This window comes from Eleginops maclovinus, chromosome 9, assembly GCF_036324505.1.
Source record: "Eleginops maclovinus isolate JMC-PN-2008 ecotype Puerto Natales chromosome 9, JC_Emac_rtc_rv5, whole genome shotgun sequence".
Taxonomy (NCBI): domain Eukaryota; kingdom Metazoa; phylum Chordata; class Actinopteri; order Perciformes; family Eleginopidae; genus Eleginops; species Eleginops maclovinus.
In genome coordinates this window covers 23,321,699-23,609,474 of record NC_086357.1, presented here as the reverse complement: position 1 = coordinate 23,609,474, position 287,776 = coordinate 23,321,699, and the positions used below count along the sequence as shown (strand labels likewise).

Genomic DNA, 287,776 nt, shown 5'->3' with positions numbered 1-287,776 from the left:
ACTGTGCTCTGAGGTTCTGGGGTGGGAAACTCGGAGCCAGTGTGTGTGTGTGTGTGTATCATCATCAGGACCCTATGGAACTGTGGGACAAAGCCATCATTTTTTATGGGATTCATTGACAATATGAAATATAGAATAACACCAGCCTAATCACGGTGAAAAATGACAAGCGGATCATTTTTGCTCTTTACTAATGACTCCTCTCTGACCTCTCAATAGCTCGGCGTTTCCAAGTCTGTTTCCTGCTGGTTTTTACTCTCTATGCTTCTTAAATTGAAAAAGGGAGGGGGGGGGGCAGGTAGGGGCTGGTGGTTTGGAGGCTCTGGAGTGATACAAGAGGCTGACTGATAGGGTTTTCTCAGAAAGCAATTATGATCCTGGTTTCCCCTGGGAAGTGTAAAAACAGGATCATACTGATGAGTGTGTGGGCGGTAATCGACTGGGACTGGAAGTGGAGCCATACCCCCTGTGTCTTCTTCTTCTGCTGCTTTTAACGCCTCGTCCTTTCACAGTGTGGCGGCTATTTTTTACCTGTTTTTCAGCCAATTTGGCTGATTCTGTGTCCTCTCAACAAAGGTTCATACAGATGTATTTACAGGCGTACCTGTTCACCTAATCCTTCTTTCATGGCAAGCCTGATATTGCCTCTTCAGGAATAATTGCCAGTGTGAGTGTGCATACAGGTGATATTACCAGCGCCACAGGCTTCGCTGCTTCAACTGCTATATTTATAATACTCTCACTACCTCTGTGACCCCACACTGACTGATAATCTGGTGTGTGTGTGTGTGTGTGTGTGTATGTGTGTGTGTGTGTGTGTGTGTGTGTGTGTGTGTGTGTGTAGTTCTGCATCTGAGTTTGATGATTTCCCAGATGTTGTCACACACGTTTCTCTTGCAAGAGTCTGCAACTGTCTAGAAAGTGTCAAGATCCAAGTCCAGTTGTACTACTTTATATGTGCTACCACGCACACAATCCCATACTACACAGTATTTCTTGCTGGAGTGTGTTTGCCCTCTCTGTCTGCAGACCCCCTCCCTCAATAACAGGTTGACTGAAGTAAATTACGCACTTCACTGCACAAACCCTGCAGTAGCTTGGAAAAAAATCATTGTCCTTTCAGCTGTTTTTCTTCTTCTACATACAACAGATAGAGCCTTCTCCCCCTCGATGCCATCCAAACAGTTACTTCCAAGAAACTTCTAGTTATTTTCAGGGAATGTGTCAAACACAACTCAAGGCTACATGGACAGTGTTGTAGTGTGAAGTGCTGGTGAAATACTAAAAAGTGTCCTTGACAGTGATGCTGAAGCTCCAGAGCCAGCTCCCCGAGCTTCTGACAGCTTGATGATGTGGGAAATAGCCACTTATACACTGTGTATCACATTGAGAAGGGCATCCACAATCAAGTGGTGATATTTCAGACGGCAGGAAGCGGCAGTTTTGACCTAGCACTGCTGTATGAATAAATAGATGAAGAGTGGTGTTTTGCATATTTCAGCAGGCAGAATTTAACTTGTAATCAACCTTGAATTAACACAGCGGTACTTTAATTTGTGAGCAAACTAGCACTTGAGCACACGCTGACTCCAGCACACTTTATCATGCAGACACAGGGTTGTCTACCTTCATTAATAAGGCATGACCTCATAAGCTAACACTTCCTTGGTTTAATCAACTTTACGAGGCCATTCAGTGAACTCCGATGCCAAATGGACTAAAGAGAGACAGTCATTACGTTGTTAAGACATCTCCAAATGTATCATATATTCATCAATTTCAGAAGGAAGTTTATAAAAAATACATTAGAATAGTTTCTTAATAGTTAGTGCGCTTGTACTAAAATGATCCATCTTAAAAAGTGGCTGGGAATTATTCCTCTAGAGGCAATATCAGGCTTGCCATGAAAGAAGGATTAGGTGAACAGGTATGCCTGTAAAAACATCTGTATGAACCTGAATGAAAGGACGAGGCGTTAAAAGCAGCAGAAGAAGAAGACACAGGGGGTATGGCTCCACTTCCAGTCCCAGTCGATTACTGCCCACACACTCATCAGTATGATAGTGTGGACAGCAAGAAACAGACTTGGAAACACCGAGCTATTGAGAGGTCAGAGAGGAGTCTTTAGTAAAGAGCAAAAATGATCCGCTTGTCATTTTTCACCGTGATAAGGCTGGTGTTATTCTATATTTCATATTGTCAATGAATCCCATAAAAAATGATGGCTTTGTCCCACAGTTCCATAGGGTCCTGATGATGATTCATAAGTGTCCTACATATAAATGTATCACTCACTACAGTATAAACTATAGGCTGGCTGTTGTGTTCAATGGAACTGCATTTAAATAGTGTACTTTTGTAGCACTTCAGAGAACAACATTTCCCTCAAACACACACACACACACACACACACACCCACACACACACACACTGATGGGCTACTTATCACTTCATGCTCTTCTCCCACACACCTAGACTGAGTGATTTCAGACGTAGCTCTTAACCGACAATATGTTACAATCCATTTCTCAATATTTTCACACTTGCACTTGCCTTTGTCTGCCTCTTATCCATAAATGCATTTGTTCTCCCACAAATCTTTAGAAACCGGCTCAAAAAATGATATTCTCGTTTTTTATAGGCTACATAATTTTGTAGTACAGTATTCGGTCGCAAATTCTACTCAAAAAGGAACGATGCATTCATTCGTTAGGGACTGTTTTTAGCACCAAATGTGCTGTGCAGCTGCATATTTATCTGTGAAAGCTTGTTGTGCGTGGGTTAGATGGCAACATGCAACATAAAGATGGAGGTAAATGTCACACTGTGCAACAATGCTTCGATAAAGGTCTGTGGCTCAGGAGACACATTTAGCTTTGAAGGAATAGGAGTTTTTTTTTATCTTCCATGTTATCCTTTAAAGTCAAATCCATTTCATGTGAGCAGCGGCCAGATGTATTTACTTACAGTGGCACACATTATTTAAATGTTGATCATTACCATATCAGTAATTGTACACGTTCTGGAGCACACAGAATTAGGCTAATGGCTCAAGTGAAAGCAGAGGGGGATTGAGTGACACATGTATAGTGTGGTGTGAAGGTTTAATGATCAGCTGCTTTCTTTTCTCAGAAGTCAATTAATTACCCCAAAATCCTCCTGACAGTTGACATCTCGTTAAGCTCCTCCTGGTAACAGACTTTAAAGCCGCAAACTTGCTCTGTTCTCAATTTGAGGGAATAGAGGCGAGATAATCAAGGTGCCTGTCTAATTCTGCATCCAGTCAAAAGGAGAGAAGGGGGTGGCAGCATCTCAAAGTACGTAGCCTCGTTAGGAGCACTTTGATGGGAAGATAGGAAACAATGGGTGGCTGGTATTCAGAATATTCAAGACTTCCTGCCAGACAGCTCTTGCCATTCACCTTGTCCATTTAGTAGCACATGTATAATAAGGAGTTAGAGTGCTTTTGACAAAAAGGTGCGTGGAAAACGTTAGCTAGCAAGTCTTGACAGTCACACCAAACTAAGTTGCACAGTCAAAGCTCATCAGTTTGCAGGAATTGTCACGAAGACATGAAGACCTGTTAATACCAGGTGTAGGCATGATCACAAATAGGGACAGTAAAGTCAATCTTAAGATGACGCCTCATAGTAATCTGTTTTACAGGATCTCACTTTGAGTAGAACTTCAATGTGCACATGCCGAAGCATCATCCATTAAGTTCAATAATACCTATTGTATAAAGCAGCTTAAATGGAAAGGGATCAGCATAGGTGGAAGAATTTCTGGTATAATTGACTTTCCAATGACACCAATTTCTCAGAGGTTGATTGCATTAAAGGCTGTGAGAGCAGAGAGAGGTATTGCCAATAAAAAGCAGGTATAGACTACATCATAAGCTGGCACAGGCACACAATCCACATTCATGCTCTCACAGGCTCTGTGATTGGAGAAAATAAAGGCCAAAGCAGGTTGATTCTGCTGACAGCTCTTCAAAGGTCAACATCTCTTTACCTGGATTCGGCAAAAAAATTGTAGAAATAGAGAGAAGATGAGCAGCAGAAAAATGAAGAGGCTTTCTCGCTCAAGGTGTGTGTGTGTGTGTGTGTGTGTGTGTGTGTGTGTGTGTGTGTGTGTGTGTGTGTGTGTGTGTGTGTGTGTGTGTGTTTAAAAGATACTAGTCTGCCCTGCAGCTCCAATTACTGTTGCTTGTCAAAGAAAAGAAATAAATCCAATCAGAAAACATCTCTCAAAAACCTGCACACATTGCAGAAGGCAGACAAAGAGGAGCATAATGAACACAGACTCAGTTTCTCAAAATATCCCAGATGCAGTGAATGTGCACTATATATTTAAAGCCTGATCTCACAGCATATGGATTGTCAGCGCTGCTCTTTTTGCTATTTTCACATCACCATTAAGCACTGAAAGGGTTGAAGGAGAGGCCAAATGTTTTCTCCTTTGAGCCACATAAAGCAACATGTTCTTGGTGACTAATGGATGCTTTGCAAACTTTTGGTTGCAACATAAATGAGGAAAACAGCCACAGACCATCACCCACATTGGTGAAATCACAGACTATGAAAACTAAATATGCACATAAGTTAATACGGGTCATAAACACTGTCCAGCAGGCACATTAGATAGAGCTATCCTCACATATCCAAGCACTCCTAGCTCTGATGAGGGCATACAATTAATGTGTGGTCATTTGCATGGATCATAGGATGTCTAAATGGATGCACTGTTGCTGTGTTAATGTGTATGTGTCACCCTGTGTGTGTGAGCCAAGAATTTTACATCATCAGCAACACCTCAGATGACCCTGTAGAGAACATTATGGAGCAATGCACCCACCCACACCCGCTCTGTCAGAGGGTGCATCAGCAGCACAGAGAGCAGCAGAAAGAGTCCCCATGGGAGGAGGAGGGAGAGGGACACTAAGCTTATGCAACTGTTTCAGTGCTTCAGCTGTCCGGAGGAGGTTGAAGGTCAAGAAAGATGGTGAATAATGAAGTTCCCACACTGCAACAAACTGTAATTTCTCTTAAGAGCTGCTGTAAAACCTCTAGATGGATGTTCCTTTTTCATTGACTTTAAAGGGATCTAATGAGCAATACAATATCTGACTGGAAATTAAAATCTAGAAGTCAAGGCCTCAGCCAGATCAAATATCTTTCCAAACCATCATTATTTATCCCTGAAGGGTAAGCTGCAATAAAACGATTTTTTCCCTCCAAATCCACTCCTCTCTGAGGCGAAACGCTATGTACTTTCCACTTTGCTGTGCCTTACTGCTTATCTTTCACACTGAATGATCTATCTACCTGTATGAACTGTAACACTGTGCTGGGTCTGAATTTTAGGCCTCTGAATTACTGACTGTGGACCTCATAAGACCAAAAGATTACAGCAGCAGTGTCCTGAGTAGCAGTCGAAATCCATCCTGTTTTAAGTGCTTTTATCAATAAATATTTCATGTTGGGAACATAAATTATGAAACAAGAAACAGAATAAAGAACTCAGAGAATTTAGAGATGGTAAGGTCACTGCAATTTTGGCTTTTGACTTGTTTCGAGAGATGAATCAATATTAATAGAGCATCACAAGGGACGATAAAGCTGTAATAAACCCCAATTTCATTCTGAACAATGTTTCCCATAAAGAGAGATAACACAATGATCACATTTATAGAACTTTACAGTTACGTAGTGTCAATTTGCACCCGGGTGTAAATAGCTTCACCACAAGCATTCAGCTTTTTACACCCACCCTACCCCAAAGCCCTTTTACACCTTCCCTTTTTCACATAATGCCGAAAAGTGTAGGCTTTTAAGCGCTAAAGCAAGTCCAGGGTGCGAATAGCATTGTTGACTATTTACACCCGGGTGCAAATACTGTCTGACTTACAGATATTGCCAAAAACAGTGCACTGGCTTAAAAATGGAAGAAATAAAATATAAAAAATATAACAGTTGTGTCTTCCATACATTAAATCCTGATATCACATTTAACTTGGAGGCGGTTAAGGACATGTACAAAATTCCTTTTGGAAGAAAACCCTTTCTCAGTTCTCCCTGAAACCAGGGCAGCACCTGAAGCTTCAAAAAGCTTTTTTTCAGTGAATACCTGAACTCTACATTTTAATGCTCGTCTCTCTGCTTCACCTGGATGCCAGCAGAATACAGATTAGGTGCCTTTTATAGCGTGCATTTGCAAAAGTGCCACAGCAACGGAAAAGCTCTGTAATTATTAATTAGCATCTAACTGAGAACAATGATTTGAGACCAGCTGTTCTTAAATTAGCTGAGATGAAAGCTTTAAGAATTGTGACGTGTTGAAAGTGGACAGATGATGTTACTGCCATTATGCATTTGGTTTTTAAACACCGTGAGGACAGCGGAGCTTCAGTGGCATCATATCCCTTTTGTGCACACATAAGCGTTCTATTGGTCTGTCAGTAGCTTTCATAAATGGACTTTTAATCCAGTTTTAAGCCCCATTTTTCTTCATTACATTTAAAAAATGATACATAGTGCATTTAAAATGTTGTTACTTTAAAGGCTGAATGTCATCAACATCCATCATTCAGAAGTAAGGGAGTTATTTCAAAGAAATTGGTTATCACGGTCTAGCATTTGTACATAAACAGCCAACTTCAGTTTAATAAGTATGTTGGTCCAAATTAATAGCAATTAAATATACATCTTGACTTGGTGAACAGTGTTTTTCATTAAAGGCTGTTTGGGAGACTGTAAACATGAATGGAGTGACTGCAAGGTTTAGGAACTTTCCTGTATATTTATAATCCAAGTTATTGGATTAGGATCAGCTTGCATTGGCAGTCTCTCTTGGATCAGTTACTGACTTAAGGTTAAGATAATCTTTATCGATCCAATATTTTGTACTTTTAGTATAAGATACAGATCTCAGTGGTGAGAATGTAATTGTTTTAAGAACTAATTTGTGCCTGTCTCAGCTGTGTGTGTGTGTGTGTGTGTGTGTGTGTGTGTGTGTGTGTGTGTGTGTGTGTGTGTGTGTGTGTGTGTGTGTGTGTGTGTGTGTGTGTGTGTGTGTGTGTGTGTGTGTGTGTGTGTGTATAAGTTGCTGTGTATTTTTCTGTGCTCTTAATGTTTTCTGTTTGCAGGTGTGGTGAGGCCATATATGGGAAGGATGTAGCTTCGTAGAGTCCAGGTCATATTTCCCGATGGAGACCATAATGTCTCTATCAAGGTTATTTTCAAGGGCCTTGTGCATGATACAAGTATGTCCAAATGCAAGTTAAAGGATAGCCACTGTGTGTATTGCTGTGACTGAATCGATGCATTGCTAAAAATGTGTCTGACACACATCTCAGTCCAATAGAGTGATTTAATCCCCCTGCCTGCGCTCTTCTCTGTTTTTTTTTTACCTTAGTGCAACAAAAGTACCTTGTTCAGCTATCCATGTCTATTGTATCTCCACTGCCAGCCTTTATGAGCTCACTCCAACACATTTAAAAGCCACTTCTCACCTTCCAGCGCATTATTCCCCCAAATCCCAAACACTGCCTCTGTTTTTTGATGTATCACACAACCAAGCTGAGGTTTATCCAATATATCTGTAGTGTTGGTTAAAGGTTTTCTGCTGTGTGCCCACCTGAACAACTCCTGCATACTTTATTTCTTTGAAAGTAGGACATATCTGTTTGTCCTACAAAAGACCAATCCAATGCAATGGCATAAAGACCCTAATTAATACAATATAGTCCCATATCAATGCTTTCATTCATTCTCACTACCTATGTAGCTTTTACATCTATTATTACAAAGGTTTGGAGCTCACATACCATAAATATTCTAAAGTTTAGAAGAACAAGGATGAATCAGAGGCAACATGATCATTTTGCATCATTAAATAGCATGAGTGCACATTCACAGATGGTGCATATTTACCTTACGATCCATGACACCTGTGTACCCCTCAAGTGCTGCTGTCGGGGGTCTCTGAGGTCTCTCTGGTTTCTTCGTGGTTGCCAGAGCACCATCTGAACGGTGGGACGGTACTGATGATGCCGATGAGGAAGACGATCTGTCGCCAGTGCTGCTGTTGTATATCAACATCAAACTGGTAACCATGGTGACTATGATGATGCCACTAAGCCCTTGGCACTGGAGAAACACATGAAAGATGTTTAGTTAGAAAAAGGCATAAAAACACACATTTAGGCACTTAATTTAGAAATCAGATCTCCTTTTTTGGATGAAAAGATACTTATTGGAGGCTGTATTTCAAAGTAGAGGCACCACAATAATTGCAGCTGATCTTTTCCTCATGCATGATGCAAATGAAACGTCAGCTGTGCCACTCAGATGCGCTCAACATGCTCATGTCAACAGTGAGCGGGGGCAAAAATAGCTGCTGAATTCGTACATGTTTCATTATTTCCCCCTTCTGTTGCTAACTCATTTGGAATGATCACACAGGATAAGATACATTTAAGCTACTGTAAAAAAAAAAGAAAGAAAAAAGTGCAATTAGGTCACTGTAGACTCTATGATGCCAGCTCAGTCTGCAGCTCACTTTAAGAAAACAGTAAACCTCCCCAGAAAATGAATATTACACTGATGTCTCATTCATAATTACCACTCTCATCTTCATCTTCATTTCCCCTCGTTTCCAGCCTTCATCCTATCATCCTTAAAAGCTATCTCACAGAGCGTCGGGACTCTTCAGCATGCAACACTTGAGCGGTCAGCATCACTGGGATCAGCAGGCAGCTACAGAAAACGACGCTCCACTACTCTTCACCCATGCTCTCCTCTTCAGGGACGCCCTCGCTCCACACTGCGCTCCTCATGGTCCTAAACAACTCTGCTTCCCAGCTTACCTCGTTTCAGGGTTCACTGGGGGTTCATGAGACTGTATTAATCACAAACTTAACATCATGATAATGGTTTTCAAGGGAGGTCTGTGGTTTTCAAATGTGTGTTTATAATAACCATTTTCACATATTTGTGTTGCCATTTCTAACCATATCATTTCACAAAATCATTCCTTCTCCAGGCACAATTATCAAAATGGTGGTCATTACTCTAAACACAATGTTAAATAGCTAATTTCCCCACAACGGTAGATGCATTCTTTATTGCTTTCATACACGATCACATTCATTTGTCTATTCAAATTATTCCCATGTGTTAATCGATATGCTCATTGTGTAATTTCTCACATCCTTAACTGTAGTCAGCCTCATCATACCACATTTTGTTATAGGGAGGGATTTTAATGGCGTTTATACTTCTGCACTCACCATTTTTCAATTGAAATTAAGATGCATTTTCTTCACAGAGATGGCAGGTTTATAATCATGCTCACCGGTCATGATGTCTGTGAGAGCAATGCATGCTGCCTTTATCACCACTATCAGACAGGGTTACATGAAATGATGAAGATGATGAATTTGAAGTATTGTTTCTCACCTTATGGTTCCTGAATAACGTGGATTTATTCCATCTGGACATGTTTCTGTACTGTAACGCAATCAAATAGATTTATTTCAATGGAAATTCTGTAGAAACTTGCTTCTGTAATGTGCTAACCTTTTTTTTTTTACTACAAAAGATCAAATTGTCTGAAAGAAATATATAAATGGTTTATTCAATGAGGAACATTTGATGATAATTGTGATAAGAAATGAAAATGAAATGAAACACAATTTTAGTAGCCTCTATCATATTGGCACAATGTCTTTGGTCCTGCAGTAAAACTTGGACATTTCACTTTGGCGGGAGTGATTCACTGACTGACATTTCTTTAAATGTCAAAATGAGTAAAGTGTGTTCTGTGAGTGACAGCCTTTTGTTGGACGGACTGAGTCTTATGCTGCTCAGAATAAACTGATATTGTTCTGAATCTTAACACTGAATGTGTTATATTGTCATTTTTATAGCATCCTGCTATATATTATGCTAGGATTACTATAGTTTACTTTACAGGAGTTAGGGATAGTACATTGTAATTTTTGTGATACAAGCAGATTTAGGGACATCCCATTTAGGATGCTATTTTACTCATTTGTCATGGAAACCTGAGCAGCTAAGCTCCTTATAGGACTCAGATTTGCTGGTGGCTGTAATCTTGTTGGAGGAGCTGGGAATAAAATCTTTTTATAGTCGCCCTCTGAGCCAGTATCATTGTGTTCATTTTTTAATATGTCTTCCATGTTCTTGTCATTCCTTTAACAGGTCTCACTATACAAACTGAAAAAGATCGCCTCGCCTTGTGGGAAGTAATAAGTATCTAAAAAGACCATATGCTGTGAGAGAAATCAGGGTGTTCTACTTAAAAGCAACATGTGGGAACAGCACGTCATCCCTTCTATGTGTTTAGCCTAGATTTACAGAAGTTTTAACAACTGTCTCACTTGGTGAATTAGCTTTCTATCTGATACAGGGATTCATATAAAACATGGGAGACACTGCACAATTAGGGAAACAAGCATGTGAGTTACCTTGGAATGAAGGATAACTGATTGTGAACCATTATTTTAGAGTAACTAATAATATAGTATATTATTTATGAGAATCGTAGAATATCCTTTTTTGAATTAGTAGCTCTGATATGAGTGTTGTGCGGGGTACATCTTCGCATGAAATGATGCTGTATTTCTATAAAATGTGCAGTACATTGGAATGTTCTTGTAGTTAACTTTACCTTTTTTCTGTCTTCCATGTTACCAAATCATTGGTGAAACATTTTAATCACCAAAGTATCTGTATCACTGAGGATCAGTTTATCATAATGCAGAACATCATTGTGAATCAAGAGGATTAGGTTTCTTGCTGTCTTTGTGTTTTGATTAGAGTTGTTCCTGAGGTCTTGAAAGCATCTCAAAACACAACTCTGGGGAGCACACACACAACTCACACACACATGAGCAAGACAAATGTCTGTGAAACAAAAACAACTTTTTTAATTAACTCCAACCTTGTATCCAGATGGCTGTCTGCCTATGCCGGGCCAAATACAATACAAGTGTGAAATAATCTGCACCTGTTTGTTGTGCCTAAAGCTGTTTCTCTTTTACTCATTATTAGGTCCCCAGCTTGAACGGTAAATGCCTACGGGTGTCAGTAAAGAAACCAAGCTAAGACTAAAAGTCCAGGGAAAGTGAGTGCACCTTAAGTGTTGACACAGTGGGCTCAATACAGGATCATGTCACATGCAAGATGTCAGTGGTAGAGGGGTCCAGTTTTTTTGGGGACAAAAAATATATTCTAATATACTGATTATACAAATAGTGACACCCATGTTATGAGGGTAATGGCAATAGATACATAATTCTATCTCTTATTAATCAGAATTGCCTTATTAGCACTGTAGAAATACCTTGAAAAGAACAATCAGACCCTCAATGACTATTATACTGAAGGTTATTAGATGGCATAGCAGTCTCTTAGGGTAGAGCGATTTACATTAGCTGCTAACAGACGATTATTTTGGAAGAAACAGTTGGCATCAATTGCCAATTTTCACTTCTAAAACACCTGCAGAAAGGGTGGAGGTGGTCCAGTGATGATTGCTATTGTATCCTTCAAATCATACAAATACTTTAGCTGTGACACATCTTTAAAACAGGCAACAGGAGGTAGGTACATTAGCTTTTTGTCCTGCATTTTTAGGAGATAAAACGTTTTCATTCTCAGATGCAATTTTCAGTTTCTCAGAAGTGTTGTGTTTATTCAATAGATTAAAAAAAGACCTCCAGTCACCTACAGCACTCTGTATCTGTGTTACTTGTTTAAAGCAGTGATGGTACTGTTGCTCAGAGTTACTGAATCTCTTTTTTTAATGGTGGGAGAGGGAGGGGTTTCAATTTTAAGGCAGAGCAGGCTTGATTGCAGCAATGAATGAGAATGAAAAAGGGTGATGGTGTTAAGAGCATCTCCTTCTGTTCCTGATTATAACAGAAGCTCTCTAGCCAAACTGCAGAAGAACAGCCGTCACAGGAAAATAAATTGTCCTTTGTTTCAGAAAGTGGACGAAGCTGCAGTCCAAATCAGCACAAAATGTGACTGCATCTGTTGTGTCCCCTCGCGATTATATAATTAGCAAGCTGCTGGCATCCATCATTTTCACTGAATGACAAGCAGATGGACTGGCAACTCTGGAAAATACTGTCATTCTTTTAGAGGGGTACACACATTGACCTAAAAAATGTATCATTATGCTTTGCTAATTTTTGCTAAGGATTAGTGAGCATTCCCACTGCTGGCTGGCAACGAGCACACGCTTGGATTGACCTTGCAACATGTGATAACATAAGGCTGTATTGTGAAGACGCTTTTTTGGGAAAAATTGAAATAAGTTGGCAAAAGAACAAAGGTAGATGGATTAAAAGGTTCCCAACTATATCAACCTCTTTTCTCCTTTAGCTAATTAGGTTTCTATGTTCAGATATAACATGCCATCACTGGTAATAATGGTGAAATCCACACGGCAGCACGCAGTATGTTTCCAACTGAGCTATAAAACGTAGGGTCCATCTGGCTCTGGTAACTATTAATAGCATCAAAACCCAACTGCAGCTGTCATAAATTAACAGAAGTTCAAAATACATTATAATTTCCCTGAAAATACACCATAAACGGTTGAAATCCAATGTCCTGTATCACCTAGCCAAATTGTTCTACATTAACTGTATTGCACTTATTGCAGATAATGTGATAGTGATTCTCCCTGTGACACTGGCAGTGATCCTGCCACATCAACATATGATCTGTCTCGGGAAAGTCAATCCCTTCTTAATGACTGGCCTTTGGCAGCCTCAGATCGCATTACTTTCACCCAGAAAGCACAAAGGGAGACATCACTTTTTGGATAACAGTGTGCAATAAAAATGACCTGTCCCATTTTACATTTAAATGCATGAAATGTGAATGTTTTAGATATTCCATCATTAAAGTGGGATAATGTTTGGCGATGTGTAATTATTATTCAGGCAGCATTCAGGTTAAATCCCTTTGGCGGAAAACTGTCACAGATAAAACATGCTTCTCTTCTATCTTTCTTTGTTGATACTGTATGGTAATTTCACCAGACAGCACAGCTCGCAGGATCCCCCGGTTACTGTGCAGAATATTAAGTCTCTGCTGCCACGTCCTGGTTATAGTCAAAATAGTGGACTCTCGAACCCTGTAATCAGTGTGTGTCTGTGTATAAATACAGGTATGTAAAGCAAATAATTTACTTATTGGGTTTTGTTGTGTTCTTGGACTAAATACTTTATCTCAGTTTCAAATGGGATTGAAGTAGCTCCTCTTTACTTTGCAGAAAAAGTCTCTATGATCACCCACAGTAATGAAACACTTCTTACTGTCACACATTAAATAGTAATGATTTAGAGGGCCCATGTGCACTGTGAGTAATATTTCACTTAAAGGAAGGAAGTACACAACATGGACTATACACACACGGATCATACTGTACACAGGTGGGCAAGTAAAGCACTTTGTTGGATATTGACATCTTGCTAGCCCTCTTCCTAGTTTTGTTGCATCTGTTTAGATAAAATACATGTATACCTGGATTATTTTTGAATAATTATATATATTTGGACTCATTATGTGATTCATACAACACAATTTTTATTGTTGTTTCTCAAATGTGTTTTATATATTATATTGCATCGTGACCCACGTTTTTCATTCATTACATACTACACTGTTTGTGTATATGATATGACAATAAACCTTCGAAATCTTGATTCTCGCAGAGATTCGTTCAACACTGTATTGATCATCAGAATACATGGACCAATTTCGAAGGAGCAGCATATACAAATGTTTAAACAAAACAACAAAAAATAATGACATTAATAGCACAGTTGAAATTAAAAAGAGATGCCAAAAAAGAGAATATATTTGCAATGTCCAAGAATACCCAGCTGAGGTCAGTGTTCCTCCACTGGACGCCTCAGTGTGGACACAGATGTCACTGCCTCCTAAAAATACTACCTGCAATGTTGTCTGTATTATTAATCAACCGAAAAAGCAACCGATTTTCGCCACTCTCCTGGCAGACACAGGCAGCGCACCAACCCCTCTGATCTTTTGCATCGTTGATATAAATCCTACACATGTTCATATCATAAGACAAACTGCACAAAAACGTTGATGTTTAAATTACACCCTAACAAAGGGAAACAGGACATCCAGCAGCAGCAGCAGCAGCAGTGAGAGTGCACGTCCCCTTTAAGAATAATTAATGACGTCGCGCTGTAAACACGACTGACGCTCAGCTGCGTGGCCGAAGCATCCTCGCGCCCCAGACCTCTCCAGGTTCTTGTGTTTATTTCTCGACGGGACCGTTGAAAGGCACTAAAATAAACTGCGGTTCATCTCGACTCTCATATGCGGTCTCCAAAACCAAGACGACGCTGCATTTGTGCTACCAAGTGCCATGGCTAGAAAGACGGACACCCGCTCGTCTTACTATGGTGAGTGGGTTTTTTCTTTGTTGGAAATGCCAAGATATTTTCCATCTGCACTGTGTAACGTTATGACAACGGTGGTTTTTTTTTTAACCTGAATGATGTTTAACCCCTTGATGTGATATACGGGGACGCTAGCTAACTTGGCTAACATTGTCAGTTGCTAACTATTTGGGGGCTATTTAACGGTTGACATCAAATACGCAGTAACGTTAACGGTAGAACCAGGTTTTAAACGGTTTAAACGGCTAACGTTTGAACATGGAACGTTACCCTAACGTTTTTGTTGAATATTTCTTGAATCTGCCTCAGTAATTATTTGTGTCTGTAGCCGTAACTTAATAACTCGAGTGATAAAATATTTTAGTTTGGTTTTGTGTTGTTACCTAAGACCTCAGTCACTTTCCTTCACCACTAACTGTCAACTCGTCTTTGTTGTAAACGCGTATATTGTTTTCCTCTGTCACCTTACTGTATGGCATGACAGCATAATTGAATGGTAACTTTATATACATTATTGCTTACTGATGATTTCTGGATTCATACATTTATCGTCTGATGGACAATATACATGGAAATGTCCATTACTATTTCCCAAAGAGGATGCCATCAGATTCCTTTGTTTTATGTCACACCAGTCAAAATCCCTGATATAGCTAGAATAAAACAAAGACAATCTGCTAGCTTATGTTGGTCCTTAAATATTTAAATGATTGCTTGACTTGACTATTCACTTCAGCAATGTTCTTAACGGTTATTTAAGGTTTCAAATAGTAGCCTAACATCCTTTATAATGTGTCTTCTTTGTCATTATGTGTGTCTTTAGCCATAATGTATAACTCCAGTGATATTCTATTTGTTTGCGTTGTGTTGGCCTCACTGTCACTCTCCTTCTCCACTCACTGTCAACTCGTCTTTGTTGTAAACGCAGATATGTGTTTCCTCTGTCACGAAACTGTATGGCAGGACAACAGAATATAACGGTGACATTATCTTCGTTATCGTTTACCGATTATTTCTGGATTCATACATTTATCGTGTGGTATAAAGATACACTATCAGAAAACTGAGTCATGTAAACGTCCATCACTGTTTCCCAGAGGATGCCATCAGATTCCTTTGTTTTCATGAACACCATTCAAAAGCCGGAATATACTTATAATAAGACAAATAAAACCTGCTAGCTAATGTTGGTCCTTATTTATTTCAATGATTACTTGACTTGATGAATCTATGCACATCAATAACGTGTTTAACTGTTATTTAATGTTAAAAAATTTACCCTAACGTCCTCTTTTCTCAAGACTTAAATCGTTACCCAAACAGTTTATCATAAATTGACAATTCAATTCATTGATATTCAAATGAATGTTGATGCATACATAGACCAATCGCTACAGCTTTTCTTTTTTCATATCATCATTTAGCAATTGCAGTAGTTGACTGAAATGTTGAGTTTTAATGGTTGACATCAAATCTGCATAACTAGCTATATATTTAACTGACAGTTGTTTACAAGAGTATCCTATCCCTTATGAGTGTTGTCATATTTTTTACCCACCCACACCCAGCCTAAACTAGTAAACCTATGTGCTTTATTTTATTTTTGCCTATTTATTTAGCTGTATAAAAAAGTGTTAGAGGCTGTAAACAATTACTCTTATCTTTCGTCCTCCTCTTCTCGCCCACATAATCAAAAGATTGTAAGAACTGCTGTCTAGTAAGAGCAGTTAGTAATGAAAGTTTAAAACAATGTCCTCTGTGATTTGTTTTGCTAGCAAAAGATTAATCCTCTCCAAGTGGCATTTTCGCTGCTCGAGGCGTATAAAGTATTTAATACATGGTCAGATTTTCTATCCATTAGCCTGCTTTAGTAATCATGTTGTTTTCTAAAGCATTATAATCCTTTATCATCCCCAGATGCCACACAGTGACTCTCCTCCGAAACAAAGAGCCACTCTGTTGATTTTCACCACAGTGGCTCTTTAAGGTTTAATGCCAGTATTAATATTTTCCTGTCTAAAAATACTGCCCTCTATATTTAGTAATCTTCCATTTAATCATTTAAAGATATGTATTTCGAGCTTCTTGTTGTCAGTGTACAGCTGCTGCCAAGCTACAGAAATATCATGGGAGGCTAACTAGCTATTGAAAACCAGCCTAAGCAATCCGGCACATTGACAGGGCAATTAATATCTCCTTTCAAGAAAACATTTATTTGTGTGGCCACAAAGGAATGACTTTTATCCTATCTACACTGATCCAATATCTCATGTTCACCAAAAATAGACAGAAGACATGATCAGCTGATCCGTGCAACTGTTACATAGACCCATATAGGCATGACATCATTATTTGACATCCTCTCTCTGTTGATGATGTAATAATTACAACCAAGATGACTGTCATTGAGGCTTGATCTTTAGATACAGTAGCTCTACAGTTTTAGATTGACACAGGCATTGTCAAGTTTGCTCCTGTCGGCTGTCGATGGGGAAAATGTAATGTTTCTCCCACATGCTGACCTCTTGTGTCCCTCGGACCTTATGACTACAGCACTCTGCCAATCACAACTGCAACCTGTCATCCGTAGCAATTCTCACTGCTCTTGGTTGACGTTCAGCTCACCATCGGGGACTTCAATCTATAGACTGTATATAGGAAGTTTCAGACACCATAAACCTCACACTCGAGATATTGTATTGAGTGAAAGTAACCAGCCTCTTAATTTGTCCTTTGTGTCATTATTATTATGATTATTATTTATTGTAAATACTTTTTTGCATTGCTTAGATAGCTTGCATCATTACAGTGGCTAACATGTCTGCATTATCCTCTATCTCTTCAACTCAAGTGCTTCTCTCTAGAGATATTTCATAGAGTATATTGAAACACTGTTATTAAGGAACATCCAACGACCTAGCTTGTGGATCATGGGATGGAATTATGGGGCCTCTCTGTGTTTAGGTCAGCTGCTTTTTGCTGTTAGCTCCCCGGTGCTTTGGTTTTATCAGCTAGCTTGGCATAAAGCATTTAAGAGTATTTTGGTCTGGCAACAGAGAACAACAAGACACATTTTGCCTCTATACATTGCCAACTAATGTTTCGCTCACTGCATATGTTTAATTGTTGAATGCATAATAACGGAAACCATAATGGCTGTTAATGGTAAAATACCAACCATTTATTGATTTTTTTGGGGGTTTAAATCTCTGTTCAGTGTGTTATTTCAGGTCAGCTTGTTGTAAAGATCTTTTCAAACCAGGTTAATGGTTTCAGTCGATACAGAAGATGTCGGTTCCACAGAATCAAAGATAAAGGGTTTCTATCTAGACTTTCCACATTGCAGTGACCCACAGATGTCACACAAAAAGAAATAGAAAACAGAGGGACACCAATTTCTTTTTGGACAATAGCCACGAGGCATGTTGTGTGGAAGAGCGTGTGGTCTCGTTTTTTTTTTCAGGAACAGGAAGCTCTCCTATCTTGAAATTGCATATATATATATACAGCCGCGGAAAAAATTAAGGGACCACTTATTACCACGCATTATCATTTAATCTTGTTTTTTATTATTTAAAGACATGTCTTTGAGTTAAATGAATATACTTTTTAAAAATTGTATTCTATAAACTACTGACAATCTCTGTGTTGAAATTCAACAAACACTGGAATGGCTGGCATACATGAGGAGATAAGGATTTAAGAAACATTATTCTTCATTTTTCCCGGAGCTGTGTATACAAATATTTTTGGAAAAATGTGGAAATCACTTAAAGCTGGGTTAGATATGGCCCATCAAGACACCGTCAGGATGGGCCATATTAACATTGAGCCTAGCCCTAAAATAAAGATGTTACTTTAAATAAACATGCAATTTAATGAATTTCACACTCTTTCATAAGAGAAGCATAAAACATTTGATCTTTTAATAAGTGAGCCATGTTTTTACTGGCTTGTTGAACTACCTGATCCCATCATTTAAATTCAGCAGTTTTCTGCTGAACATCTTGGATTGAAGTGCCGTCTATATTATATAACGTTTCTAACTTTGTAGCAAGTGGGCTTATGCTACACTGCTGAAAGTCTCAGTCAGTCATAGAAATAGGAAAAGGCCTTTTATAATCATTCTGTGACAGGTTTGTAAGTGACAATTTAGATATGAGTTCCTTTCACCACAGAAAGTGTTGAGTCGGGCACACTGTTAATTAACAAATTTCTCGCATGGGCAGCTTCCCTAAACGCTGCATTTTATACTGAGTCAATGCACAGTCATGACAGAAAGCTGAAAGCCTTCATTAAGGAAATCAAACATTCATGGTCTTCCTGTGAAATTGCAGTCAGAAGGTTGTGGCTCAACCGGCCCATAATGCACCCAGAACAAAGTGCTGTTATTGACTGTTGTAGAGTCTTTGCCCTCTTCAAAAGCTCATCACAAATGAAGACCTGTTATCAGTCTGCATTTTATTAGCCTTTATGTCATATCTGTTTGTTATTGTGTAACAACGTTGTGATCTTTTCCTGCTAAATGCTTGTGTCTTTCCTCAAAATAAAGTCAGTGCATGGAAGTTGTAATATTCACACTTATGATAGAATGAGTCAGTAAATCATTTCAGATTCATTCCTGCACTGCACTGGATGATTATCTGTTCAGGTCTGTGAAAATGGAAGGCTTTGAAGAGGCTTTTTAGGTGACAGCAAGGAGATTTTGTGTTTCCAATTGGCACTACACATCTAGTTGTTGTTAGTTTATGAAAAGAAGATTAAGTGACTTTGACAATGATTTTTGAAAAAGGAGCAAAAGATACATTCAGAAAAGATTAAAAGATACAGCCATGTTAATGCTCAACACGTAGGTTATGATGAGTGCACGGTAGGACTTAAAATTACCATTGATAGGGTTAATTTGCTAAATGACGCATCAAGTTTCATCAAAACAAATGAGTCATTATCCTAAGAACAAAAGAGACATGGTATTCTGATGTTTTAAACATGCTCTACTAAGCACAGCTGAGGGCTTTACATTGAACCTTGTGGGTTAGCCTAGACTTACATTTAATTTGTCTGAAGTGTGTAGTTGCAAAGTTTAATTCTTCCTGGTCCCAGTTGCATCCTGCCAAACATAACACTTTGTTGATGTTCAAAGCAATAAGAGGATTTCTGTGTTTCATACACAGCCAAAAATCACTATCATTAGTCATCTAGTGCCAGTACAGAGTCCTGAAAATGTTGTTATTCTTAAAACATGCAAATAAATCTGGCAACGGGGTGAGATTGCGCAAAGTAAACAAATGTCAGAAGAGATTAATATTTACTTACTTGTGCAGTGATCTGTAATATACTGTTTGGCTGTTTCATGATTCCATTACTTATACATGACTAAGAAGAAAAGAGGAATTAATAGAGGAACATTCAAGAAAAGTATTGAATGCTCAGTATGTCACTTGAATATGTTGTGTGTGCATTCCTAACGGCACATAGATGCGTACATACATTATGTAAGGTTGTTTATTAATTTTGGTGCGACTGCAAATTTTGATGAAATAACCTTTCATGTTTAATGATCCAGGCCAAAGCCAGTTGAGCCTGTCAGTGATCTACAGGAACACAGTGCTGCCACTGACATGCCTGGAGGCTCCCAGTGAAGTAACCAAGGTCACAAAGCCCCAGCCACAATACTGCCACTTCTCCGCTCGGAACAGCAGGCTAGCTGTCAGCGTCTGACACACTGAGATGCTAACTCTCCTCTTGGGGGTCGAATCCCAATCCGGATCTCACCATTCTCTGGATTCAAGAGGGTGTCAGTAGGCATTGTGTCTCTGCTTCCCCCTAAAAATATGCACACTGTTAATGCACTGATAGGAGGTAGTGGGCACACAAAGCAGATATGCCAAGTGCTCTGCCCTCGAGCATCTGCTAATAGTTGTGAGGGTCCCATGGGGCTCTGCTAAGTAAAACAAAACCAGAGATCGGGATGTTGATTTCTTGTCTCTATAAGGAGACACGCCTTTAAAAGGTTTTACTGTTGTCCAGGCGGGGGGAATAAAAACAAGGCGTTATAGATGTTTTCGGAGACGGAAATGCAGTGTAAAAAGAGAGTGGCAGTGCAACATGGGGAGTTGTTTGTGTGTATTATCCCTCAACATTTTTAATAGTAAATAGCAGAGCCATCTGGGGTTTCTTGAAAGCTTTGATTGTTTCAGAGAGGGACTCCATATCTCAACTGTAGTGTGGGATGTGGGAGTGTTGCCTGACTTAAGTCAAACCTTGCCAGTCCATATCTGACCCCTGTGACCCTCATAGTATGTCACTGACAGTGAATCTCTAGCTTAAATAAATACCCCCTATGACCTTCTCTGTCTTCTTTACTCTTACTGCATTGCTGCCTTAACACGGCTACAGACTACAGGAAAACCCAAACCCCCAAAGCCATGCTACTTAATGTTGATTTCCTTTCTGGATTGTCAGAAGCCTGTGCTTTTATTAAATATGAATGAGCATACTGTATAGCATTCAGAGTCGCAGGCTGCGCCCACCCTGCTGAGTAACATCATTATACAGATGTTTTAACATTTCTATTTTTTTCTTTTTGTTTATCTGTAGCTGAATCCAAAAGCCTGTCGTAGCTTTGACAGGAGTGCAATCTTAGAGCACTCCACTCTCTCCACATCTTGGAAATGTTTATGAATCATCAGAGTAAAAAGAAAGTCCCTTCCACAGGGGCCCCTCTGACCCAGCCCATGTAGAGCACCTGCAGTGTGCGAGCTGTTTGCCTGACCACGGGATGAAAGAGGCCTGTGTTGAACAGTGGAGCCTGGGCACACTGGTGCCTGTGTGTGCCCGTGTTGGTGTGTCTGTGTACTGGATGTATTTAAGGAGATGAGGTGAGGAATGCTGGGCTGTCGAAACGGGATAGGAAAGTGAAGAAAGTTTTACTCTTGATGGTGTAACAACAAAAGTCCACTGTATGATTAACATTTTCTACCAATTTGCTCTCTGACAATTATGTGCTCTATGTACATTAAAGGAATAGTTCACCCACAAAAGGGGCCATTTTTAAAGTTGTTTATGTTTGCTCTCACATGAATACATCTTGCAGTGATACTTTTCACAAATTATAAATATGTAAAAGTAAATGTGCACATAATCTCTGAGCAGTCTAACCTGAAAATAAAATGAGCCACAGGAGATAAATGTGCAATTTAGTGTTCTCCATAATTATAAAATGCAAGGCGACGAACTGCTTCTGTGACTTTCCTCTAAGGCTTTATCACTTCAGGCGGGATTGTTGCTTCTGACTCTCCCTGCAGAGGCATTTAGAAGTTGATTCTCAGCAGTCAATCTCAGCACACACTGCCTGATGGTAGGAATAGACTTCAAATTGAGGCATTGTCACACCGCCTTTCAATTTTGTCTGAGAGCTTTTATTAAACCTTCATTGGAAGAAAGAATTTTATCACATTTTTTATCTGTATGTGACAGACTTAGTTTATGGTGTTAGTTCTTCACCACTGTAAATTGATCCATATATCTTGTTGCTATGGCAGACTTGCTGCTAATGAAAATGGGATTTGGGAGCAAAGATTACTGCCAAAGCTTTTGTCTGATCGTGATGTGTAACTCCTCACTGCGTCCAGCCTCATTGCCTCCAAGCCTGTATTACCACGATGATTGTTGTGTTATGCGTAAATCTTTCAGTCACAGCAGGACAAGGTGGCATAATCTAGCTCTATGTCAATAGAGGAGATTTGCAGTTAATGTAGCTAACAGTGACTTCAGCTGTCCCAGGGCAGCATGCAGCTTTTTCCAAATGTTGTTGACTGCAGCCCCTCTTTCAGCCTTGCTAAAGCCACTCTACCATCCATATCTCCTGCCCTGGCAGACCGCAGTGCAGTGTAAACAGCCCTCATCTAATGGACATTCTGCTGCTATCCAGGCATCACTGGTTGTTTTTACCACTCTTTCTACTCTGAATTTTGTTTTATGGAACTGTGGAAAATCCAGCAGCCTGGTGGAAGTAGTCAAGCTGATGTAGTGAGAAGAACAGAAGCTAAATGTAGCTTTGCTGAATTAGCACATGCACATGCTATGTTACCTGTGTTAGAACAAACGGGGTTTGATATCCTCCAGAATACATTTTGTATGACATTTTTGCTATACGAAGGAATTTGATCACATGATTGTTTGTTTTTTTTGCATTACCTTTGTCCTACTGAAATCTGGGTTCAACATAACATCTGCCCTCATTTTTGGTCAGTCGGCAGGGGACCATGCCCACTGCGGGTCCTATCTCTGGACATACTGGCAGGCTGAACAAGAAATAACTGACATGACTGAAAAGCGCTCTGCTTCTGACACTCTGCACCACAATCTGTCCTATCACCACTTGCTGTCCTTGATCTCTGTGTGATTCGACTTGAACTCACCATACGGACTGCCCTGTTTGTGTCACTATTCCTCCCGCACTGTTGACCAGCATTGAATTCACACAACCTAGCAGGGTCACTTAATCATTATTTAAAACCATGTATATTCAGCTTACATTTGGCCTAGTCTGGTAACTAGGTATGTCTCTCATTCCCCCCCAGCAGCTGTACCTCTAATTGGCTCTGATATAAGTTAATGTGATGGAGCCTGCTGGCCATGGCATGTGGGTGTTACAACAACCACTGTGATATAAAAGCAATTGGAGGCAACTTCAGGCACAACACAAAGGAATAGTTTGCTCTGTCAGTACATCACGCACAGTTGCTAACTTTGAAGGGTCCAAATTAAAATCTGAGTGGTATGGAGCTTTTTTTAGGTTGGAACTCTCAGCATTGTGGATCACTTGAAATACAGCGGAGCATCCTCTTATATTCAGTGCTATTGCTCTGCAAATGCTGCAGTGAGCACCTGGTCTGGTGACATTGTGTCCTTGGCTGAGGATTTCACACACTTAACCCAGAAAATCTCCCCCGTTTTTAGTCCTGAAGCACAAGTCAAGCGAGTGGCTTTTTCAGTGACAGCCAAACAGATGACTGTAAAAAGGGTTTTTCAACAGCAAAGACAAAGGCACATGGAGCCTCTCGTATCAAGTGGTCTATCTTAGCTCACACTACCTCAATGACAAATAGCTGAAATTGTCATAATCAAACTTAGAATGCAAGTCATTTTCTGAATGATCTAATAGCCGCACATAGCTCCATGTGGTCATGAGACCACTCCTGCAATTATTATCGCCCATCTCTAATATACATTCTGTAAGGATGATAAAAAAACAAATTTGTAACAATGCCAACTCACATTGATTCAAGTGCGTTTCCAGTCCAGTGCGTTTTATTTTAATGCTGACTCAGCAGCTTTGGGGTTATTGGTGAGCGAAAGCTGTTGCTCAGTCTCTTTTCCTGACATATTTTGCTGTTGCCCCAGCAATTTTGGATCTCCATTCTTCAGATTACCGCTGCTGTAGGGAGGTGGGTAGATAAATCCTAGTATGGAAAAGCAGGCAAGAATGTACACATCGGACACATTAGCACAGCTTCCTGGCCTTTTTATGCCTTATCTTCATACAGGAAGAAACCCTGTATGCTTCTGCTACTACTATAAAGGAATTTCATCATGGCCAGACAATTATGGCTGCTCCCTCAGTCACTATAGGATGTGTAGCTGGCAGGGTAAGAGGAGCTGCTGCCAGACTTTGCTGTGCTGAATCAGTTATTATAGGCAGAGGGGGTTTGTGTGTGTTTTGTGTGTTACAACTGTATCCAGTTCAAGCATTAAATACTTATGATCACCAAGCTAGTAAAAATATAAACGTCCAAATGTCTCGTGATCTCAACAGATATGTTCCTGGCTGTCAGTTGAAACATGTTTTAGACGGAGAAGTTTCTTACTCTTACTTACTTTGTTTTCGTATACAATAATTAACCAAAGTTCTTTCATGACACACTGATGCATAACACTCATTATTCACAATATCATTATCAACGTAATGCCACACTAAGGACTGGTTGATACAGTGATTCTTTATCATATTTGCAGACACAAAATAATACGTATAATCAGGGTTTCCCGCAGCACTTTACAGCTTAGGCGGCCACCTAAGCAACACACGCCTGCCACCTTAACTAAGGTCTTCCAAAAAGAAATATGAGTGATATTCGCCGTGTTACTCTGTCCTGTTTTCTCTCATTCCAAATTTTGCGTGCTTCTTCATGCGACGAAGCAGGCCTACCTCACCCTGCGCTCCTTCTCTCTCTCTCTCTCTCTCTCTCTCTCTCTGTCTCTCTCTCTCTCTCTCTCTCCCCCCGGATGTGATGTGATTTTTATGTGTGCTGGTTTTAAGTCTGAGAGGAAGACAGACAGAGTATGAGGTGGGTTTTTTGATATATGTCAAATTCTATTATCAATAATGAAGTAAAAATCCAATAATAAGGTCTTGGACGGGCAAAGTAATGTAAAGCCTAGGTTATTTAAAGGTTATTACATACATTGGATAAATATCTGACAATGTATATAAAGGAGTCATTTTAGAGTGTCTGTGATGCTCACATTTTTTATTTTTTACAGTTGCATCACGCTTACTGACGTCTTCACAACACTCTTCCTCTCACAGTTACCCTCCAGAGATAAAAAATGCAGTGGTTGAGTTGTTCCAGCAGAAGCTACACTGGCCTTCGTTGTAATGGAAGATTATATCACCCTGTGCAACAGTATGGCTTTTTAATGTGTTTTTAATCGTTTTTGGATGATTGAGCTCTATGGGATGGAGGCATAAGCTTGCTCTATATCAGTCACAGCCAACACTTGTTATATTTACTGAGAACAATTTTAAAAAAGGGTGTTGTGCTTGTTAATTTCAGGCCTTAATCAATTTCATAGCACATTCAGAACATGATTTGCATGTACGTATGACAGCGGACTCATTCCTCACACTCCTGGAAACGAGTTTGGCTTACACGTCTTTGATGTCATCAATTTGGGGACTGGGCAGATGGGAGACAGGCCCACTCATGCTGCCCCTAAGTCTGCCCCAGCTGCTGGGAGATATTACGCTCCATGTGTGGTGATTAATAGGTCCTCAGGAACGCGTCATACTTAGTACAGAGAGTACTTAGGAACCAAAGAAGCAGTCAGGGATGAATGCAAAAGCTTCCTCACACCTTCAAGAGCACGCAGTCTGAGTTAACCCCCCGGGTGACTGCTGGTGCTTACAACTCTGGTTTAGTATTCACTGTGCTCAGTCAAATCTGGAATCCCCACTGTGACCCAGATAAACTGTTTGGATTAAGAGTTGTTCAAAAGATCGATCATATTTCTGAGTTAGCTACACTGTTTTGGCTTTTACTGCTTTATTTTTGCGCGATCATCCCTCTCAATCCCAGTTCTGTTAGGCGACCTGCACTGTGAAATTGGCTGTTAAGTTAGTCTTGGACAGTTAAATATCACAGCAGGTTAACTTTATAACCACACGTATCTTTTTGTTGTACAAGCATACATTATTTGATCTATGTTCAGTCATTAAACGTTATGTTCTGACTGACACTATTTTCCCCTTACTCTGCTTGTTTTACAGGTGAGCCACGCAAGTTTGACCCCAACTTCAGAGGGCCTGTTCACAACAGGTATGACACATACACAACATCTCCACCTTTTTGCTTCATATTTGTTTTTTATTATGAACTACTCTTGCAGAAATCTTCAAAATAAGGTGGCTGGAAACATAACCAAAATCAAAATGCCAATACATTCAAAAAGATATGTATACTTTAATTTCATTAGGAGTTTAAAATAGGTTTTCTTATTCTCCTGAGCTGACCCTTTACGTACTAGTCACTATCTTCAAACATCTGATTCTTACGTGTTTATCGATTTTTGCCCATTGTATAATCTTTTTTGGCACACAGCGAAGTCGGAGTGCTGATAGATTGATCATTTGTCATGCCACGTTAATAAAGATTGAGGCAGAGTGCTGGCAGCTCTCTCCACTCCACCACACAGATCAATGGCCATAAGTCGAACTGGTGGCTGAGTTAGCCCAATGACACACACTATTAACCAGCCAGATACACCCAAACAGATATAGCCCACACATCACCGGAGTTTTGGAGGCAGATATGTCCTTCTTTTATTTTACCAGCAGCACAGTAGTACTTCTCCTGATTAACTACCGACTACTTCCTACTTCCTACTACTTATTGTTCGCACTTTGCCCTCATTTCTATATGTTATATCAAAAATAAAGTCCGATGAAGCTCACATGAAAGTGTCAACTCAAAATTGGGGTCTTAAAAGTGGGGTCACATAGACTATAAATGTGGCAGGATGAATAATTGAAGCTATAAAACTGAAATCTTCAATAATAAAGTATGGTCACATGCCAAAAAACGATTAAAAACCCAAATGTAATCTTAACAGATGTGGTACTCATTTAGAAACATGGAACTAAAAACCTAAAGTTGAGGATTTTCCTCTTCTGAAATGAATACATAAGGGATATTTTAAATGAAGTCATTTCATGACCACTTGATTTCTTAGCACGAAAAAGAGTTGGATATTGCACTAAAGCAAAAAAAAACCTTCAAGGGTGTCACCACAGGTTTTATTTTATTATTTAGTCATTTTCTGAGGTAATGTTACCCCCTTTTATGTTCAATTCGGTCTGGCAGGCTGCTGTGAAGGCATGTTTCAGTCCTCCTGTGCCTCTTTATCCCACCCTCTCCAGCCCATTTCACTGCTACAGCTGGGTGAAGGCACCAAGGATACTTTGATGTTTCTGTGGCTCAGAGGCTTTTCTTAATGAGAACTGGGAGAGAACTGACTCCGTGGTCGTCTTGTTTTCATGCAAGCTCGGAGCCTAAATGAACTCACTGTATCTACGGTTTTTGAGTAGTCCTCTTTATGACATACAGAAAAGGACACGCTATAATGTTGATTCAAACTGGCTCCAGCTGTAAACGATATCAAATTTGGATATAATCCATGTCAAAACAAACGCAGATTACAAACAACTGCACACACATACTGTTGTGCCTTTTTATATGTGCAATCACAAACAATTGAACTACAAATAAGTTGTTCCCTGCCGTCATAGCATGTTAAAAAACTTACCCAAAGGAGCCCCGTGTTTGTTGGAAAGGCAGATCACTAGAATCAATATCCCCTCTGAGAAATATCACTTTAGTGTGCAGATCTGACCGTCCATATCGCTTCCTGTTAATGTTACAAAGCAGGGACAGGCGGGCACATTCACACCACAATGGCACCCATGCTATGCTGTGGCACTGCTGCCATCTGTGTCACCTTGGCTCAAATAGAATAGTGACACAAAAGTTTCATATTGCACTGACATAGCTTCAAGTAGCGAGTATTCTTTCTCCCAAAGCAGCTCTGCGCCCCAGCACAGTTTACAAGCCAGGCAGTGCTTTGGTCCTTCTCCTCTTAACATCTAAAGAAGAGTTGGGTTCTAAATAGATTTGCCTGCTTTTCAGAGATAAGAGAACAAAGCAGGATTGTTTTCACTCCCCTTACTTTGTCAGCGCAACTTCAACGCTCACCTTTGCATGCCTCGAAGGTGACTTTGTATTAGCGCTGCGGTGCTGTGTGTGCATTTTGTCTTCATAATGCAGTCTTGTCAATACGAGGGAGTTGGGAAACAAGACGGATCTACAGTAACACATGATGATCGAGGAGAGACCTGGCATTAGACCCCCGCCCTCAGATTTCCGGTTTTAATCATCTATGAGTGATAGCTAACTTAGGATAGCAAGAAATGCAACCATTTCCATGGCAACCCTGACAGATCTTCCTCTTGTTCTTTATCGAATGGAATGAAACGGTTCTCCCTTTCACCCTTTGTTAATAATATGCACAATATCTGCAACAGCTTTGCTGGAATTGTGGCAGGTTGTCTTTGTCCTCATATTCCCTGTCAGAGTAAAACTGTGGTTCTTGTCACAAGGCGGAGCTGTACCCACTTTAGCTGCCTTTGTTTTCTCAGTTATCTTCCAAAAATAATGGTTGCTTTCAGTGTATAAAAAGTCCCCAAGCCTTATTTCATATTGCAACAAACTGGTCTTTCTTTAGTCTTTTGTCATTCAGTGTCCAACTGATGGTTGAAATGTTGCCTGAGAAGACAGAGCAAATGGTGTGAATGTGGATATTTTGAATGTGCAGGTATCTACCTATCTAAAGTCAGGTAGATGAGGAATGTTATAAAAGAGTAATCTTTTTCTGATGTGAGAAATTAATAAAAAAATTGAGGACAGAAAACATTCCCAATCCTCTATTTCTTCTTAATTCAGCAAACCACTCTACTAGAGCAGGCTGTTAAGACAGATAGCATTTATTATACAGCACCATACAAAGTCACGTTTAATTGCAGCTACACTTGCAAACAGTCTTGAGTAATGCATAGCCGCCCCTAAATCTTCAGAGGCTACACTGAGAATACATTTAAAAAGGAATGTTTGTTTCTTGTTTGCATCTTTATATAAGTTCATCACTGTCAATTTAAGCTCTTGTTTGTATGGGTTGATCTCCCGCTGATATCCTCTGTGTACTTCCTCTCGTCACTGTCTGCTGCTTAATCATGAAATTGTATTTAGAGGCTGAAGAGCAGCCGGTGTAGAAGCATGTAACCATGCTGCATACAAAACCAGGACAATCCACTCTTCAAAGAACTACACAGAGGAAACACTGTCACATCTCTGAGCTCAGGCCTCCTTTTAACACTGGCTTCACTCCTGTGGATGAAAGAGGAGACGGGTTGAAAGCTGGAGGAGATGAGGGTCTCGAGTCAATTTGTGTAGCGTATGGTGTTAGGGGGAGGCTTCGACTATCCCTTGTATGGTACTACTGGGCACACTGGATTGAACTTATTCAAGGCTGGGCTCAGTACCCAACAGTCTGAATAGTATTGAAAGAGGGCTAAGAAGGGCCCGGAAATGACAGCTCTGGAACGAGGGGAAGGAAACCTCGTTGTGGGATGGAGAGAGTGAAAAAGCAAAGATAGGGAGACTGAGAAGCTTCTTTAAAGCAGCATGCTGAGGATACTGTGGAGAGAGAGGCAATCTTCAAATAGCTTTCTCTGTGCCTGTGGGACAGTAAACTCTGGGGGGGATTCCAAGTCTCATTAGAAAGTCAGTAGACCTCCGCTACAGATTCTCTGGAAGCACGGCATACAGTTGACACCTTGTTATACCTTGGTGGCAGGCGCTGAACCCAGATGTAGGACTTGACATACTGCGACTCTGTCATGATTGCCAGGAATGAAATGGTTAAACAAACAATGGGTTGATTATGAAACTCCTTTATTTCTCTCCCAATTTCCTCTGGTGAAAAATGACTACATGTATGTTTGTCTATGATACTGATGTGTCATTCTTGTCACACATTGCTTATTTGTTATTGCACATTTCCCCCCTCAGGAGCTGCACTGATGTGATTTGCTGTGTTATCTTCATCGTTTTCATCATCGGCTACATCGCTCTGGGTACTGTGGGTGAGTTTGACACATTGCTGCTGATGGCTTCTTTCCTAATGACCCAGCCAGACTTGATGTAATATGTTCTGGTCTAGTTGTAATCTTCAATCTTAATTTAATAGTAATACTTTCATTCGGAATGTGCTTTTTTTTTCTCTGTTTGATTTATTCATAATTTCATGGTGGGCTATTCAATAAATGTCTGATTGGTGGAATTGTAGTTGAGAAATGCAGCCTGGCAGTCTTGACTTGAGGTGATGGTGTTTTGAGGACCCTGTCGAATTTTCTTGACTGGATGACCATTGATTCCCTGTGGCTCTTATTTCATTCAAATTTTGTCCAAGCTGTTAAGTTCACTTGAGTGTGACAGGGATTCCACTTTATTGGAAACTGACTGAGGCCATGCAGACTTATGAATCTCCCCATCAGCGCTTCTATTCGGTCTGTCTTGCCTCAAGTTTTCCTATTTAATTATCCTTCCCTTCTGTCTGTCTACTGTTATTTCTCTGTCATGTTTCCCTGCTCTGCCACTTTCCTTTGTTCTTTTCTCATTAAAAATAGCACATAATATTTTATCCAACACACCTGACTGCACATTCCTTTCTTCCCTCTTTTATGCACACACATACATCACACATTTAAGGAAAGCGCTGCCAAAGTTATGTCCTCTGCCAGCTCCATTTCCAGCAGAGTCTTTGTCTCAATCTGGGCATTTTAAGGACTTGCCCAATCGTTTAAGAAGAGCAGGAGCCATGACAATGGATGTGACTTATAATGCAAACTGACATGTCTGCTATCAGTTGAATAACTCGGTGTCCTTTTTATATAATTTTCTAAGCTCCATCATCCTTGTTGTGTCAAAGACTTAGAGACTGCATTTATTTGGCTGCCTCCTGTTCAGCACCATCCTTCATTGGCTGGCAAGGTGAAAGGCCTGGTGTTGTTCAGGTTGGGCAAACACATTAAAAACAGAATTGCCCCGTCAATTGAGTTTCAGGGTTACTGCTACTACCTCTATGAAGAGAAGCAGAAAAAGCAAAGCAAATGAAGTTGGATTGATTTGTTTGGGGTTTTATTTCCATTTGTATCGTTTTCTTGTTAAGTTTGAAGCTTATATGTTTGGTTAGCACAGAGAAACACGGCCTGATGCACTCATATAACTTTGATGCAGCTGTACTTAAATAATGATGCACTGCAAGTCTTTAGGTAGCTGATCATTTTCTGTGCTACATGGAGAAACAAGCTCTCTGACTTATACACTCCAAGACAGATAGCATGTGTCATGGCGACTGAAAAGGAGGGTAATGTGTTGATGTTGTGTGCCTCAGTAGGTAGACAAAAACAGCAACATTGCCAGTGTCAGGAATATGTGTCTAGCCTGGTTACAAATGTTAAAATCCAAACAAAAATCTTCCGTGCTGTATTTCAGCCTGGATCCATGGCGACCCCAGGAAGGTCGTCTATCCAACCGACAGCCGCGGTCAGTTCTGTGGCCAACAGAACACCCCCAATGCGTGAGTGGAAAAACATATTTCCTAAATGATTGTACACTGCAACAATTATGTTTACCAAATTGTCTGTCAGCTTTCCACCGCTATCTTTATACTCATAAATGATTTGACCACAATACATGGTGATAGTTTGTGATTAATTATGGCAGGCTCCGCAGCACGTAAACTCTCTCCCACTCTGTGTGTGTGTGTGTGTGTGTGTGTGTGTGTGTGTGTGTGTGTGTGTGTGTGTGTGTGTGTGTGTGTGTGTGTGTGTGTGTGTGTGTGTGTGTGTGTGTGTGTGTGTGTGTGTGTGTGTGTGTGTGTGTGTGTGTGTGTGTGTGTGTGTGTGTGTGTGAGAGAGTGTGTGAATGCTTGCTGATAAGACATTGCCGTAATGGACTGGTTTCTCAAATCCTTCTAATCAGGCTCTCTCTTTATCTCCATCATTTGTCTCCGCAGAAACAAAGCCAAATTATTCTACTTCAACATGTTGAAATGTGCCAACCCTGCAGTTTTGATTAACCTCCAGTGCCCTACAACCCAGGTAAGAGACTGAATGAAGCCCATTCCAGCAGCACATTTTTACCCGGCTTTACGTCTCCCTCAAACCTTTCCGCCACGCTTGATTATGCAAGATTGATGGGCTTTCTCATTAAGAGGATGTGTTGCCTCCTCAGCTCTGTGTCTCCAAGTGCCCTGACAGCTTTTCAACCCTCCTGGATGCATGGAATACCAAAAAATGGGAATATTACAAGCAGTTCTGCAAGCCAGGCTTCGAGATCAGCAGCAAGGTGAGTGACAGGGGTTAGTGGTCTGTTTTTGTCTTCTTTTGCAAACAAGATGCAAATATATATTGACCTCCAAGCTTCTTAGTTATGCAGTGCTTACTCTCTTTGATGTATGACATCCAGGTATTTTTATATTCCAGTTTGTCACTTACTTTTGGAGGTGCTGTACATGAGCATACTTGTGCCCAGAACTTAATTCATAACAAAAAGAAGATAATAAATAAGATCTGAAATGAAAAGCAATCCAACCTCGGATTGAATCAGTTTTATTTTTACAGTGGTGATAATGAAAAGCTCATTTGAATGCGCTTTGAGATATCCGGAAGTGAGCTAGCAGTCACTGGTGCACATCACAGCCTGTTCTGTCGGCTGGCAGCAGTTCAGTGACGTTGGCACAATGATGCGTAACAACTAGAAAGAGAGGTGGTGTGTGGGAGCATGTAACAGCTCAGTCATGCTGACTGAAGTGTGTCAATGATTTCCCTTCCCACATCATTCCAAGTATGACTGTGGTGCATCAGACAGGATTCAATCCAACCCTGTCATGTCTGACTAATGTGATGAAATTTATAATACCAACGACAGAATAACTGAAGATTGGACATTTCTGAAATAAGATGATTAAGGTTGGGATTTTATTCATTTTTGGTACACGTACATGGCACTGATTATAATCCTTCCCTACTTCACTAGTTTAAACTGTGAATTGATGTTACTTTTCATGTAAAAATCTCAAGTGTCATTTAGAACTTGAGTTGATTTATTAACAAGATTTTACATCAATACAGAAACCCACAGGACAGATACCGATACAACAGCAGAGTTAAAAGAGCCGTTCATTGAATAGAGAAAGCCTTCTTCTCTGTTTTTATGTATGATAAATACCAAGATGAATATCTTATTTTCAATTGCTGTTTCTCTACAATTCCGATTTCAGTCAGTAATGGAAGTCATACGAGATGAAGACTGCCCTTCTATGATTGTGCCAAGCAGACCTTGTAAGTGAATCTGAGTTACTATACACTCACAACTGGTTCATTATTTGTTTGCCAAGCCATTAAAGACCAAACCTTTTTTTTTACAAATGTATTTCAGTCCTTCAACGGTGCTTCCCCGATTTCCTTACGAGAAACGGAACTTTAACAGTAGCCAACCAGACCATCTTCAAAGACGGTGACAATAACAAGAGAAGTGTTAACGACCTCAAAGATGCTGCCAAGTAAGATCTTCTCCCCTCGAACACAACCCTTTATTTCTTGTTGTCCAAACAGCAAAGGCACATACTTTAGATTGCTACTCAGCCTTTTTGCTGTTGTAAAATAATATGCATAAAAAATCAATTGTTCTGAACTCTTATACTGTCAATAGGGGGGCCAACTTTGCACCCAGAGAGCTCTGGACTGAAATTACAGGGTAGGAAGTGGGCATGTCACTGACGTCAATGATGCCCAGCAATGTGTCCAACCACATTCAAAAATCATTTGCATGTTTATTGCATGGAAATGCAGCTTACTCACAAGTTTCAAGAACTTCAGGGGTACAACGCTATCAACAGCTGCTTTTTCAATCTACGCTATCAACATGCTAATTGGCTGAGATGGAGAAAACAGAATGCCTGTATTTAAACCAGTGAGCTGATATTATGTACGTACATGATCCTGTTTTGCTATGATTAACTTTGTTTTTTCCTGAATGACCTTAAAGGATAATGTGCTTTAATGCTTTTCTCTTTGTAGCCAAGTAACTGCCATGCAGCAAGGAGAGGAAAGGTCTCAAAAAATGATTTCCTTCAGCTTTTTAACTTTTCCTCCGCTGTAGCCAGTAGCTTTGTGTACACTAACCCTTCCGATTCATCATGAATAATCTGTCCCTGCTTCCCTCCACCTGCAGCACTGAACAGGAATTAGAACAGATAATGCAATGTTTTTGTGGCATATATCTGAAAAAACATCCAGTCATTACTACAGTGAGTGTCAAACAACATAGAGAGAGGTGTAGTGCCCCCTGCTGGTGTGTTTCCTTGATCTAGATATGAATAGAGGTTTACATAACAGTGCTGGATGAGATCCAAACGTGTGTTTATAGACAGGGTTGCAGTGACCTTTAGGGAGCTGAATTAGAGCTCTCTAATATATGGTTGGTTCCAGCTCTGCTCCCCCTGCTCTGTTCGTCCCATAGCTATGGAAGCTTGTCCTCTTCCTCTGTTCTGTCTGAGATTTATCTCATAGAGCACGGAGTCTGCGGTCAAACTTTGCACAAGTCATGTTCTGACAATGATATTCGTGTAGTTATATTTCCCAGTGGAGGTCTCGGCATCAAAGTCTGTTCCTGGTCTGCATTCTCAAGGTCTTTTGGATACACTGATATAAATGGACAATTTGCTTCTATGCTGCATCATTTGTCTTTAAGTGGGATTGTGTCTTTGCCCAGGGGAAGGTAAAGTGTCGAGGATCAGACCTTTTTAAATAAGAATATGTTCAGAAAACGAATAAAACAGATCATAAAACAATACTATTTATACTGTGTCTGTTCTGTTACAATTTCACTTATTGTGTTTCAAACTCTTACCTGTACTCAGAATGAACATGTTGATTGGACACATCCCTTGTCCTCCTCTATGTCACATCCAGTAACATGCTGCTAATCCATTTGCCACCATACTGCAGGAACTATTGATCCATAGCGCTTTAGTCACACTAATGCTGTTTTGTGGCTCTTTGATATAAAACTTACAATATGTTTCTCCAGACCCTCATAACCTAATAAGTAGGCTGAAAAACCAAAAGCATTTTGAAACTGTATTAATCTTTGTTTCATAATAAGCACATTAAAGTTAAATAAAGAGTCAAAATGTTTTTGAAGAGAAACCTTTGTAAATAAATGATCAGAGGCAGAAACACAAAGCTGTCACAGTCTCTTCATCTATTAATTACTAATAATGTTTCTGTCACCTCTTTTCGTTCCAACTCTTTCCCATCTCACCCTGTTGCTCCCTCAGAGGTATCGCCAGTCTGCTCAACGCCAATGAAGTTGGCATTAAGATCTTTGAAGATTATGCAAATTCCTGGGACTGGATCCTCATGTAAGATTGTGCTGCTGCTTTTGTTGATTTCCATGTTTGACTTCTCTTTGTGGATTATGGGATCCTTTTGAGGGTTTGTGAATCCATCTGTGAAATAAATGATGAGCTAAATACATCAATTATTAACAATTTTATCCTGTAACTATACACGGAAACTCCAACCTCCAAAAAATAGCACTTGAAGAATTCCTATTTACATAACATAGATCGCAGTTTATATTAAAGTCCAAATAAATGTATTTACTGGTCAAATATTGCCTTATACAAACTGTTTGTGTTGTTTCAGAGGTCTGGTGATAACCATGGTGGTTAGCCTGGTCTTCATCCTGCTGCTGCGCTACACTGCTGGTGTGCTCTTGTGGCTCATCATCATTAGTGTCATCACTGTGGTCGGCTTTGGTGAGTAATGAACTGAGACAGTAACCTCTCACCACCTTTTGCTACCTCGTACGTAGATCATATGTTGGAACTGTTGCCCACATGTTTACATTCTACTTTCTCACTTCTGTTGTCATGGCAAACTGTGGCAGATTTAGATATTTTTCATTTTTCATCTGCTGCTGCCTTTCATTCTTTTTCTGTGTGTCTCTCAGGTATCTGGCACTGCTACTGGGAGTACAGCAATCTGACCAGGAAGCCAGGTGCTAATGTCACTATCTCTGACATCGGCTTCCAAACAGACTTCAGCATTTACCTTCAGCTCAGCCAAACGTGGCTCGTCTTCAGTATGTTGTCTCCCAGCTCCGCACATTTACGTAAAAACGTTGAACTCTGAGAAACTTAGAGCCGCAGTGCTTCTACATTACATTAAATATCATATAGCTGCTGCTTATATCCAAAGTGACATGCATACACTATACCATATACAGAATGTGCCTACAGGAGCATTTTAGGTAAAGTATCTTATCAAAGAACACTTCAACATGTTCTCTGCAGGGGCTGGGAAACTACTTACCGCCTGATACTCCGATTGGTCATATCATTTAATATTTTTGGGAAACTGAAACCTTCTAGGGGGACTGTAAAACATTAGTTGAAACAGGTGTCTGAATCTGCAGCAGTGGGTAGGAATTATGAAAGATTGTTACTAATGTTTTGTGGCTTATATCTTAAAAACATCCAGTCATCTACTTCTTTGTGTGTCATAGAGAGTGAGTTATTGCCCCCTGGTGGTCATTGGGGTTGCTACCTTGATCAAGATATTAAGAGAGGTTTACATAACAGTGCTGGATATGATCCAAAGGTGTGTTATACTCAACCTTTAACCATGTATATCAGCTATAGACAGAGTAGCAGTGACTTTTAGGGAGCTGAATTACAGCTCTCTAATATATGGTTGCTTTCAGCTCTGCTCTGTGTTTGTCCCACAGCAACGATGACTTGTCCTCTTCATCGCCTCTGTCTGTACTTAACACAGGGCAGCGTGTCTGCTGTCAAACGTGGCATGTGCTTTGGCTAATAATATAACATATCATTTGTTTTGTAGTGATCTCGCTTTCTGTGATTGAGGCCATTATTTTGATCATACTGATATTTCTGAGGGGGAGGCTGCGCATCGCTATTGCGTTAATGAAGGAGGGAAGCAAGTAAGTATGAACAAAGCCTCGGCCGTGTCCTTCAAAATTCAAAAGTGCTTTTGACAGTTTTTTCACACAAATATGTTTGATCCTTCTGACTACTAGGGCCATCAGCTACGTCATGTCCACTCTCTTTTACCCCATCATCACCTTTCTCCTCCTGGCCATCTGCATCGCTTACTGGGCCGTCACAGCAGTGTATCCTTCTAAACCGCTGGTGATCTGGTAAACGGTTTCCCCTGAGACTTCTGTGTGCAGTCTGCACTAATGATAATGTAGAAAAAAGTTAATTATCCACAAGATCTTACATAAAAACACGTCACTAAACAGATCATGCACTGCTATAGATGATGCAGTTCTAGAAAATGGTGTTTATTCCGCCTTGTGTTTTTAAAAGGAAGAGTAAAATGCAGACTTCTTGTGTCATTAGACATAGATCGTTGTAAAGTGTGGATGCTCAAGATGGATTGTTGTATGTAAAATGTATAGAACTGAAACGAGGAATATTCCATTCGTGTTGGCCTTAACTAGTTTGCCCTCAGCTTCTTAGCATCCTCTGGTAATGCCGTCTACAAGGTCACACCTGCTGACGATAAATGCATGTATGCCAACCTCACCTGTAGTCCAAAGGTGAGTCCCACACTCTCTAACCTGAGTCCATTTACTGGAAAACTGTGATATAACTGATACTTTATTTCTGTTAATGTGTAATATCTCTGCCACTTCTATCGCTGTCAAATATTCCTCGGTCGGACTGTAATCAATCAGAGCAAATGTAATAGCTTCTTATAATTGCCTACAAGTGAAATCTGATAGCTGCCAGTGAGCTTGAAGAATCGATCTCTAAGGCTCTAATGTAAATAGAGTTCACATTAGTCAGTGACGGCTATGAACCATTTTATTTGACAAATGTTATTCATCATAGTGCCAGCTTGCTGTGTGTGAGATATTGTGAGAGTTTAAAGATATTTATGATTTATGTGCTCACACAAGCTTTAAGAGGCAGGCGTACCTCGGAGATACATTAACTGATTATTCAGTAGCATGCAAAACGGAGGAGATAAGAAAGTGTGTTTGTGTAGTTTGCCTTTTTATGAATTGGATGCAACTGAAACATTACGTTTGCATTGTGTTGCTTCTTTTCAGACCTTCAGTGAGACCAATATTACCAAAGTGTGCCCCGGGGCCCAATGCATGTTTGCCTTCTACGGTGGGGAAACTGTGTACCACCGCTACATCCTGGTCCTCCACCTCTGTAACCTGTTCATGTTCCTCTGGCTGGTCAACTTCACCATCGCCCTGGGACAGTGCACCCTGGCGGGGGCCTTCGCATCCTACTACTGGGCCCTGAAGAAGCCAAACGACATCCCAGCATGCCCCCTCTACTCCTCTTTCAGCCGAGCCATTCGGTAAGGAGCGGTGGCGACAGGTCACTTTTGTACATGTAAATTAAGATTTACCTGCTTGTGTTATTAAACTAAATCAGTCATGTAACTTGTAATAAAAGCATCTATTGAATCTACTGAGATGTTAATGGAAATGTCTTTTAAAATAGTTGCTGGTGTCTTAGTTACCACACAGGTTCTCTTGCCTTCGGTTCTCTGATCCTCGCTGTGGTGCAGATGATCCGGATTGTTCTCGAGTATGTGCATACTAAACTGAAAGGTAAGCTGTCTCTCTTATAACTCTAATCTTTCTAAAATAATTGATGTCTATGTCAAATGGGGTGTTGATGATGCATCATGTGTTCCCAGGTTCTCAAAACGCATGTGCTCGATTCCTGCTCTGCTGTCTCAAATGCTGCTTCTGGTGCCTGGAAAACTTCATCAGGTTCATGAACAGAAATGCATACATCATGGTGAGTTAAGAAACACCTGCTTTGGACTGGTTACCTTCAAGATTCCATTCCATTTTACACTAATGACACCTGTAACCTGGCTCAATGTGTTATTACTTTATCTCACCAACAGATAGCAATATACGGAAAGAGCTTCTGCACCTCTTCCAAGGATGCTTTCTTCCTTTTGATGAGGAACATTATTCGGTAAGGCCTTTCTTGTAGTTCTGTGTAACATCTATTGTAGGGATGAACTGCTGTTGAGACAATCTCCATTAACATCTCCGACCAAGAAAAAGAAAATATATTTAGATTATATAATAAATAATGTGTGTATTCACTGTCTGTAAGTTAGTGAAACTATCAGGTGATCCGTGTTTTTAGCAGTTCCACATTATTCCTAATTACCCTACTTCTCATGTATTTATTTTGGGTGCATGTCATTAACTTGTATTTTTGCTCATGTCTGTGTCCCTCTGCCACTTTTCTGTCTGCGTCCTCTGCAGGGTGGCTGTCCTGGACAAGGTGACAGACTTTCTGCTGTTCTTGGGAAAACTGCTTATTTCAGGAAGCGTCGGTGAGTTTCACGTCAGCTGCCGTCTGTGAAGTGACAGACAAAATGAGATGTCCTCCTGAGTATTCGCTGGATGATAAATTGAGGCCTCCCCGGTTCCATCTGCCATGCTCTATTTCTGTTCAGTATGCGTCATTATAAGTTGAATTGACTGTTGCACAGGTCGTCTGCCGGTCAGAGAAAAGAAGTAAATCTCTGACATTCAATTTAAGAAGGCCTTAAATTCAATTTAATGTATGAAATAATAATTCAAACATGAATCCTAGTTATATTATACAACTTGTCCTTGTCTATATTTAGTGATCTGAATGTTCCAGAACAAATATGTGTGTTTGTAGGACCTTTATATTTCCCATATTAACCAAGTTCAAAACCCCTTTAGAGGTATTTGTGCTGCTGCAAGCGTCTTGGACCATTAGTCCAAAACACCTTTACATATTTATGGTTCTACAGTTTTTTAAGTAACTCTTTAAGGTTTGACTTGTTTTTTTTCCCAGGTGTTCTTGCATTTTTCTTCTTCACACGTAAAATACCAGTCATTCAAGAGGAGGTGCCATCCCTAAATTACTACTGGGTCCCCCTTGTGGTAAGGAACTTAAATATGGAATCATATACCAGCAATAACAACTGATCTCTATCAGAGCTGATGTGTGGCATAGATCGATGCTCCCTGAGTTTTAAACATTTCCTCAGTTGTGGAAAGTTGTTAAAGTGCATTTAAATGAATGTTATTCGTTTAGTTCAGATTGCGTTATTGCACAGGTTAATTGGTTTTGTTAAAATATTTATGACTCAGTGGTCTGTATTATCTTGAATTTCTTTGTGTTATTTGAATGCCTCATACAACAGACTTGTTGACAGCGTAGCATACTGACTACGACCTTTTGATTCTTTCAGACGGTGATATTTGGATCCTACATGATTGCGCATGGATTTTTTAATGTCTATGCCATGTGTGTGGACACGTTGTTCCTGTGCTTTTGTAAGTATGCTTTGTTTTTTAAGTACTGAACATATGAGTTCATGTACTGAGCACTGCTATGATGGTTAATGGTTAAATGTCAAGTAGCCTGTCAGCAGCTGAAAATCACTCTTTCCCTCTTTAAAACTGTCTCTAAATTTCAACTGAAACTGACTCTTGCTCATTCAGCTTTAATTCCTGCATGACCTTTTTGATTATTTCTCTCTACTAAGTCTTTGCTTTGCTTTTACTGTCTGTCTGTCTGTCTGTCTGTCTGTCTGTCTGTCCGTCACTGTCTGCTATTCCTGCCCCTCATCCTGTACTGTGCTGCGACCTGGTCACAGGTGAAGACCTGGAGAGGAATGATGGTTCTTCCTTAAGGCCCTACTACATGTCTCCTGGCCTGCACAAGATCCTGCGCAAAGGAGAGGAGGGTGCCAAATCATGCGCTGCCTCTTGAGCGATGTGCGGCCATTTTCACTAAACTGCTGACTCTCACTCACTTCTCCATATCTTCTGTATGTGTTGGGGTCTGGATATTTGAGAGCAAGTACTGTAGGGCTAAACATCAAAACTGGATGGAGATGGCCTGGACATGAAAGGACATGCTTTCACTTCAGTTCCACTCAGAAAAGGCACGGCGGACAAAAGAAGACCAATTTACTTCCTCTCTTGAGCCAACTCAGATACTTGCCTTTTTTTTCTGCCACGCCTACTTTCTTCTCTTCTCTGTATTCTCTGCTGACCTCTGCCTTACTGAGAGGGTACATGTTAACTCCCAGGACTAACGCATAGGCTGAGATAAATCAAATATGAACTTTTTCCCCCAAACAAACATAAGGACCTTAAGATGTACAGATGCCCCTGATGGACTATGGCATAAGGCTTCACCATGACACCGTGGTGGAGTTATGGGACACCCTCTTGTCGCACTTTGGTCTTCTAGTGTAAAATCATGTTTTGTATGCACTTTCACATATGGGAAAAGAACCATGTGTTTTATTTCTTCTGTCAAGCATGATTATGTTGCTGGCTGTGGATGTTTACCATTGATTTTATAGGTTGCTTTGTTCCACCGTATTTATATTAACACAACACAACGCACAGATCCAAAACTGGTGTGTAATTCTGCACTAGGAAAAACAGGTTATTTTACACCATTGAAGAAAAAGGTTGCCATCATTTCCAAGTTTCCATAAAGCTCCTAGATGTACTGTAAACCACCAGGAGACTGTGGGAGGTCAAGACTTCAAAAGACATTCATGGTTTTTGGTTTAAAAAAATGTATTCGAACAAAACCTGACAGTTTTCAGGAAACTTTTGAATGCAGCCACTAGTTTATGTGCCTAGTTGTGAAGAAAAAAATGTTCCTCTTATTCTGTGGTTATAGACCTAACACAAGGAACCTTTTTGCGATACAGTTTATAAAAGGATGTCAAAGCCATTTTTGGTAAATTTTTTATTGGTATGGTTCAGATGTATTGCTGTTTTAATACTAAGTATAATACACGCATCTATCTGGAGGTTATTCAGTGTTTTTTTGTATAGGAGAATTTTTTTTATCAACGAAAATGTGAATCAATTTTTTTGAATAAACATAAATGGTTAAAGTATTGTCCAGTGCCATTTCCATCGCAGATTTTAACATGTTGCTACTGCTGCCTCCTAGTGTGGGATCTGGAGGCGCACGACGGCTCTCATCTCCGGCCCTTCTACATGAGCAAATCCCTGAAGAAAATCCTCAACAAGAAAAACGTGGAGCCACCGAAAAAAGTGGAGACGCCAAAAAAAGAAGTAGAGAAAAGACAAAAGGTGGGGGAAGGAGAAAAGTTCAAGGACATCCGCCAAAGCTTGTAAGCCCATGTGGCAATAAACACTTCGCCAAATGTAATTGAAGCGTACACAAGTTCCAGGTGTACACTCTAATTTACTAAATGTGGCATCTTTAATAATTAGATTCATCACATGCTCATAAAGTATGATGCTTAATGTTTCTGATATTTACCTTCAGAAGTCAGTTTGTGTTCAAAGATGTTTTTATATTCAACGGTGCGCAAGCAACGCCAAGTTGTTGTTACTATTTATATTTTTTATCTTATAGGTCTAACTGATATATACATAGGTGTATTTGTTAAAGCCACAATCATACTTCACATATGTTCCTATTGGAATGAGTGATTTCTTTTTTTATTGAGATTGTGCCAAACATAGGCAGTCTTATAACTCTTGTAGTTGACAGTTTCCGCCACTTGGTGGCGCCAGTCATTAACGTGTGTTGTGTGTGCTGTAGTTGAGGTGTTGGTGTGCTTCTGGTTGAACTAGTTTTTCCATGAAATGGTCAAACGTTAGCTCACCTGTGTATTGTGTTATCACATGTTTTGTTTACCTCAAATTGTCTCACATTGAGAATCATATTTGCCATTAAGTGTCCACTGTTTTCATATTTAACTGTCAAGGACATAATGGCAGAGCATTTCAAAGTGCTTCAAACTTTAATGGCCTTTTTTGTAGAATTGCCACATTAAGTGTTTGATTGCATCTTGCAGCTACATTCATTTCATTTTAAGATGCTTTCCTGACATTCATAGAAGAACGTGTCAAAGTGATATCAGCAGCAGTTGGATGTAGGAATGAAAGGTGAAGAAGGATATTCTGTTTTTGAAGTCACAGAACTTCAAAAAAGTCAGAGGTGTTTTCCTCAGCGGCAGCATGTGTCAGACGAGCCGAGGGTGCAGAACATTAAACATGTTCTAAGATGTTTTGACAGGTCATCTTGTGGGACGCCACCAACAACATATCGTATTAGTTTTAAGTCCCTCTTTTAAAAAGTGGCATACTTTTTAGAGAACGGTGGCTTTGGTCATCTTGATTTGATGCCACTTACAATGCACACCAATATTAATCATTTTCAACAGTTTAAAACATAACCCTGCAGTTAATCCAACTTCTCTGATGAAGGAAGAAGCTTCAATCTTTGCTTCTATCAAAAGAGATCTAGGTAGAGAATCAGCTTGATAATAGAACAAAACATAATACCAACACTTGTTGTTGGAGTTATGAACTTCATTTACGGTGTTGAATTCTTTTGTCTTATGGGTGCTCTGTTTGTCCAAATTGGAGCTTACCCCAAATAGTATTAGTGAGTTAAACTAAGGCAGATTGTTTTGAAACTTGCCTTATATTTAACATTGGTTGCTTTCTGAAGTATAAGCACATCTCTGGCATTAGAAGCATGCTGGTGTCAGGTCAGTTTGCATGATGTTTGTAACACTATTAAGCCAGTTGTGTGGAAGATGCAGTCTGTTTTGATAACACGTTTGAATATGTTTTGTGTTAAATTAGTTATTGGCAGGTTTGTGTGTCACCAGGTTATGACTGAAATACACAAGTGACAGCTTTTGGCACTTTCACACACCTTAAAGTTATGGAGAGTTTTTTCTACATTCATGTATCACTTGAAGCTCACCTTTAGACCTTTCTGATGAGATTCATGTTTATGAGTCTTTGTACCGTGTTAGTCAAATCTGGAAGCCTGCCCTCATGGTGCCTGAGAGTGACAGCAGCGCCAGGCTTACACACATTGTGCCGCCGTTTGAGCTGAACACGCCGGGACATGTACAACGTAACAATTCAGTCAAAGCAAAACAACTGTGCTTCAGTATCTGAAAGGAGATGAATGATGCCTGTGGTGCTCAGTGGGCCGTATAACATCAGTATTTGTTGCTCTTTATACTGAATAACTTTTATTATCCCGTTGAATTGTAGATCTTGCATCATGCAACTCAGGTCTAGTTTCAATCCCATGAGGGTGGATTCCTAAGATCTGATAACAGAAGTAAAAGCTGCTTTTATATGCCACCCCCCCCCCCCACCCCTCCATGTCTGAAAATTGGATTCTTTTGGTCAACCACAGTCAACAAGCAGACACAAGTGAAGCTCCTCTCATTATGTGCGTCACTTTTCTTACCGCAAACTCTTAAAAGTCAAACTCTGAAGATGCAGTGCTCAAACCTGTCAATACTCCAAACTGTTTTATTTATTGTGACAGAATAAGTGCCTCTGTTTTATATTTATTTATAACGTCAAGGTTGCATGTGTTCTTTAACAGATTATATTGCATTCAAATATAAATGTTTCTGTTTATCAATAAATAGTTTTTCTACTATGAATTTACTATCCTCTAATTTCTTAATATGCAACATGTCAGATGTCGCTGGACATTCTTAGTAATTAGTCCCGGGTTTGTGAAAGTAGACATTTATTTTCAAAACAGACTTCACAGACAATAAATTAAATTGCAATATTCAAACACAACTATACAAACGATTTCAAGTTCACCTTCATAATGATTTGCCATATTGGGTCAGGGTGGCTTCCACTTAAGAGTAGCACGGTCAGACTGTCACCAACTACACAAACAGATCATTTGATGATGTCATATCATATGCCACAATCCACGGAGGTACACAGAAACCTTTTCATCTCCACGTGATACAGTACAAATAAATTATAGTCAACCGTATTAACACCGTGACAAAAGTGTTTTCAAAGAATGTCGACATGTAATAACTCACTGGCAGTTCAAGGAAACAAGTTTCATGGTTCACTTAAAATTAAACTATATTTACCATGGAGATCTGAATACGGCAGGTAGTGACAGAGTGTGTGTGTGTGTGTGTGTGTGTGTGTGTGTGTGTGTGTGTGTGTGTGTGTGTGTGTGTGTGTGTGTGTGTGTGTGTGTGTGTGTGTGTGTGTGTGTGTGTGTGTGTGTGTGTGTGTGTGTGTGTGTGTGTGTGTGTGTGTGTGTGTGTGTGTGTGTGCGTGCGTGAGCAGCTCAGGCGTGAGACACAGGCAGGGAGGTCATGGCGTGGGCTGGCAGCAGCGGTTGAAACATTGATGGAGGGGAGTGTACTGCGGGCACACAGAGAGCACTGCAGTCATTATAAATATAAGCTTATATTGAACTAAATATTAAGACATTAGTAAAAGCTTGAGCGTCATCATTAAGCTTCTTTTGTCTAAGGTCAAAAGTTTGACTGAAGATTACAAAAAATGTCAATCCTGAGATCTGATTCCCGGGCACACAATAGTTGTTGTGACTTTCCGTGAAATACGAAAAATGACAAATGTATATTTGAAGAAACAGCAACAGTGGATTGTTGAAATCTATTAAATAACAGCTGGTTTCATTTCATGAGCAGTGATGGTAACTGTGACCTGTGTACGTAGTAATTATGTATGACCTTTATTATTCATCCTTCCAAATATTATTTTGGACAATTCTGACTATTTACTAATGCCAAAGTTAATTAACAAATCTTTGAAATGTATTTATTTTCAATGTACATCTTGTATCTTGTATGTAGATTTTTAAATATAACATCAAATCATTAACAAATTAACTAAACTTGTATTTTTCTTTGGCTAGAGGTGATGTAAACCACTCACTCCTTTTTAGGAAATTGCCAAAAGTTCAATCACTAATGCGGATAAAGAAGTTGACAATGGGCCACCTTTTCAAGTGCCTGTTGACAGATAAAGACTTTAATAAAGACCTCAATAAAGCAGATCAATATAATATTTCAAATGTTAAAATAGGAGTTTGACATGTAGTTCTTTATAGTCAGCAGTGAACCACAGTACAGGGAGTTAACGTCATGAAAAGGCTGGTGCTCACTGTCTATGAAGGAGTGTAGTGCAGAGAGCATTGACCCCTCCGTGCCTCCGTAGGCCGTGTACTGCAGCTCCTCTGGGGTGGGGGTGGGCTGCGAGAGGCGGCTGGACTGCAGGGAGTTCATGGGGGTGCTGGAGCTGTGGTTGGGGCTCACGTGCTTCTTGTGGCGGGCTCGGCAGTTCTGGAACCAGACCTGTTAGTTAACGGGACAAACACTTTTGGTGGAGACTGATTTTCATAAACACAACAAAGAATCGACCGTTGTCACAAAACACATGAACCAAAACACACACAAGATTAACGCTGTGAGTAATTCTGTTAGCTTGTGAACTGCAGGTCTTTATCTCTCTGCCAATAAATCCCAGACAGTGGAGGAGTCACTTCTGCACCTGGTGAGTAAAACCAGTATGTCTCCATCAACTTTTATTAGCAATCAAAGTTGGTTCAAATTCACACAGCCATCGGTCTGAAGCTGTGTGACTGGAAACCAGGCTGAGCTTTCTCGTGAATAACAAAATATAAAAAATAATCCACATTCTGATTCTTGCTTACATGATATACCTTATGACAGAAGTGGAAAACACCTACGAATATTTAATTCAATGAATGTTTCTAAGTGTAATTTTACGGTATTCTTATTCTTATGCTGTTTTGTTCTTCTCCACAACATTTCAGAGGTTTAAACATAGCACCTTGTTCTCCATTACATTTAACATGCCAAGTGTAGCTATACTTCATACTTTGTTAATTAATATTTGACATATGATCATCTTATGAATAAAATGTGCTTTTAAGGATTCAACTTTGCAGCAGAACATCGTTTTTGAACCAACTTTATATTAAAAAACCCCTCATTCAATTTGGAGAAAGCCTGGCAAATGAAGGTAAACCTTAATCTATAGGCTTTTCCCCTTTTCTTTATTCTGCTATTTAATATAATGTTACACAACAGGTAATATTAAGTAGATTTAATGGTAGAATAAACAGGTTTATTTAGGTTTTAACATGTTTCACTAGCAGAATGTTTGACTTGTTGCTTCTCTCCATGGAGTAGGATCATATTGCAAATTCCAGCTTTCTTTCCCCCCCTCCTGCGACGCTCCTCACTGACCTGTATGACTCTCCGGCTGAGACCCGTCTGCTCCGCCAGCTTCTGCAGCGTCTGTGCGTCTGGATTGTTGTCCTGGGCAAACTGGCCCTGCATCACCTGCATGTTCACAGGCAAAGAGAAACAGTTAAATAACACACACAGATTTGCTTTGTTGTGGTGTGAGGAAATGCATTTTTAAGAGCTGTGTAGAGATTTGACCCACATTTGGTGTGTCACTAAATCAGGGTTTTAGGAGACAGGAATAGAATTCTACAGAATAATGAGAATTGAAAATGCTTCCAAATGAGGGTTAGACATTGAATTCTAGTTTCCTGAACTCAACATAATGCTTTAATTAACAAAATAATGTATTATTATAAAGAAAGTAAAGACCATGTGTAGTTTATCAGAATGTACATTTTCCTGTGGGTTCATTTTTAGGCCAATAATTATTATTATTTCAGAGCAGAATTGCATAATCATTATTTATCTATGTGTGTGAAAAGTGAGGATGGAGGCTTACCTGCAGCTGGTCGGCGGTGAAGCTGGTGCGCGCTCTCTTGGAGGGTTTGGGCTGGTTAATCTCCTGCTCAGTGGGCACAGCCCCCTCCATGTTGACACTGTTTCCTGCAACAAGAGCACATGTCATATTATAACATCTGGAAATAATATATCATAGAATATAAATTATTTCTTTCTTTGAAATCAAGTGTTTTCAGTAGGGCAGGTCTTTACTGAAGAACAGAATTGTGTTGACTAATTGGTTAATTGATTTAATCAAAGATAGGTTTTTCTTTACAAAATATCATGAAACAAGAAACACTTTAACAAGGGATGTGCTCGTGCAGTAAATGTCTTTGAAAGCTGTTCAGCATAAAAAAGCATTTAGAAAAAATGGACCGATCAATTATGGAATTATAATACAGCCCTAAATGTAAACTTGTTAAATAAAAAGAGCAACTTCTAAAACCCAGTCATTAAAAACGATTCACTTCCATTTAAATAAGTATTCTTTGGACATGAAGTTGTTGTATTCTAAAATTATGCCTTTTTTTCATTCAGTTACATACATTGTATTTGCATCTTTAAAATGCATATTCAACATCCTTTTATGTGGCGTAGGGAAAAAAAATGACTGATTATTTTTTCAATAATAAAATAGCACAAGCGGAGAAAATGTGTCTTTTTCTGACGACATAAAGTAACGTCTTGGACTGTAAATTATGCTATGCCTCTAGCATATGTTAAAGACTCAAAGTCAAAATAAGATAACGATCGAGTCTCCCTTGCCCCACTGCCGGCTCACCCTTCTCCACCGCCCGCTTCAGGTTATCCAGCATGCAGTCGTAGTGCACCCTGCAGAGAACCTTCTCCTCCACCAGAGCGAACTCCTCCCCGGTGGACAGCTGCCTCTTGCAGGAGAAGCAGGCGAAGCAGGCCAGGTGGTAGACGTTCCCCTTGGCCCGGCGGACCCAGTCTGTGGAGTGGATATTCCGGCCGCAGCACGCGCACCACGTCCCGTATCTTCTGCAGGGGGAGGTCACGGTGAGCACGTGAGACACCCAAATACTGTCTGTAGCGGCCTGAGGCGTCAACACTGAAGCGTTTTTCGAGTGTTTTTTGCATATAAAGTGTGATTGCTAGTTTCTTACTTAATATACGTTAGAGAGATTTTTAGAATTGAAAAAATGGTGTCAGAATTATTGTTTAGCCTGGACAAATGCAGAAAACTGCCATAAATAGGTGAAATGCTGAGATAAATAGGCCCACTTAGTTTTAAATAATAAAAAAGTGATTCAGATTTACTCTTTGGTCTCCTTTTTTATATATTTGTCACGAATTAGTTTACAAAATGATCAAATATTACTAAAGTTAAGCTCCAACTAGCTATCTTAAATTTAAAACAATGTGATGAGTTTAAGTACGTCAAGTGTTTTTGTGAAGTTAACCGACTGTACAGAAAAATTGGTTAAATAAATATCAAGTCCAAAGTAGTGTGCAGTATCAAGTTTTATTATTATTTAGTTGCTTATATTCTTCATTCTACAATATAGGTATTCTTATTGTTAAGTGGTTAATATTTATATATTTCGTTTCGGTAGCTTCGATTTTGAGCAGCAGGAGTAAAAGTGGATGGCAGTACCTGAAGTAATCCAGTTTACAGAACACTTCTTTTTCTTTGATGTAACAGCTCGTGTGGCTGCCAAGTGAAGTTTGGCACACGCTGCACGAGAGACAGCGCACATGCCAGCACAAGTCGTTAACCTACCGCATGGACAGGAGAAATTGGCATAAATTAATCGTGCCACTTGTTTACGCATGAGTTCTAAAAAACACAGAAATCCAAACGCATCAAAAAGTTAAAATAAAAACTCCTCTTTTTTTTACCTTTAATAAATATTTATCCACAATTTCCTCGTTGCAGCTCGCGCACACAGCTCTCCCTAACAGAGGTGCAGATGCCATGGCCTGCAGCGACGACGCGTCCTCATCCAAAACTTCCACCGGCGCGCCCTGCGGGGAACACACTGCGGTTTAACATGACGCACAGCCCAGCCCAGCCTCCAGCGGGCTGCGCAACATGTTACAACTCAGAGCACCCGTTTACTGTCACTAACCTCATCACTGTAAACCAAATAATCATTATAATAACCATTCTCTGATCCTAGTTTTACTGACTCGACTTTAAATAGGCTCAACTCATTTGGTCTCGTTTCAATATCTTTAAAAGTAGAGAATAATTACATTTGGATTAGATGGATAAGATTAGGTGATGTAAGATTTGATATATAATTTAGTGATCCCAAATTGTTTGTAACAGCAGCATGTGAGTTAAGAATATCATACAATTTAAATAACTATTGACATCAAATATATCCATATCCACAATAATAAGTTATGTACAGTACAAAAAAAATACAACTATACAGAATAAGATAGAATAGATTGACCTATACTAAGAGAAATACAAACAAAGGATACTGCAAGTTTCCAAATATTTACGGAATAAAATTAGCATCCATAATAATTTACTAAATCATATAATTGTTCTTATTAACTACATTATAATTTAGAAATAGCAACAAGTTAAATCATCTTAAAGGCTCATTTGAAGAAGGCTTGCAGAGCAGAAATATTCAACATATTTGACCCACAATGTGGAGTATTTAAAACTGTATCCGTCAAAAATCGATCTGTTTTTTGAGGATAAATCAAGTTTCAGCTAATGCAGTGATTTCCTACCATAATGTCTCTCCTGTCCTCAGTGCATTTGCCTAGCAGCTCTTGGTCTCCTCTGCAGTCCTCACACATGACGGAAGTTAAAGTCTGCAGCTCTGTCCCGCTGCAGCTGCCTGAAATGCCCCCTGCTCCTTCCCATAAATATCATGCCTTTCACTTTTCACCATGACAACGCCGGCGATTACCAAAATGACATTTAAAAGAGAAGGATAGTCATTACGAACATAAACAGACAACACTCGAGCTAATGCTTATCCTATGTGCATTATGTTCTTCAGATCTGCATTTGTGATTCAGCCGGTGCTCGTTGGCTGTGGGTTAAACACCGCAACACACCAATTTCACGTGTCAATCAAAGGCACAACAAAAAACAGCAGGGAAAGGCGGATTGATTTTTTTAATAACAGCAATTAAAAGGCTATGTTCGCCACAAACGGTGAAGCAAAAGGTGAAGAGGTCTCATTAACTACTTGAGTTTTTAATTGCAGAATTCAGGGAGGGGTAATTTTCTTCGACATTTCTTCAAATTGTGAAAATACTGAGCTGTCAGCGTGTGGAAGGCCGGCTTTAAGGACAGACTGAAGCCCACTTTGATTTAATTGGTAAAGCAATTTCAACTAATATTTAATCCCCGGTACGGTCTAGGCTACACACTGACTCACACCTCGACCTGCTGATAGGAAATATAGCCGCCTGAGTTTAATTGGCATTACTCACCTCATCGTTGGACAACACAGATCCGTTTTCAGTCTCGTTCACAACGCAGCACTCTACTTTTACTTCACTTTTCCAGCGCATGTCTGTTTCCAGAAGTGAAGGTTCCCAGTTTCAGAGTAAAAGTGTTGTTATTCTTTCTTTCTCCTCCAGGATTCCTCCGTGGCTCTGTCTCCAGAGGGCGGATCATAATTCATATTTCCCTGTCCTCTGTGACCGCGCCTCCCTCAGGAAATAGAGTCTGGTTTAATCTTGAGTTTTGAGGAATAGAAAAATACAAAGTCTGTAAAAATATTTATAGATCTTTTTTTTAAATTCCATTTTAAGCTTGCATTGAATACAAAACTAAACTAAAATATATAAGATTAAGAAAATGTGCATGTTAAAAATCAATAGGTTATAATTAACATTTACATAATTTATTGTCATGCATGCAACATCAGACCGAACTTGTAACATATATATTTGATTAAAATTTCCTTTACCTCCTGAATTAACTTTAACCACATGCAGGCAGCATAATTAATTGTAACAGTAGCTACAGTGGTGAAAGTATACCACTGTTTACTCAAGTAGGCTAGGTCTACTCTAGTTAATAGGTACTTGCACTTTACTTTTTTTCTTTTAACTAACAGATTTAGTCACTTTTTACCTTGAGATCTTAAATAGAGAAACAAGGCGTGATTATCTAAAAAATATAATGCATTTTCATAGATTCATCTACACCACAGTACACCACAACCAGTTTCAGCTGCATCATTGTACCTGCAAGTAGTATAACAAATAATAATATCAAACTCTTAAACAAGTCTTTCATCAAAAAAAAGTACATTTTCAAAAAAATCTAATAGATAGGAATACTATAGACCCGCCATATTGATCAACATGCGGGCGGTTTGTTGAAGGATGCAAGTCTGCCAATTTGCGTTGAATGACCTCCACCCTACTTACATGTTATATATTTAATTTATGGTATACGGTTACAGGGACCGTGGCTAAATGAACCTTTTGACCAATTGAACTGGACTGTGACCTCTTAAAACAACGCAATGTCAAATGGTAACTCACTCTTCTGTCTTTTGTTCAACCCCTCATATTATTTTAGGGAAGAGAGAAACAGTTTACCATTATTCATAAAACCGAAAAAATGCTTTATTATTATAACATTTAAAAAAAGAAGATACTTTTCTGCTTTTCTATTCAATGTGTAAACCCAAACTGTAGCAATGCGACTTTAAATATTGGTCTATTTGGCAGCTACTTTTATTTTACCTTGCTGTGGTCTACTGTAACCCAAACACTGAGGAGCTAAAGCCAATGACAAATAAACACAGGGGTTAAGTGTTCTTGAGTAAATGTACTTAAGTACTTTTCACCACTGCTCCTAAGCCCTCTATAAGTGATTTAGCATCTTCAGTGGCATCACAAGATAGAAAATTATGCCGCCCACCTGCTTAAAGTCAGTATGCAAATCATGTCAACTGCATATCTACATTCAAGCAGTGACTGGTGACACTATGCATTCTGTTAGAGGCATGCAGATACTTTACAAGGATTGCCAGGAGTCTCATATGGGAATGCTTAAGGTTACTTGTAAGAAAGCACACACTTGCTTACTTTCCCTTACTCTTTCAACCCAGTCACTCACGCAATCCCAGCCATCATCACCTCACACACACACAACCACACACACAGAAACAGCAGAAGGATATTTTCTATCCTGGTCTGTTTTGATGGGATAACAGTCCGAACCTGCAGCGGCATGAGTCGGCCTCCGTATCGCACCATCGCAGAGGGATAAAGGAGTTAGCGTGCCTCCATCGAGATGTATCCTGTTCCACCCGGTGGAGATGAATGCTCTTTATCAGATTACGCATCTCAAACATCACATAGCGGGGCAGACAGCTCACTGAAGCACCCTGTGAGGCAAACACTACCCCTCAATCCCTTACACTGCGTAAAAATCAAAGATACAACAACATAAATAAATAAAGGAGAAGCTTTATTGTGACCTCTGTGATTAGTTCAAATGAAGAAGACAAAGGTGTCAGCAACACAGTGTTACTGGAAAATTATACCTACCTGGAGAGCGTTTTATCTCAAAAATGACTAATCCTTTCTCAGACATGAACGTCCTGAACGCACCATCTGCAGAATACCTGATAGGACCACAGATACTCGAGTGTAACAGTTGCATGTTTGAATTTTCCACTCTGCATGGCTCACTACCTAAATTTTTTGCCTGATGTAGACCAGACAACAACAATGTCTTATCTGTCAACATACTTAAAACTTGTTCTGCTGCTCTACTGTTTTACATCTGTGTGTGGCTGCAGCTGTATACACAACATGATCTATTAATACTCCATTAAAAGGTATGACAGGCAGGCAGTGATTATGATGGCATGCCAGACAATGGTAATGAAGTATTATTGGTTAAAAATATGCCGTCTGGGAGTGATACGACTAAGATCATACAGTTGCCGTGTGATACATTTAACAAAAGCCACTTCATTATAGGAATGTGTTCTATGGAGATGATTTTAGGAATGATGTTAGGGTTGATTCTTAACCCTATTGTTCATTTCAGGGTTCTGGAATTCCTTAAAATCATCATTCATTTTGTTCCATCAGTTTAGTATTTCATGACCTTTCTTCGTGTGATATGAATTGCCATTAAGCATCTTTTTAAACTGACATTTATCAGAGTTTTGCTACAGAAAAGGACCTGCCGGACATTTCCTAAGTATAATTCACCCCGAACACCAGTCAAATATGTATGTTAGGTAGAATAGTGTACATTTATTTGTCCATAAAAGCCTATTTGGCAACCTGAATATAATTTAAAATGTATACGATTCCCCCCATTTCATGTAACATGATCATTTCGGTGAATCCCCAAAATAGGAACTTAAGACAGTATCAACACAGCAAATAACACAAGTGCTTAGATAAAGAACATAAATAGAAGGTAAATAAATTAGAAAGTGAGCCCCATGTTTGCCATATAGCAGAATCCCTCTCTCTAACCCATTTAGAAAGGATGATTCCTGGAAATATTTAACTTTTTTATTGTGATAAAGAGTTTTTCCTTGCAAAGGTTACATTTAAAAGGATACAAAGCCAAATGCAGGAAGAACAAGGAATGTGTGAGAGAAGCAGTGAACGTTTGGCCCTGGTGATTCTCTGAGAAAATCTCCTAATTTGCTACTTCCACATGGACCTTTGCTTTCTCTGAGGCTGCACCTACTCATTTATTTCATTGAAATCAGTCAGAATTGGGGTGGTTTACAATTGACACAACGAGTTTGGCATGACCTTTTCTCCTTGCTGTAAATGGGTACTCATCGAATCTGAAGGGGGAGGTTGGGGTGCTGGAGGAGGGCTGGGGGCGGTGGAGGAGGAGGGTGGGTGGGAGTTGCGTTGGCTGGGGGCCGACGGGGGATTGGGTGGAAATCACAGCAGTAAAAATGGCAGTGCAGTGAAAGAGGGGCCTGATTGCATTGGGACAGCATGTGAGAGGGAGCAGCATGCTCAGCCCAATCAGAGCCACATAAGGAAAAAGTGCTCTTATCAACCAGTAATGGCCCACTTGACAATCACACAGGCACAAAACTGCTCTATTTAACGCTGATTGCAAAAACTGCTGCCCCCCCATCTCAGAGCCGCATGACTCCCCGACATCTCCTACCACCTCCGAGCTTACAGCCAAGACCCTTTCCTGAATGGAATTTATAATCACCCCTCCTCCATTTCTACGCTAATTGTTATTTTAAGACTGAGGTTGTGTATTAGGTGTTTAGTGCTGGGAAAATGTCTGCCTTGATTACTGTGTTTATTGCCAGTATTGGAGGTCTATCCGTCTGAATTCCACCTGCTTGACAGGTACTGAATGTTGATATACCTGGGTTCATGTCCGCTGCTTAGTGTGAGGCAGAGCTGCCGCAGAGCACATCTGCACATGCGAAGGTTAGAAGTGTTGAAGCTCTGCGAAGCATCTTATATTGAGTGTTAACATAAAGTACTCCAACATGCATCCTATGTTTTAATCTCTAATTCAATAAGACGGACAAATAAGTTGTATAAGTCGACCAAGTTCCATGTTTTTTAGAGAAATATTTATCACAGTTTAGTATTATCATTAAAACGTACCCAGCCTTAAAATCAGAGTATTATCATCGATGCAATAATGTGCTCATCACTTGATTCAGCTGTTAAAGGAGGAGGGATTTTTAAAAATGTTATTGTTATATATGTTACCGGGTATGGATTTCACCAAGGCATCAAATAATTGTCTTTATTTATATTGAGTATTGTTCATTTTCATTTCCAAAGAAACTGATGTTATCAAATACATGTGATGGAGTATAATTTGCGTCTCTGAAACGTAGTTGAGTAGAAGATTAGATTAGAATGAAATTAAATACTTCAGTAAATCAAAAGTACCACTTAAGTACAGTACTTGAGGAAATGTACTTGTAAAAAACAAAGGTAAGATATTAACGGTTTATTTTAACATGTACTGATGTTATCATTATGTGAGTCTTGGCAGTACATCAACCTGCAGCCACCTGCTCCTATCTTTACTCATAGAATACTACGTATAACAGAAGAATTGGCAGTAGAAGTAGAAGAACCAGTAGTCGTAGTTCCAGTCTCTCATCAACTCTTTTCTACCTTTCACACACCACACTCGCTCTTCTCCTGTTTTCCTCTGGATTTTGCAGCCTGGTTGTCTCAAACATCCACAGGTGTGTGTTGGCGTCCTGTTGTGAAACAAGAGGAAAGCCGAGCGATGCAGAGATGCTGGTGAGTAAAAATGACCGACAAACCTTAGTCTGGGTCCACAACGCAGAAATGGCCCAGTGAAAAGACAACAAAGAAGCAAGGAAATAATATACTGTACATTACACTTCTGCACATAAGCTCTTTAGCTGGAAGGTAAGTGCTGCTTATATTTGTTTTATTTTTGATCTAGTGTTTGAATGATTGGAATGATATGTTGATTAAGCCCAAAATATTAGAGTCACATTAACGTGTCAATGCTGACGCTTTTGAACCAACCAAGCATTTCTTTCGTGTTGTTTCCACCTGGACAGCAGAAACCCTTAGTTTGAGCTCCAGTATAAGGCTCTACTCTTCCGGAGAAACCACTGACTTCCCTGTAAGTTCATGTAATATATACACATGTATCTGTAGCTCCTGTCTACTAAAAGACACAAGCTGTTTCCTGACAATTCATCATTCATCCTTAAGTGGTGAGACTCTTAACCTTTGTCCCACACTGAGACAGAAACATGGCTCCTCTCACTGGTCAGCTCTGGAACTGACAAACACTTCAATTGATTTGGAAAATGAGGAGATTATGCCACAAAATTCATAGTCTAGCTCTGACTTGATGTGATACTTCAAAACAATATCGAGCCAGTGAGACACCAGAAGACAGAGAGCAGAAGCAAACCCACCTGACTTACAGCACATGCTTCATGACTATTTTAGATAATCAGATTCAGGCTGTTCATGATTATTTAATGTATGAGTTAATATAATGAACTTCACGTGCCAATAATGCTGTTTAATGGTGAAATTAATTCTCAACATTTCCACTAGATGGCCACAGAGGACCTGCAGCTTTAGGTGTCCTGGTGAACTGATTATATTTCACGAGATGAGAACTGTATGTATACTGAGATATACAACGGATTATACATCACATTTCATAAGTTTCAAATCAGAGGTTTGAGCAGTGATCTGATATAATTCAGTGAAAGCAAAAAATAATAATGCATACATTTTTTAATTCATCTTTTTTTTTATGCAGTCCTTTTTTAAGACCATTTTATTTCATATAGTGATGATATGGCTACGACTTCTCAATGAGTATACTACCTTATACATACAGTTTACCAAAATGAAGAGACACACACACACACACACACACACACACACACACACACACACACACACACACACACACACACACACACACACACACACACACACACACACACACACACACACACACACACACACACACACACACACACACGCTATTGGGATTGCGCATTAATCAGCACTTCTATGCACGTCACTCGCCATAACAGATCTCTAAGGATATGATCAATGTTCTGCCTGCTTTCATTTTGCCATATCCAAACGTTTGTCGTCTCTCCATTAATGCAAACAAATCATTGTATGCAACTAAAACCTTTTTTAAAATATAATAATAATAATAAATGTACTAATTCATTTAAATAAATACATTGATCATTTAAAAATAAATAGGAATACATAAATAAAATAAATATACAATTTACTGTGTATCAAAATCAATCAAAAAAGTTGCACCATAAATTTGAAGTTTATTTCTCATGTTCAGAATACTTTTAAATCAACTCTTGGTGAATGTGTAGATTACATGCATGGGTAATAGTTTCTGGTTGCGGGACTCTGTCAGTGGATCCTCATTGGCGGCAGCACTGTCATGTGACGTCCCATAGCAACCATGATAGCAACCGCTGAGTGTCACAGTTCCGCTCTGAGTGCAGACCGACTCCTCTGAAATAAAACAGCGGCTCTTTAGAACACTTCTGCCGGCTTAATTTTACTCAACGCCGCCCTTACAGTGAAGGGAACGGCCTCTTTTATCTAAATTACAATTGTGGGAGGGTTTTTAAAAGAAGGCGAGCTGAAAAACCATGAGTCACCTCAACCCAGGGTAAGTGTGCAATTTACTGTTTTATATCAAACATTAGGGAGCAGCATGTTTGTGTAACTTTCAAACCCTTGTTATATTTACCTCAAATAATCCAATTCAATTATTAATAAAAATATGTGAAGAAATTCAAATATCCAGCACTATAGTCATTAAAGAGGCAGAATGAAATACTTTTAATTGACTCAAATGATGCTAATGCTACCCTACTGTTTAACATGGTCACAAACCACACTAGGCTACGAGTGACATATTTAGAAACACGCTACTACTTTTAGTTAAGACCAATATACTTTTAGACTAGGCTCTTTGGCGCTTTTAAGTCCACTAAAAGCTAATAAATCATAAGAACATTCAATAGCAGTTGTATCAAAGTGCTTAACTGAACAACAAATGACATTGAACACAACTTAAAAAGAAAAGGAGAAACATTAGCAACAATGATAGAGGGATTACAAGATCCTTCTGTCAAATACGTATGGAAATGTACTGTTACCATCAGTGTAATGTAGATAAGTAGCTTACATTTACTCAAGAGGATACCTCTAAAACATTGAGGTACTTGTTTTTAGTAGGCATTATTCTACTCCGCTAACATCAACAGTAAACAAAAACATATTATTGATATTTACATTTTTTTTGACAGCTAAAGTTACTTCACAGATCATGTATACAATATTTGTAAAGCTATATGCATCATGCATTGTTATGGATTAACTATGGATTAACTGGAATTGCAACTTTAGTAAAAATAAATGCACTGATAGGGCCGATGTGCTAAAGCTTGAGTATATTTTTATTGCGGTTTTCTAATTGTATTGGAGTAATTTTCTACTGTAGTATTTTTATTTTACTTAAATTACTTGAATACTAATTTTTATTTTAATCCAGGCTTTTTTTTTTCATTACTTTAGACTTATCAAAGGATTAATGGGTCAGAGAAATTTGTGTAAATAATGACCTGTGAGAGTTCAACCACAATGTTTAGCTTCAAAGTGAAATCTGGAGCAGAGTCTGAACAGCACCAGAAACAAACACGCCAGGTGCACAAAGAGGAGGCAGACGGGGTTAAGTGTACCGTCCCCTCTAATTCCTGTCTGTAATCAGACACCGGTAACAGACCCTATAGTGAGATCCTGTTGTCTCGTACACAAATGCTGGAGGAAATCAAATCTGTGTTGGAAAAAACACTTTCAGTCCGGACGGGCTGACAAGAAACAACCAACAAACAAACAAGCATGGTGTTGTGCCCCACTAAATAATTTGATTGGGACTCTGGTTTTCTGTTAACAGTAATCAAGATCTCTAGTGGAAGACAACACTCAGGGTCCTAAGAGACCTCCACTGGCTTCCTGTCTCTCTGTTAATTAACTTAAAAACTGGTCTTGACTTACAAACTAATCCCCAACAAGGCCCCAGATGATCTACCTTAGCCTCCCTACTCTCCATCCCATAGTCTTTGCAACCTCTGGGACAGAGTTTTTTCCAGAGCACCTCTGAGGCTCTGGACCTCTATGCCCCAAGATAAAAGAGACTCAGCGTCTCTCAATTCCCCAATCCTGCCCAACACTCAATCTCTTCTGCTTTCTCTGAGCTCCCCCTGCCTCCGTGTGACTGAAGCTTGTCCAAACTTTTTTGTCGTTTGTCCCCCCACGGCTCCCTAGCAAAGATCCACTTAAAGTTCTACAAAAGTGATTACAAATTAAATGTGTTATCAGTTGATTTGTTTGGGATTAATTGAATGAGTGTTTTTTTTTTTTGCTGTCGTTTCTGTAGACTTATTTCGGCATACAACAGTCTCACAGATAGACATCTGGCGGGATACTTCAGCAACACTCGGATCAGGAGACACCTGCAGAGAGCAGGACTGGTACGTCAACAGGTTGATGATGGTGATGGTGATACTTCTGAGAGCTACAGATTTGAGGTTTACCATACTGTCTATATTATCACTTGCGGATGCATTGAGGGGGTTTTATATGGTAATCATATTTTATATCCGGCAGATTTAAAGTAGCATAAAAACAAAACCAAACAACCAACTGTCATTATATTCTGGTACACATTTCTTCTTGAAGCCTGAAGTATATGATATCGCCTTTTCAAACCAAGCCCTCAAACATGAGAACACTTTTTTTAGGCGCAATTTTTATGACTTAAAGTCAGAAACTAAGTAAAATGTTTCATGTTCAGAGCCTTTAAAGATATGTCTGCCTTAAATGTCAACTCTTGGTGACCTCAGTTAAACAACAATGTCTTTTAAAACCTAAACCGTTGGCTGAACTTATCGTTGTTTTCAGATCACACGGAGTGGGCGCATTGTCCCAGACAAGGAGTACAGACACAAGCTGATCCAGAGAGCGCACCAGAGACACATCCGAGAATGCCTGGCCCAGGCCATCTTCCACAAGGTGCTGGAGATGGAGGTGGGAGGAACACACTTCATCAGAGACAAAACTGTATAAACAATCAGCTAATCTGTGCTTATCCTTGAATAATAACCCATTCAAATTTGTTCTGTGCCCCTCCCAAACAGCGTGTCCATCAAATAGAGATCAAAAGGAAACTGGAGGAGTTTGCAAGGAGGGAAAGGGTGCATAAGATCAAAGTACATCATTCACATTCAACCCCACTTTGCTTCCCGATTTCGTATTATTTTGAATAATATGAAACCAAAAAGCTTTATTAGCATGTACTTTTATTTATAAATAGCAGTATGCAAATATGTCTCAATATAAAACACACCTGTATGGCCACACAAAGAATGGCAATAATATTAATGAATGGTCTTTTTTGGAAGGTGGATCGCTCTAAAAGGTATGAAGAAGACATAATCCGTATCCTGTCTCCACGCCCTCCCACCGGTGCCCGAGGCATCCGGAAACAGCACTCTGGTCCAGAGGGGGAGCACTCTGAATCCTCTGATTCTGTGAGTCAAAACATCCATCTCAGTGCACCGGTAGATTGTAGCATCCAAGTCATATCTGTGTAACCTGTGAAAGCTGCAGGCTCCCCTAAGGCCAATCAGGACCAATTTAAATCACTGTTACATGTTTTTATTCAAGGGCCTTTTTTAATTTTGACCTTTATTAAAGCATCTCCATCATGCAGAAATGGTTAAATAACACAACATGGTCTCTGAGATATTATGTCTGAGTTTAAAACCTCCATATTCATTCAAAGACCTTTATTACGCCAATCAGATGAATCCTTATAGGTCAATCACATCCGTGTTTTACAAGAGGAAAACACAAGGTTTGATTTGAATTGTAGTGCACTTATTATAATGATCTTTTCTTGTCTGAAAAGCCAGAATAATAATGCATCCTCCCATTGGACAGCCTCTAGCACAGTTAGCCTGGCTCTGTCTGAGTTTAGTTTTGACACCATATTGCAACATCCCTCGAGCTAAAAAGCCCACATTTTTTTCTGATAAACAAAAATGTAGTTTTTAATCACTCCAAATCAGGCACAGTTGAGTGGTTTCTATGTCCAAGGAATTATTTCTGGCAAAGAATGTCTGTCGGTTAAGAAAATGACTATCTGTTCATGCTGATAGCTGGTATGTTTAAAGAGCTGCTGTGTGTGCAGACAGTTTGAAGGGAAGCAGAGGGGTTTGAAGTGTTATCTTTGAAATTTAAGAAGTCACAGACGTTGATGCCAGAGTAAATAGAGCTGGTAATCCGGCCCTTGATCTCTGTGTTTACATTTTGAAATCCCAGTATTAAGTGTGCAAACATGGCACACTTCAGCAAGTACTGGCGTGTTTGCAATACAGCCACAGTGCAATGTTGGCGGGAAATGTCGAAGCATCATTTGTATCTGCACACTCTTGCACATTTTCATGAATTGATTAAAGGAGTTCACTATTTTGAAAAGTAACGGGACATTTCTTTATAAGCATAGAAATAAGTGTATGCAATATAAGATAAACTAAAGAGCAGATTACGTCAAATGAATATACCACAACAAGGTGTAACATTATATTGCAGCATGCAAAGGTGGTGTGCAAAACCCAGTAACTGCCCACCTACGCACAATGGAGAATTATGTATTGTATAAAAAATAAAGGAAAATATACAGATGTATTTTAAATGAGGAATATCAAATGTAGAATAACAAAACAACTGTTCCTCCAGTTACGCTTGCCTCCAACACGCACCATACATTCACAAATAAGCTGCATTTAACATCAGGCGTTGAAAAACCTTGTGAAATGATGTCCAAAACAGGTGCTCTTAGGCGGGTGACATTGTTTTCAAGAATGAACCCTTTAATCTCAATCTATTTTTGAGAAAATTGACAGATACTATGTCATAAAGCAGCATTATTCCTTCCATTATGCAGGCCTCAAACATGGGATGCTCTTTGCTGTGTGTCTTTAATTTATATTATTAGTTTTACTGAAGCCCAGCAAATCCTACATAAATATCACAGGACTTTCCTGAATGCACGGCCTTCTATCCACCGTAAATTACATTTACACTGTACTTAATAGGTGTGTGTGTGTGTGTGTGTGTGTGTGTGTGTGTGTGTGTGTGTGTGTGTGTGTGTGTGTGTGTGTGTGTGTGTGTGTGTGTGTGTGTGTGTGTGTGTGTGTGTGTGTGTGTGTGTGTGTGTGTGTGTGTGTGTGTCGGTGCTGCAGCCGGGCTCGTCTCGACCCAACACGGCTCCGGGCAAGTTGCAGCGGCCGGTGCGTCTGAAGCCGATCCACAGCAACAGCACCACAGCCTCGCTCAGACGCAGCTCCCCTTACAGGCTGCTGGAGTCGTCCAATGAGAACGAACAGACGCTCAACAGCACTGTGAGACCGCGACACATGAGACCCTTTCATCCATTCACCCATTCATCTGCCTTCCTGCATAGAGAGTCTTCCTGTCTGAACAAAATCATATTCTAGATCAATTTGACCTATCTTTGGAGAGTAGTAGCAGGACTTTTGCCGTTGTTTACCAAACACAGTGTGAACGTAGCTTATGATCGTTGTAAGTGGACAAACTCCTCTCTATTAAACCTTCGCTTTTTCAAGCACATACACAGACATTGCTCTGCTGCAACAAACACACTGAATCCTTTCTACTCCTCTCCCAGATGGAGAAGGAGTCCCGGAGACATCGGACCACATCCGAGGCCCCCCGTGGCATCTCACCCTACTGCCTCCCTGTCATCAACAACTTCGTCACCCCGGTGCCTCCCGCCACCAAGAGGAAAGAGAGGGGGGTGAAGGTCTCTGCCAGCGGCACGCTCAGAGGCCGCAGACTGCGTCCCACCACCTCCTCCAGCGGGGCTGACATCAACGAGGTCTTTGTCTCTCGTTGAGTTTTTCCCGGCAACAACACCTTCCACAACAAACTAACGGCCCCTTTGGATTAATTAGCTTTTTGCAGGACCTAGCCGTTGGCTCGGTTTTATATTTAGGATTTATTTGTCCGTTTTTATTTTTAAGAAATTCAATATAAAACAGCATCGGGGAACTTGAAGTTGTTCTTTTCCTTCATCTGTAGGCAAAGACTATTGTTAAGACAGTGGTGACAGTATGAATGCAAAAAATTGAATTATTAAAAATCAAAGGTCATAATTTAACAACATAAGGAATCTCTTAGTGACTTAAATGTATAGAATTGTCTACTGAGTACATTTTAAGGTTTAGGTCATACTAAAATAAATCAAGACGAAATATCAGATGTCCGACAACATGAATTAGTCGGTCATAATTTAAATAATTTGCTTTTTATTCATCAATATATAGAGTACATTTCCTCTAGATCTACATAACCATTACTTGTAAAGATAAGTCATATCACATTTTGGATAAATAAATAAAAATAATGTCGTAAACACAATTAAATGGATATAAAACTGATCCCAACCTGCCCTTTTCTCCCATCCAGGACCCCCCCGTGCTGAGGAGCTCTGTGCTCCAGAGCAGAGTGTGTGTGAACATGATGTACTTTGGCAAAACGGTGCATCTCTCTCATGACCTGACCGACATGAGGGACGAGGTCAAGGTGTTTCAGCAGCACTGTGGAGGAGAGAACCTGTGTGTGTACAAGGGCAAGCTACAAGAGGGAGGTCAGTGTGTGTGTGTGTGTGTGTGTGTGTGTGTGTGTGTGTGTGTGTGTGTGTGTGTGTGTGTGTGTGTGTGTGTGTGTGTGTGTGTGTGTGTGTGTGTGTGTGTGTGTGTGTGTGTGTGTGTGTGTGTGTGTGTGTGTGTGTGTGTGTACAACAACCTTTAGGCAAACAGACTAACTCTATTATGGGGTCTGCGACTCCGTGGAATAACTTTGAATGTATTGTTTCTGTATCTTTAACTTGGTTGAGTATCCTTACTCACTGACTTTAAGATGTGTTTTGGTTGTTTCTGCATCAACAGATTTGATTATTTTCATGTTGAAAAGGCTCCTTCCTCTCATCCCCATGCTCAATCTCTCCCTCAGAGACTTTCCAGTTAATTTCAAGGCGGCACAGAGGTTTCCCCTTCAGCTTGACCTTCTTCCTGAACGGGCTGCAGGTGGAGCGGCTGAGCTCCTGCTGCGAGTTCAAACACAGGAAGGGCTCCAGACTCGGTGGCAGGCACGGACATTTTGGCTTCTGCGGCGTGGAGGGGGCCTCTCCCTGCTACAAGTAGGGTCTCTTTTTCAATAGGCACACTGTGTTTTAAAGGGAAATCCACTAGCCGTTTATGCCCCTTTTCTAGTCTTTGTGCTAAGCTATGCTAACCATCAATACTCTCTGTTAAAAACTGATGAAACGAGTATGGAAGAGGATGCTTGTAGAAAAAGACTCTAAGAAAAGATTGTCTGCTACCTGCAAAGCATCAGTAAGCACCTAGCTAGCGGACATATAGTAGCATTTACCAGCTAAACAGACAGATATTAACCTCAATTGTCGTTGAATATTGAAAACAGAGCCAACCTGAATGCTCTTTGCCTCCAATTGTCAGATGGCCAGACTGTTTCCTTAAAACTCTTTAATAAACTTTCAAAATACCAACTTAATCCTCTCAACTGAGTTGGTACAGTTTATCATGGTCATTTTTTAAAGGTGCATCATAGCAATGGGACTGGACAAAAAGCCCACTCCTCCACCAAAGAGAGTCAACGATGATGGAGTAAGAGAGGAGTCAGGGTCCAGTCCAAAGGAGACTCCTGTAATGGAGACAGAGAGGACTGCAGACAATGATGCATCCCAGACAGAGTGTGAAACCAGCCGACCTCAGGACATGGAGACTGAGGTCAAAGAGGAAACAGCAGCGGATGGCAAAGTCAGAGACGGTATGGATGAAACTGAGAACCAAAAACATGTGGAACAAATACTTTTGACAGAATTTTCATATATTTTCTGTAAGTGTATCTCAATTATTTTCTGCTCCCGTCCTCTTCAGATTATGAGGAAGACTTTGAAGCAGACGACGAGGGCCCTGTAGAAGATGCTGAAGTAAAAGTGAAGAAATCCCCCTCTCCATCTCAAGAAACTGAACCTCAGACTAAAGAGGGAGACGCCTCTGAGACTGAGGACGACGAGAAGGAAGGTGGGTGAAACATCCATGTTCAAACATCTTTTAAGTGCTGCATGAAAAGAAAAGTAACAGAGTAAAGCGATACTTCACCACGCATTATTGACTATAAAACAAAATCAGTCCGTATCTCTTAGAGGAGAACACATACTTCTGGTAACATATAGAGCCTAGATTTAGATTCAATGCTGAGCTTATAAACCGAATGTACAAATGTCATCTATAAACAAGAGTATTTCCCTATTTGGAGAACAACTGCTACTTCTATGTATTTCCAGAATAAATTAGAAGTTTAGTTAGTCTTTTTTTTGCTGTCAAATAATATTTAATGCTTCTTCTTTGTTGCACAGAGGATATAAAGTCTGCTTCAGGCTCCAGCTCCTCGGACAGTGAGCGGGAGGAGAGTGATGCTGAGGTCACCAAAGAGGACGAAAAAGCAGAGCAACCTAAAGAGGTGGACCAGGAGGAAACTGCTGTTCCACCAGAAGAGGAACAAGAAGAGCCACATCCAGAAGAAGCCACAGAGGCCAAGCCTGCTGCGCCTAAAGACTCAGACATACAGGACAGTGCGGGGGACAGCACTGAGATAGAGGTGTGTGAAACCAGTGTCCCCTCGGAAGAGAATAAACAAAGTGAAGAAATCTCAGCAGAAAGAAACGTGGAGGAAACGGTAGATGAGAGTAAACCAGAGCAGGAGCAGGAGAGGGGTGAGTGTGAACCAACAACTCTGGAGTGAGGGATTGGACCAGTCCATCTTTTATGGAGGTTTTTCCACTATTATCTCAACTAGTCATTCCTGTATAACTCTATTGACAGCCAAATAACTATCACAGTTTTGTTATTGTGTGATATTAAAAGGAACATTAGGACACTGTTGTAAAATGAGATGGTGGAAAAATGACTTTGCTTACTTCCTTTTGTTTCTGCGTTTTTTTTTTGTGATTTTCTGTATGTTTTTAATGTCAGTTTTATTCTAAATGTTTGGTTGCTGTGCTTTTACTTTTTTTAAATCCCTCTGGATTTTTTTTTTAACGTTTTAGAAAGCTTTCTCTAACTTGTGTGCTTTTGTAGATTTGGTTCAAGCTTAAATGATGTGGCATAAATAAATTAATATACAGTATATAGCTTAAAAAAAACAAAGGTAGGACTCTGTGGGGGGTGAACATGCAATCAGAGAAGCAGGTGCAAGCTGCCACTGATGGAAAAACACATACATTTAATATTGCACACACCTCAGGTCCCCGTGTTTTAAAATGTGCAGCTGCATAGAGTGCCCAAACAAATCTATTTCTGCCTTACTAGCAGCATTCTTTATGGTAATGTCTGTAAATATCCAACTCGTATGTAAATATAGTGTTAATGAAAACTGAATTGTAGGTTTTCTCGACCAAAGTGTGCTCCATAAGTGCAATCACATCCTAAAATGTACATACAAATGGTTTAAAAACAGATATTGTAAGTCCGTTCTGGTTGTGTATTAAATGTTTGTGTTGTTGTTTTTTCCTGTGCATGTTCAATATTATTTTGCATGTTGTGTTTTACACCTGGAAAGATTAAAGACATTCTTGTGTTATTGGCTATATGTGTATTCATTTGCTTATTTCTCTTAATGCATTTGCATTTTTCAAAGACTTATTTATTCTTTACCTTATAACATTCAGACATTCTTCGTCACCATGAACTTATATAACTGCGTGTGCCATGTCTCTTTTTCTCTCCCAAGCTAAATCTGTGCAGGAGAAGTTGGCAGAAGCCATCCTGAAGGAGTCCCACTGCAGCTCCGAGCCAGAACTGAGCGACACCAGCACCGAGGAGGAGGAGGAGGAGTCCTCAATAAACGGCCCTGAACAGGACAGCAAGGGTACCAGATCTTCACTTTCATGCAAAAAGTCAGTCACTATTTCACTTTTGTTGTAAAATAAATATGTTCTAAACCAATTCTCCATTATCTTTGCAGATGAAGGGAAATCTTTGACATTTACAGAAGAGAAACAGGCCGTTGTAGAGGAGAAGAAATGTGAGGAAGAGGTTGTTGTTGAAGCGGTAGAAGTAGAGGAGACATCTGAACCAAAAGAACAAGAAGTGGAAACTGAACAGGAACCCCACGACAACAAAGATGTTCCTAAAGATGTCAAAACCGAAGAGGAAGATGAAAAGTCTGCCTCGGAAGAGGACATAAACACAGAGAATGATAAATCAGAGGAGGCAGAAGTTGCAGGTCTGGATCCTGTTTCTGAAGAGGAAACGGCTGAGGAAGACAAGACTTCAGAACCTCAAGAAGATGCATCAGCTGAATCAACTAATGAGGAGGCTCTGGAGAAACACAGGAAAACGAGGAGGAAAATGAAATGGAGGTTGACATGCAGCCCGATGAGACAGGACACGGGGCAAAAAGCAGCGAAGAGGATGAGTCATCGGTATCAGAGCCAAATAAAAACCCTGATGAGACGGCAGCGCCTGGTGATGCAGAGGCGGAGGCGGTGACAGCGAGCGAGACAAAGGAGATGAAAGCAGAGCCCTCAGAGGAGCGAGAGGCCCTCGGCTGTGAAGAGGCACCTGTAACCCACACAGAGACGAGGCAGCAGGGAGACAGCGAGGACGCAGGGACTGAAGTCACAGCGGAGAACTCAAGCAGCTCCATGGAGGGGAGCGGAGACACCACAGTGGAAAAAACAGCAAATATAAGAGAGGACGATGTGAAAGATGAAAGCTGTAAAGATTATATTAAAGAGGAAGAAGTGTCGGCAGGAGATGAGAATAAGGATGGCTTTGAACAAGAAGGAGGTGATCAAGAAGGAGAGAAGATAGAAAAAGTGGTGGAAATAGATGATAAAGTAGAAGAGGAAGAAAAGCAAACACATCTAGATGAGATAACAGAAGAGGAAAATAAGGAGGAAAGTGAAAAGAATGATACAGATAAGAAAGCAGAAGAGGAGAATGATGAGAGTAAGATGGAAGGAAGGATAGAAAGCATGGAAATTATTTCAGAGCAGACTGAAGTTGACTCAAAGGCAAATGAAGAACAGGCTGAGAAATCCCACAGTGAAGAAGATGAAGTTGCAAACAAAGAGAGAGCAGATGAACTAGAAAAGACAGAGAAAGACAAAGACAGTGAGAGTGTGAAGAATAAAAAGGATGAGGAAGAATCAGAGGAAAAGGGAGCTGAAACTAATGAGAGTGAAAAGATAAACACAGCTGCTGATGAGGAAAAGGATGATGGAGCAGAAAAGGAAGAGAAAAATGAGAATGAGGACAAATCAGAAATGGATAAAGATGAGGAAGAATCTGAAGAGAAAAAAGATGAAACTGATAAGACTCCAGACAGAGAAGAACTTCCAGAGACTGCAGAAGAAGAGAAAATGTCTGAGATCATGGAGGAATCTGAGAAAAGTGCAGGTGCAGACTTGGATAAAGATAATGCAAAGGTATCAGGTGATAATATTGTTGAGTCAGAGAATGTTGAAGGGAGTGAGGCAGAACACGTGGCACAGGGGACTGAAACGGCTGAAGAGACGCCAGAGAAGGCAACGGAGGCTGAGGAGGTTAAAAAAGAAACTGAAGAAGGAACTGACAGCAGGGAAAAGGGAGAAGTTGATGTTGAAAATGGGGAGATTTCTACGAGAGATGAGAAGAAAACTCAGGAGGATGAAGGAGAGGTTCAAACTGAGGGCGGAAATGACGTGAAAACGGCAGAAAATACGGAAGAGGAGACAAAAACAGAGGAGCCCACAGAGGGAGAGAGCACGGAGGTAAAGGAAGTAACTGCAAAGTCTGAAGATCACGCTGAAAAACCTGAAGTCGACGAGGCTCCTGACACGGAAGTGCCACAAACTCAGAGTAAGGCAGCAGAAAAGCAAGAGGAATTCACCAAAAACGACTCAGAACTGGAGACATCTGCTACGGAAATAAAAGAGGACTCTAAATCAGACGAGAGAAAGGACAGTGAGGAATCAAAACAAGATGAAAATGGAAACATATCTGAGCCTGACAGTGAAAACAGAGATTCAGATTTGATGAAGAAGAGCGATAAGAGTCATGTCAGTGAGGTGGGGGTTGCTTCTTCAGGTGACCAGGCACAATCTCCAACACCTAAAGCTGTGGATTTAGATACAGCTCAGACGTTAGATGAGTCCACTGCAAGCCCTAACAAACACACTGAAGAGAACCCTGCTGATCACTCTGCAACTGACGGAGAAAATGAAGCGGACACGGAGGAGGCGAGCAAGGCCTCGGAGGAAGGAGCGAGTGTGCTGCTCCAACCTCAAACACAGGCGCCGACACAAAACAAAGACAACACAGAGGAGAGCGTGGCAGGAGTTAAAGAAACTCCAGAGGTACTAACGAGAGAAAACAACACAGAAATGGTCACAAACTGGGTAACCAAGCATCAAACATCCAAGTTTTTTGAGACGTTTGTTGAACCTTTAGAATACTTGAAGGAATCGACAGACGGTCAACTCAACGCTAATGAAGAAGAAACAAAATCTACAGAGAAGATAGGATCAGAGAGTCCACTTATGCTGGCAGAGATATCTCAAAGTGCAGAAGAAGAGCAAATGCCAAAAGATGTAAACGAGGAAAGGGATCAAATTAAAGAGGAACCTCAATCTTCCGCTCACTCTGTTGGAGAACAGCGTGAGACAGACTCTCAGCAGCTGGAGGAGACTGAAGTAAAGGACTGGATACCTGCAAAAGCAGAGAGTGATAAGGAGTCTGTGAAAGAGCAAGATATGAGGTCAGAGGAACAAAAGGGAAGAAGGCCATCTCTTGATAAAGTGCATGAGGGTTTAACGCAGGATCACACTGAGCATGATGTGTCTAAGACTGAAGTGGAAAGCATATCAGGTACTCAGCATTCAATAACCAGCGGCAGACCTGAGAGTGAGGAGAAGACTAGTCCAGACTCAAATGAAAAACAAATTGAAGAGGAAAAATATCTACTACCTTCATCCAAAATAGAAGAGCAACCTCGGCGTTCAACAGGTCCAGAAGAGCTCTCCGCATCTAAAGCCAATGAACCAAAAGAGACAGAAGAAACTCCGGAAACAAGTGGACAAAGTCGAGAAGTTACAGAAATAACCCATTTCACAACGTCCAAGTCTGACGATGGAAGTCAGGAGGAGTTCCGACAGAAAGACATTGACCCCAAACCGCCAGGCGGCAGCATCAACGGAGACCGACGAGACGCGCCGATGATCGAGGACATCAAACACACGCTGAGTAAAGACAGACTCAGCACTTTCTCAGTGGACGAAACCATGTTCAGTAGAAGCTCATATCCTCTGCTGACCGCTGCGAGGACAGAGAGCGGACATTAGAGCGTCACCAAGGTGAAGTGAGGCTTTACTCGTTTGATCTTAGTTTAAAGGAGGACTTCGACAATCAGATTAGCTTTATTTAGCTGGTTTTGGAGTATACATTTAAAAAAGAACGACTGTCCACTTTACTTAAACTGGAAGTCAGGTATTGGATGGCAGTCTGAAAAACACTACATGTATATCATTTTTATACCCTTTAGACTTGTTTATTATAAAATGGTTAGTTAGCTATGTATTAATAAAGGTTGTTTAACAATCAGAGTGCCTTGGAAGCTTTTTAGATTGCCAACAAATACCATTGACTTCCATTAAAAGTATTTTATCTGTGTGTTTTTTACCCTATCCTTGAAGAACACTTGTTTTTTATTTCAACACCCAAGTTTCTTTACAAAGTGCAGCACTCTTTATGTTTTCCCGCAAGATGCTTTTGCCAGAGGCCCTCAAGTGTCTCGTGGCTTTTATGTTTACATTACAAAGGCTTCTTCAACAGTCTTCATCCCTCAGTACCCAAAAAGAAGACGCTGCATAAGGAGTTTTGACTGCTGCATGAAATGTTTACAATAGAGCAGCTCTTCCTATTGTTGCTCACAAAGAGGCGGAGTATCAAGTGCAGCTGCTATCACTTATTACCCGTAAACAGATACTCTTCCACTCATGACTGAATAATTGATCCTTGTTGATCTCCCACAGCTTAGTTTGTCCCAGCTACGCTTTACATTTCCACTGATGTTACAGTACCGTAGAGGTCTGTAATCGCACTGTGTTTTACTGCTTAAACATGTAGAATTGTTACAATGAGATCCAGACAACCGGGTCAACGGGAATGCTAATCTAAGCTAGCAAGATAGCTCACCTACGATTAAAACAGTGGTAACGTTGTGAATGTCAAATATAGCGGCTCTGAGTGGTGTCATTCGAGCTGCTAACACTACCTCTTATTTAAATAGAAATATATTTATTTATATTGCCTTTTCATCAGATTCCTATGGCTAGCGTGGGTTTGTGAGGCTTCTGGTTTCTGATTGATATCTGTCAGTGAACGGAGGCTTGAATAAAAACTGCTTGATACTGACTGATTCTTTATTGTTTACATGCAGAATATACTGTATGCACAAATGATCTGGGAACCTTGTAGTCAAACAATGTACACTTGAACAGCTTTTGCTTGTCAAACATATAGTATTTACAAAAAAGCATCAACAAAATATTAAAAAACATAATGGTTGAAGCAAAAACAAAACACGATTAGAGATACTGGGAACTAAGAATGAACTGTAAACTCTCAACAAACTCAACAACAATATAGTTTAGGTTGCAAGTTGGTTAGCAATATTTTCTACTTCTGCCATCTATTCAGGGTTTTGCTTAAAATTAGCTGTAAAAAAACAGGCATGAATCTGTAAAATAACAAGGAAATAATGAAGAGGATTAGTTACTTTCCTCGAAGCTGCCGCCGCTGCTGTAAGAGGAGTTCAACCTCATGGTGCTCATCGGATCAGACACATACCCTAGAAAGGAGGAAAATCTGTTAGTTTGATTTATGCAAAGTAATACTGACAACACCAGACTGAAATATTATTCTACTATAAACACTTAAGGGGAAATGTAATATATTCTTGGTCGAAAAGACCCAAATTAACAATGAATTGATCTTCCTAAACAAGGATGGGCACAGATGTTAATAAGTGAATCCCACAAAGTCCTGCTAGCAGAAATACTAGCTCGAGTACAAAATGTGTGCTCATCCACCGCAGAAAATAGTCCCCATATTTGTTTATTTTGTATAATTGCAATTGGATTTCTGTCCTATTCTTTTTTTTTTTGGTAGGGGAAGTAAAACATGAGGAAAAATAAAACCAGGCCTATTTTTAAAATGTTTTATTATGAATTGCCAATAGTAGCACCTAATGTTGAAACGCAAAAAGTCAGATATATGAAAAATAAGATTTGGGAAAAGCAATATTAAAAATGTCATAGACGATAAAATAAACGTTGGGTAAAAAGTGTTCGAGAACAAGAGCACAATACCTGAACTTGAGAATGAATTGTACCCAACACCATTACTGATGTGTTAAACTGCCCCAGCTTTACTTTAAACAATGAGTGTGACTTTATCAGTGTGCATGAGTTCTGTAAACAAACCATTTCGATCGATGGGAGAAAACTGCATGTTCCTCCTGAGCTCCTCCAGTGAAAGACCTCCTGATGCACGGCGCTGCTCACTGAAAAATCAAATCAGCAATTATTTATTAATCCACTGCAAAGCAACTCTAGTGCAGAAATATATCCAGCTTCATTTACATGGAGAAAGATAGATGAGATGGAGGCAGATAAAAGCTGGAGGAATTTAATATGTGATGTCCAATCTCACTTTCTCTGCAGGGGGTCAAAATAAAAAATAGATGACAGATTTGATAGGCGGCCGCAGACACACTCTGCACGTGTTGCTCAGCGTTTAATATTCAGACATGTTGTACCTTATTATAAGTTACATTTCAAAATGCCAGGAAGGTCTTGTCTGAGGTTTGATGGAGCACCATGGAATGAATCAGTGGCACAATAAGCCCAACTCCTGTTTCTGGCTTCATAGTTACCAGGCTCTCTCACTCACACACACACACACACACACACACACACACACACACACACACACACAGCCAAGGCGTCTAATAGAGGTTCTCCTCCTTGGTCAGAAAGCCATGCATGTTTTATTGCATTGGCTTTCCTTTGTTTCCTTTTCTGTATCCGAGCAACTCCATTCCTCCCTGCTGCAGTCACTATGTTAACTGGTCTGCATGTTGCTTCAGAGTGAGACGTCTCTATCACTGTCCAAACTAAAGCAAGCTGTGGAACTCCTGTTAGCGAGAGATTGAGACTGAAAATATTCTCTGGTGAGAATTCTTTTAGCAACATTTTGAGGGCAATTTAAGGCCTATCCACATTTTCATTATATACATGATTAACTATATAAATCATTGGAAGACATGTTAACACTTACAAAGTTCCCTCCAGAGGGAGTTTCTCTCCCACACATTTCCTCACCTCTGGGTCCAGATGGCGTAGGCTCGAGTGTTGAGAGCGTACTCCAGCTCGAAGCGTGATCGCAGCGCAGCGACGTGACTCCGCCCGGGGCCTCCTCGCCCCAGCAGACAGTCGAAGGAAGAGGAGGGAGACAGGGAGCCGCTGCTGTTACTGGAGGCCGGAGACATCAGCTGACAAACAACAACAACAACAACAACAACAACAGTAAATCACACACTGCAGGGATACACAGGAAGACATTCAGGACAATGTGGGATAGTGGTGGATTAAATGATGTCAAATGTAATGAAATATTTAAATTTGAATAGGGTTTGAGCTGCTGATGGATAAATAAGTCCAAGTGCAAGTCTATGTCTTTATATACCTCAACGTTGCACAAACATTCCTCCAGGTTGGAAACCACTTCAGAGAACTCGGGCCTGTCCTGAAATTTCAAAAAGCAAACTATAATATATTTCTGTTTCAATCAAAAGCATTGTGTGTATCCAACACACACATACACACACACACACACACGTTCTCCCAGTGTGTCCTGTGTTTTAGTCCACCCACACATGAAGCAAAGGTGAACTCTGCTTCAGAAGCGACCCTCAGATCTTTTCCTCGCTGTGGAGAACAAACACGGCCTCCCCGGAGCTGTTCAATTATACATCACATGCTCAGATCCAGGCCAGGGTCTGACAGCCTGCTTCAATATCACAGACCACCGAGAGAATATGGTACAGATGAAAACAAATCAAATTGTTTAAAGTACTTTCATTGGGATTTTAGCTAACACTTCCACCTTGAAATCCTTTAGTTTAGAAAGTTGGTATGATCATGTTTTGGGAGATTTTATTAGACTATTAAGAACCATTTGTTATTTCAATTTACACTGGTTTCACAGAAACTACGCCTTAATCTGAGGGCAGTGTTGTAATATAGGCTTCTTATAGGTTTGATAAATATTCTCAGCACTCCAGGACATGAAACCTTATGAGGTCTTTGAGATTTTGGGACCACAGCAGGAGCCTCTCCTAACCAAAGGGATCGTCCCACAGAGAGAGAGAGCAGCGCCCCCATGCTGGTCTGTGATTTAATGTGTGTTGATGAGGCCCAGCTCAAAAACTGGCAGTCTAATAATGAGCATCGCAGCACTGTGCCGAAAAACATCCTGTGCTGCTAAATGTGAAGCTCTGTGCAGTAATGCATCCTCTGGGGACCCTGCACACATTTGCAGAAGCAGCTGACTCAGCATCAGTTCCCCCTCTGGGCCTTATTAAAGGTTATGTCACCATTTGAATGAAATTAGTGTAGATTTTGGGGTATTTGGTTAGTTTTAAGGAGTTTTAGCTTATAAATGTTTCATATAATACATCGACTCTCTCTAGATGTGTTAGTAAGATAGGTTTAATAAATACCTTCTGTCTAGTGTCTGCGCCCTGATTCTCAGGCTTTGGATATCTTGTATCGGAGTGTACCGACGTCGAACTGTTCTTCTATTATTAAATTAAACTGAATCAGTCTGCCTGAATATCTAATGACTTGAAAGATGCTGGTTGGATTATTCTTAAGGTTTATTCTACCGAACTACACCAGACAGCACAGTTCAAAGTGGATATTCGCTATACTGTGGGATACTGTACGACACGGACTGTCAATTAATTGTAATTTCTTTTTGGGAGTTTTTCCAACAATCAGAGCTCAGATAGAAGAGATCGTGTCCTTTACCTCGGGGCAGGCGTTCCAGCCTCTCATCAGGAAAGCAGAGATGGGTTTGGGGATGGAGTATCCGACGGGAGGCCGGATGTGATGGTACGCCATGTCGGCCGCTGCAGCAGCTGTGGACAGAAGTAAGTCTTAAATGTAGTTGTTTTTTTAGATGATCACATGTTGTCTCACAGTCTTTTTGTTCTGTCTTTGTGTTGATTTATAATTTAATATTATGTTTTGGATGTGATCGGAATATATTTTGAAGATTTTTGTAGCCGTGCTATAGGTCTCTGGACAGAATTGTCAGTCAGTCTTGGGTTCAGATTATTATTTGTATTTATTGGGTGATCTTCTTTTATTTTTTGCAAGTGCAATCATGAGAATGAGATGTGTTGTTGTGAGTGATGTTTGGTGGAAGTGATTGTTAATTCTCTGTTGCCTAAATCAGTTAAGCCATGTTAATCATCTCGTAAATCTGATATGGGGACAACTGTGTTTGTCTGCCGTGAGAGAGGTGTATAATGTCAGAGGTCTCTTGTTGAGTACCCTCTTAGTTTGAGTCTTCTAGTATCCACACACACACACACACACACACACACACACACACACACACACACACACACACACACACACACACACACACACACACACACCGCCGTGACTGTGTTTAAAGAAGAATACCAGGTTTCAGGTGAGCGAAGGGGATTTCTCCAGTGAGCAGCTCCCACAGACAGAGGGCGTAGCTGAACATGTCCGCCTTCACAGAGTAGCGAGTGCACTGAGTGAAAACCTCAGGAGCCATCCAACGCAGGTTCTGCCCACACACACACACACACACACACACACACACACACACACACACACACACACACACACACACACACACACACACACACACACACACACACACACACACACACACACACACACACACACACACACACACACACACTAAATGAGACCCAATTACTGACAGAAACACTGCGTCCCAGCAAGGGCAAGTAGTTCCTCACAACAGGCAGCTCCCAGGAGAGGAAACGCACTTAACACCAAACTGCAGGCCAAGCACTCTGGGTAGTGATGAGTCAGCACATTGAGGCAAAATCTGCATGAAGGCAGTTTTCTTTTTTTAAGCTGGTGGGTAATTGATGGCAGGTGCTAGCAGATGCTCTGGCTTGGACTCCAAAACAATAACAGCATAATACAATCTCATCTTTCATGGATGCTGCAGTGTTAGAATATTTTTTGCCAAAGAGGGAAAAAACACTTCTTCCAAAAGGTTTGTGCACGTCATCAAATAAATGAGAAACAGAAAGGACACTGACCCCCGGCTGCTTGGTCATGTTATCCTCGTCCACAGACTGTAGGAATCTAGATTCTGCAGAAGAGAAGGGCATGTGTAGTAGGTTGCAAACGCTATATGTTTAGAATTTACAGTCAAGCCCTCATTTTTAATTCATATTTGAAATACTTTAAAGGCTCTTTACATGAGGGGTAATATACTGTTAGGTCTGTAGATGACGCTATGAAATAAACACGCTTTGTCCTGAGAAATACGCCATTTTTGTCTTCTATATCCATCCACAGGTACAGCCACACTTGTCAATTGTTTTGTAATTTTTTTAATGAGTTTGAGATGTATTTTAAGTGACAGGCATGTTTTGCAGCTAACTGTTAGCATTAGCATCGTAGTCAAGAGAGTGTCTTGCCCGAGTTAGCAGCACATGGTGGCTTTCCTGCTGGATAAACTACTGCTAATGATTGTTGGAGAAGTGGAAAATCTAACAAAGATGGTTTTATTTTGTTTCATTTATTTCCATTGAGTCCAAATGAGGTTTATTCTAGGGGCGATTAGCAATGACTGTATCTGTCAATGGTGTCTGGTGGCTTTGAAGAGAGCATTTTAAGCCACATAATAACTGCCCAAAATGTTCCTTTTTTTATTTGATTTATTATATATTTACTATAACACACACTCTAGCCTTGTGCTGGAAAAGAGTCGGCAAGATGCCATGTTTCCATCACTGCCAATCAGAGCAGTTTGTCCTGGGATTTAATAAATCCTTTTCCCAGTAAACACTAAATCCAGATGTAACTAGAATATCTCTTACCTCCAAAATCAGCCACCACTGCGTGTCCGTCCTCGTACAGCAGGATATTGTGGCTGCAGAGATCACATGTCATTAGGAACAACTACAGTAATTTGAGACTGATGACACCCTAATGCCACATTACTCTCCCACCTGTTGAGGTCGCGGTGGATGATGGGCTGTGTGAGGTTGTGCAGGTACTCCATGCCCTTCGCCACGTCGATGGCAATGATGAGCTTGGACTGCAGGTCGATGAGCCTGTCCATCGACACATCATTAAAGCAGCAGCCACTTAGTCAGAGATCAATAGTCCCTGCCAATCACACGCGGCACTTTACACAGATCAATAGGAGGGCCTATGTAGAGAGCACCTGGGCACACAGTTAGCCCGACACTTCATCTGGATCATTGGTGATCGGAGAGGGGACGCTTCCAGGGAGGATAATGAGACCGGAAACAGTAGACCCTCCTTATAATCACAGAGTAACTCCTTAAAGGAAATCTTAACCGCAAAACGACCTTTTACACATCAATTACTCCCCCCTGTGTGATTCTGTAATAAATTATGGATTTCTCACATTCCTCCAAAGTGAACAAAGAATTCAAAAACTGAGAAAAGTTTAAATGAATTGAAGTAAACTCTTGCATCCAAAAGTCTCATTTCTCCAGTCGTATGTTCACTACCTCCTACATCCGTGCATTTTGGCTAATTAATAATAATAATTCAAACCGTGTGGACTCGGATGGACGAGTAGCGCACCTTTGGAAGTGTTTCAGATGACCTCCTCTCATCAGTTCATAAAGTCTCACCATGTTTTGGGATTTTTCATTCCCCAAGAAGGCATGCAGGAAAAAGAAAGTTTAATATTTATATACAAATTCATTTTGTTGGTGTAGTATTCATCTAAGTTAGCTCTGACTGATTTTAACACACTGAACTGCTTTGCTGAACGACACCTTTAAATAACTAAATAAAGTCTCAAAAAGTTCAGTTTTCTTGAGGTCTTGACTCCCCTTGGTGGAGTTTGCTGTAGGGTATTGGACTGCACAAGAGCAATGTGTCCTATTATTTTTCTCCCCTTGTTCACATACAATATGCAAGTTCTAAAACCTAACTTCTTATGAAGAGAACAACACACACATACACTTCACAGTCTAGAAACAGCCCATATTTGACATGTACGCTTGATAGACGGGTCTATAACAGATAGTATGTCATATATAAAACCCACATCCTCCACTCCCTCACCTCTTCTGCTCGTGCAGCAGAGAGAACAGCGAGCCTCCGGAGACGTACTGCGTCACGATGGCGAACTGGCTGGGGTCGTCCAGACACGCCCCGATGAACTGGATGATGCAGGGGTGGTTTAGGCGGCAGAGGATGGATACCTCTCTGCAGAACATGTCCACGTCCGACTTGGAGCAGTACGTGTTGGCTCGATATCTGCGGACAAGGACTCATGAGTTACCCCCTAACCCTAAGATGGGATGAGATATGTTATATTTGGAGGTATTTTAAGTGGAGTTTCACCGTTTTATGGCAACTATTTTGTTCCTGCATTTTCCTCTGTAGACCTTTCCAAAGGAGCCTATGTAAAACAATATTTAAAGCTCAGTATTATTCTTATTATCTGAAGCATGTTGTTTCAAACAGAACAAATATTAATGCTCTCACCTGATCCGATGATCTCATTAAACTCCAGCTCAGACAGCTGAAGGTGGAAGTGAGACGGGAGGCTGGCCCTGAGCAGGAGAACCTCTGCCTTCTCTGAAACAGAGAGTTATCTTTTTTATAAAACTAAAGCCCTCAATGGAGAGCTTTTCCCAACTATTATGCACACCACACAGAAAGTAGTGTTTCAGTGCCCTCTCCAGGTGATACTGCTCACTTCTAAAAGCATACTGAGGCCAAATAAAACCCAGACAATGTTCAGGTATGATGTCTAAAACTTCTATAGAAACATGGACAACAGTATGCAAAGATAACATAAGTCAGCAGACGCATCATAATGCAGATTTTTGTCTCAATAATCTACATCTATTAGGTTTTTCTGCTAAGAAAACATCAGAACATAAGTATTTTATTGATAAGAAGCCTTCAGTGTAAGTCGTTATTTATAGGTAAGGCACGTGCAAAGCTTTGAAATGACTACAGCAGTGAAAATACTGTATTTGCTCCACAGATGACTCCCTACATGACTCAAAGGAAAGCAGAGGCTTGTTTGTTTCAGTATCTGATATAGTGCCCTCTTAAGGCCCTATGGCACAATTATTTTGCATGTTTAACCCCTTAATGTTAAATGGCTCTTAAGATGTTTTTCTTTATATTTCCGATTGAACGCGATAGATTTCTAAGTTTTTCTATTATTTTCCCTCAGATGGAGACTGTGTGTTTTCAGCAGCAGCTAGGCCCCCTCCACAGGTTGCAGACAGTGTGTGTTATCATGTCGGCCGACAGTGATGTGAACAGAGACGGATAAGATAAGAGTCATTGGGCCCCTAGGCCTGTGACGACGAGAAAACGCCCCCCCCCCCCAACCACCCGAGCCCCACCCCAAGCAGCACCACGCTAACTTCACCCTCACGCGCAAATCAGCAGCAACAAGTCAAAGAACACACATATGCACATAAGTCAAAAATAAGCAGGCGCATAGACCTTACATAACCTTACAAAAGCAAATAACTCAATCTGGAGTTTATGAACGAATAGCCTTACACATTACAGGCTCTCATATTTACAACACAGGATTTCTGACAATAGAGATTATTTTGGCTTCAAACAGCGTAATGAAGGGGGGAAACATAACCTAGGCTACCTTCAATAAATTACTCACACAAACAGATCAGAACACACAACACACAAACACGTTTCAGAAGCAGGCTATAACATGTTAGGATTAAAATGATCGTTTAAACATAGCTATGCCATAAACTGTCCGCCTCCACTTAATACACGTCCACTGTTTTCTAACTAGCACCCTCTCTTGACACATCCAGCTATGTCATAGTAATAATCATAAAGATAATAATCATAAAAATAATTATGATTATATTTATAAATGATTTACAACTTATTATTATTATAAAAACTACACTAATTATGATAATAACAATAAGTATGAAGAATAGAATAAGATAAGTGTCACTTGGCTGATATCTGAGTTGAATAACAACAACCCATGGTCCCATAGGACCCATAGGGCATAGGGGGCCCTACATCAGGGGCCCATACAGCTGGCCTGTATGATCGCACTGCATTGTCGGAAACAGCAGCTTACTATAAAGACATATGCCATATAATGCATGCTATTTGATAAGCCCCTTTCAGATACCATGAATAACTAACATAACACGTGTTTCAGAGCGCTTCATGGCAGTGGTTCCCAACCTGGGGGGCACGGAGCTCTTGCAGGGGGGGGGCACAGCAAGGCAAATGGATGAGGCAACAACAAATATGGACAAGAAATAACAAATTTATCATGAAAATCGGTTGCCTGTTTATTACACACAATGAGCTATATTTGCATATGCAAGGGCCCCAAAAAACCTTCTACTTCACACAGATCACATCACACAAGAAAACTGCTTGAAATCATGCATCGACATCAAGGTTGAGGGGGAGTGGGGGGGGCTCGACAATATTCTAACCCTCGAAACGGGGGCCAAGCTTGCAAAAGGTTGGTAATCCCTGCTCTATGGTATATCCTACCCCATTCTAACTGATTTAAGGGCCCTTTTCCGATATTAGGGATGAATAACATTCATAAGCTGTGGTTCAGGGGCACTGTATGACCTATCATATGCCATTCTATTTAATTTGAGGGGGGGCTTTAATGTATGAGGGATGAATTAATTACACAACCCGTGGCATATGATTGAGGGGCCCTATTGAGATATATTACATAATATAACAATGTTATATGGCTTCAGGGCCCCATTACTTTTATTATGTTGTAGAGACAGTATAGAAATGGTAGCGCAGAGGCTTGGGCTTCAGGGTCCCCTTGGCCTTGGGCCCCTGGGCCTGGGCCCAGTAGGCCCGTGCAGTAATCCATCCTTGGTTGTGAAGTGTGTGTGAAACCGCTCCGTGCCTCGCTCCACCTCATTACCTTTAGTCATGCTCTTGATCTTTCCTAGAGGAGACGGCACAGAAACGTAGGACCCATCTGGAAGAGAGGCGAAGTGTTCAGACAGATAAATGTGAAGTGGGATTTTCAGTCCACATTATTATTTACTAGAGGGGCGACTCACCCCCTCCCGGCTGAGAGTACTCATTGCAGGGGGAATCATCTGGACGTATGTAGTGTTTCAGTAAGGTGACAATGGCATCATGACCTAAAGAAAAAGAAAAAGGAACTGTAGGATGGATGCATGGATGGATGGATGGATGCATGGATGGATGGATGGATGCATGGATGGATGCATGCATGCATGGATGGATGGATGGATGGATGGATGGATGGATGGATGGATGGATGGATGGATGGATGGATGGATGGATGGATGGATGCATGGATGGATGGATGGATGCATGGATGGATGCATGGATGCATGGATGGATGCATGGATGCATGGATGGATGGATGGATGCATGGATGGATGGATGGATGGATGGATGGATGCATGGATGGATGCATGGATGGATGGATGGATGGATGGATGGATGGATGGATGGATGGATGGATGGATGGATGGATGGATGGATGGATGGATGGATGGATGGATGGATGGATGGATGGATGCATGGATGGATGCATAGATGGATGGATGCATGGATGGATGGATGGATGGATGGATGGATGGATGGATGGATAGATAGATGGATAGATATAGATATGACCTTTCTCATAAGCCCACATGAGGCAGGTCTGCTCGTCCTTCTCCCCACTTGACCGGCTCGGGTCGCAGGCCACCAGGTTCATGTCGGCCCCGCTGTCCAGCAGGAACTGCACCAGGCGGATGTGGCCGTGAAAACAGGCGCTGTGCAGAGCTTAAAAAGAGCATTCAGGGATTTAATCCACCATTAAAGTTAAAATCACAACTACATTTAATCTTACTGCACATGTGGGACGAAAGAGACTCACCTGTGTGTCCGTCTCTGCCCTGAGTGTTGATGCTCATGGCATTCTGGCTCAACAAGAACTTCACCATCTCCAGGTCTTTACCATAGGTGCATGCACTGTAACACATGTGCTCATCGTCACCTCAGAGCAGCATGAATCACATGAAGAACAAAGCGTGCCATACAGCATGCATTCTGCACAGCAGGTGTTTGTCAGAATGTGAATAAATACAGTGTGAGACAATACCTGTGGAGGGCCGTCTCACTGAAAATATTCTCCTTCGACAGACTGTCTGTGCAGGAAAGCTGTATTAACTCCTTAGCAGCATCTCGTTTCCCATTATAGCAGGCGCTGGTGAGGTAAAAACATTTCAACACAGCGCTTTATTTCATCTTCTAAAGACGAACAGAGGTATAGTGACAGAGTAAATCATTTACAGGTGTAGCGGTGTGTCCCCGTAGATGTTGACGGAGTGAGGCTGCACGTCAAAGTTTCCCTGCAGGAGGAAGCGCACAATCTCATGGTGACCGAAGCGGGCGCAGAAGTGGAGAGGGACGTGATCCTCGTTGTCCTGAGCATTCACTGGAGAGAAGAGCAGAAAAGTTAAGGAGATTCAAACATTTAATCCCACACTGTGAATGTTATCTTAAACTGACCCTATGCTTTTCTGGGTTTTCCCTTTTCCTGTAGTGTGTTATATAGGTTTTTAGTGCATGCCAATGATCTGCAAAGGCATAACAACTCCCAAAGTGTCCCAAAGAGGGAGTTTCTGTCTCACATACTCCCCCCCCTGCCAGAAACGCCTCCATTCGATTCCGTGAAAAATCCCATAACATGATGACATCAATAGGTAACACTTGTACTTCTATTGGCTAGCACCCAAACACATTGTTTGCTAAGTGGGCAGGACATCTCAAGCAGTTGAACAATCACAACAGAGCCGGCAAGCTAACCAATCAGAGCAGACTGGGCTCTGGTTTCAGACAGAGGGTGAAAGAGAAAACATGTTTTGATCATTAAAGCATCTATTTCATATGAATATTGTTCTTGTTTTTTTATTGAAAAGTCTACTTTGTTTTTATAGGAACCACCTGTTGGGAGTGTCAGGTCTCACCGTTAGCTTTGCTCCCGTCCCCCAGCAGCAGTTTGATGATGCTGAGGAAACCTCTGGCTGCAGCCAGGTGCAGCGGCCGGTCCCCCACCTCACCGCTTGCATTCACATCCGCCCCGAACTTCAGCAGCAGCTTTGCCAACTACAAAGCACAGTGATGAGTACACACACACACACACACACACACACACACACACACACACACACACACACACACACACACACACACACACACACACACACACACACACACACACACACACACACAAAGTATTTCTTTTCTCTAAGAATCCAGAAGTGGTTGATAAGAGCTCTTTACCTGCTCATAGTTGTTATAAGAGGCAATATGCAGTGGGGTGAAGAACACAGCATCCTGCACGTTCACATTAGCTCCGTGCTGCAGCAGGATATCTGTGGCCTGGCGGAGGAAAACACATTAGGTTTAAAATCAGTCCTTTATGTCTTTATGAGAATCCACATTGGCAATAGCATGAGTATTGGCAATTCTTCCTGGGGTCCACACACATACAGACAAACATAAACACACTAAAGCCACAGTCACAACACACATCAGCAGACAAACAACCTATCTAATATCATGAACATCAAATAGAAAGTGAAACAAAAAGGCTAAATTCCAGAGCTGTTGATATTTTTCCTCACTGTAAACGTAAGACAAAAGAAGCCCGGCTCTCACCTCTTGGTGTCCGGCCATCGTGGCGACATGCAGGGCGGTGAGGGCTCCATAGCCGACCTGCTGCACGTCAGACCCCCCATGGAGGAGAGCCGTCAGCAGTTCATTATTATCCTGTGGTACAGTGGATCCACACATTAGTTTTAACACTTTACTTATTGGCTCATTGTGTCAACATACATACAACATACATGCAGGTGCTTAGCTTTCTGTTTTCCAATTCCATCATTTTTTGGGTCAAAGACCTCAAATATTGAGGTGAAATAACGACACACTGTGATAAATATGTTTCAAAATGCATAAAAAAACAATATTTCAAGTCTTAAGGTCAGAATTGTAACAATCCAATAATATGCATTGTATTCTAAATAGGCCTCTTTGCATTATGTATATTCCCTGTGGTATTACTATATTTTACTCGAAGTAGAAGTTGTTCTTCCACCTCTGGTACTTGCACTCCACCCTGTGGTGGGACAGCTCTTTACCACACAACAACACAAACAGGACAAGACGGATTGTACCTAAAAAATATGAAAAATGATCATTAAATCCAGTATTTATTGCTCTTTAATCCTCCTCACCTTGTAAGCAGCCAGGTGCAGCGCGGTGAATCCGTTCCTCGACAGTCTGGAGGGACGCAGGCCTTTCACCATCAGGGTGCGGATGTGGTCCTTGTTACCTGAACACCACACATGATATCAGGCTGAGATGAAGTACATTTACTCAAATACAATTTTGAGATACTAATATCCTTTTTATGTTGTATAATACTTCTACTTCACTACATTTCAGAGGGAAATATTTTACTTTGACTACACTACATTCACCAGACAGCAGTTACTTTACAGATTCATCTTATTGAAACCAAATTAAAGCATCAAACCAAATTCTCATTAATGATTAGTAAAATATGTTATTATTTTATATAAATCTAATATTTACAGTATTATATAATCAAACAATACAATATATAGTATATTATAATGAAATAAGCCTTCTGCATAATATGTACTTTTGTTATTTGAGAACAAATTGATGCTCGTACTTTTGTACTACTCAATTTGCTAAATCTGATTCTTATATTTCTACACCTGTAATATCCGAGCACCTCTTTCATCACTGATTTTCTCCCATTTTACTCTTTTTCAATATATAAACTCATCTACAGTTTGTTTTCATGTGACAGACAGTAGAGGTCATATGCAGACAATGGAGTCAGTCAGTTCATGGAGCTCTTCTCATTTTGTGGAGGAGTTATTAATAGAGTGGAGTAGTCATGCATACCTCCACACACGCAGCAGAGGTGCAGCAGCGACAGACCTTTCTCTGTGCGGTAACTCACGTTTACCTTCTGGAAAGCCTCATCAGAGCTGAGACACACAAAATACACATAAAGTGGAGATTTTCACATTACATTTTATTCATCTGAGGCTTTATCGAAAGCAACTCAGGACAAAAATAATGAATAATTAAATAATTGACTTTAAATAAAACCAAACCCCTGTGCATTAGTTCTCTATAGCATGTTCAATCAACTACTAAACCAAAAATAACATCAGCTATTGTTAATTGTTGTCCTCTGATTAACAATGAGTCCATACTGCAGGTTTGTACCTCCTACTCACACACACATTCACTTATCAGTCTTTTTTTAGTGCCTTTGATAGGCAAATGTGCACGGTACAATAACAGTCATCATGCAAAGCTGCTTGTGAGCGGTGACATCGGCCTGACACAGAAAAGTTAGCCAACATTAGAAAGGGTTCAAATGAAATGCAGTTTATGCAGACATGGTTTGATCACCTGAAAGCCAGTTGGAGCTCCCCGAGCTCGCTGTCTTTGAGCGTGAAGTCATCTTCCAACTTCTCTACGATCACAGAGTACGACTCACCCACCTTCTTCTTCCACTCGTCTTCATCAGGTTGAACAGAACAACACTTCTAGTATCATCTCAATTGTTTTTATTTTCCATATGCTGAAATATCTGTAAATGAACTTGTATTAAATAGTGCAAACAACGGTTTTTAAGCCCAATATATAATCTCTACCAATCACTTGTTTTGAAATGGCTTCTACATGTCAGTTCTTGTGTTGCAGAGTAATGGCACCCAGAGAAACCACCGGGCTTTCCTTCATTTAAAATCGGAGTCCTGTCAATACATAAAACATTAATCAAACTATGACGAACACACCGTCCTTTACCTGTGCACGTCTGCGACGGTCTGGATTTGTAATTTCCCATTGATAAGGTGTCTCTTCTCTTGTGATGTGTGCTGTATTGTTTGGTAAAGCAGTAATACAATCTCTCACTGTGCCACAATCACACAGGTCCAGATAAAGCGGGGATCATGGCTGAGGGCTAAAAATAATCTCCTCTGAGTGGAATGCCCGACAACTATGACAACTGATCTCCCTCCAAATGCAACCAGACGCGTTTCACTGTGACTGTGTGTGAGTATATAAACATTGAAAAACATGCAGTGGGGCAAAAAAGTATTTAGTCAGCCACCAATTGTGCAAGTTCTCCCATTTAAAAAGAGGAGAGAGGCCTGTAATTTTTATCATAGGTATACCTCAACTATGAGAGACAAAATGAGAAAAAGAAATCCAGAAAATCACATTGTAGGATTTTTAATGAATTTATTTTCAAATGATTGTAGAAAATAAGTATTTGGTCAATAACAAAAGTTCATCTCAATACTTTGTTGTATACCCTTTGTTGGCAATGACAGAGGTCAAACGTTTTCTGTAAGTCTTCACAAGGTTTTCACACACTGTTGCTGGTATTTTGGCCCATTCCTCCATGCAGATCTCCTCTAAAGCAGTGATGTTTTGGGGCTGTCGCTGGGCAACACAGACTTTCAACTCCCTCCAAAGATTTTCTATGGGGTTGATATCTGGAGACTGGCTAGGCCGATCCAGGACCTTGAAATGCTTCTTACGAAGCCACTCCTTCGTTGCCCTGGCGGTGTGTTTGGGATCATTGTCATGCTGAAAGACCCAGCCACGCTTCATCTTCAGTGCCCTTGCTGATGGAAGGAGGTTTTCACTCAAAATCTCACGATACATGGCCCCATTCATTCTTTCCTTTACACGATCAGTCGTCCTGGTCCCTTTGCAGAAAAACAGCCCCAAAGCATGATGTTTCCACCCCCATGCTTCACAGTAGGTATGGTGTTCTTTGGATGCAACTCTGCATTCTTTCTCCTCCAAACACGACGAGTTGAGTTTTTACCCAAAAGTTCTATTTTGGTTTCATCTGACCATATGACATTCTCCCAATCCTCTTCTGGATCATCCAAATGCCCTCTAGCAAACTTCAGACGGGCCTGGACATGTACTGGCTTAAGCAGGGGGACACGTCTGGAACTGCAGGATTTAAGTCCCTGGCGGCGTAGTGTGTTACTGATGGTAGCCTCTGTTACTTTGGTCCCAGCTCTCTGCAGGTCATTCACTAGGTCCCCCCGTGTGGTTCTGGGATTTTTGCTCACCGTTCTTGTGATCATTTTGACCCCACGGGGTGAGATCTTGCGTGGAGCCCCAGATCGAGGGAGATTAGCAGTGGTCTTGTATGTCTTCCATTTTCTAATAATTGCTCCCACAGTTGATTTCTTCACACCAAGCTGCTTACCTATTGCAGATTCAGTTTTCCCAGCCTGGTGCAGGTCTACAATTTTGTCTCTGGTCTCCTTTGACAGCTCTTTGGTCTTGGCCATAGTGGAGTTTGGAGTATGACTGTTTGAGGTTGTGGACAGGTGTCTTTTATACTGATAACGAGTTCAAAAAGGTGCCATTAACACAGGTAACGAGTGGAGGACCGAGGAGCCTCTTAAAGAAGAAGTTACAGGTCTGTGAGAGCCAGAAATCTTGCTTGTTTGTAGGTGACCAAATACTTATTTTACCGAGGAATTTACCAATTAATTCATTAAAAATCCTACAATGTGATTTCCTGGATTGTTTCTCCCATTCTGTCTCTCATAGTTGAAGTGTACCTATGATAAAAATTACAGGCATCTCTCATCTTTTTAAATGGGAGAACTTGCACAATTGGTGGCTGACTAAATACTTTTTGGCCCCACTGTATAGTATTTGGATATTCAAGCATATTTTCTATCATATCGTCATTTTATATAGCAGATGTGTTGACGTGTCACACACTACAGTTATAACAATGATAATGCCACCATACAATATGGAAATAAATGATGTTATTGGACACACTTGATTTAAAAAAAAAAAGGTATATTGGGAAATATATTTGAAAGCAAACCTTGAAAGTCTCACACTGATATGAGTCTTAGGGCATGTCAATCTAGCACAATGTTGTCAAACGCTTCACCAGAAAGCTATATTTCAATTAAAAAGTAACTATTAACTTCATAAAAAGTGAATCAGATGATTAAATCCAATATGACAGCTCTTCACACTGTTGAAACAATCATTATAAAATGATTTACAGCACAATCAATGTTCTCTGCTACCTAAACAAACTCATAGTCTGAATAAAATCTTCAGTTGTTGGGTTTTCTCTGTGTGATGTCTTCATAAAGTCCCGTTCTGAACTCCATCATCTGCTCCAGGTGTTTACACTGTAAGGCCTCCTGCATGGACATCAGCTTGGTGTCTTTGGGTAAAGTGAAAGTAGAGCCACTCAGTGCAGCCTGCAGCATCTCCAGAGTCAGTGAGAAGGAGCTCTGTTGATCCGAGCAAAGAGGAAACAAACAGGCGCTCCACAAACTACAGCTGGAAGCATCACCGGAGAACCTCAGGGCTTCGTTTTCGAGCCCCCAGCGGGACACACACTTTGCAACGCTGACACCAAACAGCTTTAGATCTTCCATTAACCCCGGGGAATCCACGCAGCGCTTCAAGTCATCGTTAATCCCAAAGACGACGGTTACAAATCCTGTTTTCTGCTTGTGATTCACACAAAGGGAATGCATGAAGACCCCATCAGGTACCGAAAGGCCTGCAGGGATCCAGCAGCTGCTTACAATGGAAGCCACTCCTACAGAAGCTCCTGCTCCTAGTCTGGAGTACTCCACCACTGACCCAGCTCCCACAGAGACGCTGGGATCGAGGACGCTGCACATAACGCAGCACCCAGAGTTTGCCTTCATATGCACGCTGAATGCAGAGGACAGGAGACCCAGCTCACTCTGCAGCATCACATCCTCCGTGAGGTGAAACAGGTACTCGGATGTGGTTCCAATGTGATAAAACTTGGAGTTGTTCAGGAGGATCACATTCAACGGAGTCCCTTTTAGATGATGGAATATCTTTTGGCGGATTTCCACCAGACTGCTCTCCTGTTTTGTGACATTCACAGTGTTGCTGGTGTAATCTATCATGGCGTTAGGGCCTAATGCTTGGAGGAAGTCTCCGTATGCATCCACCTCACAGTCCAAAGGCCCTAACTCCTTCAGCAGATTGAGAAGAGACATTGCAGTGTCAAAGTCAACGTAATAAGTGCTGTCTGTGTAGACAAACTCAGAGTCAGAAAGCACGAAACAACCACTCAGTCTTTCACAAACAGCTCCACTGTCTCGCATCTTATCGACACTCGGTTTGTGCAGAAAACGAAGGCAGGAGGTGTTTTCCATTTCAGATTGAGACGATTTTTCTTTTGAGTCAAACACAAACACTCCATGGGTGGTCCCGATAGACAGCGGGGAGGGGTGGGCTAACGCTGTGAAGCCAGGTTTGTCAAACTTAACACTCTCGGGCTCTGCGGTGCTATAGAGCTCGATGTCGTCCGCGCAGGTCACCAGCACGCCAGGCTTCATTTGGGACGGGAAATCTACATATAATGCCAGTTTGAGCTCCAGCATCTGGTAGAGAGGATCCCCCAGAGGCACGGCCATGAAGATCTTCCCTAGAGCGCTGGCACTCGGCAGACGCTGGCTGAAACCTCCTGGAAGGATGACAAGTGGGAATCATCACAAACAGTACAGGAATTATTCAAACATTTTTAGCATTTGCAATCAAGGCCTTCACTTTGAAATAGGGGTGGTAATATATATATTTATATAGATCACAGTATATTTAAGTAAACAAATCACATTTTTCATTTAGAACAGAAAAAAGACAAATAAAGACTTGACTTTTCCTGCAGGTTTTGCTCTTAAAACAAATCTGACAAATGACTGAAATTGTTGGTAATCATATAACCAATAGATCATTTCCATATCCTGATTTTACAATATCACTCTCCTCCTCCAGGTTTGCCCAAATCAGGTTACGTTGCGGGGCAGCTGGATATGCAAGATTAGTTTTGTAAAATCTCTGCCATTATTGAACGAATGGTGTAGATTTCTCTTTTGGTGCATGAGATCATTTCTGTCAAGTTAATTACATGATAATGATGTTGCAGAGACACAAAACTAAGTGGGGCAGAAACTTTATTTGTAATTTATTTAAATGATTAAGAATAACAAAAAGCCGTTGAGATGTCAAACCTGCATGGATGAGGATGACCCTCAGTCTGCACAGATTCTTCCCATAGATGTCTTTCAGCTGCTGCAGGGCATACAGAGTGGAGCCTCCATTACCTTGAAAACACAAGGACATTTTAGTATTACAAATAATGTTGTGCTTTGTTCTTCCTCAGCAACAGCTAGAAGGAACTGCAGTGAGACTGTCTGACTCACTCACCTATTTTAGATCCAGGCGGATCCGAGAGCACTTTGTATTGCACTCCGACCGGAAGCTCTTTTCTGTGCACCTTCTCTCTGATCTGCAGCTCATAAGCTTCTCTCTGCTTCTCATCCACAGCCGTCAGAACCACCACGTCCCAAAACTTACCGGGCTGCACCTCTCCAGCTGCAGGCAGAGAAAAAGCATGTATTTATGACACAGGAGGAAGGAAGGATAGCTAGTAAAATAATACAAGACAGGTAAATAAAACTCACCGCGCAGAGAGTTAAACTTCCTGAGTTTTTCTCTTGTTGCACTTCGTAACCTTGTGCTACATTCCCGGCTCATTCTCTTGCTTTAATGTCTCATAAGTTTTATCTAACGGTACCGTGCAGCAAATCCGTCGCTTTCAGTCTCTCACTTCCGGTCACGTGTTTAGTGTTTACAACGTAGGCGGGGAGTTAGAGGAGCACGTGGTGGTGAGGTGGGTGGATCTGCAGGGGCATACAGAGATGATGAGCAATAAATCAGCCGATGTTTATTCATTTCTGTAGGAATATGTTATTTTAAATGTGATGCATCTAAGCCTTTCAACAGTGCAAAATGTTTTGAACGATCAATATATAAATGTTCACTTAAACAAAATACACCGTAATATATATTATTAGGAAAGGTAATGTGTGAACTAAGATTAAAAACGAATTCACCAGCCTTGCAAACATGTAAAAGTGTTAGATTAGACCTCTGCTCAGGTTTAATTGTGCATAACTATGATAATTAATCGTATTTAATTTAATGAAATCAGTCCTTCAAACCCCTCAAGTAAGTTGCATTTACCTTTTGAATGTGAACTCCTGCAAATTCCCAGATAAGGAGGACATTGTAATCCTCAGTGGAGAAAAACCCCTCTGGATTTTAGCCTTTGCAGACCATTTACATGTTCACAAGCCTATATAACACACTACAGGAAAGGGAAGACCCCAACAAGCATAATAAGGCCTCTTTGCAGTACTATAAAGCTGTTTGTAGCTCACAGAGTGGCTGCCAATGGCGCTAAAGCGTGCAGAGCACCAGGGAGAAAGCACTCTGGCAGGAGGAGCTCAGATGGAGGCTGTTGGAAGTGTTAAGAGCCAACAGGGACAGGCAGGTGCAGACTAGCTTTCTAAAACAGACAACGAATAGGATGGTTTGGAGTGAGGGCTGATGAAGTCCTTCGGGAGGGGGGCAGCTTGCCTCACTGACCGAGGCCTTTAACGAGAATAGCACACATCAGGTGCAGTGACCTGCAGAGTGGTGTGACCTGGCAGCCAGCATCAAGCTGCAGGCCAGAACACATAACAAATCCAGGGACGCTTTAACTGATTCATTTTACAGGATTAGTGGCTCTTGTGTTTGACAGTAAATCACCGATGCATTCACTTGTCAGGACAAAAATTAACTCAGATCCTTTACTTCAGAATCAGAATCAGAAGCAGAAATACTTTATTCATCCCAAACTGGGACAGCAGCAAAATACAATGTGAAGCATAACAAAAAATTAGAAATAAAAATAAGAAATCGACAGATAAAATAGTGCAATGAAATGGAATATTTAATAAAATATGATATATAATTAAGTAAAAGTATAAATAATATGGTCTTAAAATACAAGTAGAAGTTTTGAATTGAAAATGTTACCTAAGTAGAAGTTCAGAAGTGTTATCAGTAAAAAGTTCTCCATGTATCAAAAGTACCAAGTATGCAAAATGGCTCCTTTTTTTTAACAGTCTTTTATGATATCATAATCATATTTTCATGACTAAACTATACGTGTCATTTCATTTTAATGTTGGAGTTTGTAAATGTGGAGTCAACTTAATAACTTCTGAAATACTACAAGGTAATATAAGATTACAGTCCTGCATCACATTACATGTTTACAAAAGAAGTTATAGTAAACTATGAGTGTTATATAATGTAGAGGAGTTCAATATTAAGCTTCACAATGCAAGTAGAAGTACATTGACCACAAAATGGAAATACTTGAGTAAAGAACAAGTATCTCGAATAAGTCCTTAAAGCGAAATTCCCTCTGGAGAGAACTTTGGGATTAGTCTGTGCAGACCATTTACATACACAGAAAACTATATAACACACTACAGGAATGGGAAACCCTCAAAAGCATAACAGGGCGTTTTTAAATAAACAATTGAGTAAATGTACTTTGTAACATTCCACCGCTGGTACTTATGCACTTCCCTGTTTTGCTGTCCAGGAAGTGGTGATATCACAGCAGGAAGATCATGGAACACAATACCTGGTAAGCAATTAACACCAGCTTTCTGTTTCACTTGGACTTCATACTACTCCTCTGTCCTGTGCACCTATAACAACACTAACATCACAGCTACAGTGGGGTAGAGCTGCAGCTGTGTTCCTTGAAAATGGTCAAGGAATGGTAGGAATGCAGTGTCAGGGAGGTGAACACTAACACAACGGCTCAAATGAGCACAATCCACTGGTCCATTGTGTTTATTGTTTCAGTTCAAATCAAGACAGCCTGGCATGTGAGATCCATTAAATGTCAAAATACATCATAAAATCAGTGCAAGAGTTGTCCTCTAATATACATACATTTCAAAATAAAAGCATCATTACACAATAAATGTTCGTCTTGGCCTACTCGTATTCAAAGTCGTGATCAAATAGTTTACTTTATTTAAGAGGTAGAAAATATCCTAAAACAAGAGGCGGATTGACACATCACAGTTTAGAATGAAACACTGGCAACACCATTAAAAACATGGCGATCATACATTGCAAAGATTGTGTTAAATACTTAAATCTCTATCAAAATATGATTCATTGATCTTTAAATTAGTATAACACAGTAGGTTTTCCATATATATTAGCTCTACAAAAACTTCAGTCTTATAATCCAAGAGGGGCTCAGACACATCGTGCGCTCTTCCTTCATACCTCAAACACGGGGCACTGAGAATAAAGGACTTTAAAGAACCTACAAACCAATTAATAGGATGTTTGTATCATGGTAGGACACGTACAGTACATTCAAGTATGGGGGAGACAGTGCATTCATGCTAATCCTTCCTGCTGATGCTACTCGTCCACTTGTAGGGAGGCCATGCTGATTTTCAGTGCAGGGGGAGGCAGTGCAGCCGGGGTGTCCTTGTTGGCCTCCAGGAAGTGACTACAGGCAGAGAAAGCGCTGGAAAAACTGGAGGACAGGCCTGCGATGTCTGTGGAGATGTAGGGGAGGACTCCCGGTGTGGCCTGGTTGTAGTAGGTGATCTGAAAGCAAAAAAGCATCAGGTCATAAAGTGGCCCGTTTATCCAATGCAAGTTCTAAGGGCACGAAGCCTGCAGGGATATCTTTGTTCTGACTTGTTGTCAATTGAATTCAAAACCTTTCATGAATAGCCAATAAGAATAAGGTTTTTAAAAGTAAATTACAGCTTCGCAACAGGTTATTACCGTCCATATGGTATGTCGACCAGTTCACTACGGTGTTGATGATTCAAAAGAAGGCCATCATAAGCTACAATACTGCATTTAATACCTTCATTACTCAAATGCAAGATCTAAAACTTTGTGGTTGTCAGGGTTGGGGAAACAGGACCCAAGTGCAGTAAATCCAGGGGAAGCAGGTAAGGGTCAAAAACAAAAAGCGAGCTTTATTCAAAAGCTGTTGATGAAATCATGAAGCAAGGGTAACACAGGACATGAAAAACACTTAGCCTCAGACATGAAGGGCGACAGGAACAGGCAGGTAACATGGACAAGATCAGGGAAGAAATGACGACGACCGAACAACAGACAAAAGGGAAACAGGGACTAAATACACATGGGTAATCACAAGACGAGAGACAGCTGGAAGGGGGAGGAGAAACACAGGGGCAACAGGTGAACACAATCAGGCACAGGAGGGAAACGCAGACAGGAAGTGAATGTTAAAATGACACAAGAGGGAAAAACATTTCAAAATAAAACACAAAGACATGACAGATACGAAACACGGATCATGACAGTGGTTGAGTAAACTAGTTAAACTGTTTTGGACAAATACACAGAAAGCTGTGTTACGGTCCTATCACCTTTCGTAGAGATTAGAAGAAACATAACCTTATTATGTTCCAATAGAATCAATACAAAGCTATACAAAAATGGTGGTATTCATTTCAATGATGTTCAAAGAACATGTCTGCCAACATCAAAGTATTTTCTCAGATATAAATTTGTGTATTCTGGCTTCAGTTCTGTAATTTTGTATGGTGTGCTCAATAGTGAAGCTCTATAGATATAAAGTATACTTTCACTGTTGATGTTTTGATATATTTTTTCTATTTTATTTAGTTTTTAATTAATGTGGAATGCTTCGTCTACCTGCTGCTGTAACAAAACTGTTCCCCAATGTGGGATCAATAAAGCATAATCCAATCTAATCTAATTAATATGCTTAAGTGGCTCTTACGGGTCACAAGTGGTGCAGTAAACCACTGCGTCTTGTGTTTCCTTTAGTTCTGCAGTGATGAATTGTTAGTGCTAATGCAGAGGATGAGCTCATAGCAGAAGCGCGCATGCTGAAGTGCCAACCTTGGTGACAGTGCTGGACTCTTCCCAGATTGTGAAGCCGGCGCAGAGCACTTCTCCTCTGGTGTAGTCCTCAGTGGGGGGGTGAGTAGGCAAAGTGACAGAGCGCAGAGCGATCAGATACGGATCCCTGAGAGAGAAAAATGAGGATAGCATCATGAGACTTTATGAAAGAGCATACGGTCACGCTATAATGGGTTGCATGACTATATTATAGAAAGAGATGGAATAGGAAATCATGAAATAAAAGGGAAACTTAAAGAAATACAGAAAAGAAGGGTCACTTTTATGTGTGTATCGTATATTACAACACCTGGCGTCACATGGCTTCCTCCTGGACGCCAGCAAGATAAAGTCCTGGCCTTTGCCCCATTTACTGACGGACGGTGCTGCCACACGATAAAGAGTGTCCTCCTCATCTGCTTGGTTGATATCCTCACAGTCCCTGCACACAAAGGAATAAGCATCAGATAAGATTATATATTAATGTATAAAGATGTAGAACTAACGTCGTACCATCTTGATTGTATCCGTAACATCCACTGCATATAACAGCTGCAGCGGCACAGTGTTAGCTTTAAGTATGTTCAAAGGAAAATAGTTTATATTTCATGCAGACATAACATATCATCTGACTTTATCCCTGTTTCTGTTTGGTTGGTTGCTGATAAAATGTTATATTTAAAGGGAATTTAAAGGATATGGCTGGTGATGTGTTATATGTGTTATGAAACCTTGAAACCTGAAACCTATTCCAACAATGTTTAAAAAAAGAGGTAAAACCAACAATTCATTTAGCCCATATTATTATTATTGTTCAAAGTTCTTAGCAATAAACCACATCATTGCACTGGGTGATATTTTTCATCGTACATAAATTATCCTCCTGGCGTAAATACTCACTAAAGCACCAAATGCATATTCAGGCTCAGATGAAAATAAGAAACCCTCTTGTTTGAGTAACAATTGCCTGCAGATTTAGGAAATTACTAAACCCTTCTTTAATAAAACTGTTAGTTTGTGAATGTTTTCCATCCTGTGGCCCCTGGTTATTGTCTTGTGATTTGTGGACAATGAAAACAAATCAGATGTATCCTTAAAGCCAATCTCCTGTTGGATTAACTGTAAATGGTTGTGTGCCAGATGATTTCTCATACTGACTCATAGTGCGGGTCCCACTCCTTTCTCCTCCTCAGGTCTGACAGGAGGTGGAACGTCTGCTCTGCGGCTACGCTGACATTCATCTCCACCTTGAAGCACAACATGTGGTTTTCCTCCAGCGTGTACAGTCTGACCTGAGAACGCAGCAGAAACACAATGAGACGTTGAGCTTTTGTGTCTATAAATAGGATTTCACATTATTCCAATGTGCGCACATCGAGTTTGATTGCTGTCAAAACTGCCACATAAACTGGTGGGAGCATGAGGGATTATAAATATGGTAATCATACATATTTTGAGGGTGGCTACATTCAACTCTTTTCTCAAAATGTCTGAAAGATGACTTGTAGAGAGGGATGGAGCAGAGGAAGGTTTAAGGTTTTGGCTTTAGACAATGTTTTCTGACTTATCTTCCATTACTCCACAATTTAATTGAAAAATATGGGCCTTCCTCCAGGGCAGACTGTGTGACGGGGCAGCTTGTCTAACACAATACAGATCAGAATGCATGGAGGATTCACAACAGCTGTAACCATTTAAAAAGCTATATCCTGGATGCTAAGACAAACATTACTGACCTTGTTTTTCTCAGAGGATAATACCCAGTTGTTTCTGGTATCCATTAGTTTCAGTGCGGATACATTATTGTAGCTCAGGTACATCTAAGAAAACAAAAGGGACAGTCTGAATATATATTGGTAAAAAATCTAGGCTCAATAAGTGTATGTGTGCAAGAAAATAGCAATACCTGGTTACTTGGGTCCCAGGGCACAGAGACAGGCACTTCAGTTTGCTTGCAGGAGATAATGTATTTCCTGTAAACATGCAGGGCACAAGGATTCAGGGACAACAGAAAAAAACCCAGAGAACCAGACCAATATAAAGCTTATCATTCTAGCAATGAGCCAACACATTTAGTTAACAAATAGTGGAAGAAAGATTATACTGCAGTCAGGGTATTTCACAGTTGAACAATGAGGTTATTATGCCTAACAGACTCAGGTCTGCTCTGCTGTGATATGCTTTTCTGCCAAGTCACTCGCTGCTGCAGAATATTGTAATAGATTCTGTCGGACAAAGCAGAGAAAGGACGACTGTGTCTGTACGACTTCCAATGCCTTTCTACAGTATTCATAGACTAAAGGTTGTGTTTGTCTCTTTTATGTTTGCCCTGCTTGTGTTTGCATCATTTGGTGTCGTGAAAGGCGCCTCCAAATGAAATGTAGTATTATTTGTTCAATGTATTAAATAAAGGGCCACTTACGGTAAGGCTCAAAAACATACTTTTCTATAGATTTTTATTCCATCTAGGTGTCTTTTCCTACTGTTATCAATATACATTTTAAATGGAATACATGTCAGTGTACCGTCGGCTTTAGGAACATAAAAAATGCATATGAAACAATACACATATCTGCATGGTCAACCTCTTACTGTTTACTATCTGTTTTGCTGCTTTTGAACTGCATATTTCCCCAGCGTGGGACTAATAAAGGATTATCTTATCTTATCTTAAAGGGAGATACTAACCGGTCAAGGCGAATCTTCCTTCTGGCAACAGCTTCTTGATATCGTCTTTTTCCATCCTGTAGAACATAACATAAAAATCCCCACAAAAGGATTCTTACTTTAGGAAATCTGCTTCTTTTGGCTCTATATATATATTACTGCTTATTATGGATTTTCAGGAAGCTACAGGACACTAAGAAAACTCACCACAGGCTCAGGTCGTATACGTGGCACCGTGCTCGGTTTCCTGTCACTGTCCAGCACCTCAAAGGTCATGAAAGCACTATTTATATGGCGCAGAGGTTCCCCACCCTGGTAGGCCTCAGCACACACTCCCACCTCCATGCTACAGCGCAAGAATGAAGGGGAGTGGGTTCAGAAAACATAGATGTTCAGTATAAACACATTTGAGACAATAAAAGTTGAGTTATAGAGATGTAAAACTATTAGATGAGACACATTCTTCATGCTTTTGTTTGTGTGTTCTTTATGTGTAGACTCACCTTTGCTTGAAGGTATTGTTCACAATGGCTTTCAGAACCAGTCTGTCACCAATGTGAGACGGCCCACGGAAATGAAACATGTCTATGGACCTCAACGTCGGGTGTGCGTTACACAATCGACTAAATGAAAACAGAGAAAAGGTGTTTTATTTTAAAGTGTTGCTGTAAGAATATGCCAATTTGTTTTCCAGATGGGAGACGATAAATGAGAATATTGAAACCGCTCTCATGTTTTCCAAATGAATGGGAAGCAGCAGAGGTGTTAAGGCAAAATCTCCCATCCACTAGTTTTTATTAAACTCATGATTATTAGTTTATCTTATTTGCGTAATTTGTACAAATTCTAAACAGTAAAAAAGACTGTCTGTGGTTTCATAGGGGCTTTTTATGGGACTTTTTCTGGGCCACGTGTAGTGACTTCATGGGGTCTCAAAGAAAAGCCAACAAAAGGCGAAACGCATCTCTTCATATCTGTCTTCCTTGTCACCTAGTTTCCATCTTCATTAGCATAAGATAAGATAAGATAAGAAGTACCTTTATTAATCCCTGTGGGGAAATTCGAGTGTTTAAGCAGCAACAAAGAGGAAAAACAGTACAGATTCACACAGGGATATGAAACACACATTTAAAATTAAAAATAATAAATTCTAAAATAAAATTCTAAAAACAAAAAAAAATAATATACAAATAAGTAACGAGAGTAATGTTAAAAAATATACACATGTATGTGTTCAGAACGAGAGTGCAGGTCAAAGTTATTGTGCAAAAGTGCAAGAGTGCATGCTTGATGTGCAGCCCGGGTTATTGTCAGTGAGTCACATGGTTAACCCCTTGTTGTGCAGCCTGACGGCTACAGGCGCAACGGAGTTTCCCATAGCGCTTAGTGCTGTGCCGAGGTGGGATGAGATAACGTCTGTCTCTTCTGCATACAAATACTTTTATAAATTGGCTCTACTTATGTTTTATAGAATGTTTTTTGTGCTATGATATTTGTATTAGTTTTGTATTTGCTTTTTTATTGCTTTGTGAAGCCCTTTGAGGCATGTTTTGTGATCTGGGACTATAAAAGATTTTGATTTGATTTGATAATGATCAAAAACTCACTGCGTCCGGCCAAGAAACAGTCCGACAGATTTCTCCCAGTAAAACCGCAACTTTTTCCCTCTGTTTCCAGGCTTCAGGCCAAATTTAAGCTTACCGACTGGCTTCATGACCCACTCAGCAGAAAAGCCGTCATGGCAGTTTTCAGAGTTAAACTACTCCTTAAAGGGATTTTAAGTCTTATTCCGAAAACAAACTGAGGAAAGCTGAAATGTCAGATCCACACCTTGCTGCAATTGTCGCCACATTCTCCATCCAGGCCATGATCTGGCCCCCGAAGGTGCTGACTTGGTGGTTAGCATGTGGCGGCAGCACCAACTCCACACTCTCAACCCGGGTCGCTCAGCCGGTACGGCATCCTGGTACTCCTGACATTCTCCTGGTGAGGGCGGGAAAAGCAAGGAGCTTAAATCAATTCAGATTTTTTAAATGGTACATATGTGCAGTGATTCAAAGCCTGATGTCTACAGCCTTTACCTAGTTGTGCTGTGCTGCTGTTCAGTAGGTCTGTAATGATCTCAGCGTGGATCAGCCTCATCCTCCTCCGCTCTGCTGCCAGGCTGTACTCCATCTGCTCCATCTGTGTGCGAGGGAGCACCTGCTTCAGCTGTACCTGCATGCACATGAACAAACTCTGAATGAAGAACTAGCTTCAGTAAAACGTCCATATTTCAGTTCTTATCCCTTACCTTCCCAACTCCAGTTCGTCGGGCAACAAAGGTGGCAAAGGCATGGCAAACCTTCCACTGCCTGTCAGCGTAAAGGTCCTCACAATTCACCAGAATACCCACCTGAAATGAAAGACAATCACTACATGCATTTCATTTTCTGAGATATGCAGAACTAAAATGGTTTTTCACCAACCTCCATGCTGGATGTGAATGCTCGGTTGACCTTTGCTATGATGTTGACTACATTTCCCACCCTAAAGTAAACAGACAGAGACGCTTACTGTCAACACGCAGCAGTGGTTATAGTAGCAACACAATCTGGACCTCTTCTGTTAAAAACACAATAATCATGTGCAGCCACACCCTCCACAGAGCAGCGTTTAGGTTAATATCTTACCCTATTATGTGTTCGAAATGGATGTCGTCCACAGATGCAGTGATACAAGAACAACCTGCATGTCTCTCAGCTGGAAGAGGAGAGATTACACAAATATTTAAATAGTGCAGCAGATGCAAATTTAGGAAAATATGTGTATCCATAATAGGCACACAGGGATAATCTTTCACACACTTCAGCAATTTGAAACAGACCTTCTTTGTCTTTTTTAAACACTTTTTTCAAACTAAATTCTGCTATGTTTTACGGCACATGTGCCAAAATATGAAATGTCTCCTGATTGATGGTATTGCCTACTCCTAGTATAAAGATTCATTTGTAAAAAAAAATGTAGAGCTCTAATGATCTTGACCTCTGAGCAACAATTTTTTTACTGTACCAGAGTGCTTCATCATTTCAGGGAAAAGTAGATGAGACTTCAACAACACCAAGACAAAGTCAAGAATTCAATCATGCTCTAATCATGCAACGATAACTTGACAAAATAACATCCGATGCTTTTAAGGATGCATTTTGATAAGCTTTTCAATTGGGTATGTTTAAGACGCACACTTGCACACCAGTTTATCTACACAAATGCTTAATATAAAACAGATACACCCATTTCAAGACCATGGTTTCAAATGTTGGCTGTGGGACCTCTTGCAAAATGCATGTCAGTGTTCATGGTGGAATATTATTGGATAACCATGGTGCATGTTTAGAGTGGCAGATGGTCTCCATGTGAGCAGTTGTTATATCTTCAGATACACGCTGTGATGCTGAGCTGCGACAAGAAGAGTTTAAAAGAAACCAGTAACAGGTTTTCTGATGTTCTCCTACCAGACAAGCAGGCTGTGGAGTCCATCCACTTCAGCAGCTGTCCGACGCTCAGCTCTCCGCAGTGATTGGCGTGGCACGGCAGCACGATCTGACTCATCTTCACTTCAGTGGGGTTCCTGTACACCTCGTCGCTCTCCTGGATGAACAGAGGGTCCTGCATGGTGTCTGCATACTTCCCCTCCAACGCCATACCTCACACCAACTGCACGGACAGAAAACAAAGACAAATGTGTTAAAGTAAGATTTCAAGTATAACCTGGGATCCAAATAAAGACACAATGATCCCCACTAGAGCTGCAAAGATGAACCTATTAGTGAACTTACATTAAATGAATCTCCAACTTTCTTAATAAATGATTCATCAGTTTGGATATAAAAACGCCTCCATTGGACTCCTTTATTTAAAACACACGCTTCTATTGGCCAGCCCTCCAACACATTGTATGTGATAGGCTAAGGGCCGGGAAATCCCTGAGCAGTTGACCAATCACAACAGATCGACCAGCTAACCAATCAGGGCGGACTGGGCTCTGGTTTCAGACAGAGGGTGAAAAGAGGTGCTACAGCACAGGCAGTATGAGAAAAATGAGCTTTTTGAACAATATAGCATGTAAACATGTCACAGTAGAGGCAAAAAATACAAATATGAACCTGAAATAAGCACTATAGGGCCCCTTTAACGCATGATTTGAGTCTACATCCCTGAATACAGCTAATGTGAAGCCTTTCAAACATTTGGTTACACCAGCTGTAGACCAGAGAGTAAAACAGGGGCTTAACAGGTTTACAGATTCCTTGGCATGAAATCTGGAACATGACATTGAAACATCAGCTAAACATTTCATACAGTCTCTGGTTTAAAAGGAGCTTCTTGGAAAGCTCATGGAAGTCAGACCTGTTTGGGATGCATTCATGGACACTTTCACCTGAATAAACTTTCCATGTTGAGGTTCAGGGGTCAGCAACACAGCTGTTAACACACACATCATTCTAGCAGTAACCTGAGTCAGAAGCTCCACTACAAATGGACAGACGTGTGTAATACTTACATACCAAGAATTCGTTCAAATGTAAAAACTGAATAGATTGAGCCACTGCTGCAACATAAGACGCTTTAAATAATCTGTTTGTGGTCTGACAAATTGCTCAATATTTGTCCCATAACTCGGGGATCAGGAGAAACCTGAAATGCGTATTTATGATTGCAACCAGGAGCATTTAATTATCCTGCCTCTCAAGAACTCTGTCATGCATGCAGTCTTGGATAGGATAGAATTTGTATTTTTAAGAGCATGTTTTATCAAGCTGAGACAGAAACTATTTCCAGACTCAGACAAACTATTAAAAGACATGCAGCCAGATTGGGTATTCATAGAAGCTATTTGTTGGGATAGAAGTATTTGCCCCATGGTTTGCCCACAACTGCTGCTCCTTCAGTGGGCCACAGTGATCACCTGTCATTCCTGTTATTGGTGACAGGAGCAGCAGTGACCTTTACATTGACCTCAAGAAAAATTAAACATACCACAACATGAACCATGAACCTCTGTTGTGGAATAATAAGAAGAACACATAAGGCAGCCTGCTACTTCATGTCCAAAACAAAGCTATCATCAACGTATTTCACACAAAACTCCATTAAAAAGGCTTACCTATTTTACTGCGTATGGTGATATTGATACATTTCCTTCAAGTGCAAATGAACCGCCGGGTACAACACCTTAATGCCGGCTGAGAAACAGCAGCCTGCAAGCCGGACCTCTCTTCATTACACTCATTCTTCAATAACTTTATAAACACACACATGCACACACACGCTTCAGATTTAGCAGCTGTACCACTGGAGGGGGAGAGAGAGGGGGAGAGACCTTCCCCTGTAGTGGTTACTTACGTCCACATTTTTAAGGTGGAACTGGATAGTTACTTTAAGTAAAGGGGACCCATATTGTCCATGAATTTATTCAAATTAAACAACGATACACTCTTTAATGGGTACTATAGACAGTGTTTTTGTTTTTTAATCTTCAACATGCTTATGTGGACATTTTAATATCTTCCATAGGTTACTCAAGACTAGGCCTTTGACATGTTCAACCCTTGACATTGTCATTATAAAGTGAAGCACGAACCCACATCTCTTGTATAGTAATATGCTTGTGACTTGTATTCATTTATTGTGCATCATAGGCCTAAACATACACATTTTTCTTATGTAAGCAAAAATAAGGCTTTTTAATACCAAATCCTCCTTTAATAGTTATATTAAAAGTTGCTGATAGTTAATAAACTGAAATATAGAGTCCTTTTTGTATGGAGCGCGATATATAATACAATTAATAGGCCTATTGTTGGTTAAATTACTATAATAAAAAGTGTGGATCAAATGAAATATAAATGTGTGTATTCAAAATAAAATATGTTGGTAAATAAAGGAACAGAAAACCTTTTCAGGGAGATGATACATCATATTTGTTGTTACATAATAAATATTTCTCAGAGTAAAGATGATCTCAGTTTCTTTCTTATTGTGACATTGTTTTTCTTTTTATTAAATAAAATAACATGTTGGTTATAACCAGTATATTTAATTTACACTGATTAGGTTCAAATCAGTAGGGTAAATAATAAATAATCTTCATGAAATTACGTCTATCTGATATAACAGCTATCGTCGTCACAACATAAAAAACTGAAAAGCACGACAAGGTAGACCTTAAGGCAAACAGCGAGCTCTCATTGGCTGTCGGTTGCGTCAGTCAGATCTGACCCCGCCTCTTCCCCCCCGGACCAGGCTCGGTTGAGACATCGCGTTGAGGAGGAGTGCGGTTGGAGTGCGAGAGGGTCGCGGCCGCGATGATCTGACAGATGAAATAGCGATAAAAAAGAGCGAGAAGCCGGTCGTCCTCCCACACAAAACAATGTTCCCCAAAGGCAAAGGCTCCCCGGTGCCCTCCGACGGCCAGGCGAGAGAAAAGTAAGCTCAGAAACCTTTATTTTTGTGTATTTGTCGCCTCGCAAGTTGTTCCTCTGTTGTTCGCTGGACGGGCTAACAGGAGGCGATTTCCTCCTACCGAGAACTGAATTGAATGAACCGCCTTGTCTGCTCGCCATTCCTCCCCCGAGCCGTGTTTCTGCTAATATGGCTATTTCCAGTCTCTTTACACCTCTGCTTAACGATTCACACTTCAGTTTGGCTGTGTTTTAATGATATTTCTGCAGGTTTTTTAAGAGGAGGAAACAATAACATGCTGCACAGTAAATTGTTTTCTGTGTTGCGCGTTTTTATTTCCCTCAGCCCCATCAGTGCCACCAGGATACTGTACCCCTGCTCATAAATAGCTGCTGTTTTTAAAAAAAACACAACACGACGCTGAATTACACTGTTGCTTCAGCACTTTCCTTTTTTTTGCCTGCTTATTGTGGTGAATTTCACCCCAGGTTTTGGCTTGGTTGCATAGTCCCCTTCTCATTTTTTTGGCATAGGCTATTTGGCAGCCATTGTTCAAAAGGCCTGTGCCCGGCTCTAGTCACTCTAGTGCTCGTTGAAGAAGATTAAATCTGCTTTTTGACGTTTATGTTTGACCAGTTTGTTAAATGAACATTGTGTTTTTCCCCCCCACACAGGTTGGCTCTGTACGTGTATGAGTATTTGTTGCACATAGGAGCTCAGAAGTCTGCACAGACCTTTTTATCAGAGGTAAGTGACATTTTGATAAAAACTTCACCCACACTGTAGTGTCCTCCTGTGTATGTCTTCTTAAGGAACAACACTATTTTGAATTAAGACCCTTGGATAATTATTGAAATCCCTATTTCCTAGATACGATGGGAGAAAAACATAACACTTGGAGAACCCCCTGGATTCCTACATTCCTGGTGGTGGTAAGTGAACATATTCTTGTCTTCCTGTAGACGTATTCAGGGGTTGTTGTGTGGTTTTGTTTGCTTTATGACCGATCTCTTCCACAGTGTATTCTGGGACTTGTATTGTGCCGCGCCAGAGAGGAGAGAGACATGTGACCACTCCAGTGAAGCGAAAGCCTTCCATGATTACGTGAGTAGTGCTTTCACGGAAACCGATGTACATATTGCTCTGTCTTCGGCTAAAGAAGACAACAACTTCGCTAAGGAGTGGTGTAAATAATGCGCCTCAACCTTGGGGTTGTGCAATGAGTCTGTTTCTTGTTGTTGTTGTTGATACTATCAGAGCACAAGTGCATATAATCTTGGTTTGTCAACACTAAAGTCATGACAAAACCTCGCTCATACCCCTTCAAGTGTGATATGGCTTAACCTTATTGTGAATCCATTCTAGCTTGAAGAATCATCATGCTTCACCCTTTTTATTCACTTTAGTCTTTTGGTTTTGTCCACTGCCTCTTCTGCAGCTTTATTTGAATCCCGAATGCAATTTAGGATACTATATTTTTGTCTTCTCCTAAATTCTATATGGTCATCTTGCCCTGTCGTTTGGTTGAATGAAGCAGTGAGCTTTATAGGCTTCTGGGAAAAATGATGCTGACATCAGCATGTCCTGAGTCAGACCTGTCGAGCGCTCTCCCTCCTTTCCAGGCTTAAGCCCCCTGCCACAGTTGGAAAGCCCTATAAGAAACTAGTGTGTGTTCTGCATAACTTCAGAGACAAACAGCTTGATTTTTATAAAGCTTTCGCACTACCCTGACGTGTGGTAGCTCCAGTTTATAGTGAAACATTTTATCTGCAGTGACGTAATCCTAATGAATTTTAAGTGAAGAACAGTGAAGGCAGTCTGGGATCCTAAATCTATTATAAAGCGCTCAGGACAAGTACACAGTTCATTAGGGGACTGCTCATCCTATGACAGCTCTTCCATATTTGCATGCTATGTTTAGCATCTTGATAAATATGCAATTTAAGCCATGCTGCCTTTTTTTTAGAAACTGCATTGTTTCCAGCTTTAAGTAAGCATTCAAAAAGAGCCTCTTGAGGTTCAAAGAAAGTGCAAACTGCTTGTTTCCATCCTTGTGTTTCATCTTGTAGGGCAGGAAAAATAAATAAAAAAAACACTGTTCTGTTTTCTGCGTTGTCAGCACAGACGAGAAAAGACATTAGAGGTTAAGGAGTCCTCTCGTGATCACTGCTACACAGTAGGAAGGTTGGTGGTGTGTCACACAGGAAGGGGTTAAAACAGAGATGTTGGTCCTGCTCTTAGCAGATAGGGTTGTCACGGTAACAGGCCTTCTGATCTGGTAGGTGACCTGGGAGCCAGAAGAGTGGCACTAATATTTTTCAATAAAGGCATTCCTTATTATTGCATCAAAAGAGTGCGTTTTGTTTAAAACCAGTATTAATTCACAGAGAATTCATGTTTGATGTTTTTTGTATTATGTGATTTTTATCAAGAGCTACAATGAGAAGTCCATCAACAGAAAATTAGCAGCCAACTATCTCAACGTCTAAAGTACCATTTCCATGCAAAGCTGGCTGAATATGCTGTTTTCAGCCTCTCAAACTATAATCTGAATCCATTTCCTGCTTTTTCTGTTGGGGTTATCATGTCATATCAAACAGACTCTTTTTGGGTTTTGGACTGAAGTAAACAAACCATTTCAAGACATTAACTTTGACTTTAAGAATCTCGGATTCATATTTGTACCATTTCTGACATTTACAGACCAAAAGATTTACTGAATATCTGTAAAAAAAAGACAGTATTTTGTTATAAATTGTAGACCAGCGTCTCTGCATGTGTCTTTGAGGGGGAATCATCATTTTAGACAAAAAATAATCATAACAACAACATAACTTATTTAAATCATATGATTTAGCAATTTCCTTTGTATTTAATAAGGAAACAACACCCTCGGACCGATTGTGAGAGATGATGAGTTGATAGATTGCAGCTCGTGGTTTCAGAGACAATTTTCATAACATGGAAAGCATTTAGCAAACCAGGAAACACCGTCAGTCTGATCGCCGCGGGGAGCTTTCAGAGTTTCTGTGCGGTCGTCTCTCCCCCCGACATCTTGTGGTTGCCCTTCGCTCTGAAGATGGTCGTGTGTGTGTGTGTGCGTGTGTGTGTACAGTCCTTGGACCCTTGTCTTTGTCTAGAGGTGGGGGAGGTGAGTGCGTCAGCCCGCAGCGCTCGTAAAAACCCCGTCGTATTCACGCTGGGCCTGGCGAACGCCTCCCCGAGGGACCCGTCGCCATGGCGTCAGCTATGATTGATGGCTGTCACGGAGCTGAGGGGCAGATTGGAAAAGAAAGGGGAGTGGCACTGGCATATGCCCAGCATCCACCACCGCCGAGCCGAGGGAATAAAGAGAGATGGGAGGGTGTGGGGGAGGAAGAGGAGAAGTGGAAGGGACCTGCTAGAAGTAACGAGAGAGGGAGGGAGAGCATCCAGTCAGGATCCAGAGAGGGTTTTATGATGTTGATTGATGGTTAAACATTTACAAGCTAAACATAGGGGCTGGTTTCTTTGAGCGCCGGTTCCAGTGGAAGAAGTGAGGCTGTTAGGAGCAGGCTGGGTCGGGAGACGCAGTTGGGTGGTCTGTGCTGCAGCCCAACCCCCCCCCAAATAAATCTATCCCATTTTAAATCCTACTTTTTCTCTGTGTATACTATTGCTTTTTCGCCTCACCAAATCTCTTGGTCATCTCTCCTTCTCTCCCCCCCCCATGTGTTCCCCTCTCCCCCTCCCTCTTTGTTTTTGTAAAGCACAAGCACATCCGCCGCCACTCTTGGCCTTTTCCAACCTCCTTTAGTGATCCGAGTATTCAGGGGGAATTTGTTTGGGATAGCTCTGAAGTACACACGCTGAAACATGGTGGGTGGGGGGTAGTCTGTCTTTTAAAAGAAGGTCCCCTGGGAAGTTGTATGAAAGGCCACAGACAAGAGCCTCGTAGCCCCGGGCGGGACATCTGCCCCTTCCCTGTCCCAGAGTCTGTGGACAGACGTGGCTCGTTTAGACCCAAAGCAGCATCAGGCCAGCAAGCACAGCTGCGGCTTTACAGAGACCAGATTTCTCTTGCCTGGGAACTCGCACTGCATGTTGCTTTCAGCTTGTGACTTCTACAGATGTATGTAGATTGTTGACTGTGTTTTATGAGTCATTATCTCTGGGAAGCTTTATCTAAATTAGTAAAGGTTAAAACAAGACACAGCTTCCTGGAGTTTAAACAACTACACGTGAGCTCGTTAAAACCTCTGACTAGAATTTATTCAAGCTTTAATCGATGCATTTATTGGGAATAATACTACAACTTATTTGTCACTGAGAACTTGTACTTTAAAATACTAATTCTCAGACACCCATTTGAGCTTTAAAACATTACAATGCTAGATTTATATTAATGCTCTGGTGCAAATGACTTTTTAATGACTATGAATAACTGTATACATTTATCCATATAATATTGCAAACATGACTCATTAAGTTCTCTTTTTTGTACATTCGAGCTGAGCAAAAATCTTGTTAATTTACTGAGTGCAGAATCACAGAGGTCTAAGAAAGCCAGATGTAGATGATGCACATGGACCTGATTACAATACCTGCATAAAAATACACTAATCAAAAGCTGGTTCCTCTTCTTAGAACTTCTATTATTGGCTGCCCAGTTCCTGGTGTTATCCCGGAGTCTGTGATCTCTGTTCTTGAACTATTAAGCAGTAGAATACCTAAAGGCCTAGAGATACAAATTAGCTTTGAAATGCTTCCCAAACAGTTTTGAAGAGTTGTGATTGGCCTGCTTTGCAAATGATTTTACTTAAAAGCCTGAAAACGTGTCACGCTATCTCAATCCAAATCATTTTGTGTGCTTATATTAGAAAGAACACACTTATAAAACTATCTAAATGTTTACCTAGAATCCTTGGTAAGCCTGTCGGGTCATGCAGATTGAATGGAGTAATTGCTGGATGTCTCCTGACAGTAATTGTCGGCAGGGAGGGGTCTTGTTTGACTCGCATATGGACGACTTGTCTGGGCACTTCAGATCTTGCTGAACAGGAAGAGTTGGATGTATGCAGATGGTTTGATTGTTTCCTAAAGCAGTGCTTCAACAGTTGTTTAGTATGTAATCCCAATATGGTGCAGATGGTCTAAATTCCCCAGAAAGAAAATGTGTGTTTTTAATTGGAGCGGCACGATTTTTCAAAGTATTACAAAATCGTTTTGCATTGGGATATGATTTGCACTGTAAGATTGAGGTCTATTTCTTTAGGATAATCTGTACTAAACAAGGATTTCTATAGAAGAGAAGTCTGTGGTATCCTCTTATTAATCCTATTACTTCAAAACTTTATTCAGATCCTTTACCAAACATTTTGCCTATGCGATTTAGCTTTTGAACTAGTCCATAGTACAATTTCTATAACATTTTATATACATTTTGCAGCTCTATATTCAATGATGATTCAATATAAAGAGGTTATTCCGTGCAAAGCTTTGAAATATCTTGCTCAAAATTCTAAGTGGATGATGGGGCTACTGCGTATACTGCCAATATACTATTTATTAGACGCAGAGGAGGACTTTCCAGTACTTCAAAGCTGCGTGGAGAGCGGAAAAGCTCTTAAAGCAACACTGGTAGTACACAAAATGACTTTATCACCAAATAAAAGTCTGATGTTTACTGTGGAAACTGGAGGCGACAAATAAGAACCAGACAGAAGTACAAGTTGTCATCAAAGAGTGAGCGCTTCTTGTTGTGCCGTTGGTAGAAGAAACGGAGCAGCCGGGTCACCAAACATGTCCATGCTGCTCGCACCTAAAGGTCTAGTTATACTATTCCGTAGCTATCCGTCAATCCGACTCAGGCTCATGAACCGTTTGAAGTTTTCCGTGGGGATGTCGGATACGCAATGCAATTCACCGCCCGATCAGTAGGCGTCGCTACGCAAGATGACCTAATCTCACGACGTCTATCGTGAAAGTCGTTGATTGATTACCTTCCGGCTCCGTTCCACACAGTGAACAATGGCCAGGTATCTCTGTTATAGCACTGGTGATGTGTAAAAAGCCTACAGTTAAAATGACAGAAGAAACGGGCAATTGTATTTATCACATTCAAAATGCAGGCACATTTATCGTCAATTATCTAGTATGTTGTTTGCAAAATGAATGAGTTGTCCTTCTCTGATCACAGCCTACTGCTAGCGTGGAAGCTCGCCTTCACAATGTTAACAACCAGTTACCTTATCGTCTACCGACCAATCACAACCCTCGCGGTCTCCTCGACGTATAGTTAGGCTACGGAGAATGTCTCCGGGAGGGTTTACGACGACGGAGAGGGCTCTCCATGGCCCGAGACGGACGACCATAAATTAGCCTTTAGTGGGACAAAGGTCTTTGTTTTCTTGGTGACGAAATAGTTCACATGCCCCAAAAATGTGTGTTTGAGTCATTGCTGGCCTCGAAGCACCCGTTGTGTGACATGAGTATGAACGGTGAAGTTAGCGTTAATTAAGATGGATTCATTAACTCAACAGTGCTTGCTGCGCCCTCTTTCCAGGTGGGAAGGGGCAGAGGCTTCTACTTAATTGATCAGAAATCAATAAAAGAATGCATAATAGCTTTAGTTTTAAGATCCTAGTGCTCTGTTTTTTAGAGTTACTGGTCAGAATTGGTGAGGAAAGTACATGGGAGTGCAAATTCAGTCTGCATACCACCTGAAATGTCCGTTAACTACACATTTACAGCAGAATATTTCCATAAACAAAGTGTGTTTGGGTCTGTCTGCGTCTCTGTGTGGCGGTGCTGTTGGGGCCTGAGGAGACGTGACTCCTCTCTGGCCTCACTTCTCTCCCTGCTGAGGTATTTCACAGTGTCCCTGCAGTGGCAGCCGGAGCAGATATAATTAGGGAAGGCGCAGTCGATACCACGGAGTGTGTTGGCTATTGACCAGTGATGTCTGTAGAGCTGCACAGTTCTGCACAGAGTGTTTGATGCTGGTACATCCTTTCTTTATAGCAATCATCAGTTGTTTGCATCCATATGCACATTACCAAATGGCACTGAAGGAGCTTCTCTTGTGTTGTATCTGGTCTTTGGAAGCTAAACCCCACCGCTCTGAAGACATTAGCCCAGCTCAGATTGCCTCGGCTACAGGGAAGAAAAACTCAGTCAATTAGGAGCGTGTGACCGAAGCAAATGGCACATTAGTGAATTAAGGCTGCGGTTTGAGCAGGAAATCGGCCCAGCAAGCCCCTGCTGTGTAGCAGCACTTTGGAGCCACTGGCTCAGTGAATCCCACTGATACTTATCTGATCCTGGATCAGCAGGACACAGAAGTCTCAATAAGGAGGCCCCCATTAACACAGCTTTTACACAAGACCCATAAGTCTGTAGAATCCATGGGGGTGAATTCAGATTGCTTCATCCATTAGATTTGCATTAAATAGAAATGTCTCTTTGACACTTCACATCATTTAAGACGGCACATACCATGCACAACAAAACGTGACACACACACACATTAATGACAATTATGCATCTTTAAACTGGATTGTGTTTTCACTGGCTTGGTCCATCAACACAACAACAGTGCCCAATTTAATAACAATAAATGAATAAATGCACATTAAAATAAGTGATGATGTTGGTCGCACAATTTCCTAGCAGCCCTGATGCTTGGGAGGAGGCTTGGATGAGTTGGAGGGTGTGCTGAATGATGTTTGAACAGCAATTACATGGAAACTTTAACTACATGGATTAATTTAATTCACCAGTCTGGACAAGGGTCATGAAGCCTGGGTGGAAAATACACAATAACCACAACAGATCGACTGCTCCATGATGAAATAGATCTCCAGGAACAACATCGCATGTTGCATTTCCACACATGAACTGCAGTTTGTCTATTTGTTGTCTAATGTTGTTGTTTACTCTTTCTTCTCAGAGTGCAGCAGCAGCCCCCAGTCCTGTGATGGGAGGGATGCCCCCTGGTGACGGCATGCCAGGAGGACCCATGCCGCCCGGGTTTTTCCAGGTCAGCCAATCAACTCCTACTCTCTGTTTTTAAAGTTTAGGAATAATCAGCTCCACCCCAGTTTACCTGCTTGACACATCACTTCACAATCATTTGTCAGAATTACCATTAATTGGTATCATGTGGGTGGGCATATTATTTAATGGACTGATAATTTTCTTAGCTGGCTCCCGCTTTGTCAAATGTCGTGAGGGTTTTTGTATCCATAGGTCTCTGTGTCGGTGTCTGTACGGCTGTGTTGTCTGTTGTTTTGCTCTGCTCAGTGAACTTGTAGACGTCCTGTCTGGTCGGGCCTCTCCAGTGCTGTAAACAGGCAGGCGTGGCCCGGCCATTTTCCCTAATGGAGAAATCGAAAGGTGCAGCACCTCCTGTAAATCAATATCTCATGAGGATAAACTCCTGGCAGGCAACTGAGGGGAACCGGCTTCAAGAGGGGACATAGAAATGCATTGTTACTCTGCTTGCAGTCCAAAATCCAGCTGCTTATTATGAACTAGAATCCACAAAAGCGTAACGTGAATATCAGGAAAGACATTTTGACATACTTTCCATTTCAGGATCCACTGGAGGAGGTTCAATTAGACCCCTCACTCTCTGTCAGATCAGCAGCATTAGCGACACACTGCCGATGTTTAGTGTTGTTGTCGAGCTAATTGCATACAGCTTAATTGACACTGTTTATTCAGGGGAATTAGCGCTGATAACATGCTGCACGCAGCAGGCTTCTTGATGGCTTGACTGACAGGCAGAAGAGCACACATCCTCTTCATCTCTTTCCTCTCATTCAAGCTAAGCCATTCGCTCGCTCTCCTCTGCTCAGTCTCTCTCTCTCTCTCTCTTACTGTGTTTGGGACATGGAAGTGAGCATCTTATTTTTGTACATCCTTTTTGCGCCACACTTTGGTTCTCGCGCTCTGACTCTCCTCTGCCCTGCAGTAACCCGGCTTGTGTCGCTTTTGTTTCCCTCTTCATCTCATACTCCCCTCCCCCCTCCTCTGTCTTCCTCCTTGCCTCTTCATTTTGTGCGATGCCACAGGGTCCTCCTGGTCCCCAGGGCTCTCCTCACCCTCAGCCTCCTCCCTCTAACAGTATGATGGGACCTCACAGTCAGGTAACTCGCCCTCTCCCTCTTTCTCTCTTTTTTTCTGTTTTGCTGTCCGCGGCCATGTGGGACCGGCTGGTTCTCAGCGCTTCATGCTTTGGCCTCCGTCTCAGCTTTATGCTTTGTGCTGCTTCAGTTTTCCCACAGTCGAGCTATAGTGAGATTCTACATTTTAACAGATTAATGTCATTTATTGATTTGAATCTCATAGAGCAATGTCATTTCTGTTGTAGTCCTTCATGTCGCCTCGCTTTGCTGGAGGCCCAAGAGGACCCCCCATCAGAATGGGGAACCAGGTAGAGCTCTCACACACAAATACTCACTTTAAAAGCAGAATAAATAGCACATATTAAAAGAAAAAACTGTTTTACTGATGTCTTGTTTTATTTCACGTAGCCCCCAGGCGGAGGTCCAGGTCCTCATCCCATGCTGCCCAGCATGGACCCAACACGGCCACAAGGTGCGGTACATCTAAACTACATACCTGCAGCAGAGAAGGATCCGATCATGGCGTATTGCTTAATATTAATGTCCTTTTTCCTTCCAGGCCATCCCAACCTGGGGCCAATGCAGAGAATGAGCGGCCCTCGAGGCATGGGACCTATGGGGCCCGGCCCACAGGTAGGCTATTGTGCTTCAATAGAATAATATTGCAACTGCCTTGAGTCATGGGTATTTATGGACTAGTTCAGAGTTTGTATAAAGTATGGCAAAATTATACATTTGATCGGTTAATTTTAAAAGTAAAGACGATGTTTGAAAAAAATGCTTCATTTCAAACAAAATCTGGTATCAGAATTGAAATAATCACTTATTAACCTTTCTTTGTGTGCTTGAATATTACCCAAACTGTATGAACACTGTAGTTTAGGCCAAATCCAAACCAGTTATGGCATTTGTTTTTTTATAAGTTATACATTTTGTGTGTTTTCTCAGAATTTCGGTGGTGGAATGAGGCCTCCACACAACAGCATGGGCCCCGGTATGCCAGGAGTGAACATGTGAGCCTTTTTCTTTTATAAATGTGCTAATAGTATTTATCTTGTCTTTCATCCTTAATGCATTATCTAACTAAACCTGTTCTCAACACCTAGGGGCCCAGGGACTGGTCGGCCATGGCCCAATCCCAACAACTCCAACTCTGTGAGTACTAATGCACAAACACCCGCATACATCCTGAAAAATGCTAGTTCAGATTGCAGTCAGATTTCCTCTCAGAGGTCTAATGTGCTCCGAAGTTCGAGACTGGGATGTAATTGTAGTATTATGTGTCACGGTTTCCACAGACAGTTGGACAGACTGCCCTAATGGTATTAGGATGATCGAATGATGACATTTTGAGGTATAGAAAGGGTTTGCACTCCCATTTCTGATCTAATGTTTGTGTTTTTGGTTTCAGATGCCTTACTCATCACCCTCTCCTGGAGCATATGGGGTGAGAATACATCCTGGCATCTTAAATTACACATATTAAAAGGATAATATCAGAAAATACACTTTTAAAGACAGTTTTTACATGTTGTTTATTCTCCATAGGGGGCTTCCGGAGGTGGGGGGCCGCCAGGAACTCCCATCATGCCCAGCCCTGCAGGTGAGTGCTTCCCTCATCTAGGCTTTTATTTGTTATCCGTTTCCTGAACCATCCAGTACTAAATATATGTGCGGTTACTTTTGTTTTTTAGACTCAAACAACTCTGGCGACAATTTGTACACCATGATCAACACTGGACCCGGCAACCGAAATAACGTGAGTTCTGTTTCATCGTTTACTTTCATTCTGCATTAAGTGTGGACACTGTGACCACTGAGTAAAGTGCAATGGCAGTCCAGTTGGTGCGGATATATTTGAAGCATTTTCACATTGAGTGCTCTTCATTTCTTTACTTCTTACTTTTCTTTGATCTTATCTACTTTCCTGTCTTCTTTTTTCCTTCCTTCCTTCCTTCCTTCCTTCCTTCCTTCCTTCCTTCCTTCCTTCCTTCCTTCCTTCCTTCCTTCCTTCCTTCCTTCCTTCCTTCCTTCCTTCCTTCATTCGTTCATTCCTTTCTTTCCTTATTTCTTGCCATTCAACACGCACTGTAGTGAAATAAAAACTTCAAACTAAATGTAATGTTAGAATGAAATTGTAAAAACATTTTCTTCCTTTTCAAAACAAAATGAAGCCAAATCCAAAATTCTTATAGAACTTATAACATATTTTCAATGAAATAGTCATTTTGAATGGACATCATTCTTGTCTGAATTACCTTGAATAATAAATGAGTCAAACATGTGCTCTTACTCATTTAATTCAAAGACAGTAAGGCACTCTTGTTTATTTCCTGTCTGTTTTAACGACACAGGGGTCCGGCCTGTGAATGTAAGAGAGGCCACTTAGTGAAACAGTGCTTAAAGGAGAAAAAACAATGAAGTGTGTGACGTGTTTGTGTGTTGCTGGTCGTTAAGAAAGGCTCGTACCATTAACTAAACACTGAACCGCTCCACCATCTCAACACACGCTTTTGTGTAACGACTGCTCGCAGCTGGAGGGGACAGTGAACATCTGTTCTATACATCCATGTTGCGGGGAAATGAATGTTACCTATGTTAGAGTTGAAAATGGTTTTCCTCTTTACAATTAGTTCATTTAATAGAAACAAAACTGCACTCTTTATATTGTTTCTGTCATTTAAGCTGTAGGCTACTTAGACTGAATTTAAAGTAGCAGCAAAAGGTAAATACACTTTAACTGAGCTCCTAGTTATTTTATTTTGAACCTGGTTGTATATTTACTGTGTTCTGGAGATGTGTTGAGTGAGTCCTTTCTGTCTTGTTTCCCCCTCCAGTTCCCCATGGGCCCCGGCTCTGACGGACCCCTGGGAGCCATGGCTGGGATGGAGCCACACCACATGAATGGGTCACTAGGTAACACCGCTCGCCACAAAAACACACTCGCCAACAACACAGACACGCTCGGGTTGCATTACATGATTTCAGAGAACACTATCCACTGTGCCATGTGGAGGTTCAGTAGAGGGTATTTTAAGAAGTAACCTAGTAAATAAAACAGATTTGAGATGTTCTTTTTTATATTGTTTTATTTCTCAGGCTCTGGTGACCTGGATGGAATGAACAAGGTGAATATTGAAACGATGCGGAGAGCTCTCACATGTCAAGCTTAATCATGAATCAAATGAAATGTTATATACTTACATTGTTGTGAATTGTTGTTTCCAGAATTCTCCAAACAATTTAAGTGGCATTAGCAATCCTCCTGGGACCCCGAGGGATGACGGGGAGCTGAGTGGAAACTTCCTCCACTCCTTTCAGAGCGAGAACGTAAGTTTCCTCAGCTAACATCACAGGACGGTGGGTGACTGTACTTTGATGGACGCAGAGGTAGAGCACACAGAAAGCCTCCGTCACAGCATGTCAACATCCCTGACTACAGTCGGGGAAAGGTGTGTGTGTGTGTGTGTGTGTGTGTGTGTTTGTGTGTTAATGCTCTTTTCTGTGCCTCCTCAGTACTCCCCAACCATGACGATGAGTGTGTGACCTCCCCTCCGCCCCCGCCCGACATTATTTGCCATCATTCCGAGGATCTGAACTCACGATAGGACACGGCCAAACACATCAGCACCGAATCAGGGACAGGCGCCATTTTGGTTCCACACTAACGCCAGAAGCGCTGATTGGGGAGAAAAAATCTAAACGGCTGCAGCTCCTTGCTCAAAAAACGAAAGGACAATATCTCCATTTATCACTATCCCGAGTGTGACAAAACCAGCTACTGAAATGCATACATGACACGTTTTACGTTCTGTGCAGAGCCCCCACCCCCACTCCCACTCCTTCAGCTCTAGAGCAAAGAGAAAAATATGATTGGAGTTTTTACCTCTTGTTCTTTTTAATTATTGCTTTGTGGTGCAAGATGTGCAGGAAAATGTCTCCGCTTTTTGTCCCTTAAAACACTGGAGAGTGTGCATATGCATTGTGAGCTTGGAAAGTCTTTGTCTGTCTTTACTTATCGCCATGCCAACTGTGTCACGAAAGTCAGCTGACATAGGACTCTTGCCTTTTACTCTTGTGGCCACCTTTATAAATAATGTACGATCCTTCCCCGATGCCCACCCCCTTCTATTTAAAGAGGTTTGTAAAAAAAAGGGGGGGGGGGAAGACTTGAAAGATTATGGCTTTTATTGTGACGACCTTTCACGGTGTGTAAGTGCTCAGATGGTTCTTACTATATGTCAAATTGATCCCGTTTGATCAATTCCACTCTCTTATTGCTGACAGCGATGCGATCCTGGCTCATTTAATTTAAACGCCTCGATCGCTGTGCAAGGGGAAGCAGACTTCGGCATAAGAAGTGAGTGCATGAATGCTGAGGATCTGTGTACAACATACTACCTAGTGCTGCTCTTCTCTCTGTGGACACCTGCTTCAAGATGTGGCGTGTATCTCTTTCCCCGTCTGTGCTTAACACTCTGTGCTCCTCATCGTCGTAGCCTTCTGTGTTTTCTCCACTTTTGTTTCATTATGATGCTATGAACGAGCGGCCCCATTTTAATCTCATACACATTGGTTGTTCCTCCTGTATCGTTGGGTGGTCCCTCCCTCCCTCCCTCCTCCTTCTTGCCCGCCCACAGGTTTTTTTTAAATATTTTGATACAATCTTTGACTACATATATTGCCCCCAGTTATTCAGTTAGTCAAAGCGCTCTAAAACCCATCCTAGTAGGCATCATTATAAACTTTAGCAGCAGTCTTGTAAATGTGATGAGAATTTTTATTTCCTCTTTTTTTTTTCTGTGAACATTACGCATTATATACATCTGTCCTATGTTGCCTTTATTTGCTGATATTTTTTTATTTCAAATTGAGGAAAGATTGCTTGTTAATATAATTTTACAATAACTTAACTACCTGTGTCGGTTGTTTGATTGTTGCTTGAATGTAAATCCATTTCTCATTACGTTTAAGAGTAACTATAATAGTCTGCTGAAGCTGTGGACATGACAAGTAATTTAGGTCTACAAAGTATTCAGCTGGTGCACATAGAGGTGAAAAGGGGTGCTTCTTCAGCCAGAACAGAATAGCTCATTGCTGTTTTGTTTGGGAAGTTACAGGTGCTAAAGTTTAATTCTTCAGCAGCAAATACACACATCATTATTTCACCAGACCACTGATCAGCTCATTTATTGATCCTACATTCGGGCCTTTTTATAGATGAAGAATTTTATCCAAAGAGCTGTTTCCCCCGTAAATACAGGGGCAGGACAGAGCCATCAAGATTTTCCGGGACTAGGTGGTCTTCTAACTTCTTGTCATCCATTTTCTGAATCAAAGCCAGACTTAAAATGTTCGAAATCTAACATACATGCTTTATGCAACCAAGATTTGTGCTTGGCTTTTCCCAGTTTGTCTGATTAAAAAGGGTTTACTCTCTGGATTTTATCCTGGTTAAGTTAGATGGAGTAAGTGTCGTAAAGATATAAATCGAGACATACAAATTGCTCAAATAACCCTTTTATATTTATGTTATAAAGAGATGTTTTAAACAACCTAAAAGGACAGAACATCCTGTGCTTATTAAAAAAAACTGTTCACCTGCTCGGTATTATAGGGCACTTGAGTGGTGAGCAGCCCAACAACCCACTACCTTTGAGCCATTGTCAATTGGGTGGCCAGGTTGGTTATAACTACCCAGTACAACAAAGATAAATCCCATGGTGAATGGAGAAGAGGATCTTTAGGAGCTGTTTAAGTTATTGTTTATGATGATCTTTTCATCTCCACCTGCTGGAGAGGTCTGTGTGGTACAGCTCATAGGTTGGGCACTTGATAGATAGGCCTTGAGCTTACAGTCCGCGCTCGAGGTTCTATTTTTGAGATCACGTGTGCTTTTTGGAACTTATTATCTTTTAGCCCATTTTGCCGTTTTTGATTTTCAATATTATCAGGGAAACCAATGTAATAGGTAAAAATAAGCCCTTCATTCAGCATAAGGCATCTGAAAAGCCTTTAACACGCTCCATTGTACTATGAACAGTACTTTCTTAGATGATCTGTTGCTTTTAATAAAAGTTAGTCAGAGAAATAATAACATTTGGACTATTCATAGTTTGGCCAATCAGCAAAGATAGTTTAAAAAAAAAAGTGAATATGTTTTTTGTTGGCTGACTGATTTTTGAAGATGATACAATTTCCGCCAGATGGGTCTCTCCAATATCTGAGCCAAAAGGAAAAACAGCCTCATGTCTGTTGCTCTCCTCTTGGAGTAAAATGGCTTCACACTGCCCTCTGTTGGGCGGCAGAGGACCCTCCTACTTTGCAGAGACCTCTGGCCTAGAGACAATAAATGTGTCCACTCCCTCAAAGCAACTAAACACACTGCTGGCTTTTGATTAACCTAAAGATTTAGAGGTGGATCCTGACAAAAGGTCCATGTTTGGGAGGATCTGACAGTGTTCTGTCCAACAACAGGAAGTGAGGCTAAAGTGCTCTCACAGGATGTGGCTGGGCTGGGCCAGGAGCCAAAACGTTTTATCTTCAGAGCAACAGAGGTTATAAAAGCTGTGGTGACACAAATACTGTGTTGTTTATTAATACCCATAATAACAACCATAGTAATGTGTAACCATGAGCTATGAACATTTCGTTTGTGTCACATGATCCTTTTTGTGCTTTTTATTTTAAGATATTACTGTTTTCAACTGAGCTTTTTTCCGTCCCACTAATCAGATAAGTCAAGGCAAACATTACCAATGACGCTGCTGTTTTATTGCATGCATTGTGAATAACAAAACAGGAAAACATTGTAAACTGCACCCAAATGTATGCAGGTTATTCGTGTTGGTGAAGAGAAGTGGAGGCAAAAGCAACAGCAAAGACAACAGGAAAGCCAATATAAACAAGGTATAAAAGTACCGTGAAATGAGTTTGATTCGTCTTATGAAAATATTTGAAAGTTGCATCTTCAGAATTGTCCATAATCATACCCGTAGCTTTTTCACCATTAACATAGAGGTCAATAATACTTGTACCTTGAATTAAACTCACATTTGATTGTTAGGTTAATGTTGTAGTGGCGTTTTAGATAATTGCACACACACTGGTTGCCAAGATCCTCGAAGTGCGAAGATTAGAAAGTTAGGTATTAACCCATATCAACCCTGTATTCAGTTCAAATGTGTATGTGTGTGTGTGTACATTAGATTTGTTGAACTCAAAATGACTTTGCACATACGGTACATTAGGTTTACCATTTATCACTTCCAGACAAGACAGCAAATAAAAGCCAGTGTCATGTGGTGTCACACAGCTTTGTGTGGGTCAACATTACAGACCTGCAGCCAATTTCTTCTCAGAAACCTGTCTTCCCGTAAAACCTGGAAATGTGCAGCTCATCTTATTTTCATGGATCGAGGGGAAAGTGGTGAGTCAGAGAAGTAACTATGCAACAACAGATGTGTCTCAAACACTGGCTTACGCTCAGATCTGAGGTTTTTCATTGAGGAGCATTAAAAGGACCTCCTATCCTTTTTAGGGTTTCCTGTAGTGTGTTATATAGTCTTTTGTGCATGTAAATGGTCTGCAAAGGCTAAAAATCCCAAAGTTTCCTTCAGAGGGAGTTTCCCTCCTACACCCCCCCCCCCCCTCGCTGCCTGAAACGACTTGATTGAACTCCTTTGTTTACTTCTGTAACATAATGACATCACTATGTAACACTAGCAATTCTATTGGCTGGCGCTCCAATACATTGTACATGAGAGGCTAAAGGGCAATACATCTTAAAGCTGTTTACCAATCACAAATTAACCAATCAGAGCAGACTGTGATCTGGTTTCAGACAGAGGGTGAAATTAAATAAATAAAGAGCTTTTTGAACATTAAAGCATGGAGACATGTCACAGGAGAGGAACAACATACAAACATGAATCTGAAATGAGCAGAATAGGGCCCCTTTATGAAGAAGATGAAGAAGATTCAACTTTATTGTCATTGCACAGAGTACAAGTACTAGGACAACGAAATGCGGTCTCTGCATTTGACCCATCCTAGTGTTAGGAGCAGTGGGCTGCCATTATGTACGGCGCCCGGGGAGCAGTGTAGGTAACCAGTGTTCTTGCTCAGGGACACCACGGCACTTGGTCTTTCGGGGACTTGAACTGGTGACCTTCCAGTTCCCAGGCCAAGCCCCTATGGACTTCGCCACCTCCGCCCTAACTTTAACTTTAACTTTGAACATCAATGTTTTTGCTAGCTAATTTCCATACAGCTATGTTGACTTGCATTGGATGAAGGAATATGAAAACAGGTGTCATGATTGAGAAAAAAACCAAGTAATTGATCAGACCTGCAGGACACGAAAGGTCATAGGTTGCGTATAAACTGACAACATGAGTCTTTACATTTTATTTTTTATTATGCCATAGTGAAAACATTTAAAATTGTATTCAATATAAAAAGATCCAAAACAACATGCAGACTGTTTATCAAGATGTGTATTTTGTGTTTAAAGTGTAATCAAGAATGCTCCTACATAATTCAGAGAAGGCCTACTTTGGAGAGATCACTCATCAGATTACAGTCACCAGAGGTTTGCACTGTAACCGTCACATACAAAGCACACTCCTGTCAAAGCACATAGGAGCATTCATCATACAAAAGAAAATAATGATTATATCATTATTCTTTTTTCAATATACACTTGTTGACTGCACTTTTACTTCATTTATTCCAAATGTATTTTATTTTTTGTTATTTTTATAATGCTTTTTTGTTATTGTATTTTACTGTTGTGAAGCACTTTGCAGTAATGCTTTGAAAGGTTATGTACAAAAATAAATCTACGAACAGAATATATGATCTGTAAGAAAAGTGGAAAAACAAGTGCTTTCATTGACTTCAATTGTAAGGGCTTGTAAACTTTAGAAAAATACAACTTATGGGAACATCTCCCGAACATTGTGCAATACCTCAAGCACAAACATCTGACTGGACTGTCTCTCTGTGTGTTTCACTCCATCGGGCTGCAGAGGCCAATGGTTTAATCTGCAACCGTCACTAAGAGACACTGAGAGGCAAATTCTAACTCAGAGATTGGCAGCAGAGGTATGTTTCCAGAGTACAGGAGAGCCTGGAAGAATATAGTACAATTTTGGAGGGGTTACAATATCTCTACTCATTTAAAATGTAATGTCAGAGATGCTAGAGAGCAGTTATAGAGCCAAATGTTGATGTACCAGTGAAATAAGTCTTGATTAAAAAAGAGTATGGTATTGTTTATCAGTCACACATGTTGGTTATAATGTGATACCCCTATTCAAATCAGAAATCAGAGACCCTTACATATAATTGTGGTCGGATGGACTTATTTTATTTTCTGCAGGAATGCACGCAACTCCATTGGATTGTAGTCCCAAGGCCCTCTGCCCCCCTAGAGAACACAGAGGAATAAATGTTATGCAAAAGAAAAGAACATTATCCTTTATAAATATATATATTACGCTTTCAGAAAGAACCCGACCATAACGTCCGTGACATCTGATAACATGTAATTTTACACTTCTGACTTGGCAAACATAAACCGGGCACCATGCCCAGAATTGTATTGTTGTGTCTATGTTTCAATGCTCCTCCTGATGCGTGAGAACATGTTGCGTGCTGGAATGACTTTTATTCACGCAATTGCATGAAAGGATTGCCCTACTGTGTGCTAAAGATAATTTAGAGGCATTAAGGGCTCCTAGCGGTGATTGTGCAGCAAAAGAACATTTACCTGGAAAATCTCCAATCCCTATACATAATATAAAACTATACCAATTTGCTTTAGTTTGACAGATCTCACCTTGTAGACAACTTTCCCAGCCTGCAGCGCGAAGAGCCTCTCAGGCAGAGCACCGTACTTTATGGCAGCAGAATTGTCCATTTCATCCACAACCACCGGACAAAGGGGCTCCTTTTGAAGCAGGATCTGTGCCGCGGACAGCCTGTCCTCCAGGCTCTTGTGCTGGTTGATGTCGACGTTGTTTTCAAAAGACCAACCGTCTGACACAGAAAATAAGAAATGTGATAACACTTCAATTTATTTTACGAAGCACAACTTCCAAGTTAGGGATGGAATAATAAATGTGATTTTTTTTGGGATGTTGCATAAGTGCATTGCATCATTTTATTGGAGTGAATGCAGCCCAGACCTATGGCAGTGCTACTGCCAGAACTCAATGCACAGCACTACAATAGGGGCTTTTTATAGGGAGCTTTTTTTGGGGGGGGGCTGAACTCAAAGACCCAATGTTCGAATGTTCTGGAGAAACATAGAATGCAATGATATAAATAAAAAAGACTTGACCTGAGAGTTTAGAATGTATTCATTCATAAAAATTAAGTGAAGTAATCCTGAAAACAATAAATAATATATTTTCAATAGAAAACAATGTCAAAGCAGGGTTGGGGTGTTAAAGGACATTAAGACATAAAGATTATTCTGTTCTTTCAGTAACAAACACATTTTTTGAGGCATTCATCCATCTTTATCTTATTTCCTTAATTGTGCTTTATTATTGTTCAATGTGTACTTTATTTCTTTGTTGACCTTACCTTTACACACTGTGTATGCATACTTTCTCCATCAATAAATTCATGGTGATATAACAATGACTTGACTTTCCACTCGTGCTGCCTTCACTTACCTGTTGAATGCGCCTCCTCGATGTAGATCACAAGAAAGTCAGCTACATCGCTGAAGTCCTTGACGAGTTGCTTGAACTCCTCAAGTTTGTACATAAACGGGGGTCAGGTGCAACTACCGAAATTCAACACCAGCACTCTGTTGTCTGCAGATAAAATACAGCTCTACATTAGGCAGCATTTTGAGGTATAAGCAGACAATAACACCACATCTCACCACGTACCTTTCATGAACTGGCTGATTCTTGATTTCGTTCCCTCCATACTGACCACAGCTGCGTCCGGAGCTTCTTCCCCCACAAACGCCTTTTGTCCGAGGGACAGCCACAAGTGATGAGAGGCGGTTTTGAAGAACTTGAAGGAGCCAAACGTCGGACCCCAATCTTCAAACTTAAATTTAGGATTCTGGGTCATAGTGACTCTTTCACCCATTTTGAGGATCAGCTTCTTGGCGAGACGTGGTGATACATAAAGCATAATGCCCAGTATGATATTGGCTACTACCATGAAGCAAAATACGCCTGCTGTCGTAAAATAGACCATCAACCTGTTCGGAGACATGCTTGCTCCTTGTTGGTGCACTCCTGTTTGCACAGGACGGTTTGTGAACCAGACATATGATGTGGGTTAACGCCCACTCTGAAAACGTTCGATAACAGATGCATTCATGGCCTCTTTTAAGAACATGTCGTTTCTAGACCTTAAGTAGCAAATACATTGAATTACACTAAATATTGACCCAGTAAAAATTGTAAATTCATGTTAACGTTTCCATATACCATAGCTCCCAGTACTGTTAGGAACGATGGTGTTTCCATTTAAAGCTTTGTCCAAAAAAGCAAGAGTGTCAATGCAACATAGAAAGTCCCTTAGCAAAAGACGAAGTGTGTGAAGTGAACTTTTTAAACCTGTTAAACCACTTAACCCAATATTTCGGATGTAAAGACCCGCAAACGTTTGAACAAGATTAGGATAATTTACCTTCAGCCTGGTTTTGATCTCTGTAGCTTTCCGTTGAGTGGACAAGCAGTTAATTTACCTGCAAAAACACTAACGAGGTGTTTCAACGATTCGACATTATATTCAAAATATTGGACTGAGAGACTACAAAACAAACTCTTATTAATCATTAAGCATAGTAACAAGTCGTTACACCGAAACGAGCGGCAGTGTGAGGGTTTCAGCATTAATTAAAAGTAAAAATGGCGGAAGCTATCGACCTTCTTTAACGGCTAGCTAGCTAACGTGTTAGCAAACAACTGCTTAGCAACATTTCTTAGTTTCTTCATTGATACTTTGGAGACACTGAGTGACATGGACAGGCATCCGGCTTCACTTTCTCCCCCGACATGCCGAATGTAAGTATACATTAAACTCGATTGTATGGTCTAAGAGCACATTAACTGATTCGTAGCAATCTAACGACAAACGTTTTTCCACCACTAAGTGAAGTTAACGTAAACTCTTTGCTGAGTCACTAGCTAGCTACTTTTCTGCTATTTTTTTTAACCCATTAGCAGCATAACAGCTTTCACCCTAATAACAACATCCCCCCATAATACTGCTCTTTTTTTAAAAGCAGATATAGTTTCATTATTTGCTTTTGAGTCCTGTTTTAAATCCTATTTTACAAAAAAAAAAATCAAATAAATAGTGAAGTTATTAAAAACAGACATGGGCAACTTTATAAACTTATTCCAGTTGCACCTTTCTTATTCTTATCGATCACCAACAATTTATTTGAAAGAATACTATGAATCTCCCCCAGATATATATATTTAATTGTCTGATTTCCTTCTGTAATGTTAGTTTGTTCATGGCAACAGATTGTTAATATATTGAGGGATACTCTGTGAGACACACGTCTGTTTGTGTACAGCAGGGGCGTAGCCAGGTTTTCATGTTTGGGTGGGCTTAGCCCTGAGGGGTGTGTGTGTGTGTGTGTGTGTGTGTGTGTGTGTGTGTGTGTGTGTGTGTGTGTGTGTGTGTGTGTGTGTGTGTGTGTGTGTGTGTGTGTGTGTGTGTGTGTGTGTGTGTGTGTGTGTGTGTGTGTGCGTGCGCGCTAATGCGAGCACTAAAACATTTTCGGGGCCTCTTTTCTTAAGGTGTGTGGGGGGCATGGCAGTACAGTAACCATTAAAGGAACTCAGATGGCATGATGGTGGATAAGTAAGTCTGGGAGTTTTGCACTGAGCAGAGCCATTACACACCCATAGTGTGTTGTGCTGGTTGTGTCGTCAATATATTAGATTAGAATCAACTTTATTGTCATTGTGCAAAGTACAGGTACAAGCCAATGAAATGCAGTTAGCATCCAACCAGAAGGTGCAAAGATGTACTGTAATATGGGAGAAAATAAATTACTATATACATGTTATACCAGTAAGCATTTAGGAATTGTATGCAGTATCTACAGATTGTATATGCACAGTATAGACAGTATGAACAACCTGTACAGTTGGTTGTGTGTAGATTACTTATATACAGTATATTAATTCAATCAATGCAGGATGAATAGTGAAATAACATGTTCGTTATTAACAGTAACAGTGCAGTAGTGAGTGCAATGATGCGATATGGGTTATATGTGCAAACAGTAAACAGTACAAACAGTATAAGCAGTGTAAACAGTTTAAGCAACATGTACACATGGTTATGTGTACAGTATCATATGAGCAGTGAAGTTATTCAGTCAATGGAGATATGAATAGTGCAATTAACGAGTTCTACAATTACCAAAGAGTACAGTAGTGAGTGCAATGATGCGAATGGAGTGAGGGAGTGGAGTTCAGCAGGGGCACAGCCTCACGAAAGAAGCTTTTTCTCAGCCTACGGGTGCGGGAGCGGAGGCTTCTGTAACGCCTACCGGATGGGAGTAGGGTGAAAAGTCTTAATTAGTCTGAATTAGTCTTGTTAACCAGGTCGATGTTACCTGGCTTTAGTCATGTTGACACATCTTGGGAGTAGGGTGGACTTCACATCCTCTAGGGGGGTCTAAAGCCACCTAAAATATGCCAAGCTATGCCACTGCTGCACAGTCACTGTTGTTGGCGATAAAGTCCCTGTGGTAGATACCAAGGATGCTCAACTGTTGCCTAAAGATAATTTCAGTTTTGTTATCTGGCTTAAACCTTTGACCACATTACCCTCTTAAAAATGCTCCTTTATCACTGTTGCATTTAAAGCATGGGTTTAACTTGGCGTAGTGTTGGTAGTGTTTTATATGTTCTTAAAAATTCAAATGTAAAATACAAAGATTGTTTGTGTTTGAGCCTTCAGGCATACGCCAGTCCATTTTTCTTCTGGGATTTAACTATGGTAGATCTCAGGGATAGGAAGAGGTTTTAACTAGTTCCGAATGGGTAATCAACATTCTTAGAGCAGCAGACTAAACAATCTAGGACAATACGTCTAACTTAAAATTTCATCTAGGTCACAAATATGGTGTTTACCGGAGCATCTGGGTCCAGATAAACTGTCTAAACAAAAAGGACAGTCTTAGGTCAGCATGAGCGTGTACCCACTGTAGGAACAACAAGACTTCGGAAGCCCAGGCTGCCCCTCCTTAATGAAAATAACAGCACATGCAAGGCTGTTAGCCTATGCCAGAGGAGGACAGAGAGGAAGGACACAACTGGCTAACTTGAAAACAAGTAGTACACAAGCAGCTGTGAGGAGCCCAATGGTCACATGTGTGAAGAGGTCACAGGCCTGAGCTAAAGGTTACAAGCTTACACAAAATATTCCCTAACAGGTATTTAAAAATTTGAATATGAAAAAAGTGTCTTCTTTAGGTCCAGCACCTCTTTAGTATGGCCTCCCAGTGATGGATGTGTCTTCCTTGCTAAATAAAAAAGAGTGAATTGTGTTATAAAGCCACTCAATACAGACACACAGACAGACTGCTGTTCTAAATGATTCACTTCTGTTACCCTCTCTCAGTCGCTTTCCTCACTTCCTTGGTAGCAGGTATATTTTCCAGACTGTCAAAAGTGATATTATTACAATTGTTTATTAAATGTTTTCCCCTTTACTTGATTGGTATTCGTGAATTGATGCAACTTGCTGTGCAGGGCTTCCCATGCGTTCGTTGAGTATCCACCTAGGTTTCTGTAAAGTATTTTCCACACAAGCACATCCCCTGTCCTCTGCCGGGTTAGACCACTGCCACTTTCCAGTTTTAGAACCCTATTATTATTATTATTATTATTATTATTATTATTATTATTATTATTATTATTATTATTATTATTATGATACAGATAGATAGAGAGATAGAGTCGGAGGATGAAACCCTCTTTATTAGTCACATACATGCACACAGCAGAGCACACACAGTGAAATTGGTCCTCTGCATTTAACCCATCCTAGTACTAGGAGCAGTTGGCAGCTATTGTGCAGCACCCGGGGAGCAATGGGGAGGGGGGATTGGAGGTGTCCGGTGCCTTGCTCAAGGGCACCACAGCAGGGCCTAGGAGGTGAATTCGTGATTAAAAGAGGTGAACTTGGACCTCTCCAAGTAGTGGTCTACTTTCCATATTTCATGTCTGTTAGGGGACTTGAACTGGCGACCCTACGATTCCCAGTCCAAGCCCCTGACTGAGCCACTGCTGGACAAGTACAATACAATGTTAGAACAAATGATTGATCAAACACATTTGATGTCAAGTTACTTACAAGTATAGAAGAAACACATCCCAAAAGTTTACGTTACTTACAAAACTTTTGAAAAAGCCTGCCAACTCACATCAGTCACAACCTATTTCGTGATTAAATATTTTGATTTCTTTCACTTTCACGTGAGCATTATCATTTTTTTAAGTGCAAGGATTTATTCGACATATTTACCAGATAAAACAATAGTTAAGATGTTTGCAGAATTATAATAAGATTATAAAAATCCACTGGATTTGAATAGCAAAATGTCGTGAAAGAATGATGAATATTATTAATAAACCAGAGATATTATATGCCAATACTAACAATGTTCAAATATATATATCAACATCTGAACATAGTTACTATAAAGGACATTAAATGTTTTCAGATTCAGGGTGTATTATACTGAAATTGTGAACATGTTTGTGTCGAAGCTTCTCATGTAGCTATTCATTCCCGTGTATTCACATTTCCAACAGCACGTGAAGGCAGCATCAGAACCAGTTGTTCCCGTTCTGCTTTTCTTTTCTTTTTTTGCGTTTTTACAAACAGGACTTCACCTTGCACCTACTAATAAAACTCACCTGTTACAAAACAAATATACAATTTCACTTGACAGTTTGTCACACACGCCTTGCACTTTCCCAACAATAACCATGTAGCCGACAGTTTTAACTCTGACCTGATGTGTCCTCCAGGGAAAGCCACTCAGAGGCGCTGCAGATCAGCATATCTCACCCTAACACGGCTGTGATGAAGCAGCTCTCTCAACACTGGAATGGATTACAGGAAAGAACAATTTAAAGCGTAATTAATTATGAACATTGACACGATTTAGCAGATGTTTCATTATTACTTTGAAGTACGGTTTATGTCCAGTTTTACATTTTATATTCCAAATCCTCCCATTACCTTTGCAGTAAGTCAAATTAGGCTAATCATAGAAGTAAAAGAAACAATCAACAAGTCATGCAGTTGAAATAATAAAGGCAGCTCCTACAAAACGACACCAAATTTTCATCAAATGCTTCTCAAACTGATTTACTATCAACATGTATTTCACGTTTTAGAGTATTGTTGTACACATACCAAACTATACAAAATATGAATCATTAACTTAAATCATCTTACAATTTCCACTCAACTATAATTCACAGTTCTCCTAAGCAGCACATCAAAGGTGTGCGTCTGAACCCCCATCGACATTAAGCAGGCTGAAAAACACATGACACTAATAAAAGCTGTATTGTAAATCGTGAGTAACAGTCTATAAATAACCTTTAAGAAATGTATTCCGCGTTATATCGATATAAATCTGCATTTGAGTGATATGTCATTATGGTTGTAGCTTATTACGCACCGAGGACGATGTGCACCGAGGACGATGAACACCAAAGCTTAGACAACACTTTTCTCTCTTTTTTAAAAAACCTTTTTCCTTTCCATCGAGCTTTGGATGCTGGGTAAATATGCATAATGATTATAACCCCAGTAGCTCGCTATCTTCACTTCTTCGCTCAGAAACACACACAGCTGTCTTGATTCAGATCTGTCCTCCCACAAAAACACGGACACACTCTCTATTGGTGCTCCGGATTCATGTGGAGTGTGGAGCTGCCTTGCCGGTTGCCAATCAGAGAGAGAGAGGGGGGGAGACCGAGGGGGGGAGACGCATGGGATGCTGATGACTGATACTCACTGAGAGGATGCAATCGATCAGGCTTGCAGACGCTCTTCCTTCCACTGTGATAAACATGCTGATTTGCGCAATTGGACTTCTATCTGCTGCTCATTGGCTAATTGAATAAGGTAGGTCTCACCAAATCCCTGAAGTTTCACCAGTTGTTCCAATCCTGTTCAAGTGAACGCATGCAGTGATTTTATTTATTTTCCATTCGCAGGTAATGTGAGCACACTGCATGGGAAAGCCGAGTGATCAATGCAGAACCCCTCAGCGCTGTTCGGGATGGTGAGCCACTGTCAGACCCAAACTTTCTCCGACTTCCCCGGCCTTTCGCTCTCGGTGTACGGCAGCAAGGCGGACCTGTGTGCGTGGAGAGCCGGCAGCGGCGGTTTCGGATCGCAGATTTGCCGGAGTCCCAATGAAACCCCGACGCACATGAACTGCGCCAGCCCGAAGAGATTCAGCGCGTCCGAAGAGAAGGCGCATCTGGCGGCCAAAGCTCCGCGATCTTGCCTGTCTCTCCCCCCCGTGCAAGGTAAGCCCCTCTTAGATCCCCGTTTTATTGATGCTTTGAGGTGTTTAAAAGTTGATTTAACGGAGTCACGTAGCTATTTTTGATCCCATTCAAACAAACTGTGAGGATAACAATAACATTTTCGGTCTATTTGCCAATTTGACCAATTAGCAGTTTCATGGTTTATTTGAGATAAAATCCCAAAAATAATGTTGATTCCACATGGCTCCTGGAGAGCATCCTTTGAACCAGATGTGTATTTGTGTTGAGAGCTCTGTTTGTGGATTAGCCCTGCTAATTAAACCCAGATCTCACTTGGATCCTCAGCCAATTCATAAATAACACCAGAATCAAAGTCAATGCTGCAAACGAAGGCCATGTGAAGTGATGTATAGTGTGTGCAATAACTGCCAAGCAAGTGTGCATTTCATATGGATGTTAACAAGGCAGGGCATCGTTTTCATGTGATGTTGGCTCATTTAGGTAAATATGGAAAGCTTGGTAACTTAAAGTTTGGACATCTTAAAACAGTATTTTAAATAATAATGAATTGAAAGATCTATTTTTCTTTCATTTGTAGTATAATATTAATCATGGAGATCTCTTAAGGATCAAATGAAACCTATTTGAATAAAAAAAAAAGTAGAATTTTGGCTCATCAGTGAAAGCATAATTTCAGAACAATTACACAGATGAAATGAGCACATGTCAAACATCCAGAGTGGAAAATGGGCTCTGAGTCCCTGCTGCTCCATCCTGTTTAGACAGAGTGTTGTTGTGAGAGGGAGGGCGGAGGTAATTACAGCCCCATCCTAAATTATGATTAGACGGAACAGACTTTTATATTAGCAATCATCCTCGCAGCAAGAAGAGGATCAACGGATCTGATTATTGTTTCTCCTCGCTAAACACAAACCATATGTCTGCTGGATGCGTCTCAGCAGTTATGAGTTCTGTTGGAGCTCAGTTCAGCCCTCCATCCGCAGCATCCCCGACCAGAATGAATCGTCTCATTGTGTTTGCAATGCTTTTGAACTCACTTCCCGTAAATTGTGGTAATGCGAGAGTATGTTATGCGTTTGTGCATTATGTTGAGCAGATTGACATTGCAGCATTCACATATCTGTCTGTTTGGTTCTGAGTCTGTGAGGCAGCTGGGTGATATTTCTTCAATTTCTCGTGGGTTTATGAATCAAAATAGTTTTCCGCCTCCTTGGAGTGCTAAAACATATCCAAACATTTCCTTCCTTAAACACATACAGATCCAACAACAAATCTTCTTCAGTTTTCTTCAGTTAAACTTGTATTCCTTCCTCTATCCTGTATGAATGCTCTGTATTCCAGGCATTTGCTGTTGTTTTATAGTCTCTCACGGTGAGAGTGGAGTATGAAAATGATCTCAGTACTCATCAGTCTTTTGTATCATGCCTCATTTCAGGTCGATCATATTACACACTCCCATTTGGGGACAGAGCTGGAGTTTAAACTGCATTCTCCACCATTACTTTAGATTTACACTGAAAGGAATCTTTGCACAAACACACAGTGTAATATTAATCCTGGTGGAAGTGAGACACCGGAGGAAGAACTTACCTCAGATGGGAGATTTTACTGTGTAGGCCTACCCGCGATTGCAAAATGTGAAAAAATACTCATTAAAAAAAAAAAAAAAAAAGTGATTCAATATTTTTCTGGGAAAGGAGCTGCAGTTTACCCAATGTACTCTGAGACATTTATATTCAGAGCTCCTCTTTTTACTCTCACAAATGCAATATGCAATGTCAGTTTTTGTGCATCTATGTGTGTTTCTATATGTGTTAAATTGAGAGAAAGATTGACAGTGAGTGAGGTAGTTTGCATGGTAATGAAAGAGTCAGTTTCAGAGCCGGAGTGCCGTTGGATTTTTTTTTACTGGCCAGGTATCATAAATAATAAGAAAAAATGGCTCCATATTTAGTCCAAACACTTTGCTGTGTGTGTTCAATCTCTCTATTGCTGTGCTATTGCAGCTATCTCTAGCGTAGGTCCAATTATTATAATGTTTCTTTTACATAAAGATGAATACATAGAACTCAAAGTGGAGCTTATGTCACATCTGGTGCCTTTTTGAACCGTGTGCATTGCCCTTCCTGAGCGTCTGATCATCCTTACACTGCGAGTGCACTGTGCTATAAATATGAGTGCCCACCAGCAAAGAAAATATTTAGCTTTCAAAGAAAAACACTTGACCCCTCGTGAAAAGGAATATCAGGTTTGAATGGTGTGTGTACTCTAGCATCATTCGATACCTGACTGAAGTTTCTCCTTGTCCCGGGACGAAGCTGTGTGAAGTGTGTGTGTGTGTGAGCTTATGTTAGGAAAATGTTTCAGAGCGCTGCAGTCCCAAACTCCCTCTCTCACATAAATGCAGAGGTCTGTCGATTCAGCAAGTAAAGAGATGAGTAATGGATATTTTGATTTAATCATTGTCGGAACTTTTTACATCGCTATGGCTGTTTCTTGTCATTTCATCGTGACATGTTTTCTATAAATCTGCACATACAATATTTACACATGCAGTACACACACCTGTATGCAGCACACAGCATCCATTGCTAACACACACTGTGCCAGCATATGCAGAACACATGCACTGAACACACATGCCACACACTGACACACACTGTTTTGTGGTGAAGTGGCATTGGCACACATGTTGAATTTCCTCAAAATGACTTAGTTTCCTGTGTTTTCCCCAGCAGCATTTGTGGACGTCATACTGCGAGGCGATAATCTGACTGTTATGAGAAACAACCGACCATTACTGCGCCTCCTTTGAGCCTCCGCTGTGTCAAACGCTTAATGACAGCTTTGCAGTAGCTTGTGAATACTTTTGGTTGTGTGTGAGAAATACATTAAGAGCTTATGGTGAAGTCTCTTATTCTAATCAAACTGTGGTTTATTATTATTCTTTATGGAAAGAGTGGGCAGCTGGCATTCATTTACCCTCTTTTTTTATCTTCACCCTCAAAGCAAAATGTTCTCTTTTCATAAACTCTGATAATGGATAATACAAATGTTGCTAGAATATACTAATTACTCATCATCAAAGGACTCATAAATCAGCCTTACCCATAACTGGTATTCACATTTAAAAATATGGGCCGTTGTTTAGTTATTTTCTTCTGGGTAAATCTTCAGATTTGTGTCACATAAAGAAATGTTTTTACAGCTTTCATTCTGGGAAAATGTTTGCTTCAGCAGTTTCAAGGGGTTTTGGATTTCCTAAATTACCGTGGAGTTTCAGGCTTATAATTGCTTTAAGTCTGGCTGTGAAGCATGCTCATACTGTTTATTCATCCTGGATCGCAGTATTTTCCTTTGGTTTGGACTTGTTAGCCAGTTGTGACAGTGTTTAACCCATTTTGCTGAATCAGTGGTCTTTGTCGAGAGTCTGTTAAGTTGTGGTCTAACACTAGTGGTGCTTTGCTAACGTGTTGTTTAGAGCTGAAAGACAAAAGAGATGGGACTATTGATCCTGCGTCTTTGACGGGGAGTGATTCAGCCGATGATGTAGGTGGGAAGTCTGACCACAATTTAAATTATAGGGGCGTCATATTTAATTTTCTTTAATGATCTTGAAACCATTTTTGTTTGAGCTTCCTTTTGGAGCACTATAGAAGTAATATTCCCATGCTGTGACTTTTTAAATACTTCACTATGGTGTCATAGTGTGGTTTGGCAATCTATATTTTTCAAGTCCAATTTGCTAAGTATTTGGTTTTCAGCCTCTTAAAAATAAATACTTGTCTGAACATTAACATGTCCTCCTATGTGAATATGAACTTCTGCCATTAAAAGGAAGGTATCGGCTTACATTTCAATACTTCTATTTTAGTAGAACAGTAAAAAGGATGTTGGTCTTCTTTAATTCTGCTAAATTAAATGGGCTTATTTAATTTTAAATAAAAACCATATTTGATTTCCATGTGTAGACTTGTTATTGTTTTATATTTTGGGGACATATAGCTGTAAAATGCACTAGGCTGTGTGTTTTGTTTCATTGTGCTATAGAAAAGCTGAAAATGTGTGTAATATCCAAATACTCAAGAAAAAGGATATAAAAATGCTGGTTTTGTGCCTCAGATTTTGCATTATAACAATATATAAAGTGTTGCTTATCACAAATCAAGGCTTTTTTCCATGATGAATCTGAAGCTAGACACTAAATCACTTCCACTTCTCCGGATCTCTCCTCTGGAAGCCAAGCACAAAGTATATATTTATTAAGTTCAGTTCAAGTCTAACAGAGATACTGAGTGACTGGGGATCTCAACATCACTGGCGCTCAGTGGGCCAAAAGGTTAAAGCAGCTATTCCTCACACATGTTGGAAAAGACAGATCAAACCTCAGAGGAATCATTTTGCCCTCACTGTTGCTAAAAGAGGTTTGACCTGTTATTGAACTGGTGGTTCACTTAGCTTCACAGCCGAGGTTAACCGAGATCTCTCTTTTTCAGCAGATTGTGAAGAAATTATACGGTACATTTTTGCTTTTATTTGTCAGTTCCACCCAGTGATATTTCACATAGAATTCATCGACAGGAACAGACCAAGAAGAAAACAGACATCCTATCTTTCTGCATCGGTGCTTCTAAATCATGTGGAACTATACATGCCTGCTTATGTATATGTTAGAGGGATAGTAACATACTTCTCATAAGTCAGTACATTCCCACGAGTTAAAGGAGAGCTCTCACCCCACGTCTTTCACGTCGTGCATGACCTCAGCTGTGAGTTATGGGTAAACGAGAGGGTGCTGGGTGTAGCAGGCTGTAATGTTTGCAGCATGTTCCATTGATTCATAAAGCGGAGCCCGGTGATGATGATGATTCTGCAGCGGTATTCCCGTAAACGTCTTGTCTGGCCACGGAGGGAATGCTGGGTAATGGAATGAGAGCGCTTCCTGAGTCACAGCCACTAGAGAGGGAGAGCGAGAGAACTCCCCTCGTCTGGCATCTGCTCGGCTGAATCACCTCGATCAAACTTGGCCCGTGACTACACATGACGTGTGTGGAAACGAGAGATAAGTGGCGGAGGAAGAGACGAGTGTTGCATCAACTCGACTGAGGTTGTTTTCAAAGGGAGAGGAGGAGAGTTATTGGAGGTCGTGACTGTTCCTGCTGGAATATCTGCTGATGAGTCCTCTGAGGTTGCAAAATGGAACATGTGGATGTATGAACCATGGATGTATAAAGAGCCAATACAGTGTTGGCGGTGGCTCCTGTTCATCCTTATAAATCAAATGGAATTTATATAGCCTCACTCAATCTTACAAATTACACATTAATCTCAGGGGGTTTACAGCATACAACATGCTCTGTCCTACGAGCCTTGCATCTTACAAGGATAGATCCCAATGAAAAAGGATATTAATGGGAAAATAAATGGGAGAATCCTCAGGGAGAGCATCAGATGGGGGGGATCCATCTTCCAGGATGGACACTTGCAAAACATGTTGTGTGTAAAGTCTGAAAAGATAATAAATGTACACAGCATAGACAATCCAAATGAGAAAAATGATAATGTACAAAAAATAATGGATTCATGTGGACGTCAACGATCTTCCGGATGGCGCCAAAAATAATAACGTGAGCGGAAAGTAGGATCATGTCAACAGGCATGTGATCCAGACGTTGACTTTAATATGAAAAACCTGCCAGGTGAGTGATAAAAAAAATGCCAAGGATGATGCCCTGAATGCTGAGTTGGAAACATAGCGTTTCAGGACGAGTACAAACACATAAATAGAAGCAGGAGAAGAGAGGTGAACGTTGTTCCCGACACTCCAAACCTATAGCAGCAAAAACCGGGTCTGGTTCAAGACTAGCCTGAGCCAGCTTTTCCAATAGAAGTTGCTCAGTGGCAGGAACCCAAGATGTCTCGACTACTAAATATTAAAATAACCCCGATCATTCAGTAATCTTCCACATCTATGGGCCCACAGAGCAAGAGGACCAGCGGTTTTCCCTAAACCCCACCTCCCAGCCGCTCTCTGGACTTAGCCATTAGCACTCTTCAAACTTTTAGGACCTAATGATTTAAAAAAGGGCTATTTGAGTGTTCCTGCTGGGAAGTTGATTTACCTCAGAAAGATTTGGCTGATTTACAGATGTCTCTCTCCCAATGTAAATCAAGGGACTGACACGGAAGTTGTAATCCATTGCTTCTATAAATATTCAAAGCCCTGTGCTCTTTCTGGGGGCTTAGTCTGAAGCCTAAAACAAACAGAGACAGATATGTGGTTTTAGCACTGCAACTTTCTCCATAGTCTTTGTCGGCCAGGTTAAATGTTCTTAGTCTTATATGGCATGACTATTGCATCCATCTGTAACCTAAAGGGATTTTACCGTTCATTCTGTAGATAAATCACGCAGGAAAAATATTATCTGCTTCGATTAAGTGTTGAAATATCACCAGAAGAAATGTGCTCTGGGCCTCAGTTTAGTCGAGAAAAAGCTGCAGCTTTGGCTCACATATGTCATCATAAAAGTTTATTTTTAGTCTAAACTTTGCCTTTAGAAGTGCTCACAAAGTTTCACACACTGCAGTTTTGCTGATGAGGGGAACACACTGCCAGTTCTTTGTGCATCACACCAGATTTGTGTACCTCTTTAACTATTCGATCAAAGACAAAGAGACTTTTCTCTTTATTCTTTTCCCATCGACAGACATGCCACAGCTGACCACATGTCTATAGACTCCGTGTTACTCATGCATTTTCAGACGGCAGCGACTCCTCTCGCAGAGCTCTCTGTGTATGACTGAGCACACGGGTGGGTTTTTGATTTACATCTCGGCTGTGCCACTTGCTGTTCTTGGCTCGACGCTGCTGTGTTTCATCAAAGAAAAATCCGCTCCACTCTGACTGCGGCAGTTAAGACGGCCGTCTGCCGCTGCGCTGCCTCTGCCAGAGCTGAATGTGTCCTCGCAGCTGTCAGCTGGAAGGAGACACAGAGAGTGAGATGGCAGGAGAGACATGGGGCCATTAGGATCAGGACCTCACTGACCTCCCTAAACAAGCTGCAAGAACACATCGATCCCATTTAATCCTTTCCTCAAGAGAGTCTCATCCAACTTCATCAGCAGTTTATCTGTTTTTCACTGTGATAACTGTGAGCAGAGGTGGGAGAAGTACTCAGATCTTATACTTACTGTAAGTAAAAGTACCAGAGTGTACTTCTTATACTCTGTTACAAATCCTGCAATCAAAATTACTCAAGTAAAAGTAAAAAAGTTTGATCATCAAAATATACTTAAAGTACCAAAAGTAAAAGTGGCTAATTCTGCAGATCGGACCATTTCAGAATAATACATATTAAAGGTTGTTGTTATAAATTAGTGTTCTTCAAAGCTGGTAAATGTGGAGCTTATTTTGTGACTTTTACTCCAGGTGTAACTAAAGTCTTATTCAAGTGTTGTTTATATTTCACATTGTTAATCCAAAGTAACTAAAGGTATTAAATAAATGTAGTTGAGTAAAAGTACACGATCTTTCTCTGAATTGTAGTGGGGTAGAAGTACTTAGTAGCAAACAATTGAAATACTCCAGTAAAGTACAAACCCTCAACATTGCACTGAAGTACAGTACTTGAGTAAATCTACTTAGTTACTTTACACCTCTGGATGTGAGTTACATTCCCAGCATGCATCACTTCTTTGGAAACCGATTCAAAACCGCTAAAGCAACATTTTCAAAAGCCCAACTTGTTCAAATGAAATTGCCCATTTTTTTAGTCCTGTTGGTGATTATTAAGCCAATCAAACATTGGATTCAACTGAGTGGTCAAAAACAATTGGGCAAACATGATGCGAGCCGAGGCAGTTTTAATGCCTTCATTAGGGCGCGGGAGAGAGCAGCCAACAAGCCTGAGTTTTATCCTCTCTCCTGTTCTCTCCGGCGCTGCCAGGAAGCTGCCATGGGGCAGTGCCCAGTCAGCGCACTGCACCATTGGCTGGCGCCGCCCCAGAGGACTATGAAAGACATTATAAAGTCTAATAGGGCAGTTTATATACTTTATTACTGCTTGTTAATTGGAGCACAGCATTCTGGAAGAATTACTTTTTCTCTAGTCATGTGCGTTGCAGTCCAGCCCCTGCACTGCATTAGCTCGCTTACCAGGACTAATAAGTGCACAAAAGAACGGCACAATAAAGGTTGCATAGAGAAAAGCGCTCTTGCTTGTCGGTGGATGTTGTGGTTCGACATCAATCACCAACTGTGAGCGTGACTACTTGCACTTGCTTTAGACTCAGATTTTCATGTGTGCATTATGTTTTGGCAAGTATATATAGATCTGTACGCATTGTCCAAGATGGAGAACCAAGTTTCATCACACTGAGTCAGAACATATTGAAGTCTTCTTTCTCTGATATATTTTAAAGCACTGGCAGGAAACCTTTGAGTCATCATTTATCATGGCTTATGTATTTTCTGAAGTGTTCTATAGTTTCCATCAGTGCCTAAATGATAGAATGGGAGGATGAAACCCTCTTTATTAGTCACATACATGCACACAGCAGAGCAAACACAGTGAAATTAGTCCTCTGCATTTAACCCATCCTAGTACTAGTGGGCAGCTATCGTGCAGCACCCGGGGAGCAATGGGGAGGGGGGATTGGAGGTGTCCGGTGCCTTGCACCACAGCAGGAGGTGAACCTAGGAGGTGAACTGGGACCTCTCCAAGTAGCAGTCCACTTTCCATATTTCATGTCTGTTTGGGGAACTGGCGACCTTACGATTCCCAGTCCAAGCCCCTACTGACTGAGCCACTGCTGGACTGATGGATAATGGATATCATCCTGGTGAGTTTGTGTAGAATGTTTCTTTTTTGGTATAAAATCTAGTCAGCACGATGTGAGGAAGTCTGAGGCTTCTGGGAAAGTGAGGCTGATGCCCTGTTCAGGTTAACACTTGTAAGTCCAAGTTTCAGGCAGCTGGGAGCCACGCCAGGCCGACTCTGGATGTTAATAAAGTTTGGAGGCTGTGTGCCAGCACTGTGAACTGAAACGCTTGGGGTTATTTTTACAGACTTTTTACAGACAATTATATTTGAAAGGGAAAGCTGGTTTTCAGTAGGCTAATATCAGAGCAAGGAGATAAAGTATGTGATAAGAAGACGCAATTTCCCATGATGTGATGCTATGGAGGGAGTTTTTTTCAGTGTGTGGGAATATCCTCTGTATGAGAACTGACAATGTGGCTTTTGAGGTGCTTAGATGGCATTTTGACAGCATGTGTGCATTGTTGATTCATCTTCTGTGTCTGTTTTTTCAAGTAATCCAAAGAGTAAGTGTCTTTTTATTCTTTCGGTCCCATGTCAACAACTTTATTTAATCCTCTCTGACAGAGAAGTTGTCAGACAGGATGATGAATGAATCTAAGATGACATTTGCTTGTAGTTGTTGTACCGACATACGTGCCTGCTTGATTTCACCCTCAGGAACTGAAAACCACAGCTCACAGAAACTGGATACAGTGGAGACATGTGTTATCTTCTGGCTCCTGTAGTATCCGTCTGCTTAATGATCCCTACATCATATTACTTTCGAGAGAAATCTGCACAATTTAAATTCTGTTGCGTTTCCCTGTCATTTTCAGTGAGAAAACGATTCCACCTTAAGCTGTTTTGTTAAAGACAAATCACTTCTGATTAACTGTAAATGTAGGACCCCTTTTCTTCATATGATACATAAGGGCTGTGCAGTAGGTGTGTTAAATGGATCCATATTACACTGAGTAATAGCCTCAGTATGTACTCTTCATTAACATGCTTAACATTCCCCCCAAGACCCAGAAGTCGGCTTCTATAATACACCACTTAACACAAACATCATGTTGGACACTTAGGATCTCTTATGGGGCTCATTGTTGGCAGTTTTACTAGTGAGTCGAGTTACAAAGTGTGTGTGTGTGTGTGTGTGTGTACGTGTGTGTACGTGTGTGTAGGCGCACTAATGTTTGGGTCAAAGCAGAGGAAGAAAATGGACACGTTCATGAACTCCAAGCATCAAAACCATGGAAAATCAATAAAAGAAATGCACACTTTATGCCAGCTGATTAGAGCAGAGATCCAACTAAAATAGGTTATTACAGGGCAGTGCAAAATGTTATTGTTTTTAGCTTTCTTTTGGCTTGATAATCAAATCTGTTGCAACACTGGTCAGCCACTCGTTGCATGTTTCCAAAAACGGGACACGCAACCTTGTTTTTGAAAGAGAGAAATCTCAATTCTTGGAACAGTAAATGCTGACCCTCTGATATTTCTGGACTGGATATATCTAAAAGGACATTTGAAGAGATGTTTAAAACCAGGGTGTGTTGTGCATCAATGCGTCGGCGCATACTTTAATGCTTTTATGGGTGTATACTTATAAATGTCTCTCTGTATCAATATGTGAAATGTTTGCTCTGGATCAACACCTGTTGGACCTTCCCAACCTCGATTTCTGTCATATTTAATAAAGATACGGTAAGGTTATGTTAAGAGATCTGAGTCCAATGGGAACCAGTGCATAGCTGTCATAGCTGGTTTGACTTTTACTGCAGTTCTCTCAGTATTCAACTTTACAAGGGAGCTGAAACCCATCAGGAGGAGCTTCAGTTGCCTTAAAACCGATATGCTGAGATTCCTATATCCACCCTGTGAAGACACATGGGTTCACCCAGCTTCAGTAACCAATAAATGTTCCCGTAGCAGAAAATGTCTTATATCAGGGGGAGTTTTTGACAGGAATATTGGGGATGAGAAGCTGGATTCATCCCCAGTACGTCCTCACTGGAGTCACAGATTTAGTGGACAGATTGAGAGACCGGAGAAAGATTTCCTTCCTTTCTGTTGATCTAACTTTTGCCCTTGATAAGTCAGCCCACAGTACACGTTGACTAATAGCAAGAAAAAGTCTAATCAGGCACTTTCAGCTCGTATCGACAGTGATCTAATAGGCATTTATTATACAACTAAAATGAATTAGACAGCGTCAGAGCCGTGACAGCCAGGTGCTGAACACTTGGCCTGGCAAACCGAAGCTTCAGCCAATTGGAGAACGCTTTCAGAATTTATCTGCACTCTTCTCCCTCGACAAATTATTTTATTGTTCCCACACAGTTGGTTTTCATTTAGTAACTTGGCTAATCACTGAGAGCTTTTGGGCTTTTGTTATTCCTTTATTCTACACAGATACTGACTGAAAGCATTCACATCTGATGGTACAATTCTCTGCAATAATCAGAATCAGAATTCCTTTTGTTGTTCGAAAAAGGGGAAATTTACATTGTTACAGCAAAGGATAGATAGAGGCGAAAAGGCATGCACATAGTATTCAAAATAAACAAATATTACACTTTACAGAAGTACAAATTCAGGTGGATAAGTAAGCAGCAGACGTACAGTATGTATACAATAGAACGAGTCTAAGTGTGGTATATAGTAGTAAACGTTTAATTGCACATAGCTAAATAAAGATTCTGATTACAGTGATGGATAGATAACTACCTATCTAACTAATTAAGAATAGCAGCCGGTAGTAGTAATAATATTAGATAGGAACGTATTATCCATAAGTGTTTTATAACAGTGGTGTCTGTGTTAGAAACCAACCCAAACACGGCACACAGATGGTCCACAGAACGGTAACTTTAGTATATAAGGTAAGAAGGACAATCTTGATATGCCTATTAGTGTGTATACGCTGTAAATGCCTCCGTGGCATGACCTTAGTGGCTGTCTGTCAAACGGGGTTGTGCTGCTTCCTGATGAACAACTTCTGTACAATTTCCCCTCAGCGAACTTTAAACTCTGCTCCAAAACCTTTAATCACATTATTCAGTGTGTCTCATGTACCCGGACTAGCAGATCTGCTGTGTGAGAGCTGCAGATGGGAGAGATAGGGAGAAACTCGCCTCGTGTCCGAGCCCTGCACTCTGCCTGACCCGAGCTCAGAGCATCAGGACTAGTCCGCTAATCTTTAACAAATGCTGGGAGTCTCCATGACCGGGCCCTCGCTGAGATGGCTTAGTCAAAACAGCCTCGCTGCTCCTGAACACAACCACAGCCTCTAGCTTTAGTCGAACGCTGATTAACTAACAAATACCTGCTGCTTGTTCGACAGCATTACACAGGCCGGTGCGTCTGCAGCGCCTCATGGAGTTTGACAGTGTGATTGCCGTCCTGTAGGGGAACACACAGACCTACTGTTGTTACTGTGTTACAGACCTATGAGGGTTTGTTAGAGGAGTGAAGCAATAGGACAAAAGTAGGGAAATACTGCACTAAAGCAAAGGATATTGTTAGATTTTGCTGTGTTGTCTGTGTTAAAACAAGAACAATAACAAATAAATGTTTAAATGTTTGTTCTGCATTAGGAAAACATGTGTTTTTCTTCATGGGGAACTAACAAACAACTAAATAGAAGAAAAGAAAGTACTGTTGTTCCTTTCTCTCTGTTAGCATTTGTTACACTCACATTTATTCTGGAAATAAATCAGCACGTAACAATTCACACTGACAACCATAAATCAAACAGCCAAGATTTGTACAGTTTTTCAATCATTTTATAATAACGTGAAGGCATGGTGCAACAGCTACGTCATGACAGCGTCTCTCGCCAACTAACTTCACGGGAAAAACAAAATAAACACTTTTACGGGAGGATACAGGTGATAAAACGTGGCCTTTTTGTCCAGTTTCAAATTTCATTGATGATCACCCCCAACCCCTCTCACTTCCCACGTTTCCAAGAAAGCCCTTTGGTTTTACTGCCGAGCACATTACCCTTTCCACTTGATCACAGCAGCACCGCTTAGCACACTTATCGGACATAACTCTGCCCTGCCTCCTCGTTCGCTGTGACTGTTTATGTGGGCTAGCCTCGCCACATTTTTGAACCACTTTGGGCTTCAAACACCCTGCAGCCGGGCCTTGTGTGAAGCTCCATTACAGTCACACTTTGTATATCAAAAACGACTGACATGTTGAATTAAGCATCACCATTTGTTGCACATGCGTCTTGGATAAATGTCTAAATGTTTCAAGTATTTATTGTTTAAAAAACACCAATGATCCGAGTTTATTTTGAGTCACTTCCACGCATCTGCGGAGGTTTGATTGTCTTGAAAGTCGTATCTGATTGCACATAAATGGCAGTGTCGTACTGGCCTCAAGCATTAATTGGCAGCACGTGTTTTTTTTATATTGTTAGCAAATTTTTAGAACAATTTGATACACTGGGAACAATAAACCTTTCATGATTTTGCAATAAAAGTCATTCTTCTAAAGAATGCAGCATTTTATTCCAACAAGAACAACATTGGAAGTTCAACAGAAACTATAAACTCAATAAAAAAAATAAAGCGCAGCAAGAATGCCCGTTTATTTGAGTGCTAGAAAAGGCTGCAGTGAAATAAATATTGAATGTTTAGCTCCTTAAACCGCAATTCAACAAAAGTCAACAGGTCTTGTTAGCCATGTCCTTGGTAGCTTCGGCTGCAAATGTGAATGCACAGTTTACCACAGTGCCCACTTTTACAGGGCCAGGCATGTCATTTGACACAAAAATATGGCCGATCTAGGCCGCTGTAAAGATGCCAGTCTTCTACAAGCCTCAAGAGCTCTGAGTCATGAAGGAGTGCAGCGAGAGAGGCAGGGCATCAGTATATGTACACTGCAGCCTGCCAAAGTACACTCATTTAACAGCACAAGAAGACTCGCACTGAGAGCCCACATGTTTACGTTAGGGATGATGTAAACGAGCCAGAATTCATATTTCACATCAAATTTCTCTTTCAAGATGGCTTCTCTCAATTTTTACGTGCAGGGAAACAAACATTTGCATTTCAAAGTTCTTCAAATAAAAATAAATGAAAAGCAAACCAGTTTATGGGTTTGGAGACTATATTGGAAAATAGGTCAGGGGCAAAATGAATATTTTTTATGTTTCGTAAAAGAGCTTCACAATGAGTGCCAGGTTATGTGAAAGGTTTGACACATGGTACAGGCCAGAGCTCTTCGTGGTTCCCTCTTTATTCAGGCCTTAAACTCTCGGGTCAAAAGCAGCCAAACAACACATGATAAAGAATGATTCCTTTATTTCTGCTCGTTAATGTCTGATTAGGCTCCTCACCACACACACACACATCCAAATACCTATCAACAACACACTCTTTTCACTTTTGAGTTTATCACATTCGAGATGATGTATAAAAGTGGTTTCTGTTTATTCTATCAAATGAGGGGAGAGAGCAGGGACTTCAGAATCAGGTCAGAAATGATATATAGCCTAGGCCGTTAAGAATGTGTCATTGCATTATTCATGTGCGGTATGTTATATTAAAACCGTGACAAACTTCAGCTATGTGACTGTATGCACACATTAAAAACGGAGAGACAGAATTCATTTCTCTGAATCCACTTTCTTGCGTAAATCATCCGCCCGCCTCTCACCCAAACAAATATGTTTTCCCCTTTTTTTCCAATACCAGTCTGTGTGATATGGCGAAATAAAAGTTCTGCCTTACGAAAAACAATAGGTTTACAATATGGTCACATTCAAGAGAACAAGAGAATTTAATTAAATATTTTCCCTGTTTCAAAAAATGAAGCTTTTAATATGTTGTTCACATTTAAGCGAAATGTAATTCATCATTTTCCCTCATTACGAAAAATAAAGCTTCACATATGTTCACATTTAAGAGAATATGAGGATTATTTTCTTTCTTAATGATGTATTATTTCACCAATCTACAAGCCATCTGCTTTAAATCAGAGACGTTCTGTGACCCATGACGAGCACACAAACTGTTTTTATTCTATCAACTATTTTATATTTTCCAATATCACAATTTTATGGTCACTTTTATTAACTTGAAATAAAGGAAGTAAATAAAGTTTGTATGATGTTTCCCATGTTTTGACATTATATAAATGTAAAACATGGGAATTAAAGTAGTGTTCAAAGCAAAGTCAAATCAGAAATCCTCATTCACTCTTTATGTAAGGTCACCAATGACAGATTCTACCTAGTGTTATTTGTTGACTGAACTTGTTTGTCCTTTTTCTCCGTATGTCTTTTTCTTGCACATGTCATTAAACTGTAAAACTGTGGGTTTTTGCTTAAGCACTACAGGAGATGTAGTCATACTTTTCCCCGTGGATCTATTTTTCTTACTTATTTTGATGTAATTGAGGTTGCTGGGTCTGACTCGAACAGAAGAAGTCCAACAGAGTGACTAGTTCCGACTCTGAAATTGTTTTACTACTGAGACAAAACTCATGTCTCGCTTTGGCTGTAGCCCTTCGCTGACTCACGTGGTGAAGGGACGCAGTTAGAGCAGAAATCATAATAAAAGGAATCTTATTACAGCCATTAAACAAGAGCAGGGAAAACACAGGAGGCCTTTAATGCCTGGACATCTAAAATGCTTACGCAGTGAGAATATATTTGCCCATAAAGCTCTTTGATGGTGGCCCTGTCTGTTCCAGCACACAGCGCCGCTGTCTGTGTAAATATCTGTGTATTGACCTCCCACCGCACAAGATTGAATGTGTTTCCACAAGTGCCATTTGGTACCATTCCGGGTTTTTACGGGCCCCACTAGGCCTTAGTCCCTGTAACCACAGGGGTTACGGAGTCATGCCACCGCTGCTCACGTGTCGGCCAGCAGTGGGTTCTTCCTGAAGTCGTAGAGCGATGATAGGGGGGCTATGAACTACACCCCCCTTCCCCTCCTCACAGCCACATTATGGACCTCTGTTTGATGTGATCTATAAGGTCCGCTCCACTGTCCATCTCAAGTTTCCTAAGAGCGCTTGTTCTTGTCTCTATGTGTGATCTGTGTTTGTGAGTGTGTGGTTGGGAGTGGGGGTGGTCCTCAGTGCCCTTTGGTGGATGAGGACTCCCCGCGCAATAAAAGAATAGTATTGCTGACTTCCTTAGGTATGTGTGGTTTGAAACTCAACACAGGTTTGCACAGTGGAAAACCTGGGGCCCTCTCTTATTTATTCTGTATATTTATGAAAACCCCAATACTGTGGTGCCCTCCGAGTAGAAGAGGAGCTCTTTTTTTTCAATGCCCCTCGGTGGGGGATGTTGACTGCTGTGTAATAGCAGATATTATGCACAGTTCCACACCATTGGTTGGTTATCAGTTATAGGAATATAACCATTTTGCTATGTGTCATTTGTGTTTCCAATGAAATAGTGCCGCTATTCACATCATCTTCAGAACATTTATTTGAAGGAGAATCATCTGAAACAAGTTAAACCACATCGTCAACAAGTGAAGTAATCTTACTGCATGACTAAACTGCAGCACATCATCAGAAAACAACTGTAGCACAGTTAAACTCTCACATAGTTTGGCTTTGTTGTGGTGTTCTTTTTCTTTTTGTTGACATCTCATGCGTTTTAAAATAACATTTTGAGTTTCGAGGATATTCCGAAGTATTTAGTGCCTTACAGTTTGAGTAGATCAGCTTACTTTGTCTGTTGAAGTATAGGGTTTTAAAAAACAGTGACATGAAACAACACCAATAATCAAATCTAAATAAAAGCTTACCCTCTGTGCCCCTGCTGTCAAAGCAAATTTATGGGGATTTGAAAAACCCATTTTCCCCAAAGAGCTCCATTTTGGGGGCGGGTTAACCCCTAATCCTCCTGACTCGCTAATATTCATCGTTGACACACTGCGAAGAAACCTTGGCCTCAACTTTAACCAGGAACTTCAAAAGCCAAAGCAATTACCATGCATGCTTTGAACATATCATTTTCACAAAGTAACATTCCATTATTCTTCCTGCACTAAAACAACAAAAATAAGAAGGAGTAGGAAGTGAAATTGGATTCCTCCTTTGGTTCCTAAAACATCTGGTTTGGCCCTTGTTTTAAACAACGACCATCCCCTGTGAGGATAACAGAAGGTTATGTGCACTGTGAGTAGGTAACAAAATAATCATTTTCAAATGTTGCTCCATTCGAATGTAATCTAATTACATCACTTAAATGCAACCTCTCAGTTGGACCACCGACCATCAAGGGACTCCTCCACCAGAAGTTTTCCTAACTTTTCATTCATTTCTCTCCCACTGCTGCGTCTCAAACCATTGGAAATATACAGTAATTGCTGCAAATTGATCACTTGTTTTACAGAAGTCATATAAATCTCCACTCCTGTCGAACTATAATTGATGGCAGGAGGCGGTGCTGGCCCGAGAACAAGAGCGAGTATCCGTCAGACGGGCCTCGATGCGCCTGCTACACGGAGATGCTCTCATGTTTTGTGGTTGAGTTTGGCCACTGTCATTTCCGAGGAATTTCCTGCCATCTGTGTTCAATCGAATTCTCTCACAGATTTGGGATTCCTTGTAAATATTGGTCGCTGGCTCAAGAAGACTGAAGGAGTATTGTGAGTTTTGTGCCGACAGCCCCTTGGACCATAATGAACAGGCTACTGGTGCAGGGATGAGCTAGGCTAACGAATCCAGACAGCGTAGTATCTGGCAGAGACGCTACTCTCTGTCTGTAGCTCGATGCTAAGTGGGCTTTAGTGCTGTCTATTTTTAGTCATGCCTGCGGCGTGGATTTAGGGATGGCTATGGTCTGTTGGTTGGTCCACCACTTCCAGACTGAAATATTTCAACTACTATTGGATGGATTGCCATGACAATTAGAGATTTCCATGCTGCCCGGAGGATGAATGACTTTGTTGACCCCCTGACTTTTCCTATAGCGCCACCATGAGGTTCACGAAGGGGATTTTTTTGGGGGAAATAACTCAAAATCTATGAGATGGATGACCCTGAAGTTTTACACAGATGTTCATGTTCCCCTCAGTATTTACTTTGGTCATCACTTTTCACCTTGTGTCCCCATTAAGTGTTTTTATGACTTATTACTAAATACCTGCTACATTATTTACCTTTTCTTTAGCAGTAGCTGTACTTTATATTTAGTACTGATTAGCAAACGTTAGCATTCTGACACGCTAAAATAAGATGGAGAGTATGGTTAATATTGTACCTGCTAAACATCAGCATGTTAGGATTGTGTGTTGTGAGCATTTTACCGTGGTAGGATTAGCATTGAGCTTCAATCCCTTTAACTTCTGTTGTTCTGATGTTATTTTTTGAGCTAAACCATATTTATTCCATGCTTCACTACTTGATCTTATTCTTATGCTCTTCTAGATATAAACGTAATCTAATCAGCTGCAAATGGATGGTAAACAACAAACAAAAGAAAGAGACAAACAGTTATCCCAATGGTCTCTCTTTTTTCTTACAGTAATTGCATTTAAAAGTATACAAGAGGAAATTGAAGAAATCTAATTTGGCTATCGAGGCTTTTTTTGGTGGTTTGCAAGACAGAATAGAATTCAAAATGAGATTAAAGCCATGATTTAAAATGATGTGTATGATAAAAGCTAACATAATGGCCCCGGCCGTTGCGCAACTGGCTGGGGCACCTGCACCGTACGCCGGCGACCCGGGTTCGATTCCCGACCCATGGTCCTTTCAGGATCCCACCCCGACTCTCTCTCCCACTTTCCTGTCACTCTCCACTGTCCTGTCCGATTAAAGGCAAAAAGCCCCCAGAAAATATCTTTAAAAAAAGCTAACGTAATAACCAAGTCTTACAGTATAGTACAGATTCTTTGCACTATTATAGTAATGTTGGCCTTGCTGGTGTTATAACTGGATGTTATTTCACTACACTCTGCTGTGTTTTGGTTCAACTTGCACACGGACAAACTGAGGACTATTGTTCGTTCGCCTCTGCACTAAATCGCCATGTTTACTTTTTACAGCAGGTTTATATACACTGGTTATTCTCATGAGTGAACACACACACACAAGTACACACTCGCACATACAAAAACACTCATACCGGTAGCACACACAGATTCAGGAGCTAAACTCTTTTGGATAAACTGTGATTTCAAATCTACTTTTTTAACCTGTTTATGTTTAGGAAATAATTCTGTTGAGAAGTGTCGCACCTTTAACACTTTCTGTAAGGGTGTGGTGCGCCGAGTGCTCGTCAGTTTTCTGGACTGGCATGGCTCTGCCAGTATTTACTGCCACCTCTCCACACAGAGCAGCCTCTTGTTTGGTTTTGAAGCGGCTCCTGATCCCATGCCGAGGTTTCAGCACCGTTGGCTCCGGAGCCGTGTTGCTCAGCAGCCCTATAAAGGTGTCCGTCACTTCGCCAGACGTCCCTGTCATGTCTGCCAGCCAAGTGCATCACGTCCTGTCAGTGTGCCGGTCTATCAAAAGTCTGACTGATGCTTTTGTTCAATGTTCAGCCTTTTACAATTGTGTGGCTTTTCACTCGAGTTACAGGATGCGGTTTGGCTGATCACTCCTTGTAAAACTTTGTGATTGTCCGTGATTATTCCTGCCAGTGTTCAGATTTGTGGGCTAACCCTGTTATGATAGTGATTGTCAGGATAGCGTTGTGGCTTTAAAGTGGTTTGTTGACTATGCACATTCTTGTTATATTACCAAATGTCCTAAAACAGTTGAAGATAGAAGATATGCTTTTTTTATGGGATAATCAATCATTGCTGTGGTTATATTTTACTGCCCTTCCCAGAGGTCAGCGTAAAAACATTGTGATTGAACATTATGAGGTTGTTTCCTTGGATTTCCTCGTGGTTAAGGCCAGGGTTCTGTTTGCTGAGCTCAGTTTTTTCTCTGTTTGGATATCAGCATGTGGTTATTGTTGCTAGTGACTCAGTTTGTTTGATTCTGATCATCTGGCTGTTAAAGCTGTAAAACACATCACTTCCTGATTAGTTAACATGAGTTTATAATAGCACATTTCAAATAACTGAGTGCCGTCACTCAATCTTTATAGTAGTTTGTAATAGAGAGCAGCAATATTGGAATTTGTTTTGTGAAAATGTGGGAAATATACATCAACCCAGCAGATTATACACTCAGTGGCAAGTTTAAAATGGTCATTCAGCAAAAATAAATCAACAAAGGGGGTGGGATTAGATATAATATAGACCTTTAAAGTAAAACAACTCAACAGTAATACAAACTGCAGCCTCCAAAAGGACCATTAAGGGTTAGGGTTAGGGTCGATACAGTTTTAACAAACTCTGGAAACAGTGATGTTTCTGAAGTAAGAAGGATTAATTACAAGTCTGTTCTAGTGTCGCTTTTAATAAATTGTCTCCTCAATGCAATATCTGTTCAGCAAATCTTTATTAAAAAGGACACATAGTCTGGAACAATATACTAGATGGGGAAAAGACACAAACATTAACTAACAGATGATGTTTGTGTTTCAAGGTTATTGCCTTTATCAAGATCAAACATTTTATTAAAACACGGTATCAGTTTTTGCATCACTGCGTCACTAAATGAATCTGAGTAAAGCAGTCAGAGAATCACATGCAACAAAGCTGATAATGAGCTGCACAAGAATCCAGTCTGAAATTATGGGCTTTTAAAGACATTCAAACTGAGTATTATGTTACTTCTGACCCACTTATCTGCGCTAAAATCCCTATTGTGTTTTCCAGCATTTCCCCCAGTCATGGTGATCACCTGTTGATGGATCTCACCTCACAAGGGACGGCCTGGAGGGCACAACCAGTGACTGAGTGCTACCACCAGGTGGTGACAAGCACAAGTGTAACGTCTTAATTAGGGTAATCAGGGAATGCAGAGGGGACAAATATAATTGTATGTGACCTTAAGTAAGATGTAGTGGGAAGAGATCAGGAATGACCAGAGCCATTCAATGCATCTTCCTCTGTGAGAATCAAGTGTGTTTGTTACTTAAGGGTGTGTGTGTGTGAGAAGCAGAAATAAGCAGAGGAGTACGTGTGTGGAGTCACATAATCCTACTTTTTATCCTGTTTTTTTGCCTTGTTGCGCCCCCTCTGCGGTAAAGTGGTTGGTTTTTTGGGCCTCGGCGGGCACTGAGCCTGGTACTGTGATGGGGACGGGGGTGGAGGAGTGGGAGTGTTGTTGGCTGCCAACTATTTGTTTGTGTTCATGACTGCGGTTAGCCCTGCTCCATTTGAAAAGCCTGGTATTATGAGGACGCCTGCTTCCCACAACATGTGCCTTCTTCGCTAAAAAGCTAATCATTTACCGACCGCTGCATTCATCAGGATGAGAAACGCTGTTGCCGCTTAGCATGAACAACATATCCGCAATGAGGTTTACTTGGACGACTGGGCTCATTTGTTATATGCACTAATGATTTTTTATTGCATTTTATTTCTGTGCCCAGAAATAGCTTGAGTCTTTCTTCCTCCTGAGGTTATTGTGTGACCGAGCTGACCATGAGAAACCGGGAAGAACAAAGATACCTGGTTCAGAGCAGCTAAAATCGGCTAGAACAAATTGATTTTATCCTCATGAAAGTTCTCATGTCTTCTGGTACTGGTAATCCTGCTACAAAAACACTGACATTTCTGTGCTCCAACAGTAATTTAATCGAGTTATTTTTTCTCCTCTTTCCCCTTTGCTCCGCACCTGCTTTAAGAAGAGCTTTCTCTGCAGACGTTGTTATTTTTCATTTACTTGTGCCCTCAGGTTTTTCAATCATACAGCCATTACTAAGCAAACAAATAAGTTCCGGGCCTATGCTGCAGACACAAATATAGACATGAGTTATGAGATTCAGAGAAGCCAGGAAAGGATTTGGACCCTAATACACAACATCTGCACCCGACAACCAGAGCATCCCTCCACCGAGTCTCACAGCCTGCTGTCACACACTTGTGTCTGTTGACCATGTTGAAAGAGGGGGTAGAGGAAGGGAGGAGGCTAAAGGCAGGAGGGGGTGTCAGGGCAAGCAGGAATAAAATGATCATTATTAACTGTTTAAGTGCTGAGTGTTATGATTTATGGAGCCAAAGTGAGGCCAGTTGAGGTGTCACGTTGGATTTCCAGAGGCATCTGTCTTGCGGTTTTGGCAGCTTGTTGTACCTTGGGTTCAGATGTTTGCATCACACTCCTGACATCCCGTTTCCCTCTCCTACACTCCCCCCCACCTCCTGCTGTAAACACAGTACACCTCTGATCGCTCCCCTTTCCCCTCCCTAAACCATCTATCCATCCGCACATCTGCTTTTCATTACGGCCTGCATGTCTCCAAAGACTTGAACGCATTAAACGCTGGCACAAGCACAGTCTCACTCTGGCACTTAACACAACGCTTAGGTGACTTAAAAGGGAGAGGCGAGAATTATAGAAAATGAAGTGTCACCGAAATAAAAAATCGCCCCAGATTACCACCAATTACACTTAATAATGCTGTCCGGACCATCTGCTAATCAGATGCGGGAGCGCTCTCGTCTTCGGAGGAATAATGATACCTGAGGGTGCGAAAAACAGAAAGAGATTCATTGAGGCAGACAGCGACATATTTAACTACGTGATGATGTGGTTTGATCTTTACTGCACAGACTGGAAGCCCTGTATGGTAATGCAGTCATAACCGCGTATCTTGGGATAATAGCCATTCGGACGGGTTAAGTTTGGCTAGATTGGAGACATGTGTCTGCTCTGCTTTGTTAGTCATTTATTACGCACTGGGGTCAGGGGAGATTTTTAGCCAAGGCACAACACTGCTGAACTTGAACACAACTCTGATCATCAGCCCCTGAGGCGTCCTGAATAGATGCTCCGTTACAGCGAACCATAACTGGCTACATATATCCAGTGTGCTATACAATCAATGTGATCACGGTCACAGTGACCGCAAACGCTCCTCTAATGAGTGAGTCGTGCCTTAATTATCAGAACTATTGAGCCTGCATTGCTTCACTGTTCCTGTCTATTGTCTTATTGTGCAGGCTGCATGGTCACAGTGGCTGAATTAATCAGAACTTTAGAAAGCTCTTTCCACTCACGATCATGAGGCATCTGAGTTTTACGGCCTATGTTCCCGAGAGGATTTAGACAAAAAGGAAGCGTGACAAATGCATGAGATCAGAGCAGTCAGGGTGATTGGACCCTCGTTTTCCTCCTCAACCGCAGCCCAAAAAATAATCCTGCATGTCCCAAAACAAGTTCTCGGATAACTGCTTTTATCCCTTTATAATTACCCTCTTGTTTGAAGCTTGTATTCGTGTGCAATGTCCCAAACAAACTGGAAAATGTCTTTCCTCTCAGTTTACAATCATCCTGCGGTGACACTTCCTGAAAGGAGCGTGTTCCTTTAATTATACAAGAGACGAGAGGAGCAATAGACATCATGTGATGACACTTTTGAAAAGGAAGATACCACTCTAGATGAGTATTACTAGTCACCATGTTATCAACAGGCCTTGTGTCTTGGCCCACAATGCTTTTAGGGTGGTGTTTGAGGAGGCGAATAACAATAGAGCCTTATGTGTGCTTACGTCTTTAGTTGTCAGTGCTGACTCCAGTGAGGACGAGCCAGCACATCTGCACATGGTCTCTTCTCTGAACACAACATTTGCCCCTGGTGCTTCTGGCACTGTCCTGCCTCTCTCTTTCTGCCCCTGTGTCCCAGATCTCACGCCCTAACAGCATCACTCCTAATTGGGCCTGAATGCTTGCAACTGTGTGTTTATCAGAGTACCATCCCACCCTGCTTGTTCTGAGGTGAATCACTAGAATTGGACACAATAGTGAATTCAGTTTCCATAGGTAATCTGCAGGGGATTAAGTGTCTCTGCATGGCATTTCTTTCAAATTGCCGTGCTACAGTTTAAGATCAATTTAAAAGTCTCCAGTCGCCAGTGGAGTTTTCATGTGAACAAACTAACGTTTATTTATACACAGTGTGATTCCTGCCAGTGTGGGTTTGAGGGCCAACAACATGGTGAATGCATTTTGTTCCTCATAAAAAAATTGCAAAAGTGGCTTTTTGGACTGTTTTGAAACCTTTATCAGGAACATTCACGACGACTGCACAACGGTGCTTGTTGTGAGTCATTTTGGATAAAAGAATCATCTAAATGAAGGTAATGTAATTTAATCTGCATCATGACATTAGACGTATCATGATATTGGAGCAGTACTGTATATGCGATATCTTTCAATAGGCTAGACGATATGTGGCGGATTTTTAAAAATGATTTAGGAAATCCTTGATAATATACAAACATTTACCCCATTATGCTTATTAGTCTTTTCATTTTCCTGTAGATAGTTTTTGTTTCAGAAATGTGTGCATGTAAATGGTCTGCAAAGGCTTAAATCCTAAAGTTCCCTTCAGAGGAGTTTTTCCCCATGCCTGAAACGCCTTTTTGAAATCCTTTGACATCACTATGTAACACTCAAGCTTCAATTGCGCTCCTACACATTGTACGTGATAGGCTGGGGGGGCGGGACATCTCTAAGCGGTTGACCAATATCAACAGAGCCAACCAGCTAACCAATCAGAGCAGACTGGGTTCTGGTTTCAGACAGAGGGTGAAAAGAAGAGTCATTTATGTATTTGCTTTTGACGAACTCCCTGTGACATCAAATATCGTAGCTATGCTTTTGCTTTCTGAGCAACTTATCTTTGAATTCATATTCTAAATAAAAATACAGTGTTTTTGTGATTCGACATGTATTACAAAACACAAAGTTGCGATACTCAAGTGTGTTGATATTTTCTTACACCCCTACTTTATGGGAGCCTTGCTCTGCTGCGTTGCTTGCATTGTCGTCTGTGAAACAGCGTCAAACCCTTGGAATAGGAATACGATTGTGTCGGACTTGAGCTTGTGCACGTGCATGTCGATTCATAGAAACATTGCTCCATAGAGTGACTAGCGGTTAAAAACCACAACCAACACATTTATTTTTCTGTTGATTACACAAAGGGTGATGTTTTTTAAGAGCTCAAGTTTTTCCCAGAAACAAAACATGGAACAAAAATTAAATCCAGAGCCAAAGGAATGTAAAGTATGATGAGCACACAGCTGCAACAGACCACCCACAAGCTCTCCCCCCCCCCCCCAACCTTCTCTCACACTTGTAATTTTTCAATTTTAACTTCAATTACTTTTATTGACATTGCAAGTCCATTCATAGATGATATCATAGAAAAATTATGATTTCATTGAAGGTAATAAACATACACTCTACAAGTAAAATGAATACATGTTGAGCCTTTTATGCGTGTATTAATATATATTCAGGAGCTACATGTGACATAGAATACAGCATAAGGAGGCTGTGGCGCGGTGGGATAGTTGTGATCTTCGAGTCGGGAGCGCTGGTTCTGTCCCCTCTGCAGTTAGCATGTCGTTGTGTCCCTGGGCAACTTCACCCCAAAATTGCTCCTGTGGGGATTGCCCACAGTATTGAATGTATGTCGCTATTGATAAACGCGTCTAACAAGTGGAATAATGTAATGGAATATACCGTACATGACATGTTTTTTCTCTGCCTACTTTTCCTTATTTTACCAGTGATTTAGTTACTTCAACAAAGTAGTAAAAATAAATAGTGTGGTTTACATTTTCTATTTATTTTTGTATTCTTCTTATGTCATTATTTTACGTACATAAAAAATGTTTTCTAGTGGCACATTTAAAAAAAAAAAATGTCTGCATAATTAACTCTTATTTTAATTTATTTTAAAATTCATGATGGAGGATGGTGTCTGTGGCTAGTTCAGCTGTGAGGCCAACTGACGGTGTTTAGCTCACTGTATCAAAGAACACACACACACACACACACACACATACACACACACCCACTCCTGTCACTGCTCTGTTGGATATCTTACATTTCACCTCAGACCCGATGTTCTCCCTGGCTTCCACCTCCTGATCAAACTGGGCTCTAACGCAGGATGAAATGTTTTACGTTAAATTACCGTGGCACATTCAATATAAACTGAATTTACTGTTGGGTCCCATCCAGTCCAACATATGTTGAAGAGCCTGTTTCCCCGACCGGAGCATGACTGATACTGTTGATGTAGCAAAGCTCTAAATCACCGGAGCTCTAACTTTGTGCAGTAAGACCTTTAACACGCATTTTACATACTGCCTTTAATGTCCTGGAGACACATTTAGAAGGTGTCTTTAGGATGGAGATACTTCAGTCCAGTTGAGCTTTCACAACAACATTTAACACTTAGCAGAAATGTTGGACACAGGAGCCCAGGCTCATGTTTCCAAGTACTTCTTGTTTTTAATTGAAACAGTAAGTGAAGGTCACAAAATTGTCGCTCACACTTCTAGATTTAATTAAAAGTGTGAAAGTCAGATACTCGTAGGAGGTGCTACATAGAAGTTTTAAGAGGAAAGTTTGGGCAAAGAATCATTTTTGACATAGTGCAGATACAAGATGTACAGAAGAGGATTAGGACCAGATGTAAAACAAAAAAAATGAAATCTGACCAAAGTGAATTTTGGGAAAATTCAAGTCAAGATTCTAATAAAAAGTTTTTAAAAAAGGTCCGAATTTTGAGTTTAAAGTCAGATTTCTCATAAAAAGACATTTCTTTTAATTCAGAGAATCCCTTTTTCCTCAGAATTTTGAATTTAAAGTCAGAATTCTTATCAAAAGAAGTCTGACTTTTTTCTCAGAATCCTGACTTTAACAGATAGATGCATGTATACTTTATTCATCAGGAATTGGGAAATAGTTTTATTCCGGCAGCAGTGTCAAGCATTACACAATTTAAAAATGTTTAAAAGATACAAATGTAATACAAATAAAAATGATCAAATGTAACTAAATGGACTTTATATAACATGTAAAAGGTTCCAATTTATGGATCTTTGTTATAAAATCAAATATCTCTTGAGTTGATTCCAAAAGTATTGCTGTTCAATAGCCAACCTGTAACCTCTAGCAGTAAAGACTGAAGTGATGTTTCCGAAACAGTCGTGAGGAAAACAAAGGATGTATTCTTCTGTCTTCAGTGAGATGAAGCCAGGTGATTGATGTTCTGGGATCATCCCTGTCTTCTCTCTGTGTCTAACACGTTGACATGGTGTGATCTTTTCCTGGCTGCTTCTCTCCTGTATTGTGAAACAGCGCTTTGAGAGAACATTGTCTCCTTTGCCTGGTGTGGGTCTGTGTTTTATATGGTGGTAACTGTGTGTGAGAGAGAGCATGTGCATCCAGTCAAGGCTCCACTGAATGAATGCCAGGCCGTTCAGGGGCTTTATGATGACAATGGTTTTATTTAGTTGTTTGTGTTTTTGTTTGCATGCATGTCGACAGTCACGACCAAATTAAGAGATCTCTCTCTGATGATGTTAGTCATCTCCATCCTGACTCATGTCACTTCTGGCATTCCCGATTAAATTACTCCTGGCTTGAGGCAGGGAAACACTTGGCTTCACATCGGCGGGCCTTGAAACTCTCAGTTATATACTCTGGGCCAAAAAGCAGTTAAAAAACAAAACAAAAAAGACAGAACTATCCAAAATTTGATAAATAAAACGGTTTGTATTGCTTGAAAACAGACCCCATCTTGCCTTCTGTTAACGGCTCTGAGTGAAACCAGCGTTGTTTCTACGGTCCCCCGGCGATACTCCACTGTTTGCGTAGCTCGCTTTGCCTTTTCTCTACTTCATTGTGTTTCAGCGGTGACCCGTGACAACATAAATGCAGAGGAGTCTAAGGATACATCCACTGTAGGAGGGATATGTCAAAAGATGTTCCCTAAACTGCGGATAACATGGCTCACAAAGTTCCCTTGTTTTCTCTTGTCTTTTGATCGACATTGTAACCTTTTTCCCATATTCCACAACACTCCCTCCCCCCCTTTTCTACTGTTTACTCTTACTCCCCATCTGTTACTCATGGTGTAATATCTTTCCCTTTGTTGTTGTAAGTTTCTCCTACTTTTATCTGCAGCCCAAACCCCCTGACTTAATCTGACTTGCGTTCATTTTTAGTTCATTTTCACCCCTTAATTCTTCTCATTCCCTTATAGTACCATTTCTGAGGTTTTATCTCACATACTGGGCACTTAAGTGACTCTATTATTATTATTATTATTATTATTCATAGTGTGTGATAACGTTGTCAATAACATCATTAGGGGAAAATTGAATTTGAGAAATTGAGTTAGAGAAGTTGGAGCAGGGGACGTGTGGCCGCCTACACCAGAGTGTGTGGGGATATCGGCTTACCCTTCACAAATATTCCCTCATACATCCAGGCCCTCCTATCGCTCATTTTCATCTCTCTGTTTCCTATTCTAATTCTACCTTTAGTCGCGTTCAAGAAGCCTTTACTTCTTCTCAAATAGTCTGGTTGAAATGAAGAACAGAGAAATTCAAGGGGCTTGAGCATGAGGAGTAAATACACTATAAACTATACAAAATGCTTATATTTGAAAGAGGAAATGCAGCTAATTTACATTTAATAACACATTTGTATCCCCATGTATTTCGCCATCGAACAAACTCATTAATAATAATAATAATGCTTTTTTTTATAAAGTTTTGAAAAGTCGCTTTACAATATAAGGGACGGTTGTGGTGTGGGGAGTACAAACAGACAAGGGCAAACAAAGACCATCAACAGGCATGAATTGATGGGGAGGGGTTTATGGGTAGGCAGAGGAGAAGAGATGGGTTTTGTGGCGGGACTGGAAGAGTGTGAGAGACATTTGTCAAAAAACGGCAGAAATAAACTGGCATAACGGACAGAGAAGCGGCGAATCGATAACGCCATGTCACGTCGATAGTTAGTTTGACAGATTCCTCCTTTCTTTTTTGTTATTCACTCAAGAAGGCTTTTGGGTTAAAGTTCGAAACAGCTTCAATGATCAGTTCATTTACCCTTAACTTCTCGATTAAGTGCTTTTTTACTAAATGAATCATCGACAGATTAAATAAATCAAATGTTAAATTGATGAAATTAAATAATGAGGTCACCAGCTTCACCAAAAGATTGATTGCATATAATTAGAACAACTGGTGGTACATTTAGCTGACAGCATGTAATTTAAATAATGAACACAGTAACACTTTCACTGTCTGGATCTGCCAGGCTCATTCGCTCCAGTTTGTTTATTTTTCCGAAATGGACACACCGCCATTTGGAATACAATTACTCCAGCAATAATATTTGGCAATAAATCTCTCGGACGTTATTCTTACTGTCACCACTTTGACTTTGCCAAAGAGCCCTCTATAAATCACACAATACTACGCTTGTGGCAGCCAATAATTATTCCTCTGGAGAATATTCCTATCTAATAGGATTTCAACATGTCTGTGATGGCGTGGCTCCCAACGTAAACTGAGGATCGTTCCAGGGCAGTCAGCACGTCGCTGTGTCCAGTCGGCACAGCCAGCTTTTTAATTTGAGAGTCACATTGGATCACCGCTAAGCTTCACATATCGATGATTTAGACCAGGGGTTTCTCATTTTAGTTCAGGTGCCACATACAAATGATCTCAAGTGGGTCGCACCCGTAGAATCATAGCATAGTAACCTTTAATTCAAGACTACTCCAAATTGTTCCCTTGGTTTTAGTGCAGAAAAATACATTTTTAAAAGGCTCACATTTAGTTAACTATCTTAAATAAGTGCAATTTTAACAATTCAAGGCCTCAGTTTATCATTTACTCATGTCACAGGTTTGTGGAACTACACAGTATAGTATTTTACTTTATGATCTAACAACTTGTCAAGATCTAGAAATTATTTTACACTCATCTCCACATCTGTGTAGTAATCCTAACACACCACCATACAAACTAAAGTGGGAACTATTAAGGAAGAAGGTCGAGTTATTCCTCTGCCTTGTAAATATACAAAATGTATACACACAAAATAAATAAAGTAGTGAAAATTACAGTCAATGTCTTAGAAACCCCTGATTTGGACCATTTTAGTGATGTTTCCTCTGCTTCTCTGCCAGTGAATGGTGCCTACTGCTCGGAGAAGGATCTGGAGACGGAGCTGGGTGACGCTGAGGGCACCCTGATGCGATGTGGGCAGAGCCTGCTGGTGGGGGGTCATTTAGGGGGGCTTTATACCCAGAGCCTCCACTGCGACAGACCTACACCAGACCTCATTCTGCAGGACGGCCCTCACCAAGACACCAGGTAAACTGTCCCTATCGTTGCCGTCGTTCAATTATTTTCTTTTGAGTGTTTCCTGCTCGGTGTAGCATTACTAACGTGCTGCAGGTACTGTGTGTTTCTCATTATCTCTGCTATTGTAAACCAGATGCAGGAATATGTAGCTGGGAAGCTTTGCCTCATAAAACACACCGATGGGGTCCAAAGTACAACATTTATGTTACACTAATGCGTTTCTTATGTTGCGCAGTCTTTGCCTACTGTTTGTCAAGTCAGAAATAATTTCCAGCAAGGTTTTCTGTGATGGATATCGTCCCTTTTTCCCCCTCCTCATCCCACCGAAGAGCTTCTGGACAGCCGCTCTCTTCTCTCATATCGTGTCTCAATATTTTCCCTATAGCCAAACAGGAAATGGTGCTCCTGAACAGAAAGAGAGAGAGGGTAGTAGGGGTCAAGGCTTTATTAACAACAACGATGACAAAGTTTCTCCAACCCCAGCTAGCGTTAGCTCTGTTTTTCCCCTAGCGTGCTCCGGGGAAGGGACAAAGACGATTCCTTCATGAGACAGCCCGGAGAAAAGAGAGCTCTTCTCACATCACTCAGGGGCTTTGGACAAAATCCATAATAAGCCAACTGACAGGAATGATTATGTAGGAGATCACAGCAACGCATGGGGAAATATGACCTGGGTCCCCCATTCAGTGGGGCAGAGATTCCCACCATAATACACAGTATTGTAAACGGTGACCCTTCATAGGCTGTAATTATGCCACCAAAACAGGTGACTCCCTATTTCTCCCAAATGTTGGGTTGGGTTTAACCCCTTTGTGTCATCAAAGCCTGTCAGATGGACACACTAGCCAGTGGCCTCTCGCTCTCAGTAGCCATCCATCCCTCCCCCCTCTCTCTATTCTTAGTCATAAATGCCCATTCACATCCTCTCACTACCCTGGGATCCTGTTTCATTTATTCATAAAAACACTGGATCGTGAGCGGTGGATTCATCCACATCACCTGATGTCACCTACACAATGCTAATGTTGGCTCCTTTACCATGAATGAGTTATTTTCAGCCAGTGGGACTTATTGACGATGATTTTATTGTAAACTGAGAGAATGATGTGAAGGGTTAAGCAGGAGGCTAAACTCTGACAGTTGTTCTGGTGGGAAGGATGGCAGTGTCTGTCATCATCCTGTGAGCTAACAGCGCTCATATTCCTCTTTGTGCATTTTCTCCTTACAGATCCTGCTCTGCCTTCCAGAGGACCCTGCCGGGGGCCTCACCGGGCCCCGACTGCGACACTGCCAACAGGGCCCGCTCCTCTCTCCCGTACCCAATCAAACAGGAGAACTCAATGGGCTACAAGATCTCCAACGCCGGGGTCCACAGCTCGTCTCAGGCCGGGTTTCAGAACTGTAGCGGAGGCCAAGTCCTGGGAATGACGAGGGACGAGATAGTCGGGGCGCCTCATGTTAGCACCGGCGCGTGCACGGTCGGTAGTGCCGTGTCAGAGAACGCCGTTCAACCGTTTAATAATGAAGATGGCTCCTCCCCGCTGGCATTGTCCCCCCGTCAGTCAGCGCGGCTGCTCAGTGCGAGCAGTCTGAGGAGACGCTGCCTGTCTCTCGCCTCGCAGTCCTCTGCCGCCGCGGCTGCCAGCGCCGTCGTCACATCCTCCCCATTGACTCCCGCCGCTGCCTCTGAGGAGATCAATATCACCGCCATCATCTGCTCCTCTTCCCAGATGTCCATGGTGGCGTGCGTCAACGGTTTCCGCTCAAACCTCTCGCCAAGCAGCGCCGGCTTCTCCTCCTCTTCCTCCTCCTCCTCCTCTACATCCCCACCCTCTAACTCCTGCTCCCGGGAAGCCCCCCACAGGCCCCCCCCTCACGGCAGCCCCCAGCAGGCCTCGCTACAGGAGAGCTGTCAGCTTTCATCACCCGCCACCTGCCTGCTGTCCCTCTCCTCCTCCTCCTCCTCCTCCTCATCATCCTCCTCTTCAGTGTCATCAGTGGAGCCGGAGCAGGGGCAGAGCCAGGGGCCGTGTGAGGAGCGGGGCTCTATGCTGCAGGGCCGTGGGGCTGGAGGAGCAGCCGGGGGAGGAGTGGGAGGAGGAGGAGGATCGGACGGGTTGGGGCTACTGATGAGTGGGGCTCTGATGTCCGGGATGCTGCATTCAGGGACCGAAGCTGCGACTCTCCTGGATGGGGGCCAAAGATCAGGGGCGGTCCTCAAACAGGAGCCCCTTGATGACTTTTCCCCAAGCGAAGATGAGCTCTTTCAGCACCACTATCATCACCACCATCACTTGAGTGGTCGCAGCGGGCAACTACGTCAGCCTAACCACCCCTCTCGCCCCGCCATGCCTCCGCCCTACCACCTGCACCAATACCAGGGGCCCGGTCCTGGGGGCCTGCTGCACCACCAGAGCCAGCAAACGGCACCACCCTCCTCCCTGGGACTCAAACAGACCTCTGGAGGCCCTCCGGGGTCTCACGCGGCCCCGGAGCGGGAAGAAGTTGGAGGCGGAGCGATGGTGGATAAGCAGGTGTGTCGCTGGATCGACTGCAGCGCCGCGTACGAGCAGCAGGAGGAGCTGGTGAGGCACATCGAAAAGGTCCACATCGACCAGCGCAAAGGAGAGGACTTCACCTGCTTCTGGGCCGGCTGCATCCGCCGCTACAAGCCCTTCAACGCCCGCTACAAGCTGCTCATTCACATGAGGGTCCACTCCGGAGAGAAACCCAACAAGTGCATGGTGAGTCATCGCAATCTGTTGGATAGCGCACCCAACACTCAGCAGATTAAAAAACACCAATGGTCGGTCAGATTCACACCGCCCAGTATTGTTGAAAGCCCCGTCATGGTCAGCTTACTTTTAATAATCTTTGCTTCTTTTTGAAATCTTTGGGTTGTATTTATTGTTTTATTATGAGTAGTTTTTCATGTAATTGCAACCATCTGTTTTGTGAATTACACACAAGCACATTTAAAGTCCCTCAAGATTTCTCTTCAACAAGATACACTGCAATTGTGTCCAAAACCCAGACTGGACTTGCTTCACTGCTGATTACTTTTCAACAAAAACATTTATTATGTTTTGGTTGAGAAACAGTTATGATTATAATTCCTGTATTTTTAGTTGAACAGGTAGAAAAAGAGGGGTTTTTTTCTCCCCTGAAGATGTGGGCTGCGGTAAAAGCAGTTCTACCTCGTCAGTATAAATAGATTTGTGGTTGTATTCTTTACAGGTAAGGCTCCGATTCCACAAGTCAACACTCTAATCAATGTCAAGCTGTCACTCCCCGGCATCCCTTAGCAAATGGAAAAAGCCTTAAGAAAGACTTAGTCCAAATACACAATTAGTCCTCAATTTGTGTAGGGCGAAGCCATGTTTATTTTCACGAGCACTCTGTTTTTCGAGACAGGATTCAGATCATGAAAAGCCAACACATATGGTTAACATAACCAAACAATGCCTACACTTGATCCTTTTAAATGGGAGCTTTAAATGTTTAGCTGTCCCACAAGTATTAAGTGAGTTGGCTTCATGTCCAAGCCAAACACGAGGAGAAATGCAGTAGTCTGGAGAAAGGAGCCACAGAGGGATGCTCGGTTACATTTGCTAGTCTTGCTCAAGTCACGGCTTCACCCAAAGCCACTGTCAAAAGTGGTCCTCTTCGAGTTCGGGAAGCCGTCCAAAATCCTAATTAGTTGAGAAACGGAGCGTGCTGCAGCACCTGCTTTATCTCCATGGCTTTTTATTTGTCTTAAGAGAAAAACAATCCAGGTCTTGTTTATTTTTGTAATTACTGGTGCCTTGTAGTGTGTTAACAGAAACATGTATTCAACTGCAGTTTTTTTGTCGAGTTGGATAAAGACATTCATGTTGATTCTGAGTAATTCTGATACTTGTTATAGTGCACATCTGAGCGAATTGAAGCCAAAGAGACACAAACTGTTCTCTCTGCTTTGCGTCACATGGTTTCTGCTCCCTTGGCTTAGCGTGGACTCAACATTTGGAAGTAATTTGCTGCATTATGTGTCCCCCAACTGTTAATTCTGCTCTGGGAGTGTGCTGAATTAAAGGCTTTAACTCGGCTTTTATATTTCTTCCTCATTTGTCGTTGTTGCTGCTCTTTGTAGACTTTTTTGACACTGAGTGAATGTTTGCATGTGTGTACGCTGAAGGTGTATGCATGACTGTCACTGTGGAGGTGCGTGTATCGGTGTGTTTATGTGTGTTTTCGGAGATGTTTACCATATGTGAGCTCTGGAACAATTTGGCTCAGTGTGGACGAGCCACTGGGTTCTGTCTGAAACACCACCACACACCTCACCTCCCGATCACCTTCGTTCCAAACACACACATTTCCGCAGCCTGTGTAAAAACTGGGATATTGTTCTGTTCACTCGTACAATAGGAAGTATTGATTCCCTGTGCAGTACGTTGGGTTGTAACACTCCTCTTTGACAGATCTTAAACAGAAAAGTGAAATGTTTGCGAGCTTGAATCAACACATCTAATTGGCAGGGATTGAATGTATGTTCTTTTGGGAAGATAAACTTGGAGGGCTAGAGAAAATAAACACACTCTCATGTGTATTTATACCTGTGTTTGTGTTTGTATAGTCCCCCTAGTGTCACTGTGTGCCTTTTAAAGAGCATGCTTGCTAATTTGTTTTAGTGGTGTCCATCTTATTTCTATTTTCTCTGAGATGGTGTGCTTTTTGGCCACTAGCACTGGTGCCTCTTGTGTTTTCTTACCCACGCAATAGACAAAGACATTCAAGAATTTGAGCAATTCCTACAGAGGAAGCAGATGAGACATTTGGTTTTGGAAATGCTGTAGAAAAAACCCGAGCTAATCCCTGTATTATCTTTCCAGCAGCAGATTCCAGCGGGCACTCACATCCAAACATAACACATCTCTCCCTCTCTCTCTCTTTATATATATAAACTGTATCTTTTTTTCTTCGTACAGCTGCTTAGCATTTGTTTCATGCTGCGTCTTGGCAGGAAAAAGTCATTATCACAAGTCGTACCCCGACCCCTGCATGAGGCTGTCACAGTCTGTACCTGGCTAATATTTTTAAGAAATTCTCCTCAGTTCCCTCCACATGTAGATGGTTGAGTTTGTGGCTCTTTAAAAAGGTTCTGCTACTTTTTTTCAGGAAATATGTTTTGGTTCTTTTTCTCCCCGCCAATTAAAGCTCGCCCCGGGCTGTTGTGTGGAGCAGGCGAGCACTGAGGGACACACGGGCGAAAAGGAAACAACATAATCTCGCCGCAATATCCTGTTGTGTTTCATGCCTAATTCACTTGTTGTTTTAGTTTATTACATTTTTTTCCTGTGTCTGCATAAATATTAAAAATATATCCAGCAGGAGTAGCCCTGACATGGTCCCAGACTTTGATATTGTTCTGCTTTGTCAGAGGATTTCAAGCGTCTGAAGAATGGTCTGTGAGCTCCAGAGGTCAGAAAGTATCCTCCTAAAGCAGAGAGTCTGTGAGGAGAGGCAGAGCGCTTACAGGCAGAGTCACTTCACTTTATTTGGTTTGTTTGGCGTAGCTCTTTCTTGGTAGTATTTCTCTGGTATTTCTAACCTCAATAGTATCTTTTTAATGTTATTGGAGGAGGTTGTGTTGTCGTGGGATGAAGGATTCAAAGCATGGAATTTGAGTCTGTGGTTTTGTTCGGATTTAAAAGTGGAAAAAAAAGGTGAAATGCAGCAGATTTAAGCACATTTTTGATGGATTATTTACTGTAAATGATGAAGGAAGTGCTGCAAATGGAAGAGTTGTGTTTGGATATAATGTTGAGGCTTATTTTAAAATTGTATTTTTGCACCTGGCTAATAAGGCTCACACAATTTCACATCAGTAAAGTAAGGCAAACTCAATGGTGATTTATATATCATCAAGCGAGGAGACATTATGAAGCATATCCACGGTCATTTAGGTTATCAATTTCTTTTGAAATTTGATAAAAAAGTTCCAGAAATATTCTCAGAGGGCTCATACCATTGAGGTGATGCGAGTAAGGAAAATTCTTCGATAAAAGGGTAGATCCACATACTTTAGCGTTACTCACATGTTGAAGCCACTCGCCCATTTCACAATGATTAAACAAAGCCAGCATTAGCTGCTTAATGGGAAACACACACACACACACACACACACACACACACACACACACACACACACACACACACACACACACACACAGCACACACCAAAACACTGGCTGACACTCTCAATCAAAGCACTTGTTGAAGGAAAGTTGGATGTTGGAGCTCGTTGGAAAAAAAGTGTGCATCATGGAATTTCCTCCTTTTTTTCACAAGTGTGAAACCAGCAAAAAAATCTATATATTAAGATTTACTAGACTGATTTTTGGAAGAGAGTGTCAAAATCCCTGGGCAGCAGACGGTGAGACATAGAGCGCATGCCGCTGCCAAGATGGCGTGTGTTTTCAGGAGTAAATGGAGTCTTTTGTGAGCAATCAGCTCAGACCAGGAGATGAAACAGGTGCCATTAGCTAATTAAAACTGAGGTTCAGCTCATGACCCGACTTTTCCTCTGAATGCCGCCTGAAACTGGAGCCGTCTGGGCAGCGGGTGCGGGTGGCGAGTGACGTTGATATTAATGTGTTTGTACCCGTATGAGCCTCTGACACTCGGGTCTGTCTGGACAGCTTAGAGGCCATAATCTCAGAGTCCAGCTACTGAACCAGCAAGGCCCGAAGCTACCTGAGCTGATGGTCCTATAGAGCAGTTGTGGAAGTAGTTTTACTCAAGTAAGTACTATATTTAGAGGTTTTTTTTATAGGAGTATTAACATTTTCTGCTACTTTATACTTCTACTACACTTCATTTCAGAGGTAAATACTGTACTTTTCTCAGCACTACACTTATTAAAGACTTGTAGTTACTTCTTAATTCTTACATAGATACCACCAATGTGTTATTATGACATGTATACTACTAAACCACTCAGTATTAAACAGTAGAATTCCAAAATGAAAAACTAAATGTATTTAATCGTGACAAAACAGAACAATATAAACCTTTATACAAATATAATTGGAATCGTTCTGCATAAAAAGTACTTTTACTTTTGATACTTTAACATTTTAAATTCAGGACTTCTACTTGAAATGGAGTATTCTAAAACCATGGTATTTCTATTGTAACCTCAAGATTCTTAGTATTCGAAATACCTCTGCTAAAGACTTCAACACGCTCAGATAGCGACACATATAACTGCTATTTCTGGAAAAGGTTCAAACTCAAAATATAAAAAATGTATGATTTTCTGGTTCCAAGAATCAGTACCACATATGCAGTCTTTAAAACTGAACAGAGAAACAGAAAAGTGGATCAGCCCAAAAAACTGTTTCCTCAGACTGTGCACTAACACATGTTCACCCCAGTATGAGAGGTTTGTACACGGCTCATTGAAAGTAATCAGGGTCAATAGGCGAGAAAGGGCATTGATTCAGCATGTCAGGAGGAACTCCATGCTTGGAAACAGAGCTCCTAAAGTCTGCTAAGTTGGCACAAAAACAAAGAACTAATCAAGTCCACACAAAGACCTGGCGGGGATCAACTTATAGCACTGTATCTGAAGGTCCCGAGCCTCTGCCACGCTTTAAATTATAACCAGGATTAACCGTGTCAGTCGTTCCCCAGGCAAATGAGTCCATCAGGTAGCGAGATAGCTGGATATTGTATTCCTACAAATCCCATCCTATCCTCCGTCTTCCTGTCAGGTCTGCTGTGCCGCTTGGCAGTGCGCTCGTCATGCTTAGAGAAACACAACACTGTCCACATGTGATGTTCGCACGATGAAACTGCTGGCGAAGGACTGGTGTTTTGGCATGCCAATGAAGCCCTGGATGGATGGGTCTTGCTTGTTTTCCTTGTCGAGTAGGCCAGGCCAACTTCTTGTCAGTCCGGGAAAAGTTTTCCAGTCAATCTTTTGCAATAATGTGGTCCAGTACTCTCCCAACACCTTCCCCTGACTCCCCTTCTCTCCCACTTATCTATCATTTAGATCTGAATACAGGACTCAACACTTTCTGCTCGTACTGCACACATATATTTCCTTAATCCTGACACTGAAACGCTCTAAATTAAGTCACGGTTGTTGTAACAGCATTTGATTATATATAACTTTTTGACAGGTATATTTCATGATGCTCGTAGGACAAAAGTATTTATCCTCACAATCAAAATTAGTATCATCATCAATCATAAGTAAAAATTAAAGAATCGTTAAAAGCAAAAAATAACCCTGGCTATAACCCTTAAAATAGTAACATTTTTAATGCAAGTTTAATTTTCTTTCTATCAGTCTGTGTCATGCGCATCGATATGTCCACAGCTTTTTATTGGACAAGAAACTCAATTAGATTATCCGATTTGTTGGAGTTTTCGGCTAAAGCTTGTGTGGAAAAAACTGGAGCTGCTGGTCCAGAGGTTCAGCAGCTGGATTAATAATTATAAATCATATTTTGCTTACAACAAAATTTTAAGCATGTTAACCTTAAGCATAGTAGTGACCAAGCAGACAAAAAACAAAGCTAAAAAAGATGTAATGCACGTGTATTTGAGGATGCAGGAGAATTATAAGTATGTGTTGTTGTTGAGAAACACAGCATACTATAAGGGTATATTATTCACAATATAAGCATTAGGGTATCTATTTAATATATGGCGCACTGCAGTGAACTCAACCTACAAACCTAGCGCTACCTTGCCTTCGCCCTCATAACCAGGTATCAAAGCCGGTTTTACAACATGTGATACACTCTAATTGCATTTGTCTGGAATGCAATATTTTGAGTTTCCCCATTTCCTCGACATCTAATCACGGCTTCGTATCGGAAACCCGAAGACCCCGGGCTGGGACTGGTTATACGCTGCGCAGAGATTGTGTCATAATTGTGTCCCATCCAGAAAACGTAATCAGTTTAACCTCTCTACTGAGCCAGATCAGTTTACTAATACATCGGGTAGAAGGAGCTGGGGGTGGGTGTTCAGGGTCCCCGTCGTCTTCAGGGGGCTGCTGCTGGGATGCAAACCTGATTAATGGAGAGGGTGAATGGATGGAGAAGTGCTATGGGATCACCTTCTTAGGTCTTTGGCCTTCTCTTTAAGACGATTTAAGTGCTCAAAAGTAGGTTTGTTTTGGCTGTATACTACAAGCCCCCAGGAAGTCAGTGGACAAACAATGGTAATGCAACTTCTGTGTCAGTCTGCGATGATGATGCAAGGCGCAAAAATACTTTTTCCCATTGACTGAAATTGGGAAAGAGGCGTCTGTGAATCAGCAAATAACGTTTTTTAGCTAAATCAGCTACTCAGTATGAACCCTTGAAAGGCCCAAATATCAGTTCCCTGAAGTTGTAAAAAGTAGCTAAGAGACCAAATATATGTTAGTGAGTTTTCAAGGTTATTTTCCCTCCAATGATCTGACTTCGGGATCGGCGACGACTTCGGGATCGAAGGCGGGGCTTAAGGAAAGGGCCCACGTATACGGATACTTTTCGTACCTACAGTCTAGCCATTTCTGACTTCAAGCGCCACTGAGGCACTTTCTAACCAATGAACAAGGCCCCGCTTCCAACGCTGTATCCCGTTCTATTCCATGGCGCACCGTCATGGATCGTGTGCATTGTGAAGGTGTGCTGTTTTATTGGTACAGTCAAACCGCCCAAGTGTATTTGTGGCAGTTAATGGGGAATAGACATAACCGGTCCTTTCTCCTCTGAGGCTACCATCCTCTCCCATTCCTCCCATTCACACACTGGCCTTGTTTCGTGTCCAGGCATAATTTGTGCCCACAGCGGCCACTCTGCAAACAAACCCGACGAAACCGGTCAGTCGATGGTGTGTGTGGAACAGAGGTAAATCTCTTAAATCTTCCACATTTTTGTTTTTGTATTTTTTTGCTGAGTTGTCAGTGTGGCAGATGGTACACATACAAAACAAACCCAGACCAACATCTTCCCTTCACATCGCCCACCAAACAAGCAAACAAGAAGGACATTTATACACACCGGGACCACTTCAGCCTCAGGGCCACGCCACAACCCAAACACGACTGTATCCCTCCACCCAGCCAGACCCACAGCACCGCACCAGCCCAGACCTGCAGCTAATATATATGAGTTGCTACCGTGCAAAATAAACACTAAGAGAAGTATGGATAAATTATGTAGCGAAAGACGTGTTTACGTTTATGGTGTCAGGTTTAAATTATGCACTGCGGTGTTCTGCGGTCAGTCTGCCGGGTTTAATTTGAATGTTTGAGACAAGAAGTGAAGGCTGGAAGAAACGGAGCCAGACAGGCCATTCTGCTCCACTGATGTCATCTCCAAAGAACGACACTATTGCCAAAAATTCTTCACAAGGCATTATGCATGACAAGTGAGACGGTATGCGCTGAATGCGGACTTGAGAGCATTTTTGAAGCATTAGCACAGCCGTCGCACACACAACCCAAGTGTTTGTTCTAAGCCCAGACCTGAGTGTGTTTACACTGTCAAGACCTTCAAATGCCCAACAGAGTGAAGAGAGATCCAAATGGAAATATCCACATGGAATTGAGGCGTGGATTGTGACGTTAAATGGGACGTATACCAAAACAGAGAGTCTTTACCAAGACCACATCGAGTATGATTGATAATGAGGGAAAGGGGAGGAAATTAGAAGAGAGACAGGACTAAAAATCCGATGCAGTAGGACATATAAGGACACATAATGATCCAATTTCTCATTACCCTATTTTATGATTGTGTGACTCAGGATTGCTGGCACTAAAGAGACTCTGATATTTAAGTAGGGATTTACCTCTCCCCCGTAGAGGTTTACACCCCAATGATGTCTAACTGTCTCCAGAAAGAAGCCTTCTCGCTCTCCTCTAAAAACATCTGTTTCACATTCAGTCTCTGCAGTGTTTGAATTGGTTTAACATCGATGTAAAAAGGTTTATGTGGGGTTTAGAACCAGATTGGTTCAGTTATTCTGGCAGAATTACAATACAAGTCAGAAGCCTTTAAGTCAGAGCAGATCCTTTTGTTTTTCCTCTGTTCTTCCACTTTCTCATAACAGCGATCTTATATACTGTGTCACGTAGCAACTGTCATTTCAAACGCACTGCATCTTTGTCAGGGGCGAAACAAACAAAGCATCAGTGTCGCCCCAATGCAAATATCATTCTCAAAGGAAAACAGCCTAGAAATGTAGGCAAAGTCATGCATGATTTCAGCCAGGAAATGCATATTGTATACGGGAAATATGCTGTATAGTAATGTGCCTGCAAATTGTGCGTGAATACCAGGCTGGGACTCATATTCCGGGTAACATAAACACATGTCTGATTAGAAATTTGAGGAAAATATTGCATGAATATGAAAACGTTTACCGAAGAATACCAGTGGGACCTCAGGATTTTTCCCGTTGGCTGGTTGACTATCGTAAATACACAGGAATGGGGAGTGGTAATGTACTCAAATAAATGTGTTTTCCTATAGGACAGTGGGCACAGGCGTCTTAGTGTGCGCTGAATTATTGAATATGAATAGAGAACCGTGTTCTGAAATGTGGTGAATTGATTTATTGAAATGTGAATGAATGGTGACGTGCGCTCTGAGAATGAGGCGTGATTTGACTCGACTGATATATTGCAACCAGCCATACTGTATACACATAGCTGGAAACCGGACCCTGAAACCCACAGAGAGCCGAAGAGAACACAACCTTGGCATGTTGAAGAGTGAACAAATCTACGGGCACCGTTGCACCACATTTCTTGCTCTTTTTTTTTTTACCCCAGAAGGCTTTGTGGTCTGTTCCCCCTCCAACAAGTTTCTTCCCCCTTCCTCCAGTACTCGTCCCAATGCCATGTTGACCTATTGTTTAATATTGCTGGCATGTTTACGGTCTGAATACTACACTGCTCCTGGCATCAAGGTATTTGGCTTGGCAACTCACTGGGCTTCTGCCGTGTTTATTTGTTGTCACGTCAGAGTTATAGAGTCGCCGGTGTGTGCGGCAGTCGGTCTTTAGACAGCTGTGTCAACTCTCCTCTTGTGCGGACGACCGATGGTTTGCCAAAAAAGGGAGAAGGGCTTTTATTCCTTTACCTTACAAGTCTCCAAGATACAGGCCCACTGTGACTCCAGCTGCGGTATCCATTATGTCAGGTTGTCACATAAGTATTTAAAGTTGGTAGGCAAGGTTTAAAAAAAAGACGTCATCTAACATAGAAAGTGTCCCGGTGTGCACCTCATTGGAATTTAAATCGTTGAAATTAACATGACATATTCTTTGATCACATCAAGAATGAAAACATTTTATCCCATTGGAATGAGACTACTGGGAATAGACTTTCAGTTTTCTGGATTGGTTTATTTTTATTTCCAAATCATGAATGGTCAATGCCAGGAGCTGTTGTCAGAAATATGGCATCTTTCCAGACCTATGGCAATGTGCAAAGAAAGCCAATTTCTCAATTAGCAGCCTCAATAGATATGCAATCACATGAGATGTTGCATTTGAAGTGAGAAATGTGATGTTCTGTTCATGTTTGGACAGCTTTAAAGGTCCACTACTATGCAAAATGCACTTTTCTGCTGCCGATATGACGTCATAACCGAAATGTGGGCTGGCTTTACATTGAACTCCTGGCAACGTCCCGCCCACGTGACACATCCCAACCCATCGTCCGCAATATACAGTCACGAGCTGAATCCCCTCCGCAGCACCTCTGTGTGTCTGTGTGTTCAGCAGGATGTCTGCAGGAAGGACTTAGAGTTGTTGTATATATAAGAGAAGTGCTGAGAAGTGTTTCAGAAATAATGCTTGATGTGGTTTTGAATATAATATGGCGTTGAATCACGGCAGCGTTTATCTGAGTTTCTGCTCTTCAGACAGAGAGATCATGATGCTCCAAAGGGGCGTGGCCAGCAGCAGCTAGTTCATTTAAACAGTCACAGAATCAGCACTTCAGGAACAGGGCTGAAATAGAGGGGTATGAGGCATGCTGCAATGGGGATCTGTTTGGTATTTTGAGCAAAACACTTCACAGACATGTTTTGTATTGATATTGCCCTACAATATACTGTTAAAATATAGCATAACAGGAGACCTTTAAATCGGGCAATTTAAGGAAAACACAACAGAAGTAGAAAAGGTCAAATAAAGACCTTTTTTTCCAAGTAAGTCAATTTGGCATAGTCAGAGTAGGAGTAAATTATGGATAATATTAAGGACGATCCAATAGTAGAGCACTGGCCCATCATCGCGTTGGACTGTGCAATAGTCTAACAAAGAACCAATAACGTTGATCAATTAACTATAACGTTATTGTCATTACTGGCTGTTGCTGAATTGCTGTCCATCATCCCCCAATAGCATGGATATGAAACGGAGTCACAGAGCACTTTGAGGTATATAACACCCCATTGTCGGCCCGGAGCACGAGGAGCCTATTGGCAGACGGTTGTATAAGAGAGACAGTGAGAGAAAGCGAGTGTGAGAATGGATGCAGGTGCGAGTGAGAGGTGCTGGACAGATTGAAGCCCGGGTGTCAGAGGAGCTCATGGGCCCGTCAAACTGGATCCTGCATGGACTGCCAGTAACATCAGTCCAGGCGCCGGCTCGGCACACAGATCATGTTTAGGATTTTCTTTGCGTAACCCCCGCGTCTGTCTTTTTCATGGCGGGTTCGGATTTCTTCAATGGGTTTATAATTAATGCCTTGATGGTTACTAATGGCTGTGGCACTGAAAGCTTTGTATGGCACTCTAATTAGCTATTATAAATGGTTGGGATGGTTTGTGAGAATAAACACCGTCACTAGATGAAGGGAGACGGGTCATTCACTGAATGGGAGGTCACGGGATCATGTGTCTCCTTACTTGAAGTGACACCCCAAATTTGTCTCATATTCAGTGGTTATTAAGCAAATTAATTTTGCATTGGGATATACAATGACCCTTTTCAGATCTGCACCAAACACCGGACCGTACTGGTAATCCAAGCTCTGGAAAGAAAGGAGTTTGGTTAAGCACAGGACTGCAATCTTACTGTCAGAACCAGATCCACAACAGTTTCAAAACAACGAAAAGTCTAAATTGAATATTTTCACATTCAGAAAAGCGCTGTAAGAGCACAGGTTTGAATTCATGGAAAGAAAGTAAATGTGTGTCAAATGTTTTGTTCTAAAATCACTGCAGTAAATGTATATAAGACAATAAAATAGACTTAATTAAACATGAATAAATGAGCAGCTAGATTTAAGTTTGTTCTCACAATAAATGACCAATCAAATATTTATATTTATTATGTGTTTTTGTGCTTTGTGGGAATAAGCACTGTCAAAATAATCCCCATAGATTATTAGCTTTTTAACCTTATACCTAAAATATTATCACTTTTTTATGTACAGGCTACACTTCATACGGTATGGGACTGTGCAAACTAAAAGCTGAAATTCTAATTACCTTTGTAACATTTAGAGTATTTTGAATGAATGTCAAGGAGCTTGTAAAAGGAAATCTGCCTTTGGACTCCTGACATGCACTTTTGTCCAAATATCATGTAAGCTCTACATTCCTGTCATGTTTGAAAAGCCTGTTAATGGAGAACTGTTGTACGTGCATAGGCCAAAAACTTTACTAAAAGTTGTCAGTTTTGATTTGCCAGCAATGAGACGGATAAAAGATCTTCTAAGGTTGTTGTACATTCATCCAAACACTGACCTCTCAATGAAGAATTGACTCTCAGAAATGTGATCCAATGTTTATCAGACCTAAAGGGAGCGTTACAGCTGACTCGTACATCTGTGTGAAAAATATTTCTTGACACCCTGAGCCTTTGACCAGAAATAAAATGGAATATGTTAAAAAAAAAGAAGAGGAATCAAGCTGGAAGTGGGTTTCCCTCTCTGCTCACGCTGCATGATAACACAGTAGACATATCCTTCCCCCCTCAGTCTGCTTCATCTCTCCGAGAACGTGACCCTGTTTTCCTTTTCCCCTCAACCTGGTGAACCGGTAAACCCCAGGCAGCCCGGTTAAGGAGGAAATCACATCTTAGCTCTCTAATCTGATGCAGGGCTGCAGAGCTGGTAGACATTTGAATGAAGGCCTCTGATTCACAGCAGGTTAAGTGCTTCCATGAAGCCTCAGCATGTTGTTGTGCAGCCAGGCTCACACTGTGCCAGGCCTCCACCGCTTCAGATCCATCACTGGACTTCCTCCTCAATCTGCAGCGCACAGTCCGTACAGCTGGGCAGTCATTATGTGAGCAGCCTCATTAAGTCATCATACCAATGCTTCCTGTTGTGCCATCCACATCGTTTTTAATCTGGCCCCCAAACTATTCAGGCATGAGTGCAAAATGGCTGTTAAGAACAATTTCTCCAGTCATTTACATGACTACTTCCTCCCACCAATTTATCGGCTGAGGTGGCTTATTCACTCGCATCTGGACAACACTCCCTCGCCTTTACTCATCCACTGTGTGTACTCATATCTCAGGATTCATGAATCAAGGCTTCCAGAGAAATTTTGGAAAATGCACGAGGCATGTGAAGAAAATAGACACTTCAAGGAGACGGAAAACAAAATGTGTGTGAATTAATATCGCTCCAGCTCCGAGAGAAAAAGGAGTCGAGCGCTATCTTTGATTCAAATTAAAGCCCTATTCGCAACAGATGAGGCTGGCTGCTAAGAGGGTCCCGCTCCACACTGGAAATGATATGTGTAAACTATGTAATGTGAATGTTTTAGCCAAGCTGTGTTTAATTTTGTATCCTGACGAAGCGCATGAGAAACCTGCCTCTCCTTAGCTGTCTCGTTGAATCATATGGATATAATTTCATCCATTTACGTTTTTCTGCTCTTTGCTGTGGTTGCCACAGGGCATTTGGAAGCAGGCAGATTAAATGCACATGTTCTTCCCATCCGCAGCCGGGCCACTCTGCAGCTCAGCCTCCCCTCCGAACAGATCCGAAGTGTTGGTGGTTTTCCTCGTTGGTCAGGGCAGAGAAAGACACCTTGTGATAAACCAACTCGTTCCCCTCAAACCCCTTTTTTCATACGTATAAACTTATACAGGCGGCTTTTGAGCATTCACACTTTATAACATGTTTTATTTGGCAGTGTTTTCTTTCTTGCCACCACAACTCTTTCTTTGCCCCTCATCTTGTCTGTCAGGCTTGGCAGTGAAGGAGCCTGGATGTGTTAGTTATAACTAATCACAGCGGAGAGTTGGTCGAGGCTTTTAAGCTCTATTTCCTTTAATGGGGGGGCCCTCTGAACATGAGTAATAGTGAATGTCATGCTAGTAAGCAGCAAACAGTTGAGTCCCATGCCCCTGTCATTAGTCAGTGGCCTGCTCTACAGTTACTTCACAGGGCCACAAAGATAAGATATAAGTGCTAATGGAGATTCCCATGCATCTAAATCAACTGCAGAAAAGCTTAAGTGTCAGCAGAGAAAACATTGAGATTATTTGTAGTAGGAAATGACTCCTTTAAAATATATGTGACAGCACTTGCAGCCACAGTCATCGACGGCTGTAGATTTAAGAACATTTACCCAGGGACTGTATGTTCAATTTTGAGGTGCTGTACTTGAGCTTTTACATTTTACACTCCTCACTTCTACTCTAGAACTTTCTACTTCAGAAATATTCTTACTCTTATCTCAATTTATTTTACAACTTCAGCTGCCAGTTACTGTAGAGATTCAGATTAGAAATTGTTGCAAAAACCAATAAATAAGTTAGCTTGTATTATTATAGGTTAAGATATCCTACAGCAATGAAAGTCATTTGAATTCGTTCCACATTAACCAGCTGTGATGAACGTATGTCATAATCCAGTCATTTAATATACATTATTCTGAAATGGGCTTTTGGGTGTAATACGTACTTTCGTACTTTTCGATTTTGGTACAGTAAGTACATTTTTATACCTTTACTTAACTTGATTTAAAATGCAGGACTTTTACACGTGATCGAGTATTTCTAAGTAAGAAATCCATAACGGTACTTCTCCCCCGACTGATCTCTGCTTCTCTCCCCTCTTCATTTCTCTTCCTACGTCATGCATTAAAGCTTTAAATCAGATCTCTGCTTTGCATGTCAGCAGCTATATTTCCTGCGGACACCCCTCCATAACGGCTGGTTTGTTTCCATCATCCACAGCTCCTGCAGGTTGCTAATGAGCCGCCGCATGTGAGCGGAGCCGCACACTGCTGCCTTTTAGCCCTGGCTCTGTTTGGCCTTCTCCCTGCCAGTCAGGAGTCATTTCCCATGAAGGCCTCAGGCCCGCCGCACCTCCACTCGCCTGCATGCTGCGTCCATAATCTGTCCGTAGTGATCAGCCGCCTGTCCAGCCTCTCAACCCCGCTCTCGCCCCCTTCAGCCATGTCAAGACCCCGCTGTCATCCCAAATGTTTACCGAGCTACTGAACCCCCTACTCAAGAGTGAGACGGTGTCAAACAGTGCTCAAATCCCTCCACGCTGCCGGCGCTGCTCCACTCGTGCGGTAATCTGCCCGTTTACCTAAGACGGAGTTTTCAGAGAGGAAAACTAAACATGTTTAAAGCAATTAATGTGATTAGTGCTGTCTAAACTGTTTTCATAGATAATATCAAAGGTAAAATCAATCCTGTGTCAGAAGCCTTGGCCGGCACAGCTCCATGTTTATACCACTCTAACTCATGTGCTCATTACTCTAAACAGTTTGTTTTTGGGGGGGAATCTCCTCTTGGACGATACAGAGAACCTATTGACGTTTATGCGTTTTTTGCGTAGTTTTAGATGTTTTTATCAGCAATATTTTACTTGGGTTAATAATCTGGTTTTCAGCATTACTATCATACATTCTGTTGTACTATACACCTTTTTACATATGTATTAGTGTGGTATAGTGTAGTACAATTTTACTTCTCTATGCTTATATAACATTTTTATTTAATTCAATTGATTTTTTTAAGGATTTGGACAACTTACAAAATCATATTTCTAAGTAAAGTATCCTGTTTTGATTCTGATTCTTTTCAAGTTGGGATAAAACTCATAACCCTGGTATATAATGGCCATGGCTCATCATCAAGAGACTACAAATTGCTGAAATCAGTACTGTTAAAACACTTTGCTTCAACAACAGGAGCAATACTGGATTTCCCCTGCATGTCCAAAATATCCAAACCTAAGTAGGTTTTTGACATCCCATTTACTATGAAAAAGAATCCATTTTACAGATCGAATTGGCTTTGCTGAAAAATCTCTGTTGCGTAAAATACCTCATGCAGGCTTCTGGGTAGCGTCAGTGCCTCGGGGTGGCAGAGCCTGTTGGTTTCCCAGCAGGCAGTGAACCCTCCTCCGCCTCCCTGCTGCTGCAGCTTCCCGAGCAATAATACGCTCGACACGATTAACACGCTTTCCTCCACGGACCCGTTACTATAATTTAGCTTCAAATTTGTATTGGGGAAAAGAAAGCAATGAAAGAGTGATTATTCCCTTACATATAAATACACACATTTGGCACGTCAATAATAGTGGTGTTTGTTTTCCAAATGTTTGGCGCCGCGTTTCAGACATCGCCGTGGACCGCGTCTGTCATGACTGCTAGGGCAGTGTGGATGTTCCTCTGATTTTTATTAAACTTTCCCACCCTCGCTGCGTCTCTCATTTCCATCTGAAACCTTTGATTGGCATGACTAAAGAATAATATGTTTCCGCTGAACGGCGCTGCGTGATGAGAACTCTTAAAGACATTTTTTCCATGATTGTATGCTAAAGCCTGGACTCAGTGAGTGTGTGGATGAGTCCAGGGTAAATATTTTATTCATTAGTGCATTCCAGTCCTGTGCCTTTATTGTGACTCAATGCTGTCTAGTCAAGGAGTCATAGCTTTTATACATTGCTCTTCTCAGTATTAGCCTCACCACACAATACACACTGGGACCTCTCCAATATGGAAGGTGGACTGCTACTTGGAGAGGTCCCAGTTCACCTCCTAGGCCCTGATGTGGTGCCCTTGAGCAAGGCAGCGGACACCTCCAATCCCCCCCTCCCCATTGCTCCCTGGGCGCTGCACAATAGCTGCCCACTGCTCCTAGTACTAGGATGGGTTAAATGCAGAGGACCAATTTCACTGTGTGTGCTCTGCTGTGTGCATGCATGTGACAATAAAGAGGGTTTCATCCTCCGACTCTACACGTCTTAAAAACGTCTTGTACAACCCTAACCCTAAAGAACCCTCCTTTAGATTTTGGATCAAAATACATGTCTGTAGTACCAGTAAGTGTCAATAAACCTAATTGTCTTTACTCATATCATAATATTTACAATTTTAGACTTAGTTTAATACATTTAATCCTGATTCTTATATGCAGGGGGACCATTTTACTGATACTGATGCTTTTTACAGAAGGTTGACCCATACATTTGTGCGATTTATTAGCATAACATGTCTGTCTCTCCAAGCATTAATAAGCTCACATCCTACGTCCGTATGCAGTTTGCATACTGTTGATCTGAGTTAAATAAACTATACAAACTTAGCATGTGAGATTGTAGCCAGTTGTAAAAAAAAATGTGACAGTGAGAAAACAACAAAAAAACATGTCTCTTATCATATTGAAATTATACTTTTGTTTCCAAACTCTTGGCTTAAAACTCTCTTGAGGAGCTGTGCATTGTGAAGCCAACACCGTGCAGATTAAGACTCTCTTACTGCGCCACACACACACACACCCACAGATCAGCCTGGTCACCCAACACGGCTCTACCATGACTGGCTTAGGTTTCTCCCGTATTAAATGGAGCCTCAGTGAATAGAAGGCCCGGCCGGAGCGGTGTGAGTGAATGAAGGAGACCAGGGATGAGCATTTAGCCCAGATGAAGCTGAAGGCCGATTAGAAGAATGGTGTCACTCTCTCCTTAGCCGTAACCCGACCTGTTGTCAGCGGGCTTCACTAAAGGTCAGGCTACAATGGACAGTGGAGACCGCAGCAGCAACTGTTTGTCAGTGATGGTGCGTTTTCACCTCGGTCAGAAAAGCCCTTTTGCAAGAAATTGGTTTTAGGGAAATTTAAGAGAGCGGGGAACCTGTAATTTCAGGAGATTTAGTCTGACAGTGAGGGACAGCTTAAGAGCTTAAAGTAGTAGTTGTTGTAGTAGTAGTGGCAAAATGCTTTTATCAGACAGAAAGTGTTCCTGGCTCGCGGTTTTCTCCATGACTTCAATCTCATGTTCAGGTGCTTGACATAGAATGAACTCTTCAGATGAGGTGTGAAATTACCAGGGGGGAGACTTTAGGTTCCAACGTTTACTTTAATAGGCTCTCACTTAAATCTCACTCAGCAAGTCAAAGATATGTCCGGCATTATTGTGTAATTGATGGAAAAATATCAATTTTAGTGTTATATTTTGTTTCTTATATTTTAAATGAGCAATTTTCTTACATATAAGCTTTTATTTCTCGTGTAACTTCAACTTATTATTCTTGTAGTCACTGAGAACTGAGAGTTTATTTGTGAAATTTCTACATAAATGTTTGTTTATCTGACTTTTTTTTGCAGTTTGCAGTAATCAGTTATAAAAACTCCATTATTTTATACACATTTTCCTCTTTTTCATGTCATATCATGCCACACTTCTTCCTTAGCACACAGCAGTGTGGAGTAGATCCTGAAATAAGCACTTTACTTTTATGTACTGAATCAAGAATCAAGATAATAAAGGGATGTGGAAAATGATGGCACAAAGGCAGAACGGTTTGAGTATTTTTCAATTCTTGGTCAATATGAGAATAATACGTTTAAGCTATCTAAATAAAATATAATAAAAGCATTTAATATCAATATTTGTGTGCGATACTTCAACAAAAAGCCTCTTTTGTGCAATCCTGTATAAAATGATGCATCTGGAGTCTTTAAAGTGTGAAAATAACTGTCTTTGCAGAAGAAAGATGCTCTTAATTTGCTGTCTCTGTGACCGTCTCCGTATATTGATGTCCGGCTGCTCCTGACAGATAATGAGATTAACCTCAGGTAGATATGAGTGACGTTGAGCTATGCTTCCCATACTACTGTTTCCCATATACATGATGTGACTCTTTACACCGCGGCTTCAGCAGGGGGTCTTGACATGATCCGTCTCATCAACCAATCAGCCGTGTTTTCTGCTTAAGAGCAGGAGTGGACACGCGAGACGCCTCATGAATCATTCACGTGTTAACAAATCTGTGGTGTTCATTGGCTGAGTGGTTCGGATCAAATGGGCCAAGCCGGGTCTGATACGAGCCTGTTCACAGTCACTGTCACTTGTCAGTCCGAGGCACTATACACAGCCGAACACTTATCTCATGCTATGCATTACAGCCCATTAACCGCCGCTGTACAGCACACTCCAGTTTCCCCCTGCAATTCAGACACAGCCTTGAGGCAGGTGTACTGTCACGCACGCTTCTGTCTTTCAAGTGGACCTCGTTTTCAACAAAGGACGCTGGATTGGCCACGTAATTCAAGAGCGATGGAAAAAAAAGCTTGCAATTATACCTCCCATGTTCTTAAGCATCTCTCGCTTTTCCATAGCTGGTTTATATGTGGTGTAAAGTGAACTCCTCCAGCTGTAAGAGTGTTTAAGGGACTGAGGTAAGAGTGGTCACAGACTTGTACATATACAGAGCCAACATCTTACCAGAACATGCCCTGATTGATTTCTTTTTTTCTGTGTGCATGCATGTGGGCGTCTTTTTGTTTCCTTTTGTGGTCTTGCACATACCTGTCTCACTGTGGTTGTCTCTGTGTGTTTCTGTTTATGCATACATTCCTGTGTCATGTCCCTGTGCCGTGTTTCCCTCCTCCACAGTTCGAGGGCTGCAACAAAGCGTTCTCACGTCTGGAGAACCTGAAGATCCACCTGAGGAGCCACACAGGAGAGAAGCCGTACCTGTGCCAGCACCCCGGCTGCCAGAAAGCTTTCAGCAACTCCAGCGACCGAGCCAAGCATCAGCGCACTCACCTGGACACGGTCAGGAACCCTCAAGTCTCTGCTCTGTCCCAATGTCTCACCAGAGTTGGTTAATGCTTAACCGATCTTTGCCGAAAACAGCGTGGGTGGTCGCTTAGCTGAAGGAAACACATCTGCATGACATTTTGGTCGCTAAATATTCAAATATGTCGAATAAAATATTTAGTTTCACATCTATTTAGGGATTGGATTCTGTGCAAAATTAAAATGTGAGGTATTCATTAATCTATCAACGAACTTCCATTCATTATGAGTGTGTCTGCTCACGCTGTGATCCCTCCTTCAAGTTAAACTTCTCTCCAAGTCTTAATGCCTATTTCCACATCTTGACAGTGTAAGTGTTTAATTAGCTGTCAGTCACTGAGATGTTTGACTCTCTCTATGCTGGCAGTGACGTGTCAGATCATTAAACGATCAGTTCCTTCAGGTCGCTAACACACTTGGATTGGAGCTGAATTTGCAGACACAGCTTCGCCTGTTTCTCTGACCGGTATAGAGGAAGGGAAAGGTTGAGTCACCCATCGCTGCCACTCGTCATGTCTCAGCCACGCACCAATACCTCACTTTATCACCATCCACAGGCCAACACAGCTCTGGAATAAATAGCTTATTTTTGCTCAAATAACGTACGTTAGTATTCATTCCCACAATTCAGACAACTCGACAGTCATTTCTTGCTACTAAGCAACTATTTAATTAAAATATCTGCAAGGTTTGGGGATAGTTTTAGTTCATTTGTGATCACTAAAACATATGCACCACTTAAAGCCAACAATAATATCATTTTATCACATCTCTGGAAATCAAGGACATTATTTAGTAAAAAAATATGCATTTATAAATGTCTACCCTGTTACAATCAGGCAGTGAAGTCTGGGTTTGTATGCATCCAAAATTAACCTTATGTAAATGTTCTATGGATTATTAGTGCACGCAAAGTTAAAACAATTCTCTGAGGTTGTTACAATCTAAACAACACATAGCACCCTCTATCTATACCCCCTAAATAAGATATATAAGAATAAGATAAACAGCTCCGAGAAAATTTAAGAGACCACTCCACATTTTTCTTAAATCTTTATCTCTACATGTACGGCAGCCATTCCAGTGTTTGTTGAATTTCCACATAGAGAAGAAGTGTCATTAGTTTATAGAATAAAATAAAATAAATAATACTAATTAATTTGACATACCTATAAATAATAAAACAAGAGAACATGATTATGCTCTGGTCTCTTAATCTTTTCCGGGGCTGTATATTCAGTGACTAAACAAACCTCTTCATTGCAGACTGGATATAAATGTAAATTCTTCAAAGGATAATTCAAAATATGAACCAAATTTGTTCATTAAATACTATTTTTCAGAGCCCTAAAAATGGTTGCAGGTATTAGACAGTCGATTAGTTACAAAGGGGTTCTGATTTTTTTTTTATGTGCTTGTAAAAATGGTTTTCCCTTCTGAGGTCAGAGAGGTGGATTCAGACTATATGACCAAGTACTAAAAAAGCCAGATAGAATAAATACCAGTTTTAATCACTCGAATTCACCAGCTTCTGCAAAGCTCTCAATGATATAGATTCTCATTTGAGTATTTTTATATTATTTATATTTCCAGAATATTTTCCCCCTGTGTTTCCCTGCGTTGGCCCGACACCACTGCTTTCAGTGCACGTAATAATAAATCACTCAGAACCTTAACATAAGCAGACTTCTGTTTTTCTATCAGTTCGGGATTTTCTTCCACGGCCCGATCTCTCCTCAGTGTGATATAAACGATACAGCTAATCTGGGACCCTGATGCTTATGGCTTCACATTAACGCCCCGCTGAGGCCGTCACTGTGCCAGCGGCCTGCCCTGCCAGAAACACTTTACAGGGAAATCATTTTCAAGCTTTAATGGTATTTATCCTCCACAGAAGTTGTGCTTGATTTTTTTCCTACTCAACGTTCTGCGCTGTTTTGTTGCTTGACAAAACAAACATGGCGAAGATGAGTGGCACTGTAAGCGCCTTGCAATAACAACGGCTTATTTACAGAGAAGGTCGTGGTGTGGAGGCAGAGCTAATAAAGCTGCGTATCCTCTTACACTTTAATGGGCAACGTATATTCCTGACGATGAAGAGAAAAATTACTGCGGAAAATCCCTCAATCTGCGACTACATGCTGTATTTGCTTGGTTAATGGGAAGAATGTGAAATGATGAGGAAACTCCATCACAATTAAGTAATTCTACAGATTCCAACATTTCCCTCCTTACACATCTGTATGTCAGCATGCATACAGGTCATACTGAAGGTATTCAGTAACACCAACAACACTTTATTCGTTCAGAATTTAGTAGAAAGTAGAAAAATCCCATCACAGTCCTATTTTCTTAAACATGCAAATAAAAAACCTAACCATTTCTTTATAATTGACTTCACATGTGACAGGCATTGTCGAGTATTCTTATTAATTATGTTGCATTGATGTTGTTTGATCACAAAGAGACAGTTCACTAATTCAATGGGAGAAGAAAAGCAGCACAGCAAGTAAAAAAAACTTGGAGGTTCTGAATTCAAATACAAACTATCAAGGAGATCATTTGTTATTGAAATGTTTAATGACAGATATTTTCTTCTCTCTTTTTCATGCCTTTTTTCCCTCTTCTTACTTCCTCTGTCAGCTGCAAGGTAGGACTTCAACTCTGCCTCTACTTCATTATATTTCAAACTTACTTTGTACAAAAAGTGCTTATTTACACCTGAATTCCCCTCATTGTTCTCTCATATCTTTCTACAAAACTGCCAAATGTGTGTATTGTGTCTTTGTCTTTACAGTAAAGTGATTTTAAATGTTACACAAACTTAAAACTAAAGTGAAATATTGTTTTTCTGCCTGTAGAAACCATACGCATGTCAGATCCCCGGCTGCACCAAGCGCTACACAGATCCCAGCTCTCTACGCAAGCATGTCAAGATCCACTCGGCCAAAGAGCAACAGGTGCGTAGAAAGGTAAGACAGCTTCTACAAGAGAGGGATGAAACAGGAAAGATAAAGAGGTTAGGTTATATATAAAGAGTTATTTAGAAAGGCCAAATCCCTATCAGAGCAGACTGGGCTCTTTCTTCACAGTAGAGGCAGAAAAATGCAGAATATGAACCTGAAAATGAGCTGAATAGTTCATCTTTACAAAAAACAAAACACATTTCAATAGTTGATGTCCAGTCAAAACAGGTGGGACAAAGATGTGTATAATTTCTGGAGTCGTGATATCGCAAGAAACTCGTTCCACCATTAAAGAGCCCCAATATCATGTAGAGGTGCCTTGCTCTGGAGCTAGTGTGCACCTTTTTCAGTATGACTGAATTCAAGTCAGTAAGGTAGGAAAACAGGTTTTACAAACAGACCCGTCTATATAATCTGTCCTGTTCTGATTTAAAGTATCCACGGATCAAACTAGCTGGTTTAATTCAATATTTGGGAAGCAGAGGGGTTGGGTAGAGGGGTGTCTCCTCAACAATAGATCAGGTCGGACCACATTTCATCGTGTTCATGTTCAAAAGCCCATTCTTCCCCTGACTGGAAGTGGGTAAATACCAGAGAAAGGGCTCATTGTTGTGGAAGGGGCTGGATAGTGGCAGGCTGGATGATGTGTTTCTTTGCCTAGCTCCGTAAAGGGAAACACATGTTTGCTTGTAGCATTGTTAATAAGCTGCACAGCTGAAAACCCCAGTGAGCAGATGTTATGGACAAATGTCAAACAAACGTTCTTACTTCACTCTAGGGGAAGAAAGAGGAAAAGCTGTTCGGAGTGTCGCAGTGTGGAGAACAGAGCCCCAATTACACGTGATGAATGTTTAGCAGGAAAACTCATGAGGATCCCCTGGAGGACAAGCACATACATATTTATTGACATACAGTATTCCAGTGTCATAAAGTGGAGTATGCCAGCTGTAAAACTCGATCAATCATCTGTGATTGTACTGGCCGGAGAGGCAGAAGGTCTAAAAGGATGTTAAGTCACGCACAGATATGGTTGTTATCCGTCCACTTGGCTCATCGCTGAGGGTTAGAGTAGATTGCTGTGATAGTGCCGAAGAATGTTTCCAGCCACAGTCCGACCACAGAATCAAAATGTGGGTTTGATTTTCATGAAATAACAAAGGCTGGATTTGTGGAAGGATGGACCGACTAGCAGAAACAGAGATACAGAGACAGATAGGGTAGAGATGATGATGATGAAGGAAAAAAACTGACCTGAAATAACACTCATAGTAACACTAAAGATCGTTATGCCTCTGAGCATCACAGATCCCGTACACACATACAAATATACGTGTTATTCAAGAAGGATAATATCAAAGAACGCTAAAAAGTTATTGAGATTCTATCACTCAAGTCTGAAAAATGCCTCATAAATAAGCTTAAGTTTTATTGCACAGATGACGTGTTTATGTTGAGATTAGTTTTTACTGCCAGGTTTTATTTCAACACAAACTAGCTGAACATATTGACAAAATGTTACAAATGTTCGCTTGCTAAGGAACAGCTCTTCAACCCGTTATATTTAGTAATAAATGAGGTCATTTAATGTGATTGCAATTGCAGTTCTAACACTTGAGCAATGTTTGAAAGTTGAATCATGATGTAAACCAGCTAGGTTTACATTTACATTTCTGAAGAATAAGCTTGAGGCTGGTTAAGTTGTTACCCTGTAATGGTATCAAAATACCAAACTTTTGGAGTTGTAATAAATACGTTTATAGCCCGGAACAAAACACCCTTTCAATCCCTTTAGCTGTATCCCTGTTCATGACATCTATAGTGGGGATGAACAACTCACTCATTTAAGTTTTATCAAGCCTTAAAGTAATAATCATTCTCCATGCAAAGATGGCGACGGTCAGACCCACTCACATTGAGCTTCACAACATCTTCCAGAAACCTATGAACCACGTCACATCCATATTTTACACAGTCTAAGACCCACTTCTTCCTTTCTCCATAAAACTTAATTTGATATTGGAGCCAAAGCAGAAGCATTGAGACCTTCTGTAGATTGTTTTAAAACGTCTTCCTTCTACACACTTCCCAGTCGCTGCGTTTAATTTACAGGCTCTTTGAAGCGGGGTCTCCTGGGTAAATGGAAGATGTGGTTGTTGGGACAGTGCTGGTGTGTACCTCAGCAACTGTAATGTTTTATTACAGAGGAATCCACAGAGGTCAGCTGTGCAGCTGATTTATAAGGCAGATGTTTAATTTCTTCAACGGACACACGTTAGGTTTGGGTTTCTTCTGTGTGGCGTGTGATCGACTCTCCAGCTGAAATGTGTCTTCAGTTGCCCCACATTACTGCTGGCAGGGAGAAAAACAGAAGCAATCCTGCATTGGCTCTGAGTTGGTACACTGATCACTTAGCCACATTGTTCAAGGCCAAAGTATGACTCAAAAAGCTGCATGAGCTCTCCTCTGGGCGCCCCTGACTGACAATGTAATATGTTACTGTTTCAAATCAACATTACTATCACGTTATTTTATTTAAAAGGAAACAGAAATACACACCCAGCCTACAAATAGAGAAGAAGTGTTTTGTTCTATGGTTGTGTAATCTTACAAACCAGATGGAGTTCTGTATAAATGACTCACCAATTCTTGTAAAAATGTTCCGTTTTTTCTCATGTTTGTGATTGGCAGCTGCGGCCCTGTCCTCACATGGAGCAGGACGTCCTGAGTGACTGTCTGTCCATGCAGCACCTCCACAGCTCGTCCTCCTCGCAGCACCTCTACAACGGCAAAGATGGCCGTTCTCCCGGACTGGGCCAAGACATCTTCACAGGTGCACACAGGAAGCTGCTCCGTAATCCAACACCCTGAATATGTAACCTCTTCCCCTTATGAAGTCATTAAGTAATCTAATACTTAGTCAGCAGCAACAATTTAGGTCTTTAGTATCTCTCTGCGGCCCTTTTCCTTTTCCTTTCCTCTCCGACTTCTTTATTGGCAGGACATTTACAACACTTAAATACTAACAGTTGTAAGAAGTTGTATAATTTTCTTTGAATTGCTGTCCCCTATTATAGAGATGAAGTGCAATGTAACTCAGAGAGGTTTTGTTTCTTAGTTTTTGTTCAACACTTTACATACATTTCTCAAAACCTTATTCATTTCGGAAATTTCCAAAAACACGTGAGAAGAATTTGTTACAGCTTATTTTTCATATAAACTGTGCAATTCCGATTGATGTTGTTGCAATGAAGGTGGAAGATGCAAATAACCAAAGTCTTGCATCATCTCATGGACGGTATAACGGATAAAAGATCACCAAAATGTCCCTCTAACTTTCGGTTGCAGTAAAGAAACAAACAAGATTTTTCATGGAGAATATTTCTTAGTTTTAGTTATCGTTTCTTTTGCTGCCAATTACTTCAATCCCTGGTAGTATTGAGTTGATTTGAAAGGACTATTGTACCAATTGTAATGATTTGTTTCTATAATTTAAAACATTTATTGCTTTAAACCACAATTATAACGTAGGTGCAGGTACTTAATTCAACCGTTATTGTCTTGAAACATCTTCCAAATGTTACATTTGCACGAATAATGCTCAAAGGTTAAGTAAGTTATGGCATAAATCCCTCTATTCTTTGCTTTTGGGCTTGAATACAACATGTCATATGACACCGGTAGTAGCACAATCCTTGTCTCAAAATATGGATGGCCAAGGGATTTTCCTCCAAACAAAAGCCAGCAGGCGAGATCCGACCGCCAGATATCCAAACACCTGGCAGAGCGATCACCGAGTCATTGGTGGTCATCAGCAGCCATGTCAACATTCCTGCAGATGTATTATGGTAATTTTGTTCTTTCAGGCAGAAAAACCATCCTTACCGCACCTTTTATTCGAACAAAAGCACACTATAATTCAACAATCTATAATTGCTTATACACATTTCATATCAACATTTTAGCTGTTGGACTCCCCATTGGTTATTTTAGTTCAGATGTAACAACCTGGCATTTTTGTTTGCTTGGTTTGTAATTCATAACCATATCATGTTAACCCGTCATCTTGTCATGCACGTGCTGCAAAAAGCATTACGACCCGCCACAAATGGAAACTTTTATGCCTCACATGTGGGCGCTTAAACCTCCATTTTTCTAATTGATGAATTTGACCGTGAAAATGTGTCAACACAACTCCGGATTGGGAACGAGAGAGAGAGAGATAAATAGATTTTCACAATCTTAAAGACAAGACGGATTACCTCAGTTCACATCTGTCCCTGTTTTCTGCCTGTACCCTATCCAGGCTCCCCCGTTGCTCTCTGTTATTGTTGCTGGAACTCAGCACACCGTTGACGACTGTAAACGCTCAACTGCTCTTTGAGTGTCCACCCGGGCCTCTGCGTCTTGGCTCTTTTCCCCTCTGCCTCCCTCTGTCTCTGAGTGGATGTTGCCTACTCTCTTGTTTAAAATGCTTTAAAGCCCTGAGGACTTTGCTCGTGAGTCGATGCCAAAGCGTTCAGGGATGCAGTGTTATTCAAGGCCAGGAAAGATGTTGCAGGTTGGCATTCAGGATCTCCATTTTCATGAGTTCCCCTTTGTTTCAGGGCCAATAGGATGCATGGAAGAGGTGGGGCAAGGTGGGCAGCCATCCCCATCATTAACACTTCTGGAGCAGAAAATGAGTCATGCTTCCAGTCAGAGTTAAACTAGTTTTCCTGTTATAAGTCTGCTCTTATTCACATGGCTGCAGCAGGGCTTACGAGAAGCCCCTCTCTGTTTTATGGAGCGTAATTAGAGTTCCCTGATTAACCAGAGGAAGGACTCATCGTAGTTTTAGTGCAGATGTTTACATGCTCCTGCTATTATGCTCAATGGCTGACATCCCTCTCCATATCCCTTTAACTCAGGAATTTCTTCCTGAGTTTGACTAGCAGCATTTCAGATCCAACATCTTCAAAACATAATCCTCTATAACCCATAAAGAGTGCCATCACATCCTTTCACTCCTCTCCCACCACAAGGAACCAGCGATGAAATTGAGGCAATCACAGCCATTATTTGTCGACTGTTTTGCTGGTCTGATAGCAGATGTTGGGGCTAAAGGGGAAAACATTTAAGGACTGTGATTGATGATTTGGGGGTAATGAATCAAGCTTGTAACCATTTCAGAGTGCTGTCAGATCAGGCCCCAGCATGCTTCCACTCGAGAACAGCTGCGCCTGGAAACGGTAAAACCAGGAGCGCCGATCTTTTCCCCTCCTTTCATCTCCTCCTGTCTTCCCCTCTCGTCACTGGTTAACTGCCCCAACAGTCAGCGGGTGGATCCTGGGAAAGAAATCGTACGTTAAACGGAGCGGAAGATGGCGAGAGTAGATTTATTGTGCTGGTGGAATAAGTGAAGAGCCAGTTTAACTTCTCCCAACTTTAAGACTTGGTTTCTACTTCTTTATTTCACTGTGATTTGACTCTCTCTGGAGCAACATTTCCCTAATAAACAAGAGCAAACATGTCTAGAGAACTGATGGTGGATTTGTTGACTGATATGTTTAGTTTATTAGTTTATTCTTTTGTGGACAGTCCCCATTAAATAACTGTAACAAAAACAGTAAATGGGGCAGCTTTAGCCAACTTGGCTCATTTGTCCCCGGCCAGATGATAATAGACACCCTAAACACCCAATACATCACGAACATTCATTAAGAAGAAAGGAGGAAGGACAAGGAGATAGGATAAGAGAAGTGGTAAAATGCAACTGTAAAACCAAAAGCACACAAGGGACCTACAAGCACAGAAAGCATTAGCACCAATGGATCATGTGCAGCTGCAAGAACTGCTAGACAAAGTGCACAATATGGTTCAAAATGGTTAGACTTTACGATATAGCACATAAGTACGGTGGCCGACAGGTGCAAACGCGCCCAAAAAACTTCCATTAGTTGAAACGCGCTGCACTTTAAAAAATAATTGCATATACAAAAACACAAATGTGTAATCCCCGAAATGTCAACAAGCACTCCTCTCCCAGCTGTGCTGTGTGCATCACTTTGTACTGTCCCCAGTACCGTTGTGTTTTGAGCTTCTTGCAGCGTTTTGTTTATTAGAAGACGCTGATCATGTCTCATGAAGTTAGTGAAGATTTTCCTTCATTTGAATGTTTTGGCACATTTGTGTTTAATTATTTGTTCAGTTTTCTAACTTGCTCAGGATTTAAAGGTTTTGTGCCATTGTAAGGTGTTCGCACCTGTCTGCCACCGCACATTAGTGTAAATTCTAGCTGCTCCCAAAATATACTTTCTTATTACTGCCAAATTAATCCTTTTGGATTTTGGCTGTGGGTCAGACGAAACAACACATTTTAATACAGCACCTCTGGCTTAGGAAACTTTGGTAGAGTTCTTCTCTAGGAACAAAAAGATATCATTCATTTGTTATAAAAAAATATTATTAGATGCAGCCCTGGTTTCCATTGTTTCTGAACAGGAAAAATGAAGGCTGTGTTTAATACGAGTCCACAGCTTGAAACAGTAGAAAAGTTGGCAGCATGCAACCGGCTTCAGTAGAGAATGATGCCCCCCACAGACCGCTGTCAATAAAATATTCATCAAATATGATTTACAAATACTCTTTAGAGTCAGCAAATCCAACCGTTCTGTTCTTTATTTTCTTAGTATTTTGTAAGAGGAATTGATACAGATATAGTGTGATGTACAAACGCAAAAATAAAAATGTATCGCACAACCGTGAGGCTGTACAGTAACCCTATTTTCCCTTTTCGAATACCCTACTTTTTAAAGCCATCGCTCGAACACATGTTACATTTCACTTTATTATTGTGTAATAAGCACAAACAGCTGAAAGGACAAACAAGGCCAACCCCGTGGCAGTACAATCAATGTATCCTAAATCACAAACAGGGCAAACACAGAACATTGAAGGTTGTCAAAACAAAAGTTCCATTGCCATGAAATGGATGGCACATTTAGTGAATTAGCTTTGTTTGTCTTTCAGGCATGTACGCCGGCTCCAGCACCCCCCATCACAGCACCTCAGTGGAGCTCATCCCCGCCACCGCCAACCCCACCTCCGTCCCGACGGCTGACCTCTCTTCCAGACAGCACCGACTGGACCGGGACCTCGGCAGCCCCCATCACCTGTCCCCGCTGGCAGCCATGGACGGCCCCAGAGACGGGTGAGTCCTCGGTGTAACATGCATGTATTCTTCTGTGGTGATGTGTCAAACTAACCCTGTCTCTGTCAAGGGAGGCAAAGAGTGGGAGTTATAAAGATTAAATCTGGTAAAAGAAGATATTCCTCCAATTAAAAATCTGTCTTTTCACATTAAAACAAACTAAAAAATGAACCCTTCCAGAGCATTTTGAAGTGAAGTGCTTTAGAGGGGGAATAATTGGACCTCAATGGTTATAACATCCCTTTAATTGCTTCTTGCCATAGAAAAAACAACAACTCTTGTAGCCTTTTTGCATAAATAAGCGTCGATAGGCAGGTTCTTTTCGGATTTGCTTGCAGGTTTTTACTTGGTTCTGACACCTGACACTTTTTATAAATGTTCTTAAATTCAACACAGTCAATAAAAGAGCAACAAACCCTCACTACAGATTCTTCTGATTGGCCCTTACAGTAAATACCGAAGTTACCGAAAACTCTTAATGGAACAACGTTTTCATTTCACAAAAGCCCGAAAAATAAAAAGATTTCATTGCAAAAGATTATACTTTAAGGGGCGGCAGTAGCAACTTAGCTTGGGAATCGGAGGATCGAGTGTGGACGGGTGTCGCCTCCTGGGCACTGCTAAGGCACGTCACTCAGCACACGTGTGATAAAAGTTGATTGAATTTGACTCATCTATTTCAAGTACCATTTCCATACGTTAACATATACAGTAAGTGCCCTTCTAAACACTAAAAAGTCAGTTGACCTTTCTTCCTCCATTACTCACGCTGATGGTTTCATGATCCTCACACAGATTTTGACCCACTGCGTTCCCATTGTTTTCCACCTATTTATCATCCTGGATCAAGGCAGATCCGCAGGGCAAACCCTCTTAGATCATCTTAGGTTAAGCCTCTCGATTTACTGGAAACAGACTCAACTCCATGACCCCTAAGACATCCCTCGTGGGAAGAGGGGGTGTGCTGGTCACCTCCGGGTTGCTGTGACGCATCACCAGCTCTATTTCTGGCACTGGATGAGGTGTTCATAAAGTCCCCCATCTCCACTGGATACGGCCGCATCAGCACTATGACCAAACCTCTTGGCCGTACATGATTCACACTTTAATGGGCGTGAACTGTGGAAAGATCGTTTGGTGTTTATGCAATGAGCTTTTATCCTCAAATGACATGAATCAACACATTAGAAAACATTACCAAACAATAGGAACTGTACTAATCTAGTGGTAATCATGTTTAACAGACATTATTTGTTGAGCGATTATACGACAAACACAACAATGAAGTGCATTCAAGTCTGCCACCTTAGATTAGGCATCTGTCAGATATTTGTGAACATAAGTTCAAGTGGGGATACTTTTTAAAGGAAGATAATTGAATTTGACTTACTAAGTGGGACAGGATTGCTACATCTTTGGCAAAGAACAAAAATAAGTCCTGTTTTCTTTCAAATGAATAAAGAAATGAATCGACTGTAACAAGAATACAGGGATAGTTGCACTTTAACATATTTACAGAAAGCTAACTCACATTTAAGCAAACATGCAGCTGTCATGCTCCAGGAAACAACTCTTTTCATTTATCTGTGTCGTTCTCTTTTGTGTGTTTGTGTGTGTGCCGGTTTTATACGAGGCGCAGCATGTTTCCTATTAGTGCGGATGATTTCCCCCGGGAGCCAGAGTTACAGAGCCTAAGTGTCGTCAGGAGACACAGTGTGTACTGTACTAAACAATGTGCTGAAAACCAGGGAGGTACAAAAGGAAAACAAGTACTTTACAGTTTAATAACATTGAGAAAGAAGGGATGAAATCAACCATCATAAACCCTTGTGTTACAAAAGTTATCGTGTTACATAAACATGCTTTCTTTTAACTCCGTGGGCCCGGTGACTGTGTGTGTATATACACTTTTTCTGGGAGTGTATACAGCATATGACAGAATGAGGTTTGATGGGTTTCTCACTGTAAATGCATTTGCACTCGTGTGTGTGAGTGAGAGGAGTTTACATATAGTAATCCAGGAAACACACATGACTGCATGTGATCGGGGTGTGAGGCACAGCAGACTGCTTCACTTCCAGCACAAACACAGCAGCGGGTCGACGCGGAGAAAACCTTCTCGATGTAAACGTGCGAGTGCCGCGCTGAGACGCCAGGTCGGCCTTGGAGCATCTGGACAGTGATGTGTTGTTTCAAGCCTTAAAAGCAGGAGGAACGCTGGTGAAATGACCTCGCGGTTTCACTGCCTCTTTCTCGGCGGCATGCACAATTACCAGCGTGAGGAGAGAAATGGAAAGTGAAAAGGACCTGAGCGGTGGATGCTGTAACAGCGGCTACACAGGCAGGGCAACATGATTGGATGTGAGATGTAAGTCTGTTCCTTCAGGTGCTTGATGAAGAACATCTGAACAGTGTGTGTGAGACTGTGAGTGGTTAGCAGTGAGAATCCCCTTTCTTTCCATTATGTAACTTAAGTGCCTGTTATGCCATAAAAGTAATCTTCCGTGTTTCTTCCCCACCTTAAGATCCAACATACTTGTGACGTGATGACAACGCATTAAAGCTGAAGCAATTTCCAAATTTACAGATTTCATCAAATCAAGATGTTTGACCTAAAAGCAGTCACACACACACACACACACACACACACACACACACACACACTGGAGTGCCATATCTGTTCATCACACTGTGTGGACGCAGGGTGGGGTGAGGAGGCGGGGGGCGTTACAGTACGAGTGGCCGGGCATGAAACGTCGACTCACATTTGCCTGAAGATGGAGCATTTGATTTACATGTTTAAACCTTGAGTATACAGCCCGCTGCCAAAGTCAATATCAGCGCCGCACTTGTTTTTCCCAAACGGTTTAGCAGGACATTAAACATTTTGACAAAATTATCAAACTAGCCCGCCTCTAGTGTGGCAGCCTCTGACCTCATAGCTAAATGTGTTTACTCTGGCTCAAATGGGCCATTTAGACTCCTTTTACTTTGTAAATACCAGTGTCATTTTTCTGGAGCTAATATTAAAATATGCCAGTTTAAATACATTTGGCAATCGGCATGGCATGAGCGAGAGTTAGAGAGAGAGTGTGTGTGTGTGTGTGTGTGTAGGGCCTCTCAGATGGCTGTTGGAACATGGCGACTTGTGCTCACAGAGAGATGGGTGGTAAATGTTGTCATTCACTGCTTCAGCCATATGTGGTTATATAATTGCGGAGGGGAGAGACTACGGGCTCTACCTGCGTATTGATATTAGAGCCCCTCTGCAAATATTAGTTCGAGGTGGTTTGATACCTCAGCAGTGATTGACACAGGCTGATTGGATTAGAGTGGCAGCAGAGGCGGCACAGAGCTACATTGGCGCTCTGATGGGGGACTTTCACGGCTCGTAACTTTACACTGTCTGTCCTCCGGCCATTATGATTCTCCAGTGATCCAGAAAACCAGTGTCAATCTCACAGCCCAAACAAAAACATTTTTCAGTTAGACGCTCATGGCAGAATGTGGTAGGGCAGTTATCTTTCTAAGACTAACAGGGCCCCCAAAAATATCCTTTGCTGTCCACACTGGAGCCTGCAGGGCTGGATTAGCATTAGCTTAGCTTTAGCCAGGATGCTGCAGTCTGTCCCTCAAAGCACAGCTTTAGCTCGCTAACCAGAACCAGAAGTGTTCCCACCAATATGTGCCAAAGACCCCCGTCATCTCAGAGGGGCTTAATGATCCGAGAGATGAGAGGCGAGGCGGAGGGTGTTTGTGGGGAACGTAGTCTGCGGAGGACAGAGTCTGATCCCTGCTCCCTGGTGGGATAGTTAGCCGCAGGTGAAGGAAGACGAACGAGGAGCAGGGCAGAACTGCTCATGAATCTTCCTGTTTCTTTCCATCCCATCATGCCTCAGAGGGCAGCTCCTCTGTAACACAAGAGAGCATCAACTTGAGGAAACATTTCTGGACAATAGTTGCAGTCGACGTCCAAGTTATTTTGTCTGAACTTGCGTGGCTTCAGGCACAAAAACAGTATTTTTTATCCTCTTTCTGTTGCACTTCTTCGAGCAATAAAGTTCCCATCCATCCGTTATAGAAGACAGCACACAAGGGTATTTTACATATCTGTCCACACTCTCCCTAACCTCCAAACCTTCTAAATATTTATTAAATTAAGTCCATCTATCTGATACCCTCACTTTAAAATCCCCTCCATCTGTACCTTGGAAAAGGTCAGCGGTCGAATCACTCTCTCATAGCAGTGGGACAGGAGAGTTGGGCTGGCTGGAAAAATAGGAGAATTGCTGGATGGTCAGTGAAGATGAATATCGGGGAAAGATTAATGTGGCAAATGAAAGATTCCCCTCATTCCTGGAGCCTGAGTTGCTAGCAGGCTAATACTTGCGAGAGCTGGGCCGGGGGCAGCTGGCAGTGATTAGCTTATGATTCACTTTAGCTGCACATAGAGGCAGCTTGTAAAAATATGAACAGTATAACTGTTTCCTGAGTTTGTGCTGACAGCAGCTCCCGGGGGGGTTCTGCACTCTGCAGGAACACATGACCACGCACTGGGCCTGTGCCAACCCGTGGATTAGCTACGCTCGCTAACAGCTAGCTTCTCCGCAGCTCCACTAACAAGGTGCCACACAAACTTCCTCAGTTCTGTGGAGATGGACATGGAGGTCAAGTGCCGTTCATTTACAGCAGAGCACTTAAATTTGATACCCAGATGAACATGTTGATGGCAGTGAAAACCTTCAATGTAGGACATTTCTGTTGCTCAGCTGTTTCTCCCAGAGGCATCAGACCTGTCAGCTAAATTAGGGTTTGTATTGAACTGCTAATCCAGCAAACGTGACATTTGGAAAGTCTCCCTCTTGCGTGTTGGAAGTATTTACATATTTGAAATAACAGCATTAGCACAATATAAAAAAACCCATTACTGTTAAAATGTACCTACTTTTACTTGAGTTGTAAAACATTATTGGCTGCAAAATGTACCTGTGTGAAGTCTTTATGGAGTGGTGAAGGAATGAGTCCTTAAACCCGGAAATTAATATGCTTTTTACCACTTCTGGTCCTCATGTTCTGAACCATAGTTTTTGGTTGAATGCCTGAAGTAAGGTCAGTGGTTAACACGAGCTCAAGAGATTTTCACGTTTTGTTCTATGACATAAAACACATCAGTAAAACCTCCACTTGTGATGTCGCAGCTTCGTGCACTTTGACCTCTGTTACCTTCTCCCTTTATAAACCAGTCTCCTCTGAAGGCCCTCCACAAAGCCACTGCCTCCTCCTGAGTCCTCCTCATTCGTGGAGCAGTAGGTCATATATTCGGCTCCACTCAGGCCGGCAGAGAGCCGTCATCTGAGGGCTCCACCGCCTCCAGAAACACTCTGTCATCACCTTCATATAGCGCTTAGTGCAAACCATATGCCTCCACAGCACCGCGGCGCGTAGTAACACAGCAGCAGTTTATGTGTTGGCATTCCTGATGTGCTGTCATGAGAGGGCCGTAAGTAGCTGTTGAATATTTGGGGAGGTGATTGACCAGCTTTGTCTTTTAAAGGCAGGTCTGTTGGCCATCAGTCGGAGTATGGACCAGAGTAACCTTTCACGAAGCTAATATCAAATGTGCGATATTGAGTCATTAAATCGGGACCTTCAATTTCACAGTGAACATTTAAGTGTCTGAATGAATTCAAGACATGGTTATTGCTGCTCCTGTGTTACCTATTCACCGTCATCTGAAAAAGGCGAGCAATACACACATTAAATACCTTTATTACAGCCTTAAGACTAACCTGGCTCCCTACAAACGTAACAAAGTCCTCCTCTCCAGCTCGATATACGTACAACCTGCTTCATTTTGAGTGGTTCGAATAGACCTAAGTTTAGTAGTGATTAATACGCTTGTGCTGTATCAAAAAGGCATCCACAAACCTTTATTTAATGATCAATTTCCTAAAGAACATTCTGGTGTGGAAACTCCCGCTTTCCGAAAAGTTCCAGACATGTCATTTTAATATCTCTTTTTCTCAAAAGTCATGAATCTAAACACTATTGTGCTGTCTTGTAACTGCATCAGTGGGCCGTGTGTGGGGTTACATTTGAGTGCATCCTCTGCTGTTTGTTGACTTCAGATCATAATATGTGGTATGTGGACGATTACTTGTGGGTAGCCTGAGTTTCCACTTCTTCTTCTTCTTCTTCTTCTTCTTCTGCTTCTTCTTCTTCTTCTTCTTCTGCTTCTGCTTCTATCTTCTTCTCGTCCTTCTTCTCTCTTTTCCTTCTCCTCCTTATTCCTCTTCCTTCCTCTTCTTCTTCTCCTCTTCCTTTTCTTCTCGTCTGATAATGTGGTTAGCAGGGCGACGTGTAGCTCCTGCGTTGATCGGGACATCACAATTTTGTCAGCATTTTATACTGAAATGATTGAGACTGTCGAGAAGGATCTAAAGTTTTAATGAATAACCCGCCCCTCCCTCTCTCTCTGTGTGTCCTGCAGGGTGTCGGGTCCCCTCCTGTCTCCAGGAATGAAGGCAACAGGGACGCCTCCTCCTCCTCTGGAGAAACAGCACCTCCATCCTCACCACAAGCCCTACTCTCACTACCACCACCATCAGCCTGCAAACGACGGTAAGACTGAGACATCTGTCCGAGTGGATCCTGTTCAGGAGATATGTCTTGGCTTCATTGTGAAAATATTCACTGCCGTTTCAATTTAATATCCTGAAAAATGTTCCCCGTTGCAGCTGATTCAGTAACATGTAGCCGCAGTACCGCTCTTATAGAACTTCCTTAGTGTCAGATCACTTGGATATACATGAGAACCCCCCCGTGTCCTTTCTCAAACACTTGCTGCAGCCACATGAAAGTCCTGAGGAGAGGAAGTTGTCTCTCGCTGCCCTGTGGCTCTGTCAGCGTTTTCAGGACAGAGGGAGATTACAGTCGTAGAGACAGAGTGGGGGAAACCACACGCCGGAAGCCTTTTCCCCGAGCTGAATTAGCCAACAGAACGCTGGCTCGTGTCTTCAGCTGTCTCTCAGCGCCCTGACATGGCAGGCTCAGCTGTCACTCCAGAGCCTTTCCTAATGCCTTAAACACTGTTTTCCCTGAAAAGATCTACACATGGACGTCTCTGTAACCACACTGCGGTCGGGGAGTTGCGTAAAAAGGGCTCCCGGCAAAGCTGCCTCCCCATTATCGAGACTCCTGCGGTCCTCTCTGAGACCATGGGGATACGTGGGACATACTACGGGGGCTGGCGCTGTGAGCAGGAGCACAAATATAGCATTGTCATAATTTGAAATCCACCTTTAGTTTCATCCAGATGGAGCGGATGCTAACCGATTATAGAAACCATCGCCCGCTGGTGGCAGTCCATCAGGTCTGAGTCCTGTTTCCCTCCCGGGTCCCAGCAGAGTCTTTACAAATGTAGTTTTTGATATCCAAGGTATAAAAATGTCCTAAAATGTCGGGGAATTAATATATACAATAGATCGTACTATTTGGTGAAAAGTAAATCTTTTTTTATGAGCTAAAGCGCTTTATACATTACTGTTATTTATTACAGATAGACTCAAAACATTGAGCTATCATCTTTTCAGACATTCTATACAAGTTTTAATAGTAATAAGAAATAGTTTGTCATGACATTTTAAAACATATGATTCTCTGACTTATTAAAACTATTTTTATTGCAGTTTTTAAAAGTTTTTATTCCTAACTTACGCCTTTATTATGACAAACTATACGATCACATTTTTATCCCATTGACATAATATACTATGACTTTGTATATGACATGTATTATGACTTCGTTAGATGGACTATTATTTGTTCTTTTATTATATTTATGTGACATTTACTTTATGAATTTATGACAAACATTGAGACTTTTTTAGGACAGACTATTTGATTATTTGATTATTACTTATGTCATACATTATGATTTACATGTATTTTATAATATTGCTCTTTTGAAAGCCACTAGGCCGAATTGTTAGCATGTTTAATTGACTTCAATACCTCAATTTGTCCTGAATAAGTTGTTGAAATGAGATTTGTCTTGTATATCTGTGTTTTTAGGTATTTATACTATGACTTGTATTTTGTTGCATTTTCAGGACATACCGGGCTATGACTTTCATAAGAGATTTTGGTGACAGTGAGATTTTGAATGACATACTGTAATGTGACTTGTTTGTGACACATCTCAATCCGTAGAATACCAGGGCAGCTTTCAGAGCTGCTTCCATTTCGGGGACTCCTACAGGATGGAGCAGACGGTCGGCGGGGTCCACGTCCCAGCAGACAACTACGCCTCCCATCAGCACAACGGCTTCCACATGACCACCAGCAACACCGGCACTGCAGGTGAGGACAATTTAACCTACACCCTACCATAAAAGAGTTATACTCTTAATAAAATGTTAAACTACTGTTAATGTTTTTTCCGCAGGCTTCAACCTGACGCAAGAGCTCCAGGGCGGCGCAGGGTGTCAGTTCTCCTCCAGCCCTGAGGAAAACATTTTCTTCCAGGTGGGAAACTTCGACCGCAGCCTGAGCCACATGTCCTCCGTCTACTCAGAGACTTAGAGCAACACTGGAGCAGGACACGCTTCACCACACACACTCTGCAGTCCTTCATCCTCTCAGCTGGATCCCCCTTCTCTACTTCCTCTTGTTTGTTTTTTTTAACATATGGGTCACTCTGAATATCTACATAATTTATACCTTGATCTATCCTACGCTGCGGATGGATGTGTAACCAGTGAGATGAAACAGAAATAAACTGCAATGTGATTAACTTGAGATATTGTGATTAAATGATGACAAATTGCTCAAAATACTTTCCCTTTTTTTAAGATCTGTGACCGCTTTAAAAAGGGATGTCTCATCAGAGGTTGCATGTGTCCAAAAATTAATTTCCTTGTCCTAAATGAATCATTTTAACATGACATTCTCCAGTAATTAATATGTTGGCATCAGCTTCTTGCTCTTCCAATTTATGAATGACACAAGTCAAAGAAGTAACACAAAGTCTCCTTTTATTAGCAAAGTCAAAGAAGCTGAAAAATCAAGATATAAAAAACAATATGTGCCCTTCAGTCGATTTAAAGATCAAAAATGCTTTATTTCTTAGATTCTTAAATCACATCTAGAACTCATGTACACATGCAGGTTTTTCAGCGTAAATATATTAACTTTGAACGAAACAAAGCAACTGAAAGGAAACGTCCTCTCCCTCCTCTTCCTGTGTTTTATCTCTGATCTACATCCTTCAATCCGTCTCAGACTGAAGTGTAGAAAAGAGTATATATAAAATGTTGCCGTGTTGTTTAAGCAGTGGAAAAAAACGTGTTTGCATTTCTGTACTTTGTCATTAAGTGTTTTGCTTTTTTTGATTTATCTCTGGAGGAGGGTTTGAACTCATTAACTCTGCAATAATGCAGAAGGAAACCCACCTACTTTATTATTATATGTATAAAATGTACAGTTTGTTTACAGCAATCATTTGAATGTTTGTCATTTCTCAATTTAAGGAATAAATAATTGAATGATCACGTGATGTTTCTCTTTTTTAAACATATAATTTGACAATATCAAATACAAAAACCTCAAATGACATTTAGTAGCACACGTCTGGTAAATATACAATGTTCAATTCTGACACTTGATAATGAGCACCATGACAAAAACACTGTGGGCGTGTTGTTCCCTCTAGTGGACGCTAGTGAGTACTGCAGGCAGGAAAAAAATCCCTCGAGCTGACACAATACTTGTCAGCTGCTCTCATGAAGCCTCAGTGTGTCCTACACTTCTTAATTCTGCTTCCTCTTGTTAACGTAGCTCTGATAATAGAAATTAAGGAATAGGATCATGAGGGAGACGCAGTAGCCGAACACCAAGGCGTTCATCGTGTCAGGGAAGTCGCAGTCTGCAAACAGGTTGTAGCCCGAGTGCAGCAGGAACAACACAAACTGCACCTGTTGGAGGGGAAAGGTTCAGAACAGATTACCTCACAGACATATCGTAAGCACAGTCACATTCCTCTCATACAGATCGGAGATTACTCACGAGCTGCAGAGACGTCAGGTATCTCTTCCACCACAGGTACTTCTGCATGTGAGGGCCGATGGCAGCCAGGCCGTAGTAAGAGTACATCACCACGTGGACAAAGGTGTTCAGCAGGCCGATGAAGAACGCTGCAGGAAATAAAAACACGTTAAGTCTGGGGATCAAAACAAAGAGGCCTGGAGGTATAACGGATAAAGGACAGCAGGAAGTCTACAAGTTTTATGTTGCAGAAGAAAAACCAGTGTTGGAAGAAGTACTCGCATCCTTTATTAAAAGAGGAACTGTTGAACCTTTTGTGGCTTTCCCTTCCCTGTAGTGTGTTGTATAGTTTTTTCTGCATGTAAATGGTCTGCAAAGGCTCCCAAAGATACCTCCAGAGTTAGTTTCTCTACCACACCTTATACCTGAAACGCCATCATTCGACTCGGGTCTTTTTTTAACTTCAGGAACATACTGACATCACTTTTCAACACTTCAATTGGCTAGCGCTCCAACACATTGTACGTGATAGACTAAAGGGTGGGACATATCTAAAAGGTTGAGTAAATCACAACAGAGCCGGTCAGCTAACCAAAAAGAGCAGACTGCGCTCTGGTTTCGGACAGAGGGTGGAAAGAAGGCAGTATTATTTTTTTTGTATTTTAAAGGTCACACTGATATTACAGGTAATCCGTTTTCTTCTATGCAATAAATTACAAACATTTTTCCCGATTATTTCTAAGGACATGTCTGAAAGTGTTTTTATGTTGGTACACGCGAGTGACCTTTAACATATTTGGATCTAGAAAAGCCGTGCCCTGCAGTAAAGGATTGGGAAACACTGGGATACGATCTGAAAGTGAGTGAATTAAGAATCTACCGGAGCAAGTTTTAACATGTGAGGAAACAGTCAAACTGTGTACTGTTGCACCATTCTTTCTATCTCACGTTGCCAATATGTTTTGTTAGGATTTTGCTTCAGAGCACTTCAGTCCTCTTTTTAGAAAGTTTAACTGAGCTCTTGTTAAATAAAAAAACATCTATGCAACGGATCAGATAGCATTTGAACACGAGGATGGATGAGAAATGTGAATAAATGATCCTAAAGGAAGTACAGAAATTACTTTGTTCCTTTGAATGACATTTATTTTTGTGTCTCATTTTGTCTATTTCTAATTTAAACTACATTATAACAAACATTCAAAATCTATTTAAATCCCCCGTTATGAATTTGCCTCAGGGAGCTTTACGATCTCTACAGCATACAACCCCCTCTGTCCTCAGACCCTGGCAGTGGCTAAGGAAACACTCTTTCACACCACAAAAGAAACTAATAACTACAAGCATCCTCCTTCAGCATTCCTTGTTGAAGTGTAAAGCTGAAGGGCGTTCCCGTAGGGAGGCGACAAAACCTGTAGCTTAAGTGTAATACTATTGCTGGTGGTCATTTTTCTTTTTGTAAATCCCAAAAAAGAACAGAATCTCCGTGTTATTATATCCGTTAGTATTTCCAAATGTCTTAACCTTGTTATTTAGCACTCACTTCTAAGATGTTATGCTCCTACTGAAGATGTATGATCAGTAAAAAGTGATATAGTTTCTAAATATCTTGTGTTTTAAACATGTGGTAACTGTAGTTGTTGAACTTTCTCAAACACGAGTGGAAAAAGTTCCTCAAGTTCTTTCATTTTAATACAGCGTCCCGCACATCCCTCAGAATATTGTTGCAGATGTCTGTTTAAAGCTACCTTACCTCTATTAATCTGCACAGCTCTCCACAGCTAGTGTCAATCTTTATTTGTATTATATATAAATGTTCATTGAGATTACATCTGTATCTTACTGTTCATTTTAAACATGTTTAACTTGTGTAATGCTTGACACTGCTGCTGAAACAAAATCATTTCCCAATTTGGGATGAATAAAGTGTTTATCCAAGTTATATTTTTGTCACATTTTTTACTGAACTCAATTATTTCTGTATTTACATGTTGTGAAAATATTCTCTATATTTTAGATTTTTCAGTTTTTAATTGATTTTCTACTTTCTACAACGTATTCCTCCTTCTGTACCATTTACACCAAAGCAAATTATGTGTTAGCCTGCTTGAGAATAAACCTGTTACTGATGCTGGAATATAAGAAAGAAATAGTTGACAGAGTATCTGCACATTTCTTAAATACAGATGTAATGACTTCAGGGTGATTCCAACAGCTCAGCCCAGCCCTCAGTGTTGGCATGAGGCCGACTCTGAGGGCTGTTGTAAAGTAGAGCAGATAAAACTGGAATGTGACGGTGAAGTCATAGTTTGGTATGTCACAATCATAACACATGACGTGCGACAATCGTAACACACCATAAAAAAAACATGTAAAAAATGGATTTAAAAATATTACAATAATTTAAATTAGGTAAAAAAAGTCTTAAAAAGTCTTAAAAAAAAAGGAGAATTAAGCATTAAGAATTTGTCATTAAAAAAAGTTCCAGTATTATAAAAGCATCGGTAAAGGTCACTGTATAAACTGCATATATTTTAAATATGAAACGTAACACTAAAGTATCAAAAACTGTCATTTTTACATCACGTAATTATTTCAAATAATTTAATTTGAGTATATCATTAAAAGGTCATGAGAAAATACAGAGCATGTCATTAAAGGTCTTATATAAGATCATCCAATTATGCAATTAAATGATGCATAATCAAGAAATCACAAAATGTGTCTCAAAGAACGTTCAGGTGAAATATCAGCAGAGTAAATCATAACGAGAGTCATTAGTCATCGCGTAGAAATGATCCTACTCAATGATTATTCGTAGAACAAAATAACTGTTTAGTATAACGTCACAAAATAAAAAGACATGTTAAAAGCGTAAAAATATATTTCATCATTAATCATTTTATGAAATAGTAATTGCAAAGTATGCATAACATAAATAATCAAAAGTCTGTTTACTGTCATAAAAAAGTCATAAAAAAGTCATTATTTTTGTCTCTAAACAGAAGAACACTACAGTAAGCTGTGAAAAAGTTGAAGTGTGTCATTAAAAGTCATCATTTAAAGGATTTCATTCAAAATAATACGTTTTAAAAGTCACAGTATGGTTTGTTGTTTAAAGTCATAATATATACAGAAGTACATAGTGTTTAATACCATTACAATAAAAAAGGTCACAGTATAGTATGTCGTCAAAGATCATAGTGTACCGTATTTAATAAAAGATATAAGTCAAATGTAAAGAAGTCATGATATATGATACAGATTTTCAATGTGGCCTTTTAGTTTTATTTCGAGGCATCTGAGCTGATGCCTCTCCTCTCACTGAAGGCAGGCGGCCTGGGGCTCTACAGTCCCTCTCAGCTGAGTCTTGTATGACCCTGATAGTGGATTTGGCCTAAAGCAGTCTCTCTGCAGATAGTAACAGGACAGAGTGACACGGTGTCAGGGAGTCCATCTGATCCGGTGTACAGCTCCCTGAGCCTTAGCCTGAACGGAGTTTCATTACAGTATATAGTATTTAATAAAAAGGTCATTGCATATATCCATTCATAAAGATTCTAGTTAGTATGTAGTAAAACGTTGCAGTATATAAATGTTAGTTATTGATCAAAAATATAACTCACAAAGTAGTAGTATATAATAATTCATCATTTATTGATTTTTAAAGTCACAGTTAAGTATGTAGTAAAAAAGTCTGGGTATATAATATTTAGTTAAGAATATAATTAAACAAGTCACAGCATCGTATGTAGTAAACAAGTTGCAGTATGTATTCATTCATAACAAAGATAATTAAAAAGGTCACGTTAAGTATGCAGTAAAAAAGTCATTGTAAAATTTAAATATAGTTAAAAACACAAAGTAAATATGTAGTTTTAAAAAAAGTATTTAATAAAAAATATTATTAAAGTCACAGTATAGAACGTAGTGAAAGAAAAAGAGAGTAGAGTCATTCATAAAAAATATAATTAAAAAGTATGTCGTGTGATGAAACAGAGGTAGAGTCATCCCTTGCTGTAAGCGTGGGACTGTTTGAAGTGTGGCGGCCTCTAAGAGGATCACTCTGAAGGCTCCTCCGGGCCGCGCCTGGGAGTGACCACTACGGGAAATGGAAGGAGCGCCTCCTTTGTTTAATGCTGATGTTTACATTCCTCAAGAGTGGAAATTCCAAAAATGCACTCGGCCTACAGGTGTATTGCGTCGCAGTCACATTTGCATTCAGTCCTTTAAAGTGTGACATAACTGCAGTAAATCCTCCTTAGATCCTTGGAAATAACTAATATAAGTACTAACAGTGAAGCAGGTCAAGAAAGATTGGTCTCTAAAAGTTCCGCGGGAAAAAAAAGTCCTATGTCACAAGAAATGTCATGAAAGACAGGTTGGTGGACGGGGTGACGAAACTACATGTGCCTCGAGGAAACCAGTCTGGAAGAACCAGACACAAAGTGACGACGGGAAGCAGCTCAGAGGCCCACGGGACGGAGATTAAAGGAGACACTGAACAATACAGACCTGGCAGAACCTGACCATCACGTAACACCTCCCCTCTTACGATTTCAGACATTGAAAAAAAATGTTTAGACCTAGAATATCAACAAGTGTGTTTTGGAATGTGTAGTTACTGTGTCATGGCTAATGCCTGTCGGGGGATCATTTATTGCTGGTTTTTGTCACTTTATGGCTTTTTCTGGATGATAAGTAACACATAGAATTACACCAGACTTATCTACATCCACAAGGTCATGTGTTTTATGTCATTGACAGTAAATGAATACGAAAAGTTGACTCACATTGTCCTCCAGCCACAAACTTGATTCCCGCCCACCAGTTGAACATCAGGGGTCCGTGGTGGTAAATGTGGAGGAACGTCAGCTGCCGGTTCTTCTTCCTCAGGATGAAGAAGAGCTGATCAAGAAGGAGAATTTGTATTATTTCCATTTCTCCATTTGACTCCATGATACAATACAAAACATGTTATTTAAATACGCACCGTGTCACTGAGCTCTATGACCTTTGAGAAGAAGAACCACCAGCAGGCTTTGGCCATCTGGGAGGGAGGAAATAACAGAAATAGGTGAGTTTCACACTTTTTGTAGGATTATTTTACTGCAAATGATGTTCAATGTGTAGCTAATGGAAGGGCAAACATCTGCATGCACATTAAAGTGAGTGAATGAGTGTATTGAGACACTTCCTTACCCTCACTGCCAGCGGGCTGTTGCTGTAATCTACAGGCTGACAGAGGTAGCTGTAGTTTGAGAGCCAGGATGTGACCAGGAACTAGGAAATTCGATACAAGAACTTCATATTAAACACCATCAAGCTCAACCTGTATCATAAAACAGAATTTACTTTTCCATGATGACTGTGCTCATGATTGACCAGGACAAACGCACCTCATAGAACATGTATCCTGACAGGCCGACCATAGAGAAGTTGTAGACGATGAGGATGCCCTTGAGGTCGAGGGGCTCTCTGTGTTTCATCAGACGAGGGCCGGCCCAAACCACACACAGGTACAGCAGGAAGATGATGGCCACCGGGACCGGGGAGTAGACCAGCAGCCATGCATCCGTACGTTTATCTATATAGTAAATGCATGGTTAATGGATGTCCATTTTTACAGTGCTTTACAACCCCGCAAAGCGCTATAACATATACAACTCAGCATTCACCCATTCATTCATAAAGGTAGAGGCTGCTATACAAGGTGCCACCTGCTCAGGTAGACTAATACTCACACAGGTTGACCACTATCCAAAGACATCTATTACAAGACACATCTCTAGAAAGAATTACAGACCTATTACTTATTGTAGTTTTATGAGCTGCCTTAATTTGACCAAACTTCCAGTTCTGATCTTTATGTAATCTGCACAGGAAGTCAGTATTTTGCTACTCAGATGACTAGTTGTAATTATGGTTATGTGAACTAAGTCAGAATATCAAGATATACAAGACTACAGGACAGATGTCTGACTACAAGTTTTGAGAGCTTCATTGATTTGCACTGATTTATTTTAGTCTCTACAGGAAATGCCAAGTCTTGTTCCAGGTCAGCTCAGATGACCTGTGTGTGTTTTAAGTGAATTAACCAGAGTCTGACTCAAAATCTGGTGAGATTAAGATATAAAAAAGGCCATTTTTGGTCATGGTGGCTAACCGAGTGACAAGCCACAAAGCAGTCATTGTGAGGACAAACAGGGAAACACATTTGCATCTCCAAACTCCCACAGACACACAACTACACACACACACACACACACACACAGAATGAACACAGGCTTGTTGTTTATACTGAACTGTGGCCTTTATGTAGAATAATAAATCACTAAATACCTCCATGTTCCACTATCTTCTGGTGAACAGACAGTACGCTTTGCCACGCAGAGGCCATCTAGACTCCAAAATAAAGTTAAACATTACAAAACATTTTTAAAAACACTTCAATCTGAAGCATTTAAACATACATCCACTCACCGATGATACACACCTTGCAATGGAGAATTAAACCGGTGGAGTCGAGTGACCACCTAAGGTCACTTTATGGAGGATAAGTGTAGGCGAGCTTCAGCTCCACGCGCAGCAGCTGATCCAGATGTATTCCCTGCGCTCAATGAATGGAGAGAGTTTGAGCGAGCTGCGACCCCAGAAGCACGCGGAGAATCCAAACTGATCCGACAGAAACTCACGGCACGCGAGCAAGAGAGCGGAAAAAGTACGAAGCACATTTGAATCACTTCCTGATTGTCTCGGCTTTGAGTTTTTTTTCTTTTTTTCTTTTATGAGTTCAGTCTGTTGTTGTGTGTGCAGCACAGCAGGGGGCGCTGTTTCCTGCAAAACACTGACCCACTTTCCATTCTGAGATTCTACTTTGCATTTGTTGCTTAGCATTTGTTTAGTTCATGCATCTTATTACACTTTATACTCAAAAACAACCAAGCAGACAAACAGACAAACAAACAAACAAACAAACAACAAAACACCCTCTTGACTACTATACTGAAAACCCAACTGTTTCGACTGCAACGTGGCCATTAAAATAATAATAATAATAATAATAATAATAATAATAATAATAATAATAATAATAATAATAATAATACAATTAAATACAAAAAAATAATAGAAAATACAAATAATGATAGTAACAAAAATTTGAATAATAATTATTATTATCATGCTTATAATAATAATAATAATAATAATAACAATAATAATAATAATAATAATAATAATACAAAATACAAAAAAATATAATTATAATAACAACAAAACACCTCACTTCTTTACGTAGATCAATACAAAAAAGGTTTGTAGGAAGTTGATGCAGTAGCACTTAAGAGTGGTTTGTCTTATTGAAAGCTAAAGTACCCGCAGGATCCCTGCTGTTCTGAGATTGTATCTTCATGGTTGAGTGCACTTATTCTAAGTCACTTTGGATAGGTGCGTCAGCAAAACGAAATATAATGTAGTGTGAAAGGAGATTAGACACACAGATGTACTTATTCAGAGGTGCAGATTTAGATTATTGATACACAATATGAATCAATCAACTACATCTACTACTAATAACATACTGCCTTTCACATTCTCTGAAACTCAATGAATTATGAAAAGGAACCAAAATAGTTCGTAACATCACACTCATGTGTCTCAACACATCATTAGCACGTTCACGGAAGTGGGTTTCCATTGCAAAAAAAAAAGAAGCTTTCAGTCTCTCTGCTGCGGTTACTAATAACCACAGGCACACTTCCAGGGTTTTAGACAAACATAAAAACAAATACTGTGAAACTCCGGAATGGAAACGAAATGTCCTTTCTCTCCTATCCATGATTGTTTCTATATAATCTTTCGTCCTATTTCACAACTAAAATCTATAAACTAATCTCAAAGTGCAATCTTTTTTTAGTTGTTTTGGATTTTTCTCTGGAGGGTTTCCACTCATTTGTTCTGCAATAATGGAAGAAATCAACCCATGCATTATAAAGTGTACCGTTTTTTAAAGCAGTCATTGCTCAATATAAACAAAAATAAAAAAGTGAATGATCACATGACTATTTTGTGGCTGGATTTCAGCCCTATCATCTGATCCACTTCCTCTAGAAACGCAATCTGTTATTGGAGAGTTTGTTCATCTTTGGTCAGGGCTCTAAAATATCACATTTATGGTGTCAGTCTTCCTGTAAATCAAGTTTGAATCCTATGGGTGTGGTTGCAATTGATGCATTTGTTACAAAGCATAGAGAGTCCATATTGAGTGTGTGGTAAAGAGAGAGACAGTATCAGAGCAGAGGAGAATTTAACAGTAGAGATGTGTGGTGTATGTCTCTGTCTATGAATACTGCAGTTACTCATGAACCAGGTTAAGTGGCTAGCTCTCCAAATGCGTTGTGAAATTTAAACTGGGCATATGTAACTTTATATATGCTGCAATCGTGAGTCAATTGTGCTTACGTGTTTTTATTCTGCTCATGCTTGTGTGTTTTCTTTTAATGTCATTAATCTCCTAGGGACTGCAGACACGATGGACTCAAGGGCTTATGTTAGGTAATGTGTATCGTACGTTCTCAAAGACAAAAAAGGGTTAGAATGTATTTATGTGTTCTTTTATTTAACAGGGACAGTGACATTGATTAACATGCGCCAGAGTAAGCAAAGAGGCCTTTTCTCACCTGTAGTCTCTATACAGGTGTTGCAAAATCACCCTAAAAATATTATAATATTTAAAAATAACTTAAGTAATAATGGGCATTACTGGGGTAAAAGCATATCTCTCCTAAAGCAGGAGTTTAATCTTGCTATGTTTTTCTTTAGACCTATATTTGGTGCTGTGTGCAAATAATCGTAGTGGTATGCAACACATTTCACAGAGCAACACAAACCACTGCCTCACCAAGGTGTTTTAAGTGACTGAAACAGCAACACTTTATTATGGGTAATCAAGAAAAAACAAGTTCTAAAAATGCTGTATAATATTGTTGAATTTATTACAGTAAAGCTGACCCACTTATTTGCCTCAAATGTAGCTTAACAATGTCGCATGATAGGCTAGCTCTATTGTGAGAGCAAACTGAACTGGGACCATTACAGAAACATTTCAAATGCAGGAATTATAGACACACCACCACTGACCATTACTGTAAACATTTGCCCACAACTGAGGAAATAAACGTAAAGCCATATGCTAGACTTCAATCTAGTCCTGTTGACGCTTTATAGAGAATACATAAAAAATGCACAAATGCTTCAAATTAGTTGAACATGTCGGTATGAAGTAAACGATCAAGCGCGACTTGTAGCTTAACTGTGTCCCTCCATCTGATAGTTTTGGACTTTTCTCTTTACTTCTTCAAAAGAAAAAGAACTACTTTATTATCAAGTGTTAAGTTTGTTTGCAGCCTTCATTTCAATGTTTGTCATTTCTCAATATAAAGATATAAAATCACGAGCACCTTGAGGAAAAATGTCAGTATGTTGTTCTGTCTAGTGGAGATTAGTGAGTATTGCAGACACAGGACACCTCACCCTGCGTCTCATTTCTGCTTCTTCTTGCTGAGGTAGCTCTGATAATAGAAGTTACTGAAGAGGACGATAAGGGTGACGCAGTAGCCGAACACCACCATGTTCATGGCGTCGGGGAAATCGCAGTCTGTGAACAGGTTGTAGCCGGTGTGCAGGAGGAACAGCACAAACTGCACCTGTTGGAGGGGAAAGGTTCAGATCAGAGTACCTCAGAAACATATCGTAAGCACAGTCACATTCCTCTCATACAGATCGGAGATTACTCACGAGCTGCAGAGACGTCAGGTATCTCTTCCACCACAGGTACTTCTGCATGTGAGGGCCGAGGGCAGCCAGGCCGTAGTAAGAGTACATCACCACGTGGACAAAGGTGTTCACCAGGCCGATGAAGAATGCTGCGGGATGAAAACAGAGGGATGGGATCAGAGCGGCAGTAAGAAATGGGTTTCATTCATTTATTTAAGTTAGTACACATTATTCAAACATGTCCTATAACAAATGATAGGACTGATAGTAATTGAGTTAGGTATGTTGAGTATGATTTTGACAGGCAGCTGACACGCGTACAAAGATGCAATAAGATAATTACGTTACCAAGTTTAACCGTGTACTTCTAGAGCATTTCGGTAACATTAGAGAGGTGAGGATTGTAAGAAAATATGGACACATTTCGTATCATGACGTTAGGTTTCGTGCTTTATGGATTAAAAGAAAAAGGCGAATACATTTCTCATTCATAGTTTAGATGTGAAGACAGTGGCTCAGATTGCACAAAAAGAGATGTTGAGCATGTTGGATGTTACGGGGACTGTGGAAGTTGCAAAAGCGGATCCCACTGTTCTGATTTAATAGAAAATAGAGCTTGTACTCATATTTTATGCTTTCTGTTCAAATTAGATTCAAAAATTGCACTACATCACCTTTCTTACAGTATTGAAGTATAAGGAAATGTATTGAATCGTACTGTAACCCCTGTATCATTAGACTTATTGTTTATTCCTTCCAGTAAACAGCCCCATAACTGAGCTTTTGATATATACCATTGTTATAAACTCTATGAATGGGACGAGATAGCATGAGACCACAACGATGATGGAGAGAATACTGATCTTAATGAGTCGCAAAGAAATACTTTCATGTTAAATATTTTCTGATTGCCTGTGGAATAATTCACATTTACAGCAATCTGTTACCGTCAATGATGGATTGATTCAGAGTACACTACAATGCCTATATAGGAATATATCACCCAGTGCAATAGGATGGCTCCTTCATGTGTTTGTATAATCAACACAGTGGAAGTCATAGTGAATTAACATATACTGTCACTTCACAAACAAAACTTCTTTTCATGGCAATGAAAAGAAGTTTTGCTCCACTTCAAATAACAATGTCGATTCACAAAGTCATAAAAAATGTCTGTTTATATATAAACGACTGTTGACTCACATTGTCCTCCAGCCACATACTTGACTCCGGACCACCAGTTGAAGATCATGGTGCCGTGGTGGTAAATGTGGAGGAACGTCAGCTGGCTGTTCTTCTTCCTCAGGATGAAGAACAGCTGCTCAAAGAGAAGAGATGTTTCATCGTTTCAACTCTGCCTTCTGAATTTTACAGATAGTAGGATCTTTTCATTTTAAAATACGCACCGTGTCACTGAGCTCTATGACCTTAGAGAAGAAGAACCACCAGCAGACTTTGGCCATCTGGAGGAGGGTATCAACAGAGGAAGGTGAGATTTACAATAAAATAAAGTTAAATGCATGTTTTATCTTTTAAATTAAACAAAAGTCAGCCGTCTGTTTTACTGCAAATGATGTTCCATGTAGCTTGTGATAGACCAAACGTCTGCATGCACATTAAGGTGAGTGAATGAGTGTATTGAGACACTTCCTTACCCTCACTGCCAGCGGGCTGTTGCTGTAATCTACAGGCTGACAGAGGAGGCTGTAGTTCGAGAGCCAGGATGTGACCAGGAACTGGGAAATAACGATACAATTACATCATATTAAACATTACAAAGATCACCTGTTTTATCAAAGAACAGAAGCGTCTTTTCCATGATGACTGTGCTCATGATTGACCAGGACAAACACACCTCATAGAACATGTATCCTGACAGGCCGACCATAGAGAAGTTGTAGACGATGAGGATGCCCTTGAGGTCGAGGGGCTCTCTGTGTTTCATCAGACGAGGGCCGGCCCAAACCACACACAGGTACAGCAGGAAGATGATGGCCACCGGGACCGGGGAGTAGACCAGCAGCCACGGGTCTGTCCTCTTGTCTGGAACATAAGAAAGGCCCTTTTACTAAATAAATAAAGAGGCCCCGTTATGCCTTTTGGGATATTCTCTTTCGTGTAGTGTGTAAAATACGTTTGTGTGCATGTAAAGGGTCTGCAAAGGCTGTGAAGTTCCCTCCAGTGGAAGTTCATCTCCCCCACCCTCTGCCTGAAACGCCTTTATTGGACTCCTATGTTTATTTCTTGGAAATGATGACATCACTATGTAACACTGATACTTCTATTAGCTAGCACTCCATTGTACCTGATTGGCTAAGGGGCGGGACATCTCTAAGTGGTTGACCAATTACAATCAATCAGACTGGGCTCTTGTTTCAGACAGAAAGTAAAGCAAGGACATTAAAAGCATGTAAACGTTACACAGTAGAGGCACGATATACAAACATGAACCAGAAGATGGGCATAATGGAGCCCCTTTAATATGTAAAGGAAACCCCGTTTTACAGGTTTGTCTCGTTTCAGTTCAGCTCAGAGGACCTGCTGTGTGTTCCCAGTTAATCCTGCTCTTGTATGTCCATCACTGTAACAGGTTAATAACGTTTAAAAAGTGGGAGGGGGTTTGTATTGTGTCGTGCCACAAAGAAGTCATTGTGAAGGCAAGCTGAGGAGCACATCTGCAACAGTTATACACACACACACACACACACACACACACACACACACACACACACACACAAAGAGGGACGGACATGGATTTGGAATCTCTTCTGCCACATAAAAATACATTATTTTCGTTTGCTGGAAACCCAGAGCAAAATCAACTGTAGGCTTTATGATAATAATAAAAACCATCATACCTCCATTGTCTACTATCCTCTGGTGCAGAGACAGGACACTTTGCCATGCAGCAGCCATCTGGAACATTAAAAAGTTAATGATATAAAGAATGAAAGACAATTAAATTGGTAATATATAACTATGAAGCTCCATGATGCACACCTCGCAGTCCAACGTTAAACGTCAAGGACCACGCTGAGAAACCTTTGGACGCTGCCTGCCGGGTGAGTGTGAGCAAAGTTCACCCTGCAGCCAGACCCGGTCCCTGCGATGAATGAGTGACAGACCGGAGCGACCTGCAGAACCACAAACACCTCTGCTGCAGGAGACCCCGATAAACTTCAGAAAATACAAATCACAGGTTCAACTGAGAAAGCAGCGGAGAAAATGTTGGCAAGAACCACTTCCTGTTTTCCCTCATTCATTTTCCCCCGCAAAAACACTCGGTTGTTACACTGTCACCGCAGCAGGGGGCGCTGTTTCCTCTCATTGTGTTTATTATTATTTGTTCACGTTACTTTTATTTGTATTATTAGTAGTAGTAGTAGTAATATTTTTATTGTCTGGTGAAAATAGAATAAAACAGTGATAATTTGTGTTATATTTGACTATGACATTTGGAATGACCGTTTGTCCAAACTATACTATGACCCTTTTTTACTGACAGGCTATACAATGAATCTTTTACTACTTTCTTTGATGTTATACTTTACTTTGACCTTTTATGACATACTTTACTATGTGTGACCTTTTCACTATTATGTTAGCATTTTTCTTACATACTACACTCTGACTTTTTATTCCAATTATTATTTTACTTTTTTTTGTGTATACAGTGGTATGCAAAAGTTTGGGCACCCCTTAGGAAAACCACTGCATCAGTTTGTCACTTGCTGAGCTTTTGAAGCAGCAACTTCATTTTAACATATGTTATACCTTATGGTAACAGAAACATCTCAGTAGTGAAATAACTTTTATTGGTCAAACAGAAACATGTTTATGTGCATTCAAACAAAAATAGGCATGTGCATAAATTTGGGCACCCCTAAGAAATAATTCCATTAATATTTAGTATTGCCTCCTTTTGCTGCAATAACGGCCTGTAGACGCCTCCTGTAGCCACAGACAAGTCCCTTAAGCCTGGCAGGTGGTATTTTGGCCCATTCTTCCACACAAAACGTCTCCAGTTCAGTCAGGTTTCTTGGCCTCCGTGCATGGACAGCCTTCTTCAAATAAATCCATACATTTTCAATGATGTTAAGGTCTGGGGACTGGGATGGCCATTCCAGAACATTGTACCTGTGCTTCTGCATGAATTCCTTGGTGGATTTTGATCGGTGCTTAGGATCATTGTCCTGCTGAAAAATCCAACCCCGGCGTAGCTTCAACTTTGTGACTGACTCTAGAACATTCTTGTCAAGAATCTCCTGGTACTGTAAGGAATTCATGTGGCCCTCAACTTTAACAAGTTTTCCAGTACCTGTGCTAGCCACACAGCCCCATAACATGATAGATCCTCCACCAAATTTTACAGTGGGCAACAAGTTCTTTTCATTGAATGCAGTGTGTTTTTTTCGCCATGCATACCTGTTCATGTTATGACCAAATAACTCAATCTTGGTCTCATCTGACCACAGTATTTTGTTCCAAAATGCTTCTGGCTTGTCCAGATGTGCTTTTGCATACCTCATGCGACTCTTCTTGTGATTAACACTCAGGAAAGGCTTTTTGCACATCACCCTTCCAATGAGCTCTTCCTGGTGCAAAGTACGCTGGATTGTGGAACGGTGAACAACTACACCATCAGCAGCCAGATGTTGTTGTAGTTCTCTGGAGGTGGTCTGTGGCTTCTCTGTGACCATTTTCACCATCCTTCGCCTGTGCCTTTCCCCTATTTTTGTCGGCCTACCACATCTTTCCTTCACACGGACTGTTCCTGTGGCCTTCCATTTCACAACTACGTTTCTGACTGTGGAGACAGACAGTTTAAACCTGTCAGATAATTTTTTGTACCCTTCTCCTAATTTATAATGTTGGATTATCTTAGCTTTCAGGTCAGTGGAGAGTTGTTTTGAGGTCCCCATCTTGCCACTCCCTAAGAAAGAACCTAGGCCAGGCACAGCCAGCTATTACCTATGTTAAATAGCCTTTTTCATGATTGGTTCCACCTGTCTTTGTAATTGAAGGTCTAATGAGCTAATCAAAGCAATTTTGTGCAGCAACCTGTCAGCTATAAATCCGTACAGGTGTTGAAATGAATGCTATTTATAAGGGTGCCCAAACTTTTGCACATCCCATTTTTTGCATTTTATTTTATTATAATAAAACTATGTAATGCTACCCTAAGAATTTTGGTCTGGAAAACACTAAAACGTCTACATCTTTGTAGGAAAACAAATGTTGTTGCTGTGATCTTCTATTATAAAGGAAAAGCAAATTGTCATGAAATCTCAGAGGGGTGCCCAAACTTTTGCATACCACTGTATAAAGTGGTGGAAGAAGTATTCAGATCATTTCCTCATGTAGAAGAACCAAGACTTCACTGAAGAAATACTGTTTTACAAGATACTCAAGTACAAGTGTGCAAGTATTACCATCAAATATATACTTTGAGTGGAGTTGAAAGTACTAATTATGCAGAATAATAGTATTGGATTAATATGAATCAGAATGGTCCATCAAATGATAAATATAGATATGGATAATCTTCTATAAAAAGAAATGCATCATTATAACAAAAGACAGCAGATTTGTTTTGCTTTACTTTATCAATGACACATATATATATAAAAGCAATCAGAAGATGAACAGTAAACCTGTGCCTTTGAATTGAAATGAAACCATTTTTATTGCAGTAACAAACATGACAGGTGTCTTACATACTGTTTGAAAAACATGACGACTAATCACAATATGCAGATAAAAACATCATCTATAATGAAGTCGATAAAAATACGTTCCCTAAAGGACATTTCATTTGATTAAAATGTAAAAACATGATGGCCTTTTATATTTAAGTCCCAGTGATAGGACCACAATAAACCCTTAGTATGGCAACCTACTGTAGTGCTGATGCTTTGACATTAAGGCACCGGTTTCCTGAAAAGGCACCCTGGAGGACTTTCACACTCATCAAGGTTCCTGTTTGACTTTGTTGAAGTAGGAGCTGAGAGAGAGCTGTCTGCCGCCGCTGTTAGGTGAGCTCAGTTTGGCTTTTTTGGAGGAATTTGGTTTCTTGTCATTCTTTGTGCCGGTGTGCCTCTGTCTTTTCCCATCCTGAGTGAGACAAGCCGAAACAAAACGATAAAGGTGGACTGTCGGATTCTAGAATAAGATCATTTGTGATAAATGATATATACAGTTGTTTCCTTACCTTAGAGGTTTGTTCTTTTTGACCGTCGACAGAATCATAAAGCTTCACAATCTGCAGGAGAGTGAACGTGGATTTCATCCCATTTATCAGAGTGCACATGGGCAGATGAGGACACTCATGCTGTCACAACCTACGGTAACGCAACTACTACAACTTCCCTTTACATTCCCGAAACCCACTGTAATAATCACAGTAAAGGCTAGATGTGCTGTACTGGTTGAAACGTTTTTTACTAACTGCAGCTCCAAACAGCAGAATGATATCGGGGGAACATTTAAGTTAAAATCACTGAAATCCTTGAGACAGAAACTACAGCCCTCGTCTCCACACCAGAAAAACATGTTTTCTGTACTCTATTAGTGACACAGTAGGGCTGAACACACACACTGTGTAAACAAATTACAAACCTTTTTCACTCCTGTGGACACAGCAGCTTCTTGCAAGGCGGACCGGCTGAGCCACTGAGCATTTTCAGTCTGAGTGTGTGTGTCAGCGTCCTTCAAACACACACTGTGGACCACGTAGGTCTGGTGGATGTGGGAGAAGATGTGAACCACCTGCAGACAGACAATGATCCATCAGAAGGTGGTTACAGAGCTGCAGAAATATTGTGTGTAATAGTATGTATGATGTACATATAGGTGGTGAACATCAAGCGTACCTCTCCCACATACTGGAGGAGGCCTTCTGTCAGATGGGTTCCCAGTTTCCCATTGATCTGGGCACACAGCGCCCTCCTCTGTTTCAGATCAGAGCTTTTCTCCTCCAGCAGAAGATTTGGAAACTCCCATAAACCTGCCAGCAAACCTGTCAACACACACTTACATGTTAACATGTATTAATGCAGCCCACCCATGCAGACTAGCATTATTGTTATGTTTCAGATGGTGAAGACGGGGCTTATTTGAACTACTTTATATACTATGGGAATTCCCCTGTTTCTGTAAATTGAGATACTGAGTGAGAATAACAAGAACCTTGAAACTTGTATTTCAGTACAGGACCTAAGTCGAGTAAATGTTACTTTCCATCTCTGCATTTCTATTAAATAAACACTGATAAAGTACAAGCTGCAGAATAACCGAAGTTTACCAAAACTATGGACCCCTAGATGTATGCACACAAAATCCTGTTTAAGCAATTAAAAAACGAAAAATGAAAAAAAAAAACTGCATTTTTAATCATTCATTTTGCAGTTGTCTTTGGACCACCACAAACTAGTGCAACACTCCTGCACAGACCTTTGTTGGGCCTCTGTGTGAGCAGGAACTCGTCCTCCCCTCCCTCTCCAGGTCGGATCACCACACAGGTCAGAGTTTGCTCGACTCGAGGCGGCTTCTTCGCTGGCTTCCTGGGGAAGTTCTGAACACCCAACGCATCGTCCCAGGGCTCCGAGGGACAGAGAGGACATGTCCCGCTGTTTGCTGAGGGAGAAGATAAAGCTCATTGATAAACATGGTACATTATGAACCCTTCAGAACCCTCAGGTCTTCTGGGACGGGTCTGCTTTCTGGCCCCAGAGTCAAAACTGAAGCAGCGTTCAGTTATGATGCTCCAAATATCTGGAACAAAGTCCCAGGAAACTGGAGGTCCCAGGAAACTCTTTTTGTTACTTTACAACACACACCTTGTGATGTCAAATATAAACGGATGTTAGTCTCTATTGTTTCACAACTTCTATAATATCTTGACTACATGGAGGGGTCTGAGGGGGAGAAGAGGAAACTCACCACAGTCCTCTATGTCAGGCAGGCTGGACAGCTTCCTGTCCTGCTTCCCCAGCAGCTTCCTGGAGTTCTTCTCTTGTTTGACATGGACCTACAAATTAAATGACCAATTGTTTACCTTTTCACTATGATCAATAACATAAATATTCTAGGTTATAACTTCTTTAATTAACAAACCAAAGCACAAACTTTATTCATTTGTATTTATGTATGCATGGGTAGAAGAAGTATGCATATCATTTACTAAAGGATAATAAGTAATAGAGTAGAAATACTCTGCAGTCAAGTAAAACTATCAACATCTGGGATCCTTCTCACCTTGTGGAAAGAGTGGCAGTGAGACTGAACGGGACACTGGCTGCACAGCGGGCCCTTCGGGGTGCAGACTCGGGCTCCCAGCTCCATCATGGCTTGGTTAAAGTCCCCGGGTCTCTCAGGGTCCACCAGTGTATTTGCTAAACTCCTGAAATAAAGCAGTAGAAAACCTATCAAACTCCAAAGAATATTAAAAGAGGATAACGCAGATGTTCATAAACGGTAGAGTTGGCATGAGGGACTCCACAGGTTACGTAACGAAGTCGGGTTGAATAAAGTCCATTAGAAAAGGACCCCAGTTGTTATTGTGAATATATAACGTGAGTAAACAATGAAGTCAATAGATGTTCTTTGGTGTTTCCTTATCTATTGTCTGAAGGAGGTTTAACATAATCAGTTTTCAGCTGAATGCAAACAAGATAAAGCCTCAGCAGGTGAAGCAAGATATCTGACAACGTTTGCACAGAGCACACATATCTTTATTCACAATCACACACACAAAGCATGACAGTGGTAGGAAAACCGGGGAGGCCAGCATACATTCTTCTGTCCTCTCATGTTGTTATCTTATCAAGATATGGAGTCAAATGAAACCGACGTCAGAGATGACAAACAGGAGCCAGATTCAGACAGATGGAGAAACGGAAATGCAAATAGGTGAAAGTTGACTGAGGGTGTCACAGAGTCCATAAACCACACTAAATGCTTTAACACTCCCCCTTGATTTATAACTTACTCTAATGTAGTTTCAGGTCTTGTTTATACAGCATGAGGCTCATTTTGTAATTAATGTTCCCAATTAAAATTACATTTAAAGATAAAGAACTGATGTTTTAGGGCAAAGCTACCTGGTGACTGACTGGTTGCTTCCTCAGTGTTGACCGTTTTGACTGACAAACCTTTCACAGTGTTTTTAGCTACCTGTTGCTAGTTTTTGTTCGCCTTAAAATATCTTATATATTGCTCAGTTGCACTTTGCTCCACTCCCTTGTCTGACTTCTGGTTACAAATATCCAAGAAAGCAACGGCCCAAAAAGGAAAAACTTCGAAGTCATATACCACAAACCAATGCTTGACTACACGGTAGTCCCGCCCACTTCATTAAAACAGGTAATGGCTTGGCTCAAGGTCAGAATCCAGCATACTTGAGGATATTAGTTTGAAGTTCAGTCTCACCAGAGAGCCTCTGTTACTGCAGGACTCGTGCTGTCAGCGCCGATGGCTCGCAGGCGACACAGCACCCGAATCAAGTTGCCATCCACTGCTCCGGTTACCTAGGAAACAGAGATCTTTTCAGTCGTCAGCGGTAAACGAGGAAGTAAAATTATTTTAAAAATGTATTACCTCATTTTATGATTGCGTTACATTTTCTAAATTGTAATTTTGTGTCTGTATATATCCTAAAATCAAAACAATAAAAATCGGATCACAGTCACAGTAAATTATACACAGGCTAATCAATACAAGTAGGCGTATTTGAAACACACCTGACCCAGCGCTATAGAGCCCACAGCTGCAGCGGTGTAGCGTCCCACTCCAGGAAGCTGCTTCAGCAGACTCTCCACTGTGCGAGGCATCTGCCCCTTCAGCTCTGACACCACCTACAACACACAGGAGAGACAATGAACAACATACCCCACTGTATTTCATACTGAATAAATATTACGTGCAGTCATTTCATAACTCTGCACTCATCCACAAGTTGAGAGTAAATGCAGAACGCATCAGACTTAAATGCAGATACTTGCCAAAGAGATGTTTGATTTACAAAACTCAACACAGACCTTTTGAGCTCCTTCATGCAGTCGTTTTCCTCTGGAGTAGTAGCCAAGACCCGCCCACATCTGGTTCACTTCCTACACATAAAAGGACATTTTTACATTTCAATTGAAATCAAGGCATTTTTTAAAACCCCTACAGTTTCAGGGACTGCTTTAGTAATCACCTCTAGAGTAGCAGCAGCGAGATCCTGCACCGTGGGCCACCGCTGGAACACAATTAAAGAAAGAGGTCAAATGATAAATATAGCATGCAATATACAGTATTACATATAACATGTGTGCTTCACTTCAAAGCTTGATCTTGTGTCACTGGTTAGCAAAAATATTCCTACTTGAGAAGATTGAAAAATCCTCCTAATTGGGATTATTTGTTCAGTCTAGCATACGTCAGGAATGCAACTATATTGATTCTAATAAACATATAAAAGAGCAGCAATAACGCGAGTGGAAACAGCTTGAAGACGCATACCTTCATCCATTTGTTGTAGTAGTCTATTACTGTGGCAACTTGGGTCTGTTGCAGCATGATTTCTGAAACCCACACTGAAAACAAGAGAGGAAACGTTTCGTTCACAGGTTCAGAAGAAGTTTAAAATGTGTAAATTTGACAGGAATCCTGTTGTTACCTGCATATGTCCTGATGTTGAGGTCTGACTCTGTCACAGCCTGTAGAAGAAAAAACAAGAAGCCAGTCAGTTAAATATGTCAGCATTGTTTTACATGTGCAAAATCAAAGGATGGGTAATGGAGTTTGATATAAGGATGATTTAAGTCACATGCAATAATATATTGAATGATTTATTTTGGACTATTTTGCATATTGTTTTAATTTTAGGATATAAACAGTGACAAGAAATGAAAAAAAGAACGCTGAAAGAATCAAGTAAGGGTTGACAGAAATGATAAAAGCAATATTGTGAATTAAAAAAAAGCAGCTTTCATGAACGCTCAGTAAACATATGTCTGAACCAACTTACAACAACTCTTCCCAGGGTCGTAGTGATACATAACTAAAGCTGGCTCTTATAACTATATACATGAACTATAATACAACATTTCTTCTCAACCAGTTGCATAAATGTTTCTTTACCAGAGTCCTCCAGGGCAGCTCTCTCTGCTCCTCGTCGTACCAGCGGAGGAGCTGAGAGCGCAGCAGCTCAACATCTGCAGGATCATGGAACGTGTGGTATGTGGACCGAGGAGAGGAGGCGTCTGTGGTCTCCTCTGGAAGAGCAAAAACATAACTGTCATTCAGTCAAATCTGACTTTTAACAACAGGGTACCTTACACTGATGTTAAAGCATGAGATATTGATCAGAAATCCCAGGGTGGTTCAAATATATGCAGAGAAGAAACATCAACAAAACAGGTTTCAGAAGAGACCCCTTGAAACTCACTCCAGGACCAAGGGTGCCAAAATAATTAGGAATAGTTTAATTTCACTATTTTGTTCAATATTTGTACATGTGTTATTTTAGTTTGCCATCATTACTGAATTAAAGCTATCTTTTGTAGTGGGTTGTTCTCCATTGCATTACATTGTGCAAGTGTTGCTGTTATTGGGCACTGTCCATGTGAAACCCTCTTTATTTGTCACATACATGCACACAGCAGAGCACACACAGTGAAATTGGTCCTCTGGGGAGGGGGGGTTGGAGGTGTCCTGTGCCTTGCTCAAGGGCACCACAGCAGGTCCTAGGAGGTGAACTGGGAGTAGCAGTCCACTTTCCATATTTCAAGTCTGTTCAGGGACTTGAACCGGCGACCCTACAATTCCCAGTCCAAGCCCCTACTGACTGAACCACTGCTGGATGTTGTACTGAGATCTTAAAGGTACAATTATTTCTTCCATAAAACCTCATGCAGACTTCAGGATGTTGCAGAATGTAGACAGACATCATGCTGTGTCCTCTTCACTACTGTCTCGCTTCTAACCTAATAAGTTAAGTAACATCAACACAGAAGCCCACCTTCTTTCACAGATGTCGTTGACCTCTTCCGCTTTGGTTTGGCTGTTTCCACCATCTCCAGTCCGGCTCTCTTTCCTTGACTCATCGCTGAACGTAACCTGCTCATTATCAAACACCGCATGTACAGTTCTGAGTTATTTCATGTGTCTGAAAACAGCATGACCACTCTTGTTTACTTCATGTTAGCTCCCGCCACGTTCAGGCACACTGCCGCTGCTCGTCCAATCCGCTTCCAGGAAACAGAAGCTCCGTGTCGTCATATCCGGTGGGCGGGTCAAGATCTAAATTGTATAAAGGCTGTGTGAGTGTGCAATTTAAATTTCATATTGATTATCCTTACTATTAATCCCTTCATTACAGGAGGCATTTTATTTGTGCATATTAAAAATAACTAAAAATAAACATAAAAAAACGGTATTTTAGCAAATACTTTGAGAAACAGTGAAAAACCTCCAAATTACAGCTGAGAGTCAAGTGTGTAAAGCAAACTAATATAAATTAAGTGTATTAAACTGTTCATATATAATCACATAGTGCAACTCAACATGAAATACCATATAAAGTCATATTTTAAATGTTTTAATAATTCCACAATGAAAGACAAACTATTAAGCAAATTAGGAATTTAACTATCTTCACATACAAACAATATGTACACAAATGTTAGGGTAACTTTTTTTCAGCCTTCAGAGATGTCACCACACGAAACTGGAATGCAAAATGTACAAAGAAAACGATTATTCTTACTTCTATCCACAACTGAGGGAAACACATCATTTAAAACAATACATTACCTTCAGTTATGTTAACCTTATTAGTTAAAAAGAGTTCTGCTTGTGTCTCATCCATACTCATGTACAAAGTGTCAGCTTGGTGCTGTAGAAAGACAGGGATTCAATCTGTTAATATTGACTTTTAGCAGCTTCTCATTGACCTTTTTAATTAATGTAATATATATTTTAGTTACAGCTTACCATAAAAGCTGCAAACAGTGTGCTGCCGATACCTCTCTGCACATGGTCTTCAATACCTGGGAAAGAGCGGACGAAGTGCTATGCAGAGAAGAAAGTATAAGTGGTTGTGTGACAGTATATTTATACAATGTGTCTGTCTGAAAGCTTGTATAGTAAGTACCTTTAAGGCCAGACTGGCTTGTATTTGGGCATCAGTGTGTTCCCTGTTACCCATAGCGTACAGAAGATGTTGGATCACTCCGAGAGAGAGAAGCTCACGAGAAACTTCTTCACTGTCTTCAGCCAACAAACTTCAACACATTCAAAACGACATTGTAAAAGCAATATGCCATTAATATAAATGAATAATGGAGTATTATCACAAACCGTATAGTTTTAGCAGCAGCAGCTTGTTGCACAAACACATGCAGAGATCCCGTCGTCTTGATTATCTCAGACTCTGAAGGGCGTTAATAAACATTTATGTAATGTTAGAGAAAAAACTAAATGCTTGCACTTTCTGAAGTGGGTTTGGGTTTGTGGAAAATTACAAATTGTGGAATTATTAGCATAACTTGAGTAGTCCTTATGGAAATACAATCCCTCTCACTTACCAGTCTAAAATAAAACAATGATAAAAGTGTCACCTTGCATATCCTGGTGCTGCTGCAGTTTTTCTTTATTCGGCCTCAGCAGAGTCACAAGTCCCCTGAGCAGCAGCGGCCTCACATCATAGCACTTGAGGTCCAATATCAGATGTATAGCTGCCAGAATACACATAAGGAGATAAGTAGGTGATCTTTCATGACAGGATATAACATTTTCCACCACTGCCTAAAGAGCTTGTGAATAAATGTGTCATTCAGAGAAAATGTAGGAATACAAAACTCATTCACCAAAGTAAAACTTTATTTTCTTACCTTCATCCTGAACCTCCAGGTGCAGAGACCTGAGCAAACCCAGCAGTGGTTCTACTATGCTGTGATGGGCTGTTTTCATTTTGGACTGTGAGAAGTAGATCACATAAAAAAGAGTTCATATGTCGGCCAAAGTGAGTGAGCAAACTAGTAAGAGGCTTAGGGCTTAGTGTGCACTCTCATACTCTACCTGCACAGTGTGTAAGGTGTGCAGGACCCGCTGCTGCGCCTTAGGAGAGGTACAAGTCATGAGAGAAATCATGGCTTTGTAGACTTTGTTTTCATATTTGGGGTTTCCACGCGACAGAGACTCCAGGAGGGCCCAAGCTGCCTCTTGGGTTTCATCTGTGTTTGACTTTGTCAGGAATTCCTCTAATGCTTTCAAACCTGCAACCATTTAAATAACACTGATAGGTATGAAGATATGCCTTTTTATCAAACTGCTCATTTGTTGTCAATGTTTCCTTGATACTGATTGTTTTCTTCGGCCAGATAATTCACTACGATTTTGTGTATTTACATTCCTCTTGTTGCAAATAACATACGGCTATGCAGGACTGATTATATGAAGAAGTGTGTTTGTATTCCAGGGAAACTTAATACAATGTACCATGGCTTTCACAGATAACCTCTTTGTATTTGCGACCAGCATCTGACACGGTGAGCAGAAGGCGGAGGGCCTCAGCCTTCTGCTCCTCTTTGCTCTGAGAGTGGCTCAAGATGTCCAGGAGAGTGAGGACTCCTCCATCCTCCAGGAACTCCATCAGATACTGATCACTGAGGAAAAGTGGGTCAAAAACAAGACTTCCGAGTCGCAGAAACAGTACTTTATAGATTGTTATACAGCGTTTCATATTGACTCACTGGTTTGATGCGGAGAGAAAAATCCCAATTGCTTTAAGCTGCAGTCCCAAGAAAGTCCCAAACATGTATCTGAGTATAGAGTGAAGGATTGAGTCTCCGTTGATATAAATAATTTTCACGACTTACACATTAAACGATTTAAACCACAATATAGTAAATGTGTGCTTTTACTGTAATAAAAAACGACAGACAATATTTGTGTATTAGGCAATTATTTTAATTATTGATTCATATATTTATAGTCTGGCCCAAATTTAGTAAATTTGAAACAACATTTTCATAATATAGTGAACAATGTCAATCTCATTTTCTCAAATTCCAGTCTCTGAAGAATAGGTTATCATTCCAGGACCAAAAAGATATTCAATGTATCATGATATAAAATAGCAGGGAATCTCCAGTCTGAAAACACAAGTTCTCCATGAAATTACTGAAACAGTTGGTGATTATTTGTCTGTCTGTTTACGATAAGATGAATAACATGAATGAACAAAAACATGATACATTTAGCCTCCCTTGACTGCACATAAAGCTAAAAGCACCAGTGCATCAAACATAGCCTACAATCAATCACAGTTTATTTTTATACCCCAATATCACACATTTGACATTAGTCTCAGGGGAAGTTTGTACAGAAGATTCATTGATTGATAGTAAATGGTAATAAATATGTTTGATATAGTTTGTGTTGGCTCATGCAGGCGTCCACATTGAGCCTGAACATAGAGAGGATACGTGAGTCGGATCCAGGTGGTGATCCGGGCCAGGAAGAGGCTGGAGACCTGAGCGAACTGCAGCTCCGATCACAAAACCTCCTCCCGGTGTTCCGGGTCAGGAAGGCGGTCAACATGCGGCCGCGCACTCTGCTGTCACCTCGGTCCCACTCCCGGAGAAAAGTGAGCACGGTCCCGATGTTCGCCTGTTCTTCCTCCGGTGTTGACATCCTGTCTGCACTCCGGTTCGTTTTCACGGCTTAAAGTTATTTGTATGAGACGTCTTTTGCTCGAGAGATCAGAAACATGCATCACCAGCTTTCTTATAAAAGCAAAAGATAAACTGATCATGATGAAACATTTTTGTAGTGTTTTATTTGCCCTCCACTTAAAGCTACTGCGTTTTTACTTAGTTGATGGTTGCATGGCGACGCCCCCACCAACTCTGGTAACCATGGATGTATAAAATGAGGTAAATAAGTGCTTCATTTCCTCAAACACCAGAGGCCTACCTAGTTAGATTTGGACAATATAGTAGCCTGCTTTACTTGAGTATTTCCATTGAAAGCACTTTTATACTTTTCTCCACTACATTTCAAAGGCGAATAACCAGTGACTGAGTAACTGCAAGACTGTATGTACTCAAGCTGTGTATTTAAGTACTTTTGTTGACATAATAGTACTTTACTTGAGTTTTTTTAATTTATACGTCTATGCTTGCTATACTTGTACTCTCTACTACATTTCAGAGGCAAATATACATTGTTGGAAAGTCACAAAGAGCCTACACTTCCTCAAGTATCGTACTTTGTAGGACACATTTGTACTCATTCTGAAATGGGACATTGCACACAATAAGTGCTTCTACTTTTGGTACTTTAAGTATATTTAGCTGATAATACTTCTGTACTTTTACTTTAAGTAAGATTTTAAATTAAGGAATATCACCCATAGGAGAGTATTTTCAATCTGTAGTATTTCAACTTTTACTTCCTCCACCACTGGTTGTGCAGAATGGAACACAGTATTATATTATTATGCAGACATTAGGTAACAACAAAATAAAAACTCAGACACACTGCTGATTGAAGGAAATATTATATTCTTGTACGACAGAATAAGAGTACTGGTGTCAAGTCTGCCAAAGTGTCTAAAGAATGGGAGAATCTTAACTCTATGTCCCTCTAACATTGTCCAGCAGAAAACACACTGCTAGCAGAAAGACAAACAATCATGGTTCAAAGGTTTACCAAATGATTAACAAAAAGGCTTCAATGTGGACCAAATGTAGATACTATAAATACTTTGTAGATTAATAATACAGAACTGCATTATACAATATCATCAAGTGTAAAGTAGCTTAAAAAGGAAAAACTCAAGTAACATATACATGTCAAAAAAGTACTTGAGCAAATAGTTACTTCCCACCACTGCTATTTTGATAGAATTGTACTTTACTTGAGTATAAACAACATTTATTATTAGATGTATAGGATTGCAAGTTAATTTCCTGCATTTAATACGGTAAATGTGAATTACAGCGATTATTTCTTTGTGCAGTTGTTCACAAATTACGGGGTTAATCCTCACATGATGCACAATGCTGTAAAAAACGTTACTCCTGCATTTATTTGGTCACTTATAAGCATCCGTGGTAGAGGTTTGAAATGTAAAACGGCCGTTCTGGGGATCAACTATGGATTTCCAAACATTTTCTGGGAAACACCCCTTTATTGGGAGGGGTTATTCCTAGAAATTAACCACATAGTATATGGTTTATTCTCAAAGTTTCACTATCATTTCTTCAGTCAGCAGACTTTCTTCTATTCATTTTGACTTCTGGTAAGTTATTTCACACTTTCACCAGAGTAAACTTATTGCTTTCAACCAGTTTTGGGTACACAGACACATAGGATCAAAATATCAGTGTGTCATTGTGGTGCAACATTCCTGTCATGACATAGATAGATGATTAGCAAAATACTATTTGCATGTTGTGTATATTAAGCCCTCATAAAGTATAACGGTTTTCCCCTTCAGAACCAACACTGCTACAAAAACATGGTCTTTCATTGCTCTCTAGTGATGCTATGTCTGGCTTCATAAAACGTTTCTAAATCCTAAAAAGGGCTATCAAATGTAATTGAAAATCTTATCTCTGTGTGTAAAGAGACTTTTGTGAACACTCACTTTGACAAATGTTTGAATCTAAGAGTTGTTCCTTGTGTTATGTTTCCAGAGTGATCCAAACATGAAAGAAAATACGTTTTTCTTAGTTTGCTTTCTTTCCTTGAGCGTAAGCTTGTCTGCTGGTGAGTAAACGCCTAACTTCTGAAGATAAAGTGCTGTTTTATGTTCAAGCAAAGTTTGCCGAAAAAAAAATACATTCACCCCAGAGAACCATCTTATCTTCTAGAAAACTAACAAACTAAACATGTGTGTTTGAGTTGCGTAGTGGGCAGGTCAAGTGACATAACCCTACAGATAAAAAGAGGCTGCTGCATCGCACATCAGGGGAACATATCAGATTTGTCTGGATTATAAATTGTTCGTATAAAATCTACCCAATATAGTCAGTATTGTAAAAGCACACTCATGGTTTTACGTTATAAATGAATTATCCATCAGCAGATCTATTAAGTATTGAACCCCCTATGCATTAGTACTGGAAAGAGCCACCATTTGCTGCAATTAAAATCCTTAAGTCTGTTGGGAAAGTATCTACCAGCTTGGCGACTGTTAGGAGGGATTTCTGTCTCTTGGCAGATTTGCTCCAGGTTGTTCAGGCTTGTTGGATGATGTTTGCGGAGGGCAGCTTTCAAACAGTGCTTGTCGATGGGATTCAGATCTGGACTTTGACTGGTCCACTGACATTAACCTTTTAGGTAATTACCCACCGTCCTGTGAGGCTTTGTTTTCTTTTTGCATCTCAAATAAAGACACTCAAATATCTTAAATGATATTCAAAAACCAAGTTCACTGTAGTCATCCAGAAGTCACATACCTTCTACATTAAACATTGACATTATTTAAGGAATGAGGGAAAAGCAAAGCCTCAGCTCATAGCATAAACATATCCAGACATTGTTGACGAATGAAAATATGTTTTCTTTTTCATCTTTTGGAGTAACCATCATCGGCCTCAGAGGACGTAACGTTATTATTCTTTCTCTTTAGGTCAAGAGGAAGGATCTGTCAGGCTGGTTGGTGGTCAAGACAATGCTGAGGGCCGTGTGGAGATCTTTCTAAAGGGAGTCTGGGGAACTGTGTGTAATAGCTACTGGGACATAACTGACGCTCATGTCGTGTGTCGCCAGCTCCATTTCCCTGGTGCAATAGAAGCTCTAACTACACCTCAATTTGGCACCGGTAACCTTTGACCCCTTAAAACGCAAATATCCTCTGTAAAAAACAAACAACGTGGAATTCATGTTGCCTCTCAGTTTCTTTAGGTTACTCTACTTTCCTTGAGTATTTTCTTTCTGTCTCCTCCACTACATTTATCTGCCTGCTTAAGTTACTTTTTACTTTACAAACAAACATTTTTGCACTGAAATATTTCATGTTTCTCACTCAAACTCAAGATTAATGCAGAAATAACAATTAAAATATATAATATCCACTAACACAACAGTCACAATACATTTTTCTGAATTGAGTAATTTGCTTTTAATACCTTAATACTTCACTTTGAATGTATTAAGTTTCCCAAATGATACTGACATTATTAACTTAGTAACATTTCCAATGCAGGACTTTAACATTGTGTTAATACTTTTACTTTAGTAAAGGATCTGAACTCCAATGCTTAATATGTTTGTATTGCTTTTGTGTTAGGGAAAGGAAAATTCTTGATGAACACTGTGCTCTGTACTGGAGCAGAGAAGAGCCTGCTTCTATGTTATTATAGTGCAGAGTCCCCCTCGCACTGTGGTCCCTCTAGACAGGCTGGTGTTCGCTGCCTAAAAGGTAAGGCGACACATTTTTAAGCAAGACTTGTCCAAGGAGAAAAACATGATACAAAAAAGTTAGATGGCAATTCCTCTCACTCACTTACCCCACATATGTTTCTATCAAAACCAGAACAGATCAACAGCGATTTGAACCGTGAGTATGATTTTGACCACAACACGAGTCTCTCCCATCAGCTGGGGGAGTTGTTTGACAGCGGACGTGACTGTGACATGAACATCAGAGTGGTGGTGCACAACAACACCTCTGAGACGATCTGTGCTCACAGCCTCATCCTCTCTCTGAACTCACAGCCAGACTTCAGCAACCTCACCATTGATACCACTTCTAACTGCAGTGAGCACGCCAACACATTTGTCAGGTAAACCAAAACGTGTAACTGCTTCCAGAAGTTTCCAAAGATTCAAAGGCTTTATGCTGACTTGTACAATACACTGTGTTGTTTTTGGGCAAAGAACATCTTAACCGTCCTGTCATGTTTGGTTCAAATCTGACGGATTTACTACTTTCATCATAAATACTGTTTTTTACATCTGATTGTCTCAAAGCCTTATGATATCCTCCACAGTAGGCACACGACAGGCCCCACAGCGCAACACACTTAAGACAAAATAAATGAAGAAGTAAAATAGTGCAAGTGACATAATGTTGAAAGTAAAATACAAAAATAAGTAAACTGTGTACGAGTGAGATCGAATGACATAAAAGAAAATGTAGATTTGCCACCCTTTGATTTTTTTCGATCTCTAGCGTAAGTTAGAAACACCTGAACCTTGCTAATGCAAATGTTTTACATTTCAGATATTTCTACACAAGACAGATCAAATTTACACTTTCCTCGACCCCTTGCATTCTCAAGATGGCACAGGACTGGGGTGTGACAGAAGTTCAGAAGGAGGCTGCAAATCTATTCAGACAGTTTCTCCCAGAGGATCCCACCTTCCAGAGTCAAAGCTCTTTCTATGAGTATGCAGTTCATATAGGTGATGAAGCACTACAGGAAGATTGCATTCGCTACTTGGCATGGAACTGTGAGGCTCTGATCCAATCACCAACCTGGACAAATCTTTCATTTGCTCTAGTCAAAGCTCTTCTGTCTCGCCCAGACCTTGTGGTGCGTAATGAAACCTTCATCCTGAATGGACTGGAGAGATGGTCAGCAGCGAAAGGAAAAGCTACTGTCCCTGTGGACCTTCTAGAGCTTATCCGTTTCCCCCTGATACCAGCCGAGGATTTATACACACTTAGTGGCTCCCAGTACAATGCTCTGAAGTTGAAGGGGTTTCAGTTCAATTCACTGCCCCTAAAAACATTACTCCCTATCTTGAGGGAAGATGAAAATGTTTACATTCCCAGGATTTGCATGGACAATCCGTGGAGCACTACCTTTAACCACCACAAAGTCAAAATTTACAAGGACTTTGGTTTCTACAATCGTTATGGCGAGAAACTCAATAGCCTCACATCTAAGATCCGATCACCTGTTCATAACAGTGCCTATTTCACTTCTAACTACATGGTCTGGAAAATAAGGGTTTATATCAGTCTTGCTGAATGCTCGAGGGATGGTGTCACATGCCCCACCTTGCCGGCTGTTAGTTTGAAGGTTGAGGAAAAGAACCAAGATTTACCCCGCGAGATGGCGGGAAAGATTCAGTACAGCAATAGTCTCATTGTTCTGTGTGAAGGGGCGTATGTGATGGACGTTCATCAATTCTCTAATGGTAATGGGGAGAACTTTGTCTCTGTCCCCAGAAGCGCTGACCAAGTCTATCCATGCCACTCAGACCAGTTCTCCTACAAGGTGGTGATACGTCCTCACTACGTCACAGATTAGTTTGGGTTTCCTACTGGAACTTTGGCAAAGAGGAAATGAACAAAGGATTATCAAACAGCATATTTTCTGTAATTCAAGAGTCTTTTGAATATCATTATAACTGTTAACCGTGTTTAATTGAGTGCATTTAAGTAAACATAACCAAGCTTGCCATGTACGTGAGCCTTCTGACATGAATCATGACATAAAATATGTTAAACATTTGCATTTGATTTATTTAATACAATTTTAGATGACGTAAACCAAGTATTATGTGAATTTGAGAAAGTCAGCATACGATTATACTGTACATGCTATTTGCAGTAAAAGTCTTTAAGTGTGTTTGCGATATTTAGAGTCCCAACAGAGCATTTGGTTTATCAAACAGCCGTGCGGGGTAAGTCTGTTCATGCTTAACAAACTGGAGTTAATAATAAAGTACAATATCGGCTGGCATTTACGTCACTAAAGAAGCGGTGGAGGAGTATGGAAAGGTCACTTAATGTACAGTTTAATAATAAATGATTCATGAGAAAAAAGGATTTACCTGAGGTGTACTGTAACATTTCATACAAACATTACATGCTGTAGATTGTTTCACTTTATACTGTTTTTAAAATTCTTAACAATGTAAAAGCTCATAATGTGTATGAGAAAAAAAGGATCCTGTTGACGTCAACAACCTAAATATGTAATCACGCCTCTGACAAGCCAGTCTAAAGCATGGTGTGACAGTCTGCATTTCTAGGAATTATCGTTATCATGCTGTCAGTTCATGGGGAGGTTATAAATGCCTCGCAGGAGACGCACGTTGAAAATGCCAGACATGTTTGAAATAGCTAAAACACCAGGAGATACTGTAGCAGATTATGCACACAAAAACACACGTAATGGAAAATGTCTCCATCTTCTGGCAGGAAGTCCTTAATGATAAAGTACTGATAATTAGCTTCTAATAACATCCAATATCTATTGTTATGGATTCCCCCTTTAAAGTATTGTAATCTCCCATATAGCTGAGAATAGACAGTCTCCTTTATGCTTCGGTAATTACAATCTGCAGTCTGCCTATCTCTTGTGTAAACAGTATTAAGTACATAAGCATTAGCATCAAAATAAACAATACTACGAAGTACTAGAGCCCTCATTAATGGTCCATTTCAGAAAGATAATTTACTTCAATTACATTCATAATTCAACTTTTAGATTATGATTATTGATGCATTAATGCGTATACCACAGAAGGGGGAGCTACCTGTACTTAATATTGCTGCTAATAAACAAAATATCTGTCGAAGTTTTGTTTATTACTTCATTTATATTTGGTTTTAGCCAATAATATAACTTGTAAGGTGTCAGATAAATGTAGTGGAAGTATAATACTGGCTTCCAAAATGTGTAATAGGAGTATAAAGTAGTATATAAAGTAGATACTCAAGTACTAGTATCACAAATTCGTAAATAAGAACAGTACTTGAGTAAATATACTTTATTACATTACAGCACTGGTAAGCAGATGTGGAAGAAGTACTAAGATCTTTAAGTAAAAGTAGAAGTACCAAAGTCTCGGAATACTCTGTTACAAGTAGAAGTCCTGCATTGCAAATGTTTCTCAAGTCAAAGTATCTCAAAATAGTACTTGAGTAAATGTACTTAGTTCCTTTACACCACCGCTGGATGGATACACACGGTTTAATTGTTAAAATGCCTCCCAGTGCAGACGCTCCTGGAGGTTTGCTGCCCTCCGGAGGCTGAACCCCGGTAAATGCGTCTCTTTCTCGGAGATAAAGAAGGCTCATCTCGGTGTAGTGAAGAAACCCCCAGTGCAACACAGTAAAGTACCGATGTGCTAAAATAACACCACACACACACCACCATCCTCAGCCAAGGTGTTGCATTTCTTGTATATAAATACACCATAATCTCCAGGATGTACTTTTAATCTGCCCTGAATGCCAAATGGCCCACGAGCACCGAGCGACACTTCATCTTTCCGATCCTCGCTGCTATTGTTCTGCATTTTGTAATCCCATGTAAGCAATTTCCCACCACCCAAATCGACTGTTTTTACATTATTAATTAGCGTGTAGCGTTTTTAAGTCTTGTGAATGTGTGAATAATGGCAGACGGACCGGCATGGCACGACAGGAGAGTGACAAGGACCGGGAGAGGCAGAAAGAAAGGGGAGGGGAACTGACATTAAAGCAACACAACAAGGAAACTACACTGCAGAGCCTCAGACGCCTTCATTTTATGTTTTTGAATAATAGCCGGAGCTAGTGTGGCGAAGTGTAGCCTATATCTGTGAAATCTGCCCGGAGATCAAGCCCTTTGCAAGTGCCCAGAAAAGAAGCAGCTTTTCACCGAGTTGGATTAAAAGACGCTCTCCGACGCTTTCTGAGATATGGGTGAGAATAATGTATTTAATTGTAATTCTGAGGGAAATTAAAAGAGGCCTCTTCCTGCGGAGAGAGAGAGAGAGAAAGACACATGCCCTAATGGGAGGTCGTAACAAAAGGCCAACCGCATAGCTTAGCCGTAATTAATAAAAATGCCAATTTGGATTATCTTTAGCCTATTGTGGCCCCTTGAGATCCCTTTCACCATGATAGCTATCATTTTGGCATGCTGCAGTTATGAATGATGCTGGCTGCCATTACAGCGGAGCTTTCATTGTAAAGTCATTATAATTCAAAAATAATGGCCCTTTGCATTGGCTTTGTTCCTGATGTAACTTTGATACAGCCTACAGATGTTTAGCTGGTCGCCAGGTGTTTGGCTATTTATGAAGAATCTGAGTGATATGACCTTTCACAAGAGGCTGTTTGAAAAACACTAGAGATTTGATGAGCATCACACCCACACATTACTCCAGCAAACCTGAGCAGATCAGGACCTCTGTGTGTGTGTGTGTGTGTGTGTGTGTGTGTGTGTGTGTGTGTGTGTGTGTGTGTGTGTGTCCTCAGACTCAGAGCCACCCAGCTCTCCACAGGTGGTGGAGGACGGAGGAGAGGAGGATGAGGAGGAGCTGAGTGGAGGGGAGGAGGCAGACCTGAGGTCCAGCTCGGGCCGGGGCTCCCTGCTGACCCGGAGAGGCATCACCCTGAGAGTGCTGCTGAAGGACGGGCTGGTGGAGCCGGGCGACGGCGTGCTGGCTATCCACTACCTGGTAATAACACACAGCACATCTGGGCTCATTTGCAATGTTGATATTCATTATTTATGCAAGTGCAAGGTCATTTAAAGTTTTACTAAAGCTACTTGACATAATGCTCTGGTAATGATTCAAAGGCTTCATAGTCATAGGCAGGAATAACTACAGAGTAGTGTTGGCAATGAAAATCCAAAGTCTCAGTCTCCTCAACGCAGCGTAGGATAATCTTAATCAAATAAAAAATGAAACATAAAAAAGTATAGAGCAAAAGGCTTAATTGGAGTGGCTGGTGGCAGGCTGGAAGTGGCCACCTGCAAATCCAAAGGTCAGAGGTTCGAACCCCTGCAACATGTTGGAGTGTCCTTGGTCAAGATACTTAACCCCAAATTGCTCCGGTAGACATGTCCATGGTATCAAGTGTACGAAGTCACTGGCTAAACGAGTCAGCTCAATAATATGTAATGTAATCAAATGTAATGTGCAACTAGAGTGGAAGAAATTGCAGGAATAAGAAAAATAAATACATACAAAACAGAAAAAGATAAAAACCAGCATGCATGTTTTGTTTGTTTCGTTTTAAACTGTTTCTGTTCTCTGCTTCCTTCAGGGTAAGAACTTTGTAGGAGACCTGTTGAATGATGGGAAAATCAGATGGGTGGAGACGGGCCAGATTTTTAACTCCCCCAGCGCCTGGGCCACACACTGCAAACGTCTGGTGAACCCGGCCAAGAAGTCGGGCTGCGGCTGGGCATCTGTCCGCTACCGGGGACAGAAGCTGGTCCAGTACAAAACCACATGGCTGCACAAGTACCAGCCCAGCGCAGACTTGGTGAGGACATTTAGTCATCTTTTTTCCCCCCTTCTATGTAAGGTTGCAGATTCAAGTTATTTATAAGGATGCACGTTATTGTTCTTTTTCTGCCAATAACTTTCAGCTCATCCTGACTGATTATTCGACTGTATACCAACATCTTCTTTCCTCCTAACAACAGAAAAGATCAAGTCTCTTCTGTAAAATGATGAACATATAATTAGGCTACTGTTAGTGTAATGGTTCAATTACAGATGTACACATTCACTTGGAAAAACTGGAAGAAAACTACTTTAACTTAAGTAAAAGAAAAGGTTTTGTCATTCAATTGGACATTTCTGGCCGATGCCAATATTTATTTTGAAGCCTTTTATCTGTCCGTTTTCATAATGCATCCTTAATGATTCTTCTATAACTTATTCCTTTTTTCGTCAAACAAATCTACAGGAATAGTTCAGTTACAGTTAGTGTTTCTCATTGTAATCAACATATTTCCAGGTGGAGGCGGAGGCGTTTGCTTCTGTCCAATAAAGGCCGAAGACAAATGTAAATTAATTAAAAGAAAAATGTTTGAAAAAGAAGATTTAAAATTACAAACATGAAATATTCTGGAAGTTTTCTCAATGTTACAGTAGATTATTTTCACTTGTTTTAAAACAGTAGGCTTGAAAATAACACATAGTGTGTTTTGCTGCTGTACTGCTGCTTATCATATGGTACACATTCTATGATTTTTCTGTGACTTCAGAGCCTTGTGAGTGAGGAGGACGATGACGAGGATGAAGAGGAAGGGAAGACGGCTGTGCAGGCAGATGAGAAGAACAAGAACACCAAACCTGGATTAAACGGTACAATTCTCTTCCTTTAAAACAAATTGCACTGCTCTGTGTATTTTCAACAAACTGGAAAACAAATATCAATCTTCACTGCTACAGACCTGATGGTTTCACGGAGAAGCGACCGAGAGAGGATTCCTGTCAGATATTGCACCTTGGGCACCAGAGACGCTGCCAGGTACTGACTTTTATCCTGAAATGTTTAAGTTGTTTTATGTGACTGTAAGTGTGATAGACTGTAATTCTATCCTCAGAGATCCACACACACTCGTGGAGCTGTCAGCCTTCTCTGCCATCAACAGATTCCAGCCTTTCAATGTAGCCGTGTCCAGTAATGTACTGCTGCTAATGGTGAGTCACAACTATCGAAAACAGGGTATTTGATTAATGCACACAGTTGGATTAGATTTACTTAATTGATCAACAGTAGAAACGTATTTACCTATTGAGTATCTTCAGAATTAACATATACAATAAACAGGAAGGAATTAGGGTCATTGAAAGTTAAGAGACCAAGTTACCAGCTTTCTATCCTCTTCAGGACTTCCACTGTCACCTGACCACCAGCGAGGTGGTGGGATACCTCGGAGGACGATGGGATACAAATACACAATGTGAGTAAGAAACAGAAGAAATATACTCAAAAGAAGTCAAAGCCATCTTTAACCCCAGCGTTTTCTCTCTCTGGTCGGTGTATTTCAGTGCTGACAGTCTTAAGAGCTTTCCCCTGCCGGACCAGGCTGGCAGACAGAGAGTCTGCTTCCGCTGTAGAGGAGGAGGTAACGCATGGACAGTGAATCAGTACATCTGCACCGTCAGCATTTACGTTATGCCTACAGAAAACGTAACGCTGCTGCAGGACAGTTCAGCAGCGAGCAAGCATCCTTCTAAAAGCCAGAAACAAATGAACCAAATATTGAATGAACTTCACTTGGAGGGTGACACTGACCGTGGGGCTGACTCCGTCAACCCCAAAGATGTTGTTTTGCTCCTAAATAAGGTTTAATGTTTGGTTCTGTTGCCATTTGAAAAAAAAACAAGTGAAGAAAATAATGCTATTACTGTAAATGCAGCTTTTGAAATGGTGACTACAGCATAACACACAGGCAAACACGCTCACACCCCACAAACATGTGCACCTGCCAAGTAATAAATAGGAACAATAACAAGTTGTAGCTCAAAGAAGGAACCATTTTAAAGTTGTACTAAAGTCTGTACCAGATTTCAAGGATTCAAACCAATCGTCATTTTTTTCCTATCATAGTTTATAAAGTCTTTAGTGGAAAACATGAGTTATAAATCTCAAAAGATACTGACCTTCCTCTTGCAAATGTACAATAACCCACAATTTAATGGACTGTATTCAAGTGGAAAACCGTAAGAGCCCAGACTAAATATAGCTGCAAATTACAATTTAGCGTTTCTATAATTAGAAATCAACTTATTATTGCGGAGCGACTCCTGTGGACAGGCTCAGTCCATACTAAATAACTTCTACTCACTTGTTTCTGATCAGTGTCTGTTGTGTGGACTCCTCTCCAGATCTGTCAGAACCTGTTCATGCGCGGGCTGTCGTTGGTGGGCTGGTACCACAGTCACCCGCGGGGTCCGGCTCTGCCCTCGCTGCAGGACATCGACTCGCAGATGGACCATCAGCTGAGGCTGCAGGGCTCCAACAACGGCTTCCAGCCCTGCCTGGGCATCATCTGTGGTACGGGCATGCCTTTATAAACATTGTGGGGCTATATATCGATGCGATAGATAGGGGTATTCAATGTAAATACAGTACCTCACCTGCAGGGAGCCTTTGAACAGACATTTTATTGACCCCATGCACGTCAACTTAATTGTATTAAACAGTATTGTTATAATAATGAATAATACAAAGCCACTAAATACACAAAGTAAATGTAAGAAACAGTGCTCACAGAGTTGCATTACATAAAAAATGGCACTTGAATGAGGAATAAAGAGTCCTTAGAGTGTTGTTTACTGGCTAAAATGTAATAAGTGATTAAGATTTGGAAACCCTCATGAAGATAATTAGATAATAGCTGGCTGGCTCTGTTGTGATTGGTCAAATGCTTACAGATGTCCCGCTCCTTAGCCTATCACGTACAATGTTAAGGTTTTGAAAATGTAAACCCTGGAGCGCTAGCCAATAGAAATGCAAGTGTTCCATAGTGACGTCACAATAATAAATGTCTCAACCCTTAAACCTTTTACTCTTTCAGGACCGTATTATCACGGCAATCAAGGTGTGGCGTCCACAATTACTCCATTCTGGGTCGTACCACCGCCTGAGGTGAGGACACTGGCATCACTACAATACTCACCTTCTCCTTCATGGCTTTGATATTCAGTTTAGAGATTCTTATACTGTTGGTTAACACTCTTTCGTTCATGTTTCTGCTACTAACTTATCTTCAATCTGCCTTCCTGCAGCAACGGCCCAATGACTACGGGATCCCAGTGGCCGTAGAGGTGACCTACGTTCAGGACAACTTCCTCACCAGCGACGTCCTGAATGAGATGGTACACACACTACAGCCTCAGTCCTATGAAAACACTGCATACGATTCAAAACATGTCCGATGCATCGTTACGAATCATTTTAAACGGTGTGTTTGTTTCCTCCACAGATGCTGCTGGTTGACTACTACAGGACAGCTCCCGACATTGTCCACTTTAACCAGTACTGGTGTCCTGATACCACCATGATGGAAAAAATCAAGGTACAGAAGACCTGAAATCACAAAATACATTTTACCGGGATACATTTTACTTTACGATCCTGACCCAGGATCAGGACTTCATGCACTCTGCAGTATGTCGCATCGAGTGGTGGAAGAAGAACTTAAAGTGGAAATACTTTGGTTTTAAAATACTAAATTAGACTTAAAAGTGCTGAATTTAAGATATTACTTAGTAGACACATTCAAGTTGCTGGTTTATTGAGTTGGCAGCCGTGTAATGAGCGGGATAATGTGCATCGAGGCGGTCATTAATGAAAAAATAAAACACCTTCGTTTTTTCATTCTGACAGCCTCTCTGCACATTATCCATTATTAAATGAAGCCTGTCAAAATAATAATCAAGGAGAATAATTGAGTAAGTGTTCTTTGTGACATCTCACCGTTCTCTGTTCTTCCTCAGGGCTCTCTGAGCTGCCACGCTCCCAAAGATCAGGCCTACTCTCAGATCTTAGAGCACGTCTACAGTCAGCTGAGCAACATCCACTGAGGGCTGCTCTCCATCTCAAGTCGATCCATTTCAGAAAAACACTTTTGAGCAGAGACTACAGCGACGGCTGTAAAAACCTGCTCGAAAAACATACAGATGCCTTGAATCCTCTCATGCTTGAGTCATACTTAATTATAATGAGTTACTGTAAAACAGACATGTACATGATAACCTAAGCAGCACCGGACCAGAGAACATTTTACAGAAGGACACTAAATATCAGCATTTCATGGGCTAGAAAACCAGCCTGCCTGGCTACTTCCTGTTTCCTCATGGACCTATGTGCCTGTCCATGCCAGTATCTGGTGGTATGAGCAGATGCGTAAACGTTTAATGTGTTGTTATTGCCTTTATATACTAAACCAAGGGAGCAGTGGTTTGGGGAAAAGGTGTAAATGAGTTGCAAATATACTACCTTAGCAAAGTATGCAAGTGTGTGTTGGTTTGACCTAAACTGTACTCTGCAACGGTTTCGTTCCTCAAGTTACATTGGTGCAAGCAATTCCATTGTGCCAAGGCAATCTGTTTTTTTAATGATCGTGTGTGTGTGTGTGTGTGTGTGTGTGTGTGTGTGTGTGTGTGTGTGTGTGTGTGTGCCCCTCTACTGTCTCCCTGTCAGGTTGTGTGAGACATGAGTCCTGTGGGTTAGGACTGATATTTGCTTCCTCCTTTCCTTGTACTGTATTTATTACTAAGTGTGGATTGTGTGATGTACATGTATGAAGAGCAATGCCTTAAGCCTGCTGATGATCCACAAGGCATTAAAATATACACACTGGAACTATTTACACAGGACTGCTGGTTATTTAATTACTTACTACTTATTACTAAGAGTCTTAGTAAATCTATGTAAGAAATGCTAACTCACAGCCGGCCACAATGGTGTGAAAACCTCCCGATTGATATGCCACAATCAATACATTTTTCTTTTTTATTTATTGTAAGAAGGGGTCGGGACAGGACAAGAAAGAAGCAGGTACAAATACTTTGATAATAAAAGACAAAATATTGCTGTTAAAGTCTGTACTCATACCGACAGGGAAAAGGCGACTTAAATCTAAAGACATACATGTACACGGTGTAATATAGGACTACATGCAAAGATTAATTTAAATGTTTTAGGTCTTGTATATAAAAAATAATACTATATAGAGCCAGAATGATTTAACGCTGTTCAAAAGAGCACTTAAGACTGATTAATCAAATACATAGCCCTTTAAACAAATAATCAGAGGGACATTTTATCCAAACATGGATTAAAATCTACATGAAAAAGCAGTTTCCGCTGATAAAGCTCACATTAGTCTAAACAACACGAGTCCGGGAAACTGCCTGTAGTGTCACAAATGTGCAGAAATGAGCACACATGCATTTCATCTTTACACAGGAAGTGCCAACGGCTAGAAATAAAAAGTAGAAAAAGAAATCTTGACCCTGTTCTTAAGGGGCTAGGTTAGGTTTTGGTTGCTGGATTAGTTGTGGTACTTTCCCCTCCTTTCCCATTTTTCCAAAAGGCACTAAAACAAAGCTATCAAGGACGTGTTGATAACAGTGAGACCCAGACAGCACCTCCTGCAGTCCTTTACCCTGAACTTGATACAAACATTGAAAAGTAGTAAGAACAGAGATGTAAACATATTAGACAAGGACCAGACGGAGGAGCGGGGGAAGTGTTTGGCGGAGTGATGGACAAACACAGATTATAATTAGGGAACAAACAGTGAGGAGCACACATTTGTCAATCACACCTAAAACGTTTTTTCCTCCAGACAAATCATAATCAGCTTGACCAACGATACGCTTCATGTTTAGTAACAAGAGTCTCCAAATCTAGTCAAAATGGACAATTATTTTTCCCTTGATGTTTTCCCTTTCACTCCAGGTCTTTCCCTCATAATGTACAGTGTGTGTTGGGTTAGATTCTGCAGGTGTGGTTAAATCCAGAACAAGAAACCAGCCTTGTCGGAATAGACTAGCTAAACAGAAACCTCGCCTGTCTGCTGTACATCAGCCCAACGTACTGACAAATAAATTTATTTTTTTTAAGAACATTGTCCATCACCAGAATCACAGGGTCAGAGGAAGTAACGAAGCACAGAGGAGTTTCACATTATCAAAGACAATAGACAGGAAATAGTGGGACACTAAGTGATGAATATGAAACACCGACCAGCAGTGTAATCGATATTCAGGCGCCTAAAACGGATCAACAGACCAATATAAGAAAACAAGGCTGAACATGCTGAGGCAAACAGGTCCAAAACTAAATGAATATATGGCTATGTTACAGAATACTTTGAACAAACCGGCGCACCGAGCGATGTTTCTATTGCATTTTATAAAAACTTTTTGGCTCTGTCTCCTCCATCGAACAGACTATCAGACGACCACCAAACAAATAATCATCCTGCATCTCTAGACGACGAACACACGCCTGCCTCGAGCGACAAAAAGGTGCAACGTCTGCATTTAAACTTTGGGTCCGTGTGTAATGGTGGAGTAAAGTCTGTCACACACACACACACACACACACACACACACACACACACACACACACATCAATCTCATTTGAGGAGCAAGGTGCAATTACAACAAGTTCTCACATATTCAGTAAGCAGTTCTACTTCTGAAAGTACTGTAGTAAGTTGATACTACAGAAACAAAAAACTGAAATAAAATAAGGACACCACTGTATGAAGCCTGTTGTCTTTTGAAGCTATAATCAGGAAATAGCTTAGACTTTGATCTTTTAAAAGGGGCATTACAAATAGCCCCAACCCGGAAAATATGAGGACAATTTCTTCTTGTTTCTAATAAACAAATGCAATGTTTCTGCTAGATAAACTCCAAATCTAGCTGTGTGTGGTTCCATTTTAGTTTAGGTAAAGGTAACACTTAATCTCACCAGCAGGTGGCATCAAGACATGAACTCCAGGCCAGAAATGAGGACAATATTCAGTCAAAAAACAACTGGTATTTACTGAGGCTTGCCTCTTCAGTCTGAAAACTGACTGTTAGGTTGGTTACTAACCTGAGTTTTGAAACAGACTGCAGGCACGTAAAAAAAGAGGATGATGTGAATGTATCACCCCGTAATAATCACCTGATTTTATACAGTCATCTTTCTGATATCACTAATTTGTGGTAAAAAGACGTGTAATTCTTAGAAATGTGTATCAGTTCGTCCTCAGGAAATGTTTCTGACTGCCAGGGAAACGCGTGATGACATTTTGTGTCCATCTCAGAGCCGTTTACCTTTGTGTGGAACAGGGTTTAATCCTGGTCTGGACTTTGAATTGTGACTCTCCAGGACTCCATATGACAAAAAAGCGCTTTGTCTGTGATGGCGACGTTGGAGCTGAAGGTGAAAATGAATATTCTGCGGACCGTCCCTTGGAATCGCTTTCCTTTCTCTCTGCTTAATCTACTTGCTCTGCCCTCCTCCTCTCCATCAGTCTCCTCCTTATCTTGCTTTAGATTAGTGTGGCAACGGGACGAGGACGTCAACGTAGTTGAGAGGGAAGAATCCCGACTGGTTGTTCAGCATGCCCTCGTACCAGTTCTCGTCGATCTGGTTGGTCAGGGTGATGATATCGCCCTCACGGAAGCCCAGCTCTCCCTCGTTCTCGGGATCAAAGTCGTACAGCGCCTTACAGCTCGGCTGCTCAGGGGCTAAGGAAACAAGAATGGAGAAATTACAAAATGAGGGTAAAATATCGAGGTATTCGGTCAAATATATAATATTGGATTTTCCTTACATCAGCCCTAGGCAGAGCCATTTCAGGAAAAGGTTGTCACATTGCACACATTAAATGGGGCCATGTTATGATGTCTTGGGTGTTACCTTTCATGTAGTGTGTCATATAGGTTTTAGTGCATGTAAAAAGGTCCGCAAAGGCAAAAATCCCCAAATGATATTTATATATAAACAAGTATGAACTCTACTTTCATGTTAGTATCACTTCAACACAGCAATGCAATGCATGAAAAACAAACCTCCTGACACCATGTTTCTGTATTTTACTATCCGTCGTTTCCTCAATCCATCCCTTTCACTGTGACACAAACACAAACTGGGCTTTTTTGTCTCCAAACAATTTTCTCATTGTATAGAGTCCCCCCCCCCCCCCCCCCACAGACTGCAGCGCAGGCCAGAGGCGGGGAAAGCTCTGGTCACTCTTTCTCTGCGTTTACTCCATACTGTATCAGTTTACAGGGACAGGAAAAACAAATGTAAACACCAGAGTGAAGAGAACCCCACTCTGAAGCAACTTCAGATTATTACAAACATTTCTCTAAGTAGGTCATATAAGAACGCCAATAACTGCAAAGTTGTGTCCTTAAGAAGTCTGACAAGCAGTTTGATAAACTCATGAATGCTCTAATTAGCTATAAGCAAATATGACCCATATTTACATCAACTGCTTGTGTGGGGGATTTATATTTACAACAGTTTCTTGCAACACCACACCGATCTGAATCAATGTGTATTTAATTATTTGGAAATTCCTATGGTGCATCTGTGTGGAATAATAAAACCTAATGTGACCCCTACTGTATATTCAGAACTCACCAACCCAAAGCGTGTCGTGCCCAAAAAAAAGGAAAAACATAACTTTATTTTAACCAGCTAACAAGCAACTTTATTAGTCCTTTTTAACAGTTCTATTACAGCTGAGGGACAATACAAATAATAACCAAGGGAGATTCTATATATAATATAATAGGACCAGTAATATATATTTATTTTGTGATGATCTCATAGGCAGAAATAAGGGGAAGAAATGGGTAGTTGGATTTTTTTCACTTAATTAGATCCTGACTGTTCTTGGGAGTTGTTGATCCGCTGCATGTTTCAGTCAGTGGTTTAGAAAGTGTAGAGAACTTTAAGTAAGTCAAGTTAGTAAGCAAAGAACAGGATGTGAAAAGCATTCAAAACTTCTTTCATGCAGTTCAACTCTACCTGCGCCACAAACCACCAATTATGTGTCGAACCTGTGAGAAGCAACTTGTCTCCTACTTCCCACATTTCACACCAGAAGCCATGCAAGCACACTGGACCGTTTCACAAGAGTTGTGATGACGAAAAAAAAACGTCCCGCACTTTGTGACTCACACAATCTGGCTTTCCGAAAGGACAATAGGGCCGACTGAAAAGAAGGCTCTGATGATATCACAGGAAAGAGGAACAAGGTCAGTTGGAGAAAGGCCAAATGATAAAGCAGGACACACACTCACACACACTTCCCACCCAATGCTGAAACAGACGTCAGTGCGCTCATGTTTATTAACTGAGTGTATTTGAGAATAAAGCATCAGTCTTGTCTCAATAGTACCATAGAATTTATTTTGTTCACATATTTGTGCTCAGTGGCACTGATTGGTTGCAGGTCTCGAGCAAGGCTGACACTTTTTTTCCAGTTAAGCTTCTGTTAGAATTCTTAGGAGTGTGTTCATCGCAGGCACGCTATTTTGGCTGAGTCCATCGTGTGTTTGTGTAGAAACAGCTGGAGCTTTTATTGCTGTTGGAACTCTGCTATGGCAGCTCTTTTTCTACACATGTTGTTCTGCCTTTTTGTGTGGCTTTGAGTCATTGTAAGGATAATATCCTGCCCAAGAGACTGACCTTATTTTGTTCTTTGTTTTGTCGGGACATTATCAGCTCTCTGGCTCTCAACAACATCTTTGTTTAGAGCTTTACAAAAAAAGAGCCCATCTGCTGTTTCTTACCTGAATTGCGTGAAGGTGGGGGGGCCATTGAAGTTGAGAATCCGCCATTTGAATGGTTATCTTCTCCGAAGTCGAAGATAGGTTTGGGTTTAGGTGTGTATTCACGTCTTGGGCGAGTCTGAGCATCACTCATCCTAATCAAAAAGATATGTTGGTGTCAGTTTTGTCTTTTTAATCCTCCAAAATAAATATAAAACCATGTTCGGAGTTACTAGAACAACTCTAAGCAGAAAGCCACACACTCAGATGTAGTTCACATTGTGTTGGTCATTACTGCACCTGTCTCTGAGTTTGTCAGAAAGCTCCTCCAGCACCTGCACCGCCTGCCTGTGGTACTGCAGCTGAGACTCCACCAGGGAGGAGAGCTGGCTCACCTGCTCTATCTACACACACACACACACACACACACACACACACACACACACACACACACACACACACACACACACACACACACACACACACACACACACACACACACACACACACACACAAAATCAGCACATACACAAGATAATCATCACCTCGCTCAGGTAACTGCTTTTGTCCTTCCAATGAATAAACAGCTCCATTTCTTCTGTTTCATAAACAGCACATTTCATGAAGGCTGCCGTGTACAGCACTCACATGTGATACATCTTTACTCAAAGTGAACTTTTTATCCACATCTCATGCTAGTTGGTACACTTTGATTCCAGATTATTTTGTCATACTTCTAGAAAACTATGATTCCCGCTCAAATTTGACGCAAATAGAATATATATAGTCTTGGGGAACATCATAAACCTAAACGAGAACAGACAGACTTCCTCATGGCAGCAAATGTAATTTTCATATATTTATTAGAAGGGTCAACTATTCTTCACTTTTAAAATCAAACCATCACCCATGCTGTCGTATAACAGAAAGCTCAGATCAATGTAGACCTCCAGGCATTTATGTGCATGGCAAACAAATGATAATTCCTAAACTTGAATGGGGGTTTAATGTCAACTAAAGCTAACCAAAAAAAATGTATCTCCAGTTCGATTGTTTTACAGGTGAAACTATTGACATGTTTTCACTGTGTTAGAAGAGGGGTAATGTAACAAATGCTGTGTTTAGTAAGACTTGCTTTCACCCACCAGAGGCTGTGTTCTTATATGAGGAAAGGGGTAATTACTTTTGGATGTAGTTCCACTTTGTACTTTAACGATGGAGTGCACAGAGGAAGTATCAAGTTTAAAACAATTCTTCAGGACAGACTGTAACACAACAAACCAAACAGTAATAAATCAGTCCTCACATCAGTCTCCAGCAGGTTGTACATGCTCGTCTCAGCCACTTCCTTTGACTCGTGAAACTTCTCCAGGGCCTGCCGCAGCTCCTCATCTGGAATCTTGCCCTGGCGCTTTTTCTTGTAATCGTAGTCCAAGCGGCGTCCTTCCAGCTTCTTCAGATGATGCTGACATGGTAAGAGGAGGAGGTTCAGGGTTCATTATCTTGCCTTTAATTTAAATCTAACATTCAGAAGAAATGATGTGGTCAATGTACCTGTATTTCTCTGAGGTCTTTGTCACAGAGCCCTTGCAACGGGTCAATGAAGTTCTGTTTGACATCGATATCTAGGGAGTCTTTGACTTCGGCCATTCTCTTCATGGACTCTCCAACATCTACTAGCGCTCCGCCTGAGCCACACAGACAGTAATCATTAGCTCAGTGATATAGTAGATTTATATTCTACCACAAAATTAAATCACCATCAGACCACACGTAAAGTTACAGATAGCATCCAACGAAACCACACACAGACACGGATAAGATACCTCAAGTAGTAAGAAAGCATTTCGAAGCACAGTAATCCGTAATGCAATCTATCAGTCAGCTTATAACACATGCACACTACACACACCCAATAACTCATCACAACAAAGCCTGCAGCAGGAATTCACCGTCACACACACCACACACACACACACACACACACACACACACACACACACACACACACACACACACACACACACACACACACACACACACAGATCTTACCAAAGTTAGTGTCCTCTCCGAGATCCCGTCCATACTTGCCCATACATTCCCCCAGCAGCCCCTCGGCCTGAGGGTAGCCCGGGTTCTTCACCTGGCCGCGGATCTTAGACATGGTGTTCAACATGGACAGTTTGGCCCGTGATGCTGCGGAAAGGATGTAAAATACATGTCATCACATTGTTTGAACTTGAGAAGCGCTGATCGACACGCTACCGGTCAACACAGGCTGTCAGCTGATTTACATGCATGTGCATTATTGTATGTTTCTAACAGAGTGGCAGAGACAATAAAATCACAGCATGCACATTCAAATCATTTTGTAGCGTTGAATGGTCATGGGGTCCGGGGTGGGTGGTTCAAAAAGGGGCAAAGCAGCGCTCCAAGAAAGTTATCAAAACCGTGCAGAAACATTACGAGAGACAGCCTACCTCCTTCCTTTTCTTTCCATACCTCTTTGTCTCTCTCACATCCCAAAAACACAAACACTTTAAATGATTGAAAGGAAACCGGTTGTCTTCTCACCTGGGTTGGGCTGAAGGTACTCTGATGTTTTGGAGATTACCTCCATTACCGCTTTACTCGTCACATCTACTTTCTACAAAACACAGCAAGCAAACACACACACACACACACACACATCACAAGTGTACAACAGAGCTACTGTAACCACACAACATTTAGTAAACAATATAGCAACGGGAACTATTGCTTGCTTGGTTCATACACAGAGTTTTGAGTATTTAGATACAGTAAATGGAGTCATGTTCATTCTCATCACGTTTGGATACCGTCCACGTTATGTATATTATGGTAATAGCAGTAACAATGCTGTCTGACGCCTGAGAGATGAATCCTTTCTTAAGTACTCTTAATATCTTGAACATATCAGATGCAATCCTGTTTTCATTGACAAACTATATCAAAAATGTTAACTAATACTGCACACAATAAAGAAGTGCATTATCAGTTTAGCCGTTGGTTATTTTATGGCTCTTTCAAATAAAAGATGGTGTACAACAGTTTAAAGTTATGTCTTCAACAGTTTGGTCTGTCTGTCAGTCCAAACCCAAAGACAGTCAATCACCCATCATACCAAAAGACTAAATATATTGGCATATATTCACCTTTGGGCAGTTGTAAAATGTTGCTTGAAAACAAACTGTTGTTGATAGAATTGCTTCTGGTTTGATCAACAGTTTTAAAGGCTTTCAGAAACCTTTTTTCCGACCAGCAGAAGACAATGTAGTGTTTTTAACAAGGTCTAAACATCAAGAACCAAGTCCCACAGACACAGCGGTATTCTTGTTTACTGTGTGTAAACCTAACCATACAAACATGCCTCTCTTACCCGTTCCAAGTCTCTGAAGTCATCATCTAGTTTGGTTCCTTCTGCACCTCCGACTTTCTCACTTACCAGCTGGAGGGAGAGACAGAAAGAGAAGGAGAGAAAGGAGAAAGGGGGAGAAACGACAGACAGATTGCTCATTAATTAATGCAGGTTTCTATTTGAGTGTGGAAACGCTCATTAATGCTCTGTGCAAAACATTAGAAACTCAACTCTTTTTTTGTTGCCAAATGCATGTGATCACATTGTGTTCCTGTCCTGTACAAACCCTAACTCATCAAGTGACTTTAGGATAGGGTTTTAGAAGCAGATAACATATTAATAAAAACAACCACAAGAGCCGTGTTAGGCAATTCCTGTTGTTTAGATTTTGCAGGATGAGGAAATGTTGACCCAGCAAACTCTTGTTACTTTTAAGTAGAAAACATGTTGTTATGAAACATCTTTCTTGGCTAATTCCTCAAAGTGTGAGCAGGATTCATGCGTTTTCAGAGAAGTTACTCACATGGAACTGAAAAATTAATTCAACTCTTCTTGCTTTGGCTTCAAGATAGTGATAACCTTGACTGTTGTGTCCATGAGCTGCATGCTTCCATATCTGAGTTTCTCTGGCACAAAGACCACCCCCAACACAACAACGAAGACTATAGAAAAAGAGTCACTTGCAGACTTTCTGCAAAGACAAAAGTCAACCACAAGGATTACTTTCTCTCAGGTTTTTGCCATGTGTCACACCGGGGTGTAATTCATCTGCTTTCATCTAGTGCATTTAGGTTTTGTGGGAGGTAGTTACAACCGTGATTTTAATGTCCAATTGTTTCCCCTACAGTTCTAACAGGGGGGGCACTGTCTGGACATTTAATTAAAGACTGCCAAAGAGGCCTTGAAAGAGGGATGAATCATTTTGAAAGTATTTGGGTTGTATTCTCATTAACACTTCAGTAAATGTCTCTAGAATCTTTGATGTGAGGCTTTTACTGTCCTTCAAAATAAAGTATATTAACAATGAGGGATTCTTTTACAAATTTAACAGATACGTTTTGAGACAACTGCACAGTTGTAGGACTTAACCTATAATACAAAGGCTAAGAAATCTATCACATTTCCTACTGACACCTTTATATATTTGCCAATTGATGTTATGTGCTGAAACACTCACGGTTAATTTGACATTTTCAAATGTTTTGGTTAAAATATGAAGACAAAATTTGTCCCTACTTTTTAAATTTCAGTCTTCTGCGATGGAGCTAAGGAAGTTTGAGTCATTTCCTACAAACTGCTGACTAGGATTACTGGAATAACCAAGAATTACTGGGTCTGAGGGAGGTGCTTATTCAAAGGATATATCACAATGTGCGAGTGAACAGTAGAGTGTCGTATGTAGCCACAAAGATTTACAGAGGCGGTGGTGGTAAAGTGGTTAGGGGCTTGGCCTGGGAACTGGAAGGTCACCAGTTCAGGTCCCCAAAAGACCAAGAGTTCCAGTGGTGTCCCTGAGCAAGGCGCCGTTCCCTACACTGCTCCCTTGGTGCCGTACATATGGCAGCCCACTGCTCCAACACTACGATGCGTCGAATGCAGAGTTCTTGAATTTCCCCACAAAGATTAATAAAAGTACATCTTTCTTTCTTTTCATAGCTTTAAGTATACGGGTTTGATCATTAGGGATGGTTTAGCTTTTACCTGTTCTGAGAAACAAAGCGATTAAATACAAATTGTTCACTCTCTCCACAGCAGTGGCTTGTGGGCGATCACCACAGCTGAATATCTGCTGTATGTGGAAAGCACATGACAGGGGGCCTGGGGGGGTTCAGGTCACAAGTAAAGATACACCCTCAGCTCTCCGTCTACTTAACATTTGACTCCTTACATCTGGGTTAGGATTGCAGTGCGCACGCCTACATTTTTACTATCTTATCTTTTCCAACGCTCTAGTCAGCCTTACAAGACTTTTAGGGAGGGTAACACATTTAATTTGGGGCGGGGTACATCAGTATTTCTTTGGTAAGTCATTGAAGTTGAGATATTAATCTTTTCTGATGTTCGGATTGGGAAATGGCCAGTTATTACTCTCCTGCAAATGAAAACATCCAAGTTCTCATGCAAGTGTAACATGACTATTTACATGCACACAGGCTCAAAGGACTGGAGCTCAAAAACATCCACACAAAGGTCTTCAACTGGAAGTTTTGGTATAAACACACAGAACTACACAGAGGGATCTGTCTATAACAGCTATCTTTTTCATCATAATGACTGGGTATTTAAGCTACTAGTAGCAGTTAGTTAAATGCTACTACGTTATCATAAAGCATCGTTTAAGGCTTCAGATCGCTGGAAGATTTAAAGACCCTGAAGATGTTTTACAACATACCAAAATAGCATTACGCACATCAGCCGGTAAACATCAGCTGGAAGGGAAAAACATTGTTTTCAGCTGCTTTCTTCCACATAGAATACTCCTTTTATTTGTTTAGCATTATATGCTTTGGTGCTATTGTCAAAGCAAATGTATTTTTAATGTAAACACAGATAAAACATTTTTTTTAAAAGAGTACAAAAAACAGGTTAAACACAGAAAACACATTCTGTCTAGAATACTGTACATGGAAACCAGGTCAGTGGGTGTGAGTTGCGCTCAAAGCTAGATATAAAAAGAGAGCTCTGCAACAACAGTGTCTGAGCAAAACCCATTTGAGAGGAAGACCATGTTCCTGTTATCAGGTGTTAAGCTAATGCTGTGAATGTGTACTCTTATCCGGCCAATTAAACTGTTTCGGATTTTCTTAGTTTTCCTTTATTCTTACTTCTCTTATAATGTCTGTTGACACATGGTAACATATTTTTCCACCTTCCTGCATTTGAAATTCAACTCTTTCCTGGCTCTAGTAAATCAGTAAGCCAATAACAACTACCATTTCCTCTTTTATTTGGACAGAAACCTGTCACCGCAGTATCCCACCAGCACCTGTATCATGACTTTATCTAGTTTGGGAGGAATATTTTCCAAGGGGAGGATTACAATAAAGACAGATTATCAGTCATGGGGATTAATCCAGGATAATTCAATGAAGCTGAAGTCTGCATTCTGCAACAAACTCTAATCTACCTTCAATTAACACACCTGTAACCTACTGTGTCCTGATTCAACGGTGTGTTAGTGTGATTTCTACCTGTTTGAAAAAATACACACACTCCTGATGGTTACTTTGTTACATGAACACTGCATTTTAACTTTTTACCTTGCAATTGTAATGGTAAAAGATAACCACTGGATAATAACAATTTACACTATGGTTACTTTGGAATTCTGAAATTGCTTGGCTGGCAGGTTTACATTATTTTCTGATAACTGAACACAGTATAACGGGACCCCTCTGCTCAGCTGTTTTTTGTGCAGTATAAAACTGAAGGCAAGGCCAGCAGCAGTGACCTGCATCTCCAGAGCTTTGAGATGGTGCTTTTTTGTGTAATAAACATTAAAATTAATACACTTTTGAATGAGCGATCCTCATGTAAGCTGGTTCATTGCAACACTTTGCTTCTGGGTCAACCATTTAACAAGTAGAAACAGATAACTTGTTTGGTATTATCCCGTAGTTAAGGTTTGATGTTCTCAATGTGAGCATACTTTCCTTTTAATCAGCGATAACATTACACATTAGAGAACCAGAGGACTTGATTATATCAGTACTTGAATAGAAGTTGATATCCAGCACAAATATGGCCTATACTGTCCAATCTGTCTTCTCCATTCAGGAGTAAACACTGTCACGCCCATACGTTATTGTTTGTAATGTTGTTTTTGCTTTAACTGCCCTTTGAGGCAGACGTTTCACGTTTTTTAAGATTTAGTGTAGAGATTAATTCTTTGAAAACAGATGAGAGCGAAAGACAGAAAGAAAAACAAGGATGTTTGAAGCTAGAGGACACAGATACCATTTCCACAGCCAACTTCCTGCATGCCTCCAGTAAAGAACATCCAAGCTATGTCAAGTTTTATTGACTCTCATGGAGTTTGGCAAGAAAAGAAGCTGCATTGCAGTGAAATAAAAGGAAAGGACACTCTTTCTGCCTCCTTCCCTGCACCAATACTTAGATCACTTTCACATGCACTAATCCACTTAATCCTCCCCACCAAACACCTTTACTGATCCCTGCCATACAGTCAGTACCAACACTACTAACACAACTGGCTCTAAATCATATAATTTTTCCTCATAACCAAACCAACAGGGGTCTGAGTCTGTTCCTGACAGGAAGCTAGGGCAGCAACCAAATGTTTTTCCTGCTTAGATCAGCAGGGGTAGGAAGAAAAAAGAGGCTGAACAAAAAAATGTCTTAAATCGTCCCCGCCCATAACAGAAAGAGCAGGGCAAAATTAAAAACATTTACACCAAGGTTTAGACACTGAAAGATGGTTTTTATTCCTATCACTCAGTGCCATTTCTAACCTATAGGTATTTTAGATGTCTCTCCTAAAGTGCCCTAATAATGGATCTGTGTCACTACACAAAAGACTAAACCGGCTGGAAAATAGGTAACTGGGTCTTCCCTGCAAAGAAGCATGACCAAAACCTAGTGTTTATGTTACACTAACTCACAAAGTGATCTTTCTTATTATAAAGAAAACGGTGCACTTAATGTGTCTCTCCGTGACTGCCCTTACTATTGATCTGTAAACAAAACTAAACCAAAGATTAAAACAACACTGCTAGACAAAGCTAACTGGACTTCACTGAAGAAAAGCATTACGAAAACCTTACGTTTAAGAAACATTCACTCACACAAGTAAATGATTTTTCCCATTATAAAGAGAACTGTTAACCTAATGTGTCTGTATAATGCATGGGCTTTTTCCTGTATTGTTATTTCATTCTCAGATCCCTGACTCACCCCAAGGCTGGTAATGGTTTACCACAGGATGTGTACTTACTGAATCGGTGCAATACCGGGTAAGTTAGCCGTAAAAAAAACACAATATGAAACAACTGTAAACAGCTAATAGCACAAAGACGTCCCTTAGCATTAGCTCAAGATAGTTAGTTCAGTTAATGCAAACCATGTCCGAGAGATGCTCATAAACTTTAAGCTGAAAAAGAACACAAAGTGCCAACTAAACATAACACTGACATTCAACACACTGGTACAACCCGTTTCCAATGTTAGTATGTTGTTGGTATGTTGTCACCACACAGTAATAGCTACATTAACAAAGCGTTATTAACATTAGCCAACTATAAACTGCTAGCTAATAATGCTAACTATAGCTAGGTAGCTACATGACAGTTAGCTAGCTAGAAGAAAAGTTTTGCAAACCTGGCTGGCTTTATAAAACTGCTTCTTGAAGCCCGCTACCGACATCTTGAGCTCCGGCTTTGTCTTCAACTTCCGACAGAGGTGTAAAATAGGTTAGAACTAAAGTTAGCGTAATAGTTTGTTAGAAAAAGAGGGCCAGTGCAAAAAAAAAAAAATTGTTTAGGAGGAATCATAGGACTGCACAGCCGTCACTCCAAGTCGGGACACGCAAACTGACCACGTCAACGTCGAGGATGATTGTTCCCACTGTCACGGAAGATAACGGAGCGAAATGTGCAAAATACTGCAAAATATCTTCCGAACTAATTCAAAATTTAAGAGAAACGTGTAAGTTTTACAGAGTATCAAATCTGGACCAGCCACTTTGAAGTAAAATCAGTCTCTCGAGTTTAGATCAGATAGTAGCAGACTGGTCTTCCGTTAGTGCACACCGCCCCCTGCTGGGTGGAGCAGGAAACCCCGTCTGGATTTACAGACCAGATGTTCACAGCCTCGGCCAACATCAGCCTTTTTTTTTATCTCTAAAGAAACAACTAAAAGGTCCTAATTAGCAGAGACAATTGCAATTAGAATAGTTTATGTATATCATGTCTTAATGCATTACCTTACATTTCATTTAGCTGACGCGAAAAACCATAAAGCTTTAAACTCAGAACAAGAAACATATTTGCTTCACATAAATCAAACGATTGAAAGTGAACCATGTCTAACATGGCGTGCCTTCCCTCCTTTGTGCACATTAAGATACAGAGCAGATGTTCACAGCCTCAGGCAACAACAGCCTTTTTTATGTGTAAAGAAATAACTAAGAGGTCCTAATTAACTGAAACAAATTATATTGTTTTATGTTTATGACGCCTTTAGCTGGTTAACTTGCAAGAGTAAAACATAAGCACCTGGGTAATTTCCACCCAATTCCTCCTGTGCAGGGTTAAGAGTTTTTCTATACCACTTTGCTCAAGACTTGCTGTGTAGAATTAAATTAAATGAATTAATGCATTGTCTTAAGTTTAGCTGCTTCCTGTTTTTAATACTGCTTTTGGGTCCTTACCTTCAACCCTGACACAAACCCTCAAACACTATTGAATTAGATATGGAATTGATGCAAACCACTTGACAAAATGTAAGCCTGGAGTTTCTGGGTCCTGGAGGGCAGTTTAAAACATCAATTGTACTTAGAGATGTCCACAACGGATTGGGTTATAAATATATATGCCAGGCGTTTTAGAGGTGGATACTTCCAAAACTAATTAAATAATACTTAAACAGTTTATGTGATCTGATGGTATGGAGTAAACAGTCTTTTTGTGTGATTGTGACAGAGAATGGAAAACATAATTGAAAACTAATTTACACATTTCTAATAATTAAACCACTAAAGAAAATATATATCTATGTTTAATAAATCTGTTATAAATTCATTATTTCATGTGGGTATAGGATATACATTTGTTCGGTTGGCCAGATGATTTTGGGTTAGTTTAATAAAATATAAAGAAAAACAAACAAAGAAGATTTTCCATTTTATTGCAAAATGACTTTTATTACATTCTTAAATCCACATATCATATCACCATTGTGCAATAACACTTTACTGTGTTAAAAGCTCTTGGGCTTTATATCCATAACATATAAATTATGTCTTATTAAAATCTATATTGATTTAATAATAATAATAATCTTAAAATAGAGTGAACATATCATAAACAGAAGGATCATGACAAATGAGAAACCTTTTAGGGAGACATCTTTAAAAACGCTCTTTTAAAAAAATAGAATTACATCTCTCCAAGACAAAAAGGACACTAAACTGAGGAAAACCGGACACAGGGTTACAAATTATGAACAAAAGATCACAACAAGACCAACACAAGATTCAGAGACTATAGTCCATCTTTAATAACTTTTTTTTTAATATATATATTTTTTAAATATCCTATTTCACTCAAAAAAAAGTCTTGCAATATTGATATTGAACAGAGGGTAAAATCTTTGATACTTCTGAGATCAAACATTCATAAGAACATGAACTGTACACAGTGATCAAGGTTTTAAGGTCTTCTACGTTGGTGCAAGGTGTCCTGCTAACGAGACGCTGTAGGACAGAGAGCCCAGCTATCTCCCTGAGTAACTCGAAATGGAAAAGTAAGCGCTGATCTCAGTGCTGCCCCCTGGACAGCTTTTAGTCCTGCAAAAACTATAAAATATACTGAATCCTTTCAAATCAGCAAAGTCTCGCATGCTTCACACAGAAAGTATTGCACTTTGTTACAATCTGTAAGCCTCATCGTAGTATTTGGTACACTTTATTCTAAATAACATTATCTGTCGTGCTGCATGGTTTACTGTGCTGGAGTGTTTCAAAAAATAAAAACTGTCTGTAAAACACGGCAACAAAGGCCCAACATACTGAGAACAATGGGAAAGACATTATTGCACAATCCCACCATGCCACTGTCGAACGTACCCAAAAAAAGGGTAAAACCCCTTCACAAAGTATGGCGCACAGCACTGTTCCAGCAGTGCAAAGCAAACAGGTTGAAATTAAATAGAGCTAGACATCCAACAACATGTGATTGTCTTAAAATGCTTACAGCTTCGATTACAAATGATCTTATATAGCAGCTTCTTTAGGACACTGGTAGAATAAAGCTTATCTTTGTAGGAAGGTTTCAACTGGACACACCCTCAGGTCCCCAGATACTTTCCTGCAGATAGATCCCTATCTAAGTAGGGCTTCCTGTACCTTAAGGCATGTCCTACTCTCAAATGACAGAAAAACCAACGACAGAGTCGATGTCCAGAGTTTAACCAGATCCAGCAGTTCAGTTTGCATTGTGTCTTCTGTCCAGTTTTCAGAGCACACAACATTATATTTTTAGGATAGTTTAGCCATCAATGGCTTTCAAATGTTCTCTCTTTTGATGCAGAAATACTAACTCAGGGGGGTAGCTGATGGCTCTGTCAACCCTTTGCTATGCCATGTAGTGTTTGAAGAGGGTGAGGTAGTAAGGGATTTAGGGGAAAAGGGAACAGAGGATCTAATTGTCGTATAAGAACACCTCGGTTAAAACCCGAATCAGTGAGAGTTGTTGCAGACATTAACTAATGTCTAAAAAGATTAAATAACACCATCACCCACATGTCCACGCTCCATTATATCCCGTCATCCGACCATATAGGTAGACGTCACATTTCAACATCAAACATTCAGTTGTTTTTCATTCTTTGCTCCGAAAGTCTTTGAATCTGCTGGTTAAGATGGTGCCAGAAAAAAAAAAGGGGTCCGAGGTGCGAACAGTTCAAGATGCTCCTCCGTGAGAGCACTAACCCCACAGTGGTCAGCTGGCCAGCTCCTTGTTCATACAGGTTATCTAGTGGGAGTGTGTATGTAGCATTTCTGACTGGTTTCACATGAGTTTCACAGATGGCAGCCTCTTGGGCCAAGAGTTTGTTTTGGTTTCTGAATAGGTCTCTTACTGTAAATGCTAATTACCAATTAGATTACAATCTTTCCATCCCATAACCCCAGAGTTTGGGCAGACAGTATAGAGACCTGAGCACCAGAATATTCTTCTGCTTCTCACTTGGACTGCTCTTAAAATGAAATGAGGTTTTATATATTACTTGTGTATAAAAAGGAGCTTACTTTCAAATACCTCTGTGATTCCCTCACTTTCTGAGTGGCATTTTCACTGGGAAAAGGTATTGAGGCTGAGGTCACCGATTGCAAAAAAACAAAGCATACTTACATCAGTGTCTGTGGGTTTCTAGTAAAAATACCTACAAAGATAAGTGCTTTGTGCTGTGTGCAACAGTTTATAGGTGCCCTTGGTTCACACAGTCTTAAAAAAAAAACACTGTTTGTTAGTTTGATCATGGTCCCTTTAAACAGTTTGTTCATACGTTACAAAACTGCAAAATATGGGCGTTACCGAAAAATATATACTGTTACTAGACTGAGAACTGAAACAGGCATGATTACTGCAGACCTCCACAGAGAGGGAGAGGATTTAAAGTATTTACATTCTATATCCAGCTTAGGGTGGTGAGGGGATACATTCAACGATAGCTTACAGGAACTGTGAGAATGGTGAAAGTCAAATTCAGCTTGATGAGAGGTTTAAGGTCTTCTCATAGAAAAATATTTTTGAGTATACAAATAAAATACGCTACTCTTCAATAAGTTCCTTAAAAAAAAGAGGTAACGTTCACTGAGTGCCCAGCCGCAGTTCCTGTAGTGTTAGGTTGAAGCTGAATGGACCGGACGCAGGGCAGTGCGAGCTACTCCACACAGTTTGGGAGCTCTTAGGTGAGAGCAGTGGGGTTTTTGCCTCAGCTGGTTGCCACATTTTTATCTCCCCCTCTCTACACTTCAGTGTCTCAATTAAAATCCCGCTTTTTTAGCTAAATAGTTCTAGCCCTCTGTGGAGTCTGGGAAGGTGATTTCGCTGCCAAATACCTCCCTGTACAGAGGAGGGAAGGTGTACGCTGTCTCGGGGTGGACCAGACGGAAAAACTCCAGTTTGTCGATGTGAAGGTTGCAAATGGACTTCAGAACGGGAAGCTTAGACACCATCTAAAAAGGGAAAAACAGAGATGCAGAAAGTTAAAAACACGCCGTTAAATACAAACAAGAATTCTGTCAGTAATGCAACAGGATTTGTACCTTAGCTAGTTTCTGTTCTGACGCTCCCTCTTTCTGTAGGCAGCGCTGCAGAGCCACGTACACTTTCTCCTGCAACTTCTGTATCTTCTGAACATCTGTCAGCCAGGGGCGGTCTGATGGAAATAAAGAGTGACATGATTGTTTCATTACTGATGTCATGTAGTCATTGCCAATTTGTAGTGGCACCTTGTCAAGTTTATTGAGCACTATGTGGTGACGGGCACATTAGCTTTTGACTGTTTATGATTTACATAACTGGATCATTTCTTAAATCACATTTGAACTTTTAGATGGATTTTGCTCAAGGCGGCTTCACAACACAAAGAAAAGGAATTAGTTTCAGTGATATGTTATAATAACTATGGCAGGGACTCTTAAGACATTCATTTGTTTCAACTCTCTGTGAGGGGATTTTCATACTCTAGTGTAATGAACTGGCTTCAAAGGAGGAATGTAAAAAATGTATGTTATGCTTGAGCATATGACCATCAGTAAAGTCAATGATACACACGTTGCAGCTTTTGCATGCTCAATTGAGGGTACAATAAGTTAGGGAGTTTCTCACTAGCACTTATTCAATATCCTATCCCATGAGAGTGTCTCCATGGGTGCAGCATTGCTGTATTGCAGTAGGTGTGTTAAGATTTTCTTTTAAAATCTAAATTACATTGAAACCTTTGACAGCAAAACAAGCAAACAAATGTCTACCACTTTATTAGTATGATCACAGGCTGAAAATAATTTGTGATGTGAGGATGATTTTTGAAGATACTTTTCATTTGCAGCCATATGGAAATATATGGATGGACTTTGCGATCTAAAAAGAACATGCAGTATTAAAGCTGCAGTCAGCAAGTCTGGCTAATCGAGGGGACTTGGGCAACATTTTGAATGTTTACTACTCTCACGCCCCTCCCCTACTGCCACCAAGCTCCCTCCCATTGAGTTCGTGCTCGTCAGTGCGTGTGCACCAGACTTCTGTGAACGCGCCCGTCTCTTCAGCATCGATCAACAACATGGATTACACGGAGGTAGGCTGGCTAATCATAGATAGCAATTGCTAATGTCATTTAGTTTAGCGCATGCTTAGCTTGGCGTACATAACTGTTCATACTTCTCAGATGACAAACCATGTGACTGTTTTTGTGCTGATATTAAAGTTGGGAAACGTACGATGTGATTAAAAGAATATATTATAAGCAGCTAGGTAGGTTCTTAAGTAACTTGAGGCGTGTGCATGTGATATTGTAACGTGCGCGAGGGGGGAGGGGGGATCTGTTGTGTGTGCACGAACTGTAGCCCTGTGCTGACTGGACCAGAAGAACCGGGCGCCGTGGATTTTTGCAAAACAAACAAACAGGCTCTAGGTGAAGTTAGAGACGCGTTTTTTTTTTTCTAAAACCGGCTGATTTATGTGGTTCCGTCGGAGCAAGGTGTCGGTTTCAGTGAATATGATCAAAACAATCCTGCCGACTGCAGCTTTAAGAGAAGAGGTTGAAACTGTCTTTATAGCAGTATCCTGAGTAAGCTACTTGCAAAGATTGGTTTGATCTGGAGTAAAACTTGTCCAAAAGGTATTTCATTTTTAATAAATTACATGAATCCCACGTAGATAATATGTGGTTAAAAGATACAGTAGTACAGTAAATTAATCAATTTGAACATGCAGGAGTGAAGCTATGTAGTCTTCAGAGAGGTCACCCTCTGTTAAACTAATGTGAGAGACTAATAGTCTGTAGCTCTTAAACACACAACTTGCATAATCTAATTACTTGCAATAAGCCCTACTGCTGTCATCCATTGGCGTCAAACACTGATTAAGCTGTTGTGCGTCAAACATGTGCAGTGCTGGTAGACACTGTTGACTGTCTACATAACAGAGCTAGTAATATACCAAATGTATGACATACAGTGACAGTGTAATAGTATGAGTGTAAATACTACAGTGATCATAAATATAGTGAATTAAATAAAACTAATCGTACCTGGAGAGAGCAGCACAGCAGCGCTGAAGAGAGCCATCTCTTCCTCTGACATCTGAATACGACTCAGGCTTTTAGCTAAGTCGAAAACTCCATTCACAAGGTCGTCACAGCCTGGAGGGAGAGAGTGGGAGAGAAAGAAAGTCATCATCAGAACAGAAACTACTGACTGGGAGGATTTTGAAACACATGAAAAAGTTGAGTGTTCACTCACCGAGAGCTTTGAAGAGATGTGCAGTGGCAAACTTTCCATCAAACAGCATTGTGTTGTTGATGGGGTTATAGGCCCGACACATGCGGATTAGAAGAACATCCATGCAGCCTGTGGATACACAAAAGAAAAACACATTTAGAAAAAAGGCTTAGTGGCATATACATATCTGACTGATTGCCAATCAAGGCATATAAGGAATATGAGCCTCGACACTCACACTTAAATGATCTGATTAGGTTGTGTTCAGCCGCAACAATGACAAGAAGTGAGTGGCTGTTATCTTATTTTTTTCAATATAAATAATACCCTGAGGCAATTTAAAAAACGTAGAAATATATCCCCACTCAAATGGGGTAATGTAGGCATGTAGAGAAAAATAAGCAACATTTAAATCAAGACAACCATTTCTTTTTTTGAGGATTTCTTTCAATATCCAGCAGAAAATAAGGGACATTAATACCAACACCATCAATTACAAGCATGGTTGCAAGTTCTAAGAAGAAGACTGTGTACTTCATAAACAAACGTTTCCAGGAATAAGTCAACGGAAACGTTGTTTTCACCTCTACAACAAAGGGTGTGATTAACAGTCACAGGTACATTCCTCACTTCAGAACATTCATGATCACTGTTGATTGAGTGTTGTTAAGAGATATGTGCAGTGATGATACTATGAGGAGTGTGCTCCTGTGTGAATATATTTACAAGTTCTGGATGGCTAACATAACAATCTTGTAAACCGTCTTCACCCTGCAATGTGGTTTGGCAGACTACATTTGGGCGTGGAGACAGCTCACACCTTTGAAATATTGATAACATCACTGATGCATTTAATTAGTCTTGTAAACACCTTTCCGAGAAAACTTGGGTGCGAGTGCTTCTTCCTCATTTAATGGCTTTATCAGGGTCGTCACCGAGAAATACAAACTCGTTTTAATGTTTCCAACACCTGAAGAAAAATATCACACAAAGCCCTTTCTTGATTTGATCTGAGGCAGCTCGCAGCGTGACTCAAACAAGGCCAGCCATTCTTCACAGACCCTTTCTAAAGTCACTCTGCTTGCATGTGATTTTTTAACTTTCTGAACTCAGCCGAGGATAATGTACTGTCATATGAAACAGCTCTCTGCGTCGCTGCTAAAAGTTAGGAAAGTTTAATCAATAAATAAATACTCTGTCCTTAAAGAGGACATGCTTTGCTTATTTTCAGGATCATATTTGTATTTTCTTCCTCTACTGTGACATGTCTCCATGCTTTAATGTTCAAAAAGCTCTTTATTTTTCTCATACTGCCTGTGCTGCAGCAGCCTTTTCACCCTCTGTCTGAAACCAGAGCCCAGTCCGCTCTGATTGGTTAGCGCTGTTGTGATTGGTCAACCACTTTGTGTCCAATAGAAGCATTTCGATGTGTGGGAGAGAAACTCCCTCTGGAGTGAATTTTGATTATTACGCCTTTGTAGACCATTTACATGCACACAAACCTACATAACACACTACACGAAAGGAAAAGTCCCCCAAAAGCATAATAGGGCCCCTTTAAACCCTCGCAGACGACAAGGAAACACCTGCACAGAAACCTTAAAACCCCCAAACGCTAACACTAACACACAGCAGGATAGCTGTCTTGAAGGCACCACATACAGTTCTTGTAAAGCTCCAGTGTGAATGCTGGTGTCCTGCACTGACCTGCTTTGAGGAGGATGATCTGATCGTTCTGACACAGGTCCAGGAAGCCAGAGATGCGCTTGGCAAACTCCACCACGTACTGGATTGCATTAGTGATGTGAACGGCACATTGTTGCCACATCACCTCAGCTGACTGGCAGAGAAAGACAAAGGATGTTTTATTAGAATTGCAATTCACGAGGACATCATACAAGTTGTATCTCATTCTCTGTTGAATTTGTGCCTATCTAGACTCTGCATGAGCGATTTCACTAAAGACGTCCTGACCTAGTGAGCTTTGATAAAGTTTCCTGCTTGTCCTAAAACCTTGTCTAGGGACACAAAAAACCCAGTAAGAGATTTGCAATAAAAATATTTGTATTTACAAAGACCATTGTAAGTATAAACAATGGAGATACTTTAGTTTGTTTTGGGAAACTTTTTTCTAGAAATTTGACATTTGATTTCTGTTGAGGTTAAAAAACAAAATCATTCCTCAGGGAACTTTGAAAGAGACCACAACACAGCATGATGACGCAAACTATACTGACATTAAATAATAATGTGTTACTTAATATATCGCCTGTACTAGTGTGGCTTTATTAAAAAAAACGTGTTGCAATTGTTTTGCAGCCCTAGCCTGTACTGAAAAGTTCAACAACTATCATTCATGTTGGTTGAGATTCTCAATAAAGTATATTCTTATGTATACTTAAAATAAAATCATGTGTCATACACACCTTGGTCTGGAATGAGCGCGTCTCCTCCGGGCTGTACAGGGTCCACGCCATCCTCTTCAGCTCCTCTGTGCTGTAATGGCTCGTCTCAATATGGGACTTCAGGACACTCTGAGTGATACGCTCTGAACAGAGGGAACATTTTGCAATGAGATTAATGTTGTTTTGAGACACAAAAAGTAGCCATTATACATTACACATTCATTTATACTGACCTATCTCGAGCATGGAGCAGCCCTCAGGCAGCGGGTTGAGGATAGCATGTGAGAAGAGTCCGAGTCGTGCAACAGCTGGTACTCATGCTTGATGCTGTGGTTGCCTTCTGCAAAGTCCAAGCTGGTCTGTTCTGGTGAACTCTGAGCGGAGGAGCTGCTGCCTGCACTGCCGCCCAGCATGTCCAGGTTACAGTACTCTCTCCCCGCGTCCTCCGGGGTCAGCGGCAGGTCGAAAAGCAGGCCTTCTTGCAGCATAGTAATGTCGTCCAGATCGCTGAGCGTGGTGCTGGAGACTCTTCTGTAGGTGCGGCTGTGGTCGGCCGTGTCGGTATTCTCCTCGCGGACTCCGAGCGCCGCACACTCCTGGGACTGCTGGTGCTTCTGGACCTCTGCATACAGGCTGTCACGCTGCTTTTTGGACATTCGGCCAAACTTAACCGCTGCAGCAGAAGGATACAAAGACAAATACTAAACATACAGGAAAGAACGGTCTAGGTTAAACAAGGATTGCATGATGCATTCAAATAATGGGAGGTGGAAACTGAGTTAATTATTATAGATTGAGCTGCTGGACTCACCATCACGGCTCATGCCAAGAGCGAGACACTTCTGCAGCCTGCAGTGCTGACAACGGTTACGGTTGGTCCTGTCAATTAAACAGTTCCTCTGTCGCGAGCAGGAGTACATAGCATTGTTCTGCTGGCTGCGGCGGAAAAAACCCTGCAGACAAACACACAAAATGTAAATCCATTGTAAACAATGTTTCGACAGTTAAAATAGTGATAACATCCCAAAGCTACTTCTGACCACTGTAATTATCAACTGATGTATATCTCACCTTGCAGCCTTCACAGGTAATGACACCATAGTGAATCCCAGATGATTTGTCCCCACATATTTTACACGGTATTACCTCTATTTGAGCTGGAGAAAAGGGAAAAGGAAAGAATACAAATCAGTGAAACTGTAAAAAACGTTTAATGAGCTCAAAGCAAAGAACAGTTTTAAGTTGTATCAGTTACCTCGAAATTATTACATAGTTGTATTTAGAAATTACTGCATTTCTTGCAGGTGGGAGGTTAACTCACTTGAATTTTCTTGCTAGAAATTCACATTACTCTCTTGTCTAGATGTCATTCACTGTAATGAAGCACAGTGAACCTTACAGTGGATCCCATGACAGAAAGAGTGTGCTGCGTATATACTCTACACCTTGACATCATAGTGGAAGCCTGAGCCTTCTTATTGAGTAACAGTCTGTTCTTTTCATTATGTTGTTTATCTAAGTAGCTGGACCTCCTCAAGCCCAGAATAGCAGGTCAATTGCATTAGCTGAGGCCCGGGTTATAAAGTTTCACAGCTCTCTGTCTTTCACTGTCGCTCCTCCAGGGTGTACAAAACGTATACAGGTTTACAAAGACATACTGCTGTGCAGAACCCTACAATCATAACTCAAAAGTGTGCACAATTTGATTTGGCTCGCAGGGGGTGCCGAACAATCCCTTAACCACTTTTGTTGAGTCACAAGAGGGTGTTAGGTAATCTGTAATTGCAGAAACGGCTTTAATTGGCCATCATACTCTCCAGAAAATTGCAGTTTTCTAAAGGCTCTTTGATAAACTACTCAACCAATCACATGAGTCACTCTATATGGAGAGAGATTTGCGTCACACCAGAGGCAACGCAAAGAAGGGTGACATTACCCTAAAATCATCTTCCCTTTATCAAGACTGTGCGGTGCAGATGACCCATTGACTGTTTTGCTACTGGTCAGCGCAACGTACCTGAGGGATATAAATAAATGAAGGGCAATGGAAAAGAAATCCCTTTCGATCCCTCTCTCTATCACTCCCCCTCCAGAACCTCCACCCTTCAGCCTGTTATGCAACCCGCCGTCTGGCTGCATTCCACGAACACACTCATTCAAAGGGGGTTGTCTTGGCAACAGTGTGACGACCCTCCCTCTCCCTCCTGCGCTGCCATTGGCCGCTGAGTGAGCGGTTTAGCTTGGGACTGGCTGCCTCGCCTGCCAGTCGGTTGAGCTGCACCGTCAGGTCCCGGGAGCAGGCTCCACTGACACAGTTTCTCATTCAAGAAGAGCGGGAGGCGCTAGTGGGGGCAGCCTCACAATCAGTTTTTTTTTAGTGGAACCAAAACTTTAAGGGAGGGTGGGAGGGAATCAATTGGCTTAGTAAGATGGATTAATAATAAAATGCCCCCCCCCCCCCCTTTGCAATCTTTTGCAACATCTGGAAATATTTTTCCAAAACATCTACAGTAGGCTGCAGCAGTCCCAACAGACGCAGCTAATAGTAGCTCTCAACTTGTTTCAGCATGTGAAGTATTTGTGTGAAATTTCAGCTGTGTTTGAGCTGGACCATGAATCTATTTTTACTCTTCTGCAGTTGGCTGCCCAGTGATTCCCCCTGCCGTTCCGGCCTGTGCGCAGAGCAAAAGTGTAAATTGAGTGTAAACAGCAGTGTGTAGAGAGCAGATATAAGAGTTTGACTGCTAAAACACTTTGTGACCATTTATTTAATTGGGATGTTATGTTGCAGGCTTCAACAATGTCCTTACACAAACAGAAAAGAAAAGCTTATTTATGGTGTTCAAATTAAACTAGGATTCATCAAAGGCTACACGTTTAAACATATTTATTTTAAACAATATAAACTTAGTTGAACCTTTTGACATATATAAATGAATGAACATTTAAATGAATTTGTAAATTACAAAACGCACTGCAGGTTCATGAAATTACTCAGCAGATGCAATAGTAAAGGAACAAGAGGTATGAGGACACACCACAGGACGGCATCATGCATCAGTCTTAAATGAAGCCTTAGCTAATGTGTTTTTAAGCACTAGAGAACACTGAAGATTAATTAATGAAATGTGATTATAAGTGACCAATTATTTCCTTTCATTTGCCTCGGATACCATCAAATGATTTAATAAGAAGAATTATTTTCTGATTTCTTGAGTCTTGAGGAAGAGAATATGAATTGCATTTGCACCTGCACACATACTAAGAAGGTGCAGCCGTTTCATAGTTTTCCTTTTCGCTGCCAGCCTTTTGATTTATGCTATGGCTTTTCATCCTTTTAAAAAATAAATAATGTTTAATTGGTTGACTTTCTATAAATCAATTCCACTTTTCTCACAGTATACATAAACACTATGCCTGCCCAGAAACCAGGTTTCACACTCTATGCTTCAGTGATTCCTCACCATGGATCAGAGATGACAGTGCTTTCACTTGGTTGTGCTGTTTATTCAGCACCAAACCAAAGTGGGCCTCTACAGTAAACCAAACTGAGGAATTCCCTTCACAGCATGTCATTTTGCATGTTGCTCCAAACCACAGGAACAAATGTTGGACTGTACTGCAGCAATCATTGTCACCTTGAATTCAAATCTCCTAACGTCTGTCTAGATGTCACAATATCCCTGATGCACATTTGGAAAATAGATATCAACAAGATAATGTAAAGAAAATATTATTTTTATGTAACATTATAGCGCTGCAAAATACCATCACTAGTCCTGAAACTATGAAGAAAGCCAGCGACCAAAGATTCATTTAGATTTTGTTTGGAGATACATGCAGGCAGGGTGAAGCGTTAAAGCTTTAGATAAGAGGTAAAGAATCTTAGCATGCAGTTGTCAGAGGGAAAGGGCACCTTGACACATACTGAAGCTTGCTGTGAACTTCCCCAAGGCTGCAGCAGATAGTGACTGCTTTGAGGCTGAGCTCAGCACAACAGCAGATTTGAATAGCAGAATTCCCCCTTTCACTCCTACAGTAACTATGATCCTGGGCTAACTGAGCACCAACTCAGTGTTATGAAGGCGTGCCAGCTCTGCATAGCATTAGTCCACTGAGGTATACAATCTATAAGTGCTTTATTGAAGTTTATTTTTGTGTTGCAACATACCAACCCAACCTGTTTGTGTTTATAAAGAGAAACTCTGAGATAAACATGTAGGCAAGTGTTGTCAGTTATAAAACGTGAACACTGTTTTCTTTTTTTTGGAGGCAGAGAATGATATTGTTGGTTATGTGGCATTTCTGCAAAATCAGAGTGACGTGCCGTGCTTGAATGGAGTGACACAGACTCTGGTAGATGTAAGTAACCTTAGCTTGCAGAGGAAACTGAGCTTAACTGAACCCTGCTGTGCTTCATGGCGTGCTGTGCTCATATCCTGCTTGTCGCAGCGGTGCATGGCTTTGACATCACAACTGCAAAAAAAACCCACCTGTTTGTAACCTTGCTTCTTACAACAAGTACAAAATAACTGTATTTCTTTTGAGATTTCATGAATACAGTCTTTGTCACGGATTGCTGCACATAGAAACTCAGTGGTTTGTAGGGAATACTAAATACAATGCTGTATCTACTTACAAGGTGCACTGAAATCAGGGTATTGCAGTGCAGCTCATACCTACGTACAGTATTTCAAAGAGGAACAATCTGATATCTGATTGAAGTGGTCAACATTAGTAATGACGAGCAGCATGGCACTCTTCCCTCAGGCTCACACACACACGCAATCCTCAATGACAGAAATAGGTCAATGGAACACCTCCTTTATATTCTCGCTCTCCCTCTCTCTGTCCTCCCTCCTCCTCCTCCTCCTCCTAACATTGGCCGCCATACTGCTGACGCTGAAAACAACACGCTGCATGATGAACTAACTTTAACAGTAAAACTACACACCATTAGCGATGCACATTAAGACATCATGTTCATTGAAAATGTAAATGTGTCAACAGTACAATTGTTATACAAATAGATTGATCACAGCCTACACAAGTTGTATAAAGTTTAAGGAAGTAGAAAAGGGAGAAACCTCTTAGAAAAGGGGGACTACTTGATAACCGTAAACAACCCCTGCCAACAGATTTTCACTCGGGTTGACAGCCTGTGAATCACTCCGCTCACTCACTCCCTCCCCCTGCCTTCTCTCTCTTACATAACTGGAGTCACCACCAGTGAAATAAAGTGGGCTAAAACACAACCACAACATATTCCTATCTCAAAAATAAAGAATGCGCACACTCGTAGTAGTTGTACAAATGAAATAAACACATGCGTTTAGACTGGTGCTCGATATATAGGCTACGCAAAAACGAATAAAAACGCTTTTAAACAAAACGTTTGCATATCAATTTTAATCATCGTGTCAACAACTTTGAAGATTCTCTTGTTGACACTTTTATTAACAACCTAGACATTTATTTGATTATTTCCTGTGTGATGTAATCTAGTGCACGCAGCCTACGCACTTTGGACTCAGACTCAAAGCACCGCTTTTATCCGGCTAAATGCCACTAAAAAGTTATTTTAAAACGCCAGAGGTGTCCAGCTGATAAAAAAGTACATTATAACACATTTCCACAAACTTACCTCTCATGGTGGCGGTGAAGTCTACGCAAACTCTTCAAGTCATACAACTCCAGGTGGAAATGAAGCCCAGAACACAGCGACGCGCACTTATTTGCTCCAAAACGGAGCAGCTGAAAACTGTCACAACAGCAAATCCTCATATGGATTTTCCAGCCTTTCTTTGCATGCACCGACCTTAAAACAAATAAAAGCAACGGTGTGTGTTTACTAGTTAATCTCTGTCAGTCACTTCCGTGCGTTCTAAGCGATATTACTGTGATAAAACGGTGATAAAGCAGCAGCTCCACTTCTCTCAGCTCCTTCTTGCTCTGCAGCTCGCTGAAGGCTAACTCAGTTTCGGCGCGTGGACTACACATGATCCTCACCCGCGGGTCCGCCCGCCTCGTGCCCCGTGATCTGACGGGCGCGCCACCCTCCGCGCGCCTTCGAAGGAGGTTCCAGCGTGCGTGGGAAAGTGTGGCAGTGTGTCAGTTCAGACCGATAGCCAACTAGCGTGGGAACTGTTTAATAACCCCTGCCAAATCCCGAACACTGCATATGAAATGTTTCCATCAAATTGGAAATACAGGGTCCCGTGATTTTTTGACTGAAGCACAATTTTTTTCACAATTTAAAGTGTGATGTTGGGCAATTAAATATAGAGTTAAATCCAAGGTCTTCACTTTGTGTTTAAAAGTTGACAGAACATTGGGTCAGAACATTTGTTGGTCTTCAACATATACAATTTTAGACAATGTAGGCAAATCAAATCAGTTTGAGTTTAAATAGTAAAAAAAAAGAAGCTAGGTCTAGACATTTGAAAAGTTTCTGATTAGTGCATAGTAACCTGCGTTGTGTTTGGCTGGTATTCGATGGTCTGGGACACTCTCAGAATGAAGTAGTTTATTGCCTGCACAATGGGTCAGAAAAAACAAATACAGAGCATGGGTTTCGAATCGGGTCCACCTGCAGCAGACGTCATATTTCCTGCTTATGGCGTACTACATTACTAATATTCTGTTACAATAATATTACAATTTCCTAGTAGAAACTACTATATTTAACAGCATTACATTAATATGTAATGTGTTAATAAAGAAAAAATATGTATAGTTCTAATTTATATCTAAATGCATACACATTTTATCATGGTGATCATACAGTGTATTAATGAAAACTAATGCTATATCAAAAATATACAGTTACAAAAGCGTACAATCGCAACACTACTTCATCCATTTTCAATGTTAGTTACGTTGAACAGCGCTCATAAAAGGGTAAACACTCCACTCGTGTGGCGACCAGCGGTACTGCATGTGGAATGCAACAATGACGTGACGTCACCTGCTAGTCATTCTAGCTCGAGAATGCTAGCATCGCCACGAGTTGAATTTTAAAACAAACAAGAAACATATAACTTAACCAGCAAATCTAATTGGTTACCTGCACAATGGGTCAGACAAAACAAATACAGAGCATGGGTTTCAAATCGGTTCACCGAGACAAAATAAATTCAATATTACAAGCTGTACGACAACGATGCAACCGTACTTCAAGGTGAAACGAAAACAGGAAATAGAATAAAAGTTACAACACTGTGCCAAACATCGCAAAAATGCGATTTATAGGATGGCATATATTTTATACAAAAGTGTAAAATAAAGTCTCTTAATTAAATTGATTAAAGATAAAATCAACAAAGATTTTAGGTAACTGATCTTTGTTGCAAACTGAATTTAATGTCAATGAACAAAAGAAGGTAGGACACATGAATGGGACAAATTAAAAAGCTAAATTTTAGACTATGATTGTATAAAATGGTCCTCACAATAAAAACGCAATAGGATATAATGGCCTTAGACCACTGTTTTGCTCCATAACACTGTAAAATGTGTATTTTAACACTAGCTTGCCCTAAATCACACATATTCATGTCCTATTCAACTGAAAATATGAAGCATGAACATGTTTATTTTATTAGAAAGGCTTGCTGCTGTGTTACAAAGAAACCCACAACAATGGATCAAAGTTATAGCCCATTACTCTACAATTTAAACAAATGGTGATTCTCCAAAGCCACAATAGATGGTACATTTTCTGCGGTACTTTGTATAGGAATTAATTAGCCATAGAGCATCTGTTGTGTCCTCAGTTTTCCTTTAACTGGATGCCACATTGTGGGACTCTGCATTATATCACTGGATTAACATACACTAATCTTAGCTGAGTAATTATTTGTGACCACAGGATGCTGCATTGTTTTGTTTTCCATTTCCTGAAATGTTGCAATACAGGGTGAATTTATAACTTTGAAGGCAGCGAGGGGGAAACGTTTTTAAAACTGGAAAATGAAATGCTTAATGCAATGTTGCTTAACATAACACCATATTCAGTGAATAATAAACATGTAAATATATTAGTTTGCATGTATGTTTATACTGTGTGTATGTATGTATATATGTATGTATGTATATATGTATGTGTGTATGTATGTATGTGTGTATGTATGTATGTATGTATGTGTGTATGTATGTATGTATATATGTATGTGTGTATGTATGTATGTGTGTATGTATGTATGTATGTGTGTATGTATGTATGTATGTATGTATGTATGTGTGTATGTATGTATTCCTGTTTAATTCCTTTCACATTTGTTTAAGAAATAAATCTGAAACACTATCTAACTACGCCACAAACTAACATTGCCACAAACAAAGGACTTTATAGAGGGCTGATGAAAAGAATTGATTTTTAAGCGCTGATCTGATGACGAACGTATCATGTAACCCAGGCCGTTATGAAATAAGGTGAAGAGAGAGATTATGGTAAGTGGGTTAGTGGAGCTACACAAAGCGTTCACACCCCTCCCTCTCCCGTCTCTCTGCTTTGCATGCATCGTGAATCCCAGTTTTTTTTTGTCTTTTCCCATTTTAAATAAAATGAATCAAAGCTCTTACTTTACATTACAGTCTCTCAGCAGCGTATATGCATGCTTCATGTTCATACCTCTATTGTTTGCACATGCTTGTATACACAGTCTTTTATTCTTCTCTATAAGTCCAGCCTTCTTGGTTCTCAAATCAAAAGTGAAAAATGTTTACATGCATGTGTTTGCTTCTTCCTCAATGCACAGTTTAAAAATACAATGCTGGGAAACGGTGCTGTAAAAGTGTTTTGCTTTATTATTATATTCTCTGCTTGTAAACTTCCTTTTCCTCCCATTTAGGTTTTTTTTTGTCAGTGTGATGGTTTCCTTCCTGAACCTCGTCTGCCATCTTTCTCGGGTTATATTATGTGCATCTGTCGCCGTGTAGCAGCCACACATCCATCCTGTGTTTGCCTGCAACATCACTGACCCCATGACCCCGAATCTTACGTAACCATGGAAATACTCAAATTAGAACAGGGAGCATGGAAAGAAGGAGGCGCATGAAGCTCCCGACTAGCTTTCCTGATTAATATGAACGTGCCTGCTGCTGCTGAGTGTGAATGTGTTGGGCCAGAGAGATAGAAACTAAAGAAGAAATCAAACACGTCCACGTCTACAACAAAGGTGGTGAATGTGATAACTCATTCGGAAGTGCTTTCTGCATGTTCAAACCGCAATGACCTGCCCCACGGCGCATAAAGCCCAGTATACCGAGAGGATTATTTTAGGATCCTGGCTCTGGCTTCCATAATCCTCTCTCCTCTCCTCTCCCTCATCCTGCTAAATCCTCTCTCTTCTCCCCTTTCAAATGCCCACTAATCTTTCCCCCTCTGACCAGGCTTTAATCTGGTTTGTACCTGCACCAGGTCCACATCAATAGGTCAGTGTGCCAAACTATAGTGTGTTTCTCCCTTTTTAACCCAGTTAGACTTTGTCACTTAGCATTTCCTTTTCCTCTGCAACCTGAGGATGGCCTGAAAAGTGTTTGACTTAAATGTGTTCTTCAAACATCAATATTTCGAGACTGAAGTCACAATTTGTCAAAGACTTGTCAAGTTTTAACGGTCATTCTTTACCTTCGAAGCGGCAGTTGACAAAATAATATTTCCAGAATGACTGTTTAAAAGCTATTCTTTAGCTGCCAAACGTATGACATGATCACCCTACGCAGATGGAGATGTACAGTTGTCACACATCTAACATTAGGGTGTGAACACATTATATAGCAGTTGCATTGGTTGCGCATCACCAACATCATCAGACTTGTGTCTTTGAATGTGGTTGACTATTTTATTTAGCCATTTGTATAGCAATTGCTGTATTTATGACAGACAGAAGCTTTAGACATCACTGAGTGGGGTAATAACACATATTTTATATTTTGGGACAGTACGTGAGCATCTCTTACGCTTGTGTTAACCACATACCCTATTTCAGGCGTCCACACACTTTCAAAACAACATTTCCTTAAAGACAAGGGAACTGGAAATGGTCAAAGTAATTTCCGGGTTTTAGGACTCATTCCTGCAGCATTCTATTCATGCAATAGTTTGTGGAAACCTTTCACTAAAACACAGTTTGTCCACCTCAACGGGAATCCTGATGAAATGAGATCACCTAAATGTTGAAAATATAATTGCAATGAAATGTTTCAGTCTGGATCAGAGTGTTAACTGACCAACACACATTGTCATGCATATTGCCAGGCTGTATGACATTGCTAAAAACTGCAGTGGTAGATAAACTCTTTTACTTTTGCTAAATTGGTTCTGTAGACAAATGCTCTCAATGAAAATAACCTTTAAACTGAAACTGCACTAATGCTGCTGTTTCATTATCCTGCTCATCACCTTAAACCTCATCCACTATGTTGTTTTGTTCCTGTCAAGGTGAGCTACATGTGGCATGCACTATAGTAAGCCAAGCTAATGAACAAACAGACAAGAAGAAAGGCTGGGGTGCCCTTCAGCTCACTTTTGATTTGGTATGTGCCCTCCATCAGCAGCTGCTGATACTAGAGATGGCTGAATTTATTACCCTCAGGTGCACATTAGCTTCACATCCTGTCATCGGGAGTCACGCTGTTTATTTGGTCTTAACGGGCAATATCCAAACGATCCAATTAAAGGTGACATTTAGCATGGTGGATCCGTCTGTGCTGCTTCCGCATACACTGTTTGTCCTGGTGTCTGTCAATACTGCTCTGCCTCCATCTAGAAAATATCACATCCGACAGTCATGACAGGGAGAACAGACCACAGGCATTTGCAGAGTTGTGACAAGGGTTGGATAAAAGGATAGAGGAATAAACATCAATTTAGACAGCCTAATATATAATGCAGGGAGAAAGAGATTATGTCTGTGAGATACAAAATGAGTATTAGAGGAATATTAAATAAGAATGGATCTAGACTGAGGATGGAATAATTATCTTCTCAGGATGATATGACTGATCCAGGCTCAGATGCGATCATGTGCTCCCCAAAATGCAAAGGTGGAAATACCACCAAGTCAGAGTTTTGACATTTAAACACAAATCCTTTCACTGCCACAGTTGTAGTTCAACAGGTCAGCTGCGAAGATCCAAAGGCATTCATTTGGTTCTCTCTGCATGGCCTGAGAGTTCATTACCTCATATCTGATTCTTCCCATCTGTTGTTATTTTTCCCACCCTTCCCGTCATTGCAAATGTGCAAATCCTGTCCTCATTCTATGGTTATGAAACATCCTTATAGCGATGTCCTCATTCATTTTTGCACTGCATATGAATGAGAAATGAAATTATTTTAACCCAAGAAAAACTGGCCTTTGTCAACATCTTGTAAAGTCTGCACAGGTATTTTAGTGCCAGGACCTCTGTATTGTGGACTGTTGAGTTACATATTTTAGTTAGAAAGTCAATAAAACTACTACATAGAGACACAGAGGTCCAAGAAGTCCATAAAAAGACACAAAACAACAACGAAGAGATTACATTGCTTCTATACAAAACTACTATGTACTTTAGTATGCTTATGGGAGCGATTTCGGGTAATATCTTGCCCAAGGATTCTTGGACATGTTGACTTCAGGGGCTGGGAATTTAATGAGTGACCCTCCCCTTAGTCGAAGTCCATTAATTCGCTGAGCCACAGCCCGCCCCGAAATAGAAAAAGGAGCACAAAAAGATGCAAAATGACCAAAAAAACTGAAGCCTTCCTGAATGTTTGTCAATATGAAGCAATGACAATCAGTCACACTGGAGACACTTCCTTTTTTTTTAACATTTTCTTCACACTCACCTCCTCTGAATGCACTCTACAAACCAGTTTACCAAGGTCAGATGGTAATCTCAACGAGGAGAAAAGGAAGACACACGGCAGAACGAAGATCGATAGACAATGTCCTGTATGAATGGACGCTGAGTCAAAAGGTCTCAGTGTATAAATATATATAATGTGTGTGAATGTGCTTGCGTGCTACAAGGTGGAATTTAGAGGAATTGCAGATTCTGAGAAAGAGAAGACATGAGCCTCACCTAATGTGTGTCCACAAGGGAGCCATTTTAAAAGATAGCAAAATAGAAAAATGCTACATTGCACATATCCATATATATACTGTATGTAAGTAACATTTCAGCACATTTTAGCACAGCAGGAGTAGTCGTCTGGACATAGGCAAGCTAGGGCAAGTTTATTTATAAAGCACATCTCAGAATCAGAAGTACTTTATTTATCCCAAACTTGGACATTTTGGAAATCTCCAAACAATGCAATTTAAAGTGCTTTACAAACAAAATGCAAAATAATCAATGAATAGTGCAAAATAAATGCAGTGGATAATTACATTTAAATACATTTAAAACTGATGTTAAAGCCAAGGGGATAAAATAAAATAAACAAGCTTGAATAGAATAAGACAGTAAAATACAAACAGAAATAATAGTGCAGTGTAAGATACAAAGTTATTTGATTTTATAAAAGGTAGTGAACAAAGTAAGTCATCATTCTGGATTTAAAAGAAGAGGGAGTTCCAGTTTCCTGAGAGATTAATGATAGAAAATATATATTTTTAATTAGTTTTATATAGAAAGAAATCTACAAAAACAAGAGGGATGAAGATGGAGAGAATCTTGACTGTAAAGAGGGACAATAAATAGAAACAGACAGAGAGTGAATGCCCAGTCGATGTCCCAACAATCTGAAGATGATACTGAAAGGAGATCTGCTGTTTCCAACACTCGCTTCCATGACAACAGGCGCTGACAGGGCCCCCGACCCCATGGCTTGTCTGTAATGAATCATCTGTCCTGAAGGTGAGGTAACACCCAAATGCTCACATATGTGCATGCAAAGACTCACACACAGACAGCCGCATGGCAGGACACAGTGATATGCACACACACACACACACACACACACACACACACACACACACACACACACACACACACACACACACACACACACACACACACACACACACACACACACAAAGCTGTGATCTCCTCTTGCGCCAGATTGGCTTTCAGAGAGCGCCTGCTTACCACTGACAGGAAAAAAAAACACACTTGTTTACATCAAGAGGATTGTTTTTCCACTGCAGCCTGTTGATCTTAATAAGAAGTGAAATGTACGTATGTTCAAGAGCAATGCACACCTGAAATCTGTGTCTTTATGTAAACATGTTCGTACATATATATTTGCATACGTCAGGCTATAATCCTGGTATGTTTCTATGTGTCCGTGAAAGAAATGCGTGATCCATTTGCTCCTTGACAGCTGCTCTGGAGAAAGAGATTGAACATGTATGAGGACCGTCAGTCGCACCTTTCAAGAAGCAGCTGAATGAGCACCAACAATCCCCCGCTTGAGATGCATGTGGAAAACGTTGGCCTTTGATTTTATAATGGCTGACATATGTCTTGGTCAGAGCCATCAAACGAAGGAAGGTTTCAAATTTCACACACACTTGAAAGATCTTAAATTATACCCTTGACTGCACTGCTTTCTCGGCCTGTGGCAATCAGAGTGTTTGACAAACCATCTATCACGCAAGTGCTGTTCAGGGCCGACCAGGTGGCCCCATCCTTTCCTCCTATTCCTCTGGCACACCTTCTATCTATCTACAATCGGAGCAGAGAGATAATGATAGATAGAATCCTTCCCATGTTGTTTTTTCAGGGCTAAATATGAACACAATCATATAATCACACTTGGTTGATAACACTGCATGAACAAGATGTCCTGTTAAAAGTCAACAATAAAAAACAAACAAAAATGTAGGCCTTAATCTGATAAAGCAAGTGACATTTTTTGACTACTTGAGGCTCTATGGGCATCAACCATTGCATATAAAGTTATGATCCTTAATCTAATACGCAAATACTGACACGTATCCACTTCAAAAGAATCTTTAACACAACATCAGCAAAGAAAACTGAAACGTCCATTACAGAGTGGACTTGTCAGGAGTGAGAGTTAGCATTAGCATAGTGACATTTCTGACTGCAAACATGGCAGTGTGAAGTTTTTGTACGTAAACCCAACCGAGGAGCCTTCTGCCATATTCTTTAAAAAAAATACAATGGATATTATTGTAAGTTTTACTATTCCTCAGTCTGTTTCAGCCACTGACAGCTACATGCTTACAAGCTAAAAAAACAACATAAACAAGTAAAGATGCTAGCTACTGTTAGAAATAATCAATATATTAGAGCGGAACTTTAAAAGATAATTCACTGTTTCTGGACGGATCATATTTGTCCACTTCCGGTAGTAACACAGGATGTTGTTTTTAGCCTCAGATAGCATAAAGCTAATATTGTTTTGTATATATGAGTAGAGGGAGAAGGACCAGTGGAGTTACATACTAAACACACCGCCTCTACCTCTCACTCATTATGCTGCAATGATACAGTTGCCTGTTTAATAACTGATAAATCTCCTAAGAATTGCATAATAGACTATCGTAGATGAGAGCTCCAGGACTTCGCTAACAAGATGGCGACTGTGACGTCATAAGAGGACCCGCCCCCGACTACGTCAGCCTATAGAAGAGGATCCAGCCCCCCGCTACCAACCAATGAGAGCACGAGAGCGGGGCGCGTCTTATTTTGAAGTTGTTTATTGTATGGTCGGAAAGGGGTGGTTCTATAAAACATGTTTGTATTGTTAAATCGAGCTCTCTTTTGTTCCGGACCGCCAGACAGTAACTACTGATGAGCTCCACTCAGTCAGTGGCCTGTGGACGCGTGTCCCGGGCTATTGAGCCACAGCTGTGAAACTTTTGTAAAACCTACTACTGCATCCTTTTATTAAACACTCCTTTTATAACTTTTAAGGGAGGTTTGCTTTCTTTCTTTTAAACCGACTCCTGGGCTTCAAATAAACGAACATTTCTTACACTACCCTTTACCCTTTATGATGCTATTGTGCTTTAGTTTAGATATGAATAGTCTAAGAAAGGGTCTTACAGAAGCAAATCCTAACTAAGGGACATGACTCTTCAACTTTTATGTCAAACCTAAGGGGGTGCAACCTCTATTCCGACATCCCCTATAACGACATGCCCCTATTCCGCCATCCCCCCTATTCCGACATGCCTCTATTACGACACAAGTTTAGTACCGCTATTCCGACAGTCTACCCAGGCGCGTCGAGGGCTTCGTCTTTCTTTCATTTTTGTTTGTGTGTCTATTTAACATATACCTTTTTAACATATTCAGTTTATTTTGTATAATATAATATAGCCTACTGTTGTAATGGATGCACTGACTGGTTGGCACTCAATCTCGTTGTTGTCCGATCGGCCTGCATCCGATCTGCAAGGGAGTCGTTCAAAGAAAGTTAAAGCTATGCAAAGCCATCGAGGCTGCTCCCAATTCTGCGGAGCTGTAGACCGGAACTGATGGGATGACGATGGAGAGTCTTGGAGGAGCAATGGCGGTGGATTCGGGAAGGCTATCAGAAGCGTCCATGAGGGAGGAGGGGGCCCTGCGTGTTTGACAGTGTCAACTACCGCTCCGAATGCTTCCACTTAAGTGGAGCTATGCAAACCCAGCGCACCCTGGCGGAATGTTTGAAAAAAAAGTCAAGTGCTGCTACTCCGACAATTACACGTCAATGTCGGAGTAGTTATGTCGGAATAGCAGCCTGTAATCAAACCTAAGGACTAACGCTACTGCTGCTACAGTTTTCTCATTGAATCATAGCCTACATAAACAAAGCTAACAATGGGTACTTCAAGATAGATGAGTTGTTTGTTGTTCATATTTTAAGTTTGTTCTACAACAAAGCTTAGCGGGAAGATAAGAAAAAGAACTGGCTAAGGCAGTTGTGACTTTTCAGATTTTGTTGGTTGTGTGGAAGACAAACAGACAATAGGATTAAACAAGATACTACTTGGTGGGGAAATGAAATTTAGGTAGCCTAGGAGAGTTAACTGAATATTTTATGTGTATTACACTTTTTCTATCTTTAGTAAGTCGACTGATTTACCACAGCAAGTACTGCTTTGACAGAAACACAACAGAAGAGCAACATCTGTTTGTGTTAACACTGCATCCAAACAATCTCTGGTTGATTTAAACGAGGAGTCCACAAAAAAGGATTGCTGATTTCCTGCTGCTCACAGTGCGACAGAGATGTGGTTGACAAAGGCACATTTTTTGATTAACAAACGCTGTGGGCGCTACCATCAGGGAAAAACAAATTGTGTTTCTTGTGACTGATTCAAAATTAAAGCCAATGTATGTACTACTATAGCATGGGAAATGTTGAATGAGCAAAACATGTAATTCACCAAGGATAAATCTGTGAGCAAACAATAAATATAACAGATATCAATGAAACACAAATGTTAACCTGGATTACACGCTGCATTGTGACCCGTCAATCCTTTTGGAAAAAATACTGATTAGAATTAAGACTGCTAACGGAGAACTCCAACATTAACATTCAACACTGCTATAGTACATGGAGACAGGGAAAATAAATCTGTGTGCATGTACACTCCTTTCTTGACCATTTCACAAATTGCTGTGACACTGGGTTTATATAAGTGGCTTACATCAAAAAATAATTAAGTAGTATGTGCACCTTTTATAATCTGTTTACTGGGCAGACAGTTCTGCAGTGAGGCAGCTGGTGCCATTTGTTCTTAAACAAACATGATAGTATCTTTAAAAGGTGAATTAAGACAGGACAGCGCCATGCTGTCGAGGATTTGCTTATCACTGATGAATCAGCATGATATGCCATGTGTTTATGCCCTACCAACCAAAGCATGATCCATGTTAACATAACCATCAAACAGGTATAAGCTGCATGCACACGGTCTAACGAGTCAGACCAGAAAACTGTCAAACCCGTGCCACTGCCTTCATAAGAAAATCACAGTTTAATTTTGATTTCAATCCATTTTCAGGTTTTTCGATTTGTCCTGCTCCTGCACAAACATGTAGGCAGCAAGCCAGATATAAATCAAATTCCTTCAGAATGAGATTTTTATTTTGCTTTCAGTGGCTTGTCTTGTTTTGTTTTGTCCATTTTTCTTTTTATTTCCGGCCTACTTCTCCCGTCCCCATTATATGTGTCGGTCAGTCCTTCATTTCTCCTACATCATTGAGACTAACAGTTTCTCTTTAGTTCACCCCCCCCCCCCCCACCACACGCCTGAAACACATCCATTGGACTCCTTTGTTTACTTCAGTAACACAATGACATCACTATGTAACCCTCCCGCTTCTATTGGCTAGCTCACTAACACATTGTACGTAATAGTCTGATGGGCGGGACATCTCTAAGTGGTTGACCAATCAAAACAGAGCCTGCCAGCTAACCAATCAGAGCAGACTGGGCTCTGGTTTCACACAGAGGGTGAAAAGATGCTACAGCACAGGCAGTTTGAGAAAAATAAAGAGCTTTTTGAACAATAAAGCATGGAAACAGTCACAGTAGAGGAACAAAATACAAATATTAACCTAAACAATTAGCATAATGGGGCCCCTTTAATATAAAGTTAACAAACGTATTACCCATAAAGCTTTTTTGAACTATAGTTATTCTTTTCTATTACTTCTATACTGCATGGGTGTGTTTGCATATGTTTATTTTTAAGTGATCTTTACTATAAACTGCATTGTCTCGGCCACAATACGCTCTCTTTTGTGCCACAATGCTTTACCTCGCTGCCCCATGAAAAACAAAGTCACTGGGGCTGCTAGTCTGCAGCAGATTCTTAGATTGTTTTGTTTGGTTACTTCAAATTGAAACAGTCTTTTCTCTCAGCAGGAGAGACATTTCTTTGTTTATAAACGTTCCCACTCTGCCTCTCAGGTTTTATTAGAGCCATGTGGCGAGGATTGTTTTGAATTATAACCCGCTGCAAAGAAACTACGACCCCTGGTGAAGAAACGTGTGAAGGCACTCAGGGCTCCTTGCATAACGAACCGTTAGAACAGCAGTTTTGGCCCAGCTGCTCTCTGACTCACATGTAAATGAGGGCTCAGTGATCATAATGAGGGCATTATGATTCTGTTCATGTGTGTTTGGGAACTCAGGCTTTAATATTCTCAGTAAGCCAGATTAATCAGTTGAACACACCCACAGTTAAAGTGGCTGTTATTATGCAACAGCTCTGGTGGAGATGGCTCTGTGTGGGCTGTTATTTTGGGCATCTATGTCATCCAATGTTTCATTTTGATACTTTTTTCTGTTGCCAAACTAGTTTCAGGGATCACAATTGTATATGTGACTGAATAAGGTCTTAATGCCAAATTTACACTGGCAAAATGTAATGCAATCACGCAGCTTTGTGCTGTCCTCTGTCCTGAGGATTCTAAACAAAATGAATCAAGGGAACCCAGACGAAACGAAATCAGAATTGGAATTTAAATCATTTAAAAGTCTTTAAATCCTCAGTTTTCATATTGATTTATTCCCTTTTAAGTTTTTGTGTAACTGCGGATGTTCCGCTTATATGATCTTCCTATAATGTATGAACAGGAGCCTTCCTGAAGATAAGAGTAGCTAAAACTGAAAAGGAACAATAAAAGGTCCATCTTACCTCAAATGCTGATCATTTTTAACATGAACTTGAAGTCCATACCCTTATAGCCCCAACTACAACAATGACCCTTAAGTATTTTAAAAGAGGGAAACCTGAATACATGTCATTTGCATGAAATTTAAATATATATTTTCCGTTATATATCCATCATAATGAAGGGAGAATATGTATTTATGTTGACGTTCCTGTTTGCATAAGAAGGAAAACAAATGTCCAACACTGTACCAAAGTGTCTTAGCAATCATATGTGGGAGAAAAGGAGACAGGAGGTGAAAGATGAGGTGGGTGGAGAGCAACAGATGGAGGAAGAGGAGGGGGATAAAAAGAGATTGAAAACAGGAAGAGACAGGGCTGTACTTATAGCTCAGAGAAAAATACTGCATAGGTCCACCATCAAATCAAACAGGCCACATTTTGTATTGATACTACCACATAAAGCCATCACATTTTACTATAGTGACGCATTCAATGTTCCTGTTATTACAGTTTGGATAGAGCATCGATATGTAATCTGTAAGTAGCATTTGGAGAGCAGCAACTGTGTGCACTTCATTAGTTTCTGGAGACTTTTCCAGTCATTTGGAGCTTGCTGGTATGTGACGAATCTGTATTCATACTGTTATTGCACTGTAAGAGTCATGCCTTTCTATTAATGCAGTTGTGAGTATGAGGATATGGCTGCATCACTGTGTGGGAAAACAAGATATAGAACCAGGAGTTAAAATAAATATTTACAGTCGATTGGATTGCTGGAGGAATTCAGCCGTGTATTTATTATTTTCTTCTCATAAACCCCTCGGTAATATTCAGAGACATCCCCAGCAGCCTCTATCTAATATCTGGCCATATTCAACCCAGAGAGACATTATGTGAGATCAGAGCGATGCTTTATTGTTTTTCTCATGAGACTTTATAGGATGCATGAGAGAAAAGAAAAGTCTATTAATGCAATTGTCTGCCCACAACTACTGTGTAAAGTTTCCACCAACTATAAAATGCTACCCACTGGTTTTTATAACAATGGTTTGGACTCAAAATAGCATCTCACATTGCTTCTGCTAGGAAATAAAACAATTACAGTGTGTAGTTTTAAAGGGGCCCTATTATGCAAATGTTCACAGTTCGTAATATGCATTGTTTGCCTCCACTGGGACATGTCTCCATGCTTTAATGTTCAAAAAGCTCTTTATGTTTCTCATACTGCCTGTGCTGCAGCACCTCTTTTCACCCTCTGTCTGAAACCAGAGCCCAGTCTGCGCTGATTTTCATAGCTGGCCGGCTCTGTTGGGATTGGTCAACTGCTTAGAGATGTCCCGCCTCATAGCCTACCACGTAAAATGTGTTGGAGCGCTAGCCAATAGAAGCGCGGATGTGTTACATAGTGATGTCATTATGTTACGGATGTAAACACATTACTACAATCGAGGCGTTTCAGGCCAAGGGCGCATTTACATCATAGGAACTTATATAACACACTACAGGAAAGGGAAACCCCCAAAAGCCTGTCAAAATGAACAAAATAACCAAGAACACATCAGAATGCTTTAAAAAGTTAAAACTAAATTGGGGTTATACATGATGTGATGGTTGAATCAAATCATTTGACAAATTGAGTTAATATTTGTAACTGCCTTAACTGAATACTTTACCCCAAAAAATGCAATGCCTATTATTAGTTGGCATACAATGTAATACAGGCATTAATTACTTCTCAGGATTTCTTGTTATATAACAGAATATCAGTAAACAATCCCTAATTAGTCATTCCTGATTAAAGTTGTGCCAGAAGTTGTTAATAATACACCAAACTTTGACAGTTCTAAGAAGCCAGGAGTTCTTAATGTATTACTTTAACACCTATACTTTGTCTTACAAAGTTAAAGACACCAGAGGCATTTAATCAGTGATCAGTGTGTGTGAGTTAGGTTATTAAATCTGTAAAAACGTGTCGTTGCAGGGCAGACTCACAAATGCGGACACAGCGAAGACAACAAAGATATTCCTGTGTTCCCGTCCCGTCTCACAGACACTGTGATTGTTCCACATCTTGTGATTGCAACTTGTGATCGGTTCTGCAAACTGTGGATACATGAAGCAAATGGATTAAGGACAGTCGGAGAAACAGTGACAATCAGGCTTACATAAACATACCTCAAAAATCACTTCTCAAAACACTCTTCAGATATGTTTATGTAACAAAGAAGAAAAATAATTACATGTTTTAATTTTGCATGTGTTTATTCTTTCAGTGTGATGCAAGGCTGAGTGGGATTTAGCAGAACACCTCTCAATGAAAAGCATACACGGCGAAGCATCCACACAAACACACTTGAGCTGCTAATCTTTTGTCCTTGCAGGAAGTGGGTCTTTTTCACAAAAGCTGCTGAAATGAGGTGATGTGTTGTTGACTCGTGGGTGTGTGTGAACAGAGGCAATCGGGGGGAGTAGTAAAGTTACACCAATGAAATATCCTCAGTGGCTGTAAAAAAAAGAGTTTAATCTCTTTTAAAAAAGCACATTAACAGAGCCCTCTTATGGTGTTGGGTCTGACATGACATTTCTCACATTTACACCACGCTACATGACAACAATTACATCAACGTTAGGAAAACGCAGTGCAGGATGTACACAGAGATAGGAGAGGTGTGTTCAAAGCTGCTTTGTATCGGGCTGAAAGTATGGACAATATTTCCCTTTTTGTCTCATTCAATACAAAGCCCTTATCTTTGTTATACTGTCATTTGTATCACACAGCAGTGATGAATGGAGGAGTGAATAGGACGGTGATTATATTGTTGAAACCTACATAGTGGTATTGGTATCAAATGCAGTAGGACAAAATACACACACACACACACACACACACACACACACACACACACAGGTAGGTTTGTATTGATGTACTTGTAAGGATCAC

At 40.7% G+C, this 287,776-nt stretch overlaps 17 protein-coding genes and 1 long non-coding RNA gene across 31 annotated transcripts in view; 7 read left to right on the top strand and 11 right to left on the bottom strand.

The window, feature by feature from the left end:
- The window catches only part of st6galnac5b (ST6 (alpha-N-acetyl-neuraminyl-2,3-beta-galactosyl-1,3)-N-acetylgalactosaminide alpha-2,6-sialyltransferase 5b), a 14,981-nt gene extending 6,122 nt beyond the window's left edge, over positions 1–8,859 (bottom strand). Inside the window, exons 1-2 of the mRNA XM_063891868.1 lie at positions 8,626–8,859; positions 7,935–8,150 (exon numbers count right to left, since the gene is read on the bottom strand). Coding sequence (XP_063747938.1) covers positions 7,935–8,150; positions 8,626–8,646 — 237 coding nt within the window. The 5' untranslated portion in view covers positions 8,647–8,859. The remainder of the gene's footprint in view (positions 1–7,934; positions 8,151–8,625) is intronic.
- A 5,420-nt stretch (positions 8,860–14,279) lies between these two features.
- slc44a5b (solute carrier family 44 member 5b) lies at positions 14,280–44,420 on the top strand. Of its 4 annotated transcripts, none has more exons than XM_063891600.1 (23): positions 14,280–14,479; positions 26,031–26,079; positions 29,884–29,957; positions 31,369–31,453; positions 31,892–31,976; positions 32,110–32,223; positions 33,158–33,218; positions 33,316–33,439; positions 33,589–33,633; positions 35,219–35,302; positions 35,589–35,701; positions 35,896–36,027; positions 36,789–36,888; positions 36,985–37,077; positions 37,422–37,509; positions 38,026–38,288; positions 38,450–38,544; positions 38,634–38,737; positions 38,850–38,923; positions 39,223–39,293; positions 39,788–39,876; positions 40,188–40,272; positions 41,921–44,420. In XM_063891600.1, exons 1-23 carry the CDS (start codon positions 14,443–14,445, stop codon positions 42,106–42,108), a joined length of 2,253 nt encoding a protein of 750 aa, XP_063747670.1. In that variant the 5' UTR covers positions 14,280–14,442; the 3' UTR covers positions 42,109–44,420. The 4 variants fall into 4 exon arrangements, with proteins under 4 accessions (XP_063747670.1, XP_063747672.1, XP_063747671.1 ...); XM_063891602.1 differs by lacking the exon at positions 41,921–44,420 and adding an exon at positions 40,596–41,901; XM_063891601.1 differs by lacking the exon at positions 33,589–33,633.
- Positions 44,421–45,013: 593 nt separating this feature from the next.
- LOC134869951 (LIM/homeobox protein Lhx8) lies at positions 45,014–51,162 on the bottom strand. 6 transcript variants are annotated; one of them, XM_063891927.1, is made up of 8 exons: positions 50,973–51,162; positions 49,404–49,529; positions 49,159–49,280; positions 48,322–48,542; positions 47,539–47,642; positions 47,037–47,132; positions 45,929–46,118; positions 45,014–45,162 (listed from the first exon to the last, which is right to left on the bottom strand). In XM_063891927.1, exons 1-8 carry the CDS (start codon positions 51,051–51,053, stop codon positions 45,086–45,088), a joined length of 1,017 nt encoding a protein of 338 aa, XP_063747997.1. In that variant the 5' UTR covers positions 51,054–51,162; the 3' UTR covers positions 45,014–45,085. The 6 variants fall into 6 exon arrangements, with proteins under 6 accessions (XP_063747997.1, XP_063747998.1, XP_063747994.1 ...); XM_063891928.1 differs by lacking the exon at positions 50,973–51,162 and adding an exon at positions 50,259–50,957; XM_063891924.1 differs by adding an exon at positions 50,259–50,411 and having other exon boundaries at positions 45,049–46,118; positions 50,973–51,106.
- Positions 51,163–56,954: 5,792 nt separating this feature from the next.
- erich3 (glutamate-rich 3) lies at positions 56,955–71,506 on the top strand. Its single transcript, XM_063891929.1, is given in 15 exon segments — positions 56,955–57,687; positions 59,461–59,554; positions 59,985–60,110; positions 60,221–60,292; positions 60,485–60,613; positions 62,330–62,488; positions 62,776–62,985; positions 63,576–63,756; positions 64,122–64,308; positions 64,729–64,958; positions 65,069–65,215; positions 65,551–65,907; positions 66,924–67,061; positions 67,158–67,558; positions 67,561–71,506. Coding segments are annotated over 15 exon segments (5,409 nt in total). The 5' UTR covers positions 56,955–57,667; the 3' UTR covers positions 70,519–71,506.
- Positions 71,507–71,597: 91 nt separating this feature from the next.
- Positions 71,598–86,729, bottom strand: tnni3k (TNNI3 interacting kinase). Of its 2 annotated transcripts, XM_063891567.1 has the most exons (26): positions 86,413–86,729; positions 86,014–86,122; positions 85,495–85,580; positions 84,792–84,889; positions 84,214–84,324; positions 83,836–83,934; positions 83,520–83,658; positions 82,843–82,987; positions 82,652–82,756; positions 82,427–82,521; positions 82,183–82,332; positions 81,594–81,677; positions 81,452–81,508; positions 79,018–79,110; positions 78,874–78,931; positions 78,592–78,786; positions 78,103–78,147; positions 77,496–77,600; positions 77,364–77,416; positions 76,578–76,630; positions 75,934–76,066; positions 75,271–75,380; positions 73,925–73,984; positions 73,561–73,730; positions 72,661–72,740; positions 71,598–72,026 (listed from the first exon to the last, which is right to left on the bottom strand). In XM_063891567.1, the coding sequence occupies exons 1-26, from the start codon at positions 86,450–86,452 to the stop codon at positions 71,947–71,949; spliced, it is 2,553 nt and encodes an 850-aa protein (XP_063747637.1). In that variant the 5' UTR covers positions 86,453–86,729; the 3' UTR covers positions 71,598–71,946. The 2 variants fall into 2 exon arrangements, with proteins under 2 accessions (XP_063747637.1, XP_063747638.1); XM_063891568.1 differs by lacking the exon at positions 78,103–78,147.
- LOC134869703 (uncharacterized) lies at positions 85,959–97,863 on the top strand. Its single transcript, XR_010166451.1, has 5 exons — positions 85,959–86,131; positions 86,539–86,661; positions 90,985–91,106; positions 93,101–93,145; positions 96,633–97,863. It is a non-coding gene; the product is annotated as an uncharacterized LOC134869703 (long non-coding RNA).
- fpgt (fucose-1-phosphate guanylyltransferase) lies at positions 87,375–91,272 on the bottom strand. 2 transcript variants are annotated; one of them, XR_010166450.1, is made up of 5 exons: positions 91,122–91,272; positions 90,865–91,032; positions 90,669–90,761; positions 87,842–90,124; positions 87,375–87,737 (listed from the first exon to the last, which is right to left on the bottom strand). XR_010166450.1 is itself a non-coding variant. In XM_063891571.1 (4 exons), the coding sequence occupies exons 1-4, from the start codon at positions 91,192–91,194 to the stop codon at positions 88,722–88,724; spliced, it is 1,737 nt and encodes a 578-aa protein (XP_063747641.1). In that variant the 5' UTR covers positions 91,195–91,272; the 3' UTR covers positions 87,375–88,721. The 2 variants fall into 2 exon arrangements, 1 of the variants encoding a protein (XP_063747641.1); XM_063891571.1 differs by having other exon boundaries at positions 87,375–90,124.
- Positions 93,342–103,475, bottom strand: acot11b (acyl-CoA thioesterase 11b). Its single transcript, XM_063891569.1, is given in 17 exon segments — positions 93,342–94,137; positions 95,440–95,566; positions 95,750–95,881; positions 96,598–96,731; positions 97,176–97,259; positions 97,346–97,412; positions 98,128–98,183; positions 98,314–98,452; positions 98,610–98,729; positions 99,937–100,051; positions 100,054–100,089; positions 100,188–100,323; positions 100,400–100,501; positions 100,575–100,635; positions 100,779–100,848; positions 101,601–101,802; positions 103,253–103,475. Coding segments are annotated over 16 exon segments (1,761 nt in total). The 5' UTR covers positions 101,791–101,802; positions 103,253–103,475; the 3' UTR covers positions 93,342–93,945.
- Positions 103,476–104,392: 917 nt separating this feature from the next.
- On the top strand, positions 104,393–118,573 carry ssbp3b (single stranded DNA binding protein 3b). Of its 2 annotated transcripts, XM_063891787.1 has the most exons (18): positions 104,393–104,574; positions 105,225–105,297; positions 105,421–105,482; positions 105,570–105,654; positions 112,481–112,570; positions 113,607–113,681; positions 113,906–113,968; positions 114,069–114,132; positions 114,220–114,293; positions 114,609–114,673; positions 114,767–114,815; positions 115,072–115,107; positions 115,209–115,263; positions 115,355–115,419; positions 116,498–116,576; positions 116,760–116,788; positions 116,889–116,990; positions 117,177–118,573. In XM_063891787.1, exons 1-18 carry the CDS (start codon positions 104,519–104,521, stop codon positions 117,204–117,206), a joined length of 1,152 nt encoding a protein of 383 aa, XP_063747857.1. In that variant the 5' UTR covers positions 104,393–104,518; the 3' UTR covers positions 117,207–118,573. The 2 variants fall into 2 exon arrangements, with proteins under 2 accessions (XP_063747857.1, XP_063747858.1); XM_063891788.1 differs by lacking the exon at positions 113,607–113,681.
- A 3,487-nt stretch (positions 118,574–122,060) lies between these two features.
- dio1 (iodothyronine deiodinase 1) lies at positions 122,061–124,957 on the bottom strand. Of its 2 annotated transcripts, XM_063890738.1 has the most exons (5): positions 124,571–124,957; positions 124,349–124,492; positions 123,505–123,704; positions 123,006–123,093; positions 122,061–122,793 (listed from the first exon to the last, which is right to left on the bottom strand). In XM_063890738.1, exons 1-4 carry the CDS (start codon positions 124,905–124,907, stop codon positions 123,028–123,030), a joined length of 747 nt encoding a protein of 248 aa, XP_063746808.1. In that variant the 5' UTR covers positions 124,908–124,957; the 3' UTR covers positions 122,061–122,793; positions 123,006–123,027. The 2 variants fall into 2 exon arrangements, with proteins under 2 accessions (XP_063746808.1, XP_063746807.1); XM_063890737.1 differs by having other exon boundaries at positions 122,061–123,093.
- A 273-nt stretch (positions 124,958–125,230) lies between these two features.
- LOC134869249 (zinc finger protein GLIS1) lies at positions 125,231–202,600 on the top strand. Of its 2 annotated transcripts, none has more exons than XM_063890735.1 (12): positions 125,231–125,704; positions 129,704–130,814; positions 130,907–131,224; positions 161,069–161,255; positions 162,475–163,990; positions 183,136–183,297; positions 186,183–186,281; positions 188,976–189,117; positions 193,296–193,476; positions 199,967–200,097; positions 201,688–201,837; positions 201,923–202,600. In XM_063890735.1, the coding sequence occupies exons 3-12, from the start codon at positions 130,945–130,947 to the stop codon at positions 202,057–202,059; spliced, it is 2,985 nt and encodes a 994-aa protein (XP_063746805.1). In that variant the 5' UTR covers positions 125,231–125,704; positions 129,704–130,814; positions 130,907–130,944; the 3' UTR covers positions 202,060–202,600. The 2 variants fall into 2 exon arrangements, with proteins under 2 accessions (XP_063746805.1, XP_063746804.1); XM_063890734.1 differs by having other exon boundaries at positions 186,183–186,293.
- LOC134869251 (very long chain fatty acid elongase 4-like) lies at positions 202,495–210,275 on the bottom strand. The gene is made up of 8 exons (XM_063890736.1): positions 210,017–210,275; positions 209,863–209,920; positions 208,920–209,107; positions 208,723–208,803; positions 208,514–208,570; positions 208,314–208,428; positions 203,542–203,669; positions 202,495–203,450 (listed from the first exon to the last, which is right to left on the bottom strand). Exons 2-8 carry the CDS (start codon positions 209,918–209,920, stop codon positions 203,286–203,288), a joined length of 792 nt encoding a protein of 263 aa, XP_063746806.1. The 5' UTR covers positions 210,017–210,275; the 3' UTR covers positions 202,495–203,285.
- A 2,151-nt stretch (positions 210,276–212,426) lies between these two features.
- Positions 212,427–216,571, bottom strand: elovl8b (ELOVL fatty acid elongase 8b). Its single transcript, XM_063891678.1, has 8 exons — positions 216,298–216,571; positions 216,156–216,213; positions 215,153–215,340; positions 214,953–215,033; positions 214,704–214,760; positions 214,501–214,615; positions 213,319–213,446; positions 212,427–213,227 (listed from the first exon to the last, which is right to left on the bottom strand). Exons 2-8 carry the CDS (start codon positions 216,211–216,213, stop codon positions 213,063–213,065), a joined length of 792 nt encoding a protein of 263 aa, XP_063747748.1. The 5' UTR covers positions 216,298–216,571; the 3' UTR covers positions 212,427–213,062.
- A 2,393-nt stretch (positions 216,572–218,964) lies between these two features.
- On the bottom strand, positions 218,965–229,170 carry mutyh (mutY DNA glycosylase). The gene is given in 26 exon segments (XM_063890614.1): positions 218,965–219,411; positions 219,509–219,559; positions 219,916–220,065; positions 220,170–220,315; positions 220,750–220,932; positions 221,239–221,326; positions 221,554–221,698; positions 222,727–222,824; positions 223,038–223,151; positions 223,335–223,406; positions 223,496–223,537; positions 223,801–223,874; positions 223,958–223,997; positions 224,422–224,555; positions 225,302–225,430; positions 226,096–226,177; positions 226,276–226,353; positions 226,436–226,565; positions 226,642–226,714; positions 226,902–227,018; positions 227,175–227,259; positions 227,362–227,558; positions 227,782–227,948; positions 228,036–228,104; positions 228,771–228,837; positions 228,840–229,170. Coding segments are annotated over 26 exon segments (2,814 nt in total). The 5' UTR covers positions 228,979–229,170; the 3' UTR covers positions 218,965–219,267.
- A 1,360-nt stretch (positions 229,171–230,530) lies between these two features.
- Positions 230,531–234,760, top strand: LOC134869387 (galectin-3-binding protein B-like). The gene is made up of 6 exons (XM_063890971.1): positions 230,531–230,590; positions 230,988–231,060; positions 231,926–232,117; positions 232,586–232,717; positions 232,832–233,081; positions 233,522–234,760. The coding sequence occupies exons 2-6, from the start codon at positions 231,000–231,002 to the stop codon at positions 234,555–234,557; spliced, it is 1,671 nt and encodes a 556-aa protein (XP_063747041.1). The 5' UTR covers positions 230,531–230,590; positions 230,988–230,999; the 3' UTR covers positions 234,558–234,760.
- Positions 234,761–236,687: 1,927 nt separating this feature from the next.
- On the top strand, positions 236,688–243,368 carry mpnd (MPN domain containing). Its single transcript, XM_063890972.1, has 13 exons — positions 236,688–236,944; positions 237,503–237,705; positions 238,298–238,519; positions 239,250–239,349; positions 239,437–239,515; positions 239,592–239,688; positions 239,879–239,951; positions 240,040–240,116; positions 240,880–241,048; positions 241,572–241,642; positions 241,783–241,872; positions 241,980–242,072; positions 242,494–243,368. The coding sequence occupies exons 1-13, from the start codon at positions 236,941–236,943 to the stop codon at positions 242,578–242,580; spliced, it is 1,365 nt and encodes a 454-aa protein (XP_063747042.1). The 5' UTR covers positions 236,688–236,940; the 3' UTR covers positions 242,581–243,368.
- A 129-nt stretch (positions 243,369–243,497) lies between these two features.
- sh3gl1b (SH3-domain GRB2-like 1b) lies at positions 243,498–257,394 on the bottom strand. Its single transcript, XM_063890973.1, has 9 exons — positions 257,006–257,394; positions 251,690–251,758; positions 250,864–250,936; positions 250,342–250,485; positions 249,844–249,977; positions 249,596–249,754; positions 248,590–248,693; positions 248,311–248,444; positions 243,498–246,252 (listed from the first exon to the last, which is right to left on the bottom strand). Exons 1-9 carry the CDS (start codon positions 257,048–257,050, stop codon positions 246,059–246,061), a joined length of 1,056 nt encoding a protein of 351 aa, XP_063747043.1. The 5' UTR covers positions 257,051–257,394; the 3' UTR covers positions 243,498–246,058.
- A 1,121-nt stretch (positions 257,395–258,515) lies between these two features.
- On the bottom strand, positions 258,516–272,348 carry rorca (RAR-related orphan receptor C a). Its single transcript, XM_063891067.1, is given in 11 exon segments — positions 258,516–261,584; positions 261,675–261,787; positions 263,660–263,770; positions 263,871–263,978; positions 265,557–265,689; positions 266,276–266,397; positions 266,488–266,544; positions 266,547–266,927; positions 267,066–267,207; positions 267,326–267,411; positions 271,899–272,348. Coding segments are annotated over 11 exon segments (1,422 nt in total). The 5' UTR covers positions 271,906–272,348; the 3' UTR covers positions 258,516–261,422.
- Positions 272,349–287,776: the final 15,428 nt, after the last annotated feature.

What these genes read in the sequence shown, in the direction of transcription:
- sh3gl1b (XM_063890973.1), bottom strand. Translation starts at nt 257,050, where the DNA reads ATGTCGGTAGCGGGCTTCAAGAAGCAGTTTTATAAAGCCAGCCAG. An exon ending in AAGACCTCAGAGAAATACAG is followed by an intron (nt 249,755 to 249,843) that starts GTACATTGACCA and finishes TTACCATGTCAG; the next exon opens with CATCATCTGAAGAAGCTGGA. An exon ending in CCCACCTTCACGCAATTCAG is followed by an intron (nt 246,253 to 248,310) that starts GTAAGAAACAGC and finishes TTGTTTCCTTAG; the next exon opens with CCCCTGAGCAGCCGAGCTGT.
- LOC134869251 (XM_063890736.1), bottom strand. Translation starts at nt 209,920, where the DNA reads ATGGCCTCTGCGTGGCAAAGCGTACTGTCTGTTCACCAGAAGATAGTG. An exon ending in GAAGATAGTGGAACATGGAG is followed by an intron (nt 209,108 to 209,862) that starts GTATTTAGTGAT and finishes TTTACTATATAG; the next exon opens with ATAAACGTACGGATGCATGG. An exon ending in GTTTGTGGCTGGAGGACAAT is followed by an intron (nt 203,670 to 208,313) that starts GTGAGTCAACTT and finishes TATTTCCTGCAG; the next exon opens with CGTTCTTCATCGGCCTGCTG.
- LOC134869951 (XM_063891922.1), bottom strand. Translation starts at nt 51,053, where the DNA reads ATGCGCTGGAAAAGTGAAGTAAAAGTAGAGTGCTGCGTTGTGAACGAG. An exon ending in TGTAAACTGGATTACTTCAG is followed by an intron (nt 48,543 to 49,158) that starts GTACTGCCATCC and finishes CTCCCCCTGCAG; the next exon opens with AAGATACGGGACGTGGTGCG. An exon ending in TCACCGCCGACCAGCTGCAG is followed by an intron (nt 47,133 to 47,538) that starts GTAAGCCTCCAT and finishes GTGAACATGCAG; the next exon opens with GTGATGCAGGGCCAGTTTGC.
- mpnd (XM_063890972.1), top strand. An exon ending in CACCAAACCTGGATTAAACG is followed by an intron (nt 239,350 to 239,436) that starts GTACAATTCTCT and finishes TCACTGCTACAG; the next exon opens with ACCTGATGGTTTCACGGAGA. An exon ending in CTGCCTGGGCATCATCTGTG is followed by an intron (nt 241,049 to 241,571) that starts GTACGGGCATGC and finishes TTACTCTTTCAG; the next exon opens with GACCGTATTATCACGGCAAT.
- LOC134869249 (XM_063890734.1), top strand. Translation starts at nt 130,945, where the DNA reads ATGCAGAACCCCTCAGCGCTGTTCGGGATGGTGAGCCACTGTCAGACC. An exon ending in ATGGACGGCCCCAGAGACGG is followed by an intron (nt 193,477 to 199,966) that starts GTGAGTCCTCGG and finishes TGTGTCCTGCAG; the next exon opens with GGTGTCGGGTCCCCTCCTGT. An exon ending in CCATCAGCCTGCAAACGACG is followed by an intron (nt 200,098 to 201,687) that starts GTAAGACTGAGA and finishes CTCAATCCGTAG; the next exon opens with AATACCAGGGCAGCTTTCAG.
- fpgt (XM_063891571.1), bottom strand. Translation starts at nt 91,194, where the DNA reads ATGAGCCGGGAATGTAGCACAAGGTTACGAAGTGCAACAAGAGAAAAA. An exon ending in TCCGCCTGGATCTAAAATAG is followed by an intron (nt 90,762 to 90,864) that starts GTGAGTGAGTCA and finishes TGTGTTTTCAAG; the next exon opens with GTAATGGAGGCTCCACTCTG. An exon ending in GGTCATCCTCATCCATGCAG is followed by an intron (nt 90,125 to 90,668) that starts GTTTGACATCTC and finishes TCATCCTTCCAG; the next exon opens with GAGGTTTCAGCCAGCGTCTG.
- tnni3k (XM_063891567.1), bottom strand. Translation starts at nt 86,452, where the DNA reads ATGGGAAATTACAAATCCAGACCGTCGCAGACGTGCACAG. An exon ending in GTACTCTCAGCCGGGAGGGG is followed by an intron (nt 81,509 to 81,593) that starts GTGAGTCGCCCC and finishes CCTCTCTTCCAG; the next exon opens with ATGGGTCCTACGTTTCTGTG. An exon ending in ACATGACCAAGCAGCCGGGG is followed by an intron (nt 76,067 to 76,577) that starts GTCAGTGTCCTT and finishes GTGTGTGGGCAG; the next exon opens with AACCTGCGTTGGATGGCTCC.
- elovl8b (XM_063891678.1), bottom strand. Translation starts at nt 216,213, where the DNA reads ATGGCTGCTGCATGGCAAAGTGTCCTGTCTCTGCACCAGAGGATAGTA. An exon ending in GAGGATAGTAGACAATGGAG is followed by an intron (nt 215,341 to 216,155) that starts GTATGATGGTTT and finishes CTTATGTTCCAG; the next exon opens with ACAAGAGGACAGACCCGTGG. An exon ending in ACCTGACGTCTCTGCAGCTC is followed by an intron (nt 213,228 to 213,318) that starts GTGAGTAATCTC and finishes CCCCTCCAACAG; the next exon opens with GTGCAGTTTGTGCTGTTCCT.
- slc44a5b (XM_063891600.1), top strand. Translation starts at nt 14,443, where the DNA reads ATGGCTAGAAAGACGGACACCCGCTCGTCTTACTATG. An exon ending in CTCTGGACTGAAATTACAGG is followed by an intron (nt 33,634 to 35,218) that starts GTAGGAAGTGGG and finishes TTGCTCCCTCAG; the next exon opens with AGGTATCGCCAGTCTGCTCA. An exon ending in CCAAACGTGGCTCGTCTTCA is followed by an intron (nt 36,028 to 36,788) that starts GTATGTTGTCTC and finishes TTTGTTTTGTAG; the next exon opens with TGATCTCGCTTTCTGTGATT.
- ssbp3b (XM_063891787.1), top strand. Translation starts at nt 104,519, where the DNA reads ATGTTCCCCAAAGGCAAAGGCTCCCCGGTGCCCTCCGACGGCCAGGCG. An exon ending in TTCCTACATTCCTGGTGGTG is followed by an intron (nt 105,483 to 105,569) that starts GTAAGTGAACAT and finishes TCTCTTCCACAG; the next exon opens with TGTATTCTGGGACTTGTATT. An exon ending in CCTCTCCTGGAGCATATGGG is followed by an intron (nt 115,108 to 115,208) that starts GTGAGAATACAT and finishes TATTCTCCATAG; the next exon opens with GGGGCTTCCGGAGGTGGGGG.
- LOC134869387 (XM_063890971.1), top strand. Translation starts at nt 231,000, where the DNA reads ATGAAAGAAAATACGTTTTTCTTAGTTTGCTTTCTTTCCTTGAGCGTA. An exon ending in TGGTGTTCGCTGCCTAAAAG is followed by an intron (nt 232,718 to 232,831) that starts GTAAGGCGACAC and finishes TATCAAAACCAG; the next exon opens with AACAGATCAACAGCGATTTG. An exon ending in CACGCCAACACATTTGTCAG is followed by an intron (nt 233,082 to 233,521) that starts GTAAACCAAAAC and finishes TTTACATTTCAG; the next exon opens with ATATTTCTACACAAGACAGA.